The 288358-nt window shown below is 30.7% G+C and overlaps 10 protein-coding genes and 4 long non-coding RNA genes across 23 annotated transcripts in view; 9 read left to right on the top strand and 5 right to left on the bottom strand.

The window, feature by feature from the left end:
* Positions 1-977, top strand: part of LOC103579330 (U5 small nuclear ribonucleoprotein 200 kDa helicase) — a 7713-nt gene extending 6736 nt beyond the window's left edge. Inside the window, exon 3 of the mRNA XM_008560688.2 lies at positions 1-977. This exon is cut by the window's left edge and continues 5409 nt beyond it. Coding sequence (XP_008558910.1) covers positions 1-790 — 790 coding nt within the window. The 3' untranslated portion in view covers positions 791-977.
* Positions 978-6075: 5098 nt separating this feature from the next.
* LOC103572820 (uncharacterized) lies at positions 6076-16206 on the top strand. Its single transcript, XM_053742213.1, has 12 exons — positions 6076-6249; positions 6446-6633; positions 11910-12143; positions 12263-12331; positions 12455-12655; positions 12807-12848; positions 12999-13181; positions 13422-13566; positions 13690-13784; positions 13887-14100; positions 14308-14445; positions 15938-16206. The coding sequence occupies exons 1-12, from the start codon at positions 6093-6095 to the stop codon at positions 16084-16086; spliced, it is 1815 nt and encodes a 604-aa protein (XP_053598188.1). The 5' UTR covers positions 6076-6092; the 3' UTR covers positions 16087-16206.
* A 3052-nt stretch (positions 16207-19258) lies between these two features.
* On the bottom strand, positions 19259-26134 carry LOC106694022 (uncharacterized). Its single transcript, XR_008404378.1, has 4 exons — positions 25998-26134; positions 21769-22032; positions 20651-20894; positions 19259-20579 (listed from the first exon to the last, which is right to left on the bottom strand). It is a non-coding gene; the product is annotated as an uncharacterized LOC106694022 (long non-coding RNA).
* Positions 26135-31192: 5058 nt separating this feature from the next.
* On the bottom strand, positions 31193-34431 carry LOC128668725 (putative mediator of RNA polymerase II transcription subunit 26). Its single transcript, XM_053742257.1, has 6 exons — positions 34078-34431; positions 32380-33159; positions 32052-32225; positions 31820-31947; positions 31498-31705; positions 31193-31281 (listed from the first exon to the last, which is right to left on the bottom strand). The coding sequence occupies exons 1-6, from the start codon at positions 34183-34185 to the stop codon at positions 31225-31227; spliced, it is 1455 nt and encodes a 484-aa protein (XP_053598232.1). The 5' UTR covers positions 34186-34431; the 3' UTR covers positions 31193-31224.
* A 1314-nt stretch (positions 34432-35745) lies between these two features.
* LOC103579344 (uncharacterized) lies at positions 35746-43627 on the top strand. 2 transcript variants are annotated; one of them, XR_008404377.1, is made up of 6 exons: positions 35746-35891; positions 36299-36576; positions 39649-39690; positions 39898-40036; positions 40109-40283; positions 43474-43627. It is a non-coding gene; the product is annotated as an uncharacterized LOC103579344 (long non-coding RNA). The 2 variants fall into 2 exon arrangements; XR_001345337.2 differs by having other exon boundaries at positions 36296-36576.
* A 19292-nt stretch (positions 43628-62919) lies between these two features.
* On the top strand, positions 62920-66162 carry LOC103578476 (uncharacterized). Its single transcript, XM_053742646.1, has 6 exons — positions 62920-63032; positions 63112-63394; positions 63543-63584; positions 63671-63874; positions 66047-66100; positions 66142-66162. The coding sequence occupies exons 1-6, from the start codon at positions 62920-62922 to the stop codon at positions 66160-66162; spliced, it is 717 nt and encodes a 238-aa protein (XP_053598621.1).
* A 55-nt stretch (positions 66163-66217) lies between these two features.
* Positions 66218-67436, top strand: LOC128668761 (uncharacterized). The gene is made up of 3 exons (XR_008404406.1): positions 66218-66352; positions 66514-66726; positions 67363-67436. It is a non-coding gene; the product is annotated as an uncharacterized LOC128668761 (long non-coding RNA).
* A 32299-nt stretch (positions 67437-99735) lies between these two features.
* LOC106694023 (uncharacterized) lies at positions 99736-100907 on the top strand. The gene is made up of 3 exons (XR_001345338.2): positions 99736-99955; positions 100488-100680; positions 100786-100907. It is a non-coding gene; the product is annotated as an uncharacterized LOC106694023 (long non-coding RNA).
* A 2489-nt stretch (positions 100908-103396) lies between these two features.
* Positions 103397-110803, bottom strand: LOC103576080 (alpha-1,3/1,6-mannosyltransferase ALG2). The gene is made up of 2 exons (XM_008556121.2): positions 110472-110803; positions 103397-104399 (listed from the first exon to the last, which is right to left on the bottom strand). The coding sequence occupies exons 1-2, from the start codon at positions 110712-110714 to the stop codon at positions 103413-103415; spliced, it is 1230 nt and encodes a 409-aa protein (XP_008554343.1). The 5' UTR covers positions 110715-110803; the 3' UTR covers positions 103397-103412.
* An 11055-nt stretch (positions 110804-121858) lies between these two features.
* LOC103576086 (uncharacterized) lies at positions 121859-189411 on the top strand. 8 transcript variants are annotated; one of them, XM_053742607.1, is made up of 14 exons: positions 121859-122073; positions 122224-122408; positions 122475-122532; positions 126874-127327; positions 130239-130406; positions 156010-156097; positions 185474-185521; positions 185680-185785; positions 185858-185983; positions 186094-186698; positions 187269-187490; positions 187930-188015; positions 188084-188300; positions 189005-189410. In XM_053742607.1, the coding sequence occupies exons 1-9, from the start codon at positions 122067-122069 to the stop codon at positions 185875-185877; spliced, it is 1134 nt and encodes a 377-aa protein (XP_053598582.1). In that variant the 5' UTR covers positions 121859-122066; the 3' UTR covers positions 185878-185983; positions 186094-186698; positions 187269-187490; positions 187930-188015; positions 188084-188300; positions 189005-189410. The 8 variants fall into 8 exon arrangements, with proteins under 8 accessions (XP_053598582.1, XP_053598583.1, XP_053598581.1 ...); XM_053742608.1 differs by having other exon boundaries at positions 185858-186698; positions 187269-187476; positions 189005-189411; XM_053742606.1 differs by having other exon boundaries at positions 185858-186698; positions 189005-189411.
* Positions 149264-210439, bottom strand: LOC103576085 (fatty acid hydroxylase domain-containing protein 2). Its single transcript, XM_008556125.3, has 5 exons — positions 209972-210439; positions 209645-209765; positions 169549-169980; positions 149656-149928; positions 149264-149578 (listed from the first exon to the last, which is right to left on the bottom strand). The coding sequence occupies exons 1-5, from the start codon at positions 209994-209996 to the stop codon at positions 149413-149415; spliced, it is 1017 nt and encodes a 338-aa protein (XP_008554347.1). The 5' UTR covers positions 209997-210439; the 3' UTR covers positions 149264-149412.
* Positions 210440-210595: 156 nt separating this feature from the next.
* On the bottom strand, positions 210596-214721 carry LOC103576082 (prefoldin subunit 6). The gene is made up of 3 exons (XM_053742612.1): positions 214375-214721; positions 213966-214161; positions 210596-210803 (listed from the first exon to the last, which is right to left on the bottom strand). The coding sequence occupies exons 1-3, from the start codon at positions 214433-214435 to the stop codon at positions 210683-210685; spliced, it is 378 nt and encodes a 125-aa protein (XP_053598587.1). The 5' UTR covers positions 214436-214721; the 3' UTR covers positions 210596-210682.
* Positions 214722-217033: 2312 nt separating this feature from the next.
* Positions 217034-284050, top strand: LOC103579133 (peroxidase-like). The gene is made up of 8 exons (XM_053742603.1): positions 217034-217157; positions 263591-264371; positions 264538-264965; positions 274915-275162; positions 275298-275544; positions 275625-275743; positions 283569-283728; positions 283822-284050. Exons 1-8 carry the CDS (start codon positions 217147-217149, stop codon positions 283895-283897), a joined length of 2070 nt encoding a protein of 689 aa, XP_053598578.1. The 5' UTR covers positions 217034-217146; the 3' UTR covers positions 283898-284050.
* Positions 241013-246872, top strand: LOC103577663 (U4/U6 small nuclear ribonucleoprotein Prp3). Of its 2 annotated transcripts, none has more exons than XM_053742604.1 (5): positions 241013-241296; positions 241839-242045; positions 242585-243371; positions 245243-245600; positions 246404-246872. In XM_053742604.1, the coding sequence occupies exons 2-5, from the start codon at positions 241890-241892 to the stop codon at positions 246801-246803; spliced, it is 1701 nt and encodes a 566-aa protein (XP_053598579.1). In that variant the 5' UTR covers positions 241013-241296; positions 241839-241889; the 3' UTR covers positions 246804-246872. The 2 variants fall into 2 exon arrangements, with proteins under 2 accessions (XP_053598579.1, XP_053598580.1); XM_053742605.1 differs by lacking the exon at positions 241013-241296 and adding an exon at positions 241474-241688.
* Positions 284051-288358: the final 4308 nt, after the last annotated feature.

Genomic DNA, 288358 nt, shown 5'->3' with positions numbered 1-288358 from the left:
ACCTCAAGCCACAAGAATGGCTGATCCACATGTTAAGGCTCAATTACTTTTGCAAGCTCATCTATCACGTATTCAGTTAGGTCCAGAACTACAAAAAGATACAGAATATGTTTTAAGCAAAGCAATACGATTAATACAAGCGTGTGTAGATGTTCTAAGTTCTTCGGGATGGTTAGCGCCGGCTGTTGCTGCTATGGAGCTTGCACAAATGGTAACTCAAGCAATGTGGTCAAAGGATTCGACTCTCAAACAATTGCCGCATTTCACTGCTGAAACAGTTAAGAGGTGTATGGAGAAGAAGATTGAGACGGTGTTTGATGTAATGGAGCTAGATGATGATGATAGGAATAGATTATTACAGATGACTGATACTCAAATGATGGACATTGCTAAATTTTGCAATCGTTATCCCAATATCGAGATGTCATATGACATCGAGGACAAGGATAAAATTCATAGTGGTGGTACAGTCAATATTGTTGTTCAATTAGACCGTGAAGATGAAGTCAGTGGACCTGTTGTTGCACCTTTCTTCCCTCAGAAACGCGAAGAAGGCTGGTGGGTCGTTATTGGTGATCCTAAAACAAATTCATTGCTGTCTATTAAGAGACTAACATTGCAACAAAAAGCTAAAGTTAAATTAGATTTTGTTGCGCCTGCAGCTGGACAACACTCTTATACTCTGTATTTTATGAGTGATGCCTATCTCGGTTGCGATCAAGAATATAAATTTACACTCAACGTTGGAGAATACGAATCAGGTGGTAGTTCCCATTCTGACTCAGAATAATTGTAATAATAATAAATTAATTATTAAGGTTTGTAAAATATTAAAAGAAAATATTCTGTATTAGTAATTTTTGTAAAACTATTTTAATTATATTTCATGGTACAATAAAGAATCTTACAGACATTACATACATTTACTTTCTATAGATGAGTGATGTAAGGTTTTGTATGTAGTGTACTATAATATACATCAATGGTTAGACATTTAATTGAAAAAATTTGTTTAGAACTTGCATTTGAAAAAAAAGTCATAAAATCGATATAAACTAGTTCTTTTATAACCCCGATTAGTATGTTTGTACGTTATTATATCATACAATAAATTTAATTATTACTTTACAAAAGATATTCAAAAAGACGAATTTTCACGCTGTAATTTTAAGAAATGTTCATGCGTAAACATTAATATGATTTTTTAACTTCCCGCTAAGAAAATCGACGATTTTCAAAAATTTCGGGAAGTTATTGTTTTCACCCCGATTTTCGAAAATCGAGTTTTCATCAGATGTCGACGTTTTGAGGTCCTAGGAAGCTATTCTGACTATTTTCAGAATGATGTCCGAGTGTGTGTGTGTGTGTGTGTGTGTGTGTGTGTGTGTGTGTGTGTGTGTGTGTGTGTGTGTGTGTAAACTCTTTGTAACTTTTGAACTAATGAATCGATTTGGATAGTTGAGGTGGCAATCGAAAGAGCTTGTTGGCCTTCAACTTTTCAGAAAATTTCAAATTATTTGATCGAATAGACTCGAAAATATTGGCGAATTACGAAAAAAAAAAAAATTTTTTTTTAGTTTTTTATTGATTTCTCAAAAACGACTTATACGATCGACTTCAAATTTTAATCAGCTCTAGAATTCAATAAAACGCGCCGATTGCCACGTCAACTATCAAAATCGATTCATTAGTTCGAAAGATATCGGCGTTGAAATGTTAAAAAAATAACATTTTATATTATTTTTTCCGGATAAATCATAATATAACGTAACAAAATGTGCCTGATATCATACCAACTCATCTTTTTTATGGTTTCTTTTGATCATATAATGTCATCGAACTTGGTTTTTAGTTTAAATCATATTATCAACAAAAAAATCGATAAAACGTAGTTTCAATATTTTTATCGGATATTTCATATTTTATTGTTTCTTACCCCGACATTGATTTCTGCCTCAATACACTTATTTTACTGAACAAAATCAGGAACTAAATTTTAAAAACCGCTTCATTGATAATTTTCGATTCTTAAATTTTCAAACTTCAGCATCCCTGTTGAAAACATCCTATAAAAACCAATAGATAACGATAGGAATTGTATGGGTTTCTATATGGTCTATTTGGAAAGAAAAAGTTCCAAATACGAAAGAGTATGGAATCAGTTAGATTGTATGAGTATATACAGTTCCGTTAGAAGTTGCTATCGGAATCTATGGGATTTTATTATTTCTTTGCAAAAGTATGGATTCGTTTTGGATTTAACATATCATCACTTATTGGATTCTATCAGGATAGGCTGTTATTCATGATATCTATCTATTTTTCCTCTTACAGAGGATAAAAATTTTCTATCTGTGATGCCACACGCAGAAAAGACTTTGTTTTCTATTCGTAGTTGCCTATTTAAAATTTATAAGTAATTGCAAGTAAAAGCATTTATATGAACTTATCAGAAAATGCTGATATGATTTGTATGTTTGTGTAAGATTTTATGAGGAACTGTAAATTAGCTATTATAAGCGAGATTATGGAATATTTTTGGAATTGCTGTGTCAAAAGCACATTACAGGGCCACAGAATCCATCGCAATACTTTTACTGTATGAGAATCTATTAGTAGTGTCACAAAGAATGTACGGTACGATGTTTATGAGGATATAAAAGATCCTATATGGAATAAGCCACCTGTACTGCATGTGAATTAATAAGCTGTCACTTGTAGAATAAATAAATTTTTTTATATGGATATCCAGATTTAGACATGCATTCGATTTTTATATGAGTATCCAAGTCAAATAAAAAAAAAAGGATAAATATATAAACATGGTAAGGACTGATTCCTATTTGGAAATCCACATGCAAAATGAAATCGATAATAAAATTATTAGGCTTTAAACGGCATATCTAAATAAGAATAAAGATAATTTTATAAGTATATATGAGTAAGTACTGATTAGTCAGATTATATAATATCTGTAAATTAATCGGAACAACTAGATAAATTACTACTCCACGGTAATGGTTTCTATCGGGATATCCATACAGATCTTATAATATAATTACAGGACTATGATCGGAATATCTAATAAAGTATGAGTTATTTTAATAGAAATTTATTTGTAAGTACTGGTTAGTCAGATCAAATAGAACTTATAAATTTATCGAAATATCCAGATTATTACTTTGTGATACTAATTTTTATCGAGGTAACCACTAAAGTAATACAATAAAATCATAAAACTATACTTGGAATATTCAATCAAGAATGAAGATAATTTTGTAGGAACCTATAACTGAACGTAAATAAAAGTTAAGTTTCCATAAAGAATTCTAAATACACACACAAAGTAAATAAATAAATGTATATTACAGAATATATTAACATTAATTTGTTCTTTTTGTTTTGAAGATTTAAGTGGAAATATAGTGACGAGAACGATTTTTTTAATAATCTTGTACTAAATGGATTCTATCTGTCAAGTCAAATTTGTATGCTATTTGGATCTATGTATTGTTCCGCATAGGAAAAGTGGAAGATTAAAGCTGGATGACTAGAGTTGGATAGAATTCGAGTTTTATAAGCGATTCTGATACCAGAAAAAAAAATTAATTAATTAGTGCATGTTACAGAATATATTTAAAAATGTTTGTTCTTTCTTTTTTCAAAGGTGGAAATGCAATGACGAGAACTATTTTTTAAAAATCTTGTATATTAAATAGATTCTACCCACCAAATCCAGTTTGAATGTTATTCAGATCAATTTGTTGTTCCATATAGAAAAAGTAGAAGATTAAAACTGAATAACGCGACGTGGATAAAAATATAGCTTCTGTGGAGAATTCCGATAAAAAAAAAAGAAATACATTCCTGCATGTTACAGAATATATTCACACAGAAAAAAAGGATTTCTTGGTGCAAGAAATTTTTACTTGCCTCAAAAAATATTTCGTATTATGAATTGAAGATAAATAATTTCTTGGAGCAAAAATAAATTTTTTTAGTGTAAGAAAAAATTTTTTGGACTACGAAATTTTTTTTCATCCCAAGAAAATTTTTGATTTCAATTTATAACACAAAATATATCTTGCGCAAAGAAATTATTTTTGTCTATGAAAATATGCTTCTACTTTCTTTTTTCAAACGTTTAAGTGGATATTGAGATTTCATATAATCATTTAATATCTTATTTCGTTTTATGTAATTTTTTCGAAGTCCGGTGCCAATAAAAAAAATCTATGAAATGTTGATACCACCAATCGACAGCATTTTATCCATACCGAATTTCTAAGAAAACGATTTGTTTATAACTTAGGTTAAAAAAAAAAGGTCTTTGGACGATACGATAGAAATTCGTTTTAGAATAAAAGCTGTCGATTGGTTGTGTCAACATTTTGTCGATTTTTTTGTTATTTTCTTTAATTATTAATAAAGAAAACTTAGAAATATTTCGGCCTATCGAGCGTTAGATGCGTTTTCGCGGAGAAAGCGCGCGAACTAGACAACTGCTCGTGCGAGAGGGAGAGGTCCAAGCGCCTGGCTCGTTTTTTCGCCATATTTCGCGAAATATTTGAGATATGATAAAACACTAAGACATCTTTATTGTGTATTTTTTCATTCTGGACATTTTTTTTTTTTTTTTAAATGAACTTCCCCATCAAATCAGCGGTTCAGGAGTTATTTCTACTTAAACAATTAAAGTGTTATTAACCAAAATACGTAGGAAATCGTTAAGAACAGCCTTGGCTAACAAAATGTATACGAGTTCCCCTCTTCAGCTGAAGGACTATTTATTACATATATATATCTATATATACAATAGATAGACTGAATCAAAAAAATCGACTATTTTTTTTATTTCAAAATCCCGCGTTGAAATATCTTTAGAGCATCGAAAAAAGACGCCTGTGAAAACCAGATCTCACTTCGTTCGTGCGCTCAACTTTGCTCTCGTGGGCAATCGACAACTTACCGCACTAGTTGTACAATATACTATTTTGAAATCTAATGATTCTCTATTTAGATCAATCACCGATCCAATAGGATCTTAAAAAATCCAAATTAGTTGATTAAAGTTTTTTTTTTTACTTGTTCGAAATTTCAGAAATTTTTAATGAATATGTTGAATCTTTTTGTTTAAGTAAAATTTCCACTATATTCACGGTTAAGCTACAATTGAATATAACTAAGTTGCATCGTGTAATAAAAAAGTTTTCAAACAGTAGGACATTTAATTTTTTTTTTTTTAACATTTCCGTACTTGGATTTCACGTACATCCAATAACTATTTACAATATTTGACTCTATCCGATATATTCATGCGAATTATAAGAGAGTATGAAAGAATTACGCTTTTTCCTAAATATTCATAGAAGTTCAGATAATGAAATTTCAGTAATTACTTGAATCTTTCAAAGTCAAGTTCTTTAACTTTTTTTTTGTTTTATTACACTGTAAAATAGAATTTCTAATACTACATTCGAAAAAATTGTTCCTCATTTAGCAATCAAAGTGTTGAAAGATTACGTCATTAATTTTTTAATGATCATGAATTTACAGTACTTTTGAAAATTAGAATTAACTTTTTCAAGTTTTAACGTTTTAGTAATTTTAAACTAACTTTCGAACAAGTATCTTAAAATTTACAAATATAATTTTCTTATATGTCTAATATACTTATAATTAAAAATTATATTCCTAAGTTATTCTTTTTCAAAAAAAATAAAATTCTTGCATTCTATTTTTCCGCTTAAATTTTAAGTGAAAAATATTTTTAAACAATAGCTGTCACTATTATATTTATTTGTTATAAGTTCTTAGTTATAATTATTAAATAGTTAGATACTTTATGAAGTGTTAGGATATTACACTTGTGTGTTCTTCTATTCCGATTTACTCACTGAAAACGTATACTATGGTTGCTTAAGATTGCTATTAGATTTAAATTTATCAATTGTTTATCGACGTTCATCCTAACAAAATTCTAAGCTGTATTTCTGCTCAGCTATACAATTTATTTTATGCGATTCTCATTATTTTCTGATTCTGCCAAATAATACATTTTTTCAGCAATTGATTTCAATTTGAACGTTTCCATGTTCGCTTACATCAAACTTGTTTCTCCGGATAACAAATTTGATACCGTTGAGACGTCACGTATTCTGAAATTCCGTGCGCCAATCGATAAAAATAAACATTATAAGGTTGATTATGGGGATACCGTCAAAAAAGCTCTCATTCTTTATGTTGAACGTAAGTTATAAATTTTTTAAATATTTATCTCATTTTTTTTTTCTTCTTTTTTATTTTCATTCTTTGTTATTTTTTTTTTTTTTTTTTTTTATAAGTATATTACTACTTAAAGTATTTCGAGAGATCTTGTAACTATTTTTGTCTCCACGTAATTCATTGCAATTAATTTTTCATTTCTATATTTTTAATTATGTAGAGACTTTAGAAGCACTGGAAAATAGAATATCTACAGAAAGGTCAAAAATTCCACCAGCATATCTACAATATTCAGGTACCGAAGAAAGTGATTTTGACACCACCAAACGTAAAGAAAAAAATAGTGAAGTGAAAAATTTCAAAACTATCCTCGATAAAAAACTTCTCTTAAAAAGTCAAGAATTATTGGTAAGTTTTTATACAATTCATTGCATTATTGGTTTCTATGATTCATGACACAATTCAATTTTTAAAATCGGATTTTTATTAAATAAAGTCTCAAACGTGAAATCATACTAAAGCAAAAAAATCATATGACTTTATTAAATGTTACTGGCTAAAAGCGATTACGGGCTGTCGAGTTCTGAAAATTTTTCGATACGAACCATTAGTTATAAATTTCAATCGTTACCAAGAATTTTTTTTTTTTTTATTAATCAATTAACGAATAAATTTTCATGGGATAACCAGGTTTAAAATTATGGTTGATATACTTATTGTTTGTAAAACTTGACCTGTTATCTTATCATTTATTAAGAATTATACGTTTAGAAGAGAAATCTTTGAATGAAAAATGAAGTAAGAATATGATTTGCTCGGATTAAATAAAACATTATTCTCATATCTTTGCCGGATTTTGTACTTTACTTTGACTGTAGCAACTGAATGTTAATCTGAATGTTTCGTTTCAATTGGTCCGATTGATTCCAATAGGTTCCAATTAATCTCCGATAGACTTTCTATCGGAATCTAATGGCTTTAATTTCAGTTACTTTTTTATCTGAGTGATAAAAGGTTGTTCAGTATTTAATTTTCTATACTCGGGGCAAAAAAATAAATTGATTTCGACTTTTCTGACTTATTTGACTTGCTTTTGACTTAATTAACTTGATTTTGTCAGTTTTCATTCTTTTGACTTCGATATGACTTTTTTAACTTAAAAATTTAAGTCAATTAAATCAAATTCAAGACAACGAGACTTTAATTTGACTTGGATGGCGTAAATAGGTACTAAGTAAGACAGCTAAGTCAAAAGCAAGTCAAAACCAAGTGTGTTTTCATATTTTAAGATACGAAAATTCATTCAGTTCTGTCTCGCTTTTGACTTAGTTGTCTTACTTAGTACCTATTTACGTCATCCAAGTCAAATTAAAGTCTCGTTGTCTTGAATTTGACTTAATTGACTTAAATTTTTAAGTTAAAAAAGTCATATCAAAGTCAAAAGAATGAAAGCAGTCAAAATCAAGTTAATTAAGTCAAAAGCAAGTCAAAAAAGTCGAAATCAATTTATTTTTTTGACTCGGGATGACATACTGTAATATTTTTATGGAAACTAGTTATACTTTTGCTTAACTAGGAATAATATTTTTACGTACTCTGACATCACTACTCAAACTATTAATTACAAAGAGATATCTAATTATTTTGAGTAATGATGATAGATTTTAAATCTATCATACACATTATGAATGTATTTCCGAAAAGTTTGTAATTAATTTTGTAAATATTTTTCTAAAAAGTTTTTTTATTGTATAAATTGCATACATATGCATGTATATATATATATATATATGTATATATATATATATATATATATATATATATATATATATATATATATATAGCTGAGTACTTTCTGTAAAAAAGAAATTTCAGACAGTACTGTATACTATCTACACTATATCCATTACTCTTTGGATAGTACTGAGTACTATCCTGGACAGTAGTAGATATAGTCTAGATAGTAGTGGATACAGTCTAGATAGCATATAGTACTGTCAAATTTTTTTTTTTTTACAGAAAGTACTCAGTACTATCCCGAAGAGTAGCCACTACTTTTTTTTTCCGTGTAGCTCGAATGAGTTAAAATTATTTGAATCTAATTTTGTAGGATTCCTGATTTAAATTTCGAATTTTGTTATCTTATTACTGTAAATATTATCTTATGATGTGTACTGATTTTGATTTCTAATAGTATAACTTACAGCTTTATTGTTCATACAAACTTATTTCAAAAAATATCTTAATATATTCTGCAAAAGTTTATGTTTTTCAAATTCCAAACTTATTTGTATAAAACTTTAAAAACATATGGATTTTAGGATCATTTTTTGGCAAACTATGTTTAGGGAAATAATTTTTAATCGTGTTGATCTTGAAAACTCATTGCTTACGTGATTTAGTCTGGAAAATAGATTGCTAAGGGAAATAATAATTGTTAATTCTTTCAGCCGTTTTTTTAACGGGCTCACTTTAAATAATCTATATTTTTAACATTGCATTTTTTCATGATAGCATCATGGCACCCGATAAAAAGCAAAGATTAAATAAACAATATTTATTACCTTCTTGTAATCCATTACGTGTATCAAGAACAACGCGGAATCGATGGCACCGCACTGCTCAGCTAGCATCACAAAGCTGTGTTAATACGGACACAAATAAAAAACCCAATACTTTTTTAATGGAACGAAAAGATAATAACTTAGACTTTCATAATAGTTCTGAAGATATGTTACTAAATCTTAATTTGCCTGGAAATACACATTTGGATAGAAAACACTGTCACTTATCAATACTCACTAATCAACAATGTAATAATGTTTCAATAAACTCATCTGATACTGAGTTCCCAAACTTTGACCATCTTAATGATCTAGGCGATTCTGACGAAAAGGGACAGCTTGTATTTACTGAAAGGAATTATTCTCACGGAACAGCGAATGTCATTTTAGATAGCTCTTCGAATAGTGATGATTGTAGTTCTTATGATTATGACAGCAATTGCACATCTGATAGTGATTTTGAAAATTCATCTACTAATGATACTATTTACATGTCCGATTCTGACTCAAATATTCAATCTAATAATAATTCAAAAAATTCTTGTAATACTCATTCTACGAAATTCCATACAGACTATATGCAAAGTAGTACAATCATGTTTCCTCAAGCACAATTGACAATATCAGATGTTCTGCTTATGATTACTGTATTTTCGGTGAATAAAAATTTAACAAAACAAGATGAAGATGATTTAATTGATCTTGTTAAAGTTTTGGCTGGTCCAGAGTTTGTGTCGTGGAATACATCACATTACGCACGTGCAAAAACATATAATCCTCCAAGTTCTAAAATTAATACTAATTTCTATTGTGAAAATTGTAATGTAATATTAATAACACATAATAACAGCAAGAAGATGAAAGAAACATCGGCTATATGTAAAGATTGTGAAACAAAGTATAAATTAACGTCTGAAAGCTCCAATCAATTCATGATCGTTGATTTGGATTATCAGCTAGAGATGCTTTTAAATGAGAAAAATGTTCAAGAGGATTTATTACAAAATTTAGACGAATACAGAAAACGACCCAATGATGGAATCATTCGTGACATATATGATTGTAAGCTCTACAAAAACCTACAAGTTCATTCCCCAGGAACATTAACATATAATGTTAATACTGACGGTGCACCGGCATTTAAAAGTTCGAATCGCAGTTTTTGGCCGATACAATTGTATATAAATGAACTTTCCCCAGAAATCAGAACAAAAAATATGATACTTGGTGGAATGTTTTTAACATCAAAAGAGCCAAGTCCGGAACTTATGAAGATTTATTTATCTAAGTTTATTGACAATGCTGAGAAACTCATGACAGATGGATTAAATATCACTTTGAATGGTTCAAAAAAGCAAAGGAATTTCAAATTTCATTGTCTGTTAATATGCGTAGATTCAGTTGCAAGGCCAGTTATTCAATGTCGTTATCAATTTAGCGGCTATTCTGGTTGTAGTTGGTGTTACGCTCCTGGAGAATATAACAGCTCAGCTATTCGATATCCTGTAACTTTAAATGATCCACTTTTAAGAACTAACGAAAGTCACATTAAGGACGTTAGTGAAGTAGAACGACTGAATAGACACATCAACGGTGTAAAAGGACGTTCGGAATTACTTCGATTGAAATTATTTGATTGTGTGTGGGGTCTGCCTGTTGACTATATGCACGGTGTTTTGTCAGGTGTCACGCGACAATTGTGGTCTATATGGACTACGCCAAAAACTCCATATTATCTGAATCCAACTGATCGCAAGGAAATTAATAACCGTTATCTTAAAATAAAACGCCCACATGAAATCCATAGAATTGTAAGGCCTATAAAAACTATGGCGAAATGGAAAGCGTCAGAGTGGGAGTCGTGGTTACTTTTTGACAGTTTACCTTGTTTGACTGATATTCTAAAAAAAGAAAATTTGGATTCTTATTGTTTGCTTGTTTCAAGTATATTTAAATTACTGTCCGGTAATATCAATGAAAGAGATATCAGACAATGTGAATTTAATTTATTACAATTTGTTGGTGAATGTCAACAGTTTTATGGGAAATCCTCTATGACATTTAATATGCATTCCTTGTTACATATTGCAGATTCTGTTCGGCAAAGTGGACCACTCTGCTCGAGTAATACTTTTCCATTTGAAAATGAGATTTTTTACTATAAACGTGACATCAATGGACCCCATGGAATTTCTCAGCAAATTATCACATCTAATTTAAAAAAAAAGTTTATCAGATACAACATTGATAATGCTACTGAATCAATTGTTTGTCGAAATTATTGTAAAAAGATTATTCTTCCAAAACTTTTGACAAATTATGAACGTACGATCAATGATGTAACTCTTATAGGTAAAGGAAATGACCCGAATAAAAAAATTAATAGTCTTGTTTCCCAGCTGAATATTGAAAAAATTGAGTGCGTCAAAGTCTTCAACAGGTGTATTTATAAAAAAATGATTCTTCGTAGTGTTCATTATACTCGTGCGAAAAAAACTGATGACACCGTAATAAAATTGATTTCAAAGAAAATTATGCGGATTCATGATTTTGTAGTCATCAATAATACTTGTTTTTTTTATGGTCGAGAGCTTTTAACAGCTTCAGCAGAATTTTGCACTTCACATTTACATCACATTTTTGAAATATCTGAAAAACAAGGAGATGAAATTTTGGTTAATGCTGACTGCTTGGACGCGAAGTTGATTTTTTTCACAACTGGAATCAAAACTTATATCTCATTATTACCGAAACATTTGGGAATATAATGAGGGCGTCTCAATATTGTTTTTTGTGAGTGTTCAACACTTTAAATATTATACAATTATTTTTCTAATGTAGCTAATAGGATTTTCATTTGTATCTAAGTTGTTTCCTCTGTGCCTGTGATGATAATTATTGAATTTGAATAGCCAAATAATTTTAGAAAATTTACTTTTTCTATATCATAACTAAAAAATTTTCTTTTCTGAAAACTAATTTCTTTTTAGTATAGAAAGTGTTAGCTATTATATAAAAAAAAAAATCAATGGCTAAAATTCTTTTAATTAATTATAATTGAATAATTATTAATATTATTAAAATTAAGGGCACTTTAATTTTCATTGAATATTCCTGTAGGCTATGGATTCGCAAACTAATAGCATCAATACCAAAGAAAATGATGTTAATACAGCCAATAAATTTTTGGAAGAAAATCAAGAAACACTATCTAATGAAAATCCAGATGAAGGCGATTCTAAAGATAATGAGAAATCACAGAAAGTTACAACCATTGAAGAGCTTTCAAAAATCAGTAACGACATATTGGATGACCATAAACAACAGGTTGACAAAAAGTCAAAAGTGTCTAAGGTTTGTAATATCTCATCTACTTATTATAGATAATTATCTAATTGATATGTTCAATTCAAAAGTATTGTATGATAATACAACTTTAAAGGATAGTTTTATTGGATAAATTACTGTTTTAGAAAATTAAAATTTTGCAAAATTCACCGTTGAGCAGTCAATTTAAGCTCGCCATGATAGCAAATGCAAAAGTACGTATTCCAATTTATATAAATTGTAGAAAATTGTGATTTAAAAATATTTAGTAAAGAATATTCTTCATTGTCATAATTCACAATTTAAATTTTATTTATTTTCATAATCAACTTATTCAGCAGCTAGACAGCGACAAAATTACAGGAATATCTGTACCTCAGGATGATGAGCTATCAACACATCAAAAAGTAAGAAGTCTCGAGTCTTCCAATTCTTTTCAAAATAATGATTCTAGCTTGAATATTGAAACCGCGGATTCCCAAAACATTGGTAAAAAAAGAAAAAAATCTGGAAAAAAAAAAGATGCCAAGAATAAAAAAGTAAATGAAATTCATTAACCAAGCATTAGAATTTGTATGATTTCGTTTGTCAAAGTTTTTAAATCAATAAAAACATGCAATTTCTGACTTCTCTAGTTTATAAGTATTAGAAAGATGACTACAAATAATATCAAATTAATTTTTATTACAGCGTAAAAATAACTCTCTTTTGAGTATGGAGCAAAATGAAGAGGTATATATATACATGTATATAAAAGGTTTACTAGTACAACCTAGTAATGCCCATTTAAAATATATAAATGATAGAAGATAGTGTTAGCGAACCATCGATATGTAATTACACATACATATCTTAATTCATAAACGGTAATTCATTTTTCAGAGCATTAATCTTAAAGCTGTTGGTGCCATTGAACACAATTCTGATAAAGGAATGGCTGAATTTCCCTTTGGTGAAAACCAAAAATTTGTCCATGAATCACAAAATGATGGTGCTAACAGTTCAGAAATTGTAAAACCGACTCGCACAAAAAATAAAACGAAAAACTTAAACAAATTGAATCCAGTAAGTTTTCTATCAATAGAGTAGTTTTATAAATTTTAATTGATCGCTTTCTTATGTAAAAGAATCTATTTATTAGCTAAATTGTTATTCTAAACAAATATATAATTTATAAATGTTTACAATTTTCAGTAGAGAATAAAATATTGTAAAAATATATACTTACGCGTCTTTAGTTTAAAATCATTATTTTATTATTAGTTTTTTTAGTGGTATTAATATTGTATTTTATTTTTGCACTAGAGTCCGGATAACATTTCGAACATAGAGAAGGAATTAATTCAAATCAATGGCAGTATTTCCGTCTTACAAAAACAGCTGTCAGATTTACAAACATTTGTGGTAGAAAAACTAACAGCTAACGACGAGAACTGGAAGCAGTTAAAAAGTAAACGACTATTGTTTGGTTGAAAATATTTTTTGAAATTCTCATTTTATTTCCCATTGATCTCTTTCTTAGAATGAAAACATTAATGCATAAAAATTAATATACTTATTTCAAAATTTGTAGATACACCGTCAAAATCAAATGATGACAATGCCATTGATTTAAATGATATTAACCGGCCCCCTGACATTGGATATGTTCGACTTGACACCGGAATGGTAAAACAAATTTTTCTTGATAAACATATCTTCATAAAATTTAAAGCCAGCTAAAAAACTCTATACAGCAACTTATTTTATTTTGTTTCTTTATTGTTTCAGATACACTTAGGTCAAGGTGTGTGGTTACCGAAGGTTACTTATGATAATGCGGTGTATAACGCAAGCACAAACGCTATGTTTGTTAAAAATATAGCTGTGGCAGTTTTTGGGGACAAATACCTAAAAGAACATAGTGTCAAAGGAAAGACTTGTAACAAAACTAAAAGCACTCCAAGACCTGCTATCGATTCCACCAAGGCAATAGCTATTCATGGTATAAATTATTTATTTATAATGTAAATAACATAATGTAAATTTTTTCGGTTATAATGGATTTAGTTTAATATTTGTAACGTCCGCAGTAGCAAACGATAAACCGTCTTTTCATACCGTTAAAAATACGAACAGAATAGTTTGACAGAAAAAATTTTTGTTTGTAACATTTTAATATCTAACAAAATCATATTTTTTTTCCTTACAGAAATATTCAAATATTATTTGAAACAAAACAAAAATATGGATGGTCAAAAACTACTGGACGAGGCTTCGTTATTTGAAGAACATATACGAAGCAAAATATCTGATTTACTTCGACCACCTAGACAAACTAAAAAAAAAGGTACATGAGCGAGTTTTGTTGTCACATATATAAGAACAAGAAATTCAATTTTACAAAATTGGTATTTTTTCTAAATTTTACAAGTCTTTACAAAAATATTTCACAAATATTATGATTTTTTGAAATTTAATCGACTTAAGGCCATGCTCAGGCAGTACCCCCCACTTTTTAAAAAAATTCAATGGCTTTCAACTGTCATAACCGTATTAAAATTATATTAATTAATTAAGAAAAAAATAAAATTTTAATTGAAAAAGGGAGAACGTAGTCGTAATTTCGCTAAGATATAGGTTTAAAAAAAAATTACTTGCAGTTGATATCAATTGTAAGCTGAACGAAATTTGTAAAATAAATTTCAGTAAAATCTTCATGTCAATTTTATAATTCGAATTTTCAAATTTTATAGGCTAAAATTTATTTAACAAATTTCATTCAACTCCTGATTGATATCAATTGCAAGTAATTTTTGCACACCTCAAGCGCGAAAGCACTGAGGGTGCTTTATGATCGCTCTAAATTTTTTGACTCATTCACTCACATTAAATTATCTCTAGACTTTTTCGATTACACTAAAATCGGTCAAATTTTATACTAACACAAAGACAATTTATTAAAGAATAATTTCGAACCAATATTAAGTCGATTAATTATTCCATTAATTAAATATAAATTATTTTAATCCCAGTGACACGAGTTGTCAATTGTCGTGTATGAAACGTAGTAAACCAAATAACTCGATAGGAACAATTAATCGGTCTAAATTTTTTTTATTATCTTTGTATTTTTGATCACAAGAACCCTATTGAAAATTACTGTTTAAATCTTTTTAGTTTAATTGTAATTAATTAGAAACGTAAAACTGATTATTTACGAAAAGTTTAGCGGCCATTTTTATTTTTACTATTGTTATTATTACAAAAGTAAATTTTTTTTGCACACCTCAAGCTCGAAAGCGCTGAGGGTGCTTTATGATCGCTCTAAATTTTCTTTTTTTCTCCCCATTAACTAGTGGCAGCAGCACTAGCGTAAAACCATGGAGAATAGAGACTCTATTCTCCATGCGTAAAACAGTAGGTTTGAAAAAAAAGAGTGACATCTACAATAAAAATGCGGGATATTTAGAAAAAATTCAAAAAAAAAAAAATTAAACTGGAATCAAGAAATAAAAAAATCAAATTAATAATTCAAAAGTTGAATAAAAATTCATAATAAAAAAAAAAATAAAAGTAATGATTAAAAATAAAATGAGCGATTGAGGTGTGCAATTTTGGATTTTCCAACATTTTTAGTTATTTTTAAATACTATATCTCGGTAAAATTACGACTACGTTCTCCTTTTTTCAATTAAGGTTTTAATTTTTTTTTTTATTAATTAATAAAATTTTCATACGGTTATGATAGTTGAAAGCTATTGAAATTTTTTAAAAAGTGGGGGGTACTGTCTGAGAATCCCCCTAAGTCATAATAAAAAATATGTATTTTTTAATCACAGGAGCTAACATCGTTCATACTCAAGTTAAGCCGACAGAAACAAATACTACTAAAGCTCAAAATTCAGATGATGATGATACTTCATCTGACAGTTCCTCAACCGATTCCAGTGGCGATTCCTCTGATGATGTAGCGAAGCAAATTGATTAATTAAGTTTTTTGATCGAAATTATTTGCTTCTTACTTTATTATTATTATCTTTATTATTGTTAGATATTAAAAAAAAAATACTCTTAAGTAAAAGTTGAGTTTGAATTTTATGATAAAAATTATTTGCTGACTATTTAATTACTACTAAATGTTAAAAAAAAATTCTCTCAAGTTAAACTTGAGTTTAAGTTTTATAATAGAAATTATTTGCTAACTACTTAATTATTATTGTCTTGATTATTATTAAATACTACAAAGAAAAAAAAAAAATAAAATTAACTTTAAGTTTGACATTGAACTCTTTGTTTTTGATTTTTATTTTTAGATATCTATCGTCCATTCTGGTTTCCAGATGGCATTTTTTTTTTATTATTAAGTTAATAATTAATGAAAATATATTTTTTAACAATCTGACTGATAAGTATTTACAAACAAGTGCTCATAAGGAAATCATAATTTTTTAAGAAAAGTCAATATGGAATCCCAATGATGTCAGTGTTCGGTCTTAGTAAATTTTCCGATAGATTCATAACTATAATATTTTACTTTTATCTGGATATTTCAATTAGTTTGCAAGTATTTTCGATATTAAGCTGATCGGGATGTACAATAAAGTCTCATAAGATAATCATGATTGAAAATGGAAAGTTCCGATTCAATTTCAATGCTCTTATTGGAGGATGGCCGTGGATCTTCCAACAGAAATCATTACTAAAAAGTGTTAATTATATATCTGGATATTCTCATTAGTTTGAAAGATATTCATAATCTGGTTATGGGAATTTTACAGATAGATACTCATAGGGCAATCATTATTTTAAATGGGAAATCCAGCTTAAATCCTAATGATCTCATTGCTCTGTCTTAGTAGATTTTCCAATAGAAATCATAACTATTATGTTTTTATAGAATCTGGATATTCCAATTAATTTGCCGATATTTTCATAATTTAGCTACTAAGTCTTTACAGATAAAGTCTCATAAGATAATCACAGTTAAAAAATCGAATGTTCCGAGTTAATTCCAATGAACATATTGTACGATCGCTATGGATCGTCCAATAGAAAATTATTACTAAACAGTGTTAATTTTATCGGGATATTCCCAAAATTTACAGGTTCTTCATAATCTGCCTATGCAGATAAATACTCATAGGAAAACCGTAATTTAAAGCGGATGTTCCAATTAAATATCGATGATAATGATGTAGATTGGATGTTGTACGTGGAGATGCAGATACAAACTCAATATGCGAAATATGAGCTTAATCAGATTATTCCATACAATTACTATAGACATTTAATAATTCCTTGAGCATCATGTATATCCAAATAGAAATTTTAATTACAGACAGAATCTAATAGAAGATCGTTTTTTTATATTTTAAGTTTGTATTGGGATTCATATGGATTTGCTGTGACAAAAGCACATCAAGTTACAATACAACATGTTTTCTATCGGAATTTATTGGATGTTTTCAACAGGGATATAACAGGTAAATTGTTAGAGCTTGAAAAGATAAAAAAAAAACAATTGCATGTGATAGCATTTTTGAGCTCGAAGAGCTCGAAAATATATCTACACTAATGTTTTCGAGCTCTTTGAGGTCGAAAACAGCGGGAAGTTTTGGGGCTGGCCCGCAGGGTCAACCGACAGACCGATTTTTTTACACTATTTCAATTGAATAAACATGGTTTTTATAAATGAGTTGTAATTATAGAAACATCAGTAACTATAATTATAACAATAAAAGTCAGATTATTTTGAAATGCGATCTTATTTTGCCAATATATTCTTATTCTAAGTTATTCTTTTTATGTCGCAATGATATTAATGATATCACCCGTCACCTCTGATTAAAAAAAGGTATTTGACAGGATTAAAAAGGTTTAAAATGTTAATACTTTCAAATACTGTAAATCTGGTTTCAAAATTTACGAATAATCATATTAAATACTTTTTAATACTAAAATGAACGAAAGGAGTAGTAGGATATAAAAGGATTCAAGCAGCATTTAAAATTTTGGATTCTGTTAAATACTTTTTAATCCTGAAATAATGTCTTCATTTTATTATCTTTTTAGGAAATAGAAGGATTCAACCAGTATTTGAAATTTTGGATTCGGTTGAATACTTTGTAATCCTGAAATAATGTTTTCATTTCATTATCTTTTTAGGATAGAAAAAGATTTTACCAGCAGTTAAAATTTCTGTTTCTACACGGAAAAAAAAAATGTTAAAATTATCAATACTTTTTATTGTTTCAAATAGTAATGCAGTGCCCGGGTGTGATTTTGTTGTATTTTATGAAGTATAAGGTTGAAATATATGAGTGATTGGTTAAAATATACTTATGCTCAAAGAAAAAAAGTACAGGGTAAAGATATAGTTTTGGAAATTTCCAATAGTAAAAATTATTATTTTGAATTGTATAGTTTCAATGGCAGGATGATATATTTTAAACTGACTATAGTAAAAATTAAAACTTAAACCATAAATTTTAAAGTATCAAACAATAAAAATCTCCAAGTCGATATATATAATTTCATAGTCGATCGTTATTTTATCTTGTGCTACCGTAGTAATAATTTTTGTTCTAAACCCTCATTTTTATTGTTTCAAATAGTAAAAATTTTTTTTTTTTTTCGTTTTGTTTATATTTTTTTATTTTTAATTATTAATTTCTGGCTTTTACCGTTTGCTCTCGTAGTACAAGAGGTTCTATTCGGGTTTCTGACTTCACCCTCTCCTTCTCCCTTCTTCCATTGTCTGTTTTCTTATGGTTCTGCATCTAATTGATTGCATCCTTGTCTGTATTATGAATAACTGATTCAGTCGACGCAGTATGTAGTTGTTCGAATTTTTATATGTAAAATCATCAGAAAAATTTCTGCCGACTCAGGCACGAACCGCCGACCTTTCGCAAACAGAGCCCAGCCCCTGGCACTTAAAGCGTTCGGCCACCGCATGCGTTTGAGAATCGAAAGTTATTTTCGTACTTAAATGGATGATAGTAGCCCATGAAATGTTAGGCAGTGTGACGACTTTACTCCTCCAAACTTCTCTACTCAGTGCCATCTTTATTCAAAAATTCGATCTGTCCTCACCATTTTAGACTGCAACTTTACTCTGTTCTTTCTCTACTCAGGAACAACTGCCCTGATAGCACGAGTTGATCGTGAAAAAGTTGGTCGTTCATTAGTTTCCAACCAACTTGACGAGAAGTTGTCGACAACTTTAGCATTTACAACTTTTGGCTACAAGTTACTGCCAACTTTCTCAGAAAGTTGGCGCCAGTATGAAGCCGCAACTGGAATGCAGGTTTCCGTCAAAAAGTTGGACCATAAAAAGTTGATGGCAAAATTATATAGTCAGGTTTCTGGGCAAGTTGTACACAACTTTCCCTCAGAAATTTCTTAGAATTTTTTGAACACCAAATTATAATCAGAGTTGCCGCCAACTTCCCATCAATAATTTCTCAGTATATTTTTGACAGTGAACTGCGAACAGAAGTTGCCAGTAAGTTGGTGAAATAAGTTGACGAGGAGGAATTTCGCTTGACGACAAAAATTTTAAAAAAAGATTCCAAAAGCTAAAGATGGCAAACAATAAAAGGAGTTGCAATTGTCGTGCATATTATTTTCATTAGTTGGTTATTGTTTAAAAAATGTTTAAAACTAACCCTATTTTATGTTCCATGATATAAACATAGTTATCAATTGAAAACGACGTATTTTAATTTTTAATGAGTGTAAATGGAGCACACATGTAACAATTTATAAATTTTAAATGAATAAATTAATTAATTAAAATTGTAAAATTTAAAAAAATGTGCGCGCTGATTTTTCAATTATCTGATCACGCATTTTTTAATTTTTTTCTCTCACATGTATTTATTAAAAATTTAAGAAGATTGCTAAATGTCAATTACATTCACACTCATAATTCTTAATAATATGAAAAACAAGAGATATACCATTGCTCAACTTTCTTAAATTTTCTGAAAATCATCAAATATCATAATGAAAAGAAGAAAAAGTGTAAAATATGCCTACAAATGTTATTTAAAACTGTTTATTCAGCCATTTACATCGTTTATTTACATATTTTTAAAACTATCGTTTGTCTCATATACTGTCTGTCATTTATTTTTATTCTACTTAATTTTTAACAACTTATCAATAAAACTGATATTAAACTAGTATTGGTGTTAAAAAATTTATTTCAGTTTTTTACATTGTTATTATCAGCATATTTATATCTAACAATTACTAATTAAGTTACCGAATATCTCTGTAACGACCTCTTTATAAATAAATTGTTCGTTGAAAACTTTATTTCCACTCCACATTAAACAAAGATAATTAATCAAAATTATTTATTTGCTTATAAAAGTACTTATTTATTGAAACATAAATTACAATAATGTTAAAGATTTTCCTGTTCTCTCAATGTATTAGCATTCCATTTTTCTGATATGTGCCTAGTAGCATCTAAAACAAATGATGTAATTGACATTATTCTTAAAAAAAATAATTGACGTAATGATTATTTATTTACTTACCAAACATGTTGAAATTCAGGACATCGAAGAACCTTGTTGAAATAAGTAATTACTACAGACAGCACCACCATCCAATAATGAAGACTATTTGATTAAATTAATATTTTTAAATATAAGATAAATACATTTTCATATTCACAGATTTCTTTCGATTTTGAAGAGGTTACTCTGCTGTTTGTATGATTTAGCGATATACATGTTTGTCATCTTAGGGCAACCTTTTTTTTCAACGCACCAGCAGCTTCTATACTTGTAGAAAAGTAAAATAAGAAGTCTGATAAAATTAGAGCCCGTAATATTAATATTTACAAATAGCTCGTTTGCGATGTTCTATTTCCTATTTGAATAACATGAAAAAAATTAAAAAATGAAAACTTGGAATTGTAAAGCTCGACAATGGCGTACTGTAGGAATAAGTCCAGGATACACTTTTGTAAGGAATTAAACTTTCTACAAAAAAAGTCTCTTATCATTTTTTTAAAAAACTATCTGTTCAAAAGCTTTTGTAGCTTAATCAAATTTACAGTAAATTTCGAGATCTTTTTACTTTTTTGACGAAACTATCAGACTTATTAAAAAAAGCCATAGAATTTTTTTGTTGACACTTTTGTTTTTTACAAATTATTTCAAATAAAGTTTTTTTTTAATTCCGCATAATTATAAAACTATTTGCATTTGAATGTCAAGCTGTTGACATCGATCAGAATTATTTTTTTAATGACCTTGATATTAAAATGAAAATAACTAGAAAATTATGCGCAATTAGAAAATACTTTATTCGAAATAAATTGTAGGAAGTAAAATTGTCTACAAAAAAGATTTCATGACATTTTGTAACAAGTTATATAGTTTCACTGGAAAAGTAAACAGATCTAAAAATTCACTATAGATTTGACGTCAAGCTCAAATAACTTTAGAATAGATAGATTTATCAAAAATTGATAAAAGACTTTTTTGTAGAGCGTTTAATTCCCGACAAAAATGCACCCTGGACTTATTATTCGTACAGTACGCCATTACCGAGGTATAAAATTCCAAGCTTCAATTTTTTATTTTTTTCATGTTATTTAAATAGGAAATACAAAGTCGCAATAATTTTATCAGGCATTTTATTTTACCTTCCTGCAAGTATGAAAAAGCTGATGGTGATCCACTTATTCTCAAATGTGATTAATGTATAGTTTATATATTTAAGTTGGAATGGTTGCAAAATTCACAAATTTACATCTGTAATGCTCCAAAGATGTTTCTTGTTTTTTATAACAGATATTTCCCTTCATACCTATTCTTATCTGAGACTGGTATGTAAAAATAAATCTCTCTGGCAAATTTAAAAATATGTAGATCTCTATGGTCTCACAAAAATTGATTTCGATGTATTGCTGAAAACAAAATATTGTGTAAATTAAAAATTTATGCTACACTAAGCTTCTACGCAAAAATTAACATTTTTTGAGTGCTTTTTATAATGTCAATAGTTATAAAAATCACTTATATGTATGATAATGAATATTAAGAATAACCAAATAAAAGCAAATTTTAGGTTCAATAGTTGGATGAATATCTGATAATACAAAGTTTAATACAGATTTCATTAGTAAAATCAAGGAACAGTGTAGTTATATATAGAACTTTATCAATTAAAAGCAACTATACCAATGTTACAATACTAATAATAATTATATCCCAATAATAACAATAAAAAAAGTATCTTGCTTCCTTCAAAGAAATTGTTTAATTGAAGATAATTTTTTTTGTAGTAGGTAACTTTAAACATATCAAATAATTTAAAAATTAATACTAGTCTATCATAGATAAATGTTCTTTGAATTATTTAAATCAGTATAAAATGTTGTATTTGTAAAATATAAAAATAATTAAATAGCTAAATAATTTTCACCTTACTGCAATTACAAAAAATAGCTTTACATTTGACGGAAATTTATAAAGAATCAATAGTTGACTTTCCTTCGATTATAATATCATTTCAATTACAGTAAATGCATTATTTAATATTTCATCGTTGACGTATGGACTTAATGGTTTTTTAACCCAGGTTGGCATGCGGTAACATTTAGTTTTTATTTCATCTAATAATATAATTGAAATTGTTTTTTCTAATAAAGTACATAAATAAACTCCAAAGTCTGTTGAAGGCCGATTTAGTACCGAGTAAATCGACTTTGAATTTTTGAAAAATCGTACAGCAAAAAAGTATACATTATTTTTTAAAATTATATTCTGAATTACGCCAATTCGATTATCATTTGTAATTAAAGTGTTATCATTATTATGAATAGAATAAAAGAAATTTAGCGATTGTAAACTTTCATATTGGACAGAATCATCTTGCAGCAAATCGTTAATCGGACCGTTATTATGAATTTTATAAGCTTTAAATTTTTTTAAATTGTTATCTTCAATGTTATCATCAATTAGTTTGCTCCTGTAGTCTTTTGTAAATTTGTTGAAGTGGTTGGTCGGGTTTCCTTATAAATGGGCGGCAGAGTCTTATACTGTTTTCATACGTAAAAGCGGATGTAGAATGCAGTGAACCATAACTTTTATAATCCGATACCAGATGAAGGAGACCATGGGCATTGTATGTAAGAAATTGTAACCCGTGAATATTTTCTACATCAATTATGAAATTTTTTAACGCGTTTTCTGCAAAATCTAAATTTTTTTCGGGTGAACAATCATTTAATAATACGCGAATCGATGCATGAAGAAGTAGAAAATGATTATAATAATCACCACGAATTATCCCAGGAGAGACTACAATAAGAGTGTATAATAATAATTGACGAAATTCGGTTGCTTTAAATGTATGATATTTATCCAATTCTCGCGGAATCCTCGCAAACTCACGCGGGCAATAATTTTGTAGGGTTGTTAAACGATTAGCTAAAAAATCTATTTCAAATTGTTGCAATTTGCGAGCTTCGCATTTTCCAAATATTACTGATTCTATCATTTTTTCATAACACCTAGGCAAACGAGATGCATGTAGTCAAAAGGTACTTCATTTACTAAATCCATCGGCAATTTATGTATCGCTGATTCACCATTGTGATGATCTACATCTTTGAGACTTCTATATTCTACATCTGTTCTTAATTGGTGATTAACACCAGGAAAACGCCTTGATTTCTTGTAAGTTATACCCTCTACCTTACATTTAGAGCATGGATTTTTAGCAACGTGGGATACATGATTTAAAACGTATGACCGAGCAGGAGCATCTCCGATAAAACAAGGAAATTTAATTTTTATTAATTTATTATTATAATAAATGCCACCTTTAGAATTAACAAGTTCAGCTTCAGTCACAAAATCATTAAAAAAATCTTCAAAACTTTTGGGTTTACTTTCCCCTTGATATATACCGACAAGTTCAGGATTTTTACAGCAAGGTTAATTAATTATACGAATTTGAATATGCCAAATTTGAACTTTTTTATTTAATTCTGCTCCGTCGGTACTAAAGTCAATAAATAATTCATCAGGTATAGATTCTAAAGGTATGCGCGATATTATCGATTTGAGCGTTGATTCGAGACCAATATGAAGGTACTCTCCCGGAGCAACTATCTTTGTTTCTATTTTTTTGCGAGGCGTTTTTATAAGTGATCGAGGATCCTTCGGTAAAAATATTAATTGAGGGTGAGTCCGTAAAACATCCAATAATGCTTTACTTTGCGTTAAATTTATTTTATTATCTACTAAGCATTTGGCTAGATTATCTTGAAAATTTTGTTCATTGAATGAATCATTATTACTATTATTTAAAAACTTGAATTTACATATATTAAGAATTAACACATAATAAGAATTATGATTAATTAACTTCCCGTTATGAATATTGTAATTTTTCCAATAAAGAGAAGTTATTGCTTTTTGTCCGATTCTTGAAAATTGAGTTTTTTAAATTTCTCGACTATAAAAATATAATATAGCAACATAAACATGCGTTCACAAATTAATGAATAAAAAAAAAAAAAAAAAAAAAATTATTCATTCATTGAAGTATGATCAATTTAAATAAGGCCAAAGTTGGTTTTATAATTTAATTTATTTTTAAACGACAATTTCATTATCAGACCTCAAAAGTTTTATTACTAGTTATAGCGAATGTCTACGAGAAAAGGAGATAGGTAGGAAACAAGAGAATTGAGGAGTATCCCATAATTTAATTTAAAAAAATGATATTTTTCAATACCTCTTAGAAGGAAAAACGATTTGAAATGATTCAAAATAATTTTAATCGAAAAATTTATAGATATACATTTAGCATGGATAATATAATTTTTCTTAATCTGGGACAATTTTAATTCGTGGTATATCACTTCTGCAATCCTTACAAAACAATTGTAAAGTTGAAAATATTATTCTTGAAAATTGAAAAAAAAAAAATTAATTCTGGGTTATAATAGGCTCTCTAAAATTAATTACAAGTATATAAGGTAAAGTCAACTAAGGCTTCGAATAATTTTCGAAAACTAAAAAATCTGCAGTGTTGAGCATATAATTGTTTTGTTAATTTAGGAAATGAATGGTGCAATATTTTAGTAAAAGAGGCTAACTGAGTCCTACTTCACAATAATGATTAGGTCCCATGACAGACCCTAGTACATGTCACTTTAAATATCTCTAATCTATAAAGGAAACAAACAAAATTGAATAGGTTCTGCATGGAAAACATGATCAACCTAACCTCTTCTCTAATTTTCTCTGAAGTGGCCTATTTATCCGTCTTGTGTGTCTTTTTAATAATTGAAACATTATCAACAAAAATTTGTCTAATATTCCTCGACTTTGAGGTAAATTACAATCAGGTAATAGCAATCTGATGACTCATTAGTGTCTTACGACCAATGTATATATTTATGTGCAAGTGTTCGTATCCCTATACGTAATTATATCTTATTGTCCCCTATGAATCGGATGATAACACAACGATAATAATTTCTTTTCTTTCTCATATTGATTAATTACATTATACCGAGAATTTTAGAGTTCAATTATTTTACAATGTCACGACACACTTTGAGGGTCAGGGTTGCTCAGCCAAAGTTTGCTGTCATTTTGCCGATTAATTACCATTATTTAACCCATTAAAATTTGTTACATGTAGATATATATATATATATATATATATATATATATATATATATATATATATATATATATATATATATATATATATTTATTTATTTATTTATGTATATAGTCTAAAATTTGTAATGATTAAGTGTAAGCTCCAATGCCCAATAAGAAAAATTTTGTAAAATCATATAAAATTATATGGGAAAATAAGGTTATCAGTAAAATTAACGATGCTTACATCGTAATTGTGGATTATACGTTTACTACACCCAAATTTCAGATGTTTAATTTTCAAATTTATATATGTAGGTTTCCTTTTTTTCATTTATTAACATTGTAGTTCTAACAAAGGCCGTTTAGGTTAAAAATTCTTAAAAAAACTATCATAAGATTCATGGAGACTAGATAAGGAGCACGAACTCCATATATACAAATAGCCTCTAAAAATAAGAGGGCGTTAGTGTTCCATTGGTACCAAGATGGCGGGGAGTTAAGGCGGTAGTTTCAAATAGATTGAATCCAATGAATAAATATTAAATCAAATTCAACGAATGAATTGATGAATGAAAGGTTAAATAAGTAGAATAAAATAAATGAATTGTCCAAAAGTAATGAATAAAATAATGTAAACAAATTAATTGGTTAAAAAAAAATTAAATAAAATCAGCAAAACTTATTTGTATGAATAAAATATTAATGCAATTAAATATTGATGCAATTAATAATATAATTTACCCAAAGAAATAAAATAACTTTTTTATAATGTTGATAATTAATAAGTTTTAAAGGTTAACAGTAATAAGAATAATTTTAATGCAAATTAATATTATTTTTAAGCTTACAGTTTTTTACAAACAAAATAAGTACTTATTAAATAATGATTAACTAAATAGAAGGTAATAATTTTAGTAATGAATATTTAAAACAAGATTCTTTTGAAATATAATTTATGTTACGAGCTTGGAAGTTTTTTTTAAAGTTTTCATGTTTTCTCTTCTCAAATGATTTCTCTTGTTAAAAGTTTTACCAAGAAAATAGAGCCTCATAGTTATATAAAAATCAATTATTTCTTTTGTTATTTCAAGCTGATGAACCGCACATCCAACTAATGATAGTGTTGGTAAAATTTTCTCAACTCTGTTTAATATTTTATAAATAATTCCATGACTCAGCCCCACTCTACCAACAACGTCCAAAAAAGCAGCTTCTAATTGTACTGTCAATTGAAATAAACCATCACTAGCTCGTGATAATCCGCCGTATTTTTCCATTAAGTCAATGAAACGGTCTCGGCAATGTGATTCATCATTAGATGATTGAAGGTTTTTTAAGCACAATAGGCACTTACACTTAGCTTTAAGTTTTCTAACAATATAACCAGCCATGTATGCTTGAACTTCTCTGCTTGTGGACACAACGTCATAATCATGATCTTGCATGAATTCTTCTGTTGTAGAAGTAGTTATCTCCAGTTCCGTAGTTGCGCCATTTAGGCTATTTTCACTCATAATACTGATATTGCTATTCCCGGATAAATTATCTTGCCAAATTGCATCAAGTGGTACAGCGTTCTCAAGCATTTGGTCAATTTTTTCCAACCACGCCATTCGTGGTTGACGAGACATTTCCAATGAGTCCTTAGTTTTCATTAGAGTTTGAAGTAATTCAACTCCAGTTACATTTGAACCTTTCGGAGGTTTAATCATAGCATTGCAGCAATACAAACGAAAAACTTGACCAAACTGCTGGGGAGTTGGATGATCATTGGCACCACAACAGTATCTCATAACTGAAAACAATCTCTATAAAGAAATAATTATATTAATAATTGTAATAAAAAAAATGTGAGCATTTAATAGATAAAATTTTTTAGACTGTTACCTCAAGATTGTCTTGAGTTAACCGAGATGTTAGAAGATATTCGTATCCATAATTATTGTGTAACTCAGATAAAATTTCTAAAGTGGCTCGTAATGTTACTTTAAAACCTGATGTAGAGCTAGAAGATATAGGAAAAAGATTTTTTTTTGATTTGGATTTTGGAGTCACTTTGTTTGATATTGAGTTTCTTGGAGTAGAGCTTCTCAGAGTTGATTTTCTTAATACTGGATTTTTAAGAATCGAATTTTGTGGAGTTGCTACTTTTGAGACTAAATTGTTTGGTGTAGAGTTTTTCGGTGTAAATTTTTTTTGTGTAGAGTTTTTCGGTGTAGATTTCTTTGGTGTAGAGCTTTTTGGAGTTATAGATTTTTTTGGAATCACTTTCTCTGAGCGTGAATTTTTTGGAGTGGAAATTATTGGAGTCGCTTTTTCAATAACTGCATTTTTAGGATTGGAGTTATTTGGAGTCACTTCCTTTAAAACTGAATTTTCTGAAATTGAGTTCTTCGGGATAGACACTTTGGGAGTTTTTGTGTTAGTAAACATTTTTTCCCAATCTTCTAAAAACTTCAGTAAAGTCAAAATGGCCTGTATTTTAGGAAAAGGGAAAAGAACATATGGAAAAGAATTATTTATGGGAAGAATGCATAGACAAAAAAATTTTGGAATGTTTTCAATGGAAGTAACAATTGAAAGCATTAATAAACAATAGTATGCATAGATGTTTCACAAAGCGATTAGAAGTTAGTATTGCGATATTTAAAACTATTTGTTAATGTTGTTTTTAATTTATCATCTCCTGCCAGCATCGATTATGGGTGATTTTTGTATTGTTATTACTCTTATCTGTTTTAATTTCTTCAACTCTTTATCCATTAACAAAAATTTGTAAATCCACTGAAAATAGGAATAATATTTTTTATTGATCCAATCAATCTGTGATGATGTCGATGACTCTGTAATACAGTATTGACCGAAGGCAGCATACGATTTAAATGATTGAATCCATTGTCAGCTGTGTAATCATTCTGTAAATCATTAAAATTTAATGATAATTAATCTTTAATTATGATTTGTTATCTTAAGTTAAGGTTTAGTTGAAAAGCAAATGAAAAATTAGTAGTAGTTATTTAAGATTAAACAAGGAAGCACAAAAGCGTAAAATATAAATTTCAAAAAATATAAACTAAATCTCAAAGTGAAATAATACCTGAAAGCAAATTAAAGCGTTTCCAAATATTTTCATCTATTAATATTAAATATTTATATCTATTTTATTAATTACAATACACAGAAAAAATGAATTACTTGAAACAAGAAACTTTTCAGGAAATGCTAGGTTGTTTTGGAGCAAGAAAATATTTTACGGAGACTCAAGAAAATTTTACTTCAATCAAAGTAATTTTCATTTTCCTAAATATTTTCTTGATTTAAGAAAATAAGTTCTTCAATGAAAAATTTTTATCTTTCTGTGTATTATAAGTATAGTAAGTATATTAAAATATTTAATCATTGGCTGCAGAATTTTTTAAAAACTTTTATTTTATATTTTTTTAGATTAAAAAAATCGATATTTTAAACCCCAAAGATATAATGAAGCAAATTAGTGACTAGATAAAAATATATATAATCAACTTTTTTTTTTCAAGTAAAAAATAATACAGATATTTCGTAAGGTAAGAGACCCAGTAACTGATCAGGGAACTAGTACCTGTTCACTCCATGTATTTGTATATCTATATTTACCAAATTTGACTAAATATATCTATACAAATACATGGAGTTATCAGGTACTAGTTCCCTGATCAGGTGCTGGGTCTCTTACCTTGATCTGTAAATAAAGATGAATTCTAAATAAACCTTTAAAAAAAATTTTTAATTGCTTATGCTTTATTATTGAAAAAAAAAAAAAAAAAAGAAAATTATTCGCCTATTTTCATAAAGAATGTCGTTAACGTAATTGATCAATTAAAAAGTTAGTTACTTTGGCTTTTAAGTTATAAAATTCAAATGTCATTTCTGCAAATATTTTCGTTGCTATAAAAAAGTTAATTTTTGATAACATGAGGTTAATTAATTATGCAGGATAATTATTTTTTAGAAAAAGAATAATTTTATACAAAAACTCTTGTATTAAAGTATTCACAGTAAAAAATAAATTGCCATACAAAAATTTGTAATTAATTCTATCAATTAAATTATATTCTTCATTACCTTCTTTTGTTCACAGGAATCCTTAAAGTATAGTGCGTTCTTAGCATCGTGCGAGGTCATAGCTTGGATTCCATCATCAATTATTTTGATAAATGTCTCAGTTGGTTCTGAGCCTTCAAATTTTTCGTTTCCATTTTCTCGTAAAATCGTCATTGCACAACGAACTTCGCGTGAGTACAACTGTTAATATTAAAATTTACTCAGTATGATCCGAAACCATTAAAAAATTATCATTATACCTGATAAGCCAGTGGAACAGACATTTTTTGATAAAGTTTAGGATCTAAATGAGCAGGTGTCAGTTTGTAAGCCATTGCCAAATTAGGTTTTTCATATTGCTCTACCAGCAAAAGATTTTCCCAATACTTTTTTTTGACTACTCCTACAGGTGTCTATCAGAAAATAACATTACATTAATTATTGGAATATAAATAATCATTAAAAATTGTACACGTATTATTTTAAACCTCAATAGTTATCACATATAAGACAGCTTTTCAACGTTATTTATATAATTTACTTAGAAACTATTTAGTTTTTCATGAAAAAGCTCTATACTAAAACGTAGAAAAATTAGTTCAATAATTACCTCAAATTCATCTAACTCAACCAATCCATTCCGAAAGCATTTTACTAAATGTGGGAAGTCTGATATCATATATAATCTACGGCTAGAGTCACACGGATGTTCACAACTGATGTTATTTGTGTCAACTCCTAATTTCGTCCAAACTCCTCTATTCCATTGATCAGCGTCAGTTACTAGAGAATTCACACGAAAACCAGAATTTTCTACAAGTATAATACATTCTAAAAATAGCTTATGAAGAACTTCACTAGTTATAGAATTTTTAGTGATAAAGCATCCTAAAGGTTGAGCAGAAGTCCCCCGATACGGTATAAACATAAAAACGAGAGCGTGATCTCCAGGAACGTCACTATCAGATTCGGATGTATACTTTCCTAGATCAACAAAACCAGTATACTCAGCTATTTTTTTATTAAACTCAATATTTTCCATAAGTTTAACCTCATCAGCTGATATTTGGCCAATTTTATCTTCAGGTGCCATTGATTCTCCTTTTTTCCGTAGGATTTCAAACGTTTCGGGTAAAAATCCAAAAATTGACGAACTAATTTTTTGTATATACTTCGATAACGTGTCAATAGTTGGTAGAGGAATTATATTTCTTGCTCTTATCATATTGTACGTACAAGTGCTTTTCATTCGTATGAGAAGACATTCATAAATCCACTCAATTTCATACCTTCTGCCAGTTGGACCCTTCTTTTGGGAGTTTTCAAAACACATTCTCACTGTTATCTGTTGTTCTTTTGGTAGCAAAGAAAGTTTTTTATTAAATTGGCCTTCATACACAGTTTTTGTTTTTCTGAATACTACGTAATTTTAACGTAGATAATTGCAGCTAAAATAATTAAAAAAACTTATTAAAAAAAAAATTGAACAATTTTCAGTAATAATAAAAAACGTTAATATCAACGTAGCAATTGAATAATACTCAATATCAATGATAATTTTGAGATTAAAATCGGTGTAAGAATGAGAAATAAATTATTGTGTAAATTACAACGACAACAATAACCTTTTGTTAAAAAAAAACTGACTAAAAAATTAAACATACCTGTTGTTGAATACGTTTTGTTTTTTTATAGAGTCCTAAATTGGTAGCTTTAGAAGTTTTTCTTTTTATTTTGTTCTCAGTATTAAGGATTCGACTTTTTTCTACTTTTTGTAAATTTAAACGTAGTTTTTGACATTCTTGACATCTCGGACAAGCTTGACAACGTTTGTATTTGTCAGTCACGTCAGCATAACATTTTAATGAATAACTAATTTTAAAAAATTGATTAATTATTTATTTAGTACATATTAACTTTTTCGATATTTCAGTACCCTTGGACTTTATAAAGTAATTACGAAAACGATTTAATTTCATAGAATACCTTTTTTTGTCATATCCAGTTCCAGTGCATAATTTTTTTTGTTCCATAGATTTTAAACACTCAATTAAATCATTGACTGATTTTATTTGTCTATCAATTTTTTTTTTATAATTTTCTAAAAATGTAACCTATAACAAATAAAATTAAATTGCATTCTATGTTTTAACTCATTAAAAAATTAAAACAAAGCTCATTTTTTTTAAATAAATAGCTAAATTATATATTATTTTACCGATACAAAATGATCGTCATTTAGGACCAACCGTACTCTTTCTTTAAATTTAATACGATCAAACTGAATCGCTATTAATTGATTAATACCAGGTAAAAAGCTCCAACCAATTGGAAACAACTTGTTCAGTTCAATAATGATGGCCATAATTTCAGTATCATTATCAAAATTTATCTAAAATATTAAAATTCTGTTTGATATTTCGGTTAACAATATAGATTTTATACTTAAATATTTATAACTTATGGTATAAAAATTGTTTTTTAACATTTTTGTTAAAACTATTGAAAAAGTTGATTAAGATATGATTAAAAAAAATTAAATTTACTTGACGGTTAATATCAATATCATGCTCAGAATATTTTTGACGCTTCAATGTCTCATTTTCATCAGGATATTTTAATTTCCGTTTCACTGGTAATCTATATTGCGGTAGAATGTTATTGATTTGTTCATTTTCTTGATTCTTGTGATACGATTGTTCCTGGTTTTCTGTTCTCATGTCATCGAAGTTAAATTGTTCTTCAATTACTTGCTGCTGCTGATCTTGTTCAATTACTGACTTAGGCTTCTCAAATGTTTCATTTGAAAATTGGTCCTGGTGTTCTTCAATAACTTGCTGCTGCTGCTGCTGATGATGATCTTGTTCATGTAGTGATTCAAGCTTCTCCGATGTCTTATTCAACGATTTATCTCGGTCCTCTTCAATTACGTGTTGCTCTTGGTTTTGTTTATGTTTCTCATGTAGTGATTTAGGTTTCTCTGATATCTCATACAACAATTGACCCTGGTGTTCTCCAATAGCTTGAAACTGCAGGTTTTGTTCATGTTGCTCATGAATTAATTGACGCATCTTTGATGACTCATTCAAAGCTTGGATTTTACAGTCACCAATAATTGAAGATTGTTTGACATTGACAATCAGTGGAACTGATCCTGGCATACGAGTTATTCTACCTTTTACAATTTTGTTTACTTCACCGTTTGGTAAATTTGTGAGATAGGAATTTTGAATTGCATCATTTTGAAAATGCAAATCACAAACATACTGACGGTCGTTTAATTCTGTTGTTAACGAGTCTATCCGCTGCTGACGTTTCAATGGACACTATTCAAGCACGAAATGAAGGAAAATAAAATATATTTTTTCATTAATTAAAAAAAATTACATACCGTGGCAGTAGGATATTTTATAGTTATATTTGAGTATAATCGAGAACATTACTTTTAAATTAAGTACATTAATTTACGTATGAAAAAATTAAATTGAAAAAACTTGAGAATATAAAACAAAATTTTTTAACATGATGAATCATTTTGTTCTTAAAAATTAGACGGTTACTATTGACAATGTTTGACATACATGATTTCTCAATATAAAAAATTACTTAAAAAAAATCGGTCTGTCGGTTGACCCTGTGGGCCAGCCCCAAAACTTCCCGCCCATTTCGAGCTCCTTGAGCTCGAAAATACTTTTGTATGCGTTTATTTTCGAAGATTGAGTCGTTTAAGGTGGCAATCGACGCGATTTATTGAGTTCTACAACTGATCAAATTTTGAAATTGATTTATCGAGTCGTTTTTGAGAAATTTCCACAATACTAAAAAAAATTTTTTTTTTTAATTCTTTCGCTAACGGTTTCTCTCGAACGAATAAACCGATTTTGATTCTTGAGGCGGCATTCGACGCGGCTTACAAAGTTTTAGAGCTGATTAGATTTTGGAATCAATCCATCGAGCGAATAAAAAGTTATTCAAAAAAAACATTTTTGAAAAAATTTTATTTTTGAAATATCTCCGAACGTACCTGACCGATTAAGCTCAAATTTTCAGTGTTCATAGTAAATGAAAAGCCGCGTCGAATGACACCTTAAAGTTCAAAATCGGTTCATCCGTTCAAAAGTTACAGAATATTTGCAATTTTCCTAGCGGGAAGTTAAAAATTTATTTTCATGTAAGAGAAAATAATTTTTAATTTATTAAAATAATTTTTTAAATTTTATTTATCTTTTAACATTTTTACTTACTTGTGGTACCTTAAAAAATCCTGGGCTTTTTAAATTTAATTCACTCCGTCGTTTTTTATCAGCCGCACTTCCACTATTACAATTTTTAACGGCACACACTCTGCCCATTTTTTATTTTTTTATAAAAATAGAACTTACAAAATTATTAAAAATATTTTACGAGATTTTTAGACACATTTGTTATTATTTACTTACAAAAATTGCGGTTAAGATATTTACTGGCTCACTTCACATGTATTTACGATGCTATATTCACGTCAGTACAAAAGGAACATTAGCGACGCTAGTGGTGAAAAAAGAATACCTAACATGTACGATTTTAGTGGGCAGATGCTGACAATTCTCCCGTTTGAGTTCGTGCTCCTTATCTAGTCTCCATGATAAGATTATTGAAAGAATGACGAAAAAATTACTATAGAAAAACTACATTCATTGCTATATTCATGTTTTTCCCTTCTTGTTAGTTCCCTAGTCGTCCTGAGTGTGCGCTCAGGATGGTATTATACTATAGATTTTTGAGTGTTCTATTTGGCGCGGATTGCATTTATAATTCAAATTTTCGTAAGGCATTTCTATTTATTGTTGTTTGTTGTAATATGTACTAAGTTGACTGTTTTCTTGATTTCGATTGCAAAGTTTATAATGGATTTCAATACTCCAGTGTTCTCGGAGAATATGAAGCTCCTAATTTCATACGGAGGTTGTGTATGGTTGTTTTTCCGCGCTTTCATTTGGCCTTTACTCTTGTCTGCTATCAGTTAACATTCCCATAGAATAGGACTTAAATCCTGTTCTAGTTCACTGCACTAACAAGATGGGCAGTAGTTGACGACTACGCTATTAAAAAACTGAATGGTGACCAAATGGCTTGTATTTTTGCTTCCTTCAGCTGGAAGTAATCCTCTAAATATTCTATATATCTTTCTATTAGATCAGCTTGTGATGGATAGTGTCGTTCCTCTACCTTTTTTTGGGTAAACACCGAAGTTTAATCTCTTAATGATACGTAACACGTCATTCATTACTTTTGGTGCAAATTTATCTGCTTTCTCGTTTTTCTCAATATCCATATAACCTAAATACCAACAAGAAGGTATTTCTCTGCTAGCCTATTTCATTCTGCTGACTATTAATCTTGTTTCTAGCGTTAATAGGTGTACTCGGTCTGATATACTTCAATTTTTATTAGTGTTGGTAGGTAGCTTACTGAGTCTGTACATACCTACGCTAACTTATATTCTTGTTTTGTTTTATAAAATTGAAAGCTTGAATTATGGTTAGAGCTTAAGCAACCTTCGTAGATGGTAAAGTCTGAACTTGTTTGAAAGTTCTTTGTACCCTGAGACTCCTTCATGTGAATGCGATACCCGTAATTACCCTGGATTTTCAGATTTAATCGTCCCAAATCATTAAAAGACGATTTATTATTTTACGATTAAAAACGATTAATGACGATTAAAATTTAAAATCTTCATGGAACGTCTTTAATCTTTATTCGAAAAATTTAATCGTTTTTAATCATCAATTGACGATTTATGACGATTTAAAACGATTCAAAACGATTAAAACAGTTTTAATCGTCACAAATCGTTTTGTTGAATCGGGGTAGGTCTTCTAGTGATCTTCATCCTTATGTGTAGAAGATTATTCCTCCTGAGTTTTGTTTAATAACCTCCTTTACGTAAAGTTTTGAACTTTAGCAGATCCTTTCTTGATTTTGTTTCCTACTTCCGTTGGTTTTGTGCAGCTTAAGTGGGGACCTTGTGTGGACGATTTTAATGTTTCCAGGTTCACTGTTACTGACTTTGTCTCGAGTAAGTATCTTTTTGTCAAGTATTTGTTGAAATTTATGCTCTGGTTTCTATCGATATTTTTCTTGCAAAATCAAGTAAGGCTAGTATAGAAGTCGGTGATTATCCTGCTCTAAAAATCCGATAGATTCTTATAGCTGTAAGTATAAGGCCCTATACTTAAATATAGCACTTTTCATAGAACTCGTTCATTCTTATAAAATCTCGATAGGATTTTATGAGAATCTATTGGATTCTATGAGATTTTCTAAACAGGGTAATAGCCTAACAACTCTGAGCGTAAAAATTCGCCATTTTTCCAATTTTTTTTTTAATAAGCTTGCACGCTGCATTTGAGCATATGCCTGCTCAGTTTTATCTAATTAATTAGAACTTTGTTCTTTTTTTTAATTAATTTTTTAATTTAGCAGGATCGACTTGATGACAGAGAATCAAATAGCTCCAAAGATCGTTTACAGTCAAATGTAAAGGTTAGCAATGCTGCCCGTCAGCTTTTAAACGCCTCCAGTCAAAAAGTACCTCCGAAAGTTTTGTTAGGAAACTATGTGAAAATTCCTTTAGCTGGCAAAAGCATCTATCAAGAAACAAAACCAGCAGCTAGTAATGTAGATCAGATAAATGCAAAAGGTATTCTCCAAAGTATAAACGAAGTTTTATTATGCTGTCAAGAAAATACACGACTACTAGCGTAAGTAGAAACTTTGACATAAAAAATATGATTATTTTTAATATGTGTATATATATATATATATATATATATATATATATATATATATATATATATATATATATATATATATATATATATATTAGGATGCTTTGTTTGAAACGAAAAATTTTTTTTTCTGGTTTATTGACGGAATAATTTTCTATAAACATATAACGAAAAATTTTCACCAAAGATGAGCTCTTAATTTTAATTTTAAGTACTGACTAAATGAATTCTAAATTTTCCCATTTGTAAATAGACATCTTATATAATTCTTTGGTCATCATTTTATAAAAATGTACTGAAATCTCGTATAAAACAGCCATTTTTCAAATTTTGAGGTGTTTAATTGGATTTATCTCAAAAACTACTAGTTTTACAGTAACGGCTTACATTACCTTTTTTGTCGGAAATCAAACTTACTATAAAATAAAATGTGTACAATATTATTGTAAAAATAGTGATTCTACGAGGCGCTCAAGTATTTTTTGTTTTTCTATATAAATAGCATGTGAAAAAATTGTTTTTTCTTTATTTTTTTCAGTTTAATCTACGAAAAAATTTTTTTTCTTATTTTAATGCACATATTCTTATAAGAAATTTAATTCTCTATAACAAAAACTCTTAAATGGTTTTATCGTCATTAAAATCGGTAAAAAGTTATCAGATTTTAAATACTCGCAACTAAATAAATTCTGAAGAGGATGGTTATAAAGCGCAAAGCTTTGCAGTAAATAAGATTACTGATAGATAATTTATTAAATTCTTTCGTTGCGGGTATTCAAAGCCCGATAACTTTTTACCCATTAAAATTATACGGAGAAAAATTTTGGCTCAAAACCTACCAATTTAAGGCATCTAAAAAGTTATCATGCACATACGAAAAATTAATATGCCGCATCGCGATTATTGTAATGTATGAAAATAATTATTATTAAATCTCATCGATAAGTTTCTCGTGCGTAGTAAGTATTGTGATACAGCAAAATAATTTTCCGTATGAGCATAATAATTTAGTGGATGCTTCCCTTCCTGTTTGAAGTTTAGTCGGCAGCATAGTAAAATTCGCTAGGTTTTGAGCCAACGTTATTATCGGTGTACGATAAAACTATTTCAGAGCTTTTTTGTAGAGAATTAAATTTATCATAAGAATATGTGCATCGAAATGGAGAAATAAATTTTTGTTTATTGAATTAAAGTTTTCGATACTTATTTAGATTTTGTTTTTAAATAATAATACGTCCCATACAGGAAGCCCCAGAGTTGAACGACGGGACCATGCCTGGGACATTATTGGGAAGCCCATTTTGGCAAACCTATACTGTCCCATGCCTGGGTCATAACTGGTTAATTAGTCTTGGCCATTCCAATGATTACCCTAACATGGACCAAGACTGGATAACCTAGCCTCGGCCAAGCCTAGAATCACCTTAACTTGGGCTAAATTCGTGTAACCTAACCTCGGCCGTTGGATGGTAACCCTAACATGGACCAAGATTGAATAACCTAGCCTCGACCGTTGGATGGTAACTCTAACATGGGCCAAGACTGGATAACCTAACCTCGGCCAAGCCTAGAGTCACCCTAACTTGGGCCAAGTTTCGTAACCTAACCATGACCGTTGAATGGTATTCCTAGCATGGACCAAGACTGAATGACTTAGCCTTGGCCGTTGAGTGGTAAACCTAACACGGGCTTAGACTGAATAACCCATACAGCAGCTGCCTGAGTTGAACAAAGGGGCCCTCCTTGGCTCAGCACTGGGGAACCTAGCTTTGGCACGTCTATATTGGCCCATGATTGGGTCAAGAAAGGTTACTGGATCCTAGCCATTCCAATCATTATCCGAGTCTGGGCCAGGACTGGGTTCCCCTATTTTGGCCATTCAGTGGTGACCCAGGCTTGACCCAGGACTGGGTAACCTAGCCTTGACCGACCCAATGATTACCCGAGTTTAAGCGAAGACTAGGTTCCTCTGCCTTGATCATTCAATGGCAACCCAGACTTGGGCCAAGGTAGGATTATCCAAGTTCGGGTATACCTATAGTTATCCATCCTTTGTCCAGAATTGGCAAATCCAAGTTTTTGATTAATTATTCAATCAGCTTATTATTATGGTTTTTAAATTAATAATTATTTAGTTTTGAATTAAAATAAGTTTTAATGAATAATTATTTAAACATTCAGATTAAAATTATTTACAACTAATAATTAATATATTTTTTAGTTCGTTATTATTTGCAATCAACAAGTGTAATTTTATAATTTTACTCATAAAAATTAATTTAATTAAAAAATAACTCATGAATTTTTATAATAAATGTTATTTTTAATTATGGTGGTAGAGTAAGATAATTAAGCTGGGTTCTTGATAAATAATCAATTAAATTTAATAAATTTTATTTTAAAAAATTATGTAATTATAATATAAATAATACGAAATTATTCTTTTTTTTCTAAATAATCGAAAATATTAATTAAATTGCTCTTTATATTTCATAAAACCGAGTAGTTGTAGTAAAATGAACAAGTAGAACATACGAAAGTTTCAATTGAACGTTAGTAGGTTCATCCAGTAGCCAGCATTCAAACCCAGCAATCAGAAGGATGGCAGTTCGCGCCCATAGCCCAGCAGAATTTTCACCGAGTTTTTTTCACGTTATTTACTTCACTTAAATAGTTTAAACGTTAATGATCACAAACTCTAGTACTTTAATAATAATAAATTTTTTTTTTAATTGAATTTATTTGTTTTTTCGATGCATGGGCCAAGTCTGGCAACCAAGCATGGGTCAGGTCTGACAATCAAGGTTGGGCCAGGTCTGGCAAGCAAGCATGGGTCAGGGCTGGCAACCAGGCTTGGTACCCTGTTATCATTCCAGACTTCTACCAAGACTGGAACAAGGCTGGCTTACAAGCTTGGCCCAGAGTTCAACATAGTTGAACCAAGCCTGAGCCAAGTCTGGGCCCGTCGTACTTTCTTGTCTGGGGTGTGAAGAACAAAATATATCAAAGCTTCGATGTATAATAAGACTATTGTTATTGTTACAGAGAATTGACACCAAAAGTAACTCCACTCTCAAACTAATTGACGTAAGTAAAATTTATTAGTACTTTTTTTTTATCTAATCATTTCATTGAATAGTGTCATAAAAAATGGGATAAATAACTAAATGAAACGAAAATAATTTTTCGTACAAGATTTTACTTGCTGAGCTCGAAAAATTTTTTTTGGTGCTGAAATTCTTATCGTGTAAATTTTTTCTGTTAAAATATATTTAATTAATTTATTTTTTTCAGTGTGCTATCAGAGAACATTAACAATCTTCCAAATCAAGCAACTGCAGTTCGTTACATTAAACCGGACTTCTTACCGTTCAAAACAGTTGAAGAGGTGGACGGGTACAACGATTTTAGTGAAGATGAACGTGCTAAATTAGTAAGGATTATTTAAATTGTTTCATAATTATATTCTTTTTTTAAATATTTTAATATGTTAAATCTATTACAGAGACATTATCTGAGTGCCTTCTGCGGTGGCCAAGATGTAACGGAAAATGTCAAATTTTTTTTGAAGAACAACTTATTATTCGATGATAAATTACTGACCACATATAATTTTGCACAGCCATCACAGAAAAAATCCAATGTCTTCCTTGGCACGGCGATTGATCACGATCTTTTTAGTAAGCATATTTATAAATATTAAAGAAGGGCTCGCAATTTTTTTTCTATCGTTCGGAAATTGACGACCGGTACTATGTTTGCTTTGCTATTTGTAGAACATATGGGAATTTGGTACACGTTTATTTTCAAACAAACTAAAATTATAATGGATGAAGATGTTGATAAATAATTAATAGTGTAATGTAAAAAATTAAAGGAACAAAAAGATTTTATAAATTATTTTGTAATTTTTGAAAGGCTGTAACTTAGTGAAAAATAATCGTATCGAGATTTAAAAAAACAGCATCTTATAGCTTGAAATCTCTAGTTTCGGTGGATTTTTATCAAAAATTTTTTAAGAGCTCCAGCTATTGCGCAAACATGAGAAATACCGCGAGACGAAAAATTTTTTTTTTCCGAAGAGCCCATGGACCGTGGAAAAATTCTTTCAACTAAACCAATGCATAAGTCGTTTAGCAAATTTATTCAACTTCAATTTGGTTTTTTTTTAACCTCGTAGGACGATTTGTCGCAGAGATATCAGCCTTCAAACAAAACATAATCTTTTTGGCTTTAATCATCGATATTTCAGGTACCAATGATTGCACAGTATATTTAAGGGCGGCGTTGAAAACTGGAATAAATTCCCTACAAGATTCTTTCATCATTGTTCTAAAAAAAAATTTTTTTTTATATTTAACATCCATTAGAAGTAAATACAAAAAAAGTACATCAACCACTACTCTGTAAATATTGATGAAAAGTCTAATGTTGCCAGGGACATTTTTAGCTTAACGTACCCCCAAAAAGCCTGTCAATTTTCAAATTATACTATCAAACAATTTTTTGGGAATGATTGATCAAATGTTTGCTAAGCAATTAAAGAAACAACTTTTGTTCTTTTAATTGTGTAATCATAATCAAAATGAAAAAATAATTTTTTTTTGATTTTTTCAAATTTTTGCGTTAGTTATTTAGGAAATGCAAGGAAATTCCAAAAATTTCAAAAAAAAATTGAAACTTCTTTTATTGTGTTCGCAATTTATTTTTTAAAATTTTATTCTTTTGTCATTTCCTTGCATTTAGCAATTTTTTTGTCTCGCGGTATTTCTCATGTTTGTGCAATAGCCTGACCTCTTAAAAAATTTTGATAAAAATGCACCGATACTAGAGATATGAAGCAATAAAATACTTTTTTTAAAATCTTGATACGATTATTTTTCACAAAGTTACAGCTTTTCGAAAATCACAAAAAAATTTATTAAATTTTTCTGTCCCTTTAATTTGCGTAAGTATATGTGTTCATATATGTCCTTATATGATCATTTATGATCTTATGTGGACTGAACATCGAGTAAAAAACTTTTATGTTGTATCATATATGATCATAAATAACCATATTTGATCTTATATGATTTGGGTATAAGTTAGAAGAAATTTATTTCCCTTTATATATAGTCGTATATGAACATCTATGTCTCATATATGAACACATATGAATCATATTTGAACATATATGATTAATGTATCAACTTATATGGTCATATCTAATTATATATAGCCAGATACGAACTTTTTTCCCGGCTGTATCTTCATATATGTTTATATATGCTCATATATGATCATATATGATCTTATATGGACTGAATATCGAGTAAAAATATTTTATGTTGCATCATATATGATCATACATGAACATGTATACTCTTACATGATTTGTATATAAGTCAGAAGAAATTTCTCTGCTTTTATATATGGTCATACATGAACATGTATGAGTCATATATAAACATATATGAACCATATATGCTCATATGATTTATCTATGATCATATATGATTCATATATGATATTATATGGTCATATCTGATTATATATAGTCAGATATGAACTTTTTTTTCCCGGGTAGACTTTATCGCAGAGTCATCATTTTGTTTTTTTTAACTTCCCGCTAAGAAAATCGACGATTTTCAAAAATTTCGGGAAGTTATTGTTTTCACCCCGATTTTCGAAAATCGAGTTTTCATCAGATGTCGACGTTTTGAGGTCCTAGGAAGCTATTCTGACTATTTTCAGAATGATGTCCGAGTGTGTGTGTGTGTGTGTGTGTGTGTGTGTGTGTGTGTGTGTGTGTGTGTGTGTGTGTGTGTGTGTGTGTGTGTGTAAACTCTTTGTAACTTTTGAACTAATGAATCGATTTGGATAGTTGAGGTGGCAATCGAAAGAGCTTGTTGGCCTTCAACTTTTCAGAAAATTTCAAATTATTTGATCGAATAGACTCGAAAATATTGGCGAATTACGAAAAAAAAAAAAATTTTTTTTTAGTTTTTTATTGATTTCTCAAAAACGACTTATACGATCGACTTCAAATTTTAATCAGCTCTAGAATTCAATAAAACGCGCCGATTGCCACGTCAACTATCAAAATCGATTCATTAGTTCGAAAGATATCGGCGTTGAAATGTTAAAAAAATAACATTTTACATTATTTTTTCCGGATAAATCATAATATAACGTAACAAAATGTGCCTGATATCATACCAACTCATCTTTTTTATGGTTTCTTTTGATCATATAATGTCATCGAACTTGGTTTTTAGTTTAAATCATATTATCAACAAAAAAATCGATAAAACGTAGTTTCAATATTTTTATCGGATATTTCGTATTTTATTGTTTCTTACCCCGACATTGATTTCTACCTCAATACACTTATTTTACTGAACAAAATCAGGAACTAAATTTTAAAAACCGCTTCATTGATAATTTTCGATTCTTAAATTTTCAAACTTCAGCATAACAGGTAACTTGTTAGAGCTTGAAAAGATCATAAAAAAACAATTGCATGTGATAGCATTTTCGAGCTCGAAGAGCTCGAAAATATATCTACACTAATGTTTTCGAGCTCTTTGAGGTCGAAAACAGCGGGAAGTTTTGGGGCTGGCCCGCAGGGTCAACCGACAGACCGATTTTTTTTTATTATTCCCCGATTGAATCCGATTCTAACTTAAAGTCAGATTCAATCGAAAATAAATAATTTTTTTCCGATTAAGTTTCAATTCAGAACTTTCCGACGAAATCGAAATAGCATTTTCCAATCAGATTCAATCGGAATATTCAATCAGGGTTACACCTTTGAAACTTTTAAAAATTATATTTTTTATTTATGGTCCATTAATAATCTATTGTCTTGCAATAAAATCATTTCAGGTGTATTGCGTGTGATGTTTCCCACAATCCAATCTAAAGAATATCACGAGTCTTCAAAATCGGCATTAAAAAATGCAGATATGCGAGTAGCTAAGAAGCCCTTCGTCCAAAGAACATCGCAAACTACTTAAGAATTTGAATATCAAGAAGACGATAATTTATGAGAATTGATTAACTATTAATAATTTAATATCTTTAATTAATTAGTTATTTATTATTAATTATATATGATGTACTTTAATAGCTGTGATACGATAGCTAAATAGTTAAAGAACTAATAAATAACATTTTATATATTTCATGATCCACAAGAAACATTTATATTCAAATTTTCTGAATTCGGATTTTTTTTTTTAAATGCAAGTACATATATTCTATGTAAATACAAAAAGGCTTTCTAACATTTTGTTATTTTATTGATCTGTTTATTATCGTATGTAGGGATGCGAATGTATTAATCGTATGTAGTATGTGTGTGTAGTAATCGGAGTATAATCAAACTAGTACCCACTCGCTCTATATATTTGTATATCTACTTGGTCTCTTACCTTATCTATGTCTAAGTGTATTTCAGATCAATTTGAATTAATTTTTTTGAATTTTTTTTTTACCTGAAACTAATAACGCCATCTATAGTGATTAGAAACTTGAGTTTCACGGTTGATAATCAAGAACTTTCTCTTTTACTTACCAGTTATTGGTAAGTTACCTTGTCGAATGGTAACAAATATAAATTCTTACCGATCTATCTCTTCAGAAAAAGTTGGGGGAAACTTGGTGGAAAGTTGGCGCAAAATTCTGACCGGAAATTGTTGCGGTAATCTTGTGGTCAGGTTGCGGCTGCAGCTTGCCGTCAAGTTGGACGTTCAGTTGTCGATCAACTTACCGCCAACTTGGCTATCAGGGGCTAAAGAATTTTCATAAATTTGTTACTTACCCTCTGAATACTCCATCTACTATTACCATCTACGAATACTACCACATTAGGTAGGGAGTTGTCGAGCATTGCTCTTTGTCGCAATCTACCCTGATAGCCAAATCGACGGTAGATCGCGCGCGGATTGATCGTCAATCTGACGGAAACTTACTGCCGCAATCTGACTACAGTATGACAGCCAAAGTTGATGTCAGATGTCTGACGACAACATTCCGGCAACTTTCCAGCAACTTTTTTCCCTTGAACAAATCGGTAAAAATGTCCACTCTTACCAATTGAGTAGATAATTTATCGATAGAATAAGTCAATGAAAGAGCGTTCTTAGTTACCAACCGCTAAGTTTTCCTTGCTAGATGGCGCTATTCAAATTGCACAAAATTTGGGCTGGCTGGAAATTGTTTTAATGCCTTGGTACTCGATTTTTGATTTTGAATGGATTAAAAAAAAAATAAGATATAAAATTTTGGAAATCAAATTTTATAATATTAGAATGTATTTTATTATTTAACTCTTAGTTTTGAAATTTTTAATTTCATAAAATATTAATAAACATGAAAGAATAAAATTAAAATAAATAATAGTGTATTGATCCACATATGTGATGATATGATAATAAATTTCCAACTAATACTTTGTTGCTTTAGTCATGTGATGTACTGTTTCCTTCATCTGCTAACAAAATTCCTTCGTCAATGCAGGATCTTTTCGAGAAGGGTTCGCTATAATAGTCCTTCGATACGGTTACTCTCTTTTTTGGCTGACTTGACTTCTTTGGCTGACCAGAATTGTTATTTTTCTGACTAACCCGAGCTTTTGCGTTTTTTAATGCTGCTTTAACAGCATTCGGGTAATCATTAAAGTCGGCTTCAGGATACATAGTTTTGAAAACATCTGAAATGATGAAGCGCAAATTATTAAAAAAAATTATTCATTGTGTAAAAAGAAATGAAATTTAACAAAACGATTTCAGAAAGAAGAATTTACTCGAAGACGCGGACTTCCTAAGTAACACACAGACAACTTTTACACGTCATTTAAAAGGATAAGACATTTTTTTTTTCTCAAGTCCCCTTTTTTGAAATACATTCGACTACCCGTCATAAGCCTGGTCTAGGGGACGTAGGGGAAATTTTGTTTAGAATTTCAGTCTATCCACCACCATGCGTTTTGTTTTGTTATCTGGAAAGTTTTGCATTATCCCGAGATACTCAACTCGTCAGAACTTCCGTTTTGATCATTTTGCTCACATGGCACTATTCAAATTATAGAATTTTGCTGTAGTGCAAGCGAGACACTAAAAAACACGAGAGTGCTAGAGGGTTAAAATTTTCAAAAGTTATTTTTCTCAATCTACAGTGTTCTCTATTATTCAAAAAATTTCCGGCATGATTGTCTCGGGCATCATGGCGCGCAGTACAGGTATTTCAAACTTTCTACACTTTTAGTGTAAATTACTATTTAGAATTATAACCCTTCAACACTCCCGTGTTTTTTAGTTGCTCGCTTGTACTACAGCGACATCCTATCATTCAAATAGCGTCCTGTTAACAAAACGGAAGTTCAGATGGGTTAAAATCATTCAACAAATATCATAATAAGCCTAAAATGTTGTAGATAACTCTGAACTTTTTGACAATGAATTAGAAAACTGTAAATTCTACTTAGTTGATTGAAATCGCATGAATTGATTCTAATTTGTCAAGAATGTTGAGAATTGTCCTGTCAATTTTAATGGTACTCTACAAAAGTTAGGAATATCTGAAAATTTTTAAAATTATTTAAAAATTATTGTAATTAGTCTACAGTGTTTCAAATTGTTCTATAAATTTCAATGGTGATCTGTGCAGTCCTATAATACTTAAAAATTTTTTTAAACTTTCAATGATTATTCTAATTAGTTTAGAATGTACTGGATTGTTTCATAAATTTCGACAATCATTTGAGAATCTTCGAATTATACTTAATTGTTTATATTTCATGAAAATGATTCGAAATTTTCTAGAATATTTGGGATTTTTGTTCTGAAAATTTAATAAATTTCTGAAAAATTTTGATATATATGTAGATGTTTAACTTCGTTCAAAATTATTTAATCAGTCTGCAACGGACAAAATAGTTTTATAAATTTTTTTAATATTCCGAGAAATCGTACAATATATTTCAAAGTTGAAAATTACACTAATATATACCGAGCAACCCGATCGAAAAGTATTCTAGACTGATAAGAATTAATTTTAAGTAATATTTGAGAATCAAACATTTTAAAACTTATCAGATTGTTTTCGAAATTTTTCGAACAGGCAAAAAAATAGAATACATAAATAAATATTCTATTAAAAAATAATCCAGCGAAGCATTAATTGATTAAATTAAAATATGATTTTCACAGTTAAAAGTCATTACATATTTTTAACAAATGAGGGAAACCGTCTGAGAATGCGCTTAAATTCCTAAAATCGCTTTTCATCCAAATTTTTTTAGAAAAAATTAAACAATAATCCGACTAATGGTTTTAATTTGATTGTCATGCTTCCACCAAGAAAAATAAAAAATAATCATTAAACAGTTAATGTTAAAATGTTAAAATACTCTTAAATGCTCCGGTACCTGTTTCCTGTCTACAAATCACTTTTATTGTACTTCAAAACACTGTTTACACGGAGAAAAAAATTTAGTAAAACTTACTAAAAAATATGGGAATAATTACTAAATTTAGATAGTAATCTTGAAACGCTTATGATTTATAGAAAAAATTCATAAACAGATAAGTAAATTTTACAATGCCGTTTAGTAAATTTTACTATCCTGTTTAGTAAATTTTACTATATTAGAATGGAAAAAATAAAATTAAATTTTTATTAGCTTTTAATTTTTTATTATTATTACTATGATTTTGATTATTATTGCTATTCATGTCATCTGTATTGGTGTTGGTGTCGATTTTTATTCTTTAAAAAATCATTTGGTTTCAATCTAGATTCGAACCCTGGTCTCCCGCCCGCAAATCCTTTTCTATGTCTGACGGCCCAATGTCTCCTTTGGACAGAAGTTCCAGAACTTGTAATACATATTTGTATATGCAATCCCCACCAAATTTCAGTTGTATCTATACATAGTAGAATTTACTATACAGACAGTAAAAAAATATAATCGTGTTAGCAAAAAATACATTGCGTATAGTAATTTTTAATATTTTGTATAGTAAATCCTATATTGTATTAGAAAATTAACTTTCTTAAATTTGTATTTATTAGAAATACTTGTAGTAAAACTTACTGTGTAGATAGTAAAAAATACAATTGTGTTAGCAAAAAATACATTGCGTATAGGAATTTTTAATATTTTGTATAGTAAATCCTATATTGTATTAGAAAATTAACTTTCTTAAATTTGTATTCATTAGAAATACTTGTAGTAAAATTTACTGTACAGATGGTAAAAAACACAACTGTGGTAGCAAAAAATAGATTACGCAGAGTAATTTTTAATATCTTAGTATGAAATTATTATTAACTAGTAAATTTTACTAAACGTTTAGTAATAATTACAATGCAGAATGTATTTTTTCATATCTGTTAGTAAATTTTACTATAAGATCGTAACTTTTACTATATTTTTTTCTCCGTGTAGAGACTACAGAAAAAACGACAAGCTTATCAAAATAGATCTACACCTATAAGTCGAAAAATCAATTTCCATTCAACAAAATTAAAAAATACGCTGTACCATAATTATTAATATTTTATGATCCATGAACTTATCAGATTCCGTACATTTTGTTGATACATCATTAATTCATTAGATATAGCCAGCTAATGTTTCACTCACTGATTAAACTAAACGATTTGTGACGATTAAAACTGTTTTCATCGTTTTGAATCGTCATAAATCGTAATAAATCATAAATTGATGATTAAAAACGATTAAATTTTTCGAATAAAGATCAAAGACGATTGATGACGATTTTAAATTTTAATCGTCATTAATCGTTTTTAATCGTAAAATAATAAATCGTCTTTCAACGATTTGGGGCGATTAAATCTGAAAATCCATGACGATTATGCCGATTAAGATGATTTAATTTTTAATCGTTTTCAATCGTCACAAATTGTTTTGTTTAATCAGGGCGCTATTAAAAAGAAAAAGATTAAATGCTGAAAAAGACATTTATTATAGGAAAAAGTATAATTAAAATTGTAATTATTATATTTTTAAAATGTAAAGAAAAGTTCGAAAAATAATGGATGGCGTTAACTTATTATTATTATTTTTATTATTACTATTATTATTGTTGTTGTTTCTGTTATTACTGCACAGCAGAATATAAAGAGGACTGAAAGTAATATGTTGTTAATTTATTAACTATCGAAAAATATTGAAGGATTCATGAGTAATAATCATTTTCATATAATTATGCATTTTATATTGTCACCAAAGCTGAAAATTCAATAAATAAATAAAATGTAAATGTATATATATATATATATATATATATATATATATATATATATATATATATATACCTTCAGTACAGTATATATCAGCATAAAAAAGTGATTTTATTTTAAATCAAGTGACCAGCAATTTTTTAGAACAAAACAATAATATGATACTGAAGTTAGCCGACGTCTTAATTTTTCAAAAAACGATTGATTAAAAAAAAAAAATAATGAACTAAAAATATCCATATGTACAAAGGAAATAAAAACCACAGGGGCAATTTGTTCAAATATTATGTTTATAATAATTTATCGTTTTTAAAAATATAGAAAAATTATTGGATCTTGAAGCACAAAAAACATTACATCTCTTCACCACAGGGTGAAAAACTCATGAGCATCGTATTTCTGCTACTGTAAGCAACATAAAATTCCTAGAACAATCACTCAACTATTTATTGGTTAATATTATATCATATTATGCATATATACAGAATGTGTAACGATACAAAATGAAAAAATAAATAATCATGATGCATTATTAACTAAAAAAATCACGAGATAAAATGAAAAAAAATTAAAAAATATATGAAAAATTTCAGATAATTATGCACAATAATAAAAGCCAGGTAAGGAACCATAAGCTAGGAGAAAAAATCTTTAAAACAAAAGTTCGAATGATCCTGAAGTTAGCAGACAATTGACAACTTTCGATTTTTTTTTTTTTTATAAATCATTCAAAAATATAAAATCTAATAGTATGCACATGAAAAAAAATTGTAAAACTATAGGTGTAATGTTTAGAATTTATAGTTTTTAAAAAAATTATTGGGTATCGGCTAACTACAGTATTATTAAAAAATAATGATTTTTAAATACAAAATTGCAAATACAGAATTCCCAGTTAATTTTAAAGTAATTTTTAACAATTAAATTACAATAATTATCACCGATAATAAATAATTGCATTATTATTGCTACTGAATTTGCAAAAATCGAAAATTTATCAAAGCAATTTCAAAGCTGGTCACTAAATAGAAAAAGAAATTTATTTTAATAAAAAAAAATGAACTTTTAATTTAGATTTAGCACAGAGCCATTCACATAAAATTTAATGGCTAAATAGAAAATTTGAATCGAATAAACAAAGAATAATAAGAGAAACTAACCTCCTTATGACTTACTGACATCGTAATATAGTAAATTTAATACCAATCAAAATATCCAATGGTATTTAAAGAAAAATTTGTAAAGTATTGTGTTATTTAGAAAAATAATAGTTTTATAAAGAATAAAGAGAAATTAAATGTACAGACAGGTTACAACAAAACTGTTATGGCGTCAAATGTTGAATCTGAGGCGCTTACATTTACAATGAGGTACATTCATCTCGAACAGTGCAGATAGCCGTTAGTTTGAGCGCTCCCAAATTTCTCACATTTTTAAGTCAAATTCTTTCTAGCTAACTAATACTGGCAACTTGCTGTCAGAAAAATACTGATAAACTTTTGACGGAAAGCTGTGCGCTATTTGTCAACCGAAACTGACTTCGATTTTTGCGGTCCGACTGTTGATAGAAAACTGCTCACAATATGCTGGAAAACCTTGATGACAACTTTCCGTCAACTTTTGCTGATCTTTTTCTGACGGTAGTTTGCCTTCAGATTGCGGCAGTAGATTGTCGCCATGTTTCTCAGTAAGTTGAAGGCAAATTGTCGTCAACAGCTGCTGAGTATAAAGTTGCCCATAAGATGTCGACAAATGGCGCGCAACTAGTGCCGTCAACTTTTCTGACGAGCAGCTTGTGCTATCAGGGGCTGTTTATTACTTCTGAACACTCATCAATTGTTGGTCGCGGATGGAAATGTTTACCAACGACTACTGGCTCATCATTGCCAAATCGCCATAATTTTACTCGGCATCGAGCTTCAGTGGTTCGATCAGCACATACGTATCGTTGGATCGCTCCGTTGTACCTCGAATCTCGATGAAAATTGTAGCCTCTGAATTTGATCCTTACGGTGCCAGCTAGTTGACCACGGCGAACTTCCATTTTTTCTATACCAAATTTGTTAAATTGTAGATATATATCCTATCCAAAAATTCCCATAGTATCCACTCAACTGAATAGGGTAAAGTAACAAATAAAGCTAGTACCCGATCATACCATGTACTTGTATATTTATATTTAGTAAATATAGATATACAAATACATGAGTGATTGGGTATGAAATTATTCCTTTATAGACTACTGGATCACATATTTAACACAATACTCACCGATTAAAAAATATTTTTTCAACCAGAAAAAAAGTTTATTTGATGAGTTAGAAGAGAATCTGAAATATAATTTTATTATAATTAATATACCTATACTTAAATAAATATAGATCAATAGAAATTATTGTAATAATTAATGGCGGTGTACAAATTAATTTCTAACTGAACTATTAAAGCCGAAGAAACAAGTGACAAGTAGTAAATAAAAGAAATTAATTAATTAAAAATTTTATAATTTATAAATAGACTTAAGATAGTGAACATGGTCAATTTTATTGTTTTGTTTGTACCTGTACTTTTATTATGTATTTCAAAAATGGAATCAAAATTATAACGATGAACACACACTGTCACCGGTGGTAGCACTGGTTGCACTGTACTCTTTAGAATTTTCCGGTTATTCGGAGCCAGTGCTGGCAGAACGTGCGATATTTTTACCCCCTCCTGCCATTACACTCAATGCTATTTCACCTCAGGAGGGGGTAAAAATATCGCACGTTCTGCCAGCACTGTTCGGATCCCTCACTTTCTTGTGGTACTAAGGTATGAGGAGACGCGTATACGCACTAACTAATTAAGTTGTAGCTATATATATGAGTGTAAGTGTAGCAAACATCAGACAAATTTAAAATTATAAATTGAGTGAATGATTGATAAAAAAAATATTTATAAAAAATGTACTTATTAATTTAAAAATTAATATGTGCATTTTATTAAATTTTATTTTATTAATTATTTACTTTATTTATTTATAATTTAAAATTTGTTTGATGTCTCCTATATTCACACTCATCTATATATATATATTAATATTAGTGTTGTGTTCGGACCCGCCGCCCCGGGGCACTGTGACGTCCACCAGATACCCGGAAAAATTTAAATTTATAATAAGTTTGTTAGAAAAAAAGTTAAAAACAAAAAAAAAAGTGTGAATTATTAAGTAAGGTAAATGTCCCAATACCGGAACGAAGAAGGGTATATGACTGATTTTTATCGTTTTAAAAATATTCAAATAAATTATAAACCAAAATAATTTATTACATCATATAGAATATTAGACATTTACCAATTTAAAAATAATCAAATAAGTTCATTTTTCTTAAATTTAATATAAAAAAAAAATTTTTTTCTATGATACCCAAAAGACCCAATGCCGGAACGCTGAAATAGCCTTGTCCCAATACGGGAATTCGGTTGTCCTAATACCGGAACAGTAAATAAAATGTTATTTTTTGCATTTATTCATGGTGAAAATATCAATAATTATTAAATAATATTAATGTAAAACGAGTATGAATGTAGCAGACATCAGAGAACTTTAAAATTATAAATAAATAATATAAATAATTAAAAAAATAATATTTACAAAAAAAGCACTATTAATTTCAAAATTTTTTGAATTCGCATTTTTTTAAATTTTATATTATTAATTATTTACTCGATTTATTAATAATTTTAAATTTGTCTGATGTCTGCTATATCACACCCATAATGTAAAATGTATTTAAAATTTAAACATGATTGAATATTCAATGAAAATAAATATTTTGAACTAAAGAATAGAAACAAAATAAATCATTTGAGGTTATACTAGAAAAATAATTAAAAAAAAAAAATAATAAAAACAAAAATTTATTTTTTATGATTTAAATTAGAGTTTATCTATACTTAATCTATTTTTTATAACAATCATACATACTGCATTAAATATTAGGGCTCCAGTAATAATTAATATTGTATTACTTGATTTAGCCAGTCAATAAAACTCACCGTTAATGTCTATCGATAACATTAATATGATTGGCTGTTCCGGTACTGGGCACGGGTTCATTTTGGTGTACCAATAGACGAACTGTAAAATTAATATAATAATACTATTTTTTTCATATTTTTAATATGTTTTCTTGAATTTTATGTCATTCAAGATGCATATACAAAAAAAAAATTATTGAAAAGCTATTCTATGCATTTTCTATAAGCTTAAGACCATTGACTGATTTCTTAGCAACACCATTAAGAGACATGAAAAAGTCATGAATCCGAGACTATTACTCTAATTAACATTTTTTTTTTCATATTTTAAATGTTTTCTAAAATCTATTTTATATCTTATTTTTTAACTGAAAGATTAAGGTTTCAAATAAAGAAAGTTTTATTTAGTTTCATCGCGTACGAGTTGAGATATAATATAATGATTATCAAAGCGTTCCGGTATTGGGTCTTGTTCCGGTATTAGGACATTTACCTTATATTAATGATAATGAAATGCAAGTGAACAAATTTTAATGTTACGATTATGGACAGTCTTTATAAATAGTATCAGTATAAATAAAAAAAAATCAATAAGAAATATAAATAAAAATTGATTTTATCATACTGTACGCAAAAAAAATCTGCACGCACATTTATTGCAGACAGAAAGCATGATGAAATCGAATTTAATTCATATTTGTTATTAATTCATGATCGATTTTTTTTTTATGTTGATACTATTTACAAACATTTTTCATAATCGAAATAGTAAGGGTCAATTTTTCAAACCGGGTTTATTTTAATCCGATTTTTAATTATTATTACTGCTATATCGGTATATTATTAGATATACTTGCAATTTATGTTGATTAAAGTGTGGATAAGAATAAGCTCGGTTTAATAAACTAGCTCGAAGATCTGTTAAATTAAATTTCACTTTAATTAGTACACTTGATAATCCATATATATATTTTTTTTGTTTGATTTTATAATTTTTTTCTACTATTTTCATTATGAATTAAAATTTTCCCGGGTACATAGCAGGTGCTCCAGTGCCCCGGTTTGGCGGGTATATATATATATATATATATATATATATATATATATATATATATATATTCATATTTATTATATATTTATAAATTGGTTTATTACAATTTATGTTATAGTTTACTAATGACGAGAGCAGTTGAAATGTGGCCGGAAACCGGAGGACGTCACGTTCACCCAGAAAGATGTCTACATCAACCACCAATCCCAAGATTGGATTGCTTGCATTGGATCAGGGTGAGTGAAACATTGAACTTTTTCTCCAACAATTTGAAATCTTATTTTCATAAACATTTATTTATACATAAGGTCAAAGCCCCTATACCCGCTCACTACCATTAGTCGCTCACTTAAACTCTTTAAGGCAATTCTTTATAATTTTTATGAAAAAAAATTACAACTAAAAATATTATTATTGATAAATAATGATTTTTGAATCTAAATATATTAAAATATGATGTATCAAATTATTTTATAATAGATTATAAATTTAAATTTAACGACTGTTTTGAAAATCGCGCTCAGCCGGGCATTTTTTACTTTAACGTTCATTCGTTAGATAAAATTTAGATTACGTCAAATTGTTTAAGAATTGTTATAACTATATCTTATTAAATGCATTTTTTAAATTCATGAAATTTTATATTTTGAAAGAATAAAGTAGTATAATTTATAAATTATTTGTCCAAATCAATAAACTTATCATAGTTTGATTGATATTGTCTTTGAGCGACTATAGGGCCATGTGTTGATCGAGTAATGGTACATCACAACTTTTAGTGGGCGACTATGGGTACACTCAAGGACCTTATTTAAAAAATTTAAAATAATTAATTATCAACATTATTCTTCAAACATAAATTGTATTCTAATACTTTAAACTACACTGATAAAAAAGTTGACTTGATTCAAGAGAAAAAATCTGAAACCAAGAATTCCATTTTGAAGAAAATGATTTTCTTAAGTCAAGAAAAAAATTTTTTGAGCCAAGAAATTATTCTTGGGTCAAGTAAATTTCTCTTGGTTCAAGATTTTTTTTCTTAAATCAAGTCAACTTTTTTATCAGTGTACAAAAAATAACTATAAAAAAAAAATATGATTTTTCATTTTATTTATTAATTGATATTGAGTGATTAGGGTATAGGAGCTTTTACCATATATATATTTTTACTTTTTTATACATATTCATTCATAAATCCATGTTATATATGTATTTACAAATACGGATGATAGGAAACATAAAAACTTGTATTTTATGGTAAACTAGAATTTTTTTAATTATTGGAAAGTTTAAACATTTGGTGGAAGAATGACAACAATATAATCATCTGAGTAGGACATAAATTGAAAGAAAAATCAACCTCTTTTTTTTCTCTCTTTTCTCTTCCTTCGAATAGCCGCTCTACGAAATTGCTAATATTAATTTTACCAGTTATTATTAATTTTCTCGTTTTACGAAAGAAAAGTAAAATTAGCCGAAATGTTAGTTCGTAATTAGTTTAGTTAGTAATTAGATCATAACGCTCACTTATTTATGATCCTGAAGTTAGCTGACAATTAGAAATTTTTGGTATTTTTTTTAAACAAATCAATTACCAAAAAAAAAAAGAAAAACAAAAACTAAAAATATGCACATGTAGAAATTAAAAAAAAATGTAGACGCATTTTTTATATTTTAATAATTACTTTTCTTGTGTAGTACCTTATTTTATGTTACTTAAATATAAAACTATTGATTTTTTTCTTTTGTTGTATGCCGTTCCGTGAAATATAAAATTATATATATGATGCTTTTATTTACACACGATTTTTTCTTTTGTTGCGAATATCTATCGGCCAGTGAGAATTAGTACAGGCGTTCACTTGTTTATGTTGAACAGAATTTAGTCACTTTGTATTCACGGCATTTCAAAGAAATAAAGTATTCAGTAATTTTTTTTTTTTTTTTTTACTTTTTTGGTTTTTTATTTATACATCAATAATTCTGCTGCTTAGCTATGTATAAAGTACACAGCTACATTAATTTTGAAAAATATACTATATAATATGACTATTTTGTTTGAATTGATTATCAATTTATAAAAAAAAAGAAATTCAATATCTTCAAGTTGTTGTTTTATATTGTTATGAAAATAATAATTTAACAAAGAATTGCCATAAAAAAAACATCTAGACAATGGTTGACCCTGCGGGCCAGCCCCACAATTTTCCGCTGTTTTCGAGCTCTTTGAGTACGAGACCATCGGTATAAATACATTTTCGAGCTCGAGAATAACTTTGCTTCCCTTGTTTTTATGTGCTTTTTAAGCACAAAAGACACGTTTGATGTTAAAGCTTGAAATTTTCAACTCGGCAATAATTAATAAATGAGGGTTTTTTAAATATTACAATTACATATGTTTTATGATATATATAATATAATAATATTATAATTGCTAACATGAATTTTAATTTATATTAATTACTATTACTAATATATATTTATGTATTTTATCATTAATATTTTAAAACGCTAATTGTTAACACAAAAAAATTTTTTTTACCATCAACTTACCAATTAATCTCTCATTCATTTACAATTTAGTTGATAATTCTAAGATGTAAGGAATTCAAAAAAAAGAAGGCAGGGCCATACCGCAAAAAAAATAATTATTATTATTTCAACAATTTATCAATTTTAATTGTTGAAAAAAAAAATAGAAAATAAACATTAATTTCAATCCACAACACACACACACACACACATATATATATATATATATATATATATATATATATATATATATATATATATATATATATTTGCTCTCAATTCTGAAATGAACGTTAGGGTGTATCTTGGTAGTACTCTTCTTCTGGTAACCAATCAGATTGTCAGCTGCAAACCCCTACTTTATATCAACGATTAAATTGTCCAATGGTACTCTAGAATGACCTGCGCGAAATATAATGCGCAGTATATTTGCCGGAAAACCTACAATATACGGTTCTACAAGTCAGTCGTACTTTACCATTGATACGCTTCCGCGTCTCGGTCAAACTTATTAAAAAACATTATTATACAGTTATTAATTATAAACTTATTAATTACTGGTGATTAACAGAGTGATATATTTTTTTTTTTGATATAGCCTGAATTTACACTCACATAAAAAGATTTTTTAGCAATTAAAGCGATTTTTAAATATTTTAGGAATTCTTTATAAGATATGGTGTGTATGATACAAAAAGTAGCCAACGTCTAATAATTGTTAGATTTTTTTTAAACGAAAAATTAAAGAACAAAAAATACATAAAAAAAATTGATGACTAAGAAATGATTTCTGAAATGTTGAGAAATTTTTTTTAATGCTAAAAAAGGGTGCATCGCATTATTCCGAATCGCCAAAATGCCAAATGAAACTCTTACCATCAGAAAATGCGGTAAAGAAGTTCTCAAGTTAGACAATAGGTAGCTTCACATACCTTATTGCTAAAAGAAGCGCAATATTGTTTGACAAATTCAAAATGATTGCCATGTAAAAAAAAAAAAAGGTTAGAGAATAGTTTAAATAATACGCAAATATTGAATAGAGCTAAAAATTATTCGCATGCTACATTAAACATGTAGCAAAACATTCTAAAAATGAAAAGCAAATAAAAAGACGTTTAAAAAATTATTTTGTATATAAGCAAAAAAAAACCTAAGTCAGACATTGAGTTTGAATTAGTATCTCTGTTGACGCTAATAGTCAGTCTGTTTAGAGTAAACAGAAGTGTCTGCTTGTACTAAACAGAAGTGTCTGTTTAGACTAAACAAAAGTGTCTGTTTAGAGTAACCAGAAGTGTCTGTTTGGACTAAACAGGACTTTCTGTTTGGGCTAAACAGGAGTGGCTGTTTGGGTTAAACAGCCTTGCCTGTATTTAATGAAAATATATATTTGCTCAGGATATACATAAGTGTCTGTTTGGACTAAACAGGCGTAGATGTTTGGACTAAAGAGAAGTGTTCGATTGGACTGAACAGGAGTTTCTGTTTGGACTGAACAGGAGTGTCTGTTTGGACTAAATAGGAGTGTCTGTTTGGACTAAAAAGAAGTGTCTTTAGAATTAACAGCAATTTCCGGTTAAACGAAACAAGAGTGTCTGTTTGGAATGAACAGAAGTGTCTATTTAGAATAAACAGAAGTGTCTGTTTAGAATGAACAGCAATTTTCGTTTAGACGAAACAAGAGTGTCTGTTCGGAAGAAACAGAAGTTTCTGTTTAGATTAAACAGAAGTGTCTGTTTAGAATAAACAGAAGTGTCTGTTTAGAATGAACAGCAATTTCCGTTTAGACGAAACAAGAGTGTCTGTTTGGAATAAACAGCAGTGTCTGTTTGGACTAAACAAGAGTGGCTGTTTGGACTAAACACGAGTGTATGTTTAGACAAACCAAAAGTTTCTGTTTTGACTAAACAGAAGTGTCCTGAGAATGAACAGCGATTTCCGGTTAAACGAAACAAGAGTTTCTGTTTGGGCTAAACAGGAGTGTCTGTTTAGAATGAACAGCAATTTTCGTTTAGACGAAACAAGAGTGTATGTTCGGAAGAAACAGAAGTTTCTGTTTAGACTAAACAGAAGTGTCTGTTTAGAATAAACAGAAGTGTCTGTTTAGAATGAACAGCAATCTCCGTTTAGACGAAACAGGAGTAGATGTTTGGACTAAAGAGAAGTGTTCGTTTAGACTGAACAGGAGTGGCTGTTTGGACTAAACACGAGTGTATGTTTAGACTAAACAGAAGTCTCTGTTTGGACTAAACAGAAGTGTCTTTAGAATGAACAGCAATTTCTGGTTAAACGAAACAAGAGTTTCTGTTTGGGCTAAACAGGAGTGGCTGTTTGGGTTGAACAGCCTTGCCTGTATTTAATGAAAAGATATATTTGCTTAGGATATACATAAGTGTCTGTTTCGACTAAACAGGAGTAGATGTTTGGACTAAAGAGAAGTGTTCGTTTGGACTGAACAGAAGTGTCTGTTTGGACTAAACAGAAGTGTCTGTTTGGACTAAACAGGAGTGGCTGTTTGGATTGAACAGCCTTGTCTGTATTCAGTGAAAAGATATATTTGTTAAGGATATACATAAGTGTCTGTTAAGACTAAACAGAAGTGTCTGTTTATTCTAAACAGAAGTGTCTGTTTATTCTAAACAGAAGTGTCTGTTTATTCTAACCAGAAGTGTCTGTTTATTCTAAACAGAAGTGTCTGTTTATTCTAAACAGAAGTGTCTGTTTAGAATAAACAGAAGTGTCTGTTTGGATTGAACAGCCTTGTCTGTTTTTAATGAAAATATATATTTGCTCAGGATATACATAAGTGTCTGTTTGGACTAAACAGGCGTAGATGTTTGGACTAAAGAGAAGTGTTCGATTGGACTGAACAGGAGTTTCTGTTTGGACTGAACAGGAGTGTCTGTTTGGACTAAATAGGAGTGTCTGTTTAGACTAAACAGAAATTTCTGTTTGTGCTAACTAGAAGTGTCTGTTTGGACTAAACAGAACCGTCTAGTTGGACTAAACAGAAGTGTCTGTTTAGACTATACAGAAGTGTCTGTTTAGACTAAACAGAAGTGTCTGTTTCTTCTAAACAGAAGTGTCTGTTTCTTCTAAACAGAAGTGTCTGTTTAGAATGAACAGCGATTTCCGTTTAAACGAAACAAAAGTGTCTGTTTGGACTAAATAGGAGTGTCTGTTTAAATTAAATAGGCGTGTCTGTTTAGATTATACAGCAATGTTTGTTTATTATAATCAGACATATCTTTCGAGGATACACAGAAGTTTCTGGAGTAAATAGCAATGTTTTTATTTTTTCTTCTTTATTACGTAACAATTTTTTTGCATATAATATCCATTTTTTTTTCAGTACGTCGTGTTTAAAGTAATGTTTAACGGTCTCTAATTCTTCAAGTTTTATGTCTGTTTCTGCCGTCGTAAGTTTGTCTAAGTCTACGTCAGTGTGGTCAAATTTGTAATCTCTCGTATTTATTTCCGTTATTAATTCTTCTTTTACATACAAGCTCTCCAAAATTTCAACACATCCTCTCGAAGGAGTATATATATTTGAATCAAGAGAAGTTGTTGACAACTCTCTTGTCTCTATGCTGGCTGTAATTTGAACATTTTTTCCTATTTTGTTTTCCACTCTATTCATGTCTTCTTCTTCATCGCTACTTTCTTCATCTTCAATATCTTCTTCATCAATTTTTTTAATTTTTTTAGTCAAATTTTCTAATAGAAGAATTTTTTTTTTATACCAGCCGGATCGTCTTTTACATGTTTCTTAATCATTTTTAATAATTTTTCTACTTTTTCCTCCTCTAAAGTTTTCTGATTCTCTCTTCTCTCTTCTTTTTTTTCATATTTGTCAACCCAACTTGATACGTTTGTGTTTTCCTGTCAATGGTCAATTAAAATTGAAAATTAAAATTGGTTTCTTCCCTGTTTTAAAAATCTTATAGAATCCAATAGATTCTTATAAATTCCCATAGACATTTTATAAGAATGAATGAGTTCTATGAGTAATGCTATAGTTAAGTATAGGGCCTTAAACATACGGCTATAAGAATCTATCGGATTTTTTAAGCAAGGTTTTCACATATTTATTGTGAAAATTGTAAATTCAAAATCACGCACGAAGCCTGTTTGTACGTCTTTGTGTGTGTGTTTATTTTTTCACAGTGTGTTCATTCCCCGGGAAATTTTTTTTGCCCAATCATATAGATAGATAGATAGATAATAAATTTTATTCGACCATGAGATCTTGATCTCCTGTGGCCGTTCAAAAACAAAATATTTACATTAGTTTTGCATATATAATTTGCAGTATTTGATCATATAAAACAAAAAGTAACTATTACAATAATAAAGGTAAAATTGAAAATAACTCTAGATATAATCTTAAAAATAGTACAAATAGTAAAGATAGTAAAAATAGTAGAAATAAGTTCCATCGTCAATTCATGCTTTCTAGTTCAAAAAAATAATTATATACAGCACTACGAAATTCCATGAACGTAGAGAGTGATGTAAGGCTCGGCGGAAGAGTATTCCAAACACGAATCGCAGATACAATAAATGATTTATCATAAAAAGCAAGATGGCTGGTAGGTAGACGTAAATAGTCCTGCCTTATATCTCCCCTACGCAGCATGGGCTGCAGAAAAACTAATTCATTGTCGAATAATTGACCCTGATTTATATAAATTGCTTTATATACTAAGCAAGATAAGAAATTTCTCCTAGTTTTCAGAGTTATCCAGCCTAGTCTTCGATAATATGGTGTAATGTGCTCAAATCTACTAACTTTAAAAACGAAACGAACGCAAGCGCTGTTTGAGTATTCATACTCTCTTTGAAAGCTGTTTGATATTTATCAATGTAATCATTATCAACAACGTATTTCAGAATTTGTTCATATACACATCGCTCTAGTGCTTTTGATAACGTACATAAAATAGATATAGGTCGATAATCCGAGTATTGTAATGGATCACGTATTTTTGGTAGAGGTACTACATATGATTTTTTCCATAAATCCGGAAATTTACAAGTTGATAATGAAGAATTAAATAAAAATGTGAAGTTATTTAAAAAGTTCGATAACAAAATTTTATAGCTTTTTATTGAAAATCCATCTGGACCGATAGAGTTAGAGCTAATTCTCATTATTGATTTTTTAACCGTTTCATTACTAATTTCTTTAAAGTTAAATTGCGACATAGAAAATTTTATTTTGAACGTATGAAAAATTTTTTTCATGTTTCCGAAAAAAAATTAACAAATGGCATCAGTTCAATAGAAAAAACCTTAATTTTTGTCAAATACTCTTCAAAAGTATATTTTGCAATTTTACTCAGATTTTAATTGTTTCTTCTGTATTACTTCTGAAATGCATTTGGTAAATAATAATTTGGGTTTGGAGTTAATATTGACTAAGTAACGAAATTACGGTAAAAATGCAGATAACGTTTTTTAGGAACATTTGATTCTCTACAAAAAAGGTCCTAAAACTTGATTTAGACTTGGTTCACTAAGTCGAAATTTGCAGCCGTTTTTCACAAGACAAACTCGACCTTTTTTTTACTTGGTTTAGACTAAATTGGCTTACTTAGTCACGATTTAAGTCGAAAAAGTTGAAATCACGTCGAAATTGACTTGACATAGAATTATTCGACTTAAATTATACGGCGAAAAAGTCTATTTCGACTTGATTTCAACTTTTTCGACTTAAATCGTGACTAAGTAAGCCAGTTAAGCATAAACCAAGGCGAAAACTCAATGTATTTCATGTCTCCGTAAAAAAAAGAGTTTGTATTTTGAAAACGGCTCCAAATTTCGACTTGGTTAACCAAGTCTAAATCAAGTTTTATTTTTGACCCTGGAAACCCTTTTTTTAGTGCATAGAATCCGGTGAACTAGAATGTTAATTGCAGACACTCCTGTTTAGTCTAAACAGACACTCTTGTTTAGTCCAAACAGTCACTCTTGTTTAGTCCAAACAGTCACTCCTGTTTAGTCCAAACAGACACTTTTGTTTCGTTTAAACGGAAATCGCTGTCCATTCTAAACAGACACTCCTGTTTAGTCTAAACAGACACTTCTGTATAGTCTAAACAGACACTCCTGTTTAGTCCAAACAGACACTTCTGTTCATTCTAAACAGACTGACTATTAGCGTCAACAGTGATACCAATTCAAACTCAATGTCTCACTTAGGTTTTTTTTTTGCTTATATACAAAATAATTTTTTAAACGTCTGTTTATTTGCTTTTCATTTTTAAAATGTTTTGCTACATGTTTATTGTAGCATGCGAATAATTTTTTGCTCTATTCAATATTTGCGTATTATTTAAACTATTCTCTAATCTTTTTTTTTATACATGGCAATCATTTTGAATTTGTCAAACAATATTGCGCTGCTTTTAGCAATAAGGTATGTGAAGCCACCTATTCTCTAACGCATTACCCCAATGGGGAATCATGTCGGGCATGATGATCCCGTGCTAAACTTACTTGACAATAAATATCAAGAAAGAGAAGGACCAAGTGGTTCACAAAGACCAAGTGGCTCACAAACACAAAAGTAAATATTTACGTTCAGAAAATTTTTTTTGGTTATTGGATTTTTTTTTTCTTATTTCATTTTTATTTCCTCATAATAGCGTCCGAGAGAGAGAACCATTGAGATCTTCGAACTTCAGGGCTCAAAATGCTGATCTTTCCCTAATAGCAGCTGGAATAAGACGAACACGTGGTGGTAAACCTCAAGTTCCAAGGAACCTCTCAGAAATGGCTCCAATGCTTAACAATTACCGCCCTACTAATGAGATTTATCAAGGAAGCGTTAACGGAATGGATAATTCCTCAGCATATCTTTTTGCAAATAACGAAATGCTACGAGAGTTTAGCAGGGAAAATGTCATTTATCTTGATACATCTGATGAAGTAAGCTTTACTTGTTTTGCTTTCTTCTTTTCTTATTTTTATTCACTACTATCGTGTTACTTTCCATTTCGATCATAATATGCGATTTAGAATAAATTTTTCGAACTAATATATTGGTTGCTTATTTGAATTATTCGTTTCATTGCAGTTAGCTCCAAGAGCTCCGCGGATGCTAAGCCACTTATTGATGGTACTGATTCTTCGTGAAAACTCCGTAACTTAATCATTACGAAAAAAAAAAAATCGTTTTACTTACAATGTACATTTTTATTTCAGACTATTCCGGTAATATTATGCCTGTGCAGCCATCGGTCCACCGAATTATACCGTGCGATTTCTGACTTCATAAAAAATCGTGTGCCTCAGTTATGTGATAATCTTCAGCTTGTCGTGCCCAGTTTGGAATATTCTTTGGTAAGCTCTGTAAGAGAGAGCTTTCCGTTTTGCCACATAAGACTGACGTGGATGCAAGTGATGAGGGTAAGATTTTACATTGATCATAGATATATACAAAAAAAAAATAGGTTTCTTAGTACAATAAATTTTTACTCGCGAAGAAATTCTTTTTTTTTCTGTATAGAATTCGTGTTAGGATAATAATTCACGAGAAACTTTCAGTATATTATTTTTATGTGCTGTGACACATCACAGATCGTGTGAAAATAATTTTTCCCGGTTAATACTTTCTTTTTTGGTATTAATTTTCATTTAAATTAAAGATTTTAAATGTATTACGGTACATTTTATGCTTTAGAGATGCTGTAACACATCCCAGACCGTGTGATAGTTATATTCTCTGGCGGCCATTTTAATTTTTTATCCTTACTCTTTAAATCCTTTTTTTCTGTATCCTAACAAACATTATCCTACATAGTTTACTTCGACAGTTCAAGACTGATTTGCGGGCTTAGTATCCGTAAAAATAAATTCTTTTTTATTCGGTCGGACCCTGGCATATCTGATATTTTATCGCTTTATGTTGAATCTCATCTTAAACCACAAAAAAATCTCTTTCACTAACCCTAGCGGTTTAGACACCACCGCCAAAACTCCGAGTAAACTCGTAGGAAACTCGGAGCATTAGTGGCGTTTAGGGAGAGTTTTAGCGGAGTAGACTCGGAAGATGGTGTGCAGATGCGACGCTAGATTCCGCTAGCGCTCTGTCGGGATTTTTGTGGAGTACCGTTAGTGTCCTCACGGAGTATGCGCGGAGTACTGTTGGAGTTTTTTTGGAGCATTTGTCGAGTACAAGCAGCGTTTTCAGGGAGTATCTACGGAGTACTGCTGGCGTTTTTGCGGAGCATTCGTCGAGTATAGTCGGCCTTTTTAAAGAGTATGCTTGGCGTTTTGACAATGTTTTTGCAGAGTTTTTGTGACGTCTGGGCGGAGTTCTCGCCAAATTTTCCCCGCATTTTGACGGAAGATTTAGCCGTACAATTGTGAAATTACGTCAATATTTTGGTGGCAATACAAAATTACGGAAGTTACGTTTAAATTATACACTGCTCAAATTAGAAAAGGGTATAATATACTATGTATAATTAGACAGCTCATAAAAAATCAATTTGTTAAGAATCAATGGTTGGAATGAGAATAGCTTAAAATTAATATAAATAATATATTTCACTTTTTTGTTCTATTTGTTAAATTATTCAAAAATTCATTTCTCTTAAAATAATTATATTATCACAATATATCATAATTAATTATAGTATTAATCTCTGTCTATTTCTGTAAAATTCTAATTATATTAAATGTAATTAAAGAACATATTTTCTCAACGAAATTCACGTCAAAATCTGTTTTCAGAACATTTTCTAAAACTATGACTTTTAAGTTATCTTTCTTTTCAGTTTAATTAACAATTTTATTAGATAATGAAGCATCCATATACAATGAATGAATAAAACATTTGCTTATTGTGAAAAAGCCATACATGAAAAAATATTTATATTAGTTTACTTGTGATTTTAAAATACGCAACTATTATACTTTTGAAACATTATTAAAATGTTGAGATGAATCCGTATTTATGTCAAAATTATGCTACAAATTTTCGCAAAAGCTGTACTTAGATGTCAAAAAACATCGCGAAAATTCCACCAAGTCACCGGAAAAATTCCGCGAAAACGCCAGCAGTACTCCGTAGATACTCCCTGAAAACGCTGCTTGTACTCGACAAATGCTCGGTAAAAATGCTCGCGGTACTCTGGCGATACTCCTTGAAAACACTGCTTGTACTCGACAAATGCTCCAAAAAAACTCCAACAGTACTCCGCGCATATTCCGTGAGGACACTAACGGTACTCCACAAAAACCCCGACAGAGCGCTAGCGGAATCTAGCGTCACATCTGCACACCATCCTTCGAGTCTACTCCGCTAAAACTCTCCCTAAACGCCACTGATACTCCGAGAGAACTCTATGACGGAGTATACTCCGCAGAAACTCCGAGTTTAATCCGAGTTTGCGCCGAGTCAACTGAACCGCTAGGGAACTAATTTTTTAACTGTTTCATTTTTCGTTTCAATTTTGAAAGTCATTCGAGATCGTGAGATTGTGAGTTGATTATATCTATCTTCGACCGCGTAATAATTTGTCGTTAGCAATGAATTTAATTCTGTTGTCCTTATAATTATAATTTATGTTCTAGAACTTTACGCGTTACTGGTGTTTTAACCAGCTACCTTTTCGTTTAAACAACCAAGTCCTGCGGCAATCCTGGGTACTACCCTTGGTACCCATCAGTTTCCGACACGAAGCGGTTAATCTCATCACTGAAACTGCATCACTTATTGAAGAGGATTACCCGAACGTCTCCATCACTCTCCGCCATGTTCTTCGTATGGATTTCTCCGGCAAAGTGGACCGATCCGATTAATCAATGTTACCGAAGAATATACCCATCGTCTACTGCGGCAATGCGTCAAAGATCGACCATCGTTTTTTATTTTATTATGTAAGCGAATTTATTATATTATATAGTATTTTGGGAATTGAGTCATTATTTTTTAAAACCGCAGTTAAAAATTTTCCATACAAATCTGAATATATTTAAATTTATTTCATTTCAATTTTTTTTTGTCCACTCGGTTATTTTATCTGTATTTCTTTTTCCAGCGTGTATTAGTCGTACACTTAACAGTGGTCTGCAGGAAATTCATCGTTTGCAAGCTACTCAACACCCAGTTACTGACGATTTCACCAACAATCGCATTGAAGCGTTGCAGCGAAATCTACAACGCTCCAGAATTTCAGTTGACGAATTTCTTGGGAGTGCCATCGATCCTTACCAATTGGAGCTGGTTACGTTGGCTGTGGCAAGTGAAACTCGTAAGTGTTTTTACACACATATATATATATATATATATATATATATATATATATATATATATATATATATATATATATATATATATATATATATATATATATATATATATATATATATATATATATATATATATATATATATATATATATATATATATATATATATATATATATATATTAGATTGATTTTAAAAAATTGGATATTCTGTTTTTCGCGAAACCCCTTATTGAATAGTCGCAGGGAGGTGAAATAAGATGCCTATTAAAAAATTAGCTTTTAATATTGAGAGGTCGCTAATCATAATTTTCAATCAACTTTCTGAATAGCATGGGAAAAAATATTTAAGTTTTCAATTTTATATTTAGGCAATCGCTCATTATACAGATGAGTTCAGGATCTAATCTCGTATAAAACTAAAAGCTTTACAAGAAAAGTCTCTTATTTATTTTTTTGATCAATTTATCTGTTCAAAAGATATTGAAGCGTGAATTCAAATTTATAGTAAATTTTGAAATTTTTTACTTTTCCGGCGCAACTATCTGAATTATCACAAAATCTCATTGAATCATTTTTATAGACAATTTTATTAATTAAAAATTAATTCGGACATATAAATTTTCTCTTTGTTTGTTCAGGGTCCAATATAACCGTTTCCCGTGTAAGTGACTTGTTAGATCCAGTCCAAGGTATTGATCGCGCTGGTGTCCTTAGACCAACAAATCAAGTTTTTCGGAGACCTATTGGGGCCTTGATGGCTGACAACGAATCGTCAGAACCCGTAGCGGGACCAACGCGAAGCAACTCTAACAAGACATTATTTGTGCTATCGAATGAAGGCGTAGGTAATATTTTTTTAATATTAATTTTTTATTTTCAATTATCGATTATGAATTGATATCGTGGTGGCCACATTTCTGAAAAACCTGAATATTTCAGGGAATTATAAGTATACTGAAAAAATCAGGTAATTTCGTCACAAAGCTGGAAAAATTTTTACTTTATGTTTTTGGAATAAAAAAATTCCAAAAATATTTTTTCTGCCAAAACTGTTCGAAAGTTAAAAAGTTCATTGATATTTTATTATAGAATAAGTTATATAAAAACAAAAGATTTAAAATCAAAAATACCAAATTATTTATTCAATAATAAAAAAAAACCTATATAATCATTGATAAATAATAATATAAATTTTCATTTAGCAACAATGATTGATTATTTATTTAACTAATTTATACCATTTCATTTTGAATTGAATAAATATTTTCAATGATTTAATATAACTACATATTTCATTTCAGGAAGTGAATGACCATGGTGTCAACGCGTCTGCAGAGCCAGGTACCGGTGGCCGTTGTTGCTATTGCTACTGTAACCCAGCTATTGCTGCTTTCAACAACTGTGGGCACCGTTGCGTGTGTCAACATTGCTTAGACAGCATTTTCTCGTCCGAATCAAGTGAATCTCTTCAGTGTCCAGTGTGCCGAGAGTACTCGAATCGTGTAATAAAAATTTTCGACGTTTAAAGTATCTGCTTTATAAGTAAAAAGGACAACAGAGTTATAATTTCGCCGAGACATTATTTAAAAAAAAAAAAAACAAAAATACTGGCAGCTGTTATCATTTAGGAGTTAAACGAATTTTGGTAAATGAATATTAGCCTAAACAATTTAACATTACCAAATTATAATGATGCCAGAAAGATTTTACTCAAATTTATTCTCCAAATTTTGTTTTACTGCTAAATGGTATCAACTGTTAATCATTTTTTTAAAAATCTATGCCTTGGCGAATTTGTAACTGAGTTGCCCTTTTTCAATCCATGCTTGAACTTCTTAACAATAAATCATGAAAATATTAATACGGTCATAACGATTGAGTCTTTTAATATTTTAAAGCAGTAGAGGAAGGGGGGGGGTCTGTTTGAAAATTGCCTTAAGAAAAAAAATTTTTTTATTTATTTATGATTTAAAAACATTTTTTTAATTACACGGTTATATTCTTATTTTAAAAGTACAATGAAAAACAAGATGAAACTAAATAACAAAGAAACTATTGTTATTTTTTAATTAAAAAACAAAATTACTCTAATTTCTGTAATGTCTTAAATTTATAAGTTTAAAACAACGTATTTTTATGGAATTTTGTAGTTTCTAGTATTTTAATATCTAATGTAAAATTTTTTTAAATTTTACGTAAAAAATAAAAAAAAAATTTTCTTACACGAAAAATTCATTAACTTAATGATGAATAAATAAGTAATTGATAAATAATAATATACCCTGATTAAAAACTCTGATTGAAACTGATTGAATCTGATTGAAACTCAATCAGAATTCTATCAGTTTTAATCAGAAACAAATTTTCAATCAGAAATGTTCGGGAGCGTTCGAGCGTCCTGATTGACTTTCTATGAGTTTCAATCAGATTCTATCAGAAAAAAATATTTAGTATTTTCTGATTGAAACTGATTGGATTTTTTTCTATCAGTTTCAATCAGGTTCAATCAGAAAAAAATAATTTTAATTTTCGATTATTTTCCGATTGAATCTGATTGAAACTGATTGGATTTTTCTCTATCAGTTTCAATCAGATTCAATAAGAAAATAATAATTTTTAAGAACTTATTTTCTGAATGAATCTGATTGAGACTGATAGAGAAAAATCCAATCAGTTTCAATCAGATTCAATAAGGAAACAATAATTTTTAAAAAATTATTTTCCGATTGAATCTGATTGAAACTGATTGGATTTTTCTCTATCAGTTTCAATCAGATTCAATAAGAAAATAATAATTTTTAAGAACTTATTTTCTGATTGAATCTGATTGAAACTGATAGAGAAAAATCCAATCAGTTTCAATCAGATTCAATCAGAAAATAATAATTTTTAAGAACTTATTTTCTGAATGAATCTGATTGAGACTGATAGAGAAAAATCCAATCAGTTTCAATCAGATTCAATAAGGAAACAATAATTTTTAAAAAATTATTTTCCGATTGAATCTGATTGAAACTGATTGGATTTTTCTCTATCAGTTTCAATCAGATTCAATAAGAAGATAATAATTTTTAAGAACTTATTTTCCGATTGAATCTGATTGAAACTGATTGGATTTTTCTCAATCAGTTTCAATCAGATTCAATAAGAAAATAATAATTTTTAAGAACTTATTTTCTGATTGAATCTGATTGAAACTGATAGAGAAAAATCCAATCAGTTTCAATCAGATTCAATAAGAAAATAATAATTTTTAAGAACTTATTTTCTGAATGAATCTGATTGAAACTGATTGGATTTTTCTGTATCAGTTTCAATCAGATTCAATAAGAATATAATAATTTTTAAGAACTTATTTTCTGATTGAATCTGATTGAAACTGATAGAGAAAAATCCAATCAGTTTCAATCAGATTCAATAAGAAAATAATAATTTTTAAGAACTTATTTTCTGATTGAATCTGATTGAAACTGATAGAGAAAAATCCAATCAGTTTCAATCAGATTCAATCAGAAAATAATAATTTTTAAGAACTTATTTTCTGAATGAATCTGATTGAGACTGATAGAGAAAAATCCAATCAGTTTCAATCAGATTCAATAAGGAAACAATAATTTTTAAAAAATTATTTTCCGATTGAATCTGATTGAAACTGATTGGATTTTTCTCTATCAGTTTCAATCAGATTCAATAAGAAGATAATAATTTTTAAGAACTTATTTTCTGATTGAATCTGATTGAAACTGATAGAGAAAAATCCAATCAGTTTCAATCAGATTCAATAAGGAAACAATAATTTTTAAAAAATTATTTTCCGATTGAATCTGATTGAAACTGATTGGATTTTTCTCTATCAGTTTCAATCAGATTCAAAAAGAAAATAATAATTTTTAAGAACTTATTTTCTGATTGAATCTGATTGAAACTGATAGAGAAAAATCCAATCAGTTTCAATCAGATTCAATCAGAAAATAATAATTTTTAAGAACTTATTTTCTGAATGAATCTGATTGAGACTGATAGAGAAAAATCCAATCAGTTTCAATCAGATTCAAAAAGGAAACAATAATTTTTAAAAAATTATTTTCCGATTGAATCTGATTGAAACTGATTGGATTTTTCTCTATCAGTTTCAATCAGATTCAATAAGAAGATAATAATTTTTAAGAACTTTTTTTTTTTGATTGAATCTGATTGAAACTGATAGAGAAAAATCCAATCAGTTTCAATCAGATTCAATAAGAAAATAATAATTTTTAAGAACTTATTTTCCGATTGAATCTGATTGAAACTGATTGGATTTTTCTCAATCAGTTTCAATCAGATTCAATAAGAAAATAATAATTTTTAAGAACTTATTTTCTGATTGAATCTGATTGAAACTGATAGAGAAAAATCCAATCAGTTTCAATCAGATTCAATAAGAAAATAATAATTTTTAAGAACTTATTTTCTGAATGAATCTGATTGAAACTGATTGGATTTTTCTGTATCAGTTTCAATCAGATTCAATAAGAATATAATAATTTTTAAGAACTTATTTTCTGATTGAATCTGATTGAAACTGATAGAGAAAAATCCAATCAGTTTCAATCAGATTCAATAAGAAAATAATAATTTTTAAGAACTTATTTTCTGATTGAATCTGATTGAAACTGATAGAGAAAAATCCAATCAGTTTCAATCAGATTCAATAAGAAAATAATAATTTTTAAGAACTTATTTTCCGATTGAATCTGATAGAAACTGATTGAGAAAAATTCAATCAGATTCAATCAGAAAATAATAATTTTTAAAAAATTATTATTGTAATAAAAATTCGTATAACGACGATGTACAGAGAAATTGAGCTTCAATGTAATATTAAGCATCAAAATAATTTTTTTGTCTCTAAAGTAAGTATTTAATTTGTAGATAAAAATAAAAGTCAACGTCAGGGTTGAAATTATAACTTTTTTTTTATTGAACCTCAAAATTATTCGGTTGCATACAAATATCCCTGATTAAAAACTCCGATTGAATCCGATTGAATCTGATTGAAACTTAATCAGAATTCTATCAGTTTCAATCGGAAACGAATTTTCAATCAGAAACGTTCGGGAGCGTTTGAGGCCTCCGATTGAGTTTCAATCAGATTCAATCGGAAAAAAATATTTTTTATTTTCTGATTGAATCCGATTGAAATATTTCAATCAGTTTCAATCAGATTTAATCGGAAAATAATAATTTTTTAAAAACTATTTTCCGATTGAAACCGATTAAAACTGATTGAGAAAAATTCAATCAGATTCAATCGGAAAATAATAATTTATTTCTCGATTTTATCCCGATTGATCAATTTTTTATTTCTCCGTGTAGAATGTTCTACTTGATTTTAAACTATCTTCCTGATAAGCTAGATATAGCTAAAGTCCTTAGTAAAAATGAAACGAGGCACTGGCTAGCGTCTCGCTAGCGTCGCTAGAATCAATGCTAACGGTATATGACAGACGAGGCGGCCCTCGTTTATTTTTAATAGGGGTATGCGTATTATCTATGAGATACGAGTAGTTTAACATTAGACAGTATAAAAATTGTAAGCTTAATATAGTATAAATCCTTTTTACTGTAGAATGTTCTACTGATTGTATCTTATAAACAGTGCACTTTAGCGATATCACCCTGTTTAGAAAATCTCATAGATTCTCATACATTCCCATAGAGATTTTATGAGAATGAATGAGTTCTATGAGAAGTGATATATGGTTAAGTATAGGGCCTTATACATACAGCTATAAGAATCTCTCGGATTTCTCTAGCAGGGAAGTATAATAAACAATTCTGTAGAGGACGAAATTTTCTAAAAGATGGGTGCTATGCATCTTTTTCGTACGATGAGCCGTTTTTTTTTTCACTATTAACAAAATTATATGAAACAAGTGAAAAATAGACTTTCGGAGCAGATAGAATCGACATAGATCGAGTTAGAGCAATTTGTTTTATAGACTTTCAAATTCAACAAATTCTCTGCAAATTAAAACTGGTTTCAAAACGATAGCTTAAAATCTGGCAAACTTATAGCAATTTAAAAAAAATGTTATTCAATTAACATACTTTTTAAATGGAAAAATTTGATACTCGAGAGAAAGTACTTTAAATTAAATTTAAGAGCTGAAATTTTCAGGGAATTTTTATCTCAATATAAACAACAAAATTTTCTTGTGTCGGCTAGAAAAAAAAAATTTCGTTTCCAACGAAGCGGATTCAATTAGAAAATAATAATTTATCGATCGATTATTTTCCGATTGAATCCGATTAAATCCGATAGAAAATTTTCAATCAGTTTTAATCAGATTCAATCAGAAAATAATAATTCATTTATCGAATATTTTCTGATTAAATTCGACAGACAATTTTCAATCAGTTTCAATCGGATTCAATTGGAAAATAACAATTCAGATAGTATTGATAATTATTAAAATTTGGGCAGATATGAATTTCATTTATCATTAATTCAGCCATTTTTAAAATATCCGAGTATAGAATTTTATCTGACTTTCCAATTTAATCAATTTTATAAAAAGTTAAAACAAGCATTTTTCAGGATTATATAAAAACTTTTTTTAAAAAACTGTATTGATTGAGTTTAAAACTATCACGAAAATAAAAGGAAACATCAATAAAACATTATATATATATTAAGATAGTTAAAAAAAAAAAATTTTTTTTTTTGGTATCCCAAAATTGACAGTCTACCTAAAAATAAAAATTTCGGTACCAATCCAAGCTCTTAATAATAATACTACAGTTTGCGTCAATTAATTTTTCTATTTTCTATTTAAATAACACGGGAAAAAAACTTTTTATTTCTTAGAATTTTCTATCTTACAAGCCAATCAACGAATTATTATGCACGATAGATATTTTTGTAGGATATTGAATGCTCTACAACAAAAGTCTCATCATTTTTTGATAAATCTAACTGTTCAAAAGTTATTTGAGCTTAAAGTCAAATTTATAGAAAATTTTGAGATCTTCTTACTTTTCCGGCGAAACTATCAGTTTTATCAGAAAATCTTACAGAAACTTTTTTGTAGGTAATTTGATTTCTCAAAAATTATTATGAATAAAGTTTTTTAAAATTTCGCTTTTTTTTTCTAGTTATTTTCATTTCTATGTCAAGCTCTTAAAAAAATAGTTTTCTGATTGATTTTTTATAAATTCTGAAATTTATTTTTTGTATTTTAACTTATATTTTTTTAATAAATTTTTTTCGTGGGGGTGTTTAACGCAAGGATTTTCGTATGCTCCAACTAATAGAAAAAAAAGTTGCTTGAACCAAGAGAAAAATTTCTTAGAAGAAAAGATATATGTAGAGGAGAGGAAATTCACCAGTCCTAGGTAATAGCATTGGGAGTAGTTCGGTGCTCGCCACTAGATAGCGCCTACCACTTGTGACGTGTCCCTGGTAAGAAACGTAGTTCAGACGTATTGTATTCCAGACTTGGAAGCAATTCTGACACGAGCACTCCTCTGTTCTTTGACAGAGTGACAAGTGCCATTTTTGGTGGTAATATAGTATATCTTATATTACTTCATGACATGAAATCTAATTGTTAATATAGATTCAACGTAGATTTTAATATATTTGATTTTTTTATTTTTTACCATTTAATAATATATAAAATTATTTTTTCCCGGGAAGCGATAATTTTTGATTAATTTACAATCGAAACCTTCCGGAAATATCTTATGAAACCGATTGAAACTAATTGAAAGTCAATCAGAAATTTCCGATTGACTTTTAATCAGTTTCAATCGGATTCAATCGGAAACTTCCGAATGATTCCGATTAAAACTGATTAAAAGTCAATCGGAAATTTCTGATTAACTTTCAATCAGAATCATTCGGAAGTTTCCGATTGAATCCGATTGAAACTGATTGAATGTCAATCAGAAATTTCCAATTAAATCTGATAGGACGTTTTCAATCAGTTTCAATCGGAGTTTTTAATCAGGGATGTACGCCTAAAAAATGTTCATTACAATACATGCCTGTAAATCAACATTTATAATACCCATGTCTACCATATCATCATCTTTATTATTAAAATTATTAATTTATGATATTTCTTAGGTTTTAATTGTTATTCACATCACTTGATATGAAGTAAAAATCTAATAAATATTGATTTTGTAAATTTGAAGATTGTAATTTTATTGATTGCTGCCATCCTATTGCTGTCAATATAATTATGTGATTTTTAAATTTGATACAGCTTGAAATTTATTAATATTATCATTATTATTAATATTATTATTTTGTTATAAAATAATATATCTGATTTGTCAAGTTTTGATGCAATGGGTTATATTTAGAACAGTGTACGCAATCAACGCATTATAATTAATAAATAAGAATATATAGTTATTTTGAAGTGCTTATTATTTATATTTAATCAAAAAATACATTATTTCAATTATTAATAACTAAAGTCGTATATGAGAGTTGATTATGTATAATAAATTAATTACTAAGTATTTCAATAACACAATGATTCTAAACTCAACTAATAAATTTTTATTTATTTCTTCATTTAAAATTAGTCTGTTAATTATATATTAAACACAAGTTTATAATTAGATTACAAGTTTTATTATTTGCGTAAATTGGCACATAAATATATTCAAACTTTATCTCTATCAAACATTAAGATAATCTCAGAATATCAACATAGCGCCGTATGGTAATTTGTAGATTACAAACATTCCTTTATAGCCGACGCTAGCTCTTTTACCTACTGAGCCCTTGAGTAAAGTTGTCATTGAATACAGTTGTTCCTGAGTAGAGAAAGAACAGAGTAAAGTTGCAGTCTAAAATGGTGAGGACAGATCGAATTTTTGAATAAAGATGGCACTGAGTAGAGAAGTTTGGAGTAAAGTCGTCACACTGCCAAATTTTACTGCATCAAACAATAAAATTTACTGACGCTAACACGTACCTTTTACAAATTGACGAAGTATAATATCCAGTTTTACATGGTCAATCTTCATTGATTTTAGTGGGAATATTCAACATTTGCTTTGATAATAAATATCCGTGAAAATTTATTTATTACCGTTTATATCATGAAATTTGACTGTTGACTAATATTAAAATTTAAAAACAACTCTTGGTCAAGTTTCTTAGTTAAAGGACTTTAGAAAATAACGTTCTAACTAAATTTATTATTTGGTATCTTTTACATTAACCCTCGCGGTTTTGATTCACCCTGGAAACACGATGGAATCACGGTGGATCCACGGCGGTTACACGGTGGGTTTTTTGTCATTTTATCACCGTGATTCCACGGTGATTACACGGTGTATTCACCGTGATTCCACGATGATTACACGGTGTACCCACCGTGATTCCACGTACACCGCGTTATCACCGTGGATACACTGTGGAATCGCGGTGAACACACCGAGGGATCAGGGTGGGTACACCGTGTTACCATCGTGGAAACACCATGTAATCGCCGTGTATACAAGGTGATAAAATGGCACAAACCCACCCTGTAACCACCCTGGATCCACCGTGTTTCCAGGCTGATTTAAAACCGTTAGGGTTTTCATTGTTTGAGACTATAATTTCTTATTTTACAAACGATAGATATTTAAGTTTTGGCTGTTAATCTTTAAAGTTTAATTTTTTTAGTGTTTACTTTGTTTTTTTTTTATAGTTTTAAATGATAATTTTATTTACATGAACTGTCTTCATTTTATTATCTTTTTAGGATATGAAAGGATTCAACCAGCATTTAAAATTTCTAAAATTCTCTTGAATACTTTTTAGTCTTGAAATAATGTTTTTATTTTATTATCTTTTTAGGATATAAAAGGATTCAACCAGCATTTAAAATTTTGAATTCTATTGAATACATTTAAATCCTGAAATAATGTTTTAATTTGATATTATCTTCTTTGGATATAATATGATTTGAATTGTATTCAAATTTTTGAATTCTGTAGAATACTTTTTAATCTTAAAATAATTTTTAAATCCTATAATTTTTTTGGGGACATTGAAGAATTAAACTAGAATTCAAATTGTTTGTTCTGTAGAATATTATTAAATTCTAAAATATCGTCTTGATTTAATTATTTCCATAGTTTATAAATTGATTTGATTATGCTTGAAATTTTTTAATTCTGTTGAATTCTTACAAATCTTGAAATAATGTCTAAATTTGATTATTTTTTGTCAATTGTATAATTATTTGAATAGACATAACAATTGCTAATTTTGTTGGTTACTTTGTAACGTTCTCTTCTATTTCACGCGTCCCACGGCGGAGTGTGGTTGGCGCTCAATAGCCGTTATGGCTCTCCGTTGGTCGAAAACTGAAAATAAACAAACCCAGAAAACAAATGTCCCACTTGGAGATATCCTGAATCTCCCTGGACTGGCTGCTCTGCTCAGGCTGGGTTAGAAAACCTAGTTGGGCGCCAGTTCGTGTGCCCCACGAACAAAATTAACTCAAAAATAACACAACGGAGAAAAATGAAAATGAAAATAAAATGAATAACAGGATAGCGATTTCAGATTTAGGAATAAGGATAGCAAGAAAGATAGCAGTAATTAAAATAATAAAATTAAATAAATACCGGGTTGATACCATTTGTTTTAATTATCCATTAATTAATAAATTAATCACATATATCGCATATTCACATAAATAATAATTGGAAAAATAGTAATAGCTCACTGGCGAGAAAAACAATAATAATAATATGCGTATATAAACTTCAAATAATAACAATACTACATAAACAATAAATGTATTGTAAAACCCACATCTGATAATAATTAATATTTCACTCGCACGTGAACATAAGTAATTTTATTCAAATTATTCTCAGTAACAAATTCCCAGTAAATTCCACTGGTGAATTTACGGTATTTCAAAATAATATTGTTTTGAACGCAAACAATAAAATAAGTACCCCCTCTTGGGTAAAATAATTATGAAGGTTATTTATACCTTGATCACTCTCACGTGATAATTGAATAATACTTGATGAATCAAACTCAAATTAAATATAATAATAATTCAAATTAACAATAATTAATAACTCAAATTAATAATAATCAATACGCAAATGGATAATAATTTACACTCAATATCCAGTTAAACAATAAGTAATAACTCAAATTATTAATATTAATACGCAAATTAATAATAATTTATAATCAATATTCAAGTAAATAATAGTTCATGACTCAGCTTAATAATAATTCATAAATCAAATCAATAATAATTCATAAATAATACTCAAATAAATAATAATTTATAACTCAAATTATTAATAAATCATAATGAACAATAACCAAACATTTACCACACTCAACATTTGGTAAAATAATACTGAATAATTTCACTGACTGTACTCGTATTTACTGAGTATAACATTCACGCATTCCATCATATGCTTATGACCAGTTACTAATACTCAGAATTTACTATCTCTCTCACGCTTAGGCTATATACAAATGATCACCAACTCGGGAACCAAAATTACACGCCAATGTATTAGCCAAAAAGTACTTACAGTTACGTATTATTCAACTCTTTTGGTTGCACGCTAATACGGTAAATGTATTTTCCTTTATGTGAGTTATCAAAATGCTAAACTAATGCCAATGGGTTTATATTATCTACACAAAATACCAAATGGCAACAAATTTATAATTAGTTTAATGTAACAGAGCACACACGCTACTCTTACAGAGACTATCCCACGTCTGACAATGGCAGCACGTGAATCTCACGCCGGCACCTAGGCCGACGCCATTTTGTCGTATATCTCACTTTACCCAATGGAGATATATAACTGTCGCATAGTATTTCTTTACAGTACCACCAACGTACTACATAACTGTGGCCGTGTAATTTATCAAGTTCCCGACGCTAAATGACCAATTGTATTTTCATAATTAATTCTTAATATTATTTACCGGTAAATCAACCAATGATTTATTCATAAACTAGTGAATTTATTTATAATAAATAAATCTACGGATGCCAACTGTTGCGTTGACGCGCATGCACCAACCAATTCAAAATAATCATAAGCACATAAATGAAATGCGCACCATTTTCCCCAGCGCTACAAAAATCCAAATATATGCTCAAATTCATCATTGAAATCTCCTGCTTCAAATACAACTTATACCTAAGAAATCAATAACTTATTATTAACACAATAATTAAATAAAATCTTACATGTAAACAAACAATAATTATAATACAATGTCGGATGAGACGTGTGAGCAGCGTGTGCTGCCCTCTGTTGCTCACCGACCTGATGCGAGACTGCCGCGATATTAAAATATCGTGACAACTTTTACAACCTAAAATAATTTTTTAAAATTCAATTATTTTTTCAACTGCACAGACAAATATAAAACTTTGACTCAAAATTAAATTTTTTCTAGCCAAGAAAATCCAAAGGAAGACTGAAAATTTCTTAAACAAAAACAAAATTTTGCCGAAAGAAGGGAAGCTTCCTAGGACCTCGAAACGTTAAGATCTGATAAAAACTCGATTTCCGAAAAACGGGGTGAAAGCAATAACTTCTCGATTTTCGAAAATTTTTAATTTTCTCAGCGGGAAGTTAAAAATTCTTCATTACTAATAAGTATTTTTAATCACGGTTTTATAAAATAAAAAAGTATTTGCGCCCGGGAAAAAAAATGACATACAATTAAATATAATCATATATAACTAAATAAAATTCTATATAATTTTGTTTAATTGTATATAAAAGTATATAATTATATATAAATATATAGAATTATAAAAATTCATATACAGTCTTATTTAACACTATATATTGTGACGAGGCAAAATCCTAGCCTCGGTTGCTAGTCATATTTTTAAATATACTTTCATTTAAACTAATCGACGTCGCGACAACCGAGAGGCACTGATATGAGTACGACTTTAGTCGCACGGTCTCTCTTCACAGAACCTCATCACCTGGTGGTGGGCGACACCTGCGAAATACTTCCCTGGAGGCGCAATGCTCCACCTCAGGAGATCGTAAGCCGACCCACTGGAACAGACGTTGGTCCACTGCCCTGTAGTCCACCTTGCAGGGACATACGCGGCTGGCTCACTCATACAGGTGAGGCCAGTTCAGCCTATGTGGCGCCACCTCTGAGGGAAAAAACTCAGTACTTTGTATTCGATCGTTGATTGAGCGACTGAGTGTGGTATCGCTCCCACTGTTGCAACCGCGTGGATACGCCTAAGCCCTAGCAATGCCCTAGGCGACGTGAGGTTGGTCAACTACACAAAAGGAACCAGGGGACTTCTGGGGGAAAGCAAGTTACTCTTGGTTGATTCGCAACGCTGATCGGTTGGAAAAAGTATTTTTTTTGTTCAATTATTTATAAATCGTAAGTGCCTTGCCTTTTTATTAAATAAAGTGTTAAGTAATTTTAAACTTTACTTCGAGTTATCATTGTCGTTTATCAGTACCTGTCCATTAGTTTAGCAATAATAACTAGTACACTCAACGCTGCGTAGCACGTGTCAGACTGGTACTTCAGCTGAAATCAAAAGGTAAGTCCGTATTTATTTATCTGCTCAATACCCATTGTCCATGACTATCCTGATGAGGCCAACATGGTAGCCTAGTGGAAGCATAAATAAATTGCGTGACCGAGCCCCGCAACGCTGCTTAGAAAACAGCGTAGGAAGTATTAACCGAACGGATACCTGTCCTCGAGGTTGAATGGGCCGAGGAGGAGGCATACCGTTTTAATGGCATCCCTGGTGGGGAACGATTGGTGTTCCCTTAAATAATTGTGTATTAATTATAAATTTAAATAAAAAAAAAAAAAAATTCACCTCGTCTAAACCAGATCCAATTAGTTTATTCGCTCATTTTACATTTTGGTTCTTCGAGCCGGATATGGCGAAATTTAAACAATTAAAAATTATCAAAAAAAAAATTGTGAGAAAAAAGTGTAGTGTCAGTTTGTGTCGTGAAAATCGCTAAGTGCCGTGGGCATTGCTGAGCACTGCTAGAGTGCTGCCCAGGGTGATCTATTTTACACACCGGTGTAAAAAGACTTTTTAAACAGAGAAGATCGAAAACTTAGCGTCGGGTTCACGTCATCGCGTCCATTTTGTGTGCTACTTCGAATCAAGATGGCCGCCGAAGCTCAAGTCGCTCTTCAAATGAACCGCATCGACACGATGCGCAATATGTCTGCTCACTTAACTGATGAAGTATTCGCTAACCAAGGTGCCGCCGCTATTGATGCCGAACTCGCTATCCTCAATGATTTGTGGAATCGCTTCAACACAACTCATGAGAGACTATTCGATGATGTGCCTGAGATCGTCGAAAATGAATACCACACAGGTAATGCATACGGTACCGCTAATCTCGTATACACTGAGCTCAGAGTGAGACTCAGCGCTGCTAGACCCGCTCCAGAACCTGCTCATGAAGCCCAGCCCGCTAATCACGATCAGACCGCTTACTTTGGTGGAGTGCATAAATCTAATTTGCCTTAAATGAAACTGCCAACTTTCCAAGGGTCGTATGACGAGTGGGACTCGTTCAAGGACTTGTTCACGTCACTAGTCATCAATGAAGATTCGCTGACCGGGTCGCAAAAGATGCATTACTTAAAGACGCAGGTAAAAGGTGAGGCCGCTGCACTACTCGCTAATTTACAGGTTACAGATGACGCTTTCCAACCCGCTTGGGAATTGTTGAATACTCGCTACACAAATCCACGCAGATTACTCGATATGCATATCGATGATTTGCTGGATCGTCAACCTGTGACTTCACACTCCGCTGCTGATCTGGATGCGCTGCTACTCGCTAACAAAAAATCGCTGGACGCTATCGCTGCATTGGGAATTCCAATTGGTGAGTTGGGCCCCTTTTTAATTCGCTTGACTGTTCGCTGTTTGCCTCCAGATCTGATAGTGGAATGGATGGCTTCGCTTGGGTTATCCAACGAGTTTCCTACTTACCAACAGCTGCACGACATACTCAAAGCAAAGGTTCGTGCGTGGGAAAACTCTGAAATTGGCGCCAAAATATCCTCTACGCAATCTAAGAGTGCTATTGAGAGACCATCATCACCTAAGTCTTACGCCAAGTCAGCCGCTACAAACAAACAAGTTAAGTTTGTGAGCAATAAATCCTCTACTCCTGCCAGATCAACGCCATCTACATCTACTGGTTCCGCTAGCTACGTCGCTTTCACTCCCAAAGACCGTACGAGTGAACCGGGCATGTGCCCAATCTGCAAGGACAAGCATTTCGTTCTCTTTTGCCCCAGCTACCAGCAGGCATCGCCACTGAACAGAAGGACCATTGTTCAGCATTACCGCTTATGTTTCAACTGTTTGGGACGCCACCGCTATGCTGATTGCAGGACTAAGCAGAAGTGCCGCCATTGTCATCAGCCACATCACACGTCGACGCACCTTGACGATGGTGCTGCCGCTAAGCCGGCACAGAACGCTCCTGTAGCTGACCCAGCTCATTCGCTCAATGTTTTACTCGCTACCGCTATTGTTAAGTTGAATTCGCTAACAGGAAGTACATGTACTGCCCGTGTACTTATTGATCAAGGATCGGAGTTATCCTTTGTAACGCATTCGCTAATCAAGAAGCTGGATATTCAACTCAGTAAATCAGCTGTACCATTACGTGGGATTGGTAATGTGTCAGCTGGGCATTCGCTTGAGTCATGCAAGATGACGCTGCATTAGCTACACAACAACGCTTCTATTACTATCCAAGCTCATGTGCTTGCTCTATTGACGGTAAACTTACCGTCATTCACGCTAACTAAGAAGAAGAAATGGCCGCATATAACTGGGCTACAACTCGCTGATCCAGACTTCTTGACATCACGACCTATTGACATCATTCTGGGTGCAGCACCAGCTGCACATATAATCAACGCTAAAATACGAAAAGGGAGTGACAATGACCCAATCGCTCAGTCAACATCGCTTGGCTGGATCATATATGGATCTGTGGACACCGCTACATCAAAATTGACCGCTTATGGTCATCATGTCGCTGTTGATGATCAACTACAAGACTTGTTAAGCAAGTTTTGGTACCAAGAAGAGCCACAGACAGAATTCGCTACACGCTATACTGAAGAAGAAGAAGAGTGTGAACAACACTTTGTCAATACACATTACAGACAGTCTGATAGTCGATATGTCGTTCGCTTGCCGCTTAAATCTTCGCCAAGTCAACTGGGTAGTTCGCTTAGAACTGCACAATACGCCTCACTACGTCTGCGCAAACGATTGGAAGCTGATCCAGTCTACAAGAAGTTGTACTTCGACTTCCTGAAGGAGTATGAAGACTTGGGACACATGAAACGTATGAAACTAAAGGATCTACCACCAAACAGCTACCTGTTGCTTTATCATGGGGTTCTGAAAGAGCAGAGCACTACCACCAAGCTCAGAGTGGTATTCAATGGGTCCTGGAAAACAACATCTGGCGTATCTGTCAACGAGATACTTCATGTGGGCCCAAAGATTCAAGTTGACATCAGTGATGTACTTATTCGCATCCGCTGCCATCGCTATCTATTCGCTACTGACGTTACAAAAATGTTTCGTTAGATTGCAGTTGACAAGGAAGATCATCATCTACAGTGCATACTCTGGTTTGACGAAGATGACATCCCAATAGTATTTGCACTCGCTACTGTTACTTATGGAACAACATCGGCTCCATATCTCGCTGGAAGAGCACTTTTACAACTCGCTGAAGACGAAGGAAATAAATTTCCAAAGGCTGTCGAACCGCTAACTAACACACGCTACGTTGATGACATCTATGGAGGTGCAGATGAACTCGCTGAGGCAATCCAAGTTGCTCTCGACACAAAAAATATGTGTGCCACAGGATGTTTTCCGCTTGCCAAGTGGGCAAGTAATTCAACTGAATTACTCTCTCAAGTCGCTCCAGTTGAAACCCAAGAAGATACACCAAGAGAGCTTGGGGATACTACAGTAAAAGTGCTCGGGCTAACCTGGAATTCAACACAGGATAAATTCCAGTTCGGCTATTCGCTTCCAGAAGCATCACCAACTACTAAACGCACAATTTTATCTGAAATTGCTCGCTTGTTTGACCCACTGGGGTTTTTGGCACCGATCATCGTGAGAGCCAAGATGTTCATGCAGAAGCTCTGGCTGCAGAACTTTGACTGGGATGCTACGCTATCACCGTCGCTTCTTCAAAAATGGAATTTGTTTCGAGATGAACTACATCAGATCTCGAAGATTCAGATACCTCGCTGGAATCATGTAAAAAATGGTGTATCAATCGAATTACATGGATTCTCTGACGCTTCACAATTCGCTATGGCTGCTGTAGTTTATCTAAAAGTTACTGACGCTACTGGAAGTTCCAATATTTCGCTAGTGTGTGCCAAAACACAAGTTGCACCACTGAAGCCTATAACTATACCAAGAATGGAGCTCAATGCTGCTGTCTTACTCGCTCAACTGGTACTCTACGTCAAGAAGGTTTTGAAACTTGAAAACGTTCCAGTTTTCATGTGGACAGACTCCGCTGTATCCTTAACGTGGATACGAAACAACCCAGCTAGATGGAAAGTCTACATTCGCAATAGAGTCACCAAGATTCAAGAATCGCTACCAAGTGTCAACTGGGATTTTGTTTCTGGGAAACTTAACCCAGCTGACTGCGCTTCAAGAGGTTTAACAGCAGCCAAACTAGAACAGCATTCGCTATGGTGGACGGGACCAAAGTGGCTCAGTCAATCAAAAGATAACTGGCCATCGTTTGATATCCCTACGCAGACGGTATCACATCTTGAAGAACGTCCAGGTCTGGTTTTTACCATCTTCAAGGCAGATTCACACCCGCTATACACGCTACTAGAAAAATTCTCTAAGTTGTCACCTTTACTTCGCACGCTTGGAATCTGTCTTCGTGCCATCGCTAAATTTAAAAAAGTGCCACAGTCCACACTGGACACACCACTCTCTACAGTTGACCTGGAACTCGCTAAGACTTTGCTGATCAAGTACACTCAAAGTCAGTACTATTCGCAAGAACTGAAGCTATTGAAAGATGGTGATTCTCTACATCGAAATCATCATCTCGCTAAACTGATTCCCTACGTCGACTACAACGGAGTACTCAGAGTCGGCGGTCGCTTGAAGAATTCGCTGCTGGATGATGAACAGAAAAATCCAGCCATTTTACCAAGGTCATCACGCTTAAGTACGCTATTGATAGATCATTCGCATCGAAGAACATTCCATGGGGGAACTCAATTGACTCTCGCTGATCTACGGAGATCTGTCTGGATAGAAGGTGGTCGAGTTCCAGTCAGATCACACATTCTTCGCTGCGTCGTGTGCACGAGACATAGAGGTGTTCGTGCACAACAATTAATGGGACAATTGCCATCCGCTCATGTAAGACCATCTAAAGCATTCTTACACACTGGAATAGACTACGCTGGGCCAGTAACACTGAAGACTTTCCAAGGTCGAGGTGCCAAAACCTATTACTCGCTATTTGGGCCCGGCACATACAATTTCTAATTCAGGATCGTGTCAAGACGTCCTGAGAACCCGCTACAAGCTGACCAATCACAAAATTCGTTTTATATTGGTCAGCCTATGAGATAGTTCGCTATCAACTGATACCTGTTGGCGCGCTTTTAAGCCAATAGGAAAATTCGTTATATGCAGCAAAGCTGCCACGTCGACACCAAGCTTCTCGACGATTCAACGACGCTACCATTATTCTTTCTACAACTATCTGTCTATCCGCTTCGCTCAGAGTTTCTACAACGTGCTTCGCTACTTGCAACCTCGTGCTTGAACCGCTTCAGTAATTAACTTGTGTGAAATTATAACTAAATCGCTACGCTAAATTATCCTCAATATCTAGACATTATATCAAGGCTGCTATTTATTGAGAATAACTAAATTGTTCTTTCGCTAATAATTAATTGTTAATTAATTATTGCTGACTTAACCGCTACTGACCACGTGTCAATTTATACGTGAATAAAATAACTGTGAGTTTGCATTCGCTATCGCGTATTATTTTCTAGTCGCATTCGCTTGAACATAAGTTCTCATAATTTTTAAGGTGTAAATAAATGTAAATAAATCTATAATTTATTTTGTGATAAAATCTGTGTAATTTTTAATTGTTTAATTCACCTCGCCTAAACCAGATCCAATTAGTTTATTCGCTCATTTTACATTTTTGAATTTAAATAAAAAAAAAAAATTGTCGATTTTTGTTTTTTATTTTTTTTTATGGGGGTTTAAAATTATGTCGTCACCGAAATAATGGAAAATAAGTCCCAGTCTCAGGTAGATCTCCTTTTTACTGTAAAATTTTTTTTTTTCCTTCTATCACCTGAGGAGAGAAAACTAATTACTCCTTTTTTTTAAAAGTATTCATTTAAATTATTAAGATTGTTTGCTGAAAGAAAAAGAATTTGGAATTCTTTTACCCCTTTAATCGGTTTTACATTAAATAATTAAAATTTGTCCTTATTTTTCAAATTTCCGTTTTAGAAAATTTTAAGTTTTGTCAATATAAATTTTTTTTTCTTTCAAAAAAAAAATTTTTTTTTGGAAAATTAAGGATCCTTTTTAGAGTAATTATTTTCAGTTACCAAACCCCGCCCATCGAAAAATTAAAATTTTTTTATTTATTTATTATTTATTTTTTTTATTTTTATATATTTATTTTTTTGTGTGTGTTTTGTTGTATATCAAAACCCCTTTTTACAAGTCCGGGTGGCAAATCGCAAAGGACACTACCCTTGGTACCCCACGTGTGCATTGAAGTTTTCGTACCCCCCCCCCCCCCCCTTAGGGACAGCCTACGCAGTCACGTCGCCTAGTAACGCCGTCACCATGCAAAATCCGAACGATTCCTCAGGAGAATTTTTAGGATTCTCCGCTTCTGGAAGAGCCGTCCAAATCCCAGCACAAATACATGCGTCTGGTTCCCCGACGCCTGAGCTGAGGAACATCAATACTCGAGTTGCAGCGGCACTACGGAGAACACTAACCTCCCTCACCGCCCTTACTCCAGAGGCGTCGCGGACCCCACAACGGCCGCTTCCACGCCCGCGCCCCCGTACACCACAATCGATCAATTGGGACGCAATTGAACCCAACCCAGCGCTTAACTCCAGTGCACAGTCATCCCAATCGGATTATGTCGTTCCCCGTCAGACCCCGCCCCCACGAAACGCAGGTAATAGCAATGCTACGCAGACTAACCATAGTATCGAACTGCTGTGGGAAGAATTCGACAACTATCGTCGGGACGCAGACTCAGCATTGGTTGAGTTGCGTAGAGAAACCAGAGGTCTCTCAGACTGTTTCAACCATATGGACGATCGATTAGAAAGCAACCACATCGAGAACCAGCGAAGCATGAGGCTCATCCTGGAAACGCTCCTCCAGACTACTCCTCAACCAACTCCTCAAGCACAACCCGGGGATCCTGAAGTAAATCCACTTGTCGTGGCCGTAAATTAGCTGGAGGGAGGAGTACCACCCACTCCTATTCCCCACCCACGCGTGCAGTTCGCACCAGATCGTACCCCCGACGCGCAAAGTACCGCGCGCGATCACCAGAACGCGTCACGCAACCCTTTCTACACTTCAACAATACCCAATCCCCCGTTAACAAACCAAACACCCCTGGGAACCGCTTGGATACCTCGAGAGATTCCCGCCAACTCCACGTACACGCTCCCCACGCACACAACTAGCAGAACCGCAGATGGCCACTATGTGAACATTATCAAAATAGCCAGAGCTTGGAACTTAAAGTACCCATCGGGAAATCTAACTGCGCAGGACTTTTTACGGTCGATTAATCGGAAAATCGTGGCATTAAACTGGTCAGACCGGGAGGCACTGAGCGTCCTACCCGAACTACAAGAGAAGGCAGCTGCAGATTTCTATGAAGCCGAGTATCAAAACTGGAAAAATTGGCCGGATTTCGAGACCGCTTTCCTAAGGTGGTTTGGCAAGAGGAGAGGTGACCCAGAAATCCACGCGGAAATCGCAGCAAGAAATCAGTTGCCAACAGAAACCGGCGTCGCATACGCAGCCCACATGCGAAAACTTTATGGTCAACTATCATCGAAAGTCCCCACGTACACTCAAATCGAAAGGATTCAAAGCGGGTTACACGAACGAACCTCTTTAAGGATGCAGTTTGGACTCATCCAAACATTCGAGGACTTAGTAGTTGAAATCAACCATGCAGAAGAAGTCAACGCAAAATATGACGCTCGGTTGACACGGGCAAACCCCAAATCACGGGAAAATCATTCACCACTCAACTACGCAGGAACTGTGGATCTGATAAACGTCAACGAAGAAGGAAGCAGGCGGCCAGGACAGCTGGCAATCTCGACGTCATCCAAAACAGTCGAGATAGCCCTGAAATGAGTAAAAGAAGGCAACAAAGTAGACCACGAAACCAGCGACGGAACAGTACCCCCAACGCTGAACAAATCGCGCTGCTCCAAGAGCAAATCATCACATTACAGAGGGAAATAGAAGCAATGAAAGGGTCAAGAGATACGCAGAGTAATCCTATGGATCCACAGCAAGACCGGCCCAACTTGGGACCACAATCGAAACCACCCCCTAGAATATCAAACCCCGAAATAGTCTGTTACAGATGTGGGACGAGTGGACACGTGTCTAGGGATTGCAAAAATGCACCAAAAAACTACTCAGCCTCCCGGGAACCAAACTCGTCGCCCAGGGACAGATCGGCGTAAGGACGAGTATGAACAACAACGCTGGTACACTTCAACCCACCTCATTATCCGTCAGTGAGCCCCTGTCAACCCACGTGGAAAACCTCAACCCCACCCAAACCAGTCCCAAAACCCCACCGCGCGGCAGTCCAGACTGGAAGCAACGGAACGAAAACCTGACTGGCCCAGACAAGCAATTTGATTGGGAATTCTTGGAGAATGTCCCAATACTTGCGATGTCGAACCCGGAGTCGAACGAATACGAAGACGAAGTAGAATACTTCGGGTCTGAGTGCGACTAGGATGATGAGAGTGATGGGAGGGAGGGGGAAGTGTCCTCTGAACATCACACTCTCATCCCAGTATCAGAACAAGTCCAACTCCTAGGCAGCTCAACCCGCGAACTAGAGGACCTCTGTTCATCGGGCACAATTGAGAAAGGGGAGCCGGTAGAAACCAGATTCTACGTAGCAGCAAACGGCTTCGAACCAGCCCCAGAAACGGCCAAAGTCGCGATCCAGATAACAATTGCGGGGTTTTGCCTCAACGGCATCATCGACACCGGAGCTGAAAGGACCTTCATGTCCTCAAGAGCATTCGAGCGAGTTAAAGACCACGTTGCGAAAACCCCGAAACCTGATTTGGTGTGTAGGGCTGGCGTGCGGCTGGCCGATACTCATACTGTGTACCCTGAAGCCGGGGCTCCTTTCGTCATTAACGTTGACGAGGGACAAGGCCCACAGTGGTTCACCATTTTCCCATCGCTTAGCTGCGACGTCATCATGGGAATGGATTTCTGCAGACACTGGAAGATAGTAATCGACACCCACCAGTCCACGTGGTACTCGGCCTACTCAGATGTCCAACACCCGATTAAGTGGAAAAGCTTCACCGACTCGCCCGCAGTACTTCGGTCCCTGTCAGAAAACGAGACCCAGAGGCTCGAACAATTTTTGGACGAACAGTTCGCTCTCATGGACAAAATCGACGTGGGCCTCACCGATATCGTCTCCCACGAAATCAAACTGCTTGACGATGTCCCAGTCCAGGAGAAACCCCGAAGAAGGTCCCATGTCGTACAGAAAGCACTACATGAGGAGGTTAACCGCTTGCTTGAGAAAGGCTACATTCAACGTAGCAATAGCGCCTGGTCTTGTCAGCCGGTTATGGTAAAGAAGCAAGACGGATCGTGGCGTTTCTGCGTAGATTATACACCCGTGAACGACAAAACCGAGAAGCCAGCTTATCCGATTCCCTTCATGTCAGCGATTCTGGACGCTCTGAGGGAAGCAACGTTGATATCGACCATAGACTTGAAAGAAGCCTTCCACTAGGTGAAAATGGACCCGAAAAGCCAACCTCTCACCGCCTTCGCAGTTGAAGAAATGGGTCTGTTAAAATTCATCCGCATGCCGTATGGGTTAACCGGGGCACCTTCCACCTTCCAGAGATTGACGGATACACTTCGTAGTCGGTTGCTGCAGAAGTTAAACGACATTGACCGGGGAGAGCTCATTGAGAAAGTGTTCGCGTACCTAGATGACTGGATCATCATTTCCAGGACGTTAGATGAACACTTACTACTACTGAAATTGGTCTTCGAAATCTTCCGGGAAGCTAAGCTGTCAGTCAACCGCAAGAAGAGCCACTTCGGACAGACCAGAGTCCGTTTTCTCGGGTACCTAGTTGATGAAGAAGGAGTCCGACCCGACCCAGAAAAAATCGCGCCCATCTTGAACTTCCCAAGACCAACTAACCGTAAAGAGCTGCGCAGGTTCAACGGTTGTGTAAATTGGTACCATCGACATTTGAAAGACGTGGCCAAGGTCCAAGGCCCGCTTAACAAGCTAACCAGCGTCAAAGTCCCCTGGAGATGGACGGAAGTGGAGGAGGCGGCTTTCCAAGACCTTAAACGAGCCCTGACCAACACACCGGTACTGTCCATGCCGGACCCTACGTTGCCGTTTATCCTTTACACTGATGCTTCTGACACCGGTTTAGGAGTCGTATTGACCCAACAAGGACCCGAGAAAGAACACCTGATTGCTCTGGACAGCAGACCCTTACGCGGTGCCGGTCAACTACACGACGACCGAGAAGGAGTGCCTCGCGGTAGTGTGGGCCGCTCGTAAGTTCAAGTGTTACCTCGAAGGGGTCCCGTATACAGTAGTGACCGACCACAGCGCCCTCAAGTGGCTGCGAACGTTGAAAGACGCAACAGGGAGAGTCGCTAAATGAGCAGCAGAGCTCTTACCTCAGAACATCACCATATTACACAGGAAGGGGACCGAAAATGAGGCCCCTGACGCGTTATCGTGTCTTTACGAAGACAACTCTCCCGACGCCGTACCCAAACCAATCAGTCTCAGTGGGATGGAGTTCGCCACGTGGTATGATCGTAAGTTCGAAACGGTCCATAAACACCCTGAGTCGCTGCCAGACTGGAAGATTGTTGATGGCGCGCTCTACTATCGTAGACCAGATCCACTCAAGACTACGCTGGGAGATCAGAGTGAGTGGAAACTGGTAATCAAGAGCGACCAGGTCCTGAAAATCATTAAAACCCACCATGACGAAGCCTCTGCCGGTCATCTTGGAATAGAAAAAACCTATTACCGAATTTCGACGTCGTATTACTGGCCGGGCATGTTCGCCGACATCAAAGACTATGTACGCTTCTGCCCGACATGTCAGCTGGTGAAGCCTGACCAGTCAAAAGCCATTGGATCCATGGGAAGACCTCCCCTCATCGGTCCATGGGAGATTATATCCATTGACACCGTTGGCCCCTTTCCCCGGTCCAAGACGGGCAAAACTACCATCGTTGTTGTCGAGGACATGTTCACCCGCTACCTGGAGAGCTTCGCAGTGGCCAGTGGCACCGGTGCCAAAGTAGTCGACTGCCTACGTACAGTCTGTACTCATTGGGGTACGCCACAAGCCATCGTTTGTGACAATGGAACTGAATTCCTCAATAAAGACGTAAAATCTTTCACCTCTGAGAAGAAAATCACCCTGATTACCACCCCGATTTGCCACCCGCAAGCCAACCCAGTAGAAAGAATAAATAGAAACCTGAAGACCCTCTTAGCCGCGTTTGTCGGCTCAGACCAACGAGACTGGGACGCGAACCTCCGGGAATTGCAATTCGCGTATAATACGTCTGTCCACTCATCGTTGGGAGTTTCCCCCGCGTATTTGAATCATGGGAGGGAGTTGTTAGCCGATGGCACTCGACGCCTAGAGACCGGCCCCAGGACAGTATCCGAACAAATTGAACGAGCCGGGAAGCTCATGGAGCTGAGGCATCTTGTAGAGAACCACATGGTCCGGGCCACAGACTCGCAAGCGAAACACTATAATAGAAACCGAGAAACCGCGTGGCGACAATCCGAGGTCGGGGATCTGGTATATTTTCCGAACCGACAATTGAGCAGGAAAGTCGACTCCTACAGCTCAAAATTGGCCCCTCGTTACCGCGGTCCCGTTTCCGTTAAACGCGTGTTGTCACCGTTAGTGGTTGAACTCCAAGCCGACGATTGTTCGTCCCTTGGTAAACACTTTATAAACGATTTAAAGCTCGTACGTCGGTCGAAGCGAATTAACGCCTTAAAGACCCTTTTTTCAAATTCCAGCATGCTCCACGCGGTCAAGTTGACAGGGCCTGGACAGGTCTACCATCCGGTCCCTCGCCGAGACGGTATGGTAGGCCGTGGGATCGTCCACGCCCCCATCTCCTGCCGACCTGGTCAACCCGGGTCCGGTAATCCACCAGCGCCACGGCCCAGGCTGCTTGAATTGTGGGGTTAGAGGACACCCTTGGAAGCGGTGCCCCCTGCCCCGCCAACGTGACTTCTGTGAAGTTTGCCACGCTCCAGGGTTCACCACCTTGGATTGCCCATGGCCCCACGAGGACTACACCCAACTGGCTAGAGGGTTTTGGGTCTGTGCGACCCCCCTAGGTCAGTACAACAAAGACTGCCCCATGTGCGTTGAACGTTTCTTGGACTCATAGGAGCCGAAACCGCACCACGTGGTCCATCTGGCCAAGTTCTTTATTTTTATTCTCTTTCTTTTGTATTCATGTTTTTTTATTTATATGCACTTTTTATTAGTTAATAAGTCTTGCACCCTTTTGTAAGGGACTATGTTCCCCATTGTTAATAAAAGTAAGCTTTGATTTCTGCACCCCTACGCGACGAGTTGTTACTCAGCTGACCCTCAATCAACCCTGGCACGTCCGATGCCGGACCTAGTTCGTAAGCTGCCCGATACGATCCTATCATTACCAAGGCTCCGTTCTTCCTTTTGTGTTTTCCCTTTGTGTTGTTTACCCTTTGTGTTTTCATTATCGATGTATATGTTTGTTGAGCAGTAAATAATAGGACTACCAGCACCAAAACGTTCCAGTTACGTGTCGCGAGGTAGTTTAGTTAAGGGAGGGAGGATGTGACGAGGCAAAATCCTAGCCTCGGTTGCTAGTCATATTTTTAAATATACTTTCATTTAAACTAATCGACGTCGCGACAACCGAGAGGCACTGATATACGTACGACTTTAGTCGCACGGTCTCTCTTCGCAGAACCTCATCGGCTGGTGGTGGGCGACACCTGCGAAATACTTCCCTGGAGGCGCAATGCTCCACCTCAGGAGATCGTAAGCCGACCCACTGGAACAGACGTTGGTCCACTGCCCTGTAGTCCACCTTGCAGGGACATACGCGGCTGGCTCACTCATACAGGTGAGGCCAGTTCAGCCTATGTGGCGCCACCTCTGAGGGAAAAAACTCAGTACTTTGTATTCGATCGTTGATTGAGCGACTGAGTGTGGTATCGCTCCCACTGTTGCAACCGCGTGGATACGCCTAAGCCCTAGCAATGCCCTAGGCGACGTGAGGTTGGTCAACTACACAAAAGGAACCAGGGGACTTCTGGGGGAAAGCAAGTTACTCTTGGTTGATTCGCAACGCTGATCGGTTGGAAAAAGTATTTTTTTTGTTCAATTATTTATAAATCGTAAGTGCCTTGCCTTTTTATTAAATAAAGTGTTAAGTAATTTTAAACTTTACTTCGAGTTATCATTGTCGTTTATCAGTACCTGTCCATTAGTTTAGCAATAATAACTAGTACACTCAACGCTGCGTAGCACGTGTCAGACTGGTACTTCAGCTGAAATCAAAAGGTAAGTCCGTATTTATTTATCTGCTCAATACCCATTGTCCATGACTATCCTGATGAGGCCAACATGGTAGCCTAGTGGAAGCATAAATAAATTGCGTGACCGAGCCCCGCAACGCTGCTTAGAAAACAGCGTAGGAAGTATTAACCGAACGGATACCTGTCCTCGAGGTTGAACGGGCCGAGGAGGAGGCATACCGTTTTAATATATTTATATATAATTATATGACTCTTTCTAATTTAATTACATAAAAATATATATAATGATAAATTCATATAAATATATGGGGCATTCCAATTTTGAATTTTAAATTCCGTCATTTTTTTGATATTCTTTAGTATTCATTAAAAAACTCATCCTCCTAAATTTTGAGATTTTTTTCGTCATTGGTTCAAAAGATATGAAATTTTCAAAAAAACCGCTCTTTTCATGGTTTTTTACTTATAATTTTTTTAAAAATGGTTAAAATAAAAAAACTCAAAGAATAAAAAAGTTTCGTTATTCCATGTACTTTTAGAAAAAAAATACAAATAATTATTTTGGAAAATTTTTCCACGTTATTTTTTAGTTTTAAAACTTTAAAGTCGTTTTCTGAAAATCATGCATATTTTGATTTTCCTGAAAATTTGTGACAACAAACTACTATCTATTCCACAAATTTTCAGGTAGTTCCGGTCGTGGGACCTCTGTGTCTACTATTTTTTTTCGATTATTGAAAATTGAAAAAATTTTTTTTTCGCTATAAATTGTTGTCCATACCGATTTTTGACACTGTACACTTGGTATCCTTACATATTAAAAATTGATTTCGATTTTTTTTTGTTTTGAGTGGAGATTTAAAAATAGTAAGCAAAAGTTAATGCTATTTATGAGCAGTAGGGTTTACGTTATTTACCAAATTAGATTTTTTTACTTGACCATGATAAAAATCATTTATTTGTGATCCAAAAACAATAAAATAATATAGTCAAAGTATATATAAATTTGAAGAATATAATCCACAAATATTCTCTAACATTGTCCGAGAGATGAGAATAACTCTAAAAAAAATCGGTCTATCGGTTGACCCTGCGGGCCAGCCCCAAAACTTCCCGCTGTTTTTGAGCTCCTTGAGCTCGTAAACATCATCGTAAATACATCTTCGAGCTCTTTGAGCTCGAAAATACTTTTGTATACCATTATTTTCAAAAAAAACCGTTTTTAGCATTTCTTCTCTCTCGATATATCTCGAACGTATTATCTGATTAAGATGGTTAAGGTGGCAATCGATGCGTTTTATTAAGTTCTAGAGTTGATTAGATTTTGGAATTGATCGGATGAGTCACTTCAAAGATAATTGAAAAAAACCGTTTTTTACCATTTTTTCTCCCGCTATAACTCTCGAACGAATTATCCGATTTAGATGTTTGAGGTGGCAATCGATGAATTTTAAAAGATTCTTGAGCTGATTAGATTTTGGAATTGTTTGGTTGAGTTGTTTCAAAGATATTCACAAAAAACTGTTTTTTACCATTTCTTTCTCCCGCGATAACTCTCTAACGAATTATCCGATTGAGACGGCTAAGGCGGCAATCGACGCGTTTTATTTAGTTCTAGAGCTGATTAGATTTCGAAGTCGATCGTACAAGTTGTTTCTGGGAATTCAATAAAAAACTAAAAAAAAAATTTTTTTTTTTGTAATTGGCTAATTTCTTTGAGTCTACTCGATCAAATGATCTGAAATTTCCAAAAAAGTTGATGGCCAAAAAGCTCTTTCGATTGCCACCTTAACCATCCAAATCGGTTTATTAGTTAAAAAGATATAAAGAGTAGATATAAAAATTTATTATTATTATTAATTATTATTATCATTATTATTATTTTACTAATAATTACAATTTTCTAATGATAAACATAATTTTTAGTATAATAACTATTAAAATTACATTATATCATGAAAGTCCTTTACTCCACCGTCCATCTTACGGTTTTTAATAAAATTTATTATTATTATTAATTATTATTATCATTATTATTATTTTACTAATAATTACAATTTTCTAATGATAAACATAATTTTTAGTATAATAACTATTAAAATTACATTATATCATGAAAGTCCTTTACTCCACCGTCCATCTTACGGTTTTTAATAAAATTTATTATTATTATTAATTATTATTATCATTATTATTATTTTACTAATAATTACAATTTTCTAATGATAAACATAATTTTTAGTATAATAACTATTAAAATTACATTATATCATGAAAGTCCTTTACTCCACCGTCCATCTTACGGTTTTTAATACACACACACACACACACACACACACACACACACACACACACACACACACACACACACACACACACACACACACACACACACACACACACACACACACACACACAGACAGACACACACACACACACACACACACACACACACACACACACACACACACACACACACACACACACACACACACACACACACACACACACACACACACACACACACAGACATCATTCCGAAAATAGCCAGAATAGCGTTCTAGGACCTCAAAAAATCGACATCTGATGAAATTTCGATTTTTGAAAATCGGGGTTAAAACAATAACTTACCGAATTTTTCGAAAATCGTCGATTTTCTTAGCGGGAAGTTGAAAATAAAAAAGTTTATTCTTACGCCGTTCCACCATGCCTAAGTAATGATACATTCTCATTTTAGTACAATGAGAAAAATTGTATTACTTGCTTAAAAATAAGTGCACAGTAATGACTAATATATATTTTTTTAGGAAATTTCTCGCTCTTCAAAAAAGGTCTCGTATGTTTTTTTCGTGAATCCAACTGTTTAAGAGATATTGAAGTTCAAAGTTTGATTTCTTTAAAAAAATTGGCATTTTTGTTTGAAATTTAATAACTCTCTAACACCCAGACATAAAATTGAGCGCTATGAATTTTCTTGTAGGAAATTTATCGCTCTTCAAAAAAGGTTTTCTACACTTTTTTTGTAAATCCAACCATTTCTGTGATATCCAAGCTCAAAGTTGATAGATCTGAAATATAATGTTTTTCGATTAAGATTCTATAACTCTTCAGCAAATGCATATTTACTCAAGCTTTCAACAGTTTTTTGTTGTAAATTTACCGCTCTACAAAAAAGGTTTGTTTGATTTTTTTGATAAACTCAATCGTTTAAGAGAAATTTAAACTCGAAATAAAAGAAATTTTAGGTAGATTTTTTTAAAAATCTAACTATTGTATTTGTCCTCATGGTCGATTTTTTAAGGAATTTCGTCATAAACTATCATAATTAGTTGAGTTCAAAAATACCATTCGTTAAAAAATTTATATATATATATATATATATATATATATATATATATATATATATATATATATATATATATATATATATATATATATATATATATATATATATATATATATATATATATATATATAACCAATTTTGTCATCACGATTACGCCTACAATTCTTAACGGATCCTAATTAAATTTTTTACACTTATTCTATATGTAATTAACACGATCAAGTTCGAAGATGGGCTGAATCGATCGATTAGTTTAAAAGTTATGGTTATTTGAAATTTTAACGATTTTTCGAAAAAATCAGTTTTTAATCACTCATAGTCCATATAACTTTAAAACTAAAACTCATAGATAATTTCTGTAAAAAGAATTTTAAAGCTTGACTAATAAGCTTTAATTTATGACCTTAAGCTTTATATTTTGACCATTTCCTTCAATAATTTGATACCCTTGAAAATTTTAATGGAATCAAAAAATGTTGAAAATATCGTTTTCATTCCACATAACTTATGATTGTCCCATTATAATCCAGTTTCGTAAGTTGTATCTTATTGTGCACAAAATAACCTGTGAATTTCACAGCTATTTTATATTTTAAAAGTATTTCTTTTATTATTTATGATGTATTAAATGGATCTCTAATCCCTATGATTATCACTGGTCTTGTCATTACGATAGTACCCGCAGTTCTTATCGGATCTTAATGAAATTTTTTACACTTATTTTATAGGTTATTATCTTGATCAAATTTGAAGATGAGCTTAATCAGTCAATTAGTTTTGATGTAATGGCTGTTTGAAATTTTCACGATTTTTCGAAAAATTTAGTTTTTATTCACTGCTGAAGTTCATATAACATTAAAACTAATACTAATATATAATTCCAGTAAAAAGTATCTTAAAACTTATTTAGGCTTTAATTTTTGACCATAAACTTTATGTTTTGCCCATTTTTTCTAATTATTTGATAGTTTTGACAATTCTAATGGAATCACAAAATCCTAAAAATATGATGTTTATTCCATATAACTTATGCATTTCCCATTATAATACAATTTTGTCAGTTGTATTTTATTGTGAACAAAATAACCTGTAAATTTCACAGCTATTTCATATTTTAAAAGTATTTCTTTTGTTATTTATTATGTTTCAATCGTACCTGTACGTCTTATAATCATAACTGGTCTTGCCATCGTAATAGTGATTATAATTATGGTCTCATACTAATTAAATTATCTATACTTTGTTTACATGATGGTTAGTTTGGAATATTACCTATATAATGTTTTGTCAAATCAACTATCTGAAAATCTCTATCGAAAATAGTCGTTGTCTTTTTTTACCCTGACTCTTAGAAAAACGAGCCTAATTTCATATCATGAATATACACTAACATATATCACAAGGTTGTGTATATGAAACTTTTTATATAGATAAATTGGAAAATCTACCTTTCATTTCGGCTGCCGAATGGCCTTTTTTTATATTATCAGAGCAAAACTTGAGCTGGTTTGTGAAACTTTTCTTTCAACTTAAAACTTAAATATCCCATAAACGTCGAAAATTTTTTATATAATTCTATATAATGACATAAAATTTTATATAATTGAGTTCTAAGAAATTCTACCTAATGGAAATTTCTGAGTGAATATTTAGCTGTGCGGGTGGAATTATAACATCTTTTGAAATAATTTAGATATGATCAAATAATGTAAGATTATTCGGAGTAACTGATTTTACAATAATTTATAAAATTTTATAAAGTCTATAAAATTTTTTGATTTACCGCATTTATAAATGTTAGAAAGTATACAAACTTTTTTCAAATTTCTCAGAATATTAACAAGACCAAAAGCAGGATGACAGCAAAAAAATTGTGAAGTTTCAACAATGAATTAAGGTATAAAAAACTGAAATAGAAAAATTAAAAAAATTTTAGTTATAACTTATAAGTTTAAAAAATTTTTTACTTCTGATTTTTTTTAATTTACCAAAAGAAGTCATTGTCGCCCCGATATTAGTGGGTATACTGCTAATGGTTTATTCACTCTATGAACAATAACATAGTTTACTACAATGCTAATAACAGAATCAAACATTTATTGATGTCTTTAATTTTCTTAAGAACGGTTTTCAGATAATTTTGTCCAAGCTTTTCTCTGAAATAAAAGCTCTAAACGCAAAATAAAGACACAGACCCGATGCTTACTCTATGAACTAGCGAAGTGCACTTGAATTTTTTGATAACTTCCATTTGTTTACGAGAAAAGCTTGGACAAAGTTCCTATTTAATGTACAAGTGCAACAGAGATAGTACCGTTTATCCAGTTGAGTGCGAATAGAGAAACAAATGAAAACGCGTCTTAAGTTCATTTTAATTTAAATAGATACAATTAACTCCTCTTGTCAAGGGTGTAATACAACACTGTAAATAACAGCTCAGACTTCGGAACAAAAGGACCCGGGTTCGAGTCCATGAGTCGGCGGTTTTTTTAAGCTATTGCATAGCTTCTATCGCGGGCCTTGAGCGCGGGGACCGAATCCAGAAATTCTGTAACGAAAAAACCTCACGCTCCCTACTCCGACGGGCACGGAGGTGTGGCTTGAAGGCCGTGCATCGTCTAGCGTCATTTTAGTTCGGCAGTCTTCGACACGGCGTTGTGTGCGTGCGATTAGACGTATTGTACGACTCTACGAAACTCGCACGAATCGAGACGAGCTGCTCCGAAATCGGACGAATACATAAGCAGCTGTTTATGAGAAAGTATATAAGTGTATAGGTATTTATGTACAACAGTGAATAGCTGTACTTGAAAAATTTGTGTACAAAGTGTTTTGAATATTAATGAACACAGTGCATTTATTATTAATGAAGAAAGTCACGAAAAAATAGTGAAAGAAAATGAGTGAGTACTCTATATACATACATTTTATTATTATCACAAATGCAGTATTAATTTTGAATTGAAAATATAATGCAGCTATAAAGATAACCTAAATTTTTGATATTAAAATGAGCGATATTAAAAGTAGCCCTCTTTTATACACAAACACACACACACGTATAGTTTAAATTCTCAATTTAGATTCTCAATATGTATATATATATATATATATATATATATATATATATATATATATATATATATATATATATATATATATATATAAATGAATTCATTCTTCATTATGTATATAACAGAAACCATCAAACCAAGCACGTGTACTATTCAGTACCTTTGTTTTTGGTGTATAGATAATGCACATGAATGCCGCCCAGAAAAAATATATATGAAATTATATCTATATAAATGTACATCGCGCGAAATTCGATAATCACTTCTTAATATTGTTATTTTTTTATAAATGAATAATTTTGTTTTGGTGTGTCATTACACTACTTATACCTAATTATTAATACCTATTATTTATACCTAGATATTTTCGTTTTATAAAGAAGAAAAGCGTAAAGAGCTAAAAAGAAAAAAACTAATGCACGTCAAAGGGCATATTATCAGCGTCAGAAAGATTTGAAGAAAAATGAAGAAATAATAATAACAGTACCAAAATCAAATGCTGAACGTCAAAGGAAATTTCGTCAACATAATGCAGAAAAATCTTACATGGATATGTAATTTGATTTAATAATAATATTTTTTATTTATTTATTTAAAAACAAATTGTAATATATGCTTCAGTATTATTTAATTTAACGATTTCATCATTTTTTTTACAGAAAAAGACGAAAATTGTGCAGTAATGAAGTTTCAATGATAAATATTCTTGAATAACCAACAGCTACTGTAAGATAATAAAACCCACATGTATTGTAAAATAATAAAAATATTTTAAACAATATTAACTTTTTATTTATTTAATAAAAGAAAAATTTGTTTTCTTATCGGTCACCACGCTCAAAAAGTGTAACTTGAATTAATATCAAAGAAAAAGAAATACTGCATAAATAAAATAAATAAATAATTATAATTGCATAAGTTGATACAAAATGCTATGCAATAGCTTTACCGCGGCAGTCCCCGAGTGCCACACGTCTTTTTTTTTTTTTTTCATGACTACTATTGTATACTTTAGAATAGATGTATTACTTTATAAAGTTACATATAATTATATATAACTATATGAAATTAGATCAAACTAAAACTCATATCTAGTTTTATTTAAGCATTTATAAAAAATTTTATATTTATATAAACATTTTTTTTCTCGAGTAGAGTTTTTTGAATTTCCAATTATCTTAAATCTTTTTGCATCTTATTTCTAGAATGGAAAATTACTGAATAGTATTCAAAATGTTGAGTCGCCTTATATCATTATGAATCATATTTTTAGGATTTAGAAGTATTTGGTAGTATTTAAAATTTTCAATCATCTTAAATCCTAATTACTCATATTTTAGGATTACAAGTATTTGACAGTATTTAATAGTTCAAATCATTTCAAATCCTGTTAAAGTATATTTTTAGGATTAAATAGTATTTAACAGAATTAAAAAATTTGAATCCTTCTGAATCATATTATCAGGATTCAATAGCATTCATGAGGATATAAATTTTTCTAATCCTTCCAAATACTTTTTTTCAATCAGGGAAACGACAATATACGATAATTACAATAAAAATTCATATAGGACACATTTTAATTTTTTTATAAATTCGACACTATTCTTGCTTTGACAATTTTTTATTCAATGTTTTATTTATTATAAAATTACTAGACAACCTGGCGGTTTAGAATCCCGGTGGAAACACAGTGGGTTCGTTCTATTTTACCACTGTTATTACGCTGTGTATCCACCGTGATTCCACTGTGATTACGCGGTGCATACACCGTGGAACCACGGTGGTGAAATGGCACAAAGCCACTGTGGAATCATGGTAGCTACATTGCGTCATCACAGTAGAAACACCGTGTATACACGATGGTAAAATGGAACAAACCCACCGTGTAAACACGGTGGATCCACGGTGTTTATACTTCAACGGTGTCTCCACCGTGTGTTGTGTAGCCAACGGGTTACACAGTGCTCTCTATGACCATCTTACAGAGAATAAAAGAAACTAATTATATTTATAAGCGGGACTTTGGAATATCTTATATATTTAAATATAACATAGATAAATAGATGTAAAGTAGTTATATAGAATTAGTGGATATAAAATAAAAATTAAAATAAGAGCACAATTATTGTAATAATCACTTAGAATGTAAGATAAATGAATATTTCGGGAAAACCCACGAGGATCCTCTGCCAGTCGTTAACTACCATATCTTTATGACTATAACCCTCTTGTTGGCAAAACTTTCCCAAAATATTCATAAACAATTAAGGGATTATTTTGCTGGGCCTAAGCTGCAGACAATAGGGCGAGACTTCATGGCAGCGACAGTCCCCGGGAAAATGAAGTTGTTGTGACGTTAAAGTCCGCGTGGACTCGCTCTATTAAGAGGGGATGAAAGCGAGAGATGGTGGGCGCTGGCATGTAAAATATTCTCCGCGAGTTGAATGCCTCCAAGTTCCTAAGGGCGAATTAAAAGAACATCTTTTACTATAGTCAACCAGGCGGCTATACAATACGTCAACACGTGATTCAAATCTGTGAGGGCAGCGTGTTAAGATAAATATATCAATATGTATGTTAAGGATGTTAAGTTACTTTAGTTTGTGGCCTTCACTAGTTGACACACGTGAATTTTTATGTACCGACTATTGGCACCCGCTATTTTTAAATGATAACTAAGATTGATCAGTCTAAATCAATGATTCTGGGGTTATTTAGATTATAAATAACCTAAAAAAATTTTCAATGATACACTTACATTACAACTGTACAGGGAAATCCGTTTCTAAAAATACGATCTCTCTAAACGAAATTGTTAAGAAATTTCAAATATTCTAGCAATGGTGGTCTACTCGGGAAAATAAATTTTTTTTATAGCGAATAGTTTATACCCAGAAATAATATTAAACTATTTGTCCATTTAAAAATATCTAAAAATTGATAAGAAGTATTGAGCAATATGATTATTCATACAGTTAATGAAAAAATTAATAAATTAAAACAATATGTCAATAGTAGGGACCCTGTCAATAATGGGGGTTTTTACCATATTGTAATTGCATTTGAAGTTCATACTGAAAAAGAGTGAAATAATAAAGTAATTCTCAGGTGATGAAAAAATATTAAAATATATTTAGCAGAATATTTTCTTAGTTAAAGTATAATTCTTGAAAATAACGTTCAGGGGGAAAAAGCTATTTCTTTATTGATTGAAAATTAACTGTGAACTGTTACTAAGGAATGTTAGGGTAGTAATTATACAAAACATCATAACAAAGTTCTTTTATTTTGCCAAATCATTAACTACTTGATTTAATTGTCTTCCAAATGCCGTGAAACTAAATGACTCAATAACTCTCTGCCTACCAGCATTACCGAATTGTTTCCTCATTTCACCATCTTTTATTAACTTCGCAACTTTACTGGCAAAATCGTCGACAATATTATTCCCATTTACCAAATAACCTGTTACACCATTAACAACCGTCTCCATGGGTCCACCAGAATTATGTGCAACAACAGGTTTGCGTAAATACATAGCTTCCAAAGGTACAATTCCAAAATGCTCATTTTCCGGTGTATAAATTAACACATCACAATTTTTTAGCAAAGAAATTTTTTCACTGTCTGTCGGTGATTTTAAAAATATTATTTTATCAATAATATTTAATTTAGATGCATAATCGACAAGCTCTTGATGATAAGTTACATTTTCATTGACGCGTTTATCATAACCACCAGCAATTATTAAATATAAACGATTATAAAGATTTTCCTCATCATTTAAGAATCTATTACAGGCAGAGAGTGTGTCTATTGCTAAAAACAAATTTTTTTTACGCTCATAACGATTGATAGATAGTAATATTAAACAATCGGTAGGTAAACTTTTATATTTTTCGGGAAGAATACTTTTTAGAGGCTGCGAAGAAGCAGTATCAAAAAATTCAGTATGAATTGATGGATAAAGAATTTCCGGAGTGATTTGTAAACGTTTAAATGTTAATTTAAATATTTTCAAAGTGTAACTACTGTTGACAAAGATCTTGTCAGCTTGACCGGTAGTTGTTTCTTCGAGGTAATTAAGTGGAAGACGATAAATTGATTTTAAACAACCTCCAGGTTGAGACAAAAGTTGGTCTGGGTGATGACAGTAGAAAATTACATAATTAGTGAATAGATGGAGTATTGGAATACAAATTGATACAAGATCGCAAACTATGATGTCGGGGCGACTGGTGATGAAGTAAATAGCTATAGCTGCGTAAATCTGTAAAAAAAAAAAAGAAACAAGAATAGCGTTAATCTTCAAAAAATTTCTGGCACAAGTTTCATTCAAGAAATACGTAAATAATTTGATCAACAAATCATGTGTTAGCTCGTATATTTTTTTAGACACAAATTAACACACAGTTTTTAACTTCTTGCTAAGAAAATTGACGATATTCAAAAAATTCGGGAAGTTATTGTATTCACCGATTCAGATGCGATTCTTGTGACAATCGAAAGAGCTGATTAGCAGTCAACTTCCTAAGAATTTCAGATCATTCGATCGAATAGACTCCGAGAAAATAAGAAAACACGAAAAAACTCAATTGGTTGATTCATTTACGATATAATGGTGGAGAGAGAAATGGTAAAAAACAGTTTTTTTCGAAAAACTCCGAAACGACACGATCGATCAAAGTTAAAGTTGGGTAAGCTGTAGAACAAACCAAATGCGCCAATTGTCGCAAGAAGCATCTCAATCGATTAATTTGTTCGAAATATTTTATTGGAGATGGAAATGTTAAAAAACTATTTTTTTTTCGACTATCTTTAAGATGACTGAACTAAGTAATTAGTAAATGATACTTGCTCTAGAACTCAATAAACCACGTCGATAGCTGTATTGAACGTTGAAATTGGTTCATTCGTTCGAAAGATATTAATATCGAAGAATTTCAGAAATAATACTTTCCCTATATACGTCATAATATAATGTATTAAATGTTTAAAAAATTATACCAGATCTTCACCTTCACCATCTCATTTAATCAATGCATAATTTATAATAATCGGTTCGTAAGTGTAGATTCTATCGTCAACAAAACATTAATGAAATTATTGTTTTCTAAACTTTTTCGGATATTTCATATTTCGAAGTTATAATCTATATCAAAACTTCTTTTACTCTTTATCAAGATTGTTTATATTTAGTTTCGCCCAAATCTATACATTTTTTTTTAGAATCATCGTACATTTATTTAGTTTAATTGTCAAAAAGTTCGATGGATTTGAAAATTCCACAAAATATTGAAAAAGTTTTTTACAGATTTTACTTTCAATATCTTCTGAATGCTACGTTATAACTAAATTTCATTAATGGCGTGTTGTAGCTAAAAAACTAAACTTCAAGTTATTTTGCTGTAACTTTATTTCAAAATGTATTCTTCGTTCATTATGACTTGAGAACGGTTTTCAGATAATTTTGTCCCAGCTTTTCTCTGAAATAAAAGCTCTAAACGAAAAATCAAGACACAGACCCGATGCTTTACTCTATGAACTAGCGAAGTGCACTTGAATTTGTTGATAACTTCCATTTGTTTACGAGAAAAGCTTGGACAAAGTTCCTATTTAATGTACAAGTGCAACAGAGATAGTACCGTTTATCCAGTTGAAAGCGAATAGAGAAACAAATGAAAACGCGTCTCAAAAGCAATTACATGATTTGTAAAGAAATTATTGAGCCTCGTGGCCACGATAGCATCACAGATCTGAACGAATCTAAATAAAACTTAGCACACACATTATTTGGTCGGTAGTTAAACCTCTAACAAGCACACATCTAAACGGTATACCTCTTTAGGCATTGAGATCGAAAAGTACCCAACATCTTTTATTTTCAAATATCTTGGTCCCTAATAAAGTTAGAGAAATTTTTTTTTTAATTAAGCTGAGAAAATTATCTATAATATAGATACAATATTATTTGTATCTACACTTATCCAAAAAATTAAAGGAACAAAAATTTTTTTAATTTTTTAGTGATTTTTGGAAGGCTGTATTTTCGTAAAAAATGATTGTATCGAAGAAAATAAAAGGAGCAAATTGAAGCTTGAAATCTCTAGTTTAAAGATTTTTCAGCCAAATAATTTTCTGAGCCACGGTTTTTGCGGAATTATAAGAAATAGGCAGAGACAAAATTTTTCTAAATTTTTTAGTTTTGTTTTTTAAGTTTACGGGGCCGGGAAATTTATTTTTGAAAAAAACCAATTCATGGCTCGTTTAGGAAATTTATTCAGTTACAATTTGCTTTTTTTTGTTTCTCTGTACGACAATTTGCTGCTGAGATATTAACCTTCAAATGAAAAAGGATTCTTTTGTCTTTGATTTTCGATATCTCAGCAACTAATGGTCACACAGTAATTTAAAGGGCAGTTTGAGAAACTTGAATAAAGTCCCTACAAGCTCCATGTTCGATTAAAAAGGAAAGAAGAACTTTTCCGAAAAACGCAAAAGAAAAAAAACCTGAATAAAACATAAAAAAAAATCTGTCTATTGGTTAACCCTGCGGGCCAGCCCCAAAACTTCCTGCTGTTTTCGAGTTCCTTGAGCTTAAAAACATTGTTGTGAATACATTTTCGAACTCTTCGAGCTCGAAAATACTATTGTATACTAGGGTGGGTTGAAAAAAAACATTTTTTTTTATTTTTCTTCGCATGGGGGTGAAATTCGTACCTAATAAAAAAAAACTTTTTCAAGAAAATAAAAATTTTTTTACTTACCATTTTAAGGTGGCCCACTCGTTTTTAAAATAAATAATTGATCAAACAGGGTAATTCCAACGAAAAAAATTTTTTGTTGTTCAAAATCGTGGAAAACATCTAATAATTGTCGAATATGATTTTTTTTTACTACGCTTTCATTTTAATTTAAAAGAAAATGCTTTTTATTTTTGGATTTTTTACTTAAACTACAAAAATAATAGGAAAAAAGTTTTTTAAACTTCTAACTCTCAATAAGCTTTCGGGGGGACACCCTACAGATTCTAGAAAATCATTTTAATATTTTTTAGTACCACACGTTCTCAAGCTATTGATAAGAGAGAAGTTAATTAGTAACTCCGAAGTGTTTAATCGAAAGTTTTATGAAAATTTGTAATAAAATTGAAGAGTTTTGAATATTTTTCTATTTATAAGTAATCAATAACAACAAAATTATTTTATGAAAAATATTAAAACAATATTAACAATAATAAAAATTCAATAATATTAAATTGAAAGTACAAAACCCGACTTCTCAATAACTTGAGAATGGTTGGTAGTAAAAAATATAAAAATGATGTTCTAGATTCTGTAGGGTGTCCCCCCGAAAGCTAATTGAGAGTTAGAAGTTTAAAAAATTTTTTTCCTATTATTTTTGTAGTTCAAGTAAAAAATCCAAAAATGAAAAGCATTTTCTTTTGAATTAAAATGAAAGTGGAGTAAAAACAAATCAGATTCGACAATTATTCGATGTTTTCGAAGATTTTGTATAAAAAAACTTTTTTTCATTGGAACTACCCCGTTTGATCAATTATTTATTTTAAAAACGAGTGGGCCATCTCAAAATGTTAAGTAAAAAAATTTTTTTTTCTCGATAAATTTTTTTCTTTTATAAGGTACAAATTCTACCCCCATGCTAAGAAAAACAAAAACACGTATTATTTCAACCCACCCTATTGTATACCATTGTTTTTGGAAGAAACCGTGTTTTTTAGCATTTTTTTCTCCCACGATATCTTACGAACTAATGAACCGATTGAAATGGTTGAGGCGGCAATCGATGAGTTTTATTGAATTCTTGTGCTAATTCGACTTTGGAATCGATCGATCAAGCCATTTCTGACAAAATTGAAAAAAACTGAAAAAAAAAATATTTTTTCTTTTTGTTTTTCTTCCATATCTTAGAGTCTATTAGATCGATCGATTTAAAATTTTCAGAAAAGTTGGCCAACAAACTCTTTTGATTGCCACCTCAAACATTTTAATCGGTCAGTTCATTAAAAAGATATTAAGAGTTTACATCCACACACACACACACACACACGCGCGCGCACACGCACACACACATACATCCTTCTGAAAATAGTCAGAATAGCTTTCTAGGACCTCAAAACGTCGACATCTCATGAAAACTCGATTTCCGAAAATCGGGGTGAAACCAATAACTTCCCGAATTTTTGAAAATTAATAATTTTCTTAACGGGAAGTTAAAAAGTAAAAAAATTCTTGTTTTATCTCGTTTTTCGGAAATTTTTTTTTTCTCTCTACTTCACATTTAATGAATGACTAACGCAAAAATGGAAAAAAACTCGAAAAAAATTAATTTTTTCATATTGGTATTGATTACCTAAATTAAGGAACAAGACTTGTTCCTTTAATTGTTTTGTAAAACTTTGAGCAATCGGCCCGGACAAACGGTTCAATAGATCAATCTGAAAATTTCGAGGGTTTTTGGGGGTACATTAAGCTGTAAAATGACCTGACAACATTAACCGTTCCATCAATATTTGCAAAGTAGCGATGAGTTGACTAAAAAACCAGAGAATGACCATTTTTTGTGGGTTTTTCAAATTGATATTAAGGATAAAAAAAAAATTTATTTTTTTTAATCGACAATGGAGCTTGTAGGGACTTTATTCAAGTTTCTCAAACTGCCCTTTAAATTACTGTGCGACCATTAGTTGCTGAGATATCGAAAATTAAAGACAAAAGAATCCTTTTTCATTTGAAGGCTAATATCTCAGCAGCAAATTATCGTACAGAGAAACAAAAAAAGGAAATTGTAGCTGAATAAATTTCATAAACGAGCCATGAATCGGTTTTTTAAAAAATAAATTTCCCGGCCCCGTAGACTTAAAAAACAAAACTAAAAAATTTAGAAAAATTTTGTCTCTGCCTATTTCTTATAATTCCACAAAAACCGTGGCTCAGAAAATTATTTGGCTGAAAAATCTTTAAACTAGAGATTTCAAGCTTTAATTTGCTCCTTTTATTTTCTTCGATACAATCATTTTTTACGAAAATACAGCCTTCCAAAAATCACTAAAAAATTTATAAAAATTTTTTGTTCCTTTAATTTTCTGGATAAGTGTATTTATCTATCTATATTTAACAAAAGAGCCGTTTGTTAAATATACACAAAGAATTATAACGAAATAAAATTTTGGGGTGGGTACTTCGTACCCAGTGTGCTCATCAGGGCTTAAACATGTTCGAAGATGAGTTAAATCGGTCGATTATTTTTGTAGTTATAGGTGTTTGAAATTTTCCATATTAGGAAAAAGAGTCATCTTTTGCTGTTCTATCTAATAATATGACTTTGAAAATCAACACTCCAAATATTCCAAAGTCTATAGTCGTTCGTTTGTACTTTTACGGATACGTAGTTTTCAGTACATATATTATCAGTTTTTATTTCCATGTCGGAGTTTTGTTCTTGTTTTTTCTATTAGTCTAGGATCTTGTGTACAAAAAATCAATAAGAATAATGTTTGACGGGTGTCTGAAAATAGAAAGAATTTAAGAATCTAAAAGTTTTCAGAAAAATTATGTTGCTATTAACTCTTATTAATTGATTTATGATAAAGTTGTTTTTATCTGTTTTCTTCACGAATTAATTAAATTTTTCGAGTACCTCATCGTAGCATGGTATGCTCCTAACTTATTAATAATCGACTGCAACCTTTATGAACGGCGCTAGTTACCTGCATGCAATCGGATGGAAACTTATTCTCTCTATTTACTTGCAATATCAATTGCAACATTGAATCATTGAAAGTTTTGATTACATTAATATATATTCAGCTGCCATCTGAAAAGTTAAGGTAGCTGCAGGAAACAATAATTATCATGTTAATTTCATCGAATTTTATCAAAATTGAAAGTCGTGAGACCTTTATAAAGTTTTATTTTTTAAATTGCTGGACAAGTGTGTTAAAAAAAGAAAATTTTTTTTCATAGATGTAGACGGTTTCAAATAACGCGCCATTTTCCATTTTTAAATTTTCAATATCATGACATATAACCAAGATATGCTTGGTCAAATATTTTATTTGTCAGCTGTCTGCTGACTTTATTGTCATAAATCATTTATAACAATTTATTTCAATCATACTTTATGTGATAACTCATTACGTATTTCTGAATACTCACAATAAGTATTGAATTTTATAGCATATAAAATGAGTGAAGTACAAATACTTATTGTTTTAAATATCAAGAAAAAGATTAAGCAATTTTTATTATTGTTCCGACTGCATTTGTTTATTTAACTTGTAGCGTATTTTTTAAATTTATAGAAAAAATAATTATTTTACCATACGTAAATAAGCAAACAGTGCATAAAATTTTCCAAAAATGTGACGAGGTATCCAATTACCAACTACTGCTACCGGTAAAGTTCCATCATTTGTTTCAGCGAAGCTACGTTTCGGATCATGATGTGTTGTAACAATATTAACATCATGACCAAATTTTTTAAGCGCCAGTGCAGCGTCAACAATCAATCTTTCAGCACCACCGATTCCTAAATCAGGATGTAAAAATGTTATTTTAACCATCTTTTAACGAAATTCGATAATCACTCTATATTTTTTTATTTAGCTATCGTTCCTGGAAAGCCACGTGCCAGAACACTACCTTCATAGCTACTAGCCAGTGCTGCCAGATCGTGGAATATTTTTACCCCTTCTCGAGGCGAAATAGCATGGAGTGTAATGTCAGGAGGGGGTAAAAATATCCCACGATTTGGCCACACTGACAGCCATATTAGCCACCTTAAGGCTGGGCCGTACTAAAATTTTTCCCTAGATTTTTCCCTAGATAATTTTATTTTTCTAATTACTCTCTGAATAGGCCTGTGAGTCAAGAAATACACAGCTTAATATAAAGCTGATTTTATGCTCTATTTCGGAAGCTATAATACTGTAGACCGCAATAATTAATTTTCAAAAATTACAAAAAATAAAAATTTTGTCTCTTTTTATTGCTATGTCCTGGAAGGTTACTAGGATCGGAGCTGACCCCACCTCCTGGACAGTGGGCAGTTCGTTGTCACGCGGGACCAATTTTGAATTTGAAAACAGTGGATAAATTTATTGTTAACTACGATGATGATGATTATGATTATTATTTAATGAAATAATTAAGTTATAGATAAGGATAGATGTAATTGATAAAATAACTTTTATCTGAAGACTGAGTCTTATTATAAAGTATGGATGAAACTTGATCAATAACAACAGTTGTATTCGTCAAAAGTTCTCGGAGAGATGTGAAGTTACATCAGACGGCAGAGAGATGTCTGACCTCCACTCTCCAACTTCTCCCCACTACTCCCATGTTCACACTCATGCTCATACAATATACATATATATATATATTAGTTATTTACCAAATAGACTTATACTTTTATAGTTTCTACTAATACAAATTTGAGATATAAGCTTATACATTTACGTTCTTTACTTTATCCATTCTACGTCTTCTTATTATTTATATTATTTATATTCTATTTTCCTGTACTTGGATACAATCTTCCAGTTAAATATTCTAGACTATCAGAGGTGTGTTCTTCTATAATTATTCTATATTTAGTTATTCGTTACAATTGACATTCTCATTTATCGTGAAACATCATTATAATTATTCTAATGCTATATTTCAATATTTCTATTAATTCATTTATTATACGAATCACTCTTTGTTTAATATAGAACTATATATTAACAATAATAGTTAAGTTCTTGTGATATGGATTTCATTTATAAATAACATTTATTTATTATATATTTCCTTTTCTTATTTGTTTATAGAGTATGCATTTGTTTATAACCATATTTACTGTTAACTATAGAATAGTCTTGGGTAGTTCGCGAACGACCTAGGTCGGAAGAGCACTCCTTTAGGTGAACTATGCGAACTAGTTCGTCGATGATCTCGCTCTTAGTTCTTTTTATATTTTTTTTAGCGTCGGTTTTACTAGACACTGGCGCTATGTGACCAACCGAGTTATTTACTTTTTCTGTGCGCGCCTTGATATTTCGAGAGACTATATTTATATATTAGATCATTACTCAACGAGACTAGCTGTTGACTAACGATAAATATAAATTATTTAATTTTTTCATTTTTACTTAAGTAAAAGATTTGATGTGCTATAAAAAATGTCAACTTTAATCGTAATAATTAGCATTTTTTAAGCATTGTAATATAATTACGCATTATACTAGAAACGAGACTAGCTGTTGACTAATTATTAATATAAATTCTTTTATTTTTTCATTCTTATTTAAATAAAAAATTTTATGTTCCATAAATAAACGGAACCAACATTAATCATAAATATATTTTTTTCTCTATTTATTGTTTTTATTAAATTATTTAAAAAAAAGAACTAATGAACTAAAAGAGCGAACTAGTTCGCCATTGGATTATGAACTAAATTGAGCGCTCTCAGTGGTGACCGATTAGGCCCAAGACTACTATAGAACAAGGGCCTATTCATGATTTTTATGCGTGTGTTTTGTTTAGGCTTTAAGTATCGGGTGACAGGAAACGTTCCAAGACCACTCAAACTGTATTTATATTTCTCTGAATATAAAATAAAGATTTGCTTATCTATTCGTTCAATTTTTATAATCTAAATATATAATTTAATAAGTATGTGCCACGACGATTTATTATCTAAATTATTGACCAAATGTTGATAAAACTCAATAAGTATTAAAATATAAATTTCAAATGGAGTTTAAATGAGCGCCTATTTATGTATCTCAAGTTCACTAATCAATTAACAGGTGGAGGCACCTGAGGACATAACATTATCACTAGAATTGAAATTCATGATGGCCGACACGTTTTGTATTTGACTTTTCAATACAATTCTCCTAAGAAGGTTTATAATTGTACTTGCACTCAGATTTTATAGTTTCCGATTTTCTCATCATTATATAGATTATTTTAGAAAATATTTGAAATCATTTTACGGAATAAATAACTTGTAATTCGAAAGCTAAAATTTGACATAATGAGCAGCCATTTGCATCAATAGTATAGTTCTGATCAAAATGATAGATAGCGCCACCATATACCCGAGGAAATCGGCCTAAAACGTATGACAGCAGCTTCAGGGCTGTGCCAATGCCTACCTAGATCCCGAGTATTACCCCAGACAGCCAAGAATGCTTGTGGTCCGATAGCGGTTGTAAATCTCCCGGAAATCTGAATTAAAATTTTTTGAACAGCTTTCCTCTCAATTTGACGACAAATTTACATTCACTTTGGTTGTTGAATATTTTGTCTACAAAATGAGTGCAATATCCCACTTAGCCTTTTAACTGGAAATTCATGGCCAGAATTTAACATCAAAATGGCAGCAAAAGTTGAATAGTAAGATTTGTGGCGAACTTTTTGTCCATTTGCATTATATTTTGTACTCACATAGAAGTCAAAAATTGAACGTAAGTTAGCCTACATTTTCCATCAGAATAAACGAATATCCTCTTAGAAAATTGAACATCAGTTTTGATAAAACTGACGGTTAATATAAGACGGTAAAATAAAAGCAAATATTTGCTGGTAAGCTCTAATTGTTTAGGGGGAAAATTGAAAAAAAATCACGAGTTTACAACAATTAGTTGTCTAATTGAAGTGTGAATTTCTGTCGAGCAACAATTGGCTATCTATGAATTGTAATTTTCTGCAGTCAACTTGCTGGTAAATTTCGGCTATAAATATCCGTCAAGTTGTTATCGAACTGGCCTTTAGCATTTATTCCAGGAAAAGTAACCGATGCAAAAAATACTAAATATATTGACTATCAATTATTATAAACAATATATGTACAATCAACCAAAAAAAAAAAGAAACATGTTCTTTTCTGCTAGCTATAATAATATCTTGTCATTATTGATGGTGTATTGGTTTTATCAGAAAAATAATTTGTTTGAGATTTCTGGAAAATATAACACATGAATACTGTAAATGCTTTTCTTTTTAGTGTAAGCGAAATATCGGAAACTGTATGGCTGTGAGGTTGTCATACTAATTTCTATTATCATTTATGAAATATGTCAAATGTTAAAATTTTCGCTAAAACAAATAATTGACAAATAGATTTTTTTGATTTTATGCAGTAGTTTGAATAATTTTGTAATTTAGAGCATAATTTAAATACAACATGAAGTATGGGATACATTTAATGTAGATATTGGAAAAACTAGGTAGCTATCAAACGCGACCCAAATTTGAGTCCAATCAGTTAAATAGAATGCAAGTTATTTCAGAATTTCAAAAAAATTTTTTCATTTTATTTTTCTTTAAGTATGTTAAAAACTATATACTAGCACATATCATGAACGAACGAGTGAGAGAAAATAAAATTTTTTTGCATTTTTCATTGAATCGTTTGCAATCTTTGGGTCAAAATTTCCTAGAAACCATTTTATTTTGTCATGTTTATAATTATTAATAATGACTGAAACAGGAACATTATCATCATTTTATAAAATTTAGAAATATTACCATCCGAAAATCTAAAAAAAAATCTGTCATTACCTACTTTTTTAAAACACCAAAGTAAGTGTAAGTTGAAATTTGAGCAGCTGGAAATATTAGCTTTGTTACAATTGCGTTTATAATTTCTATTACATCAAAAATGGCATTATATACAAGCTCAACACCAATAACCAAAATTAATGATTTGATTTTTGCACGGAGAGAAATGTCTAGTAAATATTCCTATACAGAATAGTAATGGTTACATTACACTCTATAGTTTGCGTCACTCCGCTCTTGTGTGACTGCTTATACAAATTATATAGTATAGTTATATATATATATATATATATATATATATATATATATATATATATATATATATAATTAATTGCTATGTTTAATATAGTGGAAACCTAAAACATGCAAACCTTCTCAATAAGACAATTTATAGATAAATTGAGAAAAATATAGATAGCCCAAACTGGGAATCGAACCCAGACCATGTCGGTATCGCGTCGAGTGCTCTACCAGTTGAGCTATCCGGCACTATACTATATTCCGTTCAATTTGATCTATAACTTATTGAGCCACACCGTCCATCGTACGGTATTACACCAATTTAATATAGTGGAAACCTAAAACATGCAAACCTTCTCAATAAGACAATTTATAGATAAATTGAGTAAAATATAAATAGCCCGAACTGTTTTAACCTATATAGGTTATAACCATTACTATGCGGTATGGGAATGTTTATTTTACAGTTCTTTCCGTGTGGGTTAATCGTTTTGCAATTTATTAAATTTAACAAAATATTTTTTTGTTGAAGGATTTAAAAAAATACGCATGTTTTTCGAATTCAAATAAATATTATGTAGTCATGTTTTCAAACTGTTCAAGGTCAAGAACGGTGGGAAACTTTTAAGGCTTTCCGGTCCACCGAATCAACCATTGTCTACATTCTTGAAGATACATCTATAACACCCTATAAGTTTTTGAAGGCAGTGATGATAATAAAAATTAATTCATTAAATCATTTTGCTTATCACTGTACATAGAAGAAGAAATTTCAGTAATTGAAGAGTTATTATATCATTTAAATTGCTTTTTCTTTTATGAAAAAAATTAAAAAACATATTACAAAATATCAAACAGTTTTATGGAATTATATAAGAGTTGTTAAATTTTATAAAACAATTGTTTTTACGAGTAAATAAAGTCATTAAGTTTTGTAAAATTTTACACAATCCCTGATTAAACAAAACGATTTGTGACGATTAAAACTCACAAATCATCACAAATCGTCATAAATCGTCAATTAATGATTAAAAACGATTAAATTTTTCGAATGAAGATTAAAGACGATTCATGACGATTTGAAATTTTAATCGTAATTAATCGTTTTTAATCGTAAAACAATAAATCGTCTTTTGATGATTTGGGACGATTGAATCTGAAAATCCATGACGATTATGACGATTAAAGACGATTAATGATGATTTAATTTTTAATCGTTTTTAACCGTCACAAATCGTTTTGTTTAATCAGGGATTCTATGAGAGTATATAAAATCTCGTGAATCGGAAAAAAGTTGAAGTTTTATGAAACTTGACTAAATCTTATTCAGTTCTATATAATATTCTTGAATTTTCATTTATTTTGAAGGTTTCATCACTTTTTTCGTGCTAAAAATTCATGTTTCAACTATTCAGATTATTAGTTTTATTTATCGCAAAAACAGGTCACTTCCGGCAATTTTAATCTATGAGCAATATCACTGCTAAATTTTTAATCGGAAATTGCTTTCTGTAGTGAGGGGATATCATTTTCCTCACGTTTTTCTATAGGAAAATGTTCAATTTTATTTTTTTTAAACATCGAGACCAAATGCTTCCTCATTTCTATTTGATTATATTTAAGTTTATCTGGTCTTAAACCATACATAAGCGACACAGCAAAAGCTATAGCATACACCCCACAGTCATCGCTATTTGGTTGCTGCTAAATCTTCGGAAATTTTATCGGGCTATCAGTGAATGAGTAATGTGGGGATAAATATTTTAAAAATACTTTTTCATTCTTATTACATTTTTGTCGATTCATCGAATCATAAATGAATATGTTTTTTGAATCATAATAGCTGCAGATCCAATGAGCATTTGTATATAATATTTGAATATGACGCTTCAATGGGCACACAGGTTTAATCAGAGTTGGTATTTGACATTTCAATGTGAGCTCAGGAGAATAATAATTATTACTTTCATCTCTCATCATATTAGCAAAAGTTTCTATATGATCGCTACTGAGCCATTGATTGTTCATTATTTCCTGCAAATCCGCTTCAGAAAGTTGACATTCAGACAATGTTCTTTCTAACAACGTTTGATTAGAATATTTGTCATTTTCTTCTGTTTTTTTTAGATGATCTTCAACAATCTTATACCCAATGAGATCGTCACGTTTGTTTTGCTCTCTACGTGATTCAAAAGTATGAATCATTTTTATTAAAGGTTGACGTTATACCATCAGGCGTTGCGCTTAGGTAAGACAATTCTTCACAAATAAACAATCCGCATTCTTCAATAGTTTTGTTATCTCTTTGTAATAGTTGTTTTGCGAGATTTTCCCTTTTTTCTTCGTACTTACGTATTATTGCACTACGCACAGATGGATATAAAATTTTTATTATAAATGTTTCACCACTGGTTGCTCTTTTCATTCGAGAAATTTCTCCAAAATATCTATCTATTAAGAAATGTCTCTCCAACACGAAAACTTGACGGATGTTATTATCTTTACCTCTTGTGCAAAATTCAAACTCTTCACGAGTTTGTAATTTTTCATCAAGTAAATGATAATGACGATAAATTCTTTGAATAAGTTGTTCATTGCTAGCATCCGGCTTCTGACAATTTTCACTATAATCTTCTTTACCGTCAACCTTAGTTTTTGTTTTTCTTGTAGCTGATGAGACAGTCTGTTTTTGGTCTTCTTCATTTTCAGCGCTTATTTTCCATGTCTATCCAATCAAATAAACCTAATTTTTCTAACTCCTCAACCATATTTTTTTCACCTTGTTTTGGTTGTCCATCACAGAAATAAGCTGCACAACGTGAGTGATCACCAAATACATGTCTAGCTATATTTCTAATGTCTGATTGTAAGTTTCTTTCTTTTTCTTCAAAAGTATAGTTTAATTCAGATACTCGATATTTCGCTGCTTCTATAACTTTTGCAAAAATGCGAAGTATATTTGTAGATATAGCTTTTTTACATTCAGTACCCTGAGCTCCGGTTTTATTTTTCAGAACTTTTTTTAACTTTTTTATAAGGTTCCGACGCAAATGATTGACACAGTTCAATTTTTTTATATATACATCTGGATAAGGATTTTCTTGGAGTACTTTAAGATATACGCTGCTATCATTATCAGCAATTATTTCTGAATAAATCAAATTGTGGTTTTTTATACTATTTTTAAATCCTTCAACAATAATATCAGCCTCCGTACTCGATGAACTTTTACTTGCATTATAATTTTTGTAGCATAATTGGACAAGTATAATGTTTATCTACTTTACAGTTTAATTGTTCAGCGATAACACGTTCTTCGTCACCTGCTTTTTTCATTTCACTTTTAGCGATTTCCGTATACGCATCATCTAACATAACACTTATTTCTTCATAAGTTTTCTTTGACATACATTTTATGCCTGCAAATGTTATTTCTTCTAATTCGGTGTAATTTGTAACGGCTGATTTCACCCCTGCAACCACAGATGAATTTATGTCCATGTAATTACTTTCTCTTGGTTCAGAATAAACTGTAAACTTTTTATGACACATTTTGCAGTGGAAAATGAATGTTTTCCGTAGGCCATATTGTTTTTGATTGATAAGCTTTACCTTATTGGCAGAACATTCGAATGGCTTGTGAGCTTATTGTGAACCGAATACATTTCTCATTTGATCTATCAAATATAAAGTTTGAACTATTGTTTTGTCAGCTAAGTCTATAGGATCTGTATCATCGGAAAATTCTGTACTGTCTGTGATTAAATCTGGCAGATCTTCGAATTTTTGTTCGTCACATTTAACCAATTTCTCCTTGCTTTCTATATTAGGATTGTTTGCATGTTTTTTACTTTCTGCTGAATTAAAGATTTCTGGTAATTCCTGTAAATTTTTTGACCTGAAATTATTATAATTTTTTACTGAAGAATTAAATCTAATATTGTCCTCCATTAAAAACTCACTATCAGTCTTCAATTTTTTTTTTGGATGTTCTGAATATGTCTCTATTACTTCCGGAAATTTTAATTCTGTATGTGCTTGATGGGGTTGATGATAATTATGCTCTTTTATTACATTATGTACTATTGTATCTTGAACATTTATATGCTCGTTAATAGGTTTTAATTTGTTTGAATGACATTCTAAGTATTGTTTCGTCATTGTCGCCGGAAATGTCAAGTCAGTGCCGTCTCATATTGAATGATAATCATCAGTTTGTCCTAAATATTGATCTACTATATTTTCGAGTATTTCGTAATTATGTGACTATATTGAGCTTTCTGAATTTGAAAATTCAACTTTATTCTCAATGCCATTTAAATTTGTAGGACCTTTAAAAATAGTTGATGTTGTTTTCATAAATTTTTTATTTTGCGGATTCTTAAATACCAAACCTGAAAGTTTCTGTTCTTTTAATAATTTTCGTCTGAAATAAGATATAATTAAATTTTTCTTAAAAATTCTAAGACATGCGTTTCGTAAATAAATAATTTATGATAATTTGGGGTATTTATGTTAATATTGGGATCTTTATTCATCATTCATGAAGCCGACGATAGTTTGTGTAACCTTACAAAAAGACATGTTCGAATTTGAAATTCCATTTTTTTTATTACAAATTTTGGAGAAGTTAAGTAAAAATTTAAGAATAAGATTGGAAATGAAAGTGTAATAAGGATAAGAAAAGGATTTTTTTCTAATATTGATATGTTTGGAAAATCATAATTCCATATCGAATAAATGCTTAGAAACATCGATTTTTCATCGAGGAATATTTACCTAAAATTATATTTTTTTTTTCGGTTATATCTTTTCACGGATAACCGTAATCTTTTGTTTATTAGATGATCTCCCATATTCATGTGTTTATATATTTTATTTATTTATCAATGTAAGTAATAATAATTCGATTTTATTTTAAATCGTATATTTACTATAATATATTTTATAGAAATTTTAAGATCATAGAACACTCGTCGCGTCTTATCAATATTTGGTCAATAGTTAAAATAATAAATCGTCGTGACACATACTTATTAAATTTATATATTTAGATTATAAGAAAGTTTAAATAAATCTTTATTTTGTATTCGGAGAAATATAAATACAATGGAGTCTTGTGTGGTCTTGGAACGTTTCCTGTCACCCGATACTTAATATCTAAACAAAACACATGCATAAAAATCATGAATAGGCCCTTATTCTATAGTTGACAGTAAATATGGTTATAAACAAATGCATGCTCTATAAACAAATAAGGAAAGGAAATATTTACTAAATAAATGTTTCTTATAAATGAAAATCATATCACAAGAACTCAACTATTATTGTTAATATATATATATATATATATATATATATATATATATATATATATATATATATATATATATATATATATTAGAGTATCTCAAAAAATCGACTTTTTTTTTTTTCGAAGAACATTGAAAAATCGACAGAGTATCTCTAGACAAAGACCCTGTTAAAATATGAGACTTTAATATTAATATTTAAAGGTGGCGATTCACGATTGTCTATTTTTTTATCTAAATAACATGGAAAAAATAAATTGTAAGCCTGGAATTTTATACTTCAGCGATGGCTTATAGAACAGATAAGTTCAAGACATAATTTCATCGAGAATTGAACGCTCTACAAAAAAAGTCTCTTATCATTTTTTGATAAATCTATCCGTTCAAAAGTTATCCGAGTTCGAAGTCAAGTTTATTTAAATTTCAAGATCATTTTACTTTTCTGGCGAAGCTATCGGATTTATCAAAAAATGTTATGAAATCTTTTTTGTAGAGAATTTTATTTCCTACAAATTAGTATTAATTAATTTTTTTCGAATTCTGCATTGTTTTCTAGTTATTTCCATTTTAATGCCAAGCTCCTAAAAAAATAGTGTTCTGATCGATTTTAAGAATTTGGCATTAAAATGAAAATAACTAGAAAACAATGCAGAATTCGAAAAAAATTAATCAGTATATACTAATATATATATATATATAAATATATATATATATATATATATATATATATATATATATAAATATAAATATATATATTAAATAAAGAGCGACTTGTATAATAAATAAATTTATAGAAGTATAGAAATATAGCATGAAAATAATTATAATGGTGTTTCGTGATAAATAATAATGTTAATCGTATTAAATAATTAAACATAGGATAATTATAGAGGAATACACCTCTGGTAGTCTAGAATAATTAACTAAAAGATTTTATCCAAGTACAGGAAAATGGAGAAGTCGAAGAGTGGAGAGTCAGAGATCTCTCTGCCGTCTGATGTAACTTCACTTGTCTCCGAGAACTTTTATAGTAGAAACTATAAAAGTATAAGTCTATTTGGTAAATAACTAATATATATATATATGTATATTGTATGAGCATGAGTGTGAACATGGGAGTAGTGGGGAGAAGTTGGAGAGTGGAGGTCAGACATCTCTCTGCCGTCTGATGTAACTTCACATCTCTCCGAGAACTTTTGACGAATACAACTGTTGTTATTGATCAAGTTTCATCCATACTTTATAATAAGACTCAGTCTTCAGATAAAAGTTATTTTATCAATTACATCTATCCTTATCTATAACTTAATTATTTCATTAAATAATAATCATAATCATCATCATCGTAGTTAACAATAAATTTATCCACTGTTTTCAAATTCAAAATTGGTCCCGCGTGACAACGAACTGCCCACTGTCCAGGAGGTGGCGTCAGCTCCGATTCTAGTAACCTTCCAGGACATAACATACTCAAATCTAGTAACCTTGAGGAATTGAGTAAAGTTATCACCAGTGCTGCCAGAACGTGCGATATTTTTACCCCCTCTTGAGGTGAAATAGCATTGACTGTAATGGCAAGAGGGGGTAAAAATATCGCACGTTCTGGCAGCACTGGTTGTCACACTACTGGTGTCAGGTGATTTTGTATTTAGTTGTTGACATGTGTATTGTTTATCTTTACAAAACATATCAAAACCCGACTTTTTCAAGTACATAATCAATAATAACTTCATCTTTTTTCTTACGGATAATTTGAGTAATTATATTCATAAATAAAACTAATATTTAACGCACAAAAAAAAAATGACTCGTAAGTACTTACAGTTGATTAATACTTAGACTAATGTGAACAAAATGAATAAACTCAACCCCGGTTATGTTAATTGAAAAGACCATTAATTAGTTCATTAATTACGAAAATTGAAATACATTTTGTAAATGATTTGTTTTTTTTTTCTAGAATCTCAGCAGAGTCTACTAAATTCAGCCATACAAAAGTTTAAGTTTGAAGAATTAGAGTCGACTGTGTTGCCAGAATTTCCAGAGATAACATGGAATCAAATAAGAGCTTATTTAATTAAAAATCATGAAAGTTTTACTACAGTAAACGTATTAAAAATAATCAATCGATTAATCAATGTAAGTGTAGGTAATTTTAAAAATGTTCTTTTATCATGGCAAGTGTAAATCTTATTGCTATATTTTTTATAGGCGAAAAAAATAAGTGAAAAAGACCTGAAGAAACGTTTAAATCGTTTGGAAATTATTGGTAAAATATAAGTATTTATTAACGAAATTCCTTTTATCGATCTGCCTTGCTTAAATAAAAAAAAACATCGTGTTCAACTGAGTTCACGTGATAAAAGTGAAAACTCTTTAGCGATCTTAAACCTCTATTCATAAATGTATACTAAAAAATATTCTAAAAGATTTATAGCATTTATAGGATTTAAAGATAGTGTTTAAGGCTGGATCACATTTAACGGAATCTCCAGTTTGAGATTCCTAACTAATTATTAAATAATTATTACAGCGATTTTTTTAGCTTCCGACAAAAAGCAGAAGATGAACTTCCTCGAATGATTTTGATCATTCGAATCCCTCAAATATTCAAAACTTAATGAAAAATCTTAAGTTCGAGATTTCGTTAGGTATAACCCAGCCTTAAAAATTCAAAATGAGAATAATAAAAACAAAATAGTTCTATTCTTTAATTTATTATTTCGATATTCACAGTGTTGTCTCGACTTGACACTTTCTTTTCGTCCAGCTTTAGTTCTGCCATTTAAGAATCATTATTTATATTCAGATCAAATTTTTCTCGCAGAAAGTTAGTTAACCCTAGACTGGTCAACGTATTAACGTGTGACGCCGTATTTAATTTTATTATTTTTATTACAATTACATTTTTTACTAAAAAGGTTTGAAAAAATTTGACTTAGTTCTTCAAACATTTTAAAATATTTTAACAATTTTTTGAGCATGTTTAAAAACATAAAGTTGCTGTAAAAAAAAATCTAAAAAAAAAGTGATGGATTTGTGGGACTGTTTTCGTCACCTGACCAGAGTCGTTAGTAGATTTTTACTCTCGGCGTTGCCGTTTTTGGTGTATGTCTTCTCTTTCCGACAAATAAAAATTTTTATAATTTTTAAAAAAATTCATGTGTCAAAATTTAATTAAAAAATAAGTATGTTAGATTTGTTTAAATAACTAATTGTTTTAAACAGAGTTAAAAATTGACAAAAATAAAGTTTGAAATTTTTTTTATATTCGAATTTTTACAATATTCCCGACAGAAATAATACACCGATAGTAAACAGCCAGAGTACTCAGGCAACGTCGCACTCTCAAAAGCATTGCGGTGATTCCTTCATCACTTGACCAAAGTCGTTAGGTCGCGTTTGTTGACCAGACTAGGGTTAATGGAATAGAATCATGAGATACGAGATTCACATTAAGACCACCACCTAAAACAAGTGGTATTTTATCATATTCTGTACCAAGAGCAAGACCTCCGTAGCTGTATGCAAATAACTGATGGTGTCAAAAGAGTACAACATAATCGAGCTTTTTTTTTAACACACACTTATGCAATAGATTAAAAGAATAGAACAATTTTTTTCCATTTTTTTTAAATTTCTAATATCGTAATGTTTTGATCAGAATTTTTTTAAATTTAAGGTTATCGCGCAGTTGAGCAATAGCGTGAGACAATAATTTTCCAAATTTTTTTTTTTTAAAAGATCATACGGGCCAGGGAAAATTTTTAACTTCCCGCCAAAGAAATTGCTGATTTTTGAAAAATTCGGAAAGCTATTGGTTTCGCCCCGATTTTCAAAAATCGAGTTTTCATCAGATGTCGAAGTTTGGAAGTGCTACAATGGTATCCTGACATTTTTAGAGAGATGCCTGTATGTAGATGTGTGCGTGCTCGTGCGCGCACGCGTGTGTGTGTGTAAACTTCTCATATCTTTTTAGTGAATAAACTGGTCTAGGTGGTTCTTGCGGCATTTAGTCGACTAGATTAGTCAAATAGATTCTGAGATATTTAAGAATTAGGGAAAAAACAAATTTTTTTTTCGTTTTTTCTGAATATTTTAAAAACTGTCGGATTGATCAATTCCGAAATCTCATTAGCTCCAGAACTTGATAAAAGCTTTCCATTGTCGCCAAGGAATTTAAAAAAATCGTTTTTTTGGAATAATATTTTCCACGTATCCGTCAATGCGAGTTATTGTTCTACGTTGTCTTAGATCATTAATAGCTCGCAACAATTCTTATATTCATCTTCTTCTGAGGAAACCGTGTTTATTATAATATTTGTTAAAAATATTACTGGATCTATTATTTCAAAACAATTCAGTTTTTGATAAAAATAAATTAACCAGGTGATTAACTGATGACGCTAGAGTAAACTTAAAAAATACATTAAACTTAAATATTTCAAATTTCGCGTAAAAATGGCGCCGCTAGTACGCTGCACTGCGCGCAATGTGCTGCTGAGCTGCGCTACTTCGCTACACTTCAGGTGCTCGCAGCCCATTTCGGTAAGCGCCCATTATCTTCCTGTTCTTAATTTCAGCTCGAAAACTGAAAAATCAAGTAAACACTCGAATAAAGTATGCAGCTGCGAAGTGTAGTCGAAATTGTAAGAATTTTCTATTTTTTGTTTTTTTATTTCTTAAGATGAAAAAATTATATTTTTCAAAATGACAACAAACAGATTTTTTTAAAAAAATCTGGAAACCAGTTAATCCTGTGGGCCAGCCCCGAAATTTCCCGTTGTTTTCAAGTCGAAGAAGCTCGAAAACATTCTAGTCAATACACGTTCGAGCTTTTTGAGTTTCGTATTAATCTCCGAAAATTCAAAAAATTTAATTTAATTTAATTCAACCAGCGAACTAGAATATAAAACATACGGAAAAAAAGTCCAGAATCAGTAATTGTTCAAAATTTCTTATTATGATATTATTTAAACTAATGAATTAATTGCAATAATTTATGCAACGATTATTAAATACTATAAAAGCAAAGGTTTGGTATAATTTTTGGAACATATAATAATTTATATTATGCGTTGTTCGGTAAAAATGGAGTAATTTGCTATTTTTTTTATTTTTCATTGCCGAAATTTTACGACCTAATCAACCCATTTTTAAGTTTGAAGCAGCCTTTGCTGCACTTGACGCAGTTTTTTGATTTTCGATGCTAAAACATTTAATTAATTCGAAGATATGCGTTATAAACCGGTTTTTAACATTTATTTCTCCAACGATATCTCTTGAACAAATTAACCGATTGAGATGTTTCTTGCAGCAATTGGCGCGTTTTAATGAGTTTTAGAGCTGATTAATTTTTGGAATTGATCGATCGTCTTTTAGAAATCTTGAAAAAACTAACAAAAAAAATTGATTTTTATTGATTTTATATATCTTCAAGCCTATTTAACCGATTAATGTTAAATTTACACATGGAGGACAAAATTAAGTAATTTTTACTAAATGTGAAAAAAAAATTACAATCCGAGAAGTAATCTTGAAACGTTAAAAAAAATTAAAATTTCTATAAAACTCAAAGTAAAAATTACAATATATTATTTAGAATAATAATTTCTATTGATTATAAAAATTACTACATTCAAAATAAAATTTACAAGCGACAAATAAAAATTATGTACCAATAATTTTGACTATTTTACTTAACGCGCTTTGTAAAAGATGTATTCTGGCGAGTAATTTTTACAATCCAGATAGAAATTTTTACAATCTCAAATAGTAATTGTATCTCCCGAAGTAGCAATTTGTCTTACCGACATTCTAAAATTCACAGTAACCTACGCAGAATTACTTTGGAGATGTAATATTTATCAACTACGAAACAAAAATTGCAACTAATGTACTAACTTTTAATAATTCTGAAAATAATTTCTATTTTTTGTAACATTGAACTAATTTTATATGAATAAGTAAATATTAATTTTTTCCAAGCAAAAATTTAACGAAGCTGTATTGAAATTATTATGATGAGTGAAAATTACAATCTAGATAGTAATAATTGCAATAAAAAATTATTTTTCTACAAATCATCGTAATTTTTTTTATGGATTGTAATTTTTTATTTGAGATAGCAAATTTTTCATTGTGATTGTAATTATTATGTAATTTTGATCTGCATTTTTCTTCGTGCAATAAATTTAATAGCTGGCACGCTCTTTCGATTGCTACCGAATCTATTCAAATCGAATAATTAGTTGAAAAGTTTTAAAAAATTTACACACATATATACGCACTCGAACATCATTCTGAAAATAGTCTTAATAGCTTTCTAGGACCTTAAAACATCGACAGCTGATGAAATTTCGATTTTTGAATACAATAACTTTCCGAATTTTTCGAAAATCTTGAAGTTTCTTAGCGGGAAGTTAAAAATTATTTTTTGAAAACGCATAATTAAAATAATAATGTTGTAAAATAATTTTACTCATTATTAAATTATTTTTTCTACTGTCATATAGTATAAATATTTACAAAACGGGATAGAAACATCAACTAAGTATAGAATACCTTATATATCTTCATATAAAGGTATTGATACGATTATGTTTTTCAGATATCAGCCGTCACTCAAATAGGAAAATGTGGCATGCATATGAACTGAAAAACCGTAAAGATAATTATAACTATGAGGATGGATTTCATGAAATTCAAAATAATATGTCACATTGTTTTAATGCACTACAAATGAAAATGCATATTAAATCAGAGGTGTATAATGACATTATGTTTATAATAATTCGTGAAAGAAAAACACGTCGTTTATCACCAATTTGTATTGCACTATTTTTAGAGCAAGATATTTTTTTTTGCTCGAATAAGGCAGTATCTAAAGAATTTTTGCATGTTATCGTTAAAAGTACTGGCTACTCTGAATGTAAAAAAATATTGCTTTCTGGTAAGAATATTAGTTCACTAATAAAAATTCACCTCATTAAAAAACGAAATGCCGTTGAAGGTAATGATATGTGTATTGACGAGGAATTTGAAGAAGCTCCTGCGATTGTCGGGTAAATATTGAAATTTATTATTTATGATTCCAAACTTTGTGATACTACACTCATCTGAAAAATTGAGGAAACGGAAAAATTTAAAAATTTTGTAATGATTTTTGAAAGGCTGTATCTCAGTGAAAAATGATTGTGTCGCGAATAAAAAAATCTGTCTATCGGTTGACCCTGCGGACTAGCCCTAAAACTTTCCGCTGTTTTCGAGCTCGAGGAGCTCAAAAATATTGTTGTGAATACAATTTCGAGCTCTTCCAGCTCGAAAATACACTTGTATGCCATTGTTTTCGGAAAAAACCTTTTTTTAGCATTTCTTTCTCCCACGATATCTTACGAACGAATTAACCGATTAAGATGGTTGAGGCGGCAATCGAGGCGTTTTATTGAGTTTTAGAGATGATCAAAGTTTGGAATTGATCGGATGAGTCGCTTCAAAGATAATCAAAGAAAACCGTTTTTCACCATTTCTTTCTTGATCAATTTCTCTCGAACGAATAAATCGATTGAGATGATTGAGGCGGCAATCGATGCGTTTTATTGAATTCTTGTGCTGATTAGATATTGGAATTAATCGATCGAGCCATTTCAGAAAAATTTGAAAAGAACTGAAAAAAAAAAATTTTTTTTGTTTTTTGTTTTTCTTCCATATCTTAGAGTCTATTTGATCAATCAATTTGAAATTTTCAGAAAAGTTGACGGCCAATAAGCTCGTTTGATTGCCACCTCAAACATTTTAATCGGTCTGTTCATTAAAAAGATATTAAGAGTTTACATCCACACACACACACACACACGCGCGCGCGCGCGCACACGCACACACACGCACGCACACACACACACACACACACACACGCACACACACACACGCACACACACACGCACACACACACGCACACACACACACGCACACACACACACACACACACACACACACACACACACACACACACACACACACACACACACACACACACACACACACACACACACACACGCACGCACGCACGCACGGACATTGTTCTGAAAATAGAATAGCTTCCTAGGACCTCAAAACGTCGACATCTGATGAAAACTCAATTTTCGAAAATCGGGGTGAAACCAATAATTTCCCGAATTTTTTTAAATTAATAATTTTCTTAGCGGGAAGTTAAAAATCTGGGCAACTCCTTGAGACATATACTTTCTTGTGAATTTCAGATCATTTAATTGAATAGACTCAAAAATATTGAAGAAATAAAATAAAAAATCTTTTTTTTGGTTTTTTAGAAATTTCTCAAAAACTTGATCAATCGATTCCAAAATCTAATCAGCTCTAGAGTTACTTAGTACGCGTCGAAAATTGCAAGAAAAATCTCATTCGGTTAATTCGTTCGAGAGGTATTGATGAAGAAAGAAATAATCACAAATGTTTTTTTTTTCAAATATCTTTGAAAAAAATGGATCAGTAGACTTTTAATTCTGATGAGGTCTTGAATTCAATAAACCACATCAGTTGTTGCCGGGACCATCTCAATCGGTTAATTTTTTCAAGCAATAACGTTGGGGAAAGAAAAGTAAAAAACGGTTTTTTTTCAATACCTTCGAAAAGATTGAATTAATCGAGTTTTAATTTTAATCAGCTCTAAAACTCAATAAACCGCGTTAAATGTCACCTTAATTACCAAAATCGGATCATTTCTTCAAGAGATATTGTTTTGAAAAAATTCCAAATAAGTGTTTTTTTTTCTAATAAATTTCAAATCGCAGAATCGATTGATTCAAAATATTAGTAAGCGTCGAAGATTGAAAAATGGCTTCAGATACCGCCTCAAATTGCCAAATCAGTTATTTAGTTCGTATGATATCGGTGATGAAAAATTAGAAAATCAATAATTTACTTCATTTTTCCCGAATAACGCATTATGTAAATCATTATATATTCGAAAAATTATACTGAACCTTTGCTTTCATAGTGTTTGATGATCGCTAGATAAATTACAGCAATCGGCTCGTAGGTTTAAATATTATCATCTTAACAAATTTAGAAAAATGACGAATTTTGTTCCGTATGTTTCATATCTGAACTCGCTGATTTGATTTTAAGTTCATAATACTCTCCGTCTTCATTATTTCTTTTAATTTCTGTCGAATAACATTGAATTAATAAAGCATAATCGCGAGCAAAACGTTAAAAAACGATCCTTATTGATTATTTTAATTTCTCGAATTCTTAGAGATTAATACAAAACCTGAGTTTTTCGAGTTCGAAGAGTTCGACAATAATGTTTTTGAGCTCCTCGAGCTCGAAAACAACGGAAAGTTTCGAGGCTGGCCTATAGAGTCAACCGTTTTTCAGATTTTTTTTCTTTCCGTCCACAGATTTAGGAAAATTTCGTTCGGTTAAATAAATGCAAAGATCAGTTAACAAATTTATTCAGCTGTAATTTGTTTGTTTGTTTGTTTTTTTTTTTTTTTTTTTTTTTTTTTCTTCATCCCTGTACGGCAATTTGTTACTGAGACATCGGCCTCTAAAGGAAAAATGCCAATTTTGTCTTTAATTACTGATGTTTTAATTAAAAATGATTACACAGTAAATTCAAAAGTGGTTTTGATAACTTGAATGATCTCTTTACGATGACGTTCTATGATTTTTGAGAATAATTTTATTTTTTTTTTCCTTTGACATGAATTTGCAAAAAGTGCGAAAAAATGACTTTACACGGTTTTTTTCTTCTTCAGAAAATCTACTGATAGTTTACAAATATTTATGATGAAATTGATATTACATTTGATTTTCACAGTTCAATATATTCACAATAGCCCCGTAAATTTACGAGAATCCATCGAACAGTTTTTTTGCTCAAAATAATCCATTCCTTTTTCCGCTTCTTTAATTTTTTGATTGAATGTATAAAATTATTTATAATTATTTCAGGCCTACAGGGATTGATTTTAAGCAAAATCAACATCGAAGAAAGCACCTTGAGCAATATTTTGGTCATGATGAGATAATTTTAGAGTCATTGATAGTAAAAAATCGGGATGTATCATGGGCTGATCCGAGAATCGCAGCAAAGTTACCTAACGTTAAAATAAATATGCAGTAAGTAATGAAATATTTTTTTTTTCCAATAACAATAATAACATTAGAATATTTCATAATTAAAGTAATAACATAATTGAAACATCGCACTGAGAGAAAAGTGCTTAGTAACCTGAACTATGCAGCGTCAGATATAAAAATATAGTCTCCTTAACCAATTTTTATTGTCACTGGAACTATGTACTAGTATGAATCAGCACGAAAAAATAGTTCCATTGACTAAACTTAAGAAACCATTTTTGCCTTATTATGGTCACTACAACACTGCAATTTTTTAAAACAAGGCTTAGTAGTGAACATAATATAACCTTTATCATTAACTCGATTAACATGAACTAGTTACAGTAACTATGTTAGCTTAGTGACTGTGTGATAGTTGGTAGAAATAATCTTAATAGTTAACTCGACTAAGAGTTTAGTTGTCGTCTCATATAATATCATTTATTTAGTTCCTATTACTACTGACAAAAGTATCAACCGTACTATTTCATAATAGTTCTCTAAACAATCGATTTCTAGTTAATTTAATAATTATAGAATATTTCTGCTGACTAATTATCAAATGTAAAAAAAATTCAACAGATAATATAGTTATAAATACCATTAACATTTAGTTTCCCTTGCTATAAATTGCGTTCCTAATGCCAAAAGTGCGTATTGCAAAATATACGCGTTATTGGTTTTGCTGAGCCAAAGAAGCGTACCAAATCTTTTTCTTTTTTTGCTTATCAATTTCGAATCGTTAAAAGTGTGAAGATCGATTAAAAAAGTGAAAAAAAAAAAATTTTTTTTTTTTATACCAAAAGGGTGTGACTTGAGATAATAAATTCAAGACAATTTTTTACTGCAAAAAAATAAGTGCAAGAAAATTTTGATTTTCCGCATTGATCAAAAAAATGATCTAAAATCAAGAATATTTTTTTTTTTGACTTAATTTAACTGTTTTTCCTGTGTAGAGAAACTCAAATTTGAAAGCCGTGTTTATAAGTTATCATAACGTACAAATAAATAACGTTATGAGTTAAAGAGAAACCCTTTTTAGCAAAATAATCAGACAAGATGTTTGAATCGAAGCAGTTTTACGATTTTCATATTATAAAATAATTTCAGCTATTAATATTAATCCTACTTATATTTTTAAATTATCAGCTGTTTTTGAGAATTATAAATACGCAGAAAAAACGGATAATTTGAATCAAGAAATTTTTTTAATCGATTCGGGAAATCAAAATTTTCTTGCCCTAAATAAATAATTATCTCGAAATTTTTATTTTTAATTCAAATTCTTTTTTCTCAAGTTAACATATCCTTATGCTTAAAGCGAAGAATTTTGACTTGTTACAAAAGTTTTTATTTCTTAATATTAGATATTTTTTTGAAGCAAGATGTATGAGTTTTTGTAGCAGTCTGCAATTTTTTGTTTGAAGAATATAAAATTTCTCGGAATGAATACTATTATTTAACGCAAGAATTTTTTATGCTCCAACCAAAATAAAAAAGTTGCTTGAACTAAGAAATAATAGTCACCAGAACAAGGCAACAGCAGCGAGAGTAGTTTGGTGCTCGCCACTAGATCGCGCCCACCTTTTGTATAGTGTCTCTGGTAAGAAACTTATTTCAGAAGTATTATATTCCAAGCTTGAGAACGATTCTGGTATGAGTACTTCTCTGTTATTCGACAAGTATCATTTTTGATTGTAATATAGTATGTACTAAATTACATTAAGACATTAATGTTAAACATTAATGTTTCCTAAAATAATTTTTGATATAATAAAAAAACATCAAGTACATTTAATGTAATAGAAAAGAAATTTCTGAAATTATCACACAAATGTTGGTTAGTAAAGAAAAAATAATTCAGTAACAATAAACCAAAATCTGCAGTACAGATCGCTAAATAATTTTGTTTCTTGCAATACTAAATCATGGAAATGGTAACTATAAATGTTTAGTTACAATAAAACAAATTAGTACATTCTCAGAAAGTTCGATTTTCTAGTGTGTACATCGAGACCCAAATACTTATTTTTACAATTATAAATGATCTGAAGAACTAAGTGTACATTATTAATATCACAATAATCTTATTGCTCACTAGACTAAGAATAAATTATTTACTACAATATAAATTATAGTTATGTTAACTTCATCTTAGTATGTGTGACTAAAAATAGTAAGAATGACTATGTAGCCGTAGAGAACTTTACTATGGTGTATTAGTTACTGAAACTGATTTAGCTGAGTCGTCTGTGAACTACGATTTCTTAGTTCAGAAAACCGATTTTTTCTCTCAGTGCGAAAGTAATATGAGTTGATGTTTTCATTGCTCTTATAATAATATTTAACTATACCATGCTTATGGGATGATTTCAAGTTATGTTTAAGCTAATATGATATTCAATGTTAATAAAGTACTCTGAATAATTTTTGATAAAGTGATGAAACACACACAGTTGGAAAATTTGTGTTAAATTTAACACAAATCACATGTCTCAAATGTTTTGTCTTAGTGGTCCACTCAATTTTTTGTGTTAATTTAACACATACTTGTGTCAAACAATAACACAAGCTTAGTATTGAATAAATTAACACAAAAATTTTGTAAATTTAACATTTTTTTTGTGTAAGCCCAACAAACTTGTTGTGTTAAATTTAACTTAAAAAGTATGATAAATCTAATTTTTTTTAAATGTAGTTTTAACCAACTACTACGTCTTAAATAAACTTAACTGTTCGGTTAAAAATTCAACGCAAATAATTATTTTGACTTAAATTGAATGTCAATGTAACATACGTCTAGCATTGAATTTAACTGAATGACTATGTTAAAGTTACATTGTTTCAGTGTTGAAGAATAAAAAGTTGACTTACATATTTAAAATATTAATTGAACACAAATTAATTCTTAAAATGTTATCATAGGAATTCTATAAATTATACTTCCTTAAAATAATAATAACAATAATAATAATAATAATAATAATAATAAATAACAATATCAATAATAGCGGTCACGATTATGAAAATAACGATAACCAATATTTTTAGAAAATAAAGTATGCATTTATTCAAACTTATTAAATTTTACATAAAATAATCTATTATTACGAAATTTGTTTCTTTAAACTTATTTATTTAACTTGGAAATATGACAGATTATACTCTGTTTCCGCAAACATCCTATTTTTGAAAAAAAATTGAACAATTTTAATAATAATTATCTTATTCATTTTTCACAAAATATACTTTAAAATATAAATAAAAAAAAGTCACGAACAATAATTCACAGAAGAATACTAAATGATAAACTTTCAAGCAATACGATGATTCTATAGGTTATGTTGGATGATTATAGTTAATTCAACTATTATAAGGCTATTATGTAACATAAAAATTGAATAATTTAAATAAATCAATATATATTCATCTGACACAGTAGTGAAAATCTTTTTTATTTTAGAATTTACAGTCACGTATGAAATAATTCCAAACTATTCGAATGATAAGCAAATTTTTGTAGCACTTCTGGACAAAGCACGCGAGAAGAGTGAGCGTCATCTGACAAACAACACTAACTTTGTGTTGATTTTACTCTTTTAGTATGTTATGAAATTTGATTAACACAATGTTTGTGTTAGTGTTTACACAAATTAAATGTTGTCTATAATACATAAAATTTTTTTTGTGTTAAGCTGACAAAAATAATATGTAATAAATCCTTGCCTCACACCGTATAAATTCACGGAAAATGGTCAATCGTTATTTTGTGTTAAATTTGAGTTAACACAAAAAACGTGTTGTATAGATTACTCATAAATTTATTAACACAAAAAACTTGTTGACCTCAGACAACACATTCAACTTTAGTTGAATTTACAATCGATGGTGTCAAATAATTGACACAAAATATTCAACCATTGAATTTTTATACACAAGAACACAAAATTTTCAACTGTGTGAGGGTGCTCCAAAAAAAAAAAATCGATATTTTTTTTTTCTTTCGGCTGTTGTAAAAATAGTTTTTATATATCGAAAAAAAATTCCTGTCAAAAAGACGGTTTTTTATTTTAATTTTAAAAGGTAGCGCTCGTTCTTCGAATTTTCTCTTGCTAATAGCATGGGAATTTTTCTTTTTTTATAAAAAATTATATAACTTCATTTGACGTTGAGGGAAAAAATTGAGTTATAGATATTTTTGTAGGAAATTTTATGCTCTAAAATATTGTTCAGGGCCTTGAAAGCTCTAAAACGTACGGTTCGAAAGTAGCAGGTATTTAAAGTTGATGACCTTTTAAAAATCCCTGTTCAAACGGTATTTATTTCAAAACTTTTACTCTCACGGAAAGTATCAAATAAAGGTTTTGTAACGAATTTCATTTATTACAGAAAGGCTTCAAAAACATCAATATAAATTTTATACTTAATGATTAATTAATATGTTTAATAAATACTTTTTCATGGAAATCATTATTTTCTGCTTGTGTGACATAAGAGTAATAAATGTTTTTACTAAATTTACTTTGAATAAAACTCAGCTACGATTAAAATTAATATTTTAACATATTTATTATACTATTATAATATGTTTCACTTATTCTCAAATCGATTTATGTAAAGATTGTGTTAAAGACATGATTACAACCATACAATTGATTTTTAAAATGTTATCAACTTTAAATACCTGTAACTTTTGAACCGTACGTTTTAGAGCTTATGAGCTCATCAAAAATTTTGTAGAGCATAAAATTTCATACAAAAATGTCCATGACTCAATTTATTTCCCCAGCGTCAAATGAAGTTATAGGAGTTTTTATAAAAAAAAAGTGAAATTCCCATGCTATTAGCATAGCAAAATTAGAAGAGCGAGCGCAGTATTTTTTTTTTCGATGTATAGAAATTTTTTTTACAACAGCCGAAAGAAAAAAAAAATATCGGATTTTTTTAAGCTCCCTAGTGTATATATACATAAAAATATAAATATATATTTATAGATGGGAATTCAGAAGCACAAATCTCAAAAAATTTTTATCTGAATGTACAGATCAAAGAATTTTAGTAACGCCACTACCAGAATATGCTAAACATTTTCTAGAATCCGGTGAAAATGAATTAACTGTACAACGAGACTGAAAGAACATCTATGAAAAATATTGAAGATATTAATTTTAGTTAAAAAGTTTCATTACTTACAGAAAAACAAAAAATTTCATAATATTTTTGTACAAAATAGTTCGGTTGAACTAATATATAGAATAAATAACAATACATACTTATATTGTCTAAATAAAAGATTTATTTATAGCAATTTTTCGTATAACCGTCAATGTAAGCTCAACATCATAAATAAATTTTTCATTATGACGGTTCATACAATTCATGACGCCCGCGTTTACCTACAGATTTATGGGCAAGCTCTGTTGAGCGAAGAATGATTTTATACAAACTAATGCAATGTTTGTTTAATTGAAAAAAAAGGTAATCATTGAGAACTGCCGATATAAGTAAAAACTATGAAATAATAGTAGTTTTTTTTTTTTTTTTTTTTTTTTGGGTGATCGTCTCTTTTTTCTCATGCGATAATTTCTTGTGACAAAATTGCAAAAGCAATAATCTCAGCAATAATTACACAGAGTGGAACAGTAAAAGCAGTAGCAAAAAAGATGCACAGTAAAAAATATTGTGTTAAAGTCAACACAATCTGTGTGTTAGAAATGGTCCCCACAGACTATTTGTGTTGAATTTCAACGCAAAATTTATGTTAAAAGGCCCTGGGACGATAAGAATACCGAATCGGCACCAGAAAGGAATCGGGCTCACAACTTCAGGAAATATTCGTACCCATGAAATACTTCGATACAGCAAGTTTCAGATTTTTATCTACTACCACGTCTGAATAAATCGAAAAATACTCAAAATTAGTAAAAATTGTTATTCTCTGCGTCTTGTTAATCGAATGATCTAGTAACCGGATATGTTTTGGGGCATGAAGGCAGCGCTTTGGAAAAAAAATATGAGCCATATTTGTCCGTAAGAACCTAAAAAAAAAACGAGATTTTGTTCTTATTTTTTGGTTTTTAAGCGTGTTACGATAATCGTAAAAATATGACACTATTTTTTTTTAAATTCTCCATTCAATTTCCGACGAAATTATAAACTTGAAAAATTTTTTTTAAGGGTACACATATCGAAACTCTTACAATTAGTACACATTAAAGTTTGATGATGAATATCTTTTGAACGCTTAATTTAATCGTCAAAACATAAGACACCATTTTTATAGAGCAGTTAATTTCCTATAAAAATTTGTATTGCGCATTTTATAATAGTCAGTTATTGTCGAGTTATAAAATTCATAAACAATAATGAAATTTGTCTTAAAATGATTAAACTTTAATCGTCAATATCATTGGAATGGTGAGGTTTACGGAAGAAATATAAGATACCTTTTTTGTAGAGCATTCAATTTCCTACAAAATTCTTCTCGAACATTTTTTTGTATAATCAATTAATGATGAGGTATGTATTTTTTTCTATTGGACTGAGAAAAAAATAGAAAACTGCGATGCGGAGGACTATTAAAATTAAGAGCTCATATTTGGTGAGAATTTTTTTAAGGTGTCTAGTAAACCATTTTTCGATCGCATTTGTAAAAAAAAAAATTGTTGATTTTTTTGACGCACCCTAATATATATATAATATACAGTACAACCCGGTTATAAGTTACTGCTAGGAGCTATAGGAGAAAAATGTCTTAGAAATGTCCTTCCCCTGCTACTATCTTTTTTTCAGCGATTGCTTGATTTTCTGCATATGTGTAAGTCGTGTTTGTGTTTGTGCCCACAGTCCTTTTACAAGTTAGTTGATGAGCCCTTAGGAGTATTTTACCTTTTAAAAGTATACGTGTGTTAAACGCAAAAATACGTGATTCCCATTTTTTCTGCTCTTTCGATTGTAATTGGTCTACTTTAAAAATAAGCGTTTTTTTTTATTGAAATTTTGTCATTTGAAACCATTACTAATGATAATTTATTGTAACTTTAAAGTGCGCACTCAATAGTAATTTTCATCATTTTTCATGAAGATGATCATCCACTTGGCTATTTGAAAAAATATTGATTGTAAGTACATAAAAACCTCAAAATTACCTCTGAAGGTGGTCGAGTTTGAGGGTTTACATTGCCCCATAAAAATGTTCTTCTGTTGAAAAAAAATCTGGGCGTCGGTTGACCCTGCGGGCAAGCCCCAAAACTTCCCGCTGTTTTCGACCTCAAAGAGCTCGAAAACATTAGTGTAGATATATTTTCGAGCTCTTCGAGCTTGAAAATGCTATCACATGCAATTGTTTTTTTACGATCTTTTCAAGCTCTAACAAGTTACCTGTTATGCTGAAGTTTAAAAATTTAAGAATCGAAAATCATCAATGGAGCAGTTTTTAAAATTTAGTTCCTGATTATGTTCAGTAAAATAAGTGTATTGAGGCAGAAATCAATGTCAGGGATCGAAATCAAGATTTAAATAAGTTTTGACTCATGTAAGAAACAATAAAATATGAAATATCCGATAAAAATATTAAAAACTACGTTTTATCGATTTTTTTGTTGATAATATGATTTAAACTAAAAACTAAGTTCGATGACATTATATGATCAAAAGAAACCATAAAAAAGATGAGTTGGTATGATATCAGGCACATTTTAGTACGTTATATTATGATTTATCCGGAAAAAATAACATAAAATGTTATTTTTTTAACTTTTCAACGCCGATATCTTTTGAACTAATCAATCGATTTTGATAGCTGACGTGACAATCGGCGCGTTTTATTGAATTCTAGAGCTGATTAAAATTTGAAATCGATCGCGTCAGTCGTTTCGAAAGTATCTAGAAAAAACCGTTTTTTACCATTTCTTTCTCCCGCGATAACTCTCGAACGAATTATCCGATTTTGATGTTTGAGGTGGCAATCGACGCGTTTTATTGAGTACTAAAGCTGATTAGATTTTGTAGTCGATTGTATGAGTCGTTTTTGAGAAATCAATAAAAAACTAAAAAAAAAAATTTTTTTTTTTTCGTAATTCGCAAATATCTTCGAGTCTATTCGATCAAATAATCTGAAATTTTCAGGAAAGTTGATGGCCAATAAGCTCTTTCGATTGCCACCTCAACCATCCAAATCGATTCATTAGTTGAAAAGTTACAAAAAGTTTACACACACACACACGCGCGCACACACACACACACACACACATACACACACTCGGACATCATTCTGAAAATAACACTGTGAAAACAATAACTTCCCAAAATTTTTGAAAATCGTCGATTTTCTTAGCGGGAAGTTAAAAATATGAGTATCTTAGAATTTAAAGTTAAACACCATATTTCAGCCGCAAAGAAATCGGAAAAGGACACCTGAGCTACCTTCCTTGTTAGAAAATCTGATAGATTCTCATAAATTTTTATGAAAATTTTATGAGAATCAATTATCAGTTCTATGAGAAAATGTTATCGACAACTCTAGGTCGTATGCACACAGCTATTAGGATATTAATCTATACTTTTTTGAAATAGGGTATACTAAGGAATGAGTTAGTTTACCCCGACCAAACTTTTCTTGAGAACCAGACTTTCGCAGCTGATATGGTGAAAAAGAATTAGGCCCATTCATTGCGTCAATGTTAAAAATTAATTACATTTTTTTACATGAATATCTCAATCAATTGAATTCCAATTGTATCAGACATTTTTATTAATATGTCTTCTTTGCAATAGTATTTTCCTTATAGCACTTTTGTTGACTATATCTATATCAATTAGTATAACTGTGACCTTGGCTACTTCGTGTCCAGTAGCCACGAACCACAGTTACAAAATTTCCCGATTAAATAATTAATTATTAATTATAAATATGAATTTTAATTATTATATTGCTGGTTCTGAACGCGGGAAATAGATCTCAGGGATGGGTCGACTCGCTTTGACCGGACACGCGGCTGAAATTAAGTTATACTAAAGACACTGGTGATGAAAAGAAATTTCTTTGAGATTTAATTCAATTATTATATATAATAAATTTTATTTAACCAAGTACTAGTAAACGAGGCTGTGTATGTCAGCACTTCGGCTTGAGTGGATAGCTTGAGCTTGAATCGATCGCCTGCACTTCAATCGATTGCCTGCACTTGAATCGTCTCTTTTATCTAGTCGTCTTAGGCCCCAACCTCCGATGACCCCTACCTAATTATGCGCACATGACCGATTTACGGTCACCTGCTGCGTGGAATCATCCCTTGTGGTCTAACGCCTAGCTCAGCCAAACTCGGCAATCAGGCTGCGATGAGAAAGATAGAGAAAGACCAAATCAAGACTGAGACAGCGAGAGAGCCGCACTCTCACGTCGTAAACCAACGCTGCCCGGTTATACTCCCCGTCGCCAGACTTGAGATTGGGGCTCGGAAGCTGAAGGAAAGTTAAACGGTCTTCATCAGCCTTTGGCTGCGCCTGGGCAATTTTAAATCGGGTACATAATGATTGCCCAAAATTTTCCCAGTCTCTGATTTTAACTCAACGACCAAAGGACTAATGATTTTGTTAACAATGGCTGGTCCTAAGAATTTACTAGCCAAACTAGACGAATATTGGTCGGCTTTCTTACTCAATTTTCGATTTGGGTAATATACTGGATTACCCACTTGCAGTTTGGGTGGCTCTTTAAGTCCCTTATCGTGATATACGGCTTGTTTTTCACTTTCTTTTCTCATTACTTCTTCAATTTTATGCCGTAATTGATCAAGGCGATTAACCCGAGTACGCCACGCAGTATCATCGAGGTCCAAGTCATCGATTTCAAGTCCAGTAATTTTACCCGACAGCCGTGGTTCTTTGCCATGAACCAAGTAGTATGGCGACAAGTGTAGTGAGGCATGATAACTACTATTATAAGCAAGTTGGAATTCGCCTAAGTGCTCCTCCACGACGTCTGGTCTTTCGAAATAAATGCTCGAATCATTGGTTTAAGAGTACGGTTAATTCTTCCAACCGGGTTTCTCTGAGGATGCGCGATCGCGGTTGGTACTGACTTTACTCCCGTTTCTTTTAAGTAATCTTTAATCTCATGATTAATAAATTCTTTGCCGTTATCTGTGATTAAAAACAGAGGGTATCCCCAGCGTGAGAAAACACGACGTAAACTCTTTTTAACATTTAATCCCGTCTGCTTACGAAGTCTAAAGACCTCAATGAAGCGCGTGTATAGGTCTTGTACAATTAAAACGTATTGATAACCGGCTTTAGATCGCGGAAATGGGCCAGTCACATCGGCCGCGACTATGGCCCAGGGTTCGATAGGTTGTCGCGTGCGCATCGGCGCTTGAGACGAGGTCTGTTTATATTTGACCTTTTTACAAGTTTCACAGTTCTCAACATACTCGCCGACATCGCGATACATACCAGGCCAGTAGTAGCGTGTGCGTATCCGATGATACATCTTATCGCGACCCAAATGACCCGCATCCGGTACATCGTGGTTTTCTTTTAAAATATCGGGGATCTCATTCTCTGTTAAAACCAGTTTCCATGCGTCTTGATCGTCAATATATTCTTTTAAGTAATCGGGTTTATAATACTCTAATTTATCTTCACTATTTATACGCCAATCAACAAAATTCTCAGGATATTTCCTAACATTAGCTTTCTTTATATCGTACCACGAGCGAACTTGAATATGTACGAAATCTACGCCTTTAGTTTTAATATCGTCGAGGACTTCGGACCACTCTACGGGCTCCTGGTCCTCGTATAGACGCGATAAGGCATCCGGGCCTTCATTCTCGGTTCCACGACGATGTTCGATCGTAATTTGGTGGGCCAAGAGTTCCATGGCCCAGCGGGCAAGCCTACCGTTCGGATTCTTTAAAGTATGGAGCCATTTTAATGAAGCGTGATCGGTAACCACAACAAATGGAAACCCTTCAAGATAACATCTTAATTTTCTTACGGCCCATACAACCGCCAAACACTCTTTCTTGGTCGTAGTATATCGTGTTTCGGCACCTCGTAACGGTCTACTTAAGCATATTATAAGGAACTCTTTTCCAGTATGTGGTTCTTTTTGAACCAAGAATGCGCCTAACCCTGTATCACTCGCGTCAGTATATAGATAGTACGGAAGATCTGGCTGTGGTACAGCCAAAGGCATAGCGTTGACCAGAGCTTGTTTAAGATCCTGGAAAGCCTTCTCTTCCTCATCTCCCCATTTCCATTCAGTATTAACGCTACACAATTTATTCAGAGGTCCTTGGACCTTCGCGACATTTTGTAAATGCCTATGGTACCAGTTTACAAGCCCGCAGAAACTGCGTACTTGCTTACGAGACGTTGGACGAGGGAAATTCGCGATGGGTGCTATTTTCTCAGGGTCAGGTCGTAGACCCTCGCTATCTACAATGAAGCCAAGAAATTTTACCTCAGATCGCATTTACTTGGATTAATTAATAATCCAGTCTCACGAAAGATTTCAAAAACAAGAGACAAAATGGCTTTATGCTCATCGTAATTCTCACTTATAATTACCCAATCGTCCAGGTACGCAAAGACTTTTTCAGTCCAAGAACTCGATAGGTTTCTCTTATATATTCGCTCGATAAACCTCTCGCGAAGCTTATCCATGGCCTTTTTAAACGTTGATGGTGCTCCCGCGAGACCATAAGGCATGCGAACCCATTCAAATTGCCCCCTACCTTCGACAGAGAAGGCAGTATAAGGAATGGACTCCGGTGACATTAAAACCTGATGGAACGCTTCCTTGAGATCCATGGTTGTAATATACTTCGCGTTATGAAGAGCACTTAAAATACGTAGCATATTAGGAAGGGGGCGCGCAGGTAAAATAGTATATTTGTTGATTGGTCGATAGTCGACGCAAAAACGCCAACCACCCGAGGCTTTGGTCACCATTACCGGAGAACACGACCAGAAACTGTTACTAGGCTTAATATAGCCTTTCTCGAGCAGTTCGTCTATTTGTTTATTTTATTCCGCCGCAATAACAGGACTACGCCGATACGGACGGATTTGAATGGGTTTAATTCCCGGTTGTAAGACGATCGTATGCTGCACGAGGTCAGTTAGACCTTGGTTCGGTAACTCCGCGAATTTAGACATTTCCGTTTCTAAAAATACATCAAAATCCATTTGTTGATCCGAAGTCAACGTTTGACAACTAGTTCGTTTATCGCGACAATTTATTAATTCAAATGGATGACTTTCGTTAGTGTCTTTGAATTGCCAAGTTTTCGTAGCGCAATCGATTAATATCCCAAACTGAAGAGCGAAGTCCATACCTAGGACTACTGAATAGCTCAGGTCCTCGAGGACACTCAAATACTGCTCTCCTGCTATTGTACCGATTTGAATGATGAATGGAGCTCCCCCAATAGTTTTACATTGGGTATGATTCGCGAGAAGAACTCCCCGAGGGTTCGTATCATCCTGTTGTAAGTGACCAGAGATAAGCTCACGTATTTGGTCATACACCCGCCGATTGATGTAGGACCTCTCACTTCCCGTATCAATAATACCGTTCACTTGCACCCCGAATATCCAGATGGACACCGGTATACGAGCTGTAATCATTGGTGGAACAGGACCAGTACCCGTATAAAATTTGGTCCGAGATGCAATACGATTGGCGATACGTGAGGGTAATGTTTTATCTCTGAGTATCTCGGGAAGATACGACGCGCGCGAAGGCGAAGAACACGGTTGTGGAGAGCTATGACTAAGAGCTGGACCTTCAGGTTCTAATCCTGGGTCCAATTCATCCTCCCACTCTTCTTCAGTCTCCTCATCACTCTCAAGTGGCTCCAGACCACATAAATATGGCATACCGGGGACGTCTACGGAACTTGGTTCTTCCGATTCGTCTGAACCAATTGACACAATAAAATCGCTAGCCTCTAAAGTCTCTAAGATTTTCGGATGTATTTCGTTCGGATCATTTTCGACCGAAAGAACAGAACGATCAAGACCGGCACAAATTTCCTCAAATAAATTATTAGACATTGGTAAATTAACCATGAGCTGTGCTTCTTCCCTCAAGCCTTCCCAGTGATTAATTTCGTCGGAATTTAAAATGGATGGATTAATTTTGTCATTATTTAAAACCGATAAATTATTAGTTAAAACCAATAAATTATTAAAACTAGATACGTTATTATTTAAAACAGATAAATTATTAAATATTGATAAACCGTTCATATTATCATAGATATCGCAAAACTGCGTGAATGGATTTTCTTCATCATCTAAATTTTCTAAATTACTACCACTACTAATTTCATCGATAGCATCATACCAAATTTCATTTTCCACGACCTGATATAAATTATTTTTCTCTGGACTGCATAGGTCAAATAAACTGACCTCAGTCTCAAATTTATTATCATTATTATTTAAAACGGAGCTAGTCGAATTTAACGCCTGATTTTCTAATATAACATCACCTATTAGTTCACCGCTGGTTAAAGCAATCGGACTGACAGTACTCTCTAAGACGCCGTCTGGACCTGTTATCAACTTTTTACTAATTAAATTTTCTTTTACCGGACCGACAGTACTCTCTAAGACGCCGTCTGGTTCCGAATCTTCTTTTATTAATTTATTGATTTGTTTAGTTGGACCGACAGTACTCTCTAAGTCGCCGTCTGGTTCCGAACTTGAATCTATTAAATTTTCAACATTAATATCTATAACTGGACCGACAGTACGCTCTAAGCCGCCGTCTGGTTCTGAGTTATTATTTGTTACATTAATTATTTTAATTCTTTTAAATTTATTTGGTTTATTCAACCAGGCTTCATGTGAACTAATACGACTAGGGCTCCGATTTCCCCATATTATTTGTTTGAGAGACCTTCTACGTTTCGCGCCCTTTATCCTCGGGGAATAGGAGGGCGAAGCTAGTTTTTTGAACGATCAGTGTGACTAGCGTTGATAACACTGGTCGGTTGATTTTCGACGCAATTAGCATGGTTGTTTAAATTATTTAAATTATCATAATTATTATTAACATTATTATTATTACGAACAAAACGATTAGAACGGTTTTCACGATTATTACGGTTGTCATTTCTTTTAAAATTATTTACAGTTGAGTTCGGGTTTCCCCTATTAAAATTATTTGCATTTGGTTGCCCATGATTCAGGTTATAACTATAACCATTATTATTAAAGTTATTATGATTTGTATTAATATTTGACCGAACGGGAATGTTTGAAGGACGTAAATTTGAATTACCCGTAAATCCGGACCTAAATGAATCGGCATTTAATTTAAAACAATTTTGTCTTACGTGTCCTATTTTAAAACAATAATTACAGACATCAACTCTGTTATTTATACACTGTTCAAACAGATGACCATTTTGCCCGCAGTTAAAACAAAAGTAATGGTCGGAATTTCGACCAGCAGTTACCTCACTAAATGTACGCGATATGGCATTCGAGTTGCCATTATTATTCGCGTTGTAGGAATAACGTACTCGATTCTTTGGAGATTTATTTGATGAAAAATTATTTTGAGGAGTTTGGACAGTAGCTGTCGATGCACAAACAATTAATTTGCCGTCATCACCCTCTCTAATTTCCTCGATAACGAGTGGTTGTTTATCATTCATCACATCAACCAAAATAGGAGTACGCGGGAACGAATGTACTGCTGAGAATCGCGATTTTTCTTTTGTCTTAGCGTGCGACCTATCGGATGGCTCAGACGCGCGTTTATTTTCTTCTAGTAGCGCGGTGGCCTCATGTAATACCGATAAGAGGTCATCATAAGTGTTCACTGACCTAGAGAATACTAAGGTGGAAAGATTTCTAGACAAGTGATTACGGATGCACGTAACCTGTTCTGATACAGGAGGTGGGTTACGCATCTCACTATATTTTTGTTGAACTCTAAACGTGAAATCTATTGACGATTCACCGGATTCTGGTCTCAACTGACCAATTTCCATCAATAACTGAGTGTCTGTTTTTTGTGAGCCGAATGCTCTTAAAAATTCCCGTTTAAAATGGTCATAGTAACTTTCCCAGTAAAAATATAACCAAGAATTTTTACGTAATCCGTTATGAGCCAACCCTCGCGAAACGCCATAGCTTCAAATGAAGCCAAGAAACTATTGGCTGATAAATCGCCTTGCGGAAAACGTACAGGCCACGCTCTGACAATTTCTCTTATATCGCGCCATTTGCGTAACGAAACCGCCGCGGCGTTTGGTATCAATAAATTATTCGCCCTAGGTTGGTCATAGTATTCTTGATGTCTTTCTTGACCATTATTAATTCGATAACCAGCGTAATTTCCATCAAAATTATTATTATTATTGCCAGCAAATGAATTATCCCGTAATATTTGAAAATTATTGTCATAATTATTTATTGGTGGATTATCACTTAAATTATTATTTTGAATTACGCTAGGATTAATAATGGAGTAATTATTACTATTATTGTTTAAATTATTATTTAAATTATTATTATAATTATTATTACTGAGACCGGCCGTATTGTTGTGAACATTATTTATTCCACTGGTACTTGATTGTATATTCTTCGGGAGGGCTGAGGTCGTAGCAGCCCTATTATCGTGAATCAAGTGACCTGTACTACACTCCCCGTCGCCAAAACTGTGAGTTACCTCGCGAACAGTTTGTGTAATTGACTGTACAGGCACTTGCTGATTGTTTACCCGTTGCGTGCTCATAGCTATGGTCAAATTTTGTAAACAATTCAAAATTTGAGCCAGGGCAGTTTGAGTTGCCGCTTGATCAGCCTGTGCGGAAACTGGAACGGTGCCAGGAAGAAAAGCGGATCTCGCATTAGGCTGAATTTGTTGAGAAAGTACCGGTGGGGGTTTTTCTATGAATACTTCATCCATAGACGTTCGTAAATTATTATTAATATTTGTCAAATTTAAATTTAATTGTTCATTTGTATTAACGGCCTGTGGGTCGCTCGTTTGAATTGACCCAGACGAAGTTGTAACAGTAATAGGTGTGGTAATGACGGTACTGGGTAGAGTCGCGGTAGTGATTGGTATAGTGGTGGTCACTGTCGTGACCATAGACGTGGTAGTTGCTACCGTGTTCCCCAAGCTGCGCCTTACTGTCGGTCTAACTTGCTGTGGGGTGTCCGAAGTCACGATCAGGTTAGGTATACCGGGTAACGGATTAGGATTCGACATCGTCGAGCTCGCTGACGAAATCGTAGTACTTGATGTTATTGTGCACGTAGTCGAGGGTGGTGAATGCACTACCCTGTTCTGATTCCTACCGTTAGAGGAACTAATGCCTTCGAAGATTATTTCTTCACTTTCCCGCCTACCCGATTGTTGAACCGAACGCTTTGAGTTTTGACGCGTCACTGGTCGAGTGTTACTCATAATACGATTATTGGGACTTAATTTTAATTTATATTGGCTGGTAAGACAAGCAGCTTACGAGCCCTAATAATACTTAAATATAAAATTTAATTACCGGTAGTAAATCCAAATAAGTTAAAATATTTCTTTTGTCACTTATTAAAATTAAAATTTATTTATTTGTTACCGGATTGAGAATTTATTTTGATAGCTAGGTGACGCCAGCTATGACTCAGTAATCCCTAACAATGACAGTTTTTTTTTTTTTTTTTTTTTTTTTGTAAATTAAATTAAATTTATTCTAAATTAACTATAATGGTTTAAGTAATAAACCACAAATCTATTGAATTTTAATTTGTTTAAAATTATTATTAAGAAAATTTTAGACAATGGCTAAAATTTTAAGCTACTATTTTATTTTATTTATTAGCTGATAATTTCTAATTTTTTCGACGCTTAAAACTTCAAGCCCTAAATTCTATTTTAAACTATAAAGATTTTAGCTATTTATTTTAACTTATTTAATTGTAAGATTTACTTAGACTTAAGTCTAGCAAGTAAATTTTGAAATTTGAATATCATGTTATTTTTATCAAACAGTTATTTTACAATGACTCATTCACTTAGTAAATTTTACTTAAAACTTATTTTAATAATTCAAACGGTGGTTTATTTTAAACCAAAGTAATTAAAATTATTTGTCTTTGTTTTATTAAAAATTTAACTTGTGATTTTACTAATGAATTTTCTTTTACGATTTTAATTCAATTAATTTTATTATAACAAAAATTTACTGTCACTGTTAGTCTTGAAAGTGTATAAATTTTATTTACTAATTTATTTTATTTTACTTAGTTTATTTTAATTTCTTTTCCAGAGAAAATTTACAAAGAAACAAACAAGTGATTTTATTGTGTTTATTTCTCTAAGCTTAGTGTCGTACCTATTGTATATACTATGAGTAACGCGTGCAACCAACGCGTAAACGATGACCTTGTCTTGGTCTTCACGAGACCACCGGAATTTATCGATTTTTTCACTACCACGATTTCAATTTTAATTTTATTTTTTCACTCGATATTTTATATTTTAAAATTTTAGTATTTTACACGCTATTTAGCCAGTTATGATTTAAGTTATAATTATTTTATAAAAAATTCAGTTTAAATAATTTTGGGCAACCAATATATATATAATTTAGCAGAGTATCAATCCAATTTATGATTTATAATACCAGTATTTCTCTCTTCAACGGTAAAATATTTAATTAATTTAATTTTTCAAAATTTTCCAAATTTAATTTTTACTTTATCACCAAGTCTAGAATTTTCCAAAACGAGGAACACGAGTTGGGCGCCAAATATAACGGTGACCTTGGCTACTTCGTGTCCAGTAGCCACGAACCACAGTTACAAAATTTCCCGATTAAATAATTAATTATTAATTATAAATATGAATTTTAATTATTATATTGCTGGTTCTGAACGCGGGAAATAGATCTCAGGGATGGGTCGACTCGCTTTGACCGGACACGCGGCTGAAATTAAGTTATACTAAAGACACTGGTGATGAAAAGAAATTTCTTTGAGATTTAATTCAATTATTATATATAATAAATTTCATTTAACCAAGTCCCAGATATTTACAAAATTCCCCTTTATATAAAATTAAATTTTTTTCAAATTAATTGAGTTGTCCAATAAAGTAAATTTTATTCTACACTTAATTATTTAATGGACACGGGAAAATGAAATCAATAATTATTTACACTGGATCGCGTTGAAGAGAGATAAAAAATAATAATTTTATTATAAGTCTTATCTGGATTTTATTGAGTCGAACGTACTGCAGGTATCGGCCGTCGCTGCATATTGGACCTTCTCTTCCGAATCCTGGGCTGTTGATGTAGGATTTGATGCTGGACACTCACAAATCACTTAGTTAACAAACTTAACGTAATTTGGGTTTTAGAAACCAGTTTATAGAAAGAGAACAAATATATTTTAGAATTTTAACTTGTAATTTTACTACAATAAGAAAATCGAGCGACTAGTAAACGAGGCTGTGTATGTCAGCACTTCGGCTTGAGTGGATAGCTTGAGCTTGAATCGATCGCCTGCACTTCAATCGATTGCCTGCACTTGAATCGTCTCTTTTATCTAGTCGTCTTAGGCCCCAACCTCCGATGACCCCTACCTAATTATGCGCACATGACCGATTTACGGTCACCTGCTGCGTGGAATCATCACTTGTGGTCTAACGCCTAGCTCAGCCAAACTCGGCAATCAGGCTGCGATGAGAAAGATAGAGAAAGACCAAATCAAGACTGAGACAGCGAGAGAGCCGCACTCTCACGTCGTAAACCAACGCTGCCCGGTTGTATTAGGGAAATAATTAAATGCGATTGTGATGGTGGAAAATTATTAAGCAAGAGTATCAATAACTGCTTTTTATTGATTTGTATAGTATCGTATAAAATTATAATTATTTAATGAAAAACATAATTTTAATAATAGCTAATTAGTAATAAAATACAATAACAATATAATCTATATGATAATGAATGTGACTTAAAGATTAAATTTATTTTAACTTATTGTACTTAATTTCATCATCTGGAAACGTTTCTCTTGCTGGTATAAGACTTAACATCATAACGTGTCGCACACAGGCACGTGAAGTACGAAACTGTGTATCTGTACCATGAAGACGATCCAGTACACCTAAAACTCCATAACACTGATTAAATCTGAATAAAAAATAAAAATTTATTGTTATAACAATATCAATTAATCCATAAATAAAAAATAGATGATGAGTTATTACTTTAAATGATGAAAATCATGTGCTTCCGGTGATGGGAAAAAAGGCAAATGATAGCCGGAATGTGCGTTCAATGTTGACAAAATGGCGAGAGAAAACCAGAGCCAAGCTGTGGCAACATGGGAGCCAACAATAAATACTCCAATGAACGGTGGAATTAAATTAGATCCAATGTGCTCCAATGGATGACAGTAAATTGCCGTTACTGCAATCGGTGCTGTCCATTGATGATGTTGTTTATGAATATATTTATATAAATAACGGCTATGTAGTAACCTAGTTAAAAAATTAATAAATTCTGAAAAGTGATCAGCTACACCGTAAAAAATATGTCGTTAATGTGCAAAACAAGTGCGGGTTAAAATTTAAGTCTTAAATATTCAACATTCTTGTGTGCAAATATAAGATATTGTCAATTTGTAACAGGATAAAACTTATTTATTATCGAAAAAAGTCGTGGTTTTCCGCGGCTGTTCTGTTACTCGAGCTGTAAACTCCAATGAGTACGAGAATCCGTTTTTTGGCTTGTCACCGGGCGCACTAATTAAAGAAGCTCGGAAGTCAGTTCCAATTATAATCAAGTGGGGAAGCAATTTTCCGATAATTGCCGAAAATGCTCGAGTTAATTATAGATATAACCGGCTGACAGTGGCAAAGCTTAAGTGGTTTCTGTGCAGTCACGCTACTATGTTCCGACCAGGGGTGAGTAGTTACGCGTAACGGACAGTTCTTACGTATTTTACGTAAATCACGTATAATACCTTAAATGCAGTACTACACGTCGATTTTTAAGCCACCTAGAGGTCGTTCCTTGAAATTGCCCAATTTTTAATTTCTAACCGTTTTTCAACTGCTTCACAAGTGATAGGTCGAAGTATATAATTTTATCAAAAAATGAGTTTGTTTAAAAAAAGAGATTATCAATCATTCTTGAAGGAAAATGATTTTGCAATTGAAAAATTCTTTTAAACATCAGTGACCCATAATCCGCTTACCCAGGTCTATGTTTGCCCCGGATTCTTTTACTCAGAATCCCTTTACACAGAATTCTTTTACCCAGAATTTCTATTACCTATAAATTCTATGACCCAGAATATCTTTAACCCAGAAATCCGATTATACAGGATTTCTTTTACCCAGGTATCCGTTAACACAGATTCCTTTTACCCAGATTTGATAAAATCGGTGACCCATAATCCGATTACCCAGAACTACGTTTGCCCAGGATTCTTTCACCTAGAATCAGTTTACACAGAATTCTTTTCCCAGAATTTGTATTATCCATAAATTCTATAACCCAGAAATCCGATTACACAGGATTCCTTTTACCCAAGCATCCGTTAACACAGATTTCTTTTACCCAGATTTCAAATTTTTCAATTGATGGTTTAAATTCACTAGATGGCAAATAAATAACAATTTTTGAATAATTAAAAAAAAATAATTAGCTATCGAAATCAAGTACACGACTTGTTGAAATGCATTTATTTTTTAAGGGAAAAACATTATTGTAAACTTAATAATAATAATAATAACAATAATAACGATAACAATAACAATAGCAATAACAATAACAATAATAATAATAATAACAATAACAATAGCAATCACAATAACAATAGCAATCGCAATAACAATAATAACAATAATAATAATAATAATAATAATAATAATAATAATAATAATAATAATAATAATGGCCAACGGTGAATGTTGTGCGGCCAGCGGGGAGTTCGTTTACCCCGTGGCGCATTGTAGGCAATGTAGGTCAGCCTACGATCTGCTGATTTACCAATCGCACAACAACTTTTGCATTAGGTTAACTCCCTAATGTAAAGTATACCTGAGTTCAAGACGATTCTGAATCCAAAAGTGCTCCCCACAACCTGTCCTTCTCGGATGAGGGCAACCCACTAGCTGGGCGGAGCACCGAGATTCCGAACGATGACGACCTTGGCGAACAACGGACTGCATTTAGGTGGACGGAGGAATTACGAGCCGATCTCTTAAATTGGTGGAAATTTAATATAGTGGAAACCTAAAACATGCAAACCTTCTCAATAAGACAATTTATAGATAAATTGAGTAAAATATAAATAGCCCGAACTGGGAATCGAACCCAGACCATGTCGGTATCGAGCCGAGTGCTCTACCAGTTGAGCTATCCAGCACTATACTATATTCCGTTCAATTTGATCTATAACTTATTGAGCCACACCGTCTATCGTACGGTATTACACCAATTTAATATCACTATAGTTTGACTTTATACATGATGTATAATTTATACAAACCGGCATAATCATCATATAATAATAATAATAATAATAATAATAATAATAATAATAATAATAATAATAATAATAATAATAATAATAATAATAATAATAATAATAATAATAATAATAATAATAATAATAATAATAATAATAATAATAATAATAATAATAATAATAATAATAATAATAATAATAATAATAATAATAATAATAATAATAATAATAATAATAATAATAATAATAATAATAATAATAATAATAATAATAATAATAATAATAATAATAATAATAATAATAATAATAATAATAATAATAATAATAATAATAATAATAATAATAATAATAATAATAATAATAATAATAATAATAATAATAATAATAATAATAATAATAATAATAATAATAATAATAATAATAATAATAATAATAATAATAATAATAATAATAATAATAATAATAATAATAATAATAATAATAATAATAATAATAATAATAATAATAATAATAATAATAATAATAATAATAATAATAATAATAATAATAATAATAATAATAATAATAATAATAATAATAATAATAATAATAATAATAATAATAATAATAATAATAATAATAATAATAATAATAATAATAATAATAATAATAATAATAATAATAATAATAATAATAATAATAATAATAATAATAATAATAATAATAATAATAATAATAATAATAATAATAATAATAATAATAATAATAATAATAATAATAATAATAATAATAATAATAATAATAATAATAATAATAATAATAATAATAATAATAATAATAATAATAATAATAATAATAATAATAATAATAATAATAATAATAATAATAATAATAATAATAATAATAATAATAATAATAATAATAATAATAATAATAATAATAATAATAATAATAATAATAATAATAATAATAATAATAATAATAATAATAATAATAATAATAATAATAATAATAATAATAATAATAATAATAATAATAATAATAATAATAATAATAATAATAATAATAATAATAATAATAATAATAATAATAATAATAATAATAATAATAATAATAATAATAATAATAATAATAATAATAATAATAATAATAATAATAATAATAATAATAATAATAATAATAATAATAATAATAATAATAATAATAATAATAATAATAATAATAATAATAATAATAATAATAATAATAATAATAATAATAATAATAATAATAATAATAATAATAATAATAATAATAATAATAATAATAATAATAATAATAATAATAATAATAATAATAATAATAATAATAATAATAATAATAATAATAATAATAATAATAATAATAATAATAATAATAATAATAATAATAATAATAATAATAATAATAATAATAATAATAATAATAATAATAATAATAATAATAATAATAATAATAATAATAATAATAATAATAATAATAATAATAATAATAATAATAATAATAATAATAATAATAATAATAATAATAATAATAATAATAATAATAATAATAATAATAATAATAATAATAATAATAATAATAATAATAATAATAATAATAATAATAATAATAATAATAATAATAATAATAATAATAATAATAATAATAATAATAATAATAATAATAATAATAATAATAATAATAATAATAATAATAATAATAATAATAATAATAATAATAATAATAATAATAATAATAATAATAATAATAATAATAATAATAATAATAATAATAATAATAATAATAATAATAATAATAATAATAATAATAATAATAATAATAATAATAATAATAATAATAATAATAATAATAATAATAATAATAATAATAATAATAATAATAATAATAATAATAATAATAATAATAATAATAATAATAATAATAATAATAATAATAATAATAATAATAATAATAATAATAATAATAATAATAATAATAATAATAATAATAATAATAATAATAATAATAATAATAATAATAATAATAATAATAATAATAATAATAATAATAATAATAATAAAAATAATAATAATAATAATAATAAATAATAAATAATAAATAATAAATAATAAATAATAAATAATAAATAATAAATAAAAAATCCTGGGCAAACATAGATCTGGGTAATCGGATTATGGGTCACTGATGTCTACCCAAAAATTGGATAAGAAAAATATTGCTCGATGTTTAAAGTGTAATCATAAGCGAAAGAATACTGCACAACTTTGATTACAGAGTCACCGGTAAATATTTATTTATACGTTTATTTAATTAAAAAAAAAATTATTAATCTTTTTATAATAATTAATATTATTTTATTTTTAAATTTATATCAGACATATACACTACCGTCCAAAAGTTTGGAAGCAGCAAGGTAAAATCGAATAAAACCAAACTAAGTCATTTAAATTTAAATGTATTGATAAAAAAATAAAGATCAAACAGAAACTAACTTAAACAAAATAAAAAAATAACATACAATGGTAAATTAGATTAAATTTTAGCTTCATCAAAGTGTCCACCTTTCTCCTTTATAATCTTCTCACATATTCTGGGCATTCTATTAATCAATTTTTTTAAATAATCTTTATCTAATTTGTTCCATTCGTTCTCTAATAGCTGCCACAAATGTTCTGAGCTCGTAGGACAACGACTTTTCACCCTCCTGTCAAGTTCATCCCAAACAAGTTCAATGGGAGAAAGATCAGGGGATTGAGATGGCCATTGCATGATGTTTAAAATGTTTTCAGCTTTTTTCTTGTTTAAAAAGTTCTGGCACAATTTAGACGAATGCTTAGGATCATTATCCTGTTGAAAAATGAATCCAGAACCAATGAGACTTAGTCCACTGGGTATGGCAGAATCTTGGAGAATTTTTAAATAGCTTTCCTTGTTTAATTTTCCGGTTATCCTCACAAGATTGCCGGGTTTACTGTTGCCAAAACACCCCCAAACCATGACATTACCACCACCATGTTTGATGGTAGGCACTGTACATGCCTCTGAAGCCCTCTCTTCTTTTGACCGGCGTACAAAGACACGTCTATTGGATCCGAAAATCTGAAATTTTGATTCGTCACTCCAAAGGACATTTTCCCATTGTTCTATAGTCCAGTTTTTATGCGCTTTTGCCCATTCTAGTTTATTTTTCTTATGTCGATTTGTTAGTTTGGGTTTTTTAGCAGTAACACATCCTCTTAATCCCGCAGACAGTAAGCGTCTTTTAACAGTAGTTGTTGAAATGGGTGTTTCTCGCGTATCATTCAGAGCTGCAGTGATCTGTGGTGCAGTTAAGCGTCGATTCCGTTTAGAAAGAACTCTAATGAAGTTGTCCTCTTGATTTGTTGTAGATTTGGGCCTACCAGATCTCTTTCTATCTTCATTTTTCCCCGTTTCTTGTTTTCTAGCAAAGGTATAGTGGACACCTTTACAAGAAATTCCGAGCCTTTCTGCGATTTGACGTTCACTGTATCCTTCCTCGCGTAGAGTGCAAATAGCGCTTCGCTGTTCAAGCGTGATTTGCTTGCGTTTTGCCATTTTCAGAAGAAAAATACGGTCAAAGTAGTAGCCGATATCTTTCGAATACAGACAATGTTAATATCACAACTTTTACGTGCCAATGCTCAAGTGCGACTGAATAAGGTCTAAAAAAGTTAAAACCAGCAAACATTATCAATAAAACTACACCATTGCATAGGATAAAGTAGCCGACGGATTGTCATAAAACACGTGTTTCGTCAATATTAAGGAATTCCTTAAAACTTGATGAATGTAGGATAATAATCCTTTTGTGTTTGTGTAGACAGTCGTAAAAGGTTGTAAAACTTAAGATTATTGCTAATTTTTACCGCTATTAGTCGGCATTTATTTGTTTTGTTTGAAAACAGGTGTGCTTCCAAACTTTTGGACGGTAGTGTATGTGTTGGGAGTACTACTAATTCTTTGGATAAAACTGAGGTAAATTTAAAAGACGATAATTATATTTATACAAAAAAAAAATGTTTTACGCTAAATTTTTCAAAAATCCTTTTGTATATTTTTGCAGGTGCCAAGTGAATCATCTAAAAAAATATCTGCTGATTGATCCTTTCGTAACCACTCCGAAACAAACTCAAATTCTCTGTCTAATTTTGGTAATGACTTAACAATTATTGATAAAAAATTAACACAATTTTTCGTCGGGTATAATATACCATTTACTGTTGTTGAATCAGTTCAGTTCGAAGAGTTTATAAATTCTTTAAATCCAAATTATAAACTACGTGCAGAAAAACTCTTTTAAATGTTTGCTTACTATTTTAAATGATGAATTAAACAATGAGTATCTTCTCAATTACCCGGGAAAAAAATTAAGATCTGCATTTTGTCTATATCTGCGCAAATCAAATTAAATCTATTCAGATCTAGACAGGCTGATTTTTGAACAAAAAGTTATATCAGCCTAGATCTACTTTGATCTAAACAGATCAAATCAGATCTGATCATACCTATTCATACATAAAATTTGATCTAGGCAGATCTGAACTTTTTTTCCCGGGCATTCATAAATTCATTCTCATCGCAGAAAATCCATGATTTCAAAAAGAGTGTATGACTAAGTTTTTACGATAAAGATTACTTTCAAATCGTTTCTTCGTGCTCTGTTTTTACAAAATACTCCTGACTTGAGTTCAATAGATGGTGCCAAGATACTCGACATAATATACGTCATGTAGAAAACTTAACCGGTATTTTACCTAGTATTATACATGTATGAAACTATGTATAATACTTCAAGTATTTTACTTGCCCTTCTCTGGTTCCGACCGTGTCCCCACTGTATTTTACCAACGTTTTTACGGTGGTTTAAAAGTCTTTCGAATGTGAGTTCACGGTGTTCCCACGGTGACTTTCCCGTGGTCCCATGGTGGCTTCACAGTGGCTTTGCAGTCATTTCTACGGTGAGCTCATGGTGGTTCCACGGCGGCCTCAAAGTATTTCTGCGTCTGTTTTTTGGCCATTTCATCGTAGTAGCGCGGTATTTCGTCATTTCCACGATAATTTCATGGTTTTTTCCACCATAGATATAATTTTTTCTTATAGTTTTCAAATCTCTGTATCAATCATATTTTTTTTATTTTTTCAGTATTTTTCATAATTATCTTTCTCAAAGTATGATGTTAAATTATTAAAATGAACAAAGCTTAGTATTTTACTCGCTCCAAGAAAATTTTAACTTGCCCTAAAAAATTTATTGCATAATGAATTGAAAACGAAAGTTTTCTTGGGGCGAAAAATAATTTCCTAAGCCAAGAAAATTTTTTTATTCTCAAGGAAGTTTTTGTTTTCATTTCATTATGCAAAATTATGTATATAATGATTCATAAATCTTATAAAGTATACAAACTTTTTTAAAATTTTTGGAAATAGGCTAACAAAACCATTAGCGGGTCAGTTAAGTGAATTTCGAAGTTTCAATAATGAATTTAGTTATAAAAAAGTGAGATGTCAAATTAAAAAAATTTTAGTTAAGTTTGAAAAATTTCAACTTTTCATTAATATAATTTACCAAATATAGTACTTATTGTTTCACTGTTAGTGGGTATACAGCTATTGGTCTCGTTACCCGATAAACAATAATATAATTGAATATAATGCAAATGAGAAAATCAATCATTTATTTGATATTCTTAATTTTCTTAAGTTCATTTGTGTCCAAATAAATACAATCAACCACGACTTTCAAGTGTGTAATTCGACACAGTGGATTACACACAGACTTTCGATTCAAAAGTGTCGGCATCGAGCCTACGAGTGGGCGTTTTTTTTTTTTTCTTCATTTTTTCATCGATAAAAATTGTAGTTACATCGTGAAACCATGAACTCACCGTAGAAATACTTAGATATCATGGTTAAAAAATCGTCAAACCGTCGGGAAACCATTGTAAACTCACCATGGAGATTGTTGAAAACCACTGTGGAGCTACCGTGGAACTACCGTGGGATTACTGTGTCCTTACGGTCGAAACACCGTTGAAACACTTAAAATGTCGTGGAAACGCGGCCGGAATATAGTGGCGTGATTGCACAAAGAATACCGTGGTTCCATTGCATTACAACCACGTTCCTACAGTCATTCCACGGTGGTTCAACGGTGTTTCCACCGTGTCTACACCGTGGCGCTAAAATCGTAAGGGATTCTATAAAATAAGAGAAGAAGGGATTCGTTTTTTACTTATTCAAATATTTTAAAAAATCAATTTCACATTCATTACACTACCCCTTCTCAATAAAATTATCCTCCCGATAATAAAATTAAGTTTGAAAAATCGAACTTAATTGAAATTAAAATCATTTACAATTTCGGTTTGATTCCGCTATGGTCCCAACACATCCTATCTATTACCTTACAGGGAAAAAACACCATAGCCCAAAAACAATCCTATGGCTAATGCAAAGATAATAAAAAAAAAATTTTTTAAATAGTCTATAATTTGATTGAGCTTATAATTGATAAAAAAAAATATTCTGCTAAGAAGTTAATTGATGTACGTGATTCTATTTTCCTATTTAACGAACCAAAGTAAATAAAATTAAAAGTGTAACCCTCCTCTTGGTTAAATGGATCTTCAATAGGAATGGGAACAGGTTCAGGATGGAAACAGGAACTCCTTTCTCTCCTTCTTGAAGGACTAAGAACGGTATCCTCCTCTCCTTTCCTAATGAAATTGGAAACATTATCTGCACATAATAAACAAAACAAAACGAGTATCTCCAACATTTTATTAAATTTCATATTTAAACATATTACATCGTTATTTTTTATTATTTATTAGTTGTTAATTTATAAACTTTAATTGTGATCAATTCAGTCACAGAAAAAAACGTAGTTCAAAATTAACTAATAATTATAGTCGTAAAATAAAAAATACTTTGCGAAGAGAAATTTACAATCCAAACCAAAAATTACTATTATTAATGGAAAATTCTATTTTTTTGTTGATTCTTACAATCAGTATTGTCAATTTTACGATTTGTAAAAATTATAATACAGATTAGCAAAAATTGAATAAAGAATGGTAATAATCCATAATTATTTCACGGCGATCATTTTGGAAATAAAAATATTCAAAAATCTCTTTGATAATATTACAATTCTGAGTTAAAAACATTTGTAAGAGTAGAAATTGAATATTACAATTCATTTAGAATAAATTGCTATAAAACATAATTATTTTCATTTATTCTATAAAATTCGGTTCATTAAAGAAAAAATATTAGCATAGAGTAGATAGTGTTTTTTATTTGGAAACAACAGAAAAGTCACTCATGACTCAAGTTATGTTCATATGAATTTCGCAGAAATTATTCATTTATATTCCAATTAGTACAATTTGTAAGATTATTAATTTTACTTCACAACATTTTCGAACTATTACCGAAACAATTGTAATAAGAACTCGAGTATTCTAAAAATTATAATATCCCTCGCAGTTTTCATGATACGGTTTAAGCACTGTATTAAAAGAGCATAAACGTAGTCGATAGTATGTAGTATTGCCATATTTATTCGGTATATTTGTGAAATTTTATTAAGGTATTCCTACAGAGTTTATATGGCATTTCTACGGAGTTCACACAGCAATTCTAATGATTTAATAAGATATTTCAACGGAATTTATCCAGTACAGATTAATAAAAAATTATGTATAATTATTCATGATAAATGGCTCTATACAATTATATAAATCTATATATAAATATGATTGATTTACAGTATGTTATGTCACTCGTATATTTTTAATTATATAATAGAGACTCTACAGACTTTTCATTAAAATATTTTTTTTTTAAAGTTCAAGTTCAATTTCAGAGATAAATTATTTATGGAAACATTGATAATAAATATTTTTGTCATTATGTAATATAGAATATACTATATTACCATCATAAAAGGTACTTATCACGCTGTCAAATAATGGAGAAGTATGCAGGCCAGAATAGTCTGAAGTTTGGAATTTAATAGTTCTGAAATTAATATCTTACCAGGAACACTACAAGCGGTTGGGCGCGATCTCGTAGCAAGCACCGAACTATTCTCGCTTCTGCTACCTAGCAACAGTGACTTCCCTCTCCTCCATATATATCTTCTCTCCCAAGAAATTTTTCTCTCGATTTGAACAACTTTTTTTTTCTTGGTTGGAGCATACTAAGATTCTTGCGTTAAATGAATAGTAATTATTCCAAAAAAATTTTTTTTTCAAACAGACAATGCAATATTGCTACAATAACCTGATACGGACTTCACCAATAAAATATCTCTTATATTAAGAAGTAAAAACTCTTAAAACAAGTACAAATTTTTCGATTAACCTTGGTGGATTTGAATCCCGGTGGAAACACCGAGGAAGTGTAAACACTGGAAACGCCGTGGATCCACGACGGTTACACAGTGAGTTTGTGCCATTTTACCACCGTGGTTCCACGGTGTGTCCACCGTGTAACCACTGCACTGAGAGAAAAAACTGGTTTTCTGAGCTAGGAAAAACATAGTTCAATGAAGCCTTCACTGTTACCCTCAATTCAGATAACTCATATATAGTTGTAAAATGTACGATGATATCATAGTTGCTTTAACTGTGTTATAGTTCAATGAACAATGACAATAGCGAACGTAACTAAGTAAAAAATGGTATTCTTATTACAAAAAAATAATGAAGAAAAATCCTTAATTATATTTGTCGGCGACTTAAATGATACTGAATTAATAAAATTATAATCGTACAATTGCTGAATCATTTGTGATTCTGCTGAACTATAAGTTCTGAGAAATAATATTAAATAGTTAGCACAACAAAACAAATGCTTAGTTAAAACTACTACTTTCAAATAGTTTTGGGCACTATGATATAACTTAAGAAACTAGAAATATTAGTTAAGATGATTATTTTTTCATTCCTATCTCTTTCTAGTTACCACAACCATGCACTTTTCTCTCAGTGTGTGGTCTCACCGTGTAACCACCGAGATTAAACGATATACACACTGATATTTATACATAATAATATAAATTTTTATAGTTCAATTTCATAAAAATATATACAATCACATTATTTTGTATATAATCCTACACATTTATCTATTTAGTCAAAAAACTTAGATATAATTTTTTAATTTTTGATATAATTTTATAAGTTTATAGAAAATTTTATATGATCATACAAAATTTCTAATAATTGAATTCTAGCAAATTCTATCTGATAGCAATTTCTCAGTGAGTATCATGCTATGCAGGTGTGTGAATCATAAAGCCTTGTGAAATAATTAAGATACACACATATAACGTAACATAATTCAAAAAAATTGATTTTATAATGATTCATAAATCTTACAAAGTCCATGAAATTTTTCAATTTACCACATTCATAAATGTTATAAAGTATACAAATTTTTTTTTAATTTCTGGAAATAGGCTAACAAGATCATTAACAGTTAAGAGAATTTCAAAGTTTCAATAATGAATTTATTTATAATAAACCGAGATATCAACTTACAAAATTTTTATTCAAGTTTGAAAAATTTCACTTTCTCATTTATGTACGTAATTATATCCCAATATAATACGTATACACGTATAATTAATCAAAATAAAAATCAATATAAATAACATGCATATATATGTAATTGACCAAAACAAGTAGACGGAAAAAAAATTCCAGTTAAATTTACGATGCCAACATCGTAATTTTTTCAATGGATTATTTTAGTGGTGGGGACTAGACTTTTAAAATCATAATTTTTACGATGTAGCATTGGAAATTTTATATAAGAAACAATATTTCAGACAAATAATACAAATTCTTAAGCTCTTTAGTATAAATTACGATGTGAACATCGTAAAATTTGAAGAGAAATTTTAAATAAAAGAATAAAATAATAACCGTTCGAGAATTGGAATCGAATCCGAGTATTTTCGAGTGTGAAGTGTCCGACGCCTTGGACCATTCGGCCACTGACGTAGTCTTGGGTAGTTCGCGAACGACCTAGGTCGGAAGAGCACTCCTTTAGGTGAACTATGCGAACTAGTTCGTCGATGATCTCGCTCTTAGTTCTTTTTATATTTTTTTTAGCGTCGGTTTTACTAGACACTGGCGCTATGTGACCAACCGAGTTATTTACTTTTTCTGTGCGCGCCTTGATATTTCGAGAGACTATATTTATATATTAGATCATTACTCAACGAGACTAGCTGTTGACTAATGATAAATATAAATTATTTAATTTTTTCATTTTTACTTAAGTAAAAGATTTGATGTGCTATAAAAAATGTCAACTTTAATCGTAATAATTAGCATTTTTTAAGCATTGTAATATAATTACGCATTATACTAGAAACGAGACTAGCTGTTGACTAATTATTAATATAAATTCTTTTATTTTTTCATTCTTATTTAAATAAAAAATTTTATGTTCCATAAATAAACGGAACCAACATTAATCATAAATATATTTTTTTCTCTATTTATTGTTTTTATTAAATTATTTAAAAAAAAGAACTAATGAACTAAAAGAGCGAACTAGTTCGCCATTGGATTATGAACTAAATTGAGCGCTCTCAGTGGTGACCGATTAGGCCCAAGACTACACTGACGGTCCTACGAGTCGACGTTATTTTTGAGATCCATATGAACGATTTGAATAAACATTCATAACTCACAAGAGCACCTCTTACGGAGTACGCAGTTACTATTTAAAAATTGCGATGTCATATTGTAATTTTTATAACTTCCATCATATTATAACAAAGGCAGCACTGTAATATTTATTTTATTCAAAAACAAATAGAAAGATAATATTCGGCATTCGAAATGGAAGTAGATTTCTCATTATTTGATTATTTCAAACTTTCAAATAAACATTAATAACAAAATATATGTTGTTTTTTTTCGACATTCTCAAAAATTCTCAAGGTTGTAGAACAGAAAAAATTGTAAAAAAATTTTAAGTTGGATGCAAAAAATTTAAGAATTGAAATTAAAAAATTGAAAAAATTATCGAAATGATAAGTTGAATTGCGAAAATTAAAGTTGGAAAGAATTAAATTATCTACGAAAAAGTATTCTGTGTTTTTCACTATAGAATTAATAGTTGATCCAAAATTAAATAAAATAATTAGACTAGAAATTTCAATTATGATAGATCTAAGTGTCATACTAGAAATCCAGTCATATACACTGTCCATAAAACACACTTGAATTGAGATATTTGGATTATATAAGTGTTACACAGCAATAATATGAATTCAGTCAGTTTTATAAATTTATTAAGATAATAAATATCTTTTCTCCCACCAATTTTTTTTTTTGCTTCAACAACTTTTTTTTTGTTGGTTGAGGCATAAAAAAATTCTCTTGTTAAAAAAAATAGTAATTATTCCGAGATATTTTTTTTCTTTAAACTTAAAAATGCAATATTGATACAAAAAAATTAACACATCTTGCTACAAAAAATATCTCTTCTATTAAGAAATAAAAACTTTTGAAACAAGTAAAAATGCTTCGATTTAAGCATGAGAATAAGTTGACTTAAAAAAAAATCTTTCGATTCAAGATAATTTCTTACAGCAAAAAAGGAAGTGCAAGAAAATTTTGATTTTTCGCATTAATCGGAAAAATTATCTAAAATTATCTGCTGTTTTTGAGAATTATAAAAACACCGAAAGAACACTTAATTTGAATCCAGAAATTGTTTCTGATCGATTCGGGATATCAAAATTTTCTGACCCTAAATAAATAATTATCTTGAAATTTTTATTCTTAATTAAAATTTTTTTTTCTCAAGTTGACATATTCTTATTCTTAAAGCGAAGAATTTTTACTTGTTACAGAAGTTTTTATTTTTTAATATGAGATATTTTTTTGAAGCAAGATGTATTAGTTTTTTGTAGCAATCTGCATTTTTTTGTTTGAAGAAAATAAAATTGCTTGAAATGAGTACTATTATTTAACGTAAGAATTTTTTATGCTCCAACCAAAATAGAAAAGCTGCTTAAATTAAGCGATAAATTTCTTGGGAGAAAAGATATACATGGAGGAGAGGGAAGTCACCAGAGCAAGGTAGCAGCAGCGGGAGTAGTTCGATGCTTGCCACTAGATTGTACCTACCTCTTGTATCGTCCCTGATAAGAAACTTATTTCAGAAGTATTATACTCCGAACTTGAGAATTCTGGCATGAGTACTTCTCTGTTATTCAACAGATCGACAAAGTATCATTTTTGATTGTGATGTTGTATGTACTAAATTACATTATGACATTAATGTTTCCTAAAATAGTTTTTGTAACGCTAGAAAAACATCAAGTACATTTAAGGTAATAGAAAAAAATTTTTTTATATTTATCATATAAATGCTGGCTATGAAAGAAAAAAAAATTTAGTAACAACGAATCAAAATTTGTAGTGCAGATCGCTAAATAATTTTGTTTTTTGCAATCCTAAATTATGGAAATGGCAACTATGAATGTTTAGTTACAATAAGTCAAATTAGTACATTTTCAGAAAGTTCGATTTTCTAGTGTGTACTTCTAGACACAAATACTTATTCCTACAATTATAAATGATCTAAGATCTATAAATGATAAGGACTAAGTGTACATTATTAACATCACAATAATCTTATTGTTTATTAGATTAAGAATAAATTATTTACTACACTGTGAAAAATGTCCAACAAATTTTACTATGGGTGCATTGTAACCCCGGACCATAAGAAAACTGTTACAAAATTTACAAGTATCCCATAGTAAACGGTATGCGCAGATGACACGATTGGGACCTATGCGCATACGTTTACTATGGGACACTCGTAAATTTTGTACCAGTTTTCTTATGGTCCGGGGTTACAATGCACCCATAGTAAAATTTAATAGGAATTTTTCACAGTGTGCAATATAAATTATAGTTATGTTAACTTTAAACTGACGGTAATAAAAACTTTCCCTAAACTAGTTATTGCTATCTTAGTTCATTATTGCTATCTTAGTCTTATGTAACTAAGAAATAGTAAGAATGATTATATATTCGTAGAGCACTTTACTGCGGTGTATTAGTTACTGAAACTGACTTCGATAGCTGAGTCGTCTATGAACTACGATTTCTTAGTTCAGAAAACCGATTTTTTCTCTCAGTGTGGCTATGTATAGAGCCGATGTCCTTTTTAAACAATTTTATACATAACTATGTAACCAAAATTACACATATCGCAATTACTTACATACAGGATTTTAGAGCGCACGAAAAAAAAAACTAAGAAATTTTTTCGTTATTAGTAATAACAGATTTTCAATTGTATTTTGATGTTTTAAAAGTGATGTATTTTTTCAATCTCATATAGCACAAGTAAACTCAGTAGTCACTGTTTTTTCCCTAAATTAAAAATTTCTACTCGGTCAGAGCTTAAATTGATTACACATTTGATGATTCCCACATTACCAAAATGATTGAACGAAAAAGAAAATAAAAAAAAAAAAATACAGAAATTTAGTAAGTCTTTTTTTTTAATTTAGTTGTAACGGAGTGGAATGCTTTCACCTTGCGTTTGAATTTTAATTTTGACTCGCGCCAAAAGAACCGGCCTCCTTCAACAACTGTCAATATTGAAGCAAGTACAGTCACTGATGCGCCGGGGTCGCTGTGGTCGAGTTTCTCGACGTTTGGTTTTAGGGGTTGGCCAACCTGAGTAGAGAGGTACTACTACCACTACCATCTTGGTTTTCTACTACCAGTACAACTACCATCTACTACTATACGTGCTGATAGTCATACTTATAATGGGCCAAGAGCATATAAGCCCACCTCAGGTGGAAGCTTATTCTTACTTGAGTTACTTAAGTTTTAATTAAATTATTAATAATTATTGTAGAATAGACCTGTTGGATTTTAAAAGGTTTGGAATGAATTGGTGGACTTGGAAGGAACTGGTTGAAGGTCTTGGTTATGGAGGGAAAGGATCAGTGAAAAGAAAAACTGGTTATGGTTGGAAATTGTTGGAGTAAGTCGAGTCGTTTTGTTCATTGTCGGGTCAACTGTTTAAATTGTGAAATAATATTTTATGATTTGAGGAGTCGTTATATTTATCTAATTTAGTCGAGTCAGTTTTGTTTAGTTATTCGAGTCATTATCATTAGTCATTTCGGTTTATTGTTCATCTTTTCAGTATTTATTTGTAAAGCGGCTTCGTTTAAGTAAATTTCATAGTTTCTTATATTTCTATTAAATACGTATAGTTCATTGAATTTATAACAACCTTCCTGATAAGTTAGGTATAAGATCTCTCTCTCTTAGTTTTAATACCGAGTGGTCCAGTACGAGGATATCCTCGTCCTGAGATTTCACTGAGAAGAGCTGGACAGGTACGTAAGACACCTCAAGTTTTACACATGTGTGGGTTCTTGTTTTATCAAGACCACAATCAAATTGATAAAATAAGTGGGACCCATTGCATAGTTGAAATTTCTATACATAGTTATGTATATATTGGAAATTTTAATAAATGGCCTACGGTGACCTAAAAACACCTACAACTTTTTTTTTCGAGTCTCTTAAGAAAATTTGTTGGTTTAAGATGTTTTAAGAAAACTTTCCGAAAATCAGCTCGATAAAAAATTTCCAAGAAGTCGCTCACGAATTTTGAATGTTTCCGAGTACTGTTTTTTGAACATTTTCGAGCAACCCTTGAATTTTAATAATAAAGCTTTTCGATTTTTTTACTATCAATTTGTATCATAACGAATAAAACTATAACCCGAGAGATAGAAATAATAAGTTACTTACATACTTTTATATTTTTTAATTCAATTTTTAGGTTTTTTTGGTTATTCAAAACTTACCCAATTTTATTGTTTCAAACTGTCTTGCATTTTTTCGGTTATGCAAAAATTATATTTTAGTGAAATGACAATAATTGAGTTTTAAAAAAATACATATACATATTAAATAATAACAATAATAATCATCATCATCATTTTATAAACCGCATTCAGACAGGTAATAGGTCTGTAGTTTTTTGACTCAGACAAGTCACCTTTTTGGGGATGAGCGCAGTTTGTCCCTCTACAAACCAGCACGGAATATTTTCGTCACCTCTGATAAACGCTGTAAAAATCCGGGCCAGATGACTATGGGTGGACGCGAATTTCTTCCACCAAAATAAAATAATGTCACCCGGACCCAGAGCAGCCCAGTTCTTACCATCATTCAGGGCTGACTTCAGGGCTCTCTTCATCCGCATTGTCGTTTCGATGTTCTCGACAAAATGCTTCGAAGTCGTTTAAAGCTGAAGTGTCATGATTCACGTTTGGTTGATCCCCATACAACTCGGACCAGAAAGCTTCTGCTCGCTCGATGGATGGGGGATCACTAGAAACAGATGTTTTAGGTGTCAGAAAGCGTGAAGGACTCAACCGAAACAAAGAGTTATCGGTAAGCCGCTTCAGCTTTTTCTCTAGTGACTTTTTAGCAGTCACTAGAGCCCGCAATCTGTTAAGGAACTCTGCCTTAATGTTAAAATTAGTATCCTTATTTAGAGTGTGATGCTAGCATCGTAGTCTTTGAATGTAAACGCTTTACGAGTATTTACATACTCAATTACACACTGAATGTGGGAGACATGTTTCTGGAGATCATCGATCTTCAGTGACAGCTGCCCAATGCGACTTCTAATCTTAGTCTCAGGAGAAAACGTATTTCTCCTTGCTGGAGGTAAGATTAAGGGGGCAGCATCGTAGACAGCTTGATTGATGGTGAGCAAAGTAGAGTCTTCCTGAATTCGGGCAGATAGTTCGTGATTTTCCGTGTCAAGTAGATGTTTTTGGTAATTTATCTTCTTCGAGATACATATTTGCCGAGATACATAAAAGAGGCTTTTCAGGTTGCAAAGAGAATCTATTCATTGATCGTTGTATTATACAAGATGCGATCATTTATCAGCACAACCTGTCAATGGGCTGGATTGACTACCGCAAGACATTTGACTCAACACCTCATGAGCTTATTCTCTTTTTGCTCAAATGCCTCGGAGTCAATCGTAATACAGTGGGATGCATTCAGCGTACGATGCGGCTTTGGTGAACACGGTTCCACATCTCATGTGGCAACAACAAATTAGTGACCGAAGTTGTGCAGAAAAAAAGGAGTCTTTCAGGAAGATTTCCTGAGACCTCTGCTGTTTTGCATCTCACTGCTGTCAATATCTGTTGCGCTACGCCGTACCCGTGGATATTTAGTGGGCCCACCACCTGATCGGAAGTACTCGATCGCCCACTTACTCTACATGGATGATCTGAAGGTATATGCTCCTGATGAGAAACACCTTCAGATAGCCTTGAACATCCCGCATGGAAAAATTATATGTAACATTTTTCTAGTTATTTTCATTCTAATGTCAAGCTCTTAAAATCAATCAGAACACTATTTTTTTAAGCAGTCCAGCTTTAAATCAATATAATTTTCCGAACCCACTTGAGTAATTAGGATATATATTGGTAAAATTTTATGAAAATTTTACCATGAGGACAAATACGATGGTTAAATTTCTATGGAATCTACAGGGATTGATAAAGGTGTTAGACTGATCAGATCAGTATATTGCACGACTCATGATGCGAAGTATCAGAGAGTGCTTTACGATCGAAAAATTTTTTTCGCCTCATTTTGGCAGCTATTTTATTATTATAGCCTTGTTAGTTCACGAAATCAAGATATTTTGCATACTATTGTCGAGATAATTTAATGGAGATTAATTCCATACTTTTTAAAAATTGATTTACTGCAATAGAATCGGAAAAAAACACCAAAATAGGTCAAAAAATTTTCCTGTCCGTCATGTATGAAACCCCGGAAACACTGTAACTTGTGAAAAAATGCATTATTTGAGTTAAATTTTTTTTTAAAAAATTCTAATCGACGATTGTAGGTCACTGAATGCGAATGATTAATTAATTCAGTGTCGTTTAATTACAATTCATAAAAAACGAAAACTACAACACTGTATATCTATATATATCCATGTAAAATTAACATGGATGGTGATATATCTATATCTATAGATATTATGTACATTTTATTCCACCAGGGGCGCCTGTGCACCACTTTCCTAGTACAGCTTTTTTTTTTTTAAATAAAAATTTTTTTTTTCTTTTTTTTTTTTGCACGACTCATATGTTTTTTTTTATTTCTTTTTTTTCAATTCAATTTTCTTTTTTTTATTTGTTTTTACTTATATATATATATATATTTTTTTTTATTATTAATCGAGATATTTTAAGAAAATTCTTTTGTAATTATAAAAAATTACTAATACAATTAAAAAAAAAAAAAACAACAAATTTTAAATATTTTAAATTTATTCGTGCTTCCCGCCATTTTTTTGTTATTATTTTATTATTTCATAATAAATGAGCATTATGAGTCGTGCACTTTTGGATTTTCCAAATTTTTTTAAATTATTAAGAAATAAATCAAGGAAGCCTTTTCCTATGTCTATGGCCAACGATATCTCATGAACAAATTATCTAATTTTGATCGTATTATTTTTCCCAAAAATTTACCTGTGTGAATAGTAGAAGCCTATTTCTTCAAATAGAATATGAATAGCTATTTCAACCAATACCCAGTGGAAAGTTGGTAGTTCACGGACTTGTGGATAACCTCGCCATTCCATCAGATAGTAACTTAAGTAGACGACTGGAAGACCGACGACTACTTGATTAAATAAGACTTGAACGATTACTTTGAGCAATGCTCGTGTGTCAACAGGCTCGTTGGTTCCAGGTTGAATTTTGTAGCGTCTTAATCCTGCAGGACGATTTGTTACATCTAAAATCGTGTAAATGCCGCCAAATAACCAGTAGACAACAAATGTCAATAATAGGGAGCCATATACCCATAGGGTTCGTGGATCATCGCCAACTGCATCGAGGATTTTATCCCATTGGGCTTGCCAGAAGTCACCCGACGCACCCCAAAATCTTTGTAAGTGCCTGAAAATTGGTTTTAATACAAAAATAATGTTGGAGCAATAGAAAAGAAAATCGACTATGCGAGGTATACAAACCACTTTTGACTCAAATAAAAATTGATAATATATCAAAAGTTTTTGTTTTAAAGACGCACTTGGGACATTCTACGCCACATCACCGAGACCGTTCTACCAAACATTTTTGATTTAGCTAATCAATTTTTGTAAATGTTATGCTACGTAAGCTATGATTTTTTTTTTTTACATTTTTATCCCGATTTTCTAAAACACTATACATTTTTGACAAAAAATTTTTGAATGCCAAAAACTTTTTGAAAAATGTAGATATAAATATGAACATGAATATCATTTTTCAGTTTTAAATTAGCCTGTTTCTTCTGAAGAATTAAAAAAGATCCGCCTGAGGAAGCAGTAGTGGGGGATACATATGTTTTGAATTCTCTATTGACAGTAACGTTAAACGCATGTCTTATTATTAAAATAAATGACTTAATAAAGCGAATAAAAAATATTAAAAAATAAATTATCATGCCTACCAAACATTGTGCATTCGCTAATTGCACTTTTGACAGCCGATACAAAGTAGATGATACAAAATTTGTGATGTTCATAAAACCTCAAGTTGACACGAAAAACTGTTTGAAGTAGATTGTTTAGAGTGGTAATACATAAATGTCCAAAGCTTGTCGGTGCTACTGATAATTCATATATTAAAATAAATAGTATTAAGAGTGCTAATAACTATGAAGAAGCTCAGTCAAAAATTAATTTTATCTCTGTGTGCACAGATAATAATAATTACAGAATTTAAGTCATCTTCAACACATCTCTGTTTTTTTACAATCTTTGGGAATCTAAAAAAATATATTGAATTAATTAAACCACATATCACTACATAGTATAAAACAAAGTCGCTTTCTCTGTCCCTATGTCCCTTTGTATGCTTAAATCTTTGAAACTACGCAACGGATTTTGATGCGGTTTTTTTTAATAGATAGAGTGATTCAAGAGAAAAGTTTATATGTATAATAACATAATATAATTTAGTATCAGCATTGCACCCGTGCGAAGCTGGGGCGGGTCGCTAGTATTCTATATTTTAAATACAGATATAGCAAAATTATACTTTTGTATTTGCTATATTTTAATAGATTGACATCTAGAGTATAACCTCATAGAGTTACTAGCCTTTGATTCAGTCACTGATCTCGGATTTGGATTTTCTATTATTGGGCCATTTGGGTTTATGAAGTGTTTAGCTAGTACATACATAAATATGTTTTTTTTTCTTTTTTCAATTGTTAAATCGGTTCTTCGCGATAAATGAATTCATTTCAAACAGATTTTCGTATCAACTTGAGGTTTTATAAACATCACAAATTCATCAACATCACAAAAAAACATCAAAAAAAAAAAATATATATATATATATATATATATATATATATATATATATATATATATATATATATATATATATATATATATATATATATATATATATATATATATATACATATATATATATATATATATTTATTATTATTGAAATCTATTCTTTAGATGCTATAGAATATGACTTCACAATTTCTTAATCGAATTAGACGTCATATAATATAATAGACATCATGGAAGATTGCCAAATCGAAACTAAATTGGCAATTTCCCATGATAGGTGAACCTTTACTCCACCGTCCATCTTACGGTTTTAAATAAAATATATATTTATTATTATTGAAATCTATTCTTTAGATGCTATAGAATATGACTTCACAATTTCTTAATCGAATTAGACGTCATATAATATAATAGACATCATGGAAGATTGCCAAATCGAAACTAAATTGGCAATTTCCCATGATAGGTGAACCTTTACTCCAACGTCCATCTTACGGTTTTAAATAAAATATATATTAATTATTATTGAAATCTATTCTTTAGATGCTATATTCCACGATGGTAACACGGTGTACCCACCCTGATTCCACGGTGTATTCACCGAGATTCCACAGTGTATCCACGGTGATTACGCGGCGTACGTGGAATCACGGTGGGTACACCGTGTAATCATCGTGGAATCACGGTGAATACACCGTGTAATCACCGTGGAATCACGGTGATAAAATGACAAAAAACCCACCGTGTAACCGCCGTGGATCCACCGTGATTCCATCGTGTTTCCGGGGTGTTTCCAGGGTGAATCAAAATCGCGAGGGAATGAAATAAAATCCGACAATTTTATTGATTCGAATTAATTCACATTAAAGATAACCTCTTCCACTGTTTATATTTATTTGTTTACCTAAAACTGTCAAATTCTTCCACTACTAGCCATCCTAATTAACAACATCACAAATATGCCAAGTTCACGTTTTACTTGCGCTCCAGTGTAACCAACATTATTTTTCAAGCGCTTACCATACATTTCAATAGATTAACTTCGAGTGAGAAATAATGTAACCAGGCATTAATGCTCCAAGCTGTACTCCCTACTACTGCTGCCTCTGGTGGATTTTTTTTAAATCTTCAGAGGAAACAGGCTAATTCACTTTCGATAGAATAGAAATACTTGAAAACTTATTAATTTTTAATTTCGATTTTATTTTTGCACGACTTTTAATGTGAAGCTTTCGAGTGTGCTTTACGATCGAAAAATTCTGTTTGTCTCTTTTTCCCTACAATTTTTACTGTTCCACTTTTGTTAGTCCACGAAGCTTAGCTAAGTTACACATCATCGGATAGAGAATTTAATAAGGATTAGTTCTATTACTTATAAAGGCCAATTTAATATATTAAATAACTAAAAAAACATCACAATTAAAAAAAAAAAATTTCCCGTCAAGCAGCAGAAAAAGTGTCCGTCAATCGTAAGCCCAAAAACTCGAAAAAAAAAGCCATTGTTAAAATCACTTTTCTTTTAAAAGATTATTTTAGGGCCGAAGAAGAAGTGTATCATAAATGACCATCGAATTCGGCCCCTTTTAATTATAATTAATAAAAAATACTAAACTAATTTTGTATATCTATGTATGATTTTTACATTCTGAAAATGGATCAGTGAAATCCACTTCAAATTAATGAAAATTCGCTGGGAACCAACTATAAGTATACCACTGGTTGAATTAGTGGTATACTTACAGCTGCAGAAATAGTGACTATCCACTAATTCGCAGTAAATTTCACTAATTCATTTTTAGAGGGTATACTTTCACCACACCAGTCTCGCCTGCGCGAAAACATACACCTGACTATTTTTCGGAGCGAAATTTAAATTTCTAGTGTAATAAAAAGGAAAAAAAAAAATGTCCTTGAAACTTTTATCTTACATTTTTCGTTTTTTTTTTTTTTGCACGATTCTTTTTTTTTAAATATATTTTTCACGATCAAATGAGCTTCAAGAGTCGTGCACTTTTGGATTTACCGAGCTTGTTTTAATTTGAAAAGTACAGTCGATGGCTGATAATGTAATTTGATATCAACTGAAAAATCTCATTTTAAATAATATTGTTCCCAGTAAACACATTGACGTAAATTTGACGTCAGAGTGACGTTACACTATGTCATCATTTACGTAAGATATAAGTCATGAATGAGTCAGCCGTGACTCATTATTTCCCACTTTTTTACGTAAGATTATGACGTAAAACTAATGACGTATACATGACGTCAATATGATATATGGATGATGTCAAAATCATCAATCCGGAAAAAATATTTTTGAAAAAAAATAGTTAAATACCGAATTTTCGATTCGATTGTTACCGCGCGAACGCATTATAAATACAGTAACAAGAATCAATAGCAGTAAATGATGAAAAAATCCTGGGCGTCTGCTGGGTTTGAACACGGCTGCTCTCGGCTGATAATCCTAAATGTTGATCACTGGTCTACATCACGAGAGTTAAATTCTTGTGCTTAATTGATGTATTTAGAGTGAAATGCCGGTAAAGACAGAGTTCATAAGTTTCCGCAATGGATTTTTACAAAATTTAAAAAAACTCCATGAACTTATATGAAATTTTATAAAAACAATATTTGTCGGCCTCGATGATAATTATAAAAAATTTTATTAAGTTTCTTCAAATTTTTTAATTTTCTGTTGTGATGTGAAATTTAAAAAATCTTACATAAAATTTTGCGAAACATTCAATAATTTTACAAAATTGTATGAAATTCAATCGATTGAAAAATTGGAATACTACACTTTACAATCTTAATATCAAAAGAGTTCAAACTCCCGTTACATTTTCTTTTTCATCCTCAATGATATTGTCGGTATATCATCTAAAACAATAAAGTTAATTTTTTTTTATGCTCAGGCTAATGTTTTACTCTAAAACGTCTGAAATCTATTATCGAGTTTTCGATTACTTTGGCCCCAAAAATGTTCGACATTTAGTTATTTTTACACATTTACACATTTTCGAAGATTCATTCTATGATTGTTTTATTTTAATAAATAAATGATAAAAACGCTATGACTCAGAAATTACATCAGCATTGCTCAAAATACTGACTTGCCACTGATGTAAAGATATGATTTAAGAGTGACATCCATATTACGTATAACCGTAACTTTGCTACTGACATAAATGTATGATTTTTAAATTACGTCATTATCATATACAATAATGACTTTATTACTACATAACAATGTGATGTAGATTTTATGTCAAGCGTACGTAACTCACAAATCATAACTGTGACGTCATACAAGAGAAATACTTACATCAATGTGATGTCAAGCGTATGTAACACATAAGTTATAACTGTGACGGCATACAAGAGTCAAGCTTATATCAATATGATGTCAAGTTTTTACATCATATTAAAGTCATGTAGAACGTCACATTGACATCAAATTTACATAAGATGCCCTGACATTTCTATGACCTACGTATGACGTCAAAACAAGGACATGTGTTCACTGGGTATTTATTACTGCAACAAAAAAACTCATAAAATTCAATAAACTCTCACTAAGATTTTATGAGAAATAATAAATCCTATCAGAAATTTTATCGTTCTTATATACATACGCAGCTTCAAGAAGAAAATCTATCGTTGTTTTTAAACATGGATAGCTTACTGCTTTGTTCGAGAGAAAACAAATATTTAAAAAACTGGTTGGAGTTTAATAGGTTAAAAAATCTTTTTTCGAACACATTTAAAAATTTCGCTGACTAAAATTTACATTCTCGAATTATTTAATAATTTTTTAATGGTGGTTTGATTGTGAAAAACTACTTGAGTTCAACAGATTTTTTAATCTATAAAACTTTCAAAAGTATTTGAAAATAGTTTTCCTAATCTAGTAAATTACATCCAAGTACAGTATATTAGTATATCTTAGCTATTTTTAATAAAGCAAGCAATAAGCTACGGTTTTACTATGCATCGCAGTAGTATAAATAAAGTTAAATCATTTCAGATAGTGCTCCAAATCATTAACAGGGTGGCCACAAAGAAATGATTTTAAAATTCCCTGATACTTCCCAGTTTTCCAGTAAAATTTTTCACATTTTTCCCTGATTTAGAAATTTTATTCATATCATTTAGATATTCAAAGTTTTTATTATGTTTTTATTTTCAATAATTGAATTTAATAATTGAATCATGCGAGAAACCATAGAAAATAGCGATAAAATAAATTAAAATATTTAATAAGAAATTTTATGATTCAAATAAATTCAAAGTACACTGGTTGCAGAAATTAAGGGATATTAAAAAAATTTCAAATTTTTTAGTAATTTCTAACAGCTTGTAATTTGAAGGAAAATGTTCATATAACAAAAATAAAAAGATGAACTGTAGCTTCAAGTGTCTGATTTACTGATCTGGTCTTTAAATTTTTGTATTATACATGGTTCCAGAGCAATCAAAAATCAATCATAATTATCGATAAAAATTTACTTAAGCTCGAAGACTATTTTTAAGACGAGCAAAAATTTGATAAATTTCTTTATCGATAGTTTTCTTAGGATTATTCCGAAACCGCACATAATAAAAAAATTTAAAAACCAGATCAGAAAACTAGTGTCATGATCGGAATGAGTGAAAGCGATGGGCGAAAGGGTTATTTTTAATTTATTATTTAATATCGGAATACCGAATTACTTCGTTCTATAACTCAGCCAAGGAGTTCGATTGAACTTCACATGGTTAGCGTGAGAACATATGAGTGATTGGGCATCGATTATTAATTTATAAATTATAGTATGAAATTATTTTTATTCTGTCATCCAACCAAGGAATTTGACGTCACGTGATTGATTTTAAAATATTATAATTTCGCATCATTTGTCTATTCGTATCGAGCGGAAGTACTAAAGACCGTCCCGTTCAATGACCTGCGTGGCGTGAGGGTAGGTCCGGGATTTCTGAGACATAAATTACTACCCGGGAAAAAATGTTCAGATATGATCATATATGATCATGTCTGAATACTCAGATCTGATCAGATCCGAAAAATGGCCCTGCATGATCATATATGAGCAGGTATGATCATGCAGGGCCATTTTTCGGATCTGAACCTGTATCATCATACATAATCACATATTACCATGTATGATCATGTATGATCGACAGGATCTTTTTCGAATCTTGTCAGATCTAAGTATTCATACTGGTTTTTTGAAAACATCAAATTCATGCAACCGGGAATATAATGTTTGCACATATTTACAAGAACATTTGTATACATTATCATTAAAATGTATTTTATATATCATGGGTGCGTTTACTTGTGTTGAAATTGAATAGTAAAATTAATAGTCATTATTCTACCATAACAGAATCTTAGGTTGGATGATAAATACAATTTATTGTAGAGAAATTAATAATAAATATCAAAAATCAATAATTTACTTGAATATTTAATTTTTATTATTATTTAATAGTTTTTTATTGCATTTATTAATCATTCTAAAAATGTTTAATATTTTCTAAATTTAATATTTAATCATTTATAAAAAATATTAAATTTAGAGAATAATAAATATATATTGTATACTTTTCACAAAATATTATTAGATTATTATTAGTTTTAAATATTTATTATTTTAATTTAATATTCGATTGTAATTTTTATCACAGATTTTGTATTAAATTTATTGAATTATTTATTAAATATTAAATAATCAATAATAAATCTTTAAAATTAATAATATCCGGAGACTCAGTCGTGTCTCGCGCCAAGTCCACGTTCACACACATATACATACATATGTGTGAACGTGGCGGCGCGAGTCGACCGTGTCTCTATACCGGTGTCATATGCCTGTTTAACCTCTCTCGTATTTAAATTGATTAATGATAGATAAAGATAAATTATATCTGTTATTTACCTATTTTTTTATTAATCTTTCACCATTCTCTGCCAATTACATGAGAAATCTTTGAGCTTAATATTTGAGTTATCATTTTTAAATTTCTCAATTTTTGCTTGCGCCTTTTTTGATAATTTTAATAAATTTATAAATCTCTAATTTTTGATGAATTGTGTATATTTTTATCAATATATATATTTTAGTATGTATGTATATTTTCGTGACTTAGCACATGAGCATACACAATAAATTGTAAACATTTCCATCAATATATATTTTAGAATATACGTATAATTAATTTTTTTTTAGCATTTGTTAAGTAGACTTTATTAAGTGCCAGTTTTTTCAAACTGGGTTCGTTGTAATCCGAGTTTGAATTAAAGCGCTGGTATTAATAATATATAGACATGCCAGTAATAATAATTTAAACCCGGGTTAATAATAAACTCAGTTTGAAAAACTGATCCGAAATGTAATATCAGTAACTCGGTCTATACGTATAATCACGTTTACTCAAGGGTAATTTCTCAATACGAAATTTTATAAATACGTGATTAGATTATTATTGCTCGTACATTCATATGAAAATATACAAGTATACTAGCAATAATTAAGTCGCAGATTAAGAATCTCGGATTAAAAAGCTGGCCTTGAAAAATTGGCGTTTACGCTATAAGAATAAACAAGCACTGTCTTCGATTTAAACTAGGCGCTATCTAGCGAAAAATTGAGACAGTTCTTAAAATTGTTTGCCACTTATAATTATAAAATTGACATCGCATACACCTACAATCGGGGACATTAATTCGAGTCGGTTTCTGAGTTTCGAGACTTATTGATAACCTTAAATTTGACGGTTTCAAATAATAAAAGAATTTCATTATCTTTCATTGGGCATAAAAATGATTGAACTTGAAATTATTTTTTGAGATAAGTAAAATTTACTTTGCTCGAGAAACCAACTCGAATCAATGTCCCCGATTGTATATATATATATTAGGGTGTTTCAGAAAAAAAAATTTTTTTTCTTATGGTCTCAAAAGTTAGTCTTAGGTATAAAAAAAATCCTCCCAAGAGAGCAGCTCGAAATCTCAATTCTACTAAGAGCTCAACGAATACTTATTTTCCTATTCAAATTTCATATAAAAAAATTTGTTTTTTGTTTTTTAAAAAAAAAAGTATTAAAAAATTGTTTTTCAAAAATCGAAGCACCCAGTTCTGTAGGAAATTAAATTCTCTACAAAAAAGCTTTTTTTTTTTTTTTTCAAAAATTTTTTTTTTTTTTTCAAAAAATTTTTTTTTTCAACATTTTTTTTTCGTTGTATTCGCAATGATTTATCATTGTCAAAAAAAATTCCTCAATTTTTTTTACCGCTGTAACTGCATCTGCTTTAACTGTCAACAAATTAAAATTTTTTTGTATCCATTCAAGTCCGAATTTACATAAAGCTTTCTGATAAGATAAAAATAGTGTTTCTAAAACCAAGTTTTTAATATGCCACGGCGACATTTAAGTGCCACAGATGTGGCTCGCATCGTTACTTTTCTTCAAGATGGTTACAGAGGGAAGTTGCTGCTACAATGGAAGTGAGCCAGTCCGTTGTTTGTCGTGCCTATGCGTGATTTAACGAGACTTACGATCGTCGTCCAGGTCAAGATAGACATCGGATCACCACCGAGCGCGATCATCGAACAATCGTTCGACAAGCTTGCCGAGATCCTGCTACACATGCACGTATCATCGCTCAGCGATTTCGTAATCGTAGACAACGTCCTCCCCAACAGAACATCTCAGCTTCAACTGTTCGAAATCGCTTCCGAGAGCAAGCACTACATGCACGATGCCCAAATCGCGTGCCCATGCTTACTCCTAGACATCGTCGAACCCCATTGGAGTATGTTCGTCACCATCACCATTGGGGTCGTAGGCAATGGACCAGTGTGTTATTCACTGACGAGTCCCGACTTAGCCTTTATAGCGACGACAGACGACCTCTCGTTTGGCGTCGTCGTGGGAAACGAAATCATGATCGTTTCACAAGACCGGTTACGGCCCTTAATGGTGGATCAGTTAATGGGCAGGCGTATCCATCAATACCAAAACCCCATTGATCATTCTTCGCGGAACGTTGACTGCCAAAAGATACATCAACGAAGTTCTTCAACCACACGACCTGCCTATGCGTAGACAAATGGGGGCAAGACGCTTTATTTTGATGCAGGATAATGCTCGTCCTCATACCGCAGTAATTACGCGAAATTACCTTCGTGTCAACAACGTGACAACGCTCAATCATCCACCCATAAATCCCGATTTAAACCCAATTGAGCATGTAGGGGACATGCTTGGGCGTCGATTGCGACGAGACTATCCACATCTGCATACTTTGCAACAGTTGACTCAAGCGTTATTACGATGTTGGCAAGGGATTACGCAACCACAAATTCGGCGGTGCATCAACATGCGGGAGCACTTACAAACGGTAATACGAAACAGAGGTGGCAATACGCGGTACTAAATTGTGACCCAGAAATTTAGAGGCCCTTCACCAGACGCCGACAAAGACACAAGGCAGACGTAGAGACATAGACATTGACAGACGGAGACACAAACGCACGCGCGCATACACACACAGACGGACACACACACGGACACGCGCGCGTGTGTAAGAAGCGTAAATCCGACCAAGCAACTTCCACGTGGTACGCTTTGGGTAACGCTAATGCCGACGGTAAAAAAAAATTGAGGAATTTTTTTTGACAATGATAAATCATTGCGAATACAACGAAAAAAAAATGTTGAAAAAAAAAATTTTTTGAAAAAAAAAAAAAATTTGAAAAAAAAAAAATTTTTTTCAAATTTTTTTTTTTTTTTTCAATTTTTTTCAATAATCAATCTTATTGATCAAAGAAATCAAAATTACTGGTGAAAAAAAAAAACATTTTGAAATCGAAAAAATGACCAAAAACCGAGAAACTACCAATTATGGAGATTTTTAGCAAAATCGATAAATTTAAAGCTTCGGGACACTAAGAAAGAAAAATCGCAGCGCTTTGAAATTTTCAAGGTTTTTTCAGGACACTTTGAGGTTGAAAAAGAAACGACGATATCCTTTGTTCATCGGTTATATCCAAAGTTATAGCAAGATTTCCGAATATGCTTAAATATGCGAATTTTGACCTGTTTTTTAATAAACATTATCGCTTCAAAAAAATTTTTTTTTATCAAAAGCGACTAATTTTGTCTTATAGAAAATGTTTTCCAGTTTTCAAAACTCTACTTTCATTCTCTGTACGACCGATACGTCCGTAGTTATTGATTATCAAAGCCAAAATGGACTTTTTTGCTTTGATCAATGATAACTCGGCGCCAACTCGTCGTAGAGACTTTTTGAGGCCGCCAAATTGAAGGGCATAAAATTTCCTAAAAGAGTCATAAGGTCAGATTATCCAAAAAAATTTATTGAAGCCCATAGACTTGTTGAAAGACGAGCAAAAATTTTGAAAATTTTTTTTCGTCGGTTTGCTTAAGATTACTCTGGAACTGTGCATGATAAAAAAATTTGAGGGCCAGATCTAAAAACTAGAAACTTGAGGCTACAATTTACTTTTCTTTTTCTACGGCCATTTTTCACCGAGTTACAGCATGTTGGAAACCACCCAAAAATTTCGAATTTCGTTTTGATCCCTTAATTTTTGGGACTAATGTATATCAATAAATAATTCATACGGAAAGTTAACCTCAATTATATCAGAACACTTGAAAAAGAATATAAGCACAATTTTTTTCACTATTATTTATGAATAGTAAATAATATTCATCAAAATGTTCAATTTAAATCACTACAGTGATTCAGGATATTGAATATAATTATTAATCACATCTGTGTGAATTGTATATGCATATACAATTCGCACTTCTATTAAAGTAAAACACGTGTTGTGTATGTAGCAATCATACAACTTCAAGATTTATTTAGTTTTCGTGTCATCCCTAAAAGCTCTAAACGCAAAATAAAGACACAGACCCGATGCTTTACTCTATGAACTAGCGAAGTGCACTTGAATTTTTTGATAACTTCCATTTGTTTACGAGAAAAGCTTGGACAAAGTTCCTATTTAATGTACAAGTGCAACAGAGATAGTACCGTTTATCCAGTTGAGTGCGAATAGAGAAACAAATGAAAACGCGTCTTAAGAAATTTTGGGAGAATTTTGAACAAATTTGTAGAAAAGTCCGACAGTTTTTTTTTCTTTAAAAATTTTTTTGATCCATTAATTTTTTTTATAAAAAGTTTTTTATTAATAATTTTTTTGATTAATAGTTACGTAATCTCAAAACATTCTCGATTAGATTTCGTAATTGGGGAAGTTTATGCATCCACCACTTAACTTAAAATAAATAAAAATTGTTTTTTCGGCAACAATTTGTTCATTTCAAACATATAAACTAGAAAACAATGCGGAATTAGAATAAGCTTTATGAAAATAACATTTGGGGAATAAAATTGTCTACAAAAGAGGTCCCATGATATTTTGTAATAAGTCTGATAGTTTCGCCGGAAAAGTAAAAAGATCTCCAAATTTAATATGAATTCAACTTCAACCTCAAATAACTTTTAAAAAAATAGCATTCAATTAACTACAAATTATGCCTGCCAAATAGACTCAACTTTAAGCCTTTTGATTCTACATAAGGACTTTACTGTAGATTCTATGTAGCTTTTAAATTTCGGCTCGGGCTGTTACTCTCGCAGCATAAAAAATGTTGTCAGCCAAGATTATCATTATTACTATTAATTTATCTGAGCGATTACTTTAATTAGTAAAAGTGATTATTATTAGGGTATAATGATTATTATTATTATTTGATTATTTTTAATGACATTACAGCGAAAATAGTAAAATTCCTATACTGTATAATAACCATTAAAAATACTCGATGAAAATAATTGCCATTAAATTACCAGATTGTGGTATATTATCTGAAATATATTTCCATTATAATCGAAATTCGAATAAATAAGGTGTCAAGTAAATTATTAGGTCTTATAAAATATAAATAATTGTCACTCGACTACTTTATTGAAATGTTTCATAATTTTAAAATTACTTGAAATTATTGATTTATGAGTTTTTATATATACATTTTGTCTCTGAATAGCATGACATTAACACAAAATGATTTAAAACTTTGTTTGTTTTTATGACGTTTCATCAGAACTTAGTGTCGGCGGACCTTTATTACAGGCACTTTGTATGTTGTGATAATGAATATAGTCAATTTCTAGCTACAGAAAAACAATGGGAGATAAAAAACAAATGTATAATCGGTTATTAAATCCGTCATTTGATGAAGGAGACGTGAGTTTACGGACTTGTTTAAGATTTCGAAATGAAATGCGCATTATCCAATCGAAACAATTATTAGTTATGTTAAGATTTCAGGTACTTCAATATGCTTACAAAGCTGTATTTTAAATAATGCAGTATTTATTCTTAAATTCTTTTAGCAAATGAAAAAGTTGCCCACGTACCGGAAAAAGACCTAGATGACGAAATTGACAAAACGGCTGTTATGGACACCCGTCATGACAGTGACGATTTTTTTTTGCGAAGAAAAACATATAACTCGTGAAGTTAATGATTGTGATTTAAATGATGATGATTTCAGTAATTGTTTTGAAAATACTGATGAAATTTATAGTGATTGTTCCTGTTTTAGTGATCGTAGTTCTGAAACTGATGAAAAAATAAATAGTGATTCAAATGAATTTAACGCCAGTCAAGTTCAAAATAATCGAATAATGTTTCCGGCAGCTGAACTAACCGTTGTTGATGTTATATTTATGGTCCAAATGTTTTCAATAGCTAAAAACTTCACCAAAAATGATGAAAATGATTTGCTGGAATTGGTAAAAACTTTAGCTGGGCCAGAGTTTAAAGAATGGGAAAGTAGTCATTACGAAAGATCGAAAGCTTTTTGTGTTCCTGATGATAAAATTACGCTGTCCTTTTTCTGTGAAAAGTGTAATGTCATTTTAACCAAAAAATACTTCAAAAATTGTGTAAAGAAGAAAAAAATGACATGTAAAACGTGTTCTGAAAAATTTGAAATTTCTTCACAAAGTAGTAATTCTTTTATGAGTCCAGACATCAGATATCAATTAGAATTAATTTTGAATCAACCTGAACTTCAAGAAGATCTATTTAAAAATATTAAAAATATGAATCATTCATCTACTGATATCTGTGATGTCCAAGATTCTAAACTGTATAAGAAATTGAAAGCTAATAACTCTGATTTATTAACATTAAATTTCAACACCGATGGAGCTCCGCTATTTAAGAGTTCTAAGAACAGTTTTTGGCCTCAATAATTATACATAAATGAGTTGCCCCTAGAACTTCGTTTTAAGCACATTATTCTTGGGGGTATTTTTTTAACGAGTAGAGAACCTAATCCACAATTCATGAATCTTTACAATTCTGCATTATGTGATCAAATTGTTGATTTATCAAGTAATGGTGTTAATATATACAAGTATTCTACTCAAGAAATTGTAAATTTAAAATTTACTTTACTATGTTGCTGTCTCGACACACCTGCTCGAGCTTTGTGCTAGAATCGAGCCAAATTTAATGGCTACTGGGGATGTAGCAGGTGTTACGAACCAGGAGTTTATGTAGGAAATGCTATACACTACCCGATCGTCGAAGTTGAAGCACCTTTAAGAAGTCATGAATCACACTTATCTAATGTTGAAGTTCAAAGACTACAAAATTCTTCAACCAGAAAAAACTACCCTGATTAAAAACTCTGATTGAAACTGATTGAAACTCAATCAGAATTCTATCAGTTTCAATCAGAAACGAATTTTCAATCAGAAATGTTCGGGAGCGTTCGAGCGTCCTGATTGACTTTCTATGAGTTTCAATCAGATTCTATCAGAAAAAAATATTTAGTATTTTCTGATTGAAACTGATTGGATTTTTTTCTATCAGTTTCAATCAGAAAAAAATAATTTTAATTTTCGATTATTTTCCGATTGAATCTGATTGAAACTGATAGAGAAAAATCCAATCAGTTTCAATCAGATTCAATAAGGAAATAATAATTTTTAAAAAATTATTTTCCGATTGAATCTGATTGAAACTGATTGGATTTTTCTCTATCAGTTTCAATCAGATTCAATAAGAAAATAATAATTTTTAAGAACTTATTTTCTGAATGAATCTGATTGAAACTGATAGAGAAAAATCCAATCAGTTTCAATCAGATTCAATAAGAAAATAATAATTTTTAAAAAATTATTTTCTTATTGAATCTGATTGAAACTGATTGGATTTTTCTCTATCAGTTTCAATCAGATTCAATAAGAAGATAATAATTTTTAAGAACTTATTTTCTGATTGAATCTGATTGAAACTGATAGAGAAAAATCCAATCAGTTTCAATCAGATTCAATAAGAAAATAATAATTTTTAAGAACTTATTCTTGCAATATAAATGCTATTTTAGCGCACACTCTTATGTTCGCCAAATAGCTGTTTGCCCATTCAACTGTTTCCACAACATTTTTGTGGGTTAAACGATAATCTGCGTGCGACTAGAAGTAAATTTGCGTGCGACAAGTTTATTTCTAGTTGCACGCAAATAATTGTTTAACGCACACAAATGTCGTGGAAACAGTTCAATGGACAAACAGCTATTTGGCGAACATAAGAGTGTGCGCTGAGATAGCACTTATATCGCATGAATGATAAAAAAGAATTATTAATATTCGGATATTTAGATCCGAAACATAATTATAATATAAAACTTAAGGCTACTATTAGTGTTTTAATGTTTTCTTTTTAATAATAAAATAATATAATTAACTAAACTGAAAGGATTAAAGCACTCATTTAATTTTCATTATTATTATTATTATTTCAGAACAATGATAAAACTAAAAAAAAAAAAAAAAGACGGGGTAAAGTGGAAAAGTAAGCCATGTTCTCTTATTCAAAAGAATATGTTCATGACTATTTATTTTTTTATCATTAGTTACTGAATATCGAATAAATTTTAAATTTTAATGCATAGTAAAAGAGTTATTGAATATTAAATAAGTAAAATGTATATAATACGATTTCGAAGTCAGTAAAATTTTTTATTTTCAGAACAAAAAATCTCTGATGATTGCTAAAGATGAAAAAATGAAAAAACCGGTAAATTACACAATTTTAAAAATTTTATTTATCTATTTTTAAATTATGTTATCAAAAATAAGGCTTAATAATAAAGTTGATGCATTAATCTTCCATGTCAATATCGTATAGATATATATATGTAGGCATAGGCATTTAAATTGATCGATTATTTGTAGATAACTCTTGTCATATCGAAAGAAAATGAAGTAATCAATACACCACAGAAAGATGGAACTTCTCCGGATGAAACTAATTTGCCTCCGAAGCTAGATAAATTTCCAGGTATCAGTTAATTTTGTTTTCTATTAATTACTGTGAACCAATCATATTTCATGTACGTTTCTATAAACCCAGATTTACGTGACACGGTATGAATACCAAATAGTATTGATGATGAAGAAATTTTAGCTATAGATCAAGCTTCTGCAATCCCATCAACAAGTACATCACGCAATGATCTTTCTCAAACCATATTTTCAAGTATCAATAGACATTTAAAATTACTTTATTTTTATTTTTATAAATTTATTTTAATTTAGTTTAAAATAGTTTTTTTTTCTTATTATGTTACTATGTTTTCAATTTTTTAGCTCAGATTAATGAAGGAAAGCTCGAAAGTGAATCTGTACGGACTAAGTAACTTATTTGCATTATAACCGGGCAGCGTTGGTTTACGACGTGAGAGTGCGGCTCTCTCGCTGTCTCAGTCTTGATTTGGTCTTTCTCTATCTTTCTCATCGCAGCCTGATTGCCGAGTTTGGCTGAGCTAGGCGTTAGACCACAAGGGATGATTCCACGCAGCAGGTGACCGTAAATCGGTCATGTGCGCACAATTAGGTAAGGGTCATCGGAGGTTGGGGCCTAAGACGACTAGATAAAAGAGACGATTCAAGTGCAGGCGAGGAATTCAATTCAAGCGACACTCAAGTTCAAGTGTTCGGCTAGATAGATCGACACTCAAGTCGAAGCGCTGACACCGACAGCCTCATCGTTAGTTAGTCGATTAGTTCGTTGGAAAAATCCTTTTTTATATATTTGTTCTTTCATATAAACTGGTTTATAAAACCAAATTTAAGTTAAGTGATAAGTGAGAGTATCCAGCATCAAGTTCCGGTCCCATAGCAGCCCAAGTCCGATATCAACAGCCAGGATCTAGAAGAGAAGGTCCCCGATGCAGCGGCGTCCAGTACCGTCGGTACGTCGAGCACAATAAACCAGATAAGAAATATAAATTTTGTATTCATATCTCTCTTCAACGAGATCTAATATAAATAATTATTAATCTTATTTTCCCGTGTCCATTAAGTAATTACGCGCAGAATAAAATTTACTTTATTGGACAATTCAATTAATTGGAAAAGAATTTAATTTTATATAAAAAAGGGAATCTTGTAAATACTTGGGAATTTAGTTAAATAAAATTAATTGCATATAATAATTAAATTAAGCCTCAAAGAAATTACTTTTCATCACCAGTGTCTTTAGAATAAGTTAATTTCAGCCGCGTGTCCGGTCAAAACGAGTCGACCCATCTCTGAGATCTATTTCCCGCATTCCAGAACCAGCAATAAAATAATTATAATTTATATTTATATTTAATAATTTATTATTAATTAATTATTTAGTCGGGAAATTATTTAACTGTGGTTCGTGGCTACTGGACACGAAGTAGCCAAGGTCACCGTTATAGCATCTGCATTAATTGTTCCTTTACATTCACGTTTTTTTTTTTTTCGGATTGACGTTTTTTATTTTATGTTTTCAGAAATCATGAAACAAGATTGAAGTGTACTAAAAAAATTAAAAAAAGTACTGTAGAAAAATTGAGCAGGAACTTCGGCTTCTAAAGAACGAACTTCAAAGAAGTGAAGAAAAACGAGAAATGTTTGAAAACGAAACTCGGGAGAGCTTAAAAAATATTACCTTGTAATAGAAATAAATAAAAGGATTCTTGTTACGATTTCCGACAACTGGTATGAATTTCGTGGTATGATATTTTTTATTTATATGATGAAAGACAGTTAGTAAGTGATTTGTAATTCAACTATATAACTTTATTCCTTATTCTTTGAGTTTTGAATATTAAATATAATTTGACATTTTTCAACTTCAAAAATTTTAAGTAGGAAATAGATATTTAAAAAATACTTGAAAAATATTTGTTTAACATTTACGATAAATCAAAATATAGTTTTGGCATTAATTAATACTTTGTAAAAAAAACCTATAAATATCTTTCTATAGTTAAAAACAAATTAGATTTTTAGTCACTAGTTTTTTTCGTATCTAAAACTTATATTGTGATAAGCTTTTTTAAAATATTTTTGTAGTTTTGCTATTATATTAATATTATGTTAGATATCTAGGTGTAAATGAAGCTTTGCTAAAATAATTTGTGTCGTACTTATAAATTAATTGTTTTCCAGAAATTCCATTTGACAAGCCTTCCAAAGCACTTGAAGAAAAGACAGGGTATCCTAGTGTAGGATTTATTAAAAAATCAGACAATACGGTAAGTTTCATGTTGCGAAAGTTTTTGGACATTCCAAATAATTTATATACTGTTTGTATCGGTTGCAGATTCATATTGGTCAAGGAATATACATTCCTACACCATATTATAATTCTGTGGCTTATAAAGCGAAAACTGGAAGACAGTTTGTGATGAAGCTAGTTATAATGCTATTTACTGAAGAAGAGTTGAAAACTCATAGTGTACGAGGTGGAAAATCCAACAAAGTAAAAGTGGAAGTACAAAAACCAGCTTTAGATCCAACTCGACATCTAGCGCTTAAAAGTAAATCATTTCTAACTATACATAAGCTTCAGGGTGTGTTAATAAAAAAATTAATTTTTATTGTTAGTCCTCATAGTGCCAAAAGTTTTTTTGGGACCTAAAAAAAATCCTAAAAAATTATCTCGATATCTTGAAAATTGAGCTGGCACTTGGCAAGTTCATTTTCTCTTTTAAAATACACGTAAAAATTTGTTTTCTTTAATTTTTTTGGGAAAATCAAATTCCCTACAAAAATGACCGATATATTCATGCTCGTAACATTGACACAAAAAACGTTACAAACCTCCAAAGTTCAAGAAAAATATAATTTTACTTCCTGAACTTTAGAAGCTTGTAACTTTTTTTGTGTTAAAATTACGAGCATGAGTATCTAGGAAAATTTTGTAGGGAATTTGGTTTTCTTGAAAATTATCTGAGTCAGAATTGAAAAAAAATTTTCACGTAGATTTCAGATGGTAAAATGAACTTGTCAAACACCAGCTCAATTTTCGAGATGTCGAGATAATTTTGTAGGTCCCAAAAAAACTTTTGGCACTATGACAACTAACCATAAAAATTAATTTTTTTATTGACACATCCTACTATACAAACATACATATGATACAATTAAAAAGGATTAATAATTGGATTTATTAAATTATGATATTAGTTATAACTATAATTAGTTATACTAGAATTCCGAATGATTTTGTGTTGTTTCATAGATATTTTTGAATTTTACCTCACGTCGGACCGAATGGAGCCAGCAAGAATTCAAATGGAATTAAAAAAAATAAATTAATACGTCCGCAGCAAAATTGCTGACTTGAGGAAGACATCCAGAAAACAAACTCCTCAAAAAAAGTCAACTGGAAAAAAAATTAATGACATTGAGGGGAACGACAAAGAGAATAAAGAAGAAAGTGAAGAGGAGAGTGAGGACTATGAAGAAGAAAATGAAGGATGAAGAAGAGGAGAAAAAAGAAGATGAAGAGTATAATGAAGAGAAAAAAAAAGTGACGGAGAAGAGGCTGAAGAAGAAATTTAACAAAAAAAAAAATAAAATCAAGATGAATAAAAAAAATTATTTATAAATATAGACTGTTGATTGTTCATACGTTCTCGTATACTAATAAGTCCAAAATCCTTTACAATCGCATAAATTCATTCGAAATCGCTTGGAATGATGTACAGATGGAGAATTTCCACATAAAACCTCATAGAAAAATTGCGGAAGGTTATTCATACGCTTCATCTAATTAAAAGACGAAAATCCTTCACAATCGCAAATATTAATAAGATTGAATGAGGTTTGCGTCTTATAATTAAATCGAAACGTATAATTAATTAACTGCAATCTTTCTATGAGGTTTTATGTGGACATAGTTGATCTCTATATCATATCCAGCAATTTTGAATGAATTTATGCGATTAAACGGCGTTTTCGTCTCACAATTCAATGAGATCGTATGATTAATTAACTGCAATGTTTCTACAAGGTTTTAATGAAAATACTTAATCGATGATTTATCCGTTCTCATTTAATTATAAGACGAAAATCCATTGCAGTTGATTGATTATACGTTCTCATATAATTATAAAATGAAAATCCCTTTCATTCCTATAAATGCATTCAAAATCGCTTAAAATTATATAAAGATCTACTATTTCCAGATAAAACCTCATAGGAAACTCGCAGTCGATTATTCATACGTCCCATCTAATTATAAGACAGAAATCCTTTTCAATCGCATAAATTAATTCAAAATCGCTTGAAAAAATACAAAGATCTACTATTTCCACATAAAAGCACTTAAGGAAATTGCAGTAGATTATCCATACATCCTCATATAACTCTTAGACGAAAATCCCGTTCAATCTTATAAATTCATTCAAAATCTGTGGAAATAATAGAAAATGACTACTTCCATATAAAACCACATAGAAACATTGCAGTTAATTTATTATGCATTCTTATTTAATTATAAAACGAAAATCCCTTTCATTCCCATAAATTCATTCAAAATCGCTTAAAATTATACAAAGATCTACTATTTTCACATAAAAGCTCATAGGAACATTGCAGTTGATTTATTAAACGTTCTCATATAATTATATGACGGAAATCATTTTCAATCTTATAAATTCATTCAAAATCGCTTAAAATTATATAAAGATCTACTATTTCCAGATAAAACCTCATAGGAAACTCGCAGTCGATTATTCATACGTCCCATCTAATTATAAGACAGACATCCTTTTCAATCGCATAAATTAATTCAAAATCGCTTGAAAAAATACAAAGATCTACTATTTCCACATAGAAGCTCATAAGGAATTTGCATTTGATTATACATACATTCTTATATAACTAGGACAAAAATCCCTTTCAATCGCATAAATTTATTCGAAACCGCTTGAAATGATATAAAGATGAAGTATTTCCACTTAAAACCGTATAGAAAAATCGCCTTCGATTAGTCATACGTCTCATTTAATTATAAAACGAAAATACCTTTCAATCGCATGCATTCATTCAAAATCGCGTAAAATGACTGCTCTACTTATAATTCTATGTCTCATAAAATATCATAAACATAAAAAACATTTTAAATTTCTCATAAAAATTTTATCAGATTTTATGAGAACTGAATAAAAAATAAGAGTTTCGCTTTTTTTGTCATACAATCGTTCTATGAGAAACTATGAGGAATTTCATTGCCAAATACACTGCCATTTCTCATTAATTTCCGAGGGTAAGTATTTTTTTATGAGAATCTATGAGATTGTTTCAACAGGGAAGCTCATAAAAAAAATAGTTTTCTAATCGATTTTAAGAGCTTGAGATTAAAATAAAAATAACTAGAAAATAATGCGGAATTCGAAAAAACTTTACTAGAATAACTTATAAAGGTGACCTTGGCTACTTCGTGTCCAGTAGCCACGAACCACAGTTACAAAATTTCCCGATTCAATAATTAATTATTAATTATAAATATAAATTATAATTATTATATCGCTGCTTCTGAAATGCGGGAAATAGATCTCAGAGAGTAGGTCGACTTGCTTTGACCGGACACGCGGCTGAAATTCAACTTATTCTAAAGACACTGGGGATGAAAAGTAATTTCTTTGAGACTTAATTTAATTATTATATATAATTAATTTTATTTAACCAAATCCCCAAATATTTACAAATTTCCCCTTTATATAAATTAAATTTCTTCTATGAATAGATAAGTGTCTAGTGACAACAAAATAATTTTATTTACACGTAACGATTTAATGGATATGGGAAATAAATAATATTTATTCACACTAGATTGACGTTGAAGAGAGAGATATAAAAAATAATTTTATCATAAATCTTATCTGGATTTTATTGTGTTCGACGTACTGATGGTATTGGACGCCGCTGCATCGTGGATCTTCAGCGTAGATTCTGGTTAGGTTCCTGGGCTGCTGACGGGCTGGACACTTGGCGAATCACTCAGACGAAAACTTCACAAAATTTGGTTTTGTAAACCAGTTTATAGAAATAATTATTCACAAGAATTAATTTAATTTTAAACAATGAACACTCTTAGGCGTGGCGGTAGGTTCCAGCGCTTGAACTTGAATCAATGTTCAGTCGATCCTTGAACTTGAGTGTCGCTTGAATTTATCGCCTGCACTTGAATCGATTGCCTGCACTTGAATGTCGGACTAAATGACTAGATATCGTTAGGCCGACTCAAATAAATTGTTATGAGTCCTAGTGCTAGAGTGGGACCTCGCTAAGCGTCCTCAGTCCACTCTAGCTGATGGCCAGGGCCTAAGTCTTCGAGCAGGTGTTTGCTGGCCGTTTTATATCTTAATTTTGGAGGGGTGGAACTACCCCACTGTCGTCTAAGTTCGAATTCGATCTAGGTGGCCTCTAACATGGCCCCCAAGTGACTAAGGAATGGTTAATTAATATACAAATTATTCTAATAGATGGCCGTAGAATCAGTTAGACTTTGCGCTCGATTTTCAAATCGTAAAATCAAAACGCACGTTTACAAACTTCTAGGGAATAAAATTTTCTACAAAAAATGTCCCATGATATTTTGTAATGGGTCTGATAGTTTCGCTGGAAAAGTAAAAAGATTTCAAAATTTAATATGAATTCGACTTCAACCTCAAATAACTTTTGAATAACCCTGCTTAAAAAATCCGATAGATTCTTATAGCTGTATGTATAAGGTCCTATACTTAACGATAGCACTTCTCATAGAACTCATTCATTCTTATAAAATTTCTATAGGAATGTATGAGGATCTATTGGATTCTATGAGATTTTCTAAACAGGGAAATAGATTTATCGAAAAATGATAAGAAACTTTTTTTGTACAGTGTTCAATTACCTACGAAAACATGCCTGCCAATTATTCCTATGACGCATCGTTAGCTACTTATAATAATAAGAAGACGAAAAAAAATTTTTTTCCATGTTATTCTTATGGAAAATAGAAAAGTGCAATGCGGAACCTCTTAATGTTAATATTAAGAGCTCTAATTTTCACAGGCATCTTTTTTTATCTAAACGAAGAACCTGTTTGCGGAAAAAAAAAAATTTATTATTTTTTTGAATCACCCTAATGATCATACATGAAGTCATACATGAGCTCATATATAATCATACATGAACAGGTATGATCATGTATGATCATACATGAACAGATATGATCATATCTAAGCATTTTTTCCCTCGTAGCACTTGAATGCTGGAGAAAAAGGACAGCAAATAGAGGTATAAAAAAAAAATGTCTGGTATATTGTTGACATAACTTTTGCAAAGAATATTATCATGATGGACTTACCCAGAAGGGTTGATACACTTGTACACACTCACTCTAAATTCACCAATCTGAATTTTACGCACAAATATATTACAATGTTTTATAATAGTCCTATTTAATTAGGATTCACAGGTTGAATCTATCTCACACGAACGCACTGCACGCTACACAGATGGACCAGCTTTGGTTTCGAGTGAGTTTATGGTGATTTTAGGATTTTATTAAAAGAATCAACTATTTCCGAACGAGGACTCCGGTTGTCTAGGCGGTGGACGTCACGTGAAGGAGTCTAGTTAATTTCAGTGTGAGCTTAAAAGATTTTATTCTAGGTATCCAACCTAGGAGTCCGGATGCCTAAGCGTAGGACTTCACGAGGAACGGTATCAAAAATAAAATTTCAAGTCGCGGAGTTAACGAATTGAATTTATTTTCCGTAGAAAATGATCTTTATATATTTAATTTTAAAATAAAAGAATCGAATCTCGATTATCGGTCTAAGACCTCCGGTTGCCTAGTTAAGCCTAAGGGAGAATTTTTAAGTTAACTTGGTTTAGGCATTAAAATTTTACTTAAGGCTCAAGTAGGAAATATTAAGAAAGAGATCAAAATAGTCTTCTATGAAGTTTTGCCGTTGAGGACTACCTAGAAAACCGGCCATCGCAGTGCAGATGCGCTCATGAGAGAGAAAGACAGATACTTGTCTATCCGTTTGTTTTTACTTCTATTTCACTCTCTCTTTCATCACGCGTTTTACCATTATATTTCGATAGTATAATTATTGTTCATTTCAGCGTATTTTAATTGATTCAGAGTAAGTTCAACACATTTCAAATTTTGGATGTGCTTTAAATTATAAAAATATTTTTAAAATAACAATTTAATTAAGTTAATCCCGAATTATTTGGGATTAAAAGTAATTTATGTGTATCGATTGTTACACTAGACATTTTAAGCTACAATTTGTTTTTTTTTGTTTTTGTCGTATGACCATTTTCCTTCGAGTTACAACCTGTTGAAAATCATTTGAAAATTAGAAGTTTTTTTCAATATCCCTTAATTATTATAACTAGTGTATTATTGAAAAATTTTTAATTTTGAACTGTCGCAATTTAATTCCCGGATACTTTTCGAAATTCCCTGACATTTATATGATATTTCCCGATTGCATTAAATTCCCTGATAATTCCCGATATTCCCGGTTTGTGGTCACCCTGATTAAATATGCCATTCGATGTATTAATTTATCATTTATAGAATAATATTTTATAGATTTAGAAACTTTCCTTGATCTCTGAAAATGATGAGCCTGAAGTTAGCAAATAAAAGAAAAATAAAATATTTGACAGCGGATATCTTTTAAACAATTTGAATTATAAACAATTAAATGAATGGGATAGGACTCTATTGAAAGAAACTAGATATGTTAGCAATTTTTTTTTGTTTAGCTCACTGTTTTGGATTTATTAAAAAAAAAAAAACTTTTAGCAAACTAACCTGACATTTCAAATGATTGAAATAACTTCATTTTGTATTACTTTCTTGATGGCACTATTATCTAATGGCGCCTTCTTTTTTTTTTTTTTTTTTTTTTTGAAAATCGGAAAAAAAAAACTTTAGCATGTCATAATTTTTGAACAAATCTTTGAAATGAAAAAAAAAAAAAAAAAACACCTCTTCGTTTTTTTATTATAACAGGGCTCTGTTGTTACTCTGGTCGTCCTTACTAAGGATGCCACTGAAAGTAGGAAGTAATACGGCCTCCCAAAACTGGATCTTAAATCGTCAGGGTCGGTGTAATTTTATGATTGTAAGAGAAGGAAGGATAATTTATAAATAAATTAGATTTATCAAATTAGCACTTTTATAACTTTTTTTTATTTATGCCTTGACAACTTTTTTAATTAACCTTATAAACCTTTGTATTTATAACCTTATTAATTCAACTCTTATAAACCTTATAAACCTTATTAAACCTTATTTTAAAATCTTGTCAACCACCTTTGACGAATTTAAGACGACTTATTATAAGCCAACCACTTTTGACAATTTTTTTAATTACAAAACCTTACTAACTAACGTCAACTACCTTTGATGATTTCGCACACATACACACGCAACTTGTTAAGCCTTAATAAGGCAACTACTTTTGGCATTTTACAATGAATATAAAACCTTATCAACCTTAAATAAGCCAAGTACCTTTGGTATTTTCCTTAAACTGATTTAAAATCGCTTTACCTTCACGAAACCTTACTTTACTATAATTAAAACCATTGATCATCTTGATCTATTACACACACACACACGTGCACACGCGCGCGCACTCTAGTCCCCTGGACTTATTTTACACGCACGCACTGAATTTAAAATGGCGTCCTGCCACCAACAACTTTCCCGCCACGATTTAACAATAAATAAATAAATTTAATTTTGTATTAAAAGATTATTATTAATTAATTAATTATTTACTTTAATTTTCCTTATTAACCATTAATTCCTTTTATTTTGTTTTTATTAAAACTATTTTCCAGTAACGTAGTATCACCTTCACCTAACTCTACTTTTCTTACTCAAATAAATTTTATCTTTTTCCCGTCAACTAGGGAACCTTGTAATTACAGTAATTATTTATCTTTATTTTATTTTTAATAATTACGATTAATTTAATTTCATGAATTAATTATTTCAATTATTTAATTAATTTAATTTCGTTTAATTTAATTATTTGCCGGTGACCTTGACTGCGAGACTTTTATGAATCTTTTCAAGACAATTCATATTAGATTCCATCCGGATTTTATTTTATTTTGTTAATTAATTTATTAATATTACATCGACTATCAATTATGACTAGATTATCAAAGATTCCGGCGCGTGGGTTACACGACCCGCCGGGAAACTTCTAGAATATTTCCGACAATCTGCCTGGAAATATCGACTGCGCAATAGCTCCGGCAACCTGCGTGGAGTTATTTAATTAACTTTAATCTCGATTTCCGATTATTTTATTTAATTTTAATTTACTAATTACTTATTTAATTCCGGACAATTAATTGAGACGTGACGATAAACGACGTACAACTACGTATTTAGTTAATTCTTCCGGCTTCCTGTCTGGAATAAATTAGAGTAAATACCTTCTTAATCAAATTTTCGCCGATCTTTCCTCGTCGTGTTACTTGTACGTTGTTCTGTCCTGGTCCTATATTCGTCCCTTGTCTCGCTCGTTTGTCTCGTTCCATAATTGTCCTTGTCTCATTCTCTTCTGTATCTCTCGCCTCAACGACCCTCGTTCTCTCCTTCAACCTGCAGACGCAATCAGTAATCTTTCCAAAAGTACCGGCTTCCTAACTGGTATCTTATAAAATTTTGGACAAATTTATCGCTTGCTTCCACAATAATTAATCAAGTAGCAATTAAATAATTACCTGATGTGATTTTAACGGCGTCTCCTGAATTGTTGGCTCTTATTCTGCTTATCACGTCTAGTCAGTCCGGTCGTTCCGGTAACAAGCGTCTCGTTCCGCTTCCGTCTTTCGTTTGTAATTATTCGCTCCCGCTTGAATTCGGATATCTTCAAAATTTGACCACTCTTATTTAATTCTAAGTGGGACTGACGGATGAGCAATTTTAATTTTCACTTCTGATCGACTAGTCGCATCCTACCCCGGATAACCCTGGGGCGGCTATGCAACATTATCAACAATGCGCATAATAAATAATAATTTCAATTTAAACTTAACGCAGTAAATCAAATTTACCCCGTTACATTATTATCTAGAGCTGCAATTTTTTGATTTTCGAAAATTGCTGTCATATTTTGAAAAAATGATAAAAACAAAGGCCCTGGTACCATAAGAATACCGAATCGGCCTCAGAAAGGACTCGGGCTGATAACTTCAGGAAATATTCGTACCCATGAAATACTTCGATACAGCAAGTTTCAGATTTTTATCTACTACCACGTCTGAATAAATCGAAAAATACTCTAAATTAGTAAAAATTGTTATTCTCTGCGTCTTGTTAATCGAATGATCTAGTAACCGGATATGTTTTGGGGCATGATGGTAGTGTTTTGGAAAAAAAATAAGAGCCATATTTGTCCGTAAGAACCTAAAAAAAAACGAGATTTTGTTCTTATTTTTTGGTTTTTAAGCGTGTTACGATAATCGTAAAAATATGTCACTATTTTTTTTTAAATTCCCCATTCAATTTCCGACGAAATTATAAACTTGGAAATTTTTTTTAAGGGTACCACATATCGAAAAAAAAAAATAAAAATCGATTTTTTGCGCAAAAATCGATTTTTTTTCATGATTAACTTCTAAAATGATAAAATACAAAGCTTTTGTGAATATTGTACTGGTAAAAACAACGAAATAAATTCAGAACGCTCATATAAAAGTAATTGTTCTTTATTCAATAACGTCAATATTAATATCTAATTATAAACTATGGAAAAATATATTACTCTGTTAACAATAAAAATCATACGAACTCATGACTAGTCCTCGTCGCTATCTTCATCAATCACAGTAGTGACATTGTCTCTATTGAATAAGGTATTGAGTATTGTTGCTAGTCTCGGGATTTTAGCCAAATATCGGCCGTGCGTCAGATAAAAAATTATTGCAGCTACGTGTGAACAATAACCAATTGTCCTCAGTCCATTAGCACATTCGCAGCTATATCTTGATACTCCACTCCATCCAATTGTATTTGGTTTATAATCAATGAAACATCTGTAAACCTTCCTACCAATATGGCGAGATTGTACTTGAGCTTTTGACACATTGGTTTTATCTCTGACAAACTGAATAGTTAAATTATCTGATTCATCCATCATCTCAGCTAAATATGATATTGCTTTTTTATATTGATAGGAACCAGTAAACAAAAGTTTCAAATACTTTTCAGTCATTTCTGGAAAATCTACCAAATCATTAGACAGAATTGTCTCAAATGGAAGTTTTTTCCTGTGCCAATCATTTTTGTCTACTTCTTCAGCTAGTGTATTATCATTAGAATCTCGAGATTTCATCATTTCAACAATTTAATCTGAATACTCTCAATCAGAAATTAGACGTTTGTTGTACTGATTGTGAAGAAATGATGCAATTTTATAAAAACTACCAATTCTTGGTAACATTTTATTGTCGAACTTTTGGTCAAGTAGATGATATTTTTGTTTCAGCATTCCGTGAACTGCTTCGACTACCCAACAAATTTTTGTGACATATCTTACTCATCAGATACGCAGTTGTTAAGGGACTTCGTTTGCCTTTTAATGCTAGCATCAACATTTGATAACCTTTTTGTTCCAAGTGCCCCTGAACGTCACGAAATCCTCGATCAACAACAAAAACATCACCAGGTTTCAGTAGATTGCAAATACCGTTAGAAGTATCAATGATGTTTTTCATAATAGTAGCGTCATTCACAATAGCAAGGTAGGACCCTAACATATCTACAATAAATCCGTTTGTCGTACAAATGGTAAATGGTTTAAATAACGGTACTTTTTTCTGGCCAGAGTAAGACTTTCGTCGATACGCATTATTCGAGCTCTTTTGATGACGAGCATACGTTCCATCACAAATCAAGAAAAGCTTATCACTGCGATCAGCAAACAAACTTTTTAAATGTGGTGATGAATTATTTTCAATGATATCATCTCGAGACACAGATCGAAAACTAAAATACTGAGGTAAAACGTCTCTTTCAAATGATTGTATCATTTGATCAAAATATTTTAAAACCAATTGTTCATTTTCCAATTGTGAAGTCGCCGATATTAATCTGTTTGAGCTACCAGTACGTAGCTTGAATAAAAAAACGATGAGAGCTTGAGTAACTGTACGAGAATCTGTATTTCTCATAGTAGTTAATAAATCCCGCAATTCGATTATGTTTTCACGTTTCAACCCAGTAAATATGTAAAGTTGTTCATCAGGTATACGAAAATCATCCATTTTATCAATCAACGTAGAGTCACATTCAACAGCCAAGCTTTCCATCATTTTAGTTAATTCTGACGATTTTAAAAAACTCCAATTAGAATAAACTCTTAATAAATTCAAATTTTCAGCATAGAAGCGCTTTTTTATGAGATGATCGCTGCAACATCGATTTCCACCCGGAATACCCGAGAAAAAATTTTTATATATAATCATATAAAATTATATATAATTATATATAACTCGATTATATATAATCATATATGAAAAATGGCCAAATATAATCATATATAATTATATATAACTGTATATAATTATATATAACTATATATAATTATATTTGGCCATTTTTCATATATGATTATATATAATAAAGTTATATATAATTAAAAAATATTTTTGAAAAAAAAAAAAAAAAAAAAAATTAAATACCAAATTTTTGATTTGGTTAGTACCGCGCGGACGCATTACAAATTTAGAAACAAGAATGAATAGCAGTAAATGATGAAAAAATCCTGGAACATCTGCTGGGTTCGAACACGGCTCCTTTTGGCTGGTAGCCCTGAACGTTGATCACTGGTCCACATCACGAGAGTTCAAGTCATGTGCTTAATTGATGTATTTAGAGTGAAATACCGGTAAAGACCGAGTTCATAAGTTTTCGTGATGGATTTTTACACAATTTAAAAAAACTCCATGAACTTATATGAAATTTTATTTTTGTCGGCCTTGATGATAATTATATAAAATTTTACTAAGTTTCTTCAAATTTTTTGATTTTCTGTTGTGATGTGAAATTTAAAAAAACTTATATAAAATTTTGGGAAACACTGAATAATTTCACAAAATTATATGAAATTCAACCGATTGAAAAACTGGGTACTTTCAATTTTTGAATACCATGAAAAAAAAAAATTATTTTTTTTTTAAACACCCTAATGATTGTATACAATTACATATGGATATATATATAAAATTATATATAATTATATATGATTCTAAATGAAAAAAATTTCTCGAAATAGTATTATATATAATCATATATAATATATATGGAGCTACATATGACTTTCTCCGTCATATAATTATATATAATTCTATATGGGTATATATACAAGATTATATATAATTATATATGATCATATATAGTTATATATAATTATGTATGATTATATATAAACATTTTTTCTTGGGTAAAAAATTCTTTTTTCAATAAAGTATTGCATACGGGCATCTTGAGGAACAACTACGATATTCCGGTTTGAAACAGAACATACACAACGATATCTATGAGTTGCAACTGTTCTTTTAATTTGAACTTCAATACATTCTTCTGTATCATCATCACATACAATCTCTAAATTAAATGATGGATTATCAGTACTTGACTGAGACAAAGTCATCGTTGATAGGTTTGATTCAGTTCTTTCAAATAATTCACTCAAATCTGAAGGCAATTGATCCTCCAATGATGTATCCTGATCCCCATCAAGTTTCGGTTTCTCGTATTTTTTGGAACGACAATTAAAACCAACTACAATTGGATGATCAAAAATCGTTGAAAAATCTTCAACATCTTCATCAGATTGTATATGTTTCGGAGTTCCTCTCGTCTTTTTTATTACTTTTGAACAAATGCAACACTTTGAATTATTTGTTATAGGTGTCGACATATTTTCACTCAAATAAGATTATAACCAGACAAAATGAACTATTGAATGCAAATAAAGGCACGACCAGTTTTTGATTAGAATGTTCACAGTACGTAATTCTGAGGATAGCGGCAGAAATAGTGGATTTTCATGAAAACAAAAAACAGTGTTACCAGTTTCGAATTACAGGGCCATGTCATGGTTTCTGAATGAACTGAAAGTTGAGCGGGAAAGTATAGGAAAGTTGAGGAGTATAAATTATCTGAAAACTAGTTGAATTATGTAAACAATAGTATTGGATACAGATTTAATTATTATAGTTAGAAATAAAGATTATAATAATAAATACAGTCCATTATATGTAAACAATTACTTTTATATGAGCGTTCTGAATTTATTTTGTTGTTTTTATCAGTACAATATTCACAAAAGCTTTGTATTTTATCATTTTAGAACTTAATCATGAAAAAAAAAAAACGATTTTTGCGCAAAAAAACGATTTTTATTTTTTTTCGATATGTGGTACCCTTAAAAAAAATTTCCAAGTTTATAATTTCGTCGGAAATTGAATGGGGAATTTAAAAAAAATTGTGTCATATTTTTACGATTATCGTAACACGCTTAAAAACCAAAAAATAAGAACAAAATCTCGTTTTTTTTTTTAGGTTCTTACGGACAAATATCTCTCTTATTTTTTTTCCAAAACGCTACCATCATGCCCCAAAACACATCCGATTACTAGATCATTCGATTAACAAGACGCAGAGAATAACAATTTTTACTAATTTTGAGTATTTTTCGATTTATTCAGACGTGGTAGTAGATAAAAATCTGAAACTTGCTGTATCGAAGTATTTCATGGGTACGAATATTTCCTGAAGTTATGAGCCCAATTCCTTTCTGGGGCCGATTTGGTATTTTTATCATCTCAGGGCCTCTTTCGAATTTTTTAACTAAGCATATGAGTGAGAAAAATTATTTTAAAGATTGTAACCGTGCGTTTCTGATTTTACGACTTGAAAATCGAGCGCGAAAATCTAACTGATTCTACGGTCATCTATTATGATAATTATATCTTAATTAACACTCCTTATTCTCTCGGGGCCATGTCAGAGGCCCCCTAGATTGAATTCTATTTGAATTTAGACGACAGTGGGGTAGTTCCACGCCTCCAAAATATAAAAGGGCCAACAAACACTTGCTCGAAGGCTTAGGCTCTGGCTACCACCGAGAGTGAACCAGTAGGGTAGTGCTGATGAGGCTTAGCGAGGTTCCTATTCTACATCCAGAGCTCATTATAATTTATATGAGCTGCCCTAACGATAAGTTTGTTATATCCAGTCATTTAGCCCAGTAATCAGTACTATTTCGGAAAATCTGTTACCTTATTACCGAGGGTCCTGGCTAGGCTAGCTCTTGTCCAGGCCACGGTTACTTATAATTTACTTAACTAATTCAATCTTATGAACTGGTGGAGGAGGAGGGCTTGCCCCATTCTCGAAAATTTGCGCTTATTAATTATTAAAGGAAAGAATGCCTAGTGGGCTATTCAGTAAAAGATTTGGTTTTGCATTATCAAAGAGAAAATATTACATTTATTTAACCAAATACCCATGTACAATATGAAAATTTCCCCAATAGAATTAATTAGAATAAAATTTAGTACATAAGTTTTGATATTTTAATTTACGCGGGAGGAGACCAAGTATAATTTTAATTTGGGTAAGACGGAATCCCACTTACGCTGTACCTTACTGCATGCTTCATCCCTGTAGTTATAGATAGAAAATGACCCTCAATAAGCGTAGGCAACAAATGTGGCAGCAACGTTGTAGGCCCAATCTTCGGTGTTAGAAAACCGCAAGAAATAAACAGCAATGGTGTGGTAACACTCATGAATTTATTGGCACAATTCAATTCAACTTTAACTTTACTAAATGACCACGTGTAGAAATTTGACTCAAAATGTGGTCAATTGAAACGTTCATCAAATAAATAATTTATAAAATAATTACTGTGGCTATTAATATCGAACGATCAAACTCAAAGATATAAAATAAATTAAATAAAACCGAACACTGGACTCAATGACTAGATATGACTAAACTTATCGTTAGGCCGGTTCAAGTGAATTATAATGAGTTCTGGTTGTAGAGTAGGAACCTCGCTAGGCGTCATCAGTCCACTACCCTACTGGTCCACTCTGGGTGGTAGCCAGGGCCTAAGTCTCCAAATAATTGCTTGCTGGCCCTTTTAAAGGAAAATCCTGAGGGCGTGAAACTACCCTACTATTACCTCAATAGAATTCGATCTAGGGGGCCTCTGACATGGTCCCGGGTGACTAAAGAGTGACAATTAACATACAATTATTCAAATAGACGGCCGTAGGTTAACCAGACTTTGGGGCTCGATTTTCAAGTCGAAACGCACTGTTACAACCTGAATAATTTTATCTATTGAAATTTTTCTTTATACATTAAACTAAATTATTAATTTTATTATAAGTGACACTTGTTTTTCATTCGAATTCATTAAATAAGGAGATTTTGTGACTCCTTCGTCTGGTTAAAGAAAACCAAATTTGATTACTAAGTGAGTGTGGTGGTTTGATGTACAACGTCTGCCCGTGAGGATTTACCGAAGAGGATCGACATCGAGTCCAAGGAACCTGTGATAAATCGGAGACCGATACCACCAGTAATAAGTCCACTTACATCTAGTTAAGTCTCAACAAAATTTTAACAAACATTTTTTCTCTCTTCAACGTAGCATGATATTTTACTGATAAATTTAATCCCAACCACATCCAATAAATCTTTTGCGCGTTCAAATAAGTTATAGTTAACTGCTGGACGCTCATTTTTCATTAATTAATTATAAAATAAAATTAATAAAAGGAGAAAATTCTGTATATATTTTGGGGATTTGGTTTAAATAAAATTAATAAAATATTATTGAGTTTTCACCAATTAATTTTCTTATCACCAGCGTCATATAAAATAAGTTATTTTCAGCCGCGTGTCCGGTACAGAACGAATCGACCTACTTCTGAGATACATATTTCCCGACATCAGAACCAGCAGAAAATCTAAATTTATATTTACAATAAATAATTAATAATTTATCAATTTGAATTTATTCGGGAAAATTTAATTAACTGTGGTTCGTGGTTATTTGACCCAGAATAACCAAGGCCCACCGTTATGAGATAAAATTAAACATGTCATCTTTTCCTCTTTCCAAGAGCTACGTCTGCATGATTTCATTTTTCTTCTATTCTAGATTAAGTGGTCAATATGCTCAGTCAATTAAAATTTTAAGTTTTGAATTTTATACCTCGTTAATGACGTATTATCAAAATAAGCTCAGGATACATTTTTGTAGGGAATTTTATGCTCTACAAAAAAGTAATCTTATGATTTTTTGATAAATCCATCTGTTCAAAAGTTGTGGAAGCTTGAAGTTGAACTCATAGTAAATTTCAAGGTCTTTTTACTTTTCCAGCGAAACTACCAATTTTATCACAAAATGCCATGGAATCTTTTTGTAGATGGTTTATTCTCTATAAATAAACCTTGAAAATATTTTTTTCAAATTCTGTATAATTTTTAATTTATTTCCATTTCAATGTCAAGCTCTTAAAAAAAATAGCGTTTTGCTCGACTTCAATCGATCTCTTAAGTAAATAAATAAATTAAAATATTGAAACTAAAAAAAATGCAGGTATTAATTTTCCAATTATTTACATACAAATTTTTTAATTTTGATTGTACTTACATTATATTTATTCATTCCAAAATTTCTAAATTGTTAATTGTCAGCTACATTCACACACATCGAAATTCACTATAAATTCAACTTCAAGCTTCCATAACTTTTGAACAGATGGATTTATCAAAAAATCATAAGATTACTTTTTTGTAGAGCATAAAATTCCCTACAAAAATGTATCCTGAGCTTATTTTGATAATACGTCATTAACGAGGTATAAAATTTAAAACTCAAAATTTTGATTGACTGAGCATATTGACCACTTACTTTAGGATAGAAAAAAAATGAAATCGTGCATACGTAACTCTTGGAAAGAGAAAAAGATGGTATGTTGGTTTTATCTTTAAAATAATTTTTCTCACTCATATACTTAGTTAAAAATTCGAAAAATTTGTTTTTGTCATTTTTTCAAAATATGACAGCAATTTTCGAAAATAAAAAAATTGCACCTCTAGATATTATAAAAACGAAGTGTTTTTTTTTTCGTTTGAACGATTTCTTCAAAAATTATAACGTGCTAAAAGTTTTCTTTCGATCCTCAAAAAAAAAAAAAAAACCGAGGCGCCACTAGGCAATAGTGCCATCAAGAAAGTAATACAATATGAAGTTATTCCGATCATTTGAAATCTCAGGTTATTTTTCCAAAAAGTTTGTTTTTGAATAAATCCAAAACAGTGTGCTAAACAAAAAAAATTGCTAGCATATCTAGTTTATTTCAATAGAATTCTATCCTATTTATTTAATTGTTTATAATTCAAATTGTTTAAAAGATATCCACTGTCAAATATTTTATTTTTCTTTTGTCTGCTAACTGCAGGCTCATCCGAAAATGGCTTATTCTACCTTGTTTAAAAATATTGATTGAAAAGAATTAAAAATGATGAAATTCGAATTCTTTTCAATAATTTCAATTCTTTTGTTTGTATATATAGATTCGGATGTCCGTTATTTACTAAACTGATGTTTTTTTTAGCGACGCCCCCTAAATTTGCCGTTTATGGCCTAAAAAGAATTATCAGACCCATATAAGCCCTTAATATTCATACTAAACCGTGCCCCAAAGACATTTAACATTTAATTAACATTTCCCATTTAAATAACATGGGGTTTTGGCGCATTTTACATTTAATTTTTTTTCTCCTAAGCTAGTTAATCTATGGATATCAGAGATACATATTTTTGTAGGAAATTGAATACTCTACAAAAAAGGTCTCTTATGATTTTTCGATAAATTTACTGCTTTAAAAGTTATTCAAAATTAAAGATAAACTTATAGTTAATTTTTGATTTTTTTACTTTGACCGCAAAATTATCAGTATTTCTGTAAAAGTAAATTGTTTATTGCGAAAAATTTTTAATTTTAACTGTGTTATTGAAAAAATTACCATCAAAAATTCAGATAACTGAAGAATAATACGAGTGACGTGTTAATTATAAAATTTTTCAATTTAACGGAAAAAATATGACAGATTAAATAAATTTTTTTACATATTGATCAACACTCTATTTTATCAAATATTCTTTGGTGGAATTTGGAAATTTTTATTTGAAAATTGTTAAATACCTACAAATAGTCATTGATACTGCAGAAAGAGCTGTCAAATTGACTGAAGAATATATTAATACTTTAGCCAAGAACGAAGATCGAAAACCGTATGCTACCCGGGTTAAAAATAAAATTTGATTAAGACGGTTTACCAAATCGAAATTTGGAGTCGTTCTTCACAAGACAAACTCGACTTTCTTTTACGAAAATTAAAAATACATTGAGTTTTCGCCTTGGTTTAAACTTAACTGGCTTACTTAGTCACGATTTAAGACGAAAATGTTGAAATAAAGTCGAAACTGACTTGATGTAGACTTATTCGACTTAAATTATAAGGCAAAAAAGTCAAAACTAAGGTAAAATAATTTTTATATACCAAGGCGAAAGAAAGGCGAATAAGTAACATTTTTTCGACTTGGTTTAGCAAGTCAAAAGTAAGGTGAATGGTTATCGTGTTTGAAGTTAAGACGAATAAGTTCAAACTAAGACTAGAAAATACAAATAAGTTGAATCTAAAACGAAAAAAGTTCAAAAGTTGAAAAAAATTTAATTTAAGTCGAAAAAGTCGAGATGTTATCGAAAAATCGTCGGCAAATCAATAACTTCAAAAGAAAATAAGGCAAAGTGAGCCTGAATCAAGTTTTATTTTTGACCCAGATGTTCAAATCGTACAGTAACTTTTTCTATAACACAGTTAAAATTGAAGATTTTTCGCAATAAACAAGTTACTTTTACAGAAATAATGATAATTTTGCGGTCAAAGTAAAAAAATCAAAAATTAACTATAAGTTTATCTTTAACTTTGAATCACTTTTAAACTAATAAATTTATCGAAAAACCATAAGAGACCTTTTTTGTAGAGTATTCAATTTCCTACAAAAATATGTATCTCTGATATCCATAGATTAACTAGCTTAGGAGAAAAAAAATTAAATGTAAAACGCGCCGAAACCCCATGTTATTTAAATGGGAAATGTATTGTCTTTGGGGCACGGTTTAATATGAATATGAAGGGCTTATATGGGTCTGATAATTTTTTTTAGGCCATAAACAAAAAATTTAGGGGGTGTCGCTTAAAAAAAATCACTTTGGTAAATAACGGACACCCTAATATGGATATACAATTTGCATGGAGTGACTGCTTCTAAATTCTTTTCAATCAGTATTTTTAACCAGTTTTTTTGGCCACGTATAAGTGCATCAAGAAATTTTTTGTTTATGAACATACATGTAAAGGTAAGAAAAGATCGCAAATCTTGATTAAAATAAGATGATTTTGAAAAATCGTTTATGAGAATAATTAAAAATAAATACAATAATACACGCAGAGAATTTTTTAGTGAAAATTATTCATAAAGTCTGGTACTGTCAAGACATCTAGCCAGTAATTAAATTTTTATTATATTGTTAGTAGAAATTGCACTTCATATACATGCTATCGAGTACTATATTTTACGATGTGCATGATAAAAATTTAAATACACTAACGCAAAAAATTAAAGGAACAGAACAATTTTATAAATTTTTTTGTAATTTTTGGAAGGCTGTAACATTGTGAAAAATAATCGTATCAAGATTTTAAATAAATCATTTTATAGCTTGAAATCTCTAGTTTCGGTGCATTTTTATCATAACTTTTTAAAAGGTCTGGTTATTACGTTAACATGAGAAATACAGCGAGACAAAAAATTTCTAAATTTTTTTTTTTTCCAAAGGGCCCACGGGCCGTGGAAAATTTTTTCCAACTGAACCAATGCATAGGTCATTTGGCAAATTTATTCAGCTTCAATTTGGCTTTTTTCAACCTCGTAGGACAATTTGTCACAGAGATATCAGCGTTCAAATAAAAAATGATCCTTTTGGCTTTGATCATCGATATTTCAGGTACCAATGACCCCCAAAAAATGGCTCTATAGATCAATTTAAAAATTTATAGGGTTATTGAGGGTACATTAAGTTAAAAAAGCCCCTGGCAACATTATTTTTTTTATCGATATTTGCGGAGTAGTGGTTGATTTACTAAAAACCAAAAAAAAGTCATTTTTTTGTACTTACTTCTAAAGGATGTTAAGAATAAAAAAAATTGTTTTTTCCAAAAAATGATGAATATATCTTGTAAAGAATTTATTCAAGTTTTTAACGCCGCCCTCAAATTTACTATGTAATCATTGGTACCTGAAATATCGATGATCAAAGCCAAAAGGATCATTTTTTGTTTGAACGCTGATATCTCTGTGACAAATTGTCCTACAAGGTTGAAAAAAGCCAAATTGAAGCTGAATAAATTTGCCAAATGACCTATGCATTGGTTCAGTTGGAAAAATTTTTGCACGGCCCGTGGGCTCTTTGAAAAAAAAAAAAAAAAATTTAGAAATTTTTTGTCTCGCTGTATTTCTCATGTTAGCGTGATAACCAGACCTTTTAAAAAGTTTTGATAAAAATGCACCGAAACTAGAGATTTCAAGCTATAAAATGCTTTTTTTAAAATCTCGATACGATTATTTTTGACAATGTTACAGCCTTCCAAAAATTACAAAAAAATTTATAAAATTGTTCTGTTCCTTTAATTTTTTGCGTTAGTGTATTTGCTACATGCCCTAACAGTAACAAACTTTTTGCGTTATTTTTACTAAAAAATTGTGTGCATGTATTATTTGAAAATGAAATTTTTTTGAAGTCAATATCAAATCACATTATCAGCTACCGAATAGTATAATTGAAAAATGAAATTATTGAGAAAAAAAAACTCGATTTAAAAAGAAGGAAAAATTTTATAAATCCAAAAAAATATAACAAATCTGAGTCGCAGGATTGGATCAGGTTGATAATTTTTACTTTGGACAACACTATTTTTGAGATTAGAAAAAAAAGCATCGTATATTGTCAAACTAAAAAAAAAAATCGAAATTACAAGTTATTAAGGTTTTAAGTGTTTTTTCTACCAAAAGTAAATTTAGGACTGAAAAATGATGTTTATTTTTAGGTCAATAGCGATATTTTTTGAAAAGTTAATGAAATTAAAAAATTTCCGAAAATTCGTAATTCTTGAGAAGATTGAGAAAAACAATTATAGACGGGTTTTTCGAACAAGTATTTTAACGAGTCAAAAAATTGGCTTGGAATGCCTCATCGATTAAAACATCGATTAGAAAACCTCTAACATCTTACTAGTTCCTACGTTATAAAATACAAAGTAAATACTTGGCCTTGAGCTTCTGTCTTTCTTTTCCCAAATCAAAGAAAATTTGTTGTTATAATTTTCATTTTTTTTAAATTATTCGAAAAAAAAAGTTTTTTTCATCCCTGATTAGAAAAAACGATTCAAAATAATTAGAAATGATTCAAAACAATTCAATTTTAATACTATACAGATAAACATTCATCATTGAGTAAATCGTTTTGTTTAATCAGGGATTATCTAACTTTATGAGTGCTCAAATAATAAAGCTTATTTAATTTACTACAAAAAAATAAAAGTTTTAAAAAAACTTTCGATTATAGGCTAGATATCTTAGAAATTTCAATCCCTCATTAATTTTATCTGAAACACCAACGCAGTGTTAAAAATACACTTTTAAAAGAATAAATAATTATCAGTCAATTGTCATTATATACTCACCACGTCAATGAATTACAGAACGCAGCAAAGCCAATGACAACAGTGCCAATAACAAAAAGTACACTTCTTAGACTCGATAACAGTGTAGGTGGTACAGTACTTTTCAATTCAATCGTTACATCTGCAACTTAATTATGATAGAAAACAAAACTGTTTCTTCGACAAAAAATAGTATACATTTTCTTCGATCATAACTTATTTTTTTACTATGATAACTTGTTTATTGATGCAAATAAGTTTATCAGCTCTTATCTAATATTTATCATGCATTTTTATAGACACTGTTATTTATTCAAAATATAAAGAAAAACAATAAAAATTGTTTACCTTGGTAAGGTATTTCTGCTTTCATTTTAGTATTTTTTTAAATTATTTTATTTATATGATGTTTATTTTATAATTTGTTATATTATTATTATATTTATTGATGAGTTTAGTAGATATAACTTTTAACACTTTTATTGCGAACCACATCAATAAAACACGCAATACAACATTGGCAAATGCGCCGTAGCTTAATTACGCTATGACTCAATTGGTCACAAGATCGTTGCGTCACTTTACATTTTATAACATGATTTTCAATGTTAAAAAAAAATTTTATTCAAATAGATAACACACTTAATTGGTAAACTTAAAAGAATCATTTTTTATATGTAAAAACTAATAATAGCGCTTGATATGGTGACATTAAAATAATTAAATTTTAAATATTTTATGGTAAAAACAAATTATTTTTCGAATTTGAATTTTTTAAATTGAAATTCGCCCGCCTTTTACTCAGGAGGTAATTTATCAATCGACAAATATTTGCTTTTTGTGTATTAAAAAATTATGACTAATTTTTCTTATAAAAATTTTGGTTATTAGTAATGACATCAAAGGCTGAGAAAAATTTCTTTTTTCGATTCTAGATTGTTTATTTAAATTTGAATTAAAATAATAAAAACATATTTATAATGAATAAGCTTTTTTATTGACCATCAACTACTCCACTTTTAATTTAGAAAAAATAAATGGAATTTTTTTTATCTTTCTCTAAGCTTTTACAGCAGCTTTTTGCTGACCGATTTGAAACATCTGTTGTAATTTATCAAGACTTTCACGTTGACGTTCTTGTTTGGTGTCTAAATCATTGATCAATGTATCTACTCGTTTTCTAAAAAAAAAAAAAAATTAATTACAAAAGTACTTGACTAAGGGGAAAAAATTTTTTTAAAGATATGAAATAATTGATTGATAAATATGATCTATAATTTACTACTTTGAATGATTATCCTTATCAAAAATTGAATAAAGAATCTAATATTTATTTATCATATTGAGCTTAAAAATTGTGTCAGCTGACAGACAGCCAAATAGAGCCGAGGACAAACAAACAAAAAAAAAGCGAATTTAATGAATTTTTATATAATTCAAAATTTTTATAATTAGATATCGAATACGAGTTGATAGAATTATTAATAAAATTATTAAATGTCAGTCAGAAAAAGTGATAAAAATGTTTAATCTATTTTTCATCATTTTCATGAAACAATAATAAAATTATTATAACTTATCAAGTTATATCATATCAATTTATTGAAAATTTATTAAGATGGTGAATACAATAAAGTATTCTAGAATTTAATGATTAATAATAAAAATTAAAAACTAACATTTGATTTGACATTTACGTATTAATGTTAATATCCATCAAGCTAGCAAGTTTTCTAAGCCAAAAATCATTAATAATTTAATGAACAATATCTAACAATTCTATTATTTACATGAAAATTAATTAGCATTAGTAAACAATTTGATGACAAAGAAAAAGGCTATTGAATAAGTGTGGATGCTAGGTTTCTCAAAATCAATTATACCTGAGAGAATGTACAGTTTTATTTTAAACATTCGACTGATATTCGTATCTAAATAAATTTTCTCATAACTTTTATTGCCGAATTTTTTCAATTCATTAACTAAAATATTTAATGAATAAATTTCATTGATTAATTTACTACTCATTTCAAATGTTTCAACATACATCTGAAGAAATGAAGTCATAACTTTTTATAAATATTTTAAGTATTTGAAAATGAGTCTTACTCAAATGACATGTTTGGAATCTTACAAAAATCGTATAAATACATTTAGGACACTATTTAATTCGAAGAAAGCATACTGGAAGAATTTTAAAAACACAGTACTAAAAAAAACGCTGACCTATCGTTTTAAAAGGCCAAAACTAGCTAGCTGCATATATTGAGTTTAGAGTACTTTTGAATGTTCGACGCGTTAGAATAACTATTTTATAGTGAACATTGTACAGATTATGAATATTTATGTATTTTCTAAGTTGGCTTTTCACTGCCCGATAATTCATATGAACTTAATCATTAGTCCATAAGTCCAGGCAATCAATGATCCATATTTACGTTGTAATTATTCTTTATGAGAGCTGGATAAATTTGATCAAAAACAACATCGAAATATTGTGTTATTATTATACATCATATTGTTTTAGGCAAAATTTCGAATGGACAATTAATAATGGATACCATTCAACATTACCCGAAATGAGAAAGTAATTTCTAACTCTAGTACAAAAAATATTCTAGATTTCGAACTGATTAAAAAATGAAACTTAAACATTTTTAACGAAGACAGTGGAAAAAAATAGCATTTAAGTTAAGAAACTCCTAGTACAATTTCATGTGGATGATAATGAATTTAAATTTATTCTTTTTTATATTTCAAATTTGGAGAACCTATTATGTAAGTCCAAAATATTCTTGTGTGAAATTACATTTCCATTTTTCTAGATATGTTATATATATATATATTTTATATATATATATATATATATATATATATATATATATATATATATATATATATATATATATATATATATATATATATTAGGCTGATTCAAAAAAATGGACTATTTTTTTTTTCGATATCCCCAGTGAAATATACTCAGAGAGACAAGAAAAAACGCCTGTAAAAATCAGAGCTCTTAATATTGATATTTAGAGGTCGCGCATCGCAAATTTCTATTTTCCGTTTAAATAACATGGGAAAATTTATTTTTTAAGCTTGGGAATTTTGTAGCTCACGGTGGGACCAATACTTTTAAATATTCATGATTTATTCTTATGGGAAATTTGACGCTCTATAAGAAAGGTCTCTTGTCATTTTTTGATATTTTTATTTCTTCAGAAGTTATTCGAAGTTAAAGTTAGATTGACGATAAATTTTTACATTTTTTAAATTTTTTTGACGCAACCATCAAATTTACAGGAAAATTTTATTCGACATTTTTTGTAGAGCATTTTATTTTCTATAACTTATCTTATAGAAAATTTTCGGTATTTCTCACAAGTCGTAAGTTATTTGCAATTAACTGAAAATTTTAATATAATTTATTTTAAGCGACAAAATTTGGATTTTTTAAGAAGATTTCCAGTTAATAGCAAATAACTTACGACTTGTGAGAAATATCGAAAATTTTCTCGAAGATAAGTTGTAGGAAATAAAATGCTCTACAAAAAATGTCCTATAAAATTTTCCGATAAAGTTGATGATTGCTTCAAAAAATTTATCGTCAGTCTAACTTTAACTTTGAATAACTTTTGAAGAAATAAAAATATCAAAAAATGACAAGAGACCTTTCTTATAGAGCGTCAAATTTCCCATAAGAATAAATCTTGAACATTTAAAAGTATTGGTCCCACCGTGAGCTACAAAATTCCCAAGCTTAAAAAATAAATTTTCCCATATTATTTTTTTGAATCAGCCTAATATATATATATATATATATATATATATATATATATATATATATATATATATTGCACATTTCTTCCATTAAAATTACAAGTATCAACTTCTTCTGAGCTAATCGAAAGAAGCTGATTTAAGACCACTGCAAATGAGCAAATTGAAAATTATCAATTTCATCTTTTGCAATGAAAAAAGCCTTGTTTCTGTTTGCCGTCTAAAAAATTAGTATTTTTTTACAATTATCTTCATTTAGATGAGATTTTAATAATAATTCTATATAAACGATCAAAAATTAAATAAAAGTTATGTGACCAGTATATTTTGAAATGAAGTAGTAACTTCATTTATTTTGCAAATCAAATATACATTAAAAAGTTAAACAACTTTTTCGACCATTGTGATTTCAATTGAAATTTTTTACTTATTTAATAATTCGTTGACAATGTAATTGAGATTATTGAGCGAGTTAATTGTCTTGTAGCAAATAATTCAATCATGATTGAATAAAAATTAATTATATGAAAATCCATCACCTTAATAAATATAGACTTACAATTCATTGGTAATAAATTCGATACGTTTATTAACATTTTGTTTAGCTTCATCCAAATCTTGTTTTATCAATACTGGACCAATCAGTTTAAATACTTCATTGCTGGATTTCAATAAGTATAATTCATCTTTTACAGCTGTTGTTTCATTCAGTTGGCCATCAAGTTGTTGACGATTTATGAGTGCTTTGTGATAATCTAATTGAAAAATCAGGAAATTTCAAATACAAAATTTGAATGAAAACTTTTAAGAAATAAATCATTTTTATATTTTTGTTAATAAATTAATATTTGAAGATTTAGTTATTGGTTTTATTTCTTTTTTGTGTTTTTTTTATTTTTTTATTTTTTTATTTACTTGGATTTTGTATATTTACGAGAAAAAAAAATATCTAAAGGAATGTAGGTTACCTCGTTGAATTTGTTTATAAACCTCTACTTCAGTTTGTAATTTTTTTTGCAAATCCTCCATTTTATTAAAGATTTTTTCTACTGAATAAACTTATTTCTTTTTTAATATTATGAAATTATTTATAAATTGATTTTCTAATAAGAGTTAAATTATTACTATTTAAGTAAAAATAGTATAAATCAAACAAATTAAGTTACAACAACTCGACGAATTTTAGTCAAAAATAGCCGGGATGTTCTTTTATTGTTCCTGATTAGCCTCTTCAGAGAGCTGCAAATTGACAGAAAACTATTGCTGAAATTTTCTCTAATAGTCACTTAAAATTGAAATTGACAGTAATGTGATGATTGAAATTACTGAAATTTGCTGCCCAAATTTGCCGATTGTTTGACAGCAAAAGTTGGAAAGAAAAATTGCCGTTCATTTTTCCTGAATTTAGAGGTAGCTTTGGTTACTAGAAAAAAAAAAACCCTAATAAAAGTTTCCTTGAATTTTTCATCAACTTCGGGCTTTTCCGGTTTTAATGACAATTTGTATACAACTTTTAAAGTGAACTTGCATTCTAATTCGGGTAGTAAATTTACGTCAAATTGTATAGCAAGTTGTATACAAATTGTCGTCAAAAACGAAAAATCCCAATGTTGGCACATGTTATGTCATGGGAGGTTACTCTAGGATCGGAGCTAACGCTACCTCCTGGACAGTGGGCAGTTCATTGTCACGCGGGACCAATTTTGAATTTGAAAACAGTGGATAAATTTATTGCTTACTACGATGATGATGATTATGATTATTATTTAATGAAATAATTAAGTTATGGATAAGGATAGATGTAATTGATAAAATAAGTTTTATCTGAAGACTGAGTTTTATTATAAAGTATGGATGAAACTTGATCAATAACAACAGTTGTATTCGTCAAAAGTTCTCGGAGAGATGTGAAGTTACATCAGACGGCAGAGAGATGTCTGACCTCCACTCTTCAACTTCTCCCCACTACTCCCATGTTCACACTCATGCTCATACAATATACATATATATATATATTAGTTCTTTACCAAATAGACTTATACTTTTATAGTTTCTACTAATACAAATTTGAGATATAAGCTTATACATTTACGTTCTTTACTTTATCCATTCTACGTCTTCTTATTACTTATATTATTTCTATTCTATTTTCATGTATATGATACAATCTCTCAGTTAAATATTCTAGACTATCAGAGGTGTGTTCTTCTATAATTATTCTATATGTAGTTATTTTATACAGTTGACATTATCGATTATCGTGAAACATCATTATAATTATTCTAATGCTATATTTCAATATTTCTATTAATTCATTTATTATACGAATCACTCTATGTTTAATATAGAACTATATATTAACAATAATAGTTAAGTTCTTGTGATATGGATTCCATTTATAAATAACATTTATTTATTATATATTTCCTTTTCTTATTTGTTTATAGAGTATGCATTTGTTTATAACCATATTTACTGTTAACTATAGAACAAGGGCCTATTCATGATTTTTATGTGTGTGTTTTGTTTAGGCTTTAAGTATCGGGTGACAGGAAACGTTCCAAGACCACTCAAACCGTATTTATATTTCTCTGAATATAAAATAAAGATTTGCTTATCTATTTGTTCAATTTTTATAATCTAAATATATAATTTAATAAGTATGTGCCACAATGATTTATTATCTAAATTATTGACCAAATGTTGATAAAACGCAATGAGTATTAATATATAAATTTCAAATGGAGTTTAAATGGGCGCCTATTTATGTATCTCAAGTTCACTAATCAATTAACAGGTGGAGGCACCTGAGGACATAACGCACATTTGACAAAAAATTCAAGTAAACTTTTGTATGGTAAACTTTTGCTAAGCAAATTGTGCTATTAGGGATTATTATAGGCTATGTTCCGATATACACTGTGACCACTAAGGTGTGCCCTCCGACATGCATTAAGAGCGCTGAATAGTACTCGCAGTACACCCAGATAAGTAGAGTTTCAGCGCAATTTTTGAGCTGAAACTTTTGTCGTCTCAGTGACGTACGGTACACATAAATAATTTCAATGTCAACTTTTGAGCTCTCTTTGACGTCAAATTTCACGTAAATTTGACGTCAAAGAGAGCCCAACCAGAGAGATGTTTTTTACTTTTTGATTGTTGAATTTACTTTGTTGAATAGTTGCTAGATGTCACAAGCTGACTTTTCTTCAATATGTATCAAACGGTAAAATCGAATCTAAACAATTTAGGTCAATTTGAGCTACTTTTGCAGTGAAATCTTGCCACTCAATTTTTGATGTCTCGAGTACGTCAAATAGCGGCTTTAATCTGACGTCAAATTTACGCGCGATTTGACTGTTGGATGAGCTCAACTGGCTATCAGGGTGTCGACATTTTGACGGTAAAAAAATACTTAACAATTTTTCAAGTCAAATTAACAGAACATTGACATAAAATTTGCCTGAAAATTAACGACACCTTTTTTTAGTCAACTTTTCAAGTGAATTTGCATTCTAATTCGAGTAGTAAATTTACGTCAAATTCAATAGGGATTGAGAAAGTTAACCTTTATGCCATCTGCCGAAAAATATTACAAGCAAAGTGATGTAAATAGTATTAGTTTAGCATTACCAGTGTCTGTAATTATTCATTTATTTTTTAAATAAAATAAATTTTCGAGATGTCTTCATCAAAAGTATTGTGTTGTATTCGCGGCTGTTCAAATATGCCGTATAAAAATGATACACAGGTGAAATTTTATCGTTTCAAAAATACTTACGATTATTGTAACACTGTAAGCATTGGAAACACTGGTTTGGGTGACAATTGTGCAGGTTATAACCGATTGCTTACTTGAATCTTCGGTTTCTATTACATTTAGAATATGACCAGATTCAAATATTTGTCCTTTTCCATTGTTTTGAACTCTAACTCGATAATTTTTAATCGGTAAAAACCTAAATTTTATTATTTTTTACTTTTTTTATAAAAAACCAGCCCTCTCCAACTCTCCATCTAACCATGCACAAAAATTGTGACCACTATTGACCCTTGCCACCACGTGGCGCTAGTGTTTCTTTATCGCTGGCAATATGGGTTAAAGAAAATACGCGGTTTCCAAGTTAGGTTTGAAAATGTATATCGTACCGGCTATACCATATTTAGCTATGAATTTTTTGAACTATAATATTAAATATCTTAACAACAATGAGTTTGAAAGGATTGGTATTACTTGTTAATATTACAATGCTCATAATCTTTTGTATCAGTTTATTTTCTGATAATTTTATACTATTTATTTAATAATTTTTTTTTATTAAAATTATTTAATACAACTTTTTATTTACAAAATAATAATATTATATGAGGAATAAAATATTTATATATTTATGCTTAAATTAAAATTTATATCGATAAATAACACATAAATTAAAATACAATCTTAATAAATATCACAAAAATGCAAATCATTTTATCCATAATCACAGCTTTTTTGAAAAAAAAATCGAAACAAATTGCAAATTTAAATTTTGAATTCGGTTGTTCTTATGTAGAATAAAATTTTGAAATTTTTTTCTTTTCTTGATTTTTTTTATGCTGGAAATATTAATCGCAGTTGCAGTTTTTTGCATTCTCAGTCGAATATAATTAAATATAATAGAAGTAAGTATATCAACAGCGTGATCTTTACATGGAAAATTTAATACATTTTTGTCAATTATTTCATGTAAAATATTTTCCCAAATGAAATCACAACTATTTGATTTTTGAGAAATTTCTTCAAATACGAATTCGATTTTTTTAATCAGATTATAAAAACCTGAATTCGGATGCTGAAACAAATTTTTCTCTGGATTATTCAAAGCAACAATTGCATCTGATACAAAAGCTGTTGACTCCAAATTCCGAGTAGCATCGTGACATTTAACGCACTTTACATTTTTTAAAATTCGATTAGAAATTTCTTCCGTCGAATAGTAAAGGACACATTCAGCTATCTTATCATATAATTTGTTCCTTGTTGTTTTCATTAGGCGAGGTGTATCAGAGAAAACATAAACCTTTTGATCAGCGCTAAGATGCTTAAAATGTGTTTTTAAATTGTTTTTTCGTGCGCTGATTCTCATCCCACTCCAAAATTTACGATTTGGAGTAGCACCATCAGTAACTATTTCCAAAACTCTGGCGCCAGATCTTTCAATTATTATTAAAGCTTTTATAATCAGCTTTGCCAAAACAATGCCAGAAGTAGGGCCATGTGAAGCAAAGACAGCTATTGGTTGTGTAAATGAACCAGTCAATGATTGGAACATAAACACTAAACCATGATGCGCTTTTTCTGTTAACGTCTTTTTATCGTCTATATCATCTTCTCCAAAGTCAGGAAGTCCGACGAAATTAAAGCGTTTTGAATCAACAGCTATGCTTTCACGAATCCCCATTTCATCAATAAGTAATAATCCATCTTTATCTGGATTATTTTCTATATATTTCGAAAAAACTTCAAAAAAAGTCTCATCAAATCCACATGATATTGGAATCTTAGATAATTGCCTAAAGAAATTAAATAAATCAATGAAATATTAATATTAATAGACATACTATATAATATTTTAGTATACAACTAGAATATATAACATTTTTATATATAATTAATCATTGATAATCACTTTCTGATAGTGCTCGGACATGGAAGTGGTAAAATGTTATTGTCTTGTATGAATCTAAATGTTGTTGGAGATTTCATGTGTAGTAACATGCACAACATCATCTAGTCTTCCGAATAACGATAACCGTTACGAAATTAACATTTTGAAACGTTGATTATCTCTCGAATGGCGTTTTGTTGTTGTTCAGGAATTTTCTCAGCATTTTCAGTTAAAACATTATTTAATACATCGGTATTCATCTTTGTCATTTTTTTATAACATGTAGCTATCGAAGTTTTTAATTTTTTATTTGACTTTTGAAGGGAATTATTTTGCTTTTTAATTCTGGAATAATTAATTATAATTGTTCTGTAATTTTATTAAATGTCTTTTGATTTCGAGCTTCTCAATATTTAATCTTATTCTACTTTTGATACCTGTATTACTTACAGATTGTCTTTGTTTTTACGTTCTAACACTTTTTTTACAGATTTACAGTCTTTACACTGTCCAATTTTATTAATTAATACACACTTTTTATGCCTAGTTATTTTAAAAATGTCAGTGTATGTAAACAAACTGTGATCTAAATTTTGTAAGTCATTATTTAATTTAACACCGTTACATACTTGTAATAAATGAAAACTAAAAATATTATTTTCAAGATCTGCTAAACTTTTAACTTTTTCACTATATTGTTCTCTTAAATTTATAGGTGATTCATTGACTTTAAATCGTACTTCTAGACTCTCAGTTATAATAACTTTTTCGAATAAGTTATTGTTGCACTAGTCTTTTCTTCAAAATATGTATGGCTGAAAGCAATCATAAGTTTTCCATTAACATCATATTTTTTACGTTTCCATGAAAGTGGTAATTGTAGTGTTTCATTTGAAATTATATCCTCGAAAGTCAATACACTGTCGTTTTCACTTGTTTCCGTTACATTGATTGCACCAGTTGGTAAGAAATTTAGTTGGAGTTGATTATTTATATCTTCATGTGTTTCTTCTTGATTTTTTTTTTTTTTTATATTTATCATAAAGCTCATTCCACCAGAATTGAGAAGGAGTAACGTTCGGCGCTAACTAAGGTTTCTTATACGGCAACTAAAGTACAAAAAAAACAGAAAGTTTAGTTTAATTATAATTAAACTTATAGTGTGGTATATACACTTTATATATTCAAAAATGATTGACAAAATTCCTGCAGGAATAAAATATTCGTAGCCATAGCAGATTATTCCTACAGAAGTAATATGACTATAAAAAGATAAAAAATATACTTACCACTCCTAGAATAGTACCATTTTTATCAATTAATTAATGTAACGGGACGGTTAGGTCCACCTCCGTTTGACGGGAGGCCGATTCCTCGCCCAATAGGGCATACTCGCGCTGCGCAAATCGCCTATCTTCCACCGTAATATTATAAAAGCGAAATGTGAGCATAAGCTCACATTAGCTTACCCATTAGGCATGCAGTGCATGTGGGTGCCTCACCAACAACCACCACGAGACCGTCCTCACATGGACCCAAACACTCCTCCCATCTCAGGAAATAGAGAGACTCTGGTCGAAGTGGGACTTGGCTTGGGTCCCCCATGGTACCAATTCCATGTATTGGTGGACATGCTGCAGAATAAGTGTTGAGCCACAGCTTGCACTCATTTACCCCAAAAAGGGTTTCTTCCACATTATACTCACTCGGGTTTCTGACAGCAGTTAAATAAACTTGCCCTCGATTATTATTACCCAGTGATTATCACTATATGCTAGTGATAGTATTTTGTATGAGCTAGTTTCCCTTAGAATTTTTAGACAGTCTGAAGAGTTGGTATCACTCGCGCAGAGGTACCTATTGGCTTCCTGCAACCACGGAGTTGCCGCATGTTACGGGTGCAAGACATGCGGGCACCGCTAACGGTTGGAGTACTGGTCCCAGAACCCACGAAGAGGGTGGTACTTGCTAGTTTGGCGCCCCCTAGAGGGCGCCAAAACCACTTCTGGGTATCATCTTTATCAATTAATTAATTAATGTAACGGAACCTAAGTTCACCTCCGCCGACCGGAAGCCGAGGCCTCGCCCTTTTGGGCATACTCGCGCTGCGTAAATCCCCTATCTTCTACCATAATATTATTAAAGCGAAACATTGAGCAAGCTCAATATTGGCGGATGTTATAACCCTTAGGATCGGAGATCCTTTGCGTGTGGGTGCCGAACCAACAGCCACTACGAGTCCTACCTCAAACGGGCCCATGCACTCCTACCGTCTCAGGAAATAAAGAGACTTTTTTGGTCGAAGTGGGGCTTGGAATGGGCCCCCCATAGTACCAATTTCATGTATTGGTCGACATACCACAATTGGTCAAGAGGGGACGTGGTTTCTTCCCCTGCCTTCCTAAGAAGACACCCAGTTTGTTTCACATTCATTCATCCATACTTCAACACATTCACACACACACCTAACTTCGGACTGACACCCGGGATGTACAGAGTCTTCACAAATCGTGAGCTCCGCACATCCATGCCCAGAAGCTCCGACAACAACTGAGTGGATGCCAGTTGAACCGCGATCTAATAGTCTTCTCCTCCTTCCTCTCGGTGCTGATCATCTTTATCAGTAAGAATTTTTTCATGCCGAATTTCATCTTTCGAAAAATGTTTATCACAAACTTTTTGTCCACACTTTACTTCAACTTTTCGACGCGGATTGCAACTTGCCAGTTCTTTCTTAAGTCCAGATCTTTGGGAACACCAAATAAATGTCTTTTTTCTTTACAACTTTTATACCCCGATTGACATCCAGAAACTATACAACTGGACATTTTAAATAAAATATTTTTAATTACAAATAAAAAAAAACTATTAGCAATTTATGCACAGGATTTAATATCACAATTTCGTGAATAAAAAATCTAATACTTAGCAGCGAAACCTAAATTACAAACTCCTGTAGATGTTCATTCGAGGACAGTATGACCACGACGGATGGGATGACTGATTGAAACGTTTCCAAATGCACTTTGACGAAGTTAAGTCAACTCACTTTGATAGTAATGAGCCTAAAAGTGGGAGTAGCAGTAATATTTATGATCCTTGCTTTATCTATTTTATATTTCACCTTCGACATTCGGTCGAGACGAAATTTTATTATAAGTAAAATAGTATAAAATTTAACAATGGACAGTTTGAAGAGAGTTAAAAGTCACAGGATTTATTTTCAGTAGATATGACCATAAAAGACAGAAATCAAACTCTTTAATTGTTATTTTTTGAATTGTGTAAAGTTTTAAATAGTTTATTCTTTTATTCTTAAATAGAGAAGAGAATGTTACTAAATAATAACTCTAAACGTAACGTCGTTTTAATTACCCATTACAAAAAAAAAAAAAAATGATTACCTATCAATGTCAGGGATCGAACCCTGAGTAGCAAAATAAAAGTCTGAACTTTTCTCCAAACACTACTCACAAGAATATTATAAGATAAAGTTTTAAGTCCTCTGAAAGTCATAGAAATGAAAATTTTCATTTGTTAAATCTCGAGTAGCTGAGATTGCTTGGACAGCGTTTGAAAAGTTTGAGAGTGTCGTTTAACTTGGTGAACTCACCCTGCTTAAAAAATTCGATAGATTCTTATAGCTGTATGTATAAGGCCCTATACTTAACTATAGCACTTCTTATAGAACTCATTCATTCTTATAAAATTTCTATAGGAATGTATGAGGATCTATTGGATTCTATGAGATTTTCTAAATAGGGCAGGTAAACGAATTCAGGTATAAAACCATTGTTATTTAACACTTCAAGTACTGTAGATACCGTGGATACTGTAAGTGAAATAAATATGATAAACTACCACCTGGTCACGTTTGATTTACATTCTAAAATTTTTCATAATTTTCGATACACGGAAAAAAAATTCGACGAAAAATTCCAATATTACTATCGTAATCCTGGACTATACTTTTATTATCTGTAACTTTCAAATATATGATACGAAAATTTACAGTTTCTAAAAGATTTTTTACTATTCACTATCGTAATTTCATTAAGAGTTTGTCGTATGAAATTCAATAAGAAATATTACAATCTTACTATCGTAAATAGTAAAAGAATAGAAAATAAGATTTAATTATAATATTTATTCCTTTATTCTTCCTCTTAATTTACAGCGCTGCCTCTATGTTTTTACAATACAAGCCACAAAAATTACGATAGTTGGATTGTAAATTTTCTGAAATGGTATCCCTCGCGGTTTTGAATCACCATGATTCCACGGTGGTTACACAGTGTACCCACCGTGATTCCACGTACACCGCGTAATCACCGTGGATACACCGTGGAATCTTGGTGAACACACCGTGGAATCACGGTGAGTACACTGTGTAATCATCGTGGAAACACCGTGTAACCACCGTGTATACACGGTGATAAAATGGCACAAACCCACCCTGTAACCACTCTGGATCCACCATGATTCCACCGTGTTTCCACTCCCAGGGTGTTTCCAGGCTGATTCAAAACCGCGAGGGATAGTATAAGCCATCTAAAGCGTTTACGTATGAAAAACTCGTATAATTTACTCTATAGTATCTGATTTTTTCTATCTCGTAGTAGTATTAAATATAAAACAAAATTTACGATAGTCTATTGTAAAAATTATGATTTAAATTTTATAGTCCACCGTTACGATACCATATAATGAAAATTACGATAGTTAAATCGTAAAAAATCCGGGAATTTTTTTTCCGTGTAGTTTATTTAAAAATGATAAATTAATAATTGTAGTTTTTAAATAATGTAAGATTAGAAAATTTTACTATCATATTCGAGGGAAAAGAGGGAAAAGTAGGCATAATGAGTCTCTCAAGATAATTACAAATTTTATTTCTCAAACAATTTTAGTTGGCCTGTCTGCGCTTCGCTTTGTTAATTTGAAAACTTGAATCGTTCGAGATTTATGATCAGATGTAGAATTTAATCATAAATCTTGAACGAATTGGAATAGATTCGTCTGTAATAGTGTAAACTCAGTATTATAAATTATTATGACAAATAATATTTTGTACTTGATGGGCGTTGAAAAAGTAAATTTTATGAATTTCGTAAAAGTAACATTGCTTTTGATACAAAAATTCGTAGTAGAATAAATTTACAGTGATATTTTACGATATTGTTGACAAGATTCTAGTTATATGTTTCAAATTACCATAATTTATTATAGCACTGAAAAATACCATATTCATCATGACAATGAGACTATGCTAAAAGTCTTACACAAATGAATTTTTCGAACTTATTTATGGGTTTGAGTATATTTCTAGAATTTTTATTAAACACCGAGAGAAAAACATTATAAATTCAAGAAAACTCCTTTATTAAAAGAAACGATTTAAAACGATTAGAAAAAATAAATTTTTTAAACTTTTGAATACTTTGTATACTTCGTCATCGACCTTCTTGTGGGCATTAAACATTACAAATTGTTTCGAATCGTTTCTTTTAATGAGGGCTTGTTTACTTATAATTTATATTGCTAAAAACAAAAAATTTTTACCACACTGAAGTATAAAATATCATATTTCATTAACTATTGCTTCAATTCAATTATAAATTATCACGGGCAATGCATTTTTATTAACAAATAAGAAAATTTTTCCTTGGCTCTATCCAAAAAAATAAATATATGTACTTCAATTAAGAATATTATTTTTAGAAACGAACATATTTTTCTTTCACCGAAGTATATAGTACGGATGGTTTAATTTTTATTGTAATTAATATTTTGTAGGCAATGTCTTGGAAACTTTTAGCGTATTCAAATTGGTTTTTAACTGTTTTCAATAACCGTAAAAATGATTACATTTTTAAGAACTTATTAGAGAATGAAAGTATACAGATAATTATATTTATAAATAATTTTCCAAAAGCCATAATCATAAGGTTTTAAAATTAAGACTTGATTTTTTTGAATTAAGTAAATTAATGAATGAAAAAAATATAGATATGCATTAAATGGGCAATTATTTAAAAATATTTTGCAACCGATTTTTCTTAAGCTAAAAGCGTTTTGAAAATACCCGTTTTTCAGAAAAATTTTTGTCCTATGTGAGGTGCGTCGCATTATTCCGAATCGCCAAAATGCCGAATGAAACTCTTACCATCAGAAAATGTGGTAAAGAATTGTTTGTTTATAGAATATGCATTTGTTTATAACCATATTTACTGTTAACTATAGAACAAGGGCCTATTCATGATTTTTATGTGTGTGTTATGTTTAGGTTTTAAGTATCGGGTGACAGGCAACGTTCCAAGACCACTCAAACCGTATTTATATTCCTCTGAATATAAAATAAAGATTTACTTATCCATTTATTCAATTTTTATAATCTAAATATGTAATTTAAAAAGTATGTGCCACGACGATTTATTATCTAAATTATTCACCAAATATTGATAAGACGCAATAATTATATATATATATATGTATATATATATATATATATATATATTTTTCAAATGGAGTTTAAATCCGCGCCTATTTATGTATCTCAAGTTCATTAATTAATTAACAGGTAAAGGTACCTGAGGACATAAAAAAGTTGATGGTAGGGATTTCCAACGGTAGAGTTTATTCATAATTGCAACTTTGGTGGTGTTTTTTTCTGGTAGTAATTACATCATAGTCAGCCCTCTCCGACTTCCCCACTTTTTGAGATACCCCTCGCGGTTTTGGAAATACCGAAATAATACCGAAATTATACAGTATAAATACTGCATAAATATGGTATTACTCGAGTTATTTTAGCCAGTTTTTTTGCCGCATTATTACCAAAAATTTACGAAATAAATTCCTAATATTTACGGTAATAAAACAGAAAAAATACGGTATTTTCACAGAATTAAAACAGTAATTATACAGCATATGTATAGTATATTTTCGGCATTTTTGCAGCATCAAACCGTTCTATCCGTAAAAAAATATATAAATAATTATATAAAATTTTATTCAGTTATATATAATTTTATATAATTATATAGAACCTTATAAAGTTATATATTAAATAATTGTCATGAAAAAAAAAAAAAATAAATAAATAAAAACACCAGTTAACTCGTGGACTCGATCCCGAGACCTATTTGTTCAAGGTCTGATCTGGTAGCCATTATGCCAAATCACTTACTTGAAATATGTTACTAATTGTATTCAGATGGATACAAACAAACTTAAGAAAATTGAAAACATCAATTTTCACAGATAGTTATTTTCACTTACATGTTTTTGTTTGAGTAAGAATTGTGTGAACCAATAAAATAAAATAAAAAACATTACATTTTGCACATTTTCGATGATTTTAAATGCAGAAGCGAACAAAAAATAAAACCATATTTTTTTACAATTTTCTATTTTATCAGCGTAAATCTGGCGAAATTGCAGGATACTGACGGTATTATTATCACAAAAACAACGATTTTATTATTACTACATTATCGTATTATAGTTTTTATACAGCATTTTTTTGGTAAAAGTTCGGTATTGTTATAGTTTTTTTACAGCATTTTTTCGGTAAAAGTTCGGCATTTTTATAGTAATATTACTGTAGTAATCTGGTAACTCTACAGCATAAGTGCAGAAAGTATATGGCATAACTGCAGAAAAAAAACTGGCCAAAATAACCATTTTAATACCAAATCATTACGGTAAATTTACGGCATGTGCATAAATCCCGAAAATTTACGGCATTTTTACGGCATTCGCAAAACTGCGAGGGACTGACTCCATTTGAATGATTACAGTAGGTGGCTATAGTGTTTCTTTACCGTCACGCATATGGCGGGTGAATCGCATTATTCCGAATCGCCAGAATGCCGAATGAAACTCTTACCATCAGAAAATGTGGTAAAAAAGTTCTCAAGTTAGACAATAGGTAACTTCACATACCTTATTGATAAAAAAGCGCAATATTGTTTGACATATTCAAAATGATTGCCATGTATAAAAAAAAAGGTTAGAAAATAGTTTAAATACTACGCAAATATTGAATAGAGCTAAAAATTATTCGCATGCTACAATAAACATGTAGCAAAACATTTTAAGAATGAAAAGCAAATAAACAGACGTTTAAAAAATTATTTTGTATATAAGCAAAAAAAAAACCTAAGTAAGACATTGAATTTGAATTAGTATCTCTGTTGACGCTAATAGTCAGTCTGTTAAGAGTAAACAGAAGTGTCTGTTTGGACTAAACAGGAGTGTCTGTTTAGACTAAACAAAAGTCTCTGTTTAAAATAAACAGAAGTGTCTGTTTGGACTAAACAGGAGTTTCTGTTTGGACTAAACAGGAGTGGCTGTTTGGATTGAACAGCCTTGTCTGTATTTAATAAAAAAATATATTTGCTTAAGATATACATAAGTATCTGTTTAGACTAAACAGAAGTGTCTGTTTATTCTAAACAGAAGTGTCTGTTTAGAATGAACAGCGATTTCCGTTTAAACGAAACGAAAGTGTCTGCTTGGACTAAACAGGAGTTTCTGTTTGGGCTAAACAAGAGTGTCTGTTTAGACTAAACAGAAGCTTCTGCTCAGAGTAACCAGAAGTTTCTGTTTGGAATAAACAGGAGTGTCTGTTTGGAATAAACAGGAGTGTCTGTTTAGACTAAACAGAGGTGTCTGTTTAGAATAAACAGAACCCTGATTCAGAAATCTAATTTTGAATGATTCAATCCATGCTACAGTATATACCTATATATAGTCAATTGTGCCTACTTTGAATTGTTTTGGATCGTGTTTGAATTATTTCAAATTAGATTTCTAAATCAGGGAAGTGCCTGTTTAAAATAAACAGCAATTTCCGTTTAACCGAAACAAGAGTGTCTGTTTGGACTAAACAGGAGTTTTTGTTTAGAATAAACAGAAGTATCTGTTCAGAATAAACAGAAGTGTCTGTTTAAAATAAGCAGAAGTGACTGTTTAAAATAAACAGAAGTGTCTGTTTAGAATGAACAAAAGTGTCTGTTTAGAATAAGCAGAAGTGACTGTTTAGAATAAACAGAAGTGTCTGTTTCGAATAAGCAGCAATTTCTGTTTAGACGAAACAAGAGTGTCTGTTTGAAATGAACAGCAATTTCCGTTTAGACTAAACAGAAGTTTCTGTTTAGAATAAACAGAAGTGTCTGTTTAGAATGAACAGTAATTTCCGTTTAGACGAAATAAGAGTATCTGTTGGGAATAATCAGAAGTTTCTGTTTAGACTAAACAGAAGTGTCTGTTTAGAATAAGTAGAAGTTTCTGTTTAAAATAAACAGAAGTGTCTGTTTAGAATGATCAGCAATGTTCGTTTAGACGAAACAAGAGTGTCTGTTTGGGATAAACAGAAGTGTCTGTTTGGACTAAACAGGAGTTTCTGTTTGGGCTAAACAGGAGTCTCTGTTTATTCTGAACAGAAGTGTCTGTTTAAAATAAACAGAAGTGTCTGTTTAGAATGAACAGCAATTTCCGTTTAGACGAAACAAGAGTGTCTGTTTGGAATAATCAGAAGTTTCTGTTTAGACTAAACAGAAGTGTCTGTTTAGAATAAACAGGAGTTTCTGTTTGGGCTAAACAGGAGTCGCTGTTTGGATTGAACAGCCTTGTCTGTATTTAATGAAAAAATATATTTGCTTAGGATACACATAAGTTTCTGTTTAGACTAAACAGAAGTGTCTGTTTAGAATAAACAGAAGTGTCTGTTTAGAATAAACAGAAGTGTCTGTTTAGAATAAACAGAAGTGTCTGTTTAGAATAAACAGAAGTGTCTGTTTAGAATAAACAGAAGTGTCTGTTTAGAATAAACAGAAGTGTCTGTTTAGAATGATCAGCAATGTTCGTTTAGACGAATCAAGAGTGTCTGTTTGGAATAAACAGAAGTGTCTGTTTGGACTAAACAGGAGTTTCTGTTTGGGCTAAACAGGAGTGTCTGTTTATTCTGAACAGAAGTGTCTGTTTAAAATAAACAGAAGTGTCTGTTTAAAATAAACAGATGTGGCTGTTTAGAATGAACAGCAATTTCCATTTAGACGAAACAAGAGTGTCTATTTGAAATAAACAGCAGTGTCTGTTTAGATTAAACAGCAATGTTTGTTTATTATAATCAGACATATCTTTTGAGGATACACAGATGTTTCTGGAGTAAATAGCAATGTTTTTTACTTATTTTTCTTTATTACGTAACAATTTTTTTGCATATAATATCCATTATTTTTTTCAGTACGTCGTGTTTGAAGTAGTGTTTAACGGTCTCTAATTCTTTAAGTTTTATGTCTGTTTCTGCCTCCATAAGTTTATCTAAGTCTACTTCAGTGTAGTCAAATTTGTAATCTCTTGTATTTATTTCCGTTATTAATTCTTCTTTTTCATACAAACTCTCCAAAATTTCAACACATCCTCTCGGAGGAGTATATATATTTGAATCAAGAGAAGTTGGTGACAACTCACTCGTCTCTATGCTGGCTGTAATTTGAACATTTTTTCCTATTTTGTTTTCCACTCTATTCATGTCTCCTTCTGCATCGCTACTTTCTTGATCTTCAATATCTTCTTCATAAATTTTTTTAATTATTTTATTCAAATTTTCTAATAGAAGAATTTGTTTTTTATACCAGCCGGATTGTCTTTTACATTTTTCTTAATCAGTTTTAGTAATTTTTCTACTTTTTCCTCCTCTAAAGTTTTCTGATTCTCTCTTCTCTCTTTTTTTTTTTTTTCATATTTGTCAACCCAACTTGATACGTTTGTGTTTTCCTGTCAATGGTCAATTAAAATTAAAAATTTAAATTGGTTTCTTCCCTGTTCTAAAAATCTTATAAAATTCAATAGATTCTTATAAATTCCCATAGACATTTTATAAGAATGAATGAGTTCTATGAGTAATGTTATAGTTAAGTATCGGGCCTTAAACATACGGCTATAAGAATCTATCGGATTTTTTAAGCAAGGTTGTCACATATTTATTGTGAAAATTGTAAAGTCAAAGTCACGCACGAAGCCTGTTTGTATGTCTTTGTGTGTGTGTTTATTTTTTCACAGTGTGTTCATTCCCCGGGAAAATTTTTTTTGCCCAATCATATAGATAGATAGATAGATAATAAATTTTATTCGAACATGAGATCTTGATCTCCTGTGGCCGTTCAAAAACAAAATATTTACATTAGTTTTGCATATATAATTACAGTATTTGATCATATAAAGCAAAAAGTAACTATTATAATAATAAAGGTAAAACTGAAAATAACTCTAGATATAATCTTAAAAATAGTACAAATAGTAAAGATAGTAAAAATAGTAGAAATAAGTTCCATCGTCAATTCATGCTTTCTAGTTCAAAAAAATAATTATATATAGCACTACGAAATTCCATGAAGGTAGGGAGTGATGTAAGGCTCGGCGGAAGAGTATTCCAAACACGAATCGCAGATACAATAAATGATTTATCATAAAAAGCAAGATGGCTGGTAGGTAGACGTAAATAGTCCTGCCTTATATCTCCCCTACGCAGCATGGGCTGCAGAAAAACTAATTCATTGTCGAATAATTGACCCTGATTCATATAAATTGCTTTATAAGCAAGATAAAAAGAAATTTCTCCTAGTTTTCAGAGTTATCCAGCCTAGTCTTCGGTAATATGGTGTAATGTGCTCAAATCTACTAACTTTAAAAATAAAACGAACGCAAGCGTTAAGCTTTCTTTGTAATTTACATTGTTGATGTTGAGTTATATTAGTGTAAATAGCAGCACAGTAATCAAATATTGGAAATGTTAATGTCGTAACAAGTTTAATTTTAATTTCTTCGCTAAAAACCTCATTATTCATTTTTAACTGTGCCAGAGTTCTCATGTTACGCTTACAAACATCATTTATTTGTTCATTCCACGATAAAGTATTTTCGAGAATTATTCCTAGATATTTTACCGAATTCACAAAATCAATTATAGTATTATTAACAATAATGTTGTTACAAAGCGTACATTCATTACTATTGACATTATAAGAGCTACCAAAAATCACAGCCTTCGTTTTCGCAGCATTTAGTTTAAGATCATTTTCATTAAACCAACTACAAATTACTTTAATTATATTGTTAAGCTCATTAACACAATCATTAATATCAGCAATATTACAGGATAAATAAATAACAAGATCATCCGCATAAAATAAGTATTTGCAGTTAAGTAATTTTCCAAGATCAGAAACGTATAGAGAATATAATAAAGGGCCAAGTACACTACCTTGAGGAACACCTCTTTGTATTGCTTTCCATAGTGATGTTTTCCCCTTATTATTATCACGAACTGATTGTCTTCTTTGATCAAGGTAAGACCAAATCCAAAGAATAGAGGCTTCAGAGAAACCCATATTACTTAACTTATTTATTAATTTAATATGTCTAACAGAGTCAAACGCCTTACTAAAATCAAAGAAGACAGCAATTGTGATTTTTGAGTGATCAACTGCGAAACGAATATCATCAGTTAGTCTAATAATCGCTGTTCGAGTATTCATACTCTCTCTGAAAGCTGTTTGATATTTATCAATGTAATCATTATCAACAACGTATTTCAGAATTTGTTCATATACACATCGCTCTAGTGCTTTTGATAACGTACATAAAATAGATATAGGTCGATAATCCGAGTATTGTAATGGATCACGTATTTTTGGTAGAGGTACTACATATGATTTTTTCCATAAATCCGGAAATTTACAAGTTGATAATGAAAAATTAAATAAAAATGTGAAGTTATTTAAAAAGTTCGATAACAAAATTTTATAGCTTTTTATTGAAAATCCATCTGGACCGATAGAGTTAGAGCTAATTCTCATTATTGATTTTTTAACCGTTTCATTACTAATTTCTTTAAAGTTAAATTGCGACCTCAAATTATTATATAAAATATTATACGAGTTATTTTGAATATTGGTAGTAATTAAATTATTATAATTATCATTATCAATATCATTTGTAATATTAATTTGAGCACATTTTATAAAATATTCATTTAATTCATTAATATCAATGTTTAATGCACGATCATTTTCCCGATTTTTAATAAGTCCTAGGTTTCTAAAGTCATTCCGCAAAGATCGCGAGTTATGCTCACTTAAAAATCTTCGTTCCAGGTAATTCTTCTTTTCCGCGGTAATTTGTTTTTTGATTAATCTACGTATATTTGAGAATTCAGTATACGCAAATCCCGTCCTTTTGAATAGTCTGTATAGGTTGCTACGACGACGTTGAAGTTCTTTAATTTCATCAGTATATATTGTTATATATGGAGTATATATAAATAATTAAATATTTAATTATACATAATTTTATTTTATTTAATATTGACTTTAAGACAATAAGACAATAAGTTCCAATTCAATTACTTAATTAATAATTCACAGATGAACATTAGATTTTAGGAATGACTACATCCGTTCATGCATAATTATCTATGATATTACACGATTATATACAACTTTATATATAAGTTATTATATACCAGTAACCTCCAGTCACTATATGACTGTCTAAGAATTACTACAAAACTAATTGAATATGATTTTTTTTTTCACTCAAATCAAATTAAATCTGTTTCATTTTCATAATCATAGAAGGCATGGCATAGAGCAAATTTTTTTTATTTTTTTTTCAATTATATATTCTTAATAATTTCATATATTCAGACATATTTAGTGACAAAATAATCAAAATATTTATTTATTAAAAAGAAATAAATTCGTATTTTTTCCCGCGTAATTTAAGTATTTTTTGAATGATGTAGATGAATCGATTTATCTCGATACTTAACAATAAAAAAGTGTTTAAACTATGAAAAGGCACAAATTCAAGTCAAAACCTTTCTAATGATACAAAATTCAATAATATTAACTTATTTGATTATATAGATATGTCGGTAACAAAATTTTCCTTATTCTCTTAATAATATAGATAGATAATCATACATAATTTTATTCAGTTATATATGATTTGGCAAAATAATTTTTCTCGGGATTATAATCTTATCAATTTTTTAATTTTACCTCGTTTGGTGTGTGATTATGATCATGGATCCATTTTCGTACTACAAATGATCTAGTTCTTTCATCCAAGCTAGCCTTTAGTGTTACTGGACAGTTAGACTCTTGATGGCTATACGTAAAACCGTTCGAATAATATTTAAAAATTTTTGGTTATTAATTAATATTTTTATTAATATTAAATTAATCGCTGTCTATACTCTTAAACCAATGCTTGCGATATTGACTAATTTTATGGGTATAAATATTAGGGTGTTTCATAATAAATATCCCTTGTTTTTTTCCAAGTCTTGTGGTTTTAAAAGTTAGTCTTTGGTGAAAAAAAATCCTCCAAAAAGAACAACTCGGAAGCTCAATTCTGCTAAAAGGTCAGTGAATATTCATTTTCTCTTTTGAATTATATGCAAAAAAAATTTTTTTTTGTTCTTTAGAAATTTAATTATCATTGCAAAATCTTTTTCCTAAGTACTTGATCTAATAGAAAATTAAATCCTTTAAAAAAAAAAGTCCCTAAGTGTTTTCTTCGTACAACTAACAGAAAAAAAGTTATGAAGCTTGAAACAATAGTGAATTGAATTACTCGACGTATACACGATTTAAAAGATAATTTTCAGATTTAATTGCGTGTACATGTTTTACACGGTGAATCTATAAATTATGTATAGTCAGGCAGGTGTTGTTAAATGATTTCTAAGATCTTACTCATTTTCCGTATAAATTCCGAAATAAAAAATATTTTTTTTTTCGATTTGAAATTTTTTTTCTTTCCGTGTTTTTAAATTACATAGAAAATTTTATTTTGAACGTATGAAAAATTTTTTTCATGTTTCCTAAAGAAAATTAACAAATGGCATCAGTTCAATAGAAAAAACCTTAATTTTTGTCAAATACTCTTCAAAAGTATATTTTACAATTTTAATCAGATTTTAATTGTTTCTTCTGTATTGGTTATGAAATGCATTTGGTAAATAATAATTTGGGTTTGGAGTTAATATTGACTAAGTAACGAAATTACGGTAAAAATGCAAGTAACGTTTTTTAGGAACATTTGATTCTCTACAAAAAAGGTCCTAAAACTTGATTTAGACTTGGTTCACTAAGTCGAAATTTGCAGCCGTTTTTCACAAGACAAACTCGACTTTTTTAACTACCCGCTAAGAAAATCGACGATTTTCAAAAACTTCGGGAAGTTATTATTTTCACCCCGATTTTTGAAAATCGAGTTTTCATCAGGTGTCGACGTTTTGAGGTCCTAGGAAGCTATTCTGACTATTTTCAGAATGATGTCCGAGGGTGTGTGTGTGTGTGTGTGTGTGTGTGTGTGTGTGTGTATGTAAACTCTTTGTAACTTTTCAACTAATAAATCGATTTGGATGGTTGAGGTGGCAATCGAAAGAGCTTGTTGGCCGTCAACTTTCCTGAAAATTTCAGATCATTTGATCGAATAGACTCGAAAATATTTGCGAATTACGAAAAAAAAAAAATTTTTTTTTTTTAGTTTTTTATTGATTTCTCAGAAACGACTCATACGATCGACTTCAAAATCTAATCAGCTCTAGTACTCAATAAAACGCGTCGATTGCCACCTCATACATCAAAATCGGATAATTCGTTCGAGAGTTATCTCGGGAGAAAGAAATGGTGAAAAATGGTTTTTTCTAAATATTTTTGAAACGACCGACGCGATTAATTCCAAATTTTAATCAGCTCTAGAATTGAATGAAACGCGCTGATTGCCGCCTAAGACATCTCAATCGGTTAATTTGTTCGAGAGATATCGCGGGAGCAAGAAATGGTGGATAATGGTTTTTTCCAAATATTTACGAAATGACTGACCCGATTAATTCCAAATTTTTTTTTTTTAGTATTTTGAAAGTATTTCAAAAACGACTTGATGAATCAATTCAAAAATCTGATCAGTTATAGAACTCAATAAAACATGTCGATTATCGCCTTGAACTTCTTAATCGGTTTATTTGTTCGAGAGATATCGTTTGAAAAAAAATCGTAAAAAACGTTTTCTTTCGAAAACAAAGGCATACAAAAGTATTTTCGAGCTCGAAGAGAAAATGTATCTACAAAAATTTTCTGAGCTCAAGGAGCTCGAAATAGGCGGGAAGTTTTGGGGCTGGCCCGCAGGGTCAACCGACAGACCGATTTTTTTTACTTGGTTTAGATTTAACTGGCTTACTTAGTCGCGATTTAAGTCAAAAAAGTTGAAATCACGTCGAAATTGACTTGATATAGACTTATTCGACTTAAATTATAAGGCGAAAAAGTCTATTTCGACTTGATTTCAACTTTTTCGACTTAACTCGTGACTAAGTAAGCCAGTTAAGTCTAAACCAAGGCGAAAACTCAATGTATTTCATGTCTCCGTAAAAAAAGTCGAGTTTGTCTTTTGAACCAAGTCTAAATCAAGTTTTATTTTTGACCCTGGAAACCCTTTTTTTTAGTGCGTAGAATCCGGTGAACTAGAATGTTAATTGCAGACACTCCTGTTTAGTCCAAACAGACACTTCTGGTTACTCTAAACAGAAGTTCCTGTTTAGCCCAAACAAACACTTCTCTTTAGTCCAAACATCCACTCCTGTTTTGTCCAAACAGACACTTATGTATATCCTAAGCAAATATATCTTTTCATTAAATACCGACAAGGCTGTTTAATCCAAACAGCCACTCCTGTTTAGCCCAATCAGAAACTCCTGTTTAGTCCAAACAGACACTCCTGTTTAGTCCAAACAAACACTTCTCTTTAGTCCAAACATCCACTCCTGTTTTGTCCGAACAGACACTTATGTATATCCTAAGCAAATATATCTTTTCATTAAATACAGACAAGGCTGTTCAATCCAAACAGCCACTCCTATTTAGCCCAAACAGAAACTCCTGTTTAGTCCGAACAGACACTCATGTTCCGTTTAACCGGAAATTGCTGTTCATTCTTAAGACACTTCTGTTTAGTCCAAACAGAAACTTCTGTTTAGTCTAAACATACACTCGTGTTTAGTCCAAACAGCCACTCCTGTTTAGTACAAACAGACACTGCTGTTTATTCCAAACAGACACTCTTGTTTCGTCTAAACGGAAATTGCAGTTCATTCTAAACAGACACTTCTGTTTATTTTAAGCAGACACTTCTATTTATTCTAAACAGACACTTCTGGTTACTCTAAACAGACTGACTAATAGCGTCAACAGAGATACTAATTCAATGTCTTACTTAGGTTTTTTTTTTGCTTATATACAAAATAACTTTTTAAACGTCTGTTTATTTGCTTTTCATTCTTAAAATGTTTTGCTACATGTTTATTGTAGCATGCGAATAATTTTTAGCTCTATTTAATATTTGCGTATTATTTAAACTATTCTCTAACCTTTTAAACTTCCCGCTAAGAAAATCGACGATTTTCAAAAATTTCGGGAAGTTATTGTTTTCACCCCGATTTTCGAAAATCGAGTTGTCATCAGATGTCGACGTTTTGAGGTCCTAGGAAGCTATTCTGACTATTTTCAGAATGATGTGTGTGTGTGTGTGTGTGTGTGTGTGTGTGTGTGTGTGTGTGTGTGTGTGTGTGTGTGTGTGTGTGTGTGTGCGTGTGTGTGTGCGTGTGTGTGTGTGTGTGTGTGTGTGTGTGTGCGTGTGTGTGCGTGTGTGTGTGTGCGTGTGCGTGTGTGTGTGTGTTTGTGTGTGTGTGTGTGTGTGTGTGTGTGTGTGTGTGTGTGTGTGTGTGTGTGTGTGTGTGTGTGTGTGTGTGTGTGTGTGTGTGTGTGTGTGTGTGTGTGTGTGTGTGTGTGTGTGTGTGTGAATTATTATATGAAATTATTGTCAAATGAACTGTCAGAAAGTGCCTCCTATTTTATTTACTATAAATATAAGTAATATCAATATTTTCTGTTAAGCAATAGTCTTAATTAATACTAATCAACAAGTTACATTTATATATTTTATAGTATATGTAATTGTTGTTAAGGGTATCGTCAGACAGTGCCTCCTATTTTATTTAAACATTCAATGACTTTTAACTGATAAGTAATGTACGATATTTTTTCTAAAATCTTTAACTTAATGAAATTGCAATGATGTTATTTTTTTTTTTTTATATCTAAATTTTAAATCTAAATTAAATCTTTTTTTTTTATAAAAATTATTTTAATCAGATTACTTATATAAATATTAGTAATATCAATATTTTCTGTTAAACAATAGTCTTAATTAATACTAATCAACAAGTTACATTTATATTTGTGTCAATGAAATTGAAATTATTATAATTATTTTTTGTTTTTTTAAAATAAATGTTAAAACTTTTTTTTTGTTAAATGAAGATCATTCTCCGGCAGTACTCCCCACTTTTTATAAATTTTCAATGACTTTTAACTGTCATAAGCGTAGTAAATTTTTATCAATTAATGAAAAAAAACTAAAGCATTAATTGAAAGAAGGACAACGTAGTCGTAATTTTGTCGATATATAGAATGAAAAAAAATAATTGACATTTAATATCAATTGAGAGTTAAACGAAATTTCTTAAATAAATTTCAGTAAAATTGTCATGTCAATTTTATAATTGGAATTTCTAAATTTTGTTGGCTAAAATTTATTCAATAAATTTTTTTCAACTTCCAATTGTTATCAATTGTAAGAATTCTTTTTCAAATTCTACACTTCAATGAAATTATGACTAAGTTGATCTGTTTTCCATTAAGTTTTGAATTATTTTTTAATTAATTAATAAAATTCAAATTCAGTTTTTCGTTGAAAGTTATTGCATATTTTTAAAAAGTGTGGGGTACTGTATGAGAATACCCTTAATTAATAAAAATTAAATAACCTTATGACAGTTGAGTCATTGAATATTTCTTAAAAGTAAGGAATACTGTCGACAATGCTCTTACAGTTTATTTTAAAAAAGTTTGAAAGTTTTTTAAAAAAAAATTTACTTTGTTTTTCATAATTTTTTTGTTTTCTGTGAAATCAAGGATGAGTTAAAAATAATTATATGAGTTACCCTATCCAAAAATTCCCATAGAACCCACTTAAATGCGATGTTTAGTAAATCGGGCACTAGTTCCCTGATCGGGTAGTGGGTCTTTTATCTTATTCAATTTAAGTAAGCTCCTTGAGCTCGAAAACAGTGGGGTTTTGGAGCTGGCATGCAGGGTCAGGCGGTTGTCAGAACTTTTTTTTTGTTTATGGGCGTTTTTATAATTTAAGGATATTGTACCTTCCAGATCTTAAAGAAGATTGAAAATGATGAATACGAATGTCCTGATTGCGCTGGATTGTACGGCGATTGCGATGTAGGTCAATCCCAGCATCTAAACGTGCCAACTGAACTTCCATGTCAGTAATTATATTTTGTAGTTGTGCTGGTGAAAATTTTAAAGTATATCAACTTTTTATAGATACTATAACTTTAAAGTAAACATTATTGCAGATGTATGTACACGGTGAACAAAAAAAATTGTGTCTTTTGTGTTAAGAACGATCCGTGTTAAATTTTTCGTGTTGGTTACTTTGTGTTAAATCAACACATTTCATTATCTTACTTAAAGATTTTAAGTCTATCTACTATTTAACACTTAAAAAGTGTTAAGTGGTACAAAAATTGTAATTATCAAAATTTATTAAGTGTTTCTTTAAAATTACCACAAAGTTTATGTTAAAAATCCAATCGATAGTCACGGAAAAGTATTAAAAAAATGAAAGTGGAATCGACATTTTACAAATATCAATTAAACTTAAAAATTGTAATTATTAATATATTAAATTTACCATTTACTAAAAGCAGAAATTTTTATCATACCAATGAATAATGAATAATATTTGCTTACAATTTCATATTATTTCATGTAATGTTTAAATTATTTTTTCATCAAATGAAAATGTGTTTTTGTTTTTTTAAAAGAAATTAATTGATTTACTATTTATAACCAGTATTAAATAATACGTGGTTTGTTTAAAATCTTGACTCTAATAAAAAAAAGTTATTTACTTTCAAAAAATAGTTGATTTTTCAATAATAATTGTCGTCACTGTTAATAATCTCAAAATAATATGCTGATTATATTTACTGAATATCCATGGTACAAAAATAAAATGTAAAAGTTGACATTATTTTTTGGTCGCTATACTGACATTTAAAAAGTATTGAATTGACTTCTCGTATTACCCGAATTGCGTGTTGAGATTTAACACAAATATTGTGTGAACCGTTTCTAATACACGGATTGTATTAATTTTAACACAATAATTTTTACTGTGTATTAAAAAATCATTATATATATCATTATATATAATATTTATATATAAGTAATCTGATTAAAATAATTTTTATAAAAAAAAAAGATTTAATTTAGATTTGAGAGCATTCTCGACAGTATCCTCCACATTTCAAAAATATTCAATGACTCAACTGTTATAAGGTTATTTAATTTTTATTAATTGATATAAAAAAAAAAAATAACATCATTGCAATTTCATCAAGTTAAAGATTTTAGAAAAAATATCGTACATTACTTATCAGTTGAAAGTCATTGAATGTTTAAATAAAATAGGAGGCACTGTCTGACGATACCCTTAACAACAATTACATATACTATAAAATATATAAATGTAACTTGTTGATTAGTATTAATTAAGACTATTGCTTAACAGAAAATATTGATATTACTTATATTTATAGTAAATAAAATAGGAGGCACTTTCTGACAGTTCATTTGACAATAATTTCATATAACAATTAAACTTATTTATTAATATTTCCTAATATCATTATTTAACATAAAATATTTATGTACTTTATATTTTAATAAAAAAATTTTCAACTATTACACAAAAAATTATAATTGTTTTATTAATACAATATTCATTAGTATTTTCGTTTTATTATTTTCATAAATTATTTTAATTTTCTTTATTTTTTATAATTAAACATGAATTATACCATAAAAATAAACATACTTGGTAGTTTTTTTTTATTTAAAACGTAAATATATTTTAATGACATAACTTTACTTTAAACACACTAAAATAAAAGATTTTTTTTGGCTTTTTACTAATAGATTAATTAACACCATAAACTTGTAATTAACATATTATATATATTTCAAATGACATTTTCAAATTTTCATCTCATCTTTAGATACTTTAGGTTTATTCATTCAGCGCCGTATGGTAACTTAACGGCTACGTACTTCTGTCTTATCGACGTTCAGTATGTTACCAGTTGTATCATTGAGTAATGTTGTCATTGAGTATCCTGATAACACGAGTTGATCGTGAAAAAGTTCCCTGATAGCCAAGTTGGCGAGAAACTGACGAGAAACTTGCAGCCGCAACTGGAACCAAGTTGATCGCCAACAGTTGGTACCTCCAATAGTTGATGGACATTTTCTGAGAAAGTTGGTGGCAAAAGTTGTAAATCCAAAAAGTTGACGATCACTTTCTGAGAAAGTTGGTGGCAAAAGTTGCTTGCAAAAGTTGGTGATTATAAGTTGACGGTAAGTTTACTTTCAATTTCCTCAGAAACTTGCATTCCAGTTGCGGCTCCATACTGCCGCCAACTTTCTGAGAAAGTTGGCGGTAACTTGTAGCCAAAAGTTGCAAAAGCTGAAGTTGTCGATAACTTGTCGTCAAGTTGGTCGGAAACTAATGAATGACCAACTTTTTCTCGCCAACTTGGCTATCAGGGTACAGTTTTAATGGAGTAGAGTTCTCCTTGAATAGAGAAAGAATAGAGTAGAGTTTCGGAAAACTATTGGTGTACCTAAATATCCATTTTGAGTAAAGTTGGCATAGAACAGAGAAATTCGGAGTACAGTTGTCACACTGCTTCCATAGATGGCCATGTGGATTTTGTCTTTTCGGTTCCATGACGATTCGTGAAGTGGCGCTTGTGCGAAAGCAATGGTATGCGTAAACTTTTGCTAAAGCAAACTGTGCTATTAGGGTTTCTAACACATGGCACTTCAGGGCCGGTTGCCATCCAACGAAAAAAAAACAAAAAAAGTATTTCAGCTTTCACCTTTTTTTTTTTGTTTAGTTTTACAAAGATATGATATTTGTTATTAATAATTTAGTTATCTAAGTTGCTTTTAAACTGTTCGTGGATATATTAAATAAATTAAGTAAAACTTACAAAATAAATTCTTCTATTTGATCAAGGTAAGACATTCAGTCGTTTCTGTCTTCCTCAACATTTTAGTTAATACATTAAAAATATTAACCATGAAATTATAAATAAACTTCATAATCGCTTATTTAATTTTTATAGAATTTTCATTATTATTTCTAACGATAATTGATAAAAAAGTGTATATTGATGTAAAGTTTTGAGTCAATATTTTTGGTTATGTCTGGCATATTTTTGTAAACAAAATATAATATTTTGAATTGATAAGTAATGGCAAACGATTTTCGATGAAATTTAATTCAATAAAATCTTAAAACATTAAATTGATGATTAAGTTAAAGTATTATGAAAGTAGAACATTTCAGTTCACGTAAAATTCTACTTAATCTTTGTACACAATCGTTGTTATATTCCCATTTATTGTGTAAGTGAGAAAAATAATAGTTCATTCTACTTAAGAATGAAACAAAATCAATATATTCTTTCAATAGCTAATTCTAACAATAATACTTTTTGTTCCTGTTACAGTTTTCATTTCATTTATTAAAAAAGATTTTTTTTTATTTATTTTTAGTTAAATTTCTAAATACTCTAGACGAAAAATTTGTAACAAATTATAAATAAAATGTTTGGTGTTGATAATACTGATAAATCTACCAAAAAGAGTAAAAAGAGATCGCATGAAGATGATCGTGATCGTGAAAAAGACTCGAAAAAAGCCAAAGTCAGAGAAGACAGAAAAAATGATGAAATACCTGAGAGTAAATTATCATCCGACATGGTAAAGTATTTTTATTTTTATTATTTAGTCACCGTAAGTTGAAGTTAACTATTCGTCTAAATAAAAAAAAAATTTTACTAATGTAACTTGAGTTTTTAGACATATTAACACAATTGTCTTATTCACTTATTAATACAGTTAGTCAGCTCGATTAACTTAGTTTAAAAGTAATTAGGTCAGCTATAATAAAATTATTTCAGTTTACTTTTGTAGCTCTAAATCTTGTACAGAAAAATAACATCTTCTGCTTAAATTAATTGTTATCTAATTTTTCTATTTTTAAAATAACTTCCTTATTAAAAAAATAAACCACGTTTTTATGTTTCAATATAATTTACGTACACTTATATTTTTAATACTTTAGAATACCTAGAAAAGAATGCAGCTCACTTCATTTTCGAGCGGCTCGTCCATTACCAGCTTAATATTTTTTTTCTTGAATAATGTGGAGTGAATATTTTTTTCATTCGTAATTTTTAGGTGATAATGTATTCCATTTATTTTCTATGAAATTAAGAATAATTATTTTTTTATTCCAGATTAAACAGATGATGGCTAATGCACAAAGACAAATTGAAGAACGTAAACGAGCATTAAATACAATTAATCAAAATAATATTTCGACTCTAAAAAATTCATTAAAGAGTCGTGATTCAATGCCGATTGTCGGTACAATGTATTCTCAAGGACTACTAAGTAAAGCTGATTCAGATAAAGCAAGAAAATTAGTAGTTCTACAAGCCCAAATAAAAAACAAAATTAATTCAGGTTTATTAAGCACATTGAGTGTACCAGATAAACCTACTCCACTGATTCTTGATGAGTCTGGCAGAACTGTTGATATTACTGGTAAAGAAATCCAACTTACTCATGTTGTGCCGACTCTTAAAGCCAATATTAGAGCTAAAAAACGTGAAGAATTTAAAGCACAGCTCCAAGATTCTAAAGGACCTGAAGAAATTCAAGATACGCATTTTTTTGACACGCGTATTGGCGTTAAAATTCCAACACGTGGTAAACGTGCATTAAAATTTCACGAGCCTGGTAAATTTCAGCAAATTGCTGAAAGAATACGTATGAAAGCTCAATTGGAAAAACTTCAAAATGAAATCAGTCAAATCGCACGTAAAACGGGAATCAGTTCGGCCACTAAGTTAGCCCTTATTGCACCCAAAACAGAGGCACTTAATGATGATGTGCCTAATGTAGAATGGTGGGACTCTGTAATTATGTCAAGTGGTTATCCTGTAGGTGATGAACCGGTACAAATTAAAACTGCAACGATCACTAATTTAGTGGAGCACCCTATTCAAATGAGACCACCAAGTAAGTATATAATTATATTTAATGTACAAGAACAAAATATTAAGATAGATGTGCTTTTACTCTCGTTTAAAAATAGTTTACGAATAGTCTTACTTAAACTTGTATCTACAACTTATTTCATACAATTAATTTGTACAAAATACACTATTATCAAGAGAAAACTCATAGATAATAAAGAATAAACTCTAAAGGTGAAACGGTAATAAGCAATCATTCACGGAGAAGAATAAGAATTGAAAAAAATATGAAAGTTTTAATTCTCTGTCAGAGTTTTAGAGATTGCTAATGTCTCTCTATTGGAGGTTTCCAATCTTTGTCAATACATTAAGTAGAATCAAAATTTGTTTCTCGCTACTCCCTAACTTGAATTATTTAAATTTTTTTGCTGTTGTGTTAAACTCAAACATGTTGGTTGTGTCACGGAAAATCACCACAATGGTTGATGCTTATTAAATACTGTTAAATTTATTTAAAAGATATGTCTACATTCACATGATTATTAAAATAATCTGATGGACATGTATGAAAATTTTTCAAAACGACTGAAGCCGCACCTGCCGAGAAATCATCGTAATTTCACAATTAATTTTAGTAAAAGTACAACTTACTTAACGCTTTTGTACTTGTTGACAAGTTAAATACAATACTTAGTTGTGCTTTTTGAAGATATTTAGAATATCAATCAATTCACAGTAAAAAATAAAGAGCCACCCGGCCTTACCCGGAATAGAAAGGTAGATTTCTTATGTAAATACAATAAATCTACAATAGTATAATACTTATCTTGTGAGCTTAAACATGAATTTCAAGGAAATGGGTTATGTCTTATCATTTAGAAGTTATTAGAAGACTAAGCTGCAAAAATAAGCTTTTTTTATTTTTTATGAAATTTTCGATTTCATCAAATTTTTAGAAAAGATGTTTCAAAAAATCAAGTATTACAGTAAAAATTAAAGCTGATCGTTCAAATTTTGATGTACTTTTTATAGAAGTGAGATATCATTTTCGGTTCAAAAGTTATTTTAAGGATAAAGCCAGAAAATTTATTTTTATGAAAATCAACAAAAATTTTAAACACCCACAACTTCCGAACTAATCGACCGATTGGGCTCATCTTCGATCTTGATCAAGGTAATCGTCCAATAAATAAGTGTGTGAAATTTCATTAAGATCCGTTAAGAATTGCGGACGCTATCGTAATGACAAGGCGCGTTATTATATATATATATATATTTGGCGACGATACTTTAGGTTTAGATTACAATAATCACTGCCTAAGTCGCCAACTACCAAAGAGTGAAACATTGTGAGTGATAATGAGAAGAGGAGAGATGGAAAAAGGTATTTGTGGGGTGAGAGGCGTTTCGTCTAAGTATACGATAGCTGAGACTCCTCAGTTAGGTGTGTCTTTTGTATACCCCACCTAAGACGCCGTGTTGGAAGTTACATGTTGGAAATGTTATATACTGAAACAGGCATAGGGACGAGGTATTGCGAGAGGCGCGAGTTGTGAATGCCATCTCGCGGAGTGAAGCCGAACCACCACATATATATGTATATATACATAAATATATACATACATATATAAACTTTTGAGTGGATGGTATTTTTTAACTCTACTAGGCAAAATAAGATATAGGGTGGCAAAATTCTTCGATAATTCGATCATGAGATCCATTGCAATAGTCCGATTTCTAGATAAATCTACCTAAAAAAAAAAAAAAAAAGGGCTTACCTCATTAATCATTACTTTTTATGTCACAAGTACTAAAGACAGTTATTATCATCAATTCAAAATATTATGACATTCAGTACCCATCATTAAATTTTCTGATGGGTCAGCTCATTTTTTCATTTTCTTTTTTTTCCAGCTGAATCATCAAAACCTGTTTATATGCCAGTATTTCTTACCAAAAAGGAACGTAAAAAACTTCGTCGTCAAAACCGTCGTGAAGCGTGGAAAGAAGAGCAAGAAAAAATCCGTTTAGGATTAGAACCACCACCTGAACCAAAATTGAGAATTTCTAATTTAATGCGAGTTTTGGGTACTGAAGCCGTACAAGATCCTACGAAAATTGAAGCTCATGTACGCCAACAAATGGCAAAACGTTTGAAAGCTCACGAAGATGCAAATGCTGCCCGTCGATTAACAGTCGATCAGAGACGAGAGAAAAAAGCTCGTAAGCTCAAAGAGGACACATCTACTGGAGTCTACGTTACTGTTTACAGGTAAATATTTTTATATCTTTGCTCTTCACTGGAAGGTAAAGTTAGTAAATTTTATTTCAAATAAAAAAAAATCAAATCTACCTGTCAACAAATGAAGTCGACTATATCAGTATACTTAATGATTGCATGACATTTTTAATTTATTTATGCAAATAATTATGGATTTGCAATAGTTTCGAATTACAATGAATCGCATACATATAGTAATCAATCTACTTCACGACTCTCAATGGTCAAAATAATATAAAGTTTTATCAAAAAATATTGAATATAATATCAAATTTTAGCTTATTACATTTTTAACTTCCCGCTAAGAAAATTAAAAATTTTCAAAAAAAAAGGGAAGTCATTGGTTTCGGTCAGATTTTCGAAAACCGATTTTTCAACAGATCTCGACGTTTTGAGGTCCTAGGGAGCTATTCTAAGTATTTTCAAGATAATGTCTGAGTGTATGTATGTGCGTTTGTAAGTACTTACGTATGTATGTAAATATTCTGTAACTTTTGAACGGGCGAACCGATTTGCCTTCGAGGTGGCGTTTGAAATGGCTCATTAATTCCAAAAATTTTTGAGAAACTGAGCATAATCGGTACATTATATTCGGAGATGTATTTATTTTTATTACTTGAATTTTCGCAATGGAAGGCGCAACATTACTATTTTCGAGTCCGAAGAGCTCAAAAATGCCCTAAAAATATAGTATTTTCGAGCTTAAAAGCTCGAATATAGCGGAAAGCTTCGGAATTGACCCGCAGGGTCAGGCAGTTTTCAGATTATTTAATAAATTTTTGTTGATGTTGCAGAATACGTGACCTGATAAATAATGCAGCAAAAAAGTTCAAAGTCGAAGCTAATGCTAAACAACTATATTTAAGTGGTTGTGTGATGTTATTCCGTGACTGCAATGTCGTTGTAGTTGAAGGTGGGGCCAAACAATTACGTAAATATCAACGTCTAATGATGCAGCGAATTAAATGGGAAGAAGATATTGTCAAAGATACAGACGGCAATGATGTGCCAAATAAGTGTGTCATTGTGTGGGAGGGAAGTAGTACACAGCGGCACTTTGGTGAGATGAAGTTTAAAGTATGTCCTATTGAAAAAATGGCACGTGAGCATTTTAAAAAACACCAGGTTGAACAATATTGGGATTTGGCGTATAGTGGAGCGGTACTTGATAATACAGATGAAATAAATTCGTAAAAAATATTATTAATTTTATTAATTAATTATTAAACATTCTCAACAAAAATAAATTATTTTGTGTAATTTTTTTATTTAATATTGTTTTTATCTTTAAAAGCAATCTCTGCATAATTATAGATTAAATCTTTCTCTTTCCCAGTATAGCCGTGAACTAAAGCAATACGTTGTGAGTCGATTGTTAATGGTATGTAGCTTTACCACCTACATCTTACAACATAATGTCATTTGCAGATTGCTGAGTGTATAGTCACGCGATCGATCATCTTTACTTTTATTTTGAAAATAATTGTTACTTACAAACAGCTTTAGTTTACCATATAATACTTCTATTTAGTTATATGCAGTTAATAGCTATATGTAAACAATGATTTTGACTATTATAAATAATATGCATGATCAAAAATTTAGCACACTATTTAAAACAGTTGTATGTATGTTGAATTCTATGATGGGAAGGAAAGGAAAATGTAGACTGAGATTTTTTTTCTGACTTCGAGAATACAAATCATTATGAATCTATTGTCATCTTTAACTGTCAATATGATGATGATATGATTTATCCATGTCAATGAAGCATGTTATTGATTTTTTAAATCAGTCAAGGCGCAAAATCGGCCTTACAAAAAAATTTGATTTTTTTTTTTAGTATCATCAATTTTGTTGTTTACACTTAAATAATATTAATACAAGAATAATTTTTTCATTAATCGTTTAAAGAAGCAATTTACATTCCTTCTTTTTCGTCATTATTAATACATCTATTAAAATTAACAATTTTGTTAATAAACTAGTTACATTATTTGACTTTTTTTTATGAATTTCAGATCATCTTGATTTTCTTTAAAGTATTTATCGATTGTTTCTTCATCTCTGATAAAAATAATGACAGAGATGTTCATTATGACGTACCAGGTACGATCGTATAAATTTGATAGTTATCCTATTGTGACCCCACTCCTAGACATAACCGTTCGAATCCAAAAGGTAACTTGTACTTTCCTTCCAACTTGTACTTTCATAGACTTCCAGTCGTGCGCGTTCATACTATCCATACAATACGCCATAAGAATCATTGACTTACAAAGGATATACATACATAAATCTATCAATAAATATTATTATTTTTTTATAATAATACGAGTAGATTGTTAAAAATGTTTTTTAAACATTAAAGAAAAAATACTGTCATTACAATTTTTACAAATTAATATTAGTTCATCCTGTTCATTTTGGTGATTACAGTATAATGTTTATTTATATTCTATGGTGAGTATATGTGAACATTTTATTTCATAGTACAACATATCTTATTACATACACAACTGTTTGAGTGTTTCATTATATACAAAAAAAGCTCTTTCGTAAGAGTTTATTATCCAATTTTACACAATTACTTATACATTTGTATTTAATAGAACGATTATTTTGTCCACACGTATTGAAAAATAATATAAAGTTGTTAGTTGTTTTATGTAAATTTAACATGTACAAAAACAAAAATGGAAAGAACAATATTTATCTAATTGCATTGATTCGAATCAATGTATATAAAATATTTTTGTTGGATTTGAAAGTACTTCATAACCCTTATTTCAAAAAACAATTTAAAACGATTAGAAAAAAAAAATTTTTAATATTTTGTAATGCTTTTGAATACTTTGAATACTTTTGAATCGCCTTTCTTATGGGCATTTAACATTGCTTATCGTTTTTAACCGCTTCTTTTCATAAGGGAAGAGTAGTTGTAGGTATTAGTATAAAATATAGGGAGGCGCTCGCTAAAAACGGGCTTATTTCTTTAACATCTCAAAGCATACCCGGGAAAAACAAATCATTTATGACCATATATGTAAATTGACAATATATGGCCAGATGTGACCATATGTAGTCATATCCCTGATTAGAAGAAATGATTTGGAATAATTCAAAACAATTTGAAATGATTCAAAACAATTTGAATCGACCAATATATAGATTAGACTGTTTTTTTTGCGACTATTTTTTTTGCTCCCATCCCGAAATTTTATTGAAAATATCCCAAAAAAAAATTTCCTGAGAGTTTGAGCCCTTAATATTAATATTAAGTATTTTCCCAAAGCAGGTGAAGATTTCCCATTTAAAATACACGTAAACTTGGGTTTTTATTTTTTAAACTTCTATAATTTCGCGGCATTTTATAATATCATCTCGCTCGAAGTTTGGATTTTCTCAGAATTAAATGCTCTACAAAATTACCCATTGTCGCGAAGTCGTAACTCATACGGGTGAGGTAGTATGGACCGCTAAACCGAATTTTTTCGTAGAATTCTTGTTTTTTTTCTCATTATCTCATAAACATCAAGGCCTATAGAAAAAATGTAAATGATAATTTTATAGAAAATTTAATTTCCTACAAAAAAGGTCCTTAGCACCAAATCAGTAAGATTGATATTTTCTGAGATATTAATTATTGAAGTTTACGTAACATTGATTTTCCACAAAATGTCGAAACAAATCTTAGAAAATATTGATTTTTTATTTGTCTAATATATCGGAAAATATCATTCCGAGTGATTAATCCTGAATTTAAACATGATCATGCCTGTTCATGTATAATCATGTCTGTTCATGTATGATCATGACTGAAGAGTTAAATACCATGGCCTGATCATGTCTGATGTCAGATATGATCATGCCAGTTCATGTATGATCATGCCTGCAGTGTTCAATACTTCAGGCCTGATCATGCATGGCCATGTCTGACTAAGCATGATCAGACATTGTCATATCTAAAACGTTGAATACTAGGCCTGATAATGCATGACCATGCCTGGCTATGTCTGGTCCAGCCTGATATAAGGGATTTAATTAAAAAAACTTAATTATATTTATATAGAGCTATCGTAGTTATAATATTATTATGTAACGGGGTAAAATTAATTGTTCGAATTTAAAATTTTGATTTTTCCACGGTCGATTAATTATCGTAAGTCAACCCCGAAAATGTGATCTGATTTATCGACTGTCAACGGGAGTTATAATTATATATAGCTAACGTGGGTATAATTATATATAGCTATATATCAATAATTAATAAATTAGATATAACATTTTTTTGACTAAAAATCTATCATGTCCCTGATTCAGAAATCTAATTTGGAATGATTCAATCCATGCTAGAGTGTATACCTATATATAGTCAATTTTGCTAAGTTTGGATTATTGGATCGTGTTTGAATTATTCCAAATTAGATTTCTGAATCAGGGGTATAAGATATAAAATTTTCTTGACAAGAATCTATCACGTATAAGATTTTTATTGCTTGAAGTTCATACGAAATCGACTTTTCAAGTCAATCTTTTAGGTCAACGGGTAGCGGGTTAAACTTTCAAGCGCGAGGTCCACGGTTCAAATCCTACACACGCCCGAATTTTTAACTTCTCGCTAATATACTTACGCTTTTTTCGTAAATCGAACCATTGAGGTGATATTGAAGTTCACAGTCTCCCAGATAGGAAAGTACGACGGGCCCAGGCTTGGCTCAGGCTTGGTTCAACTATGTTGAACTCTGGGCCAAGCTTGTAAGCCAGCCTTGTTCCAGCCTTGGTAGAAGTCTGGAATGATAACTGGGTGCCAAGCCTGGTTGCCAGCCCTGACCCATGCTTGCTTGCCAGACCTGGCCCAACCTTGGTTGTCAGACCTGACCCATGCTTGGTTGCCAGACTTGGCCCATGCATCGAAAAAACACATAAATTCAATTAAAAAAAAAATTTATTATTATTAAAGTACTAGAGTTTGTGATCATTAACGTTTAAACTATTTAAGTGAAGTAGATAACGTGAAAAAAAACTCGGTGAAAATTCTGCTGGGCTCTGGGCGCGAACTGCCGTCCTTCTGATTGCTGGGTTTGAACGCTGGCTACTGGACGAACCTACTAACGTTCAATTGAAACTTTTATATGTTCTACTTGTTCATTTTACTACAACCACTCGGTTTTATGAAATATAAAGAGCAATTTAATTTATATTTTCGATTAAGAAAGAAAAAAATAATTTCGTATTATTTATATTATAATTACATAATTTTTTAAAATAAAATTTATTAAATTTAATTGATTATTTATCAAGAACCCAGCTTAATTATCTTACTCTACCACCATAATTCCCAAGTTAGGGTGACTCTCGGCTTGGCCAAAGCTAGGTTATCTAGTGTTGGCCGATGTTAGGGTAACCATCCAACGGCCGAGGCTAGGTTATTCAATCTTGGCCCATGTTAGGGTGACTCTAGGGTTGGCCAAAGCTAGGGTATTCAGTCTTGGCCCAAGCCTGGGTAATCATTGGAATGGCCAATACTAATTAACCAGTTATGGCCCAGGCATGGGACAGTATAGGTTTGCCAAGACGGGCTTCCCAATAATGTCCCAGGCATGGCCCCGTCGTTCAACTCGGGGGCTTCCTGTATGGGTAGAAGTTATTCATAGCTGGGTCCTAGCTAGGGTCTACCGTGGAAACCCAGAGCTCGGTGAACTAGTTCTGGTTCAAGCTTGGGCCAATATTGAAGAGCTAGAGCAGGGTTACCCATGACTGGGTCTCGTTTGGGGCCAACAGCGGAAAGCCAGCGCTAGGTTGCCCACGACTGGGCCTTAGCTAGGGCTGACACTAGGAAGCCAGAGCTGGGCTTACTAGTTCTGGTATAATCTCGGGCCAAGGATGGAAAGCCAGCGCTAGGTTGCCCACGACTGGACCTAAGCTAGCGCCGACATTGGGAAGCCAGAGATAGGTTGCCCACGACTGGGCCTTAGCTAGGGCCGACACTAGGAAGCCAGAGATGGGCTTACTAGTTCTGGTTTAATCTCGGGCCAAGGATGGAAAGCCAGCGCTAGGTTGCCCACGACTGGACCTAAGCTAGGGCCGACATTGGGAAGCCAGAGCTAGGTTGCCCAGTCCTGGGCCTTAGCTAGGGTCGACACTGGGGAGCCAGAGCTGGGTTACCCAGTCCTGGTCCGTGCTTAGCCCCGTTGTCAGAGCTCGTAAGTTCCTACATGGGCTGACATATTCAAAAAATAATGCTTTCGTTTAAAATTCTATAACTCTTCAACAAAAGAATATACCTACGGATTATACACTGTTCTGTCGAAAATTCAACACTCTACAAAAAAGGTCTCTCATATTTTGTTAATAAACCTAACCGTTTAAAAAATATTTGCGCTCAAAATTTGAAAGATTTTTTTATATTATATATTATTTTTTATATCATTCGAGCGGAATTTTAAGTTATCTTGTGGAAGTTTTCTTTTAACTCAAGGCTTAAATATCTCTTAAATAGTCAGGCTTATTCCAAAGACATAGAGACTTTTTTTAAAGAGCAGTGAATTTCCGACATAAAAATGTTTAGTGCCTAAGTATACTTCCCATTGCTGAAGAGTTATGAAATTTTAAACGAAAAGCATTATTTTCAAAATATGTCAAGCTGTAAGCTTCAATATCACCTAAATGATCGGATTTATGAAAAAATTGTAAGAAACCTTATATGAAGAAGCATCAAATTTTCTACGAAAAAATTTATAGTGCTTAATTGTATGAATTTATAACGTAAATCGTTTTTATTTACGTGGCGGAGACGCGAATAAAACCCGGAACCCCTATGTGGTCACCCACGTGTAATAAAAATTGTAAATAATAATAAATATAACTCAAAATAATAAATAATTATAAGCAAAATAAAGGTGTGCCTGAACCAGCTCCTCAGGCTGGGTTAGTGCACGAGGGCGCCAGCCCGTTTTTACAAAACGGACAAAAATTATAAAATATCAGGGAAGAGATCATTGGATAAAATATTGAGAATGTATGCACCAAGCGGAAAGACAACCAAATAAATATAATTAATAAAATAATAAGGAATAAGTATTGCCGAAATATATCCAGGAAATAAGCAAATAAATATTGGCTGTCACTGAAATCCTTTTACTATATTATTTAATTCAAGTATATTTATAAATATAAATCCAATGACTATTACAATACCAAATGTCATTTACTATACATTAATTCATTATAATAAATTTCATCAAATTAAAATATGCTCATTATAGCCAAAATCAAGTTAATTAAATTATCCACTGAGGAATTCAAACTACAAATTACAAATTTTTACTCTTTGAACTCAATATAAAATTTATACAAATAAAAATACTAATCTTTTCTTTATTTTATATTATTTACTCTGGGGAGAGAAAGACACGGGTACTCAATATATATTTGGTAACACTGAGTTGCATACCATTAAATTATAAAATAAATTTTACCTAGAGAAATAATATTTTAAATACTATTGTAAGACAAGGAGCCGAATACGCTATCCATTTCTAATCTTTTAAAGAATTTATTTGCCCTGATTAAAAATACCCATTGAAAAGGATTGAAAATTTTTTCAATTCTTTTCAATCCATACGGAGGTTTTGGAAAGTATTGAATGAAATTGAAATTTTGATCATTTGAATACTTTGCAATTCTTAAAATGGAATTCAAAAATATTGAAAGGAATTCAATCTTTCATCGTTTCAATACCTTCCAATATGGAATTATTTTGGTATTGAGAAGGATTTAGAAAGATTCAAAAATGTCGATTCATTTGAATTCTTTTCAATCATACACTCGATCTGAAATATCGAACTATTTAGGTATTGAGAAGGATTCAGAAAGATTAGAAATTTCAATTCATTTTAATTCTTTTCAATCCTACACTCGAACCGAATTATCGAACTATTTTGGTATTGAGAAGAATTCAAAAAGATTCAAAAATGTCAATTCATTTGAATCTTTTTCAATCCCACACATGACTCGAAATGTGAAATTATTTTGTTATTGAAAAGTATTCAGAAAGATTGAAAATTTCAATTTATTTGAATCTTTTTCAACCCAAGTCTCAACCCGAAATATGGAACTATTTTGATATTGAGAAAGATTGAAAATATCAGTTCTGTTAAATCTTTTTCAATCCCTCGGAAATTTAGAAATTATTATATTATTTTTGGATTCAATATGATTGGAAAATATTAAATTTATGTCCAGATGAAAATCTTGGGGAATAGAAAGTATTCAAAAGGATTCAATTTTTATCTTTTTCAAAACTTTTCAATGAGTATTTTTAATCAGGGCGACGCATCTACGCACGTATGCACCAAACTATGGGACGTACGCCGAATATATTCAACTTATTATTACAATAATAACTCAGATTCAATTATTAATCAATTAAGTATCGCAATCAACTCTACTGAGGGACCAGCGATTGCCGATGTAACAAAATAAAAATACAATTGACTTACCGGCGTTGACAAGAATTTACTTCTGGAGCTTTTCAATCTTAAATAATATGCAAACTAAACTTTTCATTTAATATAACAAAATATTAATTGTCCAAATTAAATAAACTTTAACTATTTAATTATTTTACTGCGGCAACTGGGCCAGAACAATTTTACTTAATAATCACGGACAACAACACATCCTATCTTTACAATAGCCCGGTCCTCCCTGACTATTTTTCGCGTCAGTTTTCCGAGGGATGAGTATCACTCACGTGTTATCCCCTCTAATGACTTCGGAGCCGAAATTATTAATTAATATAAAATAATTTCCATCTATATTCATAAACATAATAATTATTAATCCTTGGAACAATAAAAAAATAATAATTTCAGTGCACCACGTGGCGGGAGAGAGATATTGATTTTTATCCCCACTATATCGACTTACCTAAACTTTGCAAAGTTTTATCAGTATGCATTATAAATATCTGTACAGAATGATCCTAAATTCGGTTGATAAGCTAATGGATGTATAAGCGTATATCGATCTGAAGTTATGGATGAATAAAAAAAAAAGTACTAAAAAATTATACCATTACTGATTAATCTATTGAATCTTATCATTTGAAACGATTATCCATGTTCATGGATAGTTCAAATTCCAATGAATCGTATTATTCATCTTATGTATTGGCAATTATTTGTTTTTAATAATCAATCTTTTTAAGGAATTTTTAGAATATGGATCTAATAACGTTTGTTTGTTTATATATTCCGATTACTTTAAATTGAGACATACCTAAATTTCTTTGACTTTCAATGATAACAAATCATTTATATTTTACTTCCCTCAGAAAAAATAATGATTCTTAATAATTATGGAAGTTATATATGTCAGAACGACTTTCAAGCATCGAATTTTTATCAGTTTGCAACGTTTTGAAATCCTAGCCAGCCATTCTGAACTTTTCAAAAGTAATGCTCTCGTATGTGCGAGTGTGTGTGTGTGTGCTGCAGTCAAAAGTTACAAACGACAACAGAACTCAAAAATCGCTATTTCCCTAGTAGAAATAATCGAGGACCGCCTAGATTACAAACTAGGCCCTCGTTAGCGATATCGAGGCAAAACGAGAAATCGCGCCACCTACAACTCATGCGTAAATATTGCTTGAACCAATATCCGTGAACGCTAGTATGTGTGTATTTTATTGTATACAGTAAATAACCTATTAGAAGAATACAAATTATGTTTATAAATATTATGAGCGGTTGAAAAAATAATAAAGTGTAAATTAATTGTGTAATGATGTTGTTAATATCTCAGTGTATAAATAAATAATTAATTTTAATTAATAATGGATGCAATTAAAAGACTTGATACAATAACCAAACTCCGACTTGGGGCAATAAAATCCAATATTGCAGATTGCCATTTAGATGATTTGTTAAAAATATTACAATGTAGTGTACTTCCAGAAAAATACGTAATTTTAGATCATTAAATATTAATGATAGTTAATTAATGATATTAATGATGTGAAGAAATAATAATTTTAATGTTACCATAATTAATAAATGTTAAAATATTCAAATTTTAAAATATTAAAAAAATAAATAAATTATATTGTATTGTTTTTTAAAATATTCATTTCATAAAAGAGTTTGAATAAAAGAATGTTAAATAAAAAAGTTTTTAAATTATTCAGATTATTGATAATTATTAGATTTAAAATTAATAATTTAATTGTTACAAATTATTTCTATTTCAATTTTTTTAATAATAATTTATAATAGTTTATTTATATTTAATCAATATATAACCTATAATTGGAAATCATGGGATTTATGGTATCGCTATTTTTTATTTGATTTCTAGGCAAACTAGCCAGGCGCTAGCCAGTGCCTCGATATTATACTGGCTAGTGCCTGGCTAGAATCTAGTAAAACTAGCTAGGCGCTAGCCAGCGCCTCGAATTTATTTCTACTAGGGATCCTCAATTTTTTCGAAATAGTTCAGAATGTAGATTTTCTTTCGGTCTGAAAATCATTGCGAGTTATTGTTTCCAAAGTCTTTTTCGATCTCTGTCAGAATCAACCTAAGTGATGAATTCCTTTCCAATCTATCGTTAATGAAAAATGAACGATGTGCATGTTTTTTCCGCATATTTCATGATCTATTAGTCACAATGAAATAAACAAATTGAATAATCTTTATAAATTTATTTAGTAATTGTTTGGGTCTGATCTGTAATATAAATTTTTTCATTGAAATCTATTAAAAAACTTGTAAGATCGACGATTTCAAAAATCCGGTTAGAAAGAATGTTTTAGAGCTCGAGGAGCCCAAAAATATTCGAATAATTATGAGTAGGAACTTGATGAGTTTGGAATTAGCGAGAAGTTTTAAGGCTGGTCTGCAGAGTCAACCATTTTCCAGATCGTTAATACGTATTCTATATTTTTTATTGTTCATAAAAACTTGTTTTTTTTTTTTACCCATTTAGACATAATAGTAAGCCACCAAAATATTTTTTATCCAGCCTTTATACATTTCACTGAGACACTAAAATGTTAGAATAATATACTTTTATGATCTAGGCTATTTTATTTCTTTGAGCAATAAACTAATTAAATATGAACCATCAAAAATTTTTTTGGTCACGTTAATATTTAAAAAATTTGCTCCGCATGCATTAGAAAAATCTATTCTGAATAGTGTAAAATGTGAATCTGTAGCTGTAAAGTTATTCCTGAAATAAGTTACACTAAAATATTGTAATACTATATTTTTTTAATCTATGCTGTATCCTTTCTAGTAGCCATAAACTAATTCAATTCAAATCGAAAACAACTTTATCCGGCATGTTAATGTTTGCAAAATTTTTTCCGCTTCTGTTATGAATATTTGGAGAGAATAATAAGAAAATTAGATCTATAAGCTATTAGCGGAATAAATGAAAAATGTATCCAACCAAGCTTACCAATGAAAAATTAAACAAATCGTTAAAAAATTAATTAAGTACTTATCAATCTATGAACTATTATCTTCCGTTTACAAATATTTATATTTTAATTAATAACATATTTCTTAATTTTAATCAGTGATTTTTTTTTTCTGTAACAATTTTCCTGCCTATGGCTTGTTTCGAATATAGATCTAATAAAAAAATTTCAGTATTTTTAAATATAATTTACGTCATTGATTGTACTACGAGATATCTATTTAATGGAAACTACTTTCTCATCAACCTATTAAGTGTACATCTTTATTATATTTTTGAGATAGATTTAGAATTGATTAATTGATGTAAAATTTAATTAATTATTATCATATGAACGAAGTAATATTTATTATGATAAGTAAAAAGAAGTTGCCGTTATAACAAATGACATGCGTTGAGCTAAATATTAAATTAGGTTTTACAAAGATTTCTTAACTCGAGAAATCTTTACTTCACCTAAGATATCGCGTCGCAATATATTCTCTTGAGTCAAAAAAATCACTTCTTCAAGGCGCCCGCTTTTAACTATACTTATACATATTGGTATACTTTTCCAAATAAATAGCGTTTAATATTTTAGCCATAATTTACAAACACAATTTATGTCTAAAATCCAAAACTCGTGATGAATTCTTAATGATATTGTTCACCTTATTACAGCACAAAATTCTATGCGTATTTAAAAAATTTTTGCTCAACACATATCATTTGTAACAACAACTTCACTTTACTTACCACAACAAATGTCACTTCGTTGCGTTAACCAAGATAGTTTTGCTATCATAACAAATAGCTGCGTAATCTTGATTTTTGTTATTATAGCAAGTTCTTTTTTCAGTGAGCTGTCGGCACCAGTTACATGAGCTAAAAGTTGTTGACAAGTTTCTCGGAATGTTGCCGTCAACTTATGAAAATGCCAACTTTTGTGGCCAACTTGGTTACAGGTTGCGGCAGTAGATTGTCGACAAGTTGCGGCCAACTTGGCCATCAGGGATGCAGCTGTCTTTTTCGGAATGGGTGAAGTTCCAGTGATTCGATAAAATTCCCATTTTACCGATCACTAGATCTTCAGTCCGCGCCTAGCGCACAGAGACCTCCGATCAAGCTCAATGCATGGCTAAGCGGTCACCCAGCCAAGTAGCAACCGTGCTCGGTGCTGCTTAACTTTAGTGATCGCCCGAGCCACACAAGAACCGATCAGCTGCCTCTGCCTATCTTACATTTTTTTATTTTTAATCAATCATTTTAGAAATATTTTGATGGCATAGATAGTTATTTCCTTTTCAAGATCACATGAAGATAGCATCTAAATAATATACAACTCATTTTCGGAATATAGTCTGTAGCTGTACTAGTATGTCCTATTTGTCGGTACCATGATACTAAACTGCAGTTTAGTCATCATTGTTTAGTCATCATGATATTAATGTTGTCAGATTTACTTTTCTAATAAAATATAGAATTTCTAACATTTTCATAAACATGCCTTTTTTTATACTTTGAACCTCATTTCCCTGATTAAAAACTCCGATTGAAACTGATTGAAAACGTCCTATCAGATTTAATCGGAAATTTCTGATTGACATTCAATCAGTTTCAATCGGAAACTTCCGAATGATTCTGATTGAAAGTTAATTAGAAATTTCCGATTGACTTTTAATCAGTTTCAATTGGATTCAATCGGAAACTTCCGAATGATTCTGATTGAAAGTTAATCAGAAATTTCCGATTGACTTTTAATCAGTTTCAATTGGATTCAATCGGAAACTTCCGAATGATTCCGATTGAAAGTTAATCAGAAATTTCCGATTGACTTTTAATCAGTTTTAATCGGAATCATTCAGAAGTTTCCGGTGGAATCCGATTGAAACTGATAAAAAGTCAATCGGAAATTTCTGATTGACTTTCAATCAGTTTCAATCGGATTTAATCAGATATTTCCGGAGGGTTTCGATTGTAAATTAATAAGAAATTACCGATTCTCGGGAAAAAATAATTTCACATATTATTAAATGGTATAAAATAAAAAATCAAATATATTAAAATCTACGTTGAATCTATATTAACAATTAGATTTCATGTCATGAAGTAATATAGGATATACTATATTACCACAAAAAATGGCACTTCTCACTCTGTCAAAGAACAGAGTAGTGCTCGTGTCAGAATTGCTTCTAAGTCTGGAATATAATACGTGTGAACTACGTTTCTTACTAGGGACACTTCACAAGTGGTAGGCGCTATCTAGTGGCGAGCACCGAACTACTCCCACTGCTATTGCCTAGGACTGGTGAATTTCCTCGCCTCTACATATATCTTTTCTCCTAAGAAATTTTTCTCTTGGTTCAAGCAACTTTTTTTTCTATAAGTTGGAGCATACGAAAATCCTTGCGTTAAACACACCCATGAAAAAAATTTATTTAAAAAATATAAGTTAAAATACAAAAAATATATTTTAGAATTTATAAAAAATCAATCAGAAAACTATTTTTTTAAGAGCTTGACATTGAAATGAAAATAACTAGAAAAAAAAGCGAAATTTTGAAAAACTTTATTTATAATAATTTTTGAGAAATGAAATTACCTTCAAAAAAATTTCTATGAGATTTTCTCATAAAACTGATAGTTTCGCCGGAAAAGTAAGAAGATCTCAAAATTTTCTGTAAATTTGACTTTAAGCTCAAATAACTTTTGAACAGTTAGATTTATCAAAAAATGATGAGACTTTTGTTGTAAAGCATTCAATATCCTACAACAATATCTATCGTGCATAATAATTCGTTGATTGGCTTGTAAGTTAGAAAATTCTAAAAAATAAAAAGTTTCTTTCCCGTGTTATTTAAATAGAAAATAGAAAAATTGATTGACGCAAACCGTAGTGTTATTATTAAGAGCTTGGATTGGTACCGAAATTTTTATTTTTAGGTAGACTTTCAATTCTTGGATACCAAAAAAAAAAATTTTTTTTTTTTAACCAACTTAATATATATATAATTTTTTATTGATGTTTCCTTTTATTTTCTTAATAGTTTTAAACTCAATCAATACAGTTTTTTAAAAAAAATTTCTATATAATCCTGAGAAATGCTTGTTTTAACTTTTTATAAAATTGATTAAATTGGAAAGACAGATAAAATTCTATACTCTGATAGTTTAAAAATTGCTGAATTAATGATAAATGAAATTCATATCTGCCCAAATTTTAATAATTATCAATACTATCTGAATTGTTATTTTCCGATTGAATCCGATTGAAACTGATTGAAAATTTTCTGTCGAATTTAATCAGAAAATATTCGATAAATGAACTATTATTTTCTGATTGAAACTGATTAAAACTAATTGAAAATTTTCTGTTGGATTTAATCGGATTAAATCGGAAAATAATCGATAAATGAATTATTATTTTCTAATTGAATCCGCTTCGTTTGAAACGAAATTTTTTTTTTCTAGCCGACACAAGAAAATTTTGTTGTTTATATTGAGAAAAAAATTCCCTGAAAATTTCAGCTCTTAAATTTAATTTCAAGTACTTTTTCTCGAGTATGAAATTTTTTCATTTAAAAAGTATGTTAATTGAATAACATTTTTTTAAAATTGCTCTAACTTAGCCAGATTTTAAGCTATCGTTTTGAAACCAGTTTTAATTTACAGAGAATTTGTTGAATTTGAAAGTCTATAAAACAAATTGCTCTAACTCGATCTATGTCGATTCTATCTGCTCCGAAAGTCTATTTTTCACTTGTTTCATATAATTTTGTTAATAGTGAAAAAAAAGCGGCTCATCGTACAAAAAAGATGCATAGCACCCATCTTTTAGAAAATTTCGTCCTCTACAGAATTGTTTATTATATTTCCCTGCTAAAAAAATCCGAGGGATTCTTATAACTGTATGTATAAGGCCCTATACTTAACCATGTAGCACTTCTCATAGAACTCATTCATTCTCATAAAATCTCTATGGAAATGTATGAGAATCTATGAGATTTTCTAAACAGGGTGATATTGCTAAAGTGCACTGTTTATAAGATGCAATCAGTAGAACATTCTACAGTAAAAAAGATTTATACTATATTAAGCTTACAATTTTTATACTGTCTAATGTTAAACTACTCGTATCTCATAGATAATACGCACACCCCTATTAAAAATAAACGAGGGCCGCCTCGTTTGTCATCTACCGTTAGCATTGATTTTAGCGACGCTAGCGAGACGCTAGCCAGTGCCTCGTTTCATTTTTACTAAGGACTTTAGCTATATATCTAGCTCATCGGGAAGATAGTTTAAAATCAATTAGAACATCCTACACGGAGAAATAAAAAATTGATCAATCGGGATAAAATCGAGAAATAAATTATTATTTTCCGATTGAATCTGATTGAATTTTTTTCAATCAGTTTTAATCGGTTTCAATCGGAAAATAATTTAAAAAAAATTATTATTTTCCGATTGAATCTGATTGAAATTCAATCGGAGGCCTCAAACGCTCCCGAACATTTCTGATTGAAAATTCATTTCCGATTGAAACTGATAGAATTCTGATTGAGTTTCAATCAGATTCAATCGGATTCAATCGGAGTTTTTAATCAGGGTTTATTGGTTTTATTTTTTAGGACAAAAAAATTTCTGAAATTTTAATTTTCTTGATAAAAAAAATTTTTTTTTTTACTCAAAATTAATTAATAGAATCGATTTTTGAGACTGATTAATTGATTCTGAGAATCGAAGTTTATAAAAAAAAAGTCGGAATCGAGAATCAATTCTTCATCTTAAGTTTCCATCCCTAAGTAAAATATTTAAAAATAATATTACTATGATGCCCTCAATGCTAAAAATGTATGAAAAAATAATTCTTGACGAATTAAATCCAAAGCAAATAAAAATATTGATGTTTTCTTGTTGGCCAATGTAGGTAGACTCAGGGGTTGTTCACCCCCCAAACTTAATTTTCCGGGAAACCCCAAAAAGACGTACCGTATACTTTTTTTCCTCTTGCGATTGCTGTTAGTTTCGTTAAAATCTATTGGATAGAGTGTTTTGGATAAAAGTTTTGTAAATTTCATACGTTATAACTTTTGTTCTATTTATTTTTTATCATAATACCAGTGATACTTTTCATCATTTTTCGGCCCAAAAATGATGCCATTGGTCCCATTTGATTATTCAAACTGCAAGCATGCAAAACTTGCAAAACACCCCTTTGAAGCCTAAACTTTGACGGGTGATTTCATCCCCTAGATGTTTTTCCGCCAATAAAAAAATGCATGTCTCTTAGATTTCGACGAAGAATAACATATCTCAGTTACCCTGAATAAACAAAACGATTTGTGACGATTAAAACTGTTTTAATCGTTTTAAATCGTCATAAATCGTCAATTGATGATTAAAAACGATTGAATTTTTCGAATGAAAATTAAAGACGATTCATGACGATTTGAAATTTTAATCGGCATTAATCGTTTTTAATCGTAAAATAATAAATCGTCTTTTGATGATTTGGGACGATTAAATCTGAAAATCCTTACGATTATCACGATTAAAGACAATTAATGATGATTTAATTTTTAATCGTCACAAATCGTTTTGTTTAATCAGGGTATATCAAAGTTGGAGGTGGACACCTGGGAATGTTTCCTTGTGAGAAAAAAACATATGGAATATTACTTAAAAATATGAGTTAAAATTACTAAATTCATATTGTAAACTTACGACGCTATTGAAATCGTATAATTTTTACTATCTTGAAAGTTAAATTTTTATTTATATTTAGTAATTTTTATTATTTGAGTATGCCAATAAATATAAGCTGCAGTAGTGAACTTGAATATATGTTTAGTGAAATCGACTATCCAATATAGACAATTTTACTATCTACTTTAGCGAATTTTACTATATTAGAATCAGCGTCTGTCTAGTAAGCCTTAAAAAAACCTTCTTTCCTAGTATTTCTACTAACTGAAATAAATAGAATCATTCTTCTCTATTAAAATAAAAATTTATTAAAAACCTTATGAATCATCCACAGATCCCTGACGGTTTTAAATCAGCCTGGAATCAGCCTGGAAACACCCTGGGAGTGGAAACACGGTGGAATCACGGTGGATCCAGGGTGGTTACAGGGTGGGTTTGTGCCATTTTATCACCGTGTATACACGGTGGTTACATGGTGTTTCCACGATGGTAACACGGTGTACCCACCCTGGTTCCACGGTGTATTCACCGAGATTCCACAGTGTATCCACGGTGATTACGCGGTGTACGTGGAATCACGGTGGGTACACCGTGTAATCATCGTGGAATCACGGTGAATACACCGTGTAATCACCGTGGAATCACGGTGATAAAATGACAAAAAACCCACCGTGTAACCGCCGTGGATCCACCGTGATTCCATCGTGTTTCCGGGGTGTTTCCAGGGTGAATCAAAACCGCGAGGGATATATTTTGCTAATTATAAAAATTCCATAATTTAATTTTATTACAATAACTTCAGGTGGCTAATTCCCTTATTAAGCGATGTGCGAGGCATAATGCTACCATCGAAAATGATACAACATTTAAGTAGACATGTTAATGACGCTATGAGAAAATATGATCAAAAAGAATTGGCCATACTCAATAACGGAACTCAATTAACTAAAGGATCCTCTCCCTGGTTTCTAAGTTTGTCTCATGAAATTTCTGACGCCGCAAAAAATCTTTCGAAGCAAGCACTGAGGAGAGAAACAATGGCAATTATGTTGGTTCAAGCATTTCGAATGTCTCCAAAAGATGCAGTTACATTATTACCAACAATGACAGTAGGATCTAATATCTGCAGTGACATTAATGCTTTTAGAAATATTATTATAGAATGTAAAAATACCAACCTCAGATATAGAACTTATTCCGGTAGATGTAATAATTTATTACATCCATCTTGGGGAGCAGCTTTAGAAAGTTATACGCGAATCTTACCACCAGAATATCAAGATGGTGTGTCATTACCACGATTATACGAACCAAGTGCACGCGAGGTATCAATTAATGTTTTTCCTAATGGTATTGACATTAAACATCCATATTTGATGGTGATAACTACACTATTTGGTCAATTTATTGCCAATGACTTGGCTCATACACCTAAAATGGTATTACCAGACGGTAATAAATTTAAATGCTGCAATGTAGATTATGACAATTTCCATCCCGAGTGTTTTCCTATTAAAACGGAAAATTATTCAGGTTGTATGGAATATACACGATCTGCACCACATCCTGGCAATACATATCAGGTATGGTATTACTTAATGTAAAAAGTATAATATTGATAATGGTACAATGCCGTAACAAATAATGAAAAATTTATTTAGAATGTCATACTTTAATACATTTCATAGTCATTTCCAGAATTATTTCAAATATTAAAGAAAACGAAAATTAAAATTTTATTAATTTTAGGGTTGCAAATTAGGATCAAGACAACAAATAAATCAAGCATCATCATTTTTAGACTTATCTACAATATATGGAAATTCTGAATACGTTACACACAGTTTACGTGCCAACAGAAGTGGTCTTCTTAATACTCAAAAAAAAAATTTACCGATACCATTAAAAAATATGGATGATTGTCGAAATGATGAAAAAGCTCTACCATGTTTTTCCAGTGGAGATTTACGAATTAATGAGAATCCTGGTATTACTTTAATGTATGTTCTATTTTTACGTGAACACAATAGAATCGCCGAACGATTGAGTGTATTGAACCCACACTGGAATGATGAAACGCTGTTTCAAGAATCACGGAGAATTGTTATTGCTGAGATGCAGCATATTACCTACAACGAATTTCTGCCAGTTATCATTGGTGAAAGTAATCTTCATAGGTACATGTATATGTATATATATATATAAGAGAAAGCAGGGCAATATGCGGACGCTGAAAAAATGATGCACTTTTACGAACGTTATCAGATTTAATCTTTGACTTTTCATTTAGATTTTAGAAGAGTAGAGGAAATTTTTCATTCCCATTAAAAAAAAGTAAAAAAAAATAAATTCGTGTACAATAATGCACTCCTAAAAAAATTTTTGAAAATTGTTTTTTTCTATTTTCAATACAACTTATTGAAAAATTTGATATCCTCATAGATGATATCCAAAAATATCATTTCTGATGCAATTAGAAGAAATTGATCCGAACGCGAAAAGGTTGATTGAGTCGTCCTACTTTTCTCCGTGATGTGTCCCTCGCGGTTTTGAATCACCCTGGAAACACGGTGGAATCACGGTGGATCCACGGCGGTTACACGGTGGGTTTTTTTATCATGTTATCACCATGATTCCACGGTGGTTACATGGTGTACCCACCGTGATTCCGCGGTGTATCCACGGTGATTACGTGGTGTACGTGGAATCACGGTGGATATACCGTGTAACCATCGTGGAATCACGGTGATAACATGATGAAAATCCCACCGTGTAACCGCCGTGGATCCACCGTAATTCCACCGTGTTTCCAGGGTGATTCAAAACCGCAAGGGATACCATTTCAGAAAATTTACAATCCAACTATCGTAATTTTTGTGGCTTGTATTGTAAAAACATAGAGGCAGCGCTGTAAATTAAGAGGAAGAATAAAGGAATAAATATTATAACTAAATCTTATTTTTTATTCTTTTACTATTTACGATAGTAAGATAGCAATATTGCTTATTGAATTTCATACAACAAACTCCTAATGAAATTACGATAGTGAATAGTAAAAAACCTTTTAGAAACTGTAAATTTTCGTATCATATATTTGAAAGTTACAGATAATAAAAATATAGTCCAGGATTACAATAGTAATATTGAAATTTTTTGTCGAATTTTTTTTCCGTGTATTTTAAACGGGAAAGGGGACCTCCCGGCGCGCCAGCTCAATTTTTCAGATATAGAGCTGAAATCTTAAGAGAATTTTGTTTTTTATTAAAGTAACTTTTGGGATATATTTAATTAAAATTAGAAATGAATTTTTTTTTCTGACACAGTCTAGTGTGTGTATTGAGCGAAATCGGTTCATTCGTTCAAAAAAAATCATTTTCGAATGAATTGCAAAAAAGTGTTTTTTTCTAACAAAATCTAAATTTTTAAACTAATTGATGACGTTTTTCCTTTGAACGCCCTGATTAAAAATACTCATTGAAAAGGATTGAAAAAGATGAGAATTGAATACTTTTGAATACTTTCTATACCACCAGATTTTCATCTGGGCATAAAATTAATACTTTTCAACTCTATTGAATCTAAAAATAATATGAGAATTTCTAAACTTCCGAGAAATTGAAAAAGATTCAAAAGAATTGATATTTTTAATCTTTCTGAATACTTTTCAATACCAAAATAATATCACATTTCCGGTCACGTGTGGGAATGAAAAGAATTCAAATGAATTGAAATTTTTTAATCTTTTCCAATCCTTCTCAATACCAAAATAATTCCATATTAGAAGGTATTGAAATGATGAAAGATTGAATTCCTTTTAATACTTTTGAATTCCATTTTAAGAATTGCAAAGTTTTCAAATAATCAAAATTTCAATTTCATTCAATACTTTCCAAAACCTCCGTATGGATTGAAAAGAATTGAAATAATTTTCAATCCTTTTCAATGGGTATTTTTAATCAGGGCGCGTTAGTGATTGAAAATTTTCATCGAATGTTACCTCAAACGTCGAAATCAAGCGATTATTTCCAAAGATATTACTGATATAAATTCAAAAATAACAACGATTTACTTCATTTTTTTTTAACTTCCTGCTAAGACCATTGTAAATTTTCATAAATTCAGAAAGTGTTTTTACCCCGAATTTCGGAAATCGAATTTTCACCAGATGTCGACGTGGTCTGGGTTCGATTCCCAGTTCGGGCTATCTATATTTTTCTCAATTTATCTATAAATTGTCTTATTGAGAAGGTTTGCATGTTTTAGGTTTCCACTATATTAAATTGGTGTTAATACCGTACGATGGACGGTGTGGCTCAATAAGTTATAGATGAAATTGAACGGAATATAGTATAGTGCCGGATAGCTCAACTGGTAGAGCACTCGGCGCGATACCGACATGGTCTGGGTTCGATTCCCAGTTCGGGCTATCTACATTTTTCTCAATTTATCTATAAATTGTCTTATTGAGAAGGTTTGCATGTTTTAGGTTTCCACTATATTAAATTGGTTTTGAGGTCCTAGGAAGCTATTCTGACTATTTTTAGAATGATGTCCAAGTGTGTGTGTGTGAGTGTGTGTGGGTGTGTGAATGTGTGCGTGTAAAAAAGAGCTCGAAAATGTACTCACAACAATGTTTTCGAGCTTAGTGAGGTCGAAAACAGCGGCAAGTTTTGGGACTGGCCCGCAGGGTCAACCGATATACAGATTTTTTTTTGTTATTGTTTATAACTTGAATTTTTGCAATGGAGCGTGCGAAATTACTATTGTTGCTTGATGAGCTCAAAAGTGTATTGACAATGATGTTTTCGAGCACTTCGAGCTCCTCGAGCGATGAAACTATTTCACATATATTTATTGCAAGATTTTCGATGTTCTTGGTCTTGGACTCGACATCGCAAACTATAGTATTGTCTTGGTTTCGTCTTGACAAGTCGAGACGAGATCAAGACAAAGATCAAGACAAAGATCAATATAATCTCGACCTTGAATCCAGCCCTAAAAATAATTTAATTGGAAATTATTTGCAAAATCAATTTGTATTTTTACTATGTCATTGCTTTGTAAAACTATTGTAATTTCACAAAAATTTCTAACAGTAATAGATTAACAAAAGAAATGGGTTTGTTCTAATTTGATAATTTGAATAAAAAAAAAAACAATTCGCTCTGAACATAAGCATTTAGTTTGAAGAATTTTTTCTATGCAGTCTAAGGGGTTTAAAAGAAATTGGGAAAAAAAGTTGAATTCTGAAGTACACTGTATTTATATATAAACCAACTCTTTAATATACACTACAAGAAAATAAATGGACAGATAATTGAAACTCTCTTTTTCAGAGATTTTCAGACTGTTGTAACTTTTGAGAAAATGATCGTGTATAAAGAAAGAGGCATTTTTAAACTTTGTCGCGCAAATTTTTGGACGCAACTAAAAGTAAAGTGGCTGACATTTGGTGCTCAAATCCGAAACAATTTTATGTGGAGTCGGTTAACCGAATCGAAAGGTTTCAGCTTTATTTCAAACTGAATAAACTGCTAGGCCACAATTAAAAAAATCTGGGCATCGGTTAGCCCTGCGGGCCAACCCCGGAACTTCCTGCTGTTTTCAAGCTCTAAGAGCTCGAAAATACCTTTGTTTTTTTTTTTTTTATAAGCTTTCCAAGCTCAAAGGGTAACGTTTTATATTGAAATTAAAAATTTTGATATCCAAATGATTAATGAATAAGCATTTTTTATATATTTATTCACAATTATGTTTAATAATTAGCTTAAAAATAAGTATTTGCGTGATACGTTGTATCTATATCGTATAAGTATATCGTGATACGAGCGAACTTGAAGATTTTTAAGCAATCACTTCCAATGACTTACTTAAAGGAGAGTATATTTATTTCGAGTAATGTTATTCAGTAATTATGATGTTATTCAATAAAAAAAGTAGTTATAGACTTTATACTTATTATTCCATCGACGATATCTCTCGAACGGATTATCTGATTGGGACGTTCTTAGTAGCAATAGAATGCTTTCATCGAGTTCTAAAGCTGATTAGATTTTGGAATTGATCGATATCGATAGTTTCCAAAATATTCACGAAAAACAACAAACTAACGATTTTTTTCATTCTTTCGTCGACGATATCTCTCGAACGAATAATCTGATTGAGACAGATGAGGTGGCTATCGGCGCATTTTCTTGAGTTCTAGAGCTGATAAAATTTTGTAGATGATATGTCCAGTCGTTTCGACGATATTTGCAAAAAACCGTTTTCTATTATTTCTTTCGTCGACGATATCTTTTGAACAGATTCTCTGATTGAGACGTTCTTGGCGGCAATCGAAAGATTTTATCGAATTCTAGAGCTGATTAGATTTTGGAATTGATCGATTCAAAAGTTTTCAAATTATCAAAAAAAAATTTTTTTTTGTTTTTCTTAAATATCTCAAAGTCTACTTGACTAAATGATCTAAAATTCTCTGGAAATCTAAGTTCAGAAGAAATCTTTCAAGTGCCGAGAGAACCATCTACACTTATCCAAAAATTTTTTTTCAAAAAACGAGATAAAACAAGAATTTTTACTTTTTTTTTCTTTTACGTTTCATACGGGTTTATTTGTTTTTTTTTCGTTTTTTGAAAAAAAAAAAATTTTTTTTCTTTTTACTTCAATTTGATTTTTTTATTTTTCCGATACGATCATTTTTCACGAAAAGATAAGTCTTCCAAAAAACACAAAAAAATTTATAAAAATTTTTTGGTCCTTTAATTTTTTAGATAAGTGTATATCGGTTCATTCTTAAAGAAGATATGAGAGGTTTATATCCACACACACACACACACAGACGTCACTCTGAGAATGTCAGAATAGCATCCTAGCGTGGTCAAACGTCGACATATGATGAAAACCCGATTTTTAAAAATCGGTTGAAACCAATAACCGTTTGAATTTTTTACAAATCGTCGATTTTCTTAGCGGGAAGTTAAAAAATAAAAAGTGGCTATTTAGAATACATTATAAAATGAGCCTGCACTCAGACTGAAAGGTCGTCATATTTCACTTTTCAGGACCGTCAAGCTGAAATTAAGCTTAAAAATAAAATCAATTAGTTAGGTTCTTCAGCTTGAAAATAGTTTAAAATTAAGGCTTTTCAGGTTGATGTTAGGTTCTCCGGGTAAAAAAATAATAAATTTGTTTCCCGGCCGAAATTTGGCCGACATTAAGTTGGAGACTAGGATTTATACTATTATTATTATTATTATTATTATTATTATTATTATTATTATTATTTTATTTATTTGATTAAATAGAATATAAATGATTGTAATTATTTAATATTTTTTTAATTGCCCGGGAAATAGTATATTGTGTGACAAGGGATGAAACTAGACGATTTCAGACTAGGGTGAGTTAGCTGCCCGAGCCGCAGGCGAGCAGCCAACTCGCCTGCGGCTCGGGCAGCTAACTCACCCTAGTCTGAAATCGTGTTTTATCCTGAGCCACACACTATATTTTTCACGATTACCTGCATCAGAACTTGAAGATTCAGTGTCAGCAGCCAGTAAGAAACAAGTTAATTTCAAGCCGATGATGCGGAGAACTGTTAGAGAATGAGAAATATGTGATTTACAGTCACTTATTAAATAGCAAATAAGATAAAAATATTATTTTCACTCATTTTTTAATAATTTTATTTGGTTAATTAAAACTGTCACTTAAAAAATGAAATTAGTAAACAGAAGTGACACGTAAACAAGTGAGAGTAATAAGGCTGCAAATGAACATTAAATATAACTAGCACAGGGCAGAAACAATTGAATGTAGGCAGAAAATAGAATGTAGGTAGAGGTCAGAAAGACCAAGGCTACTAGAATAGGGAAGTCATGGAAGTATCTACAGACACGACACGCGGGGTTTTCGTGGTTGTAAAATGAAAAAAACGGGGAGTTAAAAACACGTAATAAATTTTGTATTCCCATTAATTTAACTATTCTCATAAATACCCGGGAAAAAATGACCATACCTGCCCATGTCTGTTCATGTCTGATCTAGCCTGATATATGGGATTAAATTTAAAATCTTACTTATAATAAAATATAGATAACTTAATTATAATTATATATAGCTAACGTTGTTATAATTATATATAACTTATATATCATTTCATATAACTGTAAATCAATAATTAATAAATTAGCTTTAAAATTTTGTTGACCAAGAATCTATCACGTATAAGATTTTTATTACTTGAAGTTTATACGAAACTTACATTTTAAGTCAATCTCTTAGGTCAATGGGTAGTGGATTTAACTTTCGAGCGCGAGGTCCACCGTTCAAATCCTGCACACGTCCGATTTTTTTTTTTTGTAGAAATAATTATATATAATTGTATATAGTTATACATAATTATACATAATTATATAGGGCCATTTTTTATCTATAATTTTTTTACCAGGATGGGCATGAACAGACATGAACATACCTGATCAGACCTGAACATGCCTGGTCAGGTCTGGTCAGACCCGATCATTTTTCATATCTGATCAGACCTGAAGACTCATGCCTGTTCATATCTGATCATTTTTTCCCGGGTAAGCAGGAAACAAATCTTAAGAACATAAACATAGAACATCGAATTTCACCAACGGAAACTTATTGTACATCCAGAAACTACGTAAATGAACGAAATCCCTGAACTAAAAACAATTTTTAATTAAACTACACATCGGACATACGTGAATGTTTTACGATAATTCTTATATTTACTCAAACTTAACGTTCTGTCTATGAAAACTTATTATTTTTATCTCATTCCTGCATTGAGAGAAAAAAATGTATATGTAAAAATAAAAAAAAAATCTGGGCGTCGGTTGACCCTGCGGGCCAGCCCTAAAACTTCCTGCTGTTTTCGACCTCAAAGAGCTCGAAAACATTAGTGTAGATATATTTTCGAGCTCTTCGAGCTCGAAAATGCTATCACATGCAATTGTTTTTTTACGATCTTTTTAAGCTCTAACAAGTTACCTCTTATGCTGAAGTTTAAAAATTTAAGAATCGAAAATCATCAATGAAGCAGTTTTTAAAATTTAGTTCCTGATTATGTTCAGTAAAATAAGTGTATTGAGGCAGAAATCAATGTCAGGGATCGAAATCAAGATTTAAATAAGTTTTGACTCATGTAAGAAACAATAAAATATGAAATATCCGATAAAAATATTAAAAACTACGTTTTATCGATTTTTTTGTTGATAATATGATTTAAACTAAAAACCAAGTTCGATGACATTATATGATCAAAAGAAACCATAAAAAAGATGAGTTAGTATGATATCAGGCACATTTTAGTACGTTAAATTATGATTTATCCGGAAAAAATAACATAAAATGTTATTTTTTTAACTTTTCAACGCCGATATCTTTTGAACTAATCAATCGATTTTGATAGCTGACGTGGCAATCGGCGCGTTTAATTGAATTCTAGAGCTGATTATAATTTGAAATCGATCGCGTCAGTCGTTTCGAAAATATTTAGAAAAAGCCGTTTTTCACCATTTCTTTCTCCCGCGATAACTCTCGAACGAATTATCCGATTTTGATGTTTGAGGTAGCAATCGAAGCGTTTTATTGAGTACTAGAGCTGATTAGATTTTAAAGTCGATCATATGAGTCGTTTTTGAGAAATCAATAAAAAACTAAAAAAAAATTTTTTTTTTTTTCATAATTCGCAAATATTTTCGAGTCTATTAGATCGAATAATCTGAAATTTTCAGGAAAGTTGATGGCCAACAAGCTCTTTCGATTGCCATCTCAACCATCCAAATCGATTCATTAGTTTAAAAGTTACAAAGAGTTTACATACACACACACACACACACACACACACACACACACACACACACACACACACACACACACACAACACAATTCAAGTATTTCAGTTATTTAAATAGTACCAAGCAATTATTTTCTTCAATAATGAAGTAAAATAATTACTTTATTCAAGTATTTTATTTACTTTATTGTTTAATAACACTAGAAATAAATTGGGTAATATATAGATATACAGGGTGGCCACAAACCGGGAATATCGGGAATTATCAGGGAATTTAATACGACCGGGAAATATCATAGAAATGTCAGGGAATTTCAAAAAATATCCGGGAATCAAATTGCAACAGTTCAAAATTTGAAAGATTTTCAATTATACGCTACAAAAATTAAGGAATATGAAAAAAATTTTTTTTAGTAATTTTCAACAGGTTGTAACTTGAAGGAAAATGGTCGTACCCCATACAGGAAGCCCCCGAGTTGAACGACGGGGCCATGCCTGGGACATTATTGGGAAGCCCGTCTTGGCAAACCTATACTGTCCCATGCCTGGGCCATAACTGGGTAATTAGTATCGGCCATTCCAATGATTACCCAGGCTTGGGCCAAGACTGAATACCCTAGCTTTGGCCAACCCTAGAGTCACCCTAACATGGGCCAAGATTGAATAACCTAGCCTCGGCCGTTGGATGGTTACCCTAACATGGGCCAACACTAGATAACCTAGCCTTGGCCAAGCCGAGAGTCACCCTAACTTGGGAATTATGGTGGTAGAGTAAGATAATTAAGTTGGGTTCTTGATAAATAATCAATTAAATTTAATAAATTTTATTTTAAAAAATTATGTAATTATAATATAAATAATACGAAATTATTTTTTTCTTTCTTAATCGAAAATATAAATTAAATTGCTCTTTATATTTCATAAAACCGAGTAGTTGTAGTAAAATGAACAAGTAGAACATATAAAAGTTTCAATTGAACGTTAGTAGGTTCGTCCAGTAGCCAGCGTTTAAACCCAGCAATCAGAAAGACGGCAGTTCGCACCTAGAGCTCAGCAGAATTTTCACCGAGTTTTTTTCACGTTATTTACTTCACTTAAATAGTTTAAACGTTAATGATCACAAACTCTAGTACTTTAATAATAATAAATTTTTTTTTTTAATTGAATTTATGTGTTTTTTCGACGCATGGGCCAAGTCTGGTAACCAAGCATGGGCCAGGTCTGGCAACCAAACATGGGTCAGGCCTGGCAACCAAGCATGGGTCAGGTCTGACAACCAAGGTTGGGCCAGGTCTGGCAAGCAAGCATGGGTCAGGGCTGACAACCAGGCTTGGCACCCTGTTATCATTCCAGACTTCTACCAAGGCTGGAACAAGGCTGGCTTACAAGCTTGGCCCAGAGTTCAACATAGTTGAACCAAGCCTGAGCCAAGCCTGGGCCCGTCGTACTTTCCTGTCTGGGACGATAAGAACAAAAACGGCAAACGGTTTTCTGATCTGGTCTTAAAATTTTTTTTATTTTGTGCGGCTCCGGAAAATTTACCGAATTTTTGCTCGTCTTAAAAACGGTCCTCGAGCTTGAATACATTTTTTTTGATAACTATGATTGATTTTTAATTGCTCCGGACCCGTGTATATAAAAAAAATCAAAGACCAGATCAGAAAGTAGACACTTGAAGCTACAGTTTGGCTTTTTATTTTTATTGTACGACCATTTTTCATAGAGTTACATACTGTTGAAACTTATTAAAAAATTTGAAATTTGTTTTAGTATCCCTTAATTTTTGTAACCAGTGTATTTTGAATTTATTTGAATCATAAAATTTCTTATTAAATATTTTAACTTACACATTTTTAACATCGAATAATCCAAAGTAAGCAATATTAAATTATTTTACTGTCATTTTTATGTTTGTCGCATGATTTTACCATCAAATTTAATTATTGAAAATGAAAATATAATAAAAACTTTGAATATCTAAATGATACGAATAAAATTTCTAAATCAGGGAAAAATGTAAAAAACTTTACTGGAAAACCGGGAAATATCAGGGAATTTTAAAATCATTTCTTTGTGGCCACCCTGATATACACTTAGCATGGATTAAATCGTTTTTCTTAATCAGGAAAGCTACAAATTGTTTTTTTTTTATCTTTATTCGACCTTTCTTCAGAGTTATAACAGATTAAAAATCACTAAAAACGATTTTTTAATTTTCTGTTCCTTGAAGTGTATGCAGTCTTCAATGAAGAATTAGTTTATACCTATCGATTTTTTACAATTTGCTTTTTAAATTCCAGATATAATTTGCGGTCGACTAAGTCTGGCGCCTCTACCTTTTATGACCCAAGAATTGATCCAACATTACCGAATGCTGTTGCGTCTGCCGGACTTTTCTTTTTTACTGCTCTAACATTAAAAATATCTGACACCATGGAGTCTCGTTTGACTGCTAAATCAAGCGATAGATCTACGTTTTCGACGTTTTATGCTCATCAAGGCTTACATGAAATCGGGGCTATCAGTCGGTTAATAACTAGTGCCACCGGTAAAAGATAATCATTGTTTTATTTAGATAGTTGATGTTATTCTCATTGTTTTAACCTTTGACGAAAAATACTATTAATATTTACTTTTGTCTACTCTGTCTCCATTAATCGTTTAAAATTAATTGTTTTTTAAGTTGGCCATCTGAAGGAGCCATTAAGATTAAATGAAATATTATCAAAAAGGTACTTTTTATACGATGAAAAAACTAATCAAGTTATTATAGATTACGTAGCTCAAGTAATCCAACAGGGAAGAGATCATGGTTTACCACCGTATATTAGATGGCGACCATTTTGTAACCTCGCTGGAGTTGAAGCTTTTACCGATCTTCGAAGTACAATGAGTAAAGATAGCATTAAACGACTTCAACATGTTTATAGGTAATGAAAACTCATAATAAATATAAAAAGTAATGCAAAGATCTTAATATAACTTACTATTACTTGTGGTTGTTTTATAGAAACGTGGGTGACATTGATTTAATAACAGGCGCCCTATTGGAATTACCTATTAAGGACGCAGTGATGGGACCTACGTTTCATTGTTTAATCAGCTTTGCCTTTAGGAATATTCGTTTGGGTATGATTACGTGACAAAAAATTATTTGATTAAATTGAACAGGCAAAGAGCGAATAAAATAGATAACAGATGTCAATGTTTTGAGGTCTTAGGAAGCTATCCTGACTATTTTTAGAGTGATGTCCGAGTGTCTGTATGGGCGCGTGTACGTGAGTTTGTATACGTGTACTTGAATATGTGTGTCTGAACTCTCTATGACTTTTTGACGATAATCGGAGATTTGGATGGTTCTTACGGCAGTCGAAAGAGTTTTGAGCCATTGACTTTCCTGTGAATTTCAGATCATTCGATCGAATAGACTCTGAAATAACTAAGAAATTAAAAAAAAAAATCAGTCTATCAGTTGACCCTGCAAGCCAGCCCCAAAACTTCCCGCTATTTTCGAGCTCCTTGAGCTCTAAAAAATTATTGTGGACACATTTTCGAGCACATTACAAGTTATTCGATAAAAACATTTTTCAAAAAAGTTTATCTTTGGAATATCTCTGATCGAGCCCCACCGATCAACCTCAATTTTTTTCAGCTTTTAGATATTGACAAGCTGTGTCGAATGACATCTTAACGATCAAAATCGGTTCATCCGTTCAAAAGTTATAGATATTTACATACGTATATACATACATACACTCGGACATCATCTTGAAATTAGTCAGAATAGCTTCCTAGAACCTCAAAACGTCAAGATCTCTTAGAACTTCAATTTTCGAAAATCGGGGTGAAACCAATAACTTTTCAAATTTTTGAAAATTTACTATTTTCTTAGCGGGAAGTTGAAAATCTGGGCATCCATTGGCCCCGCAGGCCAGCCCCAAAATTTCCCGCTGTTTCTGAGCTCTAAGACTTTAGTATAAGTACATTTTCGAGCTCGAAAATACCTTTATTCCCTTTTTTTATGAGATCTTTAAGCTGAAGAGGGTTACGTCTTATATTAAAGCTTACAAATTCAGAATCCAAAATAATTAATGAATAAGCGTTTTTTTATATATTTATTCACAATTATGTTCAATAATTAGCTTAAAAATAAGTATTAACGTGATACGTTGTATCTATATCGTGTAAGTATATCGTGATACGAGCGAATCTAACGATTTTTAAGCAATCACTTTCAATGACTTACATAAAGAAGAGCATATTTATTTCGAGTAATGTTGTTCAGTAATTATAATGTTATTCAATGAAAAAAGCAGATGTAGATTTCACATTTATTATTTCGGCGGCGATATCTCTCGAACGGATTATCTGATTGGGACGTCCTTGGCAGCAATCGAATGCTTTTATCGAGTTCTAGAGCTGAGTAGATTTTGGGAATGATCGAATCGTTATTTTCCGAAATATTCACGAAAAACAACAAAATAACGATTTTTTTTCATCATTCTTTCGTCGACGATATCTTTCGGACGGAATTTCAGAAGGATTCTTTCGAATGCCACAAGAACCGTCTAAATCGGTTCATTCGTTCAAAAGAAACCGTTGTCGAAAGAATTAAAAAATAAATTTTTTTTTTTTTTTTTTTGAAATTTCTCAGGAACAACTCGATAAATCAATTTCAAAATCTGATCTGCTGTAAAACTCAATAAAAATCGTCGATTGCCACCTTAACCGTCTCAATCGATTAATTCGTTCGAAAGATATCGTTGGATAAAAAATGGTAAAGAACGTCTTTTTCGAAAACAAAGTCAGATAAAAGTATTTTCGAGCTCGAAGGGCTCGAAAATATATTCTCAACGATGCTTCAGGAGCTCGAAAATAGCGAAAAGTTTTTGGGGCTGGCCCACAGGGTCAACTGTCAAACCGATTTTTTTATTTTAAATAGTAACTTTTTCAAACTTCGACTGATCTGGACTTTTTATTTTTCATAATTTTTGTTTTTAAATGTACTTTTCACCAATTTAATATAGTGGACACCTAAAACATGCAAACCTTCTCAATAAGACAATTTATCGATAAATTGAGAAAAATATAGATAGCCCGAACTGGGAATCGAACCCAGACCATGTCGGTATCGCGCCGAGTGCTCTACCAGTTGAGCTATCCGGCACTATACTATATTCCGTTCAATTTCATCTATAACTTATTGAGCCACACCGTCCATCGTACGGTATTAACACCAATTTAATATAGTGGAAACCTAAAACATGCAGACCTTTTTAATAAGACAATTTATAGAAAAAAAAAATACATAAAAATTATTGCAACCTATCTTCATTGTTTTTTTTTTTTTCTAGATTTTTGGAAAAAATTAAAAAATTTTTCGATGTTTACCATTTTTGATTTTTAATTTTTTTTTTTTTTATATAAAACTGCGACATTTTCTGCAAATCCTAAAATTTTTTCAGAGTGGTGTTTTTCATTTACATTTTTTTTTCCAATTGAAAAAAAAAATTTTTTTCAACGAGCCTTACTTCTCATAACACCATGCTTACAATTTTTGAGAGTACTCATAAAACTTTTAAATTTGGAAAAAAAAAATAGAAACAACAAATCAAAATTGTAATCATCCACAAAATTTGAATTTTGTTTGAAAAATTGAGTTAAAAAATAGAAGGACCTTCTGAATAATTTTTAACTTCCCGCTAAAAAAATCGATGATTTTCAAAAAATTCGGGAAGTTATTGTTTTCACCCCGATTTGCGAAAATCGAAATTTCATCAGATGTCGACGTTTTGAAGCTATTCTGACTATTTTCAGAATGATGTTCGAGTGTCCGTGTGTCCGTGTGTGTGTGTGTGTGTGCGGATGTGAACGCCCTATAACTTTTTAACTAATGAACCGATTTAAATAGTTAAGGTGGCAATCGAAAGAGCTTAGTGGCCATCAACTTTTCTGAAAAATTCAGATCATTTGATCAAGTAGACTCGAAAATATTTGAAAATTAAAGAAAAAAAAATATTTAAAAAAAAAATTTTTTTCTTTCATTTCTCCGAAACGGCTGGAACAATCGACTTCAAAATCTAATCAGTTCTAGAACTTAATAAAACGCGTCGATCGCTGCCACAACCATCTCAATCGGTTAATGTGTTTAAGAGATATCGTTGGAGAAAGAAATGGTAAAAAACGGTTTTTTTTTTCGATTATCTTTAAAACCGCTGGACCGATCGATTTCAAATTTTATTCAGCTCTACAATTCAAGAAAACACGCAGATTGCTATATCAAACGTCAAAATCAGTTAATTAGATCAAAAGTTATCGGCACTGAAATGTTAAAAAAATAACATAAATTTTTTTTCCCGGATAAACAAAAATATAATGTACTAAAATGTGTCTGAAATCATACCAACTCTTCCTCTTCATGGTCTTTTTCGATCATTGTATAATGTCATCCAACTTGTTTTTAAAACGAAGGCATACAAAAGTATTTTCGAGCTCGAAGAGTTCGAAAGTATATTCACAACGATATTTTTGAAGTTAAGAAGCTCGAAAATAGCGGGAAGTTGTGGGGCTGGCCCGCAGGGTCAACCGATAGACCGTTTTTTTTGTATTTTTTTCTGAAAACTGCATTCAAAAACGAAGAAAATGAAAAAAAAAAATTTTCGTTTGGTCCATTTTTGGACAAATGCTGGGAATTAAAAAAAAATCTTTTGACCATAAAACAATGAGTGTAGAAGGAATTTCTTATTTTTATTTGGTTGGGTGAAAAAATTCGGAAAAATTATGGAAAACGTTTTTAATGGGGTAGAAAAAGAGGAAAAATTTTTAGCCAAGTCTAAAGGGGTCGGGTTCAAAAGTGGTCGATTTGACGTGGAATGCCTCATATATATTTGGAATATCATTATGCAGTTAGTTTCTAGCGCTTGAAAAAGTCACTAAGTCAACATATTGGGTGATTAATTTTAAAAAATGATTTGTAAAAAATATGATTGGAATGGAACAAAAAAATCTGGGCGTCGGTTGACCCTGCGGGCCAGCCCCAAAACTTCCCGCTGTTTTCGGCCTCAAAGAGCTCGAAAACATTAGTGTAGATATATTTTCGAGCTCTTCCTGATTATGTTCAGTAAAATAAGTGTATTGAGGCAGAAATCAATGTCAGGGATCAAAATCAAGATTTAAATAAGTTTTGACTCATGTAAGAAACAGTAAAATATGAAATATCCGATAAAAATATTAAAAACTATGTTTTATCGATTTTTTTGTTGATAATATGATTTAAACTAAAAACCAAGTTCGATGACATTATATGATCAGAAGAAACCATAAAAAAGATGAGTTGGTATGATATCAGGCACATTTCAGTACGTTAAATTATGATTTATCCGGAAAAAATAACATAAAATGTTATTTTTTTAACTTTTCAACGCCGATATCTTTTGAACTAATCAATCGATTTTGATAGTTGACGTAGCAATCGGCGAGTTTTATTAAATTCTAGAGCTGATTAAAATTTGAAATCGATCGCGTCAGTCGTTTCGAAAATATTTAGAAAAAACCGTTTTTCACCATTTCTTTCTCCCGCGATAACTCTCGAACGAATTATCCGATTTTGATGTTTGAGGTGGCAATCGACGCGTTTTATTGAATACTAGAGCTGATTAGATTTTGAAGTCGTTCGTATAAGTCGTTGTTGAGAAATCAATAAAAAACTACAAAAAAATTTTTTTTTTTTTCGTAATTCGCAAATATTTTCGAGTCTATTCGATCAAATAATCTGAAATTTTCAGGAAAGTTGATGGCCAATAAGTTCTTTCGATTGCTACCTCAATCATCCAAATCGATTCATTAGTTTAAAAGTTACAAAGAGTTTACATACACACACACACACACACACACACACACACACACACACACACACACACACACACACACTCGAACATCATTCTGAAAATAGTCAGAATAGCTTCCTAGGACCTCAAAACGTCGACATCTGATGAAAACTCGATTTTCGAAAATCGGGGTGAAAACAATAACTTCCCGAAATTTTTGAAAATCGTCGATTTTCTTAGCGGGAAGTTAAAAAAGACGAATCAAATAGTAACGATTATAGTAATAGTACTTGTACATTTAGCTATCTGTCTAATGTTTATTTAAATTTACATATTTTATTGGAAAATATTAAATGGATATTTTAGTTTTGATTTCTGAATTTTTCACATCAAATAAATTAGAATTTTGATCTTACGATATACTAGAGGTGCACCTCTAGTAACACGTGTTTGAGCAAGATTCTGGAATACGCATCTAGTAAAAACCCTAGCTGCTAGTGTCTTTCCCTACGGATGTGTCTTTCGCAAGATCGTGTATCAAATAATCTATGTCAAGATTTGTGTATGTCTTGCTCATGGTATCGTACGCAAGAATATTAAAGATATCTTGAACACGTGCAATGAAACAGCGTACGACATAGGTCTTGCACCAGTAACTTACAGTAGGTACTTACGCATGGCTTGCTCAAGATCTGCTCAAGGCCCAAGGTCAATTTTGAGCCTTGAGTAGATCTTGAGTAAGTCATGTGCAACTATTTTCAACTATAGTTTTTCTTCAGAATCGAGTTATAATCTGGCACGAATTTCATGTGTAAGGCTTGCACTAGGTTTGCATTTTAAATCTGGTCAGTGTCACAAGTATCTGCAGCAACATACATACGTAGAAAAAAACACTAGCGCCTATCGATCTTGAGAGCAGACTTTCTCAAGTATTAAAATAGATTTTATATGGGTGGAGAAAAGATTTATTATAAATATTATTTATTTAATTTAATACTCATAAACTATATTTAATATGTTATATCATATAAAAAATATCGTTAGAAAATATGAAAATAAATCATTTGTATTCAGAAAAAATGTAATAAATTCAAGACATTTTAAAAATTATCCTAATTATAAAATACAAATCAATGAAATATAATTGTGGAAAATAATTAAAATCGATTTAAGAAAAATTCAGAGTAATTCCAGACTAAGACAAGATTTTGACAAGACAATATAATGAATTAACTGCTTTCGAGATCAATACGAGACTTACATCTTGAGTTTGAGATCAAGACGAGAAGGAAAGTGTCAAGATCGAGACAAGATCGTTCAAATCTTGTCTTGTCTCAGCTCGAGTGCAGCCCTAAAAAAATGATTTTCTTCCATTCTTTCGTCGTTGATATCTCTCGAACGGATTATCTGATTGATGTAGCAATCGGCGCGTTTTATTGAGTTCTAGAGCTGATTAGATTTTGTGAATGATTGGTTCAATTGTTCCGATAATATATGCAAAAAACCGTTTTCTACAATTTCTTTCGTCGACGATATCTTTCGAACAGATTATCCGATTGAGACGTTCTTGACGGCAATCGAAAGCTTTTATCGAGTTCCAAAAAAAAAAAAATCTTTTAACCATAAAACAATAAGTGTACAAGGAATTCTTTTAAATTGCCAGCATGTGTCCAAAAATGGACCAAACGAAAACTTTTTTTTTTCATTTTCTTCGTTTTTGAATGTAATTTTCAGAAAAAAATACAAAAAAATTATTCAAAAGGTTCTTTTATTTTTTAACTTGATGTTTCGAACAAAATTCAAATTGTTTCAATGATTACCATTTATACTCATTGTTTTTATTTTTTTTTTTTCCAAATTTAAAAGTTCTCTGAGCACTCTCAAAAATTTTAAGCATGATGTTATGAGAAATAAGGCTAGTTATAAAAAATTTGTTTTTTTCAATTGTAAAGAAAAAATATAAATCGAAAAAACACCACTCTGAAAAAATTTGAGAATTGGCAGAAAATGTCAAAGTTTTATATAAAAAAAAAATCAAAAATCAAAAATGGTAAACACCAAAAAATTTCTGATTTTTTTCTAAATATCTACAGAAAAACAATAAAGATAGGTTGCAATAATTTTTTTTCAAAAAGTAAATTTGAAAACAAAAATTTTGAAAAAAAAAACGTCCCAATCAGTTGAATTTTGAAAAAGTTATAGTTATTTAAAATAAAAAAAGCCATTTTTTTCAAAAATTCATAACTTTTTTTGGTTGGGTGAAAAAATTTGAAAAAAGATCATGGAAAACGTTTTTATTGGGGTAGAAAAAGAGGAAAAATTTTCACCCAAATCTAAAGGTGTCGGGGTCAAAAGTGGTCGATTTGGCGTGGAATGCGCTATATATATCACATAATGTGATAATTTTAATATGAATGTTATTAAATTTTTATTTTGTCAACTATCAATTAAACTTACATCCCCAATACTTAAAAAATGTTGAAAAGGTTTTGGCAGCAATTTAAAAGTATACGTCGATATCGATTTATATATGGATATTTATAAGTTTATAAATAAATAGATAAATAGATTTAATTATATGTATCTAATGAATTCTACTGTAATTTATGTACAAAACCGAATTCATCATTAAGTGCATTATTTACGTAGAATGTATCAATTTGATTATTTGAGTTAAGTAACGCCATAAGTTTTTCTCAATTATAAGTGTATAGCAGACTGGAGGATGAATACAATCCATCGATAACCAGAGTTAAGCAGCATCAACATGAGATATTAATTGGACGGGTGACCCCGTAGTAAAATAGTAGTTAACTGATTGTAATCGTTTTTTTTTTTTAATTAAATTTAACAAACATTGGTATTGATGAAGCCAATAAATCCTAATTAAATTACTTAATTAATAATTTACAGATATTTTCAATGAGCTTTTTAAAATGACTATATTCGTTCATGCATGATTATATCTAATCATATATAAGTGATTATATATAATTAGACAAAATAATTTTTTCCCGGGTATTTGTCGGGGATATTTTGTCCGGGGATATTAACGCACGTAACCGAAATTTCGATTGTTTTTCTTTTTTTTTTATCATTAATTTCAATGATCATTAATGAAATTTCAGGTGATAGATACTGGTACGAGAATACTAAAACACCAGGTGCTTTTACAATTAAACAATTGGATGAAATTCATAAATCTACATTAGCTAAATTATTATGTAACAATGGAGACTCATTAAAACATGTACAACCTAAAGCATTTCTTCTCGAGGATCCTTTTCTGTAAGTATTCAAATACTTTATTGCAGGTTATCGATCAAATATAAATATTTTTTGATAAAATCAAAATCGTAATACACATTTTTCTTTTTTCAGTAATCAAGTCACAGATTGCTCAGTCTATATAAAACAGAGCATAGATCTTACAGCCTGGAAAGAACAACATAATTGAATTATTGACCCCAGACTTTTTGAAAAGTTTGTAATGGTGTGTAAAATGGAATAATAATTCCAGAATTTTATTCGCTCCGTGCGCGACAGCAGGTCCACGTAATGAATAAAGTGGAGGGGTATATTGAAGTACGTTCAACATATAATTTAATAGAAGTTCACGTTAAAAATTAAAAATTTTGATATTAAAAAAATTCGATGAATATAAAAAGCTAGCGAAAAGTTTTATCAATTTTTATAATGTATTGATATGTAACAGGGTAATTTTCAACCTTGTCAAATTTGGCCCCTTTATTAATTGTTGTTAATAAGGGCGCCACTGGAAGATAAGACTCGGCCTTCCAGAACCGGAGATGTTAGATTAAAAAATTTCAGGGTCGTTGAATTTTATGAGAGTAAGAAAGGATGAGGAATTAAATTTATTACACAATCCTTTATTAATATAATTAACAATTTTATTTATCACAACAAATTTTACCCACCGGGTTTCACTCTACTTATAATTATTTTATTACATCTGAGTCCACTGGACTTTATTACATTAAATATTTGGTCCTCTGGACCTTAAAATATTTAATTGGCCCCTGGCCTGATCCCCTGGATCTATTCAAAATCTTGTCCCCTGGACTTATCAATATAACTTGGCCACCGGCCTGATCCCCTGGATCTTAATAAAACTGAGTCCCCTGGACTTATTATAATAAACTTGGCCACCGGCCTGATCCCCTGGATCTTAAATAAAATTTAGTCCCCTGGACTTTATATTAACAAAATAGGCAACTTGCCAGATCCCCTGGATCTAATTAATTCAAAATTTTTAATAAAAAATTCCCCTGGAATTATTTCCTATCACACACACACACACACGTTGATTAAGCTACTTTCCATCTACTGGACTTAATTCACACACTCACACACAGAAATTTAATTTTCTTAGAATTTCTCACAAACATTTTAAATTTTCTTAATTTAGTTAAATTCAATTTCCTCTTTTATATAATCATTTATTTTAATTCACCAAATCTTACCAGTACAAATTTTCATCAAGTATTAGATTTCTTTCTCGAATAACTGACGCTATCTCTCTCGATTTCGTGTCTTTTGCTCTTCGTGTTAAACTTTAGATTTTCTTTTAACAATTTTCGGACATCAACTTATTATTCTCAATTTTAATTAATTAAAATCTCAATCTTTTATCGCGATTTTCACAGCACTTGATTTTCAGTCTTGTAAGTTTTATTTTATTAATTTACCGATTAATTTATTATATAACAAGGACTAAATAACTATTATAATTTCTGGCCTCCTGCCGAGAAATTCTACTCCTTAATTTACAATTAATGATTAATAAATTCTGGCCTCGCTGCCGAGAATTATTTGACCAAACACGTGGTTAATTATTATTTTATTTCTTTACAATAAATTCTGGCTTCCCCCGCCGAGAATTTGCTCTATTCAAGACGCAAAGTTGTTAATACTTCTGATAACTTTATTCTCGATGTAAGTTAATTTAATAATTCTGGCTTATCTGCCGAGCATTAATTTACGCACAGCACTTCGATATTAACACTAAACTTTACACTTATTTACCGGAGGATACTGTTGGCGTTTCTCTAGCTTCCCTTGGTCTTTCCTTGGTTTCCGGTCTTCTGGATAAGGCTCACGGAGATGGACGTCCGTTAGGCTTGTCGGCTCGACCGACTCTCTCCGGTTTTGCTGCTGTCCTGTTGTTATATATTTTCAGTTCGGCCATTTTCGGAAACTTCCGGAAAATGGTCTCCCCACTTAATTAATTTTGGGACAGAAGTCCGAGCTTCTTCAATTAGCGCACCCGGCGACAAGTCGAAAAACTCTAACGGGTACTTATTTGGGGTTTTGGCTCGGGTAACTGACCAGCCGTCGGAAACCACGATTTTTCTTGATGATAAATTAAATTTTACCCCGTTACAGGTATCAGTTTAGCTGACAAGAATTAAGTATGATGAACAAAAAAATATCAAGTGAAATACTTAAAACTTAGTTAAAATTTGGTTATAAGTATTGTCAAAGTTTATAAAAAAAAAAAATAAATATAATAATTTCTTAAATAACTAAAATTATTATTTTTTAACAAAATTGTTATATATTTATAAAAAAAAATTTTAGTTTCTTCATAATTAAAATAAAAAAAAAAAAAACAAAACAAAATTAATTAATTAAAATAACAATGGTTTTAATACACATGAAGAAATTTCGAACACCTCAATATGTGAATTTTCTTAATTATTGTTTAAAAATACTAATTAACTGCCTACAAAAAAATTTATCAATTTTCTAATGTTTGCGATTCTTAGTGTTACTTTAATGATTGAAATGAAAGTTATGGTAGTACACAGAAAAAAAGGTAGACTTGGTCCAAGAAAATTTTTGTCTTCATTCTTTCATTCTTGGGCTGAGTAATTGTATTTTTTTCATGGTGGACACACATCACCAGATAAAAAAATCTGAGATACTACCCGCCAGATGTCTATGAATTACGATGGCTGTTTTACATCAATATAATTTACTTATAATCACTGAATTTATCGAAATTAATATTTTTTATGTAGTCGATATACTAAATTTTAAAAGTTTGACGATAAAAAGATGGGATATACACTAACGCAAAAAATTAAAGGAACAGAAAAATTTTATAACTTTTTTGGTGATTTCTAGAAAGCTCTAACTTTCTGAAAAATAATCGTATCGAGATTTAAAAAAAAGCATTTTATAGCTTGAAATTTCTAGTTTCGGTGCATTTTTATCAAAATTTTTTAAGAGCTCCGGTTATTGCGCAATTATGAGAAATACTGCGAGACAAAAAATTTCCAAATTTTTTTTTTCCGAAGAGCCCACGGACCGTGGAAAAATTTTTCCGACTAAACCAATGCATAGGTCATTTATCAAATTTATTCAGCTTCAATTTGGCTTCAATTCATATAGTGGATTCATATATTTTATAAACTGGAAACCTAAAACATGCAAACCTCAATAAGATAATTTATAGATAAATTGAGAAAAATATAGATAGCTCGAACCAGTTGAGCTATCAAATTAAGTGATAAAATGCTTTTTTTTAATCTCGATACGATTATTTGTCAGAAAGTTACGGCCTTCCAAAAATCGCAAAAAAATTTATAAAATTTTCTGTTCCTTGAATTTTTTGTATTAGTGTAGCAAAATTAACTAAACGGGATAGTAAAATTATTTTCATATTTTATAGTAAAATTTACTACATTTTTTTCTCCGTGTATATTCAATGTGAATTTACGGTAAGTTAACTGTGAATTTACTGTAAGTTCACTGTGAATTGACTGTAAGTTTACTGTAAATTCATTGTGAATTTACTGTGAAACCACTGTGAGATAACCATAAAACTGCAGTAACCAAATAGCACAAAATTATGGTGATTTCACCGGAATTTTATCACGGTCTCACAATGTTTTTACAATAATCTCACTGTGACTTTACAATAATTCCAAGTCCATGAGGGTGGTTTTGTAGGAAAGTAAATTCTCTACAAAAAAGCCCTTAAAAGTTTTCTTCGTACAACTAACAGAAAAAAAGTAATGAGGCTTGAAACAGTAGTGAATTGAAAAACTTAACGTAAAGATAATTTCCGGATTTTATTTCGTGTACATGTTTATACGATGAATCTATATACTATGTATAATCAGTAAGGTGTTTTAAAATGATTTCTGAGATCATACTTATTTTCCAGATAAATTTCGAAAGAAAAATATTTTTTTTAAGAATTAAAATTTTTATTTTTCCTGTATTTTTAAATTAAAAAGAAAGTTCTGTTTTGGAAGTAAGGAAAATTTTTCCCATGTGTTCAACAAAATTGACAGATAGTATTAGCTCAGATTAAAAAACCTAAATTTCTATCAAAAAATTGTTTAATATAATAAAAACATGAAGTTATACTATTTAATATAGTTTAAAGCTTTATAACTTTTTGTTTTAAAACAAATGAATTTTAGTGTTGAAATTAAGATTCTTTTAGGTCCATAGAAACTGTCCTTGTAATTGGGCCAATAAAAACTGGAATTATTTCGAAATGCTGCATTGCATTGATCCAAACGAAACAGTAATCTTAATCAAGTGGATCTTGCCTTTAATTATTCCATTAATAATTAATTAAAAAAAATTTTTTTTTCGTTATGTATTTTTTATTATTATTAATATTAATATTCATTATTATTTCTAGTTTCTAACTTCCAGCTAAGGAAATCGACGATTTTCCAAAAATTCGGGAAGTTATTGGATTCATCCGGATTTTCAAAAATCGGGTTTTCATAATATGTGACGTTTGAAGGTGATAGGATGCTATTCTGACATTTTCAGAGCGATGTCAGTGTGTGTGTGTGCGCGTGTGTGTGTGTATGTGTGTGTAAATCTCCCATATCTTTTTAAGGTAATACGAGCACCAATTATGAATAAA

The sequence above is a fragment of the Microplitis demolitor genome, chromosome 10 (genome assembly GCF_026212275.2).
Source record: "Microplitis demolitor isolate Queensland-Clemson2020A chromosome 10, iyMicDemo2.1a, whole genome shotgun sequence".
Classification (NCBI taxonomy): domain Eukaryota; kingdom Metazoa; phylum Arthropoda; class Insecta; order Hymenoptera; family Braconidae; genus Microplitis; species Microplitis demolitor.
This window is presented reverse-complemented; position numbering and strand designations above follow the sequence as displayed.

Bases quoted from the DNA above. Each gene is read 5' to 3' on its own strand.
- LOC103578476 (XM_053742646.1), top strand. From the start codon at position 62,920: ATGGGGAATCATGTCGGGCATGATGATCCCGTGCTAAACTTACTTGAC. The intron at 63,033-63,111 runs GTAAATATTTAC...TCCTCATAATAG, and splicing joins AGTGGCTCACAAACACAAAA to CGTCCGAGAGAGAGAACCAT. The intron at 63,395-63,542 runs GTAAGCTTTACT...GTTTCATTGCAG, and splicing joins ATCTTGATACATCTGATGAA to TTAGCTCCAAGAGCTCCGCG.
- LOC103576082 (XM_053742612.1), bottom strand. From the start codon at position 214,435: ATGGAGGATTTGCAAAAAAAATTACAAACTGAAGTAGAGGTTTATAAA. The intron at 214,162-214,374 runs GTAACCTACATT...TTTTTCAATTAG, and splicing joins TTATAAACAAATTCAACGAG to ATTATCACAAAGCACTCATA. The intron at 210,804-213,965 runs GTAAGTCTATAT...TTTTTTTTTTAG, and splicing joins GAATTTATTACCAATGAATT to AAAACGAGTAGATACATTGA.
- LOC103577663 (XM_053742604.1), top strand. From the start codon at position 241,890: ATGTTTGGTGTTGATAATACTGATAAATCTACCAAAAAGAGTAAAAAG. The intron at 243,372-245,242 runs GTAAGTATATAA...TTTTTTTTCCAG, and splicing joins TATTCAAATGAGACCACCAA to CTGAATCATCAAAACCTGTT. The intron at 245,601-246,403 runs GTAAATATTTTT...TTGATGTTGCAG, and splicing joins GTCTACGTTACTGTTTACAG to AATACGTGACCTGATAAATA.
- LOC103572820 (XM_053742213.1), top strand. From the start codon at position 6,093: ATGTTCGCTTACATCAAACTTGTTTCTCCGGATAACAAATTTGATACC. The intron at 6,250-6,445 runs GTAAGTTATAAA...TTAATTATGTAG, and splicing joins TCTCATTCTTTATGTTGAAC to AGACTTTAGAAGCACTGGAA. The intron at 13,567-13,689 runs GTAAACGACTAT...CAAAATTTGTAG, and splicing joins GAACTGGAAGCAGTTAAAAA to ATACACCGTCAAAATCAAAT.
- LOC128668725 (XM_053742257.1), bottom strand. From the start codon at position 34,185: ATGGGCAGAGTGTGTGCCGTTAAAAATTGTAATAGTGGAAGTGCGGCT. The intron at 31,706-31,819 runs GTATTCTATGAA...TTTTAAAATTAG, and splicing joins ACTGGATATGACAAAAAAAG to TTATTCATTAAAATGTTATG. The intron at 31,282-31,497 runs GTATGTTTAATT...TAATTATTTTAG, and splicing joins CAAAACGTATTCAACAACAG to CTGCAATTATCTACGTTAAA.
- LOC103576080 (XM_008556121.2), bottom strand. From the start codon at position 110,714: ATGGTTAAAATAACATTTTTACATCCTGATTTAGGAATCGGTGGTGCT. The intron at 104,400-110,471 runs GTAAAATAATTA...TTTTTTTTACAG, and splicing joins TGTTTGCTTATTTACGTATG to ATTTACGCAGCTATAGCTAT.
- LOC103579133 (XM_053742603.1), top strand. The intron at 264,372-264,537 runs GTATGGTATTAC...TATTAATTTTAG, and splicing joins ATCCTGGCAATACATATCAG to GGTTGCAAATTAGGATCAAG. The intron at 264,966-274,914 runs GTACATGTATAT...TTTAAATTCCAG, and splicing joins GGTGAAAGTAATCTTCATAG to ATATAATTTGCGGTCGACTA.
- LOC103576085 (XM_008556125.3), bottom strand. From the start codon at position 209,996: ATGAAAGCAGAAATACCTTACCAAG. The intron at 149,929-169,548 runs GTAAATTTTTGG...TTTTTTAACTAG, and splicing joins GGCTTCTACTATTCACACAG to GTTACTACATAGCCGTTATT. The intron at 149,579-149,655 runs GTAATAACTCAT...TTTTTTATTCAG, and splicing joins CATGATTTTCATCATTTAAA to ATTTAATCAGTGTTATGGAG.
- LOC103576086 (XM_053742608.1), top strand. The intron at 130,407-156,009 runs GTAAGTAATGAA...ATATTTTTGCAG, and splicing joins AACGTTAAAATAAATATGCA to GTGCCAAGTGAATCATCTAA. The intron at 185,786-185,857 runs GTATCAGTTAAT...CTATAAACCCAG, and splicing joins GAAGCTAGATAAATTTCCAG to ATTTACGTGACACGGTATGA.